The sequence below is a fragment of the Camelus ferus genome, chromosome 34 (genome assembly GCF_009834535.1).
Source record: "Camelus ferus isolate YT-003-E chromosome 34, BCGSAC_Cfer_1.0, whole genome shotgun sequence".
NCBI lineage: Eukaryota > Metazoa > Chordata > Mammalia > Artiodactyla > Camelidae > Camelus > Camelus ferus.
In genome coordinates, this window is record NC_045729.1 from 16769636 (window position 1) to 16994927 (window position 225292).

At 50.2% G+C, this 225292-nt stretch overlaps 7 protein-coding genes, 3 long non-coding RNA genes and 1 other non-coding gene across 33 annotated transcripts; 4 read left to right on the forward strand and 7 right to left on the reverse strand.

The window, feature by feature from the left end:
* Positions 1 to 8071: 8071 nt before the first annotated feature.
* Positions 8072 to 99971, forward strand: SCNN1A (sodium channel epithelial 1 subunit alpha). Of its 15 annotated transcripts, XM_032472870.1 has the most exons (17): positions 8315 to 8470; positions 11116 to 11242; positions 11429 to 11587; positions 12299 to 12350; positions 76918 to 77064; positions 79022 to 79391; positions 88134 to 88401; positions 89277 to 89467; positions 93450 to 93553; positions 93936 to 94099; positions 94521 to 94619; positions 94835 to 94952; positions 97403 to 97481; positions 97606 to 97663; positions 97811 to 97866; positions 98029 to 98104; positions 98543 to 99971. In XM_032472870.1, coding segments are annotated over exons 1-17 (2457 nt in total). In that variant the 5' UTR covers positions 8315 to 8468; the 3' UTR covers positions 98930 to 99971. The 15 variants fall into 15 exon arrangements, 13 of the variants coding, with proteins under 13 accessions (XP_032328769.1, XP_032328771.1, XP_032328770.1 ...); XM_032472871.1 differs by lacking the exons at positions 8315 to 8470; positions 11116 to 11242; positions 11429 to 11587; positions 12299 to 12350 and adding an exon at positions 72704 to 73002; XM_032472873.1 differs by lacking the exons at positions 8315 to 8470; positions 11116 to 11242; positions 11429 to 11587; positions 12299 to 12350 and adding an exon at positions 74143 to 74328.
* TAPBPL (TAP binding protein like) lies at positions 13436 to 22459 on the reverse strand. 4 transcript variants are annotated; one of them, XM_032472886.1, is made up of 8 exons: positions 22381 to 22459; positions 21845 to 22163; positions 20852 to 21070; positions 20435 to 20707; positions 18150 to 18488; positions 17244 to 17546; positions 16055 to 16138; positions 14767 to 15857 (listed from the first exon to the last, which is right to left on the reverse strand). In XM_032472886.1, the coding sequence occupies exons 2-8, from the start codon at positions 21903 to 21905 to the stop codon at positions 15814 to 15816; spliced, it is 1323 nt and encodes a 440-aa protein (XP_032328777.1). In that variant the 5' UTR covers positions 21906 to 22163; positions 22381 to 22459; the 3' UTR covers positions 14767 to 15813. The 4 variants fall into 4 exon arrangements, with proteins under 4 accessions (XP_032328779.1, XP_032328777.1, XP_032328778.1 ...); XM_032472888.1 differs by lacking the exon at positions 14767 to 15857 and adding an exon at positions 13436 to 13562 and having other exon boundaries at positions 21845 to 22404; XM_032472887.1 differs by having other exon boundaries at positions 20852 to 21067; positions 21845 to 22404.
* TRNAT-AGU lies at positions 19480 to 19551 on the reverse strand. The gene has a single exon. It is a non-coding gene; the product is annotated as a tRNA-Thr (tRNA).
* CD27 (CD27 molecule) lies at positions 22535 to 26550 on the reverse strand. 2 transcript variants are annotated; one of them, XM_014551365.2, is made up of 6 exons: positions 25973 to 26546; positions 25677 to 25808; positions 23925 to 24077; positions 23574 to 23729; positions 23281 to 23400; positions 22535 to 23020 (listed from the first exon to the last, which is right to left on the reverse strand). In XM_014551365.2, exons 1-6 carry the CDS (start codon positions 26106 to 26108, stop codon positions 22896 to 22898), a joined length of 822 nt encoding a protein of 273 aa, XP_014406851.1. In that variant the 5' UTR covers positions 26109 to 26546; the 3' UTR covers positions 22535 to 22895. The 2 variants fall into 2 exon arrangements, with proteins under 2 accessions (XP_014406851.1, XP_014406852.1); XM_014551366.2 differs by lacking the exon at positions 23281 to 23400 and having other exon boundaries at positions 25973 to 26550.
* LTBR (lymphotoxin beta receptor) lies at positions 63977 to 70208 on the reverse strand. Its single transcript, XM_032472889.1, is given in 11 exon segments — positions 63977 to 64871; positions 65225 to 65453; positions 66018 to 66043; positions 66314 to 66421; positions 68348 to 68439; positions 68575 to 68671; positions 69039 to 69191; positions 69270 to 69363; positions 69365 to 69396; positions 69632 to 69728; positions 69845 to 70208. Coding segments are annotated over 11 exon segments (1287 nt in total). The 5' UTR covers positions 69962 to 70208; the 3' UTR covers positions 63977 to 64629.
* Positions 88636 to 89298, reverse strand: LOC116661256. The gene is made up of 3 exons (XR_004317076.1): positions 89236 to 89298; positions 88931 to 89020; positions 88636 to 88765 (listed from the first exon to the last, which is right to left on the reverse strand). It is a non-coding gene; the product is annotated as an uncharacterized LOC116661256 (long non-coding RNA).
* A 4629-nt stretch (positions 99972 to 104600) lies between the features above and the next one.
* On the forward strand, positions 104601 to 116587 carry TNFRSF1A (TNF receptor superfamily member 1A). Of its 3 annotated transcripts, none has more exons than XM_032472883.1 (10): positions 104602 to 104931; positions 111656 to 111809; positions 112034 to 112162; positions 112388 to 112537; positions 112693 to 112771; positions 114315 to 114382; positions 114491 to 114619; positions 114919 to 114947; positions 115154 to 115436; positions 115565 to 116587. In XM_032472883.1, the coding sequence occupies exons 1-10, from the start codon at positions 104893 to 104895 to the stop codon at positions 115855 to 115857; spliced, it is 1353 nt and encodes a 450-aa protein (XP_032328774.1). In that variant the 5' UTR covers positions 104602 to 104892; the 3' UTR covers positions 115858 to 116587. The 3 variants fall into 3 exon arrangements, with proteins under 3 accessions (XP_032328776.1, XP_032328774.1, XP_032328775.1); XM_032472884.1 differs by having other exon boundaries at positions 104603 to 104931; positions 114506 to 114619; XM_032472885.1 differs by lacking the exon at positions 111656 to 111809 and having other exon boundaries at positions 104601 to 104931; positions 112034 to 112205.
* Positions 116195 to 132450, reverse strand: PLEKHG6 (pleckstrin homology and RhoGEF domain containing G6). 2 transcript variants are annotated; one of them, XM_032472882.1, is made up of 17 exons: positions 132302 to 132450; positions 131837 to 131983; positions 130931 to 131136; positions 129538 to 129693; positions 128830 to 128994; positions 128411 to 128506; positions 128090 to 128140; positions 127672 to 127821; positions 126775 to 126885; positions 126481 to 126630; positions 126181 to 126318; positions 125832 to 125951; positions 125327 to 125459; positions 125095 to 125210; positions 118541 to 118704; positions 117185 to 117883; positions 116195 to 117001 (listed from the first exon to the last, which is right to left on the reverse strand). In XM_032472882.1, the coding sequence occupies exons 3-17, from the start codon at positions 131066 to 131068 to the stop codon at positions 116992 to 116994; spliced, it is 2397 nt and encodes a 798-aa protein (XP_032328773.1). In that variant the 5' UTR covers positions 131069 to 131136; positions 131837 to 131983; positions 132302 to 132450; the 3' UTR covers positions 116195 to 116991. The 2 variants fall into 2 exon arrangements, with proteins under 2 accessions (XP_032328773.1, XP_006175616.1); XM_006175554.3 differs by lacking the exon at positions 132302 to 132450 and having other exon boundaries at positions 131837 to 132001.
* A 7471-nt stretch (positions 132451 to 139921) lies between these two features.
* Positions 139922 to 143274, forward strand: LOC116661330. Its single transcript, XR_004317208.1, has 2 exons — positions 139922 to 140480; positions 143030 to 143274. It is a non-coding gene; the product is annotated as an uncharacterized LOC116661330 (long non-coding RNA).
* A 9469-nt stretch (positions 143275 to 152743) lies between these two features.
* Positions 152744 to 210209, forward strand: LOC116661367. 2 transcript variants are annotated; one of them, XR_004317255.1, is made up of 4 exons: positions 152744 to 152838; positions 154329 to 154372; positions 209021 to 209157; positions 210063 to 210209. It is a non-coding gene; the product is annotated as an uncharacterized LOC116661367 (long non-coding RNA). The 2 variants fall into 2 exon arrangements; XR_004317254.1 differs by lacking the exon at positions 152744 to 152838 and adding an exon at positions 153463 to 153516.
* Positions 185089 to 215775, reverse strand: CD9 (CD9 molecule). The gene is made up of 8 exons (XM_032473474.1): positions 215573 to 215775; positions 196065 to 196167; positions 189770 to 189867; positions 189054 to 189128; positions 187610 to 187708; positions 187402 to 187488; positions 186720 to 186803; positions 185089 to 185584 (listed from the first exon to the last, which is right to left on the reverse strand). The coding sequence occupies exons 1-8, from the start codon at positions 215636 to 215638 to the stop codon at positions 185519 to 185521; spliced, it is 678 nt and encodes a 225-aa protein (XP_032329365.1). The 5' UTR covers positions 215639 to 215775; the 3' UTR covers positions 185089 to 185518.
* Positions 215776 to 225292: the final 9517 nt, after the last annotated feature.

Here is a 225292-nt window from a genome sequence, read left to right on the forward strand (position 1 = left end):
ACTTAACAGATACATATGTAAACATATGAATTTGGACATGATAACTGAATAGGAAAATTAGTTCTTTTTTTAGCTGGGGGAGGGGTCAGAAAAGTTACTTGTTGAAGAGATGACATTTGAACTAAATTTTGGGAAATTTCAGCTGATGGAAATAGGGAATTGGTGTTAAATATGGACAATAACGTCTATGGGGAGAAACTTTGAAGAACAGGAAATAGTTCAGGTGGGTAAGTGGGGTGGGAGGGGGCAGCCTGGTCCTGGGGGCATAGGCATGTGAGCAAAGGTAGGAATACTGACATAGGACTAAGTTAATGATTGTTAACACACAGTGAGCCTTTCTCTAATAGTGGGAGATAAGTTTGGGTAGGAAATGTAGTGCCAAGTAACTAGGAGTCTTGAATGCCGGCCAGGACGAAGAGCTTAGATTTACTTTTCCCCCTGTAGACCAAGCCATTCAATTCTGGCTGCATGTTAGAATTCTCAGCTTGAAACCCAGCAGGACCTTGTGGGGCCTTCCTGGGGACAGAACCCCTCTCCCCTCCCCAGTGTCTTTCTCCCTCTTGTTTGTAGAAAAACTTTAGCTTCCTAGGCCTTCCCCAAATTCCAAAGAGCAAATTTAAGCAGAGGAGTGAGAAAATGCAGAAACAAAGAGAAACAGTCAAGCAAGGCAAGATAGTAGTTCAGCCACAAAACAAAGTTGGGGACCTTTAGTTCCCCCTCAGGAGCTGTAGGTAATATCCTGAGCCATATCCTTGAGTTGTTCTGCACATACTAAAACCCCCACCAGGTGGAAGACGTTAACTGCATGCTGACGACAAGCATGCAGACCCCAGAAGTTGAAGACTGAGATAACTGAAATACCACCCTGTTACACCTGCAACAACCCTGTTTCCAAGTATAACTGAAATACCACCCTGTTACACCTGCAACAACCCTGTTTCCAAGTAACATCATATTCTGAGGAACTAGAGGTTAGGACTTCAACACAGAAATTTATGGAGGATGCAATTTAACCCACAATAGCCTTCAGTTTCCCCAAGGCATTCTTATACTTTAGGTGTTACTTCTTGAAATTCACGATTCCTTAGAGCTTCCATAGATTATCCAGGTTTGATTTTGAAAGTTAGTCATCTTGTCAGGAAACTGGATTTACAATCCCCAATGCCCTCCTTTCTTACAGTCCCCTCCCTCACTCCTTTTTGTTTAGTTATATCAGCATTTTGGCTTAAATCAGTAGACAGTGTTTACATTATTAGGACTATGTAAATATTGTTTACTACTGAGCCAAGTGGTGTACTGTGGGATAACGTTTTTTTTCTTTTTGAAATTAAAATGCATCTCTTTACTTAAATGCATAAGAATATCCCTTTTTAAAAAGATTTTTAAAAATTGAGGTATAGTCAGTTTACAATGTGTCAGTTTCTGGTGTACAGCATAATGTTTCAGTCATACATATGCATACATAAATTCCTTATCATATTCCTTCTCATTATAGGTTCCTATAAGATATTGAATATGTTCCCTGTTCTATACAGTAGAAACTTGTTTATTTTGTATATAATGGTTAGTATCTGCAACTTATCTTTCTTATTTAAAAAAACTGTGTCTTTATTGAGATACAATCCACATACAATTCACCCAATTCAATGGCTTTTAGTATATTCACTGAATTGTGCTTGTATCACCAAAATCAATTTTAGAATATTTTTATCATTACCCCAGAATGAAACCCCATACCCCTTAGCTGCCACCCTCCATTCCCTCTCTTTCCCAGTTGTAGGCAACCACTAATCCACCTTCTGTCCCTATAGATTCTTGCCTGTCCTGGATATTTCATCTAAATGTAATCGTACACTGTGATCCTTGGTGTCTGGCCTCTTTTTTTTTTAACATTTTTTATTGATTTATAATCATTTTACAATGTTGTGTCAAATTCCAGTGTTCAGCACAATTTTTCAATCATTCATGGACATATACACACTCATTGTCACATTTTTTTCTCTGTGAGTTATCATAACATTTTGTGTATATTTCCCTGTGCTATACAGTGTAATCTTGTTTATCTATTCTACAATTTTGAAATCCCAGTCTATACCTTCCCACCCCTGGCCTCTTTATCTTAGCACAGGTTCAAGATTCCTCCATGTTGTAGTATTAGCACTCTATTTCTTTTTATTGCTATTCCACTATGTGGATATACTATACTATATCCACTTATCAGTTGATGGACATTTGGGTTGTCTATTTTTTTGGCTATTCTAAATAATACTGCTATGAATAATCATGTGCTAGGTTCTGTGTGGGCATTTTCATTTCCCTTGGGTATATACCTAGGAGTGGAATTGCTGGATCACACAGTAACTCTATATTTAACTCTTTGAAGAACTGCTGACTCTTTTCCAAAATGGCTGCATTATTTTGCTTTCTCACGAGCAGTGTATGAGGGTTTAATTTCTTCACATCCGCATCAGCACTTGGTACTATCTGTCTTTTTGGTTATAGCCAGCCTCCTGGTTATATAGTAGTATCTCATTGTGGCTTTGGTTTGTATTTCTTTAATGGTTAATGATGTGGAGTGTCTTTTCTTGTGCTTATTGGCCATCTGTATATCTTCTTTTGAGAAATGTCAATTTAGGCCCTTTGTCCATTCTCAAATTGGTTTTTTGTTGTTGTTGTTGAGTTGGAAGGGTTCTTTGTATTCCAGATACAAGTACTGTATCAGACACAAGTATTTTGATTTGCAAATATTTTCTCCCATTCTGTGGGTTTTCCTTTCATTTTCTTGATCACGTCCTTTAAGTATAAAAGTTTTAAATTTTGTTGATTCCCTGTCGATTTTTCCTCGTGTTGCTTATCCTGTTGTCGTATCTAAGAAACCACTGCCTACCCAAGGTCATGAAGACATACAACTGTGTTTTAAGAGTTTTATAGCTTTAGCTCTTACATTTAGGTCTTTGATACATTTTGAGTCAGTGTTTCTGAATGATGAGAGGTAGGGATCCCACTCCATTTTTTGCTTGTTGCGGTCCAGTTGTCCCAGCACTACTTACTGAAAAGACTGTTACTTCCCTCATTGTATGATCTTGGCACTCTTGTCAAAATTTAGTTGACATGAGTGTGAGGTAACTTCTCGTTCTTATTCAACTTTTTGTTTTCCCTTAAGTTTATAATTGCCTCTTTTAAAAAATACAATTTTCTGTGTATTTAACTCTAATTTTTTCCATATGTCTCAATAGATCTGTAAAATACTTGTTCACATTCTTTTTCTTTTTTTTTTTAATTACAAAATTATTTATTTTTTCTTTCTTTTTTTTTTTGGTGGAGGGAGGTAATTTAGTTTATTTATTTACTTACTCTTTTTTAAATTTTTACATTTTGTATTTAATTTATTTTACTTACTTTATTTTTGGGAGGGAAATAGGCTTACTTATTCATTTATTTTTAGAGGAAGTACTGGGGGTTGAACTCAGGATCTTGTGTATGTTAAGCATGCACTCTACCACTTGAGCTACACCCTCCCCCTATTTACTTATTCTTAAAGGAGGTACTGGGGATTGAACCCAGGACTTCATGCATGCTAAGCATGCGTGCTACCACCTGAGCTATACCCTCCCCACTACGTTCTTTTTCAAATATTTAAGCATGTCAGAACTTTTACAGTTTTTTTCCTCTGGAGACTGTCCGGCAGTTTCTTCCACCCTCCTACTTTAGTCAGGACAGGTTGTTTGTGGGTCTGTTGTGTAACTTTCATTCCAGAGATCTTCTTTCACCAGTTTTGTGTGTGGATCCAGCATTCCATTCCTTAGATCTGCTGCCTTTCTCTTTCCTGTTTACCAGAGTACGTCTTATTGTAGCTTATTTGGAAAAAGAGGTAAAAACTTTGACTCCTTACATATCTGCAAGATATCTATATTCATTTTCTTGGGTAGATATATACTGATCTTTACTGATAGTTTGGCTGTTACAGAATTCTAGGGTAATGATCATTTTTCTTCAGAATTTTAAACGCACTGCCATGTCGTCTTCTATCTTCCAATACTGTACTGAGTTGCCATTTCTATTCCTGTTCCTTTTTTTCCTTCTCTTTTTGAAAGTTTTTAGGATCGTCTCTTTTTCCCTAATATTCTGATATTTCATAAAGATGTGTCTTGATGTGATTCTTTTTCTTTTACTGTGCTGGGCATGTACCATACTGTTTAATCCAGAAAGACTTGTTCAGTTCAGAGAATTTTTCTTGTATTACTTTTGTCATCTCTCTCTCTCATCTTGTTTTCTTTTTTTTAGAACTCCTATTAATCAGACATTGGACTATTTGGCTTGGTTTTCTAACTTTTTGCTTATTTCCTATCTCCATCTTTGTTGGCTCTTGCTCTTGGTTCTTTGTTCTTTACTTGTGTGCATTTCTTGACCACAATTTCTTTTTCTTGGATCTGCATCTGTGCAAAGTCCCCAAGGCCTAGATTGAAGATGAGCTTATCCAGAGAAGATTTGCATTTCTTCGACTGGCTGCTTGGTGGCACTGCCAACCCAGAACCACTTTAAATTCCTGCTATTTTGTTTTTAGGATCAGTAAGGAATTCAGGCAGAAAAGCCACTGCTTGTTATGATAAATTCTCTGCATATACTTAAAAGGAAAAGAAAAGATCTCTAGTAGACACCCAGTTTCCAGATTAGCAATTTTCTATGCAGTACCCTAGAGGCAGTTCAGGTGTTAGCATATTTTAAATCTACTCTTTCAAAATAATACAGTCCTCTGGGGTTCTGGCTTAATGGCAGGGTCCTTCTGTTAGATTTCCAACCCTGTGCAGGCCTTAGGTTCTATCTTCTATGCCACAGTGGCACCCTGTGAGGCCACTATGCCTAAATTGAATTTTTTAGTGAATGCCCTAACCAGGGCAAACCAGGCTTCAGTGCTCAGTTTACCTCTCCAGGTACCAGCTTTCACTTAGTTTTTGGCCCTTATAGTCTACTTTCTTGCCAGCTCACATAAATGCATTTAAAAAATGATCTTTCAGGCAGAGGACCTAGAATAGCTAAACCAATTTTGAAAAAAGAACAAAGTGGGAGAAATAATTCTACCTGATATTAGGGCTTACTATTAAGCCACTGTGTTATTGGCAGTAATTAGATCAGTGTATCATTGGCAGAAGGACAGGCACATAGATCAATGGAACTGAATAGAGAACCCAGAAACAGATCTGCACAAATATGCCCAACTGATTTTTGGAAAAGTGAAAAAAAAATTCAATGGTGGAAGGACTGTTTTTTCAACAAACAATCCTGGAGCAATTGGACATCCACTGACCAAAAAAAAAAAAAAAGGAACCCCAGCCGAAACTTCGCACTTCATACAACAATTAACTCAAAATGGATTATAGACTTACATGTGAAACATTAAACTATATAACTCCTAGAAAATAAAATAAGAGAAAATCATGAGACTCCAGGGCTAGGCAAAGTGTGATTCCAAAAGTGTGGTGCATTAAAGGACAAGTTGATAGATTGGATCTTAATAAAATTAAAAACGTTTACTCTACAAAATACCCAATTAAGAGGTTGAAAAGACGAATGACAGACTGGGAGAAACCATTTATTTAACAAGATACTTTATAGTAAAAAAAAAATGAACAGCCCAACTAGAAAATGGACAAAAGACATGAATAGGCCTTTTACCAAAGACGATATACAGATGGCAAATAAACACATTAAAATACATTCAACATCATTAGCCATCAGGGAAATGAAAATTAAAACAACAGTGATGTATTACTACATGCCTACCAGAATAGCTAAAATAAAAAAAAAAAGACAACACCAAATGCTGGTAAGGATGTGGAGAAACTGGATTCCCCATACATTGCTGGTAGAAATCTAAGATGGTAGTCATTCTGGAAAACAGTTTGGTAGTTTCTTATAAAACTAAACATGCAATTACCTTACTACCCAGCAATTGTACTCTTGGGCATTTATTCCTGAGAAAGGAAAATTTATGTTCATGCAAACCTGTACATGAATGTTTGTAGCAGCTTTATTTGTAATAGGCCCAAACTGGAATCAGCCCCAAAGTCCTTTAAGCTGGTAAATGGTTAAACCAATTGTGGTATATCCATACCATGGAAATACTACTCAGCAACGAAAACTATTGATACACATGGCTTGGGGGGATATCAAGGACATTATGCTGTGAAAAAAAGCCAATCTTAAAAGGTTATATACTGTATGATTCCATTTATATAATGTTCTTGAAATAAAGTTATAGAGATGGAGAACAAGTTAGTGGTTTTCAAGGGTGTAGGATGGGGGTGGGTGTAGTTATAAAGGGATAGCACAAAGGGAGACTTGCAGTGATGTAATAGTTCTGTATCCTGATTGTGGTGGTGGTTACAGGAATCTATTGACACTGCATAAAACTATACACATACACACACAGACACACACACACACACACACACATGAGTGCATGTAGAAGAGGCAAAATCTGAGTAAGCTCTGTGGATTGTACCAATGTCAATTTCTTGATTTTAATACTGTACTGTGGTTATATAAGATGTTACCATTGGGGGAATCTGGGTGAAGGTGTATAGAGGAAACTCTCTGTACATTCTTTTGGCCACCTTATGTGAATCTGGTGGGCATACTTAGCTGTACATGCTGCCAGACACAATTCCTCCCATTCTGTTTGTCTTTGACGGTTTATAATTTGTTCTCAATTGTTACAAATTTTCATTTTGATGTGGTTTCAGAAGGGAGATAGAATAAACATGTATAATCAATACATTATGTTTCTAAGAGCAATTGTTTAAGGGTTTTAAGCAGAATTGTGACATTTGGATAGATGACCCTGGTGGTTTTTTAAAGGATGGATATGAGTGAGGGCAAGATGAAACAGAAAGCTGTTATATTTTGCTAATTCTAAGAGGCACTTTTTTTTCATCTGAACTTCTAAATTGGGGTATCTGGCTATAACTCTTAGCCAGACGACAGTCAGTCATACCGTATTTGTCATACTGGCTCGTAAGAATCAAAATTTGCCGAATGGATGTCTGAGGCTTGGAAGAAAATTCCAGAGGCAGAAAAGGAACATTTAAGAAATGCTGCATCACCAAAGCCCTTGATGGCACACACAGAGGACTACGATGTGTGGAAATCATGCACATCAAAGACTGAGTCAAAAAAATGAATCATAAGGGTCAGCGTCTGAACGTGAAGTTTTACAAATTCTGTGACCCTGTTACTCTTAGTTCTATTTTCCTTTTTATGAATGCATGAAAATGAAATATGATAAAAATCTACATAAAGCAACACTTTCAATAAATATGAAATAAAAGTTCTAAGTGGTAAGAAAGCATTGTGTCAGTTTATTTGCGACCTTTTTACTTAGAAGGACATAAAATAATGGTTTTACAACTGATGGCGTCCAGGCAAGCGATAATAATGAAATGAAGTAGGACAGTGGGACAAGTGAAGAGGATTCTTGAAATACTGAGAAGGAAAAATCAACTTCACTTTGTGAATTTTTAGAGGCCGGGTAAAGATGAACGGGGAGGAAATCTCGGATGGTTTCCAGGTTTCTAGTTTGGGGAACTGAGTCGATGTGGTAAGTTACCTGGGAGGGGTAGGAGTGGGTGGGAGTTCAATTTAGGAAACTGGTGAGGGCCTTGTTGGCTGTGTAGGACGGATGAACAGAGCCCTCTTACTTACTTTCGTCGGACGGAGCCCCGCGCCCAAGGGACCCGGGAGCCTGCGGCTCTGCCTGGATGGATTCAGCCTCCTCAGAGCTGTTAGAGGAAGGGAAGTGGGATAAAGGCCGGCCAGGCTGGGGTGCCAGGGCCGGACTCCCGGTAGATCACAGGGCTGCCGAGTCGGGGCCACAGCCAGCCAGGACCCGCCCGCCGCTGTCGGCGGGAGCCTCATGATTGGCTGGAGGCGCCGGCGCCGGGGGGCCGTGGGCGGGGCCAGGCTTGAGGACTGGCTCAGCGATTGGCTGGGAAGCACCAAAAACGCCCAACTCAAACTGTTGGAGCCGCCCCTCTAGCGGGCTGGCGCATAGTTCCACCCTGCCCCGTCGCTTAGTTAGACAGGTAAGCAAACCAGAGATGTATTGGTCAGTGAATGATCCTCCCGGCACCGCTCCTCTCCCGAGTCAGGACGAGCAGAGAGCTGTGATTGGCCAATTTTCAGGGGCGGGCACTCTAGGCCTTATCCCGCCTTCGCCTCGGGACTGGAGCCTGTCTCGAGCGTGGATTGGGCCGCAGGGTTGTCAGCGTGATCCAGGGGGCGTGGCCAGTACTAATAAAGACTGGAGCTGGCGCGGCAGCTGCGATAAGTTCCACCGCAGCTAGTGCTCTGGGTGGTCAGCTGGAGGCTGAGTTCGGCGGTGCCGTCGGCTTCACGGCAGCGTTTTCCAGCCGGGTGTCTCGCCGCAGCCTCGGGAGAGGAGACGGACCTCTCCTTCCTCTGTCAGAGACATGTGAGTTGACTCTGGTGTGGGGGGCTCGACATCTCCTTGCCAACTCTCACCCTTCGCGCCGGACTCTGCGGGACCGAAAATGGCGCATTGCAGCAGCTGCGGCGACGCGGGGAAGCACCGCCGCGCGCCGCGCCGGGACCGGGCCACCCCTGGGGTGGAGAGGCAGCACCCAACTCCTGCACCAGCCGCAGCCAGTACCCCACAGGCGGGGCAGGGGCGCGGGGGTCCCACATTCATTGCCCCCTCTCCTCTCTCCTGCAGGGCTCCTCAGTCGGGTCTCAGGCGAAGGCGGGACTTGGAGACACCCGGGTGGGGGCTCCTGGCCTTTTCTTGTCGTTGATTGAAGCCCTTCTCAGGGCCTCTAGAAAGACAGTCATGGGTGCACCTGCCAGTTAGTAACTTGGGTTGCCCTGCAGTCTCTGGATTTGTGTACCACCCTCTTGGCAATGAGCAAAGCTCCAGAAACTTATCTGCCAGTTCTCTGGCGCCAGGTGAGCAGCTCAGAAAGACTCTGTCTAGGGCCAGTGGTATGTGATTCCAAGCAGCCATTCATCCCAAGGCCACCCGTATAGGAGGTTTCTTGTCATTGAGTCCTCGCCAAATATTTGGAAGAGAAATAGAGCTGAGGATGCCCCCGCCTTCCCTCAACACATTCAGTTTAGTCTCTGATCATCTCCAACCGCACCCCCATCTCAAGAGCTATGGCTAGACAAATGAAGAACTTCCCATTCTCTCCAGGATCATAGTCTAGATGTATTTGTGTTGCTTCTCTTGGTGACAAAAAAGGGAAAAGATTTACTTCTGTTACCTAAAGGTTATAACTGTCCCTGGATATGTTACTCCTGAGTGTTCCCAACTCCCAGCAAGTAGTAAGTGAAATGGTCCCTTCCATTATAAATGCTTTATAACAGTTTCCCTTTTTCTCTATTTGATGTCTACGATTTTAACAGTATATGATGTTCTGTGCATTTTGGCCAAGCCCTAGGGTTCTATGTGTTTTTATTTTGGGGAGGGGAAGCTTTCTCAGCTGACTGACTCTCAGTAGCATCCATGTGGGACGGAAGCAAGGAGATGAGGAAAGCACGGTAACTAGAAGGGCATCACGAAGTCTCTGACCTTAATCTCGTCATTGGTGCCACCAGCCTGGACTTCTTCCAAGACCAAGCACCGGCTGCTCCCTACTCATTGAATTTTCCCTTTCAATCAGAGAACTAGATTGCTTAGCGCAGTAGTAGCATATGAGTCTGGTGGCTCCCACAGTTTTGTAGCTTTCTCTCCTTTGCTTCCTTGGTGCCTTAGAGAGGGAATGGAAGAGCAATTCTTTTAACGGGGATGAGTCAGGTGTAATCTGCTAGTATAGCCTCTTTGAGGGATGTTTCTCCATCTTTTTAGACCAAAAGAAATTTACTTAGAGAGGAGGAACTTCTGAGTATTAGTTCTGTTGTGAGTAGTCAAAGCTTTTTCTTTTTGGTGACTTTGTGACGGCTTCACCCCTAGTACATCTACTCTTGGACTGCTCCTATGAGGTCTGTTTTGTGAGATTCTCCTTCTACTTAAGGAGTTCTTATTGTGATTTCCATTCTCCATCATATTTAAGAGATCTTCCTCCTGCCTGTGAGTTCTGCCTTGGCAAAGAACATCTCATGCCTTAGGTTAGGTTTCTGGGAATTCTTTAGGAGGTGAATTTAGCTTCCATGTGTTGGGACATGGAGGAGTTTATTTTGAGGACCCCACACTAGATTATTCCCCCCATACCCCTCAACGCCCCTAAGGCTAAGGGAAAGAGAATGACCTCTGTGTATAGTTGTGTAAACCAAAATTTCTCTTTGGCACATAAAGAACGAAGAGTCTCCTGAGACTTGATGCCTATCTAGAAAAGGAAGGGACAGAATGTCTCTGATGCAGGTACACTGAGGACCATTTCCAGTATTTTTCCTTCCTGTCTATGCTCTTGGAACAGTTACCTAATTAACACAATTGCTTTAGGCCCCAGCTCTATGTAAGTGAAACCCCCATCTTCTCTGCCAGAAACAAAGTAAGCAAATGGTCTTGACTCACTCCACCTACAGAGGCCTTGATGATTCTCCAAGTTGTCCTTACAGCGGCCTTGATATACTAATCATTGTGTGAGACAGGACCAATAACTGGCTCCCCTCAAGCAGAGTCTCTCAGCTGGGCCTTTCCTTTTATATTCAGGCTTTGCAAATAAGAGCTGTTCAGTCCATAGGCTTGTCCTGAGGGTTTAGTCTTGTGTAAGTATTTCTCTTAACCTGGATTGGAGTTTTCCAGCTTGACTTCATGTGAAAGGCTTCTGAGAGCCAGAGAAATGCCATTTAGGCCAAGGCTGGCCCTTCTGTCCCTGTGGCCATTGTGCCAGAGGAAGTTTTTGAGTTTGGGTTGGAGGAGAGCCCGAATGAGATCTCTTGATGCCACCCTGGATGTCCCTGAGCCCCATCGAATTGTTCCAGCATCCTTTGCTTCAGGCCTCTGTGGTGTGTCTCTGTACTGGGTATTGCCAAGGGGCTGGAATCCTTTCTCTTTGCGGATAACCTTATCACCATTGCTTTGGTAGTGTGGCGTGAGAGCGCACGTGGTTCCTTTCTCGTCCTGGTCACTTTGTGTATTCTGGGCACTTCTTTACACAGGTCTGCTCCAGCTCAGCCGCCCACCGAAGGGGCAGAAGGGGCTGCCCCAGGTGGGGGTCCCCCAGGCCCTCCTCCTAATCTGACCAGTAACAGACGACTGCAGCAAACCCAGGCACAAGTGGAGGAGGTAGGTGGATAGCTTCTTCTCTGAGAGTTTCCAAATCATGGAATTTTGGAAACTTCTCTTTTCATAGAGGGGCAGCTAAAGGCTCTGGAGGCCAGGCATCCCTTAGAGGTAATGCAGGGCCAGACTTGCTCGTTGCCCAGCTCTCTGGTTGGGAACTTAGCAGCTTTGTTCCTGCGCCCCCCTTAGGTGGTGGACATCATGCGTGTGAATGTGGACAAGGTCCTGGAGAGGGACCAGATACTGTCAGAGCTGGATGACCGAGCCGACGCTTTGCAGGCGGGAGCGTCACAATTTGAGAGCAGCGCTGCCAAGCTAAAGAGGAAGTATTGGTGGAAAAACTGCAAGGTGAATGTTCTTGCCCTCTCCCCCTTCTTCTCCTGGGCCGCAATGCACAGGAGGCAGGAAAACCCTCAGGTTCTACGTTCCTTCCCTCTCGCATCTGCGTCGGGCAGGACTCCTGGGGGCAAATCTGGAAAGCCGCCTTCTTGGGCTGCATTACCCAAGCTGGCCACCAGGGTAGGCTAGAGTACTCAAAACCACTAACTCCGGACTGGGAGACCCCGAGGAGTTTGGAGGAGTTTGGAAACAGTTAGTCAAGCTGCTTTTTCCCACACGACCCCCGGGGAAAAATTCTCACCTGGCCCTTCCTCAGACACAGCCAACATCCACACGATGGCTAGAGTAGAGATATATTTAAATACCTGCAGCCTTTGGGAATGAGCCAAACACTTTATGATGAAAAATGAACGAGCTGGCTAAAAATTTTAAGTCTGCACCTCCACTGGAGTTCCTCTGAAAGCCTCCAGGCAACAGAAACGAGGGAGAAAGGCGCAAGCTGCAGACCCTCTGATGTCCTCGGGAAGCTGCAGCTGTGGTGCAGGGGTTTCTGCCTGGCAGGGAAGCACGAGGGGTGGGAGGCCTTCAGCTGCCCTGGGTGCCCTGCGGTTCCTTCCACTGCCCCCAGGACAGAGGAGGTTCTCATCCCACGTCTCTAGTCCCGGCTCCTTTCCTTCTTCCCCAACTCCAATGGCTCATTTTTTGTCTGTGTTTCTCCAGATGATGATCATGCTGGGAGCTATCTGTGCCATCATCGTGGTAGTTATTGTAAGTAAGTATCGCTGAGGTTGCTGGTGGGGTGAAGAGGTGGGAAGGTCCCGGAGTCTTCTCCCAGCCCTGCCTGCCTGCCTGCCTGGGGAGTGGGGCTGCTCTGACTGAGGTATGGAGATCGCTGCCGGGGGGTCGTCATCTGGTTCTGGGGGAGGAAGGGCAGAGACCAGGGACTTGATGGATGAGCCTTCCCTCTGCAAGGCTCCATGGGAAGATGGTCCCTCGTGTTCCGAGGAAGTGGAGTTGTGCCGTTTGTCACCAGCTCGGGTCAGAGGGAGACTGTGGGGATGGGACACCTACAACAACACCTGAATGTCTAATAACCTGATGTAATTTGCCCTCTTGTTTTCTCCTGTCTCTTTCTCTTTTCCATCTGGGACCTCCTGATTCCTGTGTCCAGTCTACTTTTTTACTTGAGAATGTGCCGCCCCCTCCCTGTCCTCCATTGCCACCCAAACTCACGTCCTTCTCCCTCTGTGTCTCCCCAGAACATTCCCATCCGCCTTCCTCCATCCCAGCCTTGCTTCTCCATCGCCCACTCCTTCTCTTCTGTTGCTTTCATTTGCACTCTGTCCCGCGACACTAGAAATGCTGCTCGTGGCACAGTCTGGAAGTCACCACCTGAAGAAGGGTGGCTGGTGTCTCCTTCCTACCCTCTCATGTTCTTTCAAGTTTCCCCAAAGCCAAAAAGGGTAGGAGCCCAAGGGGCAGGGAAGGGGTGTCGCTGAGGTGTCGTGCCCAAGAAGGTGGCAGGACTGGGGAGGGAGAAGAGTGTCATGCCCGTGGTGTTGCCGCTGGCTGGAGGGGGCTGAGGACAGCTGGGAGAATGCCCCGGCCACTCGGAGCCCTGCTCCTGTGCCAGGCCTGAGGAGGACCCTGGGGCAGCCTAAAGTCCAACTTGGTCCTGGTGCAAGACCCTTTATAAAGTTAAACCTGTTTTTTTGCAGTTAGTTCCAATCTGTTGATCCAAGATTTTCTATGTCTTCAGGGATCTTACAGCCTTCTACTCTGTCCTCCAGAGACCCAGAGAACACGTATTTATAGCAAAAATGCCAGGACTCTCATTCCATCCTAGAAGCGGTGCCACAGGCTCACACCTGGGAAGGGCTGTCCCTTGTCCACGTTTTCTGCAGCATCCTGTATTGTTCACGGGGGCATCAAATGATTTCCTATAGCCAGAGTCTGAGACTCTCGTGTAAATTTATTCATGGGCCTAGATAAAGAGAGACTGCCTGTTAGTTATAGAGCAACATGAGTCTGGGGCCTTACTTGAAAATACCAAGCTCAGGGGAAGCCACTTCTTGTCCTCCTGTTCTGTCCTGTTGATAAAGGAGCATGTGGCGTTGGAAGTGAGGATCCCTGAACTCCGCAGGCATCCTTTCCTCCACACCACCCCCATGTACTGCCAAAGGCAGGGATGAGGCAAGAGGTCCTTCCTGAGGCCTGGCCGCTCCTGAGTGTTTAGAGAAGCCTGGTACCCCTGCTGACCCAGTCTTGGGGAGGAGGCGGGACAGTCCGCAGACAAGGCGTGCTCGTGGACCACTGTGCCGCCACGGGGCCTTCTCATCTAGAGTGGCCTCTGTCCTTCCAGCAGCCCGTTCCCCTCCAGAGCACACCTGCCTGTCTGAATTCCACGTTGCCTCCTCTCCTTCCCCCATCTCTGTGTGGTTTGTGGCACAGTGGGCCCTGAGGACGGGCTTCAGGAAAGGGTACTGAGTGAGATGGACCTGGCTGAGGGGACCACCCATGTCCCTCGTCCACCTGCACTAGGAGGCTGAGGCTGGGCTGGGCCGAGCTCGCTTTCCATGCAGCAGCATTTCGTGACGCAAAACCATCCTTCCTCTCCCTTCGCCCTGTTCCCACATTCCCTTCGTCCTGCCCCAGGGCAGGACGGAAGAGCTGGACGAAGGCAGTCAGTGTACCCTCCTAACGGTCCCCCCGAAGGCCTCCACTCTCCTCTGGGCTCCCCCATGCCTAATGCAGGGGGTCACCGCTGGAGAAGAACCACCACTGTCCTCGATGTGGCCTGAGCCTGGAGCAAATCCGCCCTCTGGGTCCGCCCTGCCCACCCCGTCACAGGAATCACTTCCTGGGCTTCTGTCCCTCTGAGGCTCCCCAGATGTAGCTGGCTTTGTTCTTCTGGAGATGTTAGCCCTTCTACTCTCTTTCTCAGCCCCCCCAACCCCCTTCTGTGTCTGCTGTCCCCCTCCCCTCCCACCAGCCATGTGCATGAACAAATACGCAGCTAAAGCCGGGCCTCGGCAGCCACATGGAGCCGGGCCTCCTGCAGCCCCTGCTCCGGTTTCCACTGTGTGTCTGTCATCACCTCTGCCTTTTTTCCTAACCCCAATCTCATACTTGTATAGAATAATAAGTTGTACTTCCACCAAAGGCATGTGGCATATTTACCAATTTCCTGTATTCTGAACAAAGGCAAAAAAAAAAATTACAACTTCCTACCACTCAACTGATTTGGTTATTGTTTGGGTTGGAGAGTCTGAGGCGGGGCAGAGGGGGCTGCTGTCTCTTTCCAACTTCTCTGTGGTCTTGCTTGGGGCCAGGGTGGCTTCCATGTGCCGTCGGTCTTCTCGAGATGAAAGATCTGGGCGCTGGTGGAGGAAGTGGTCTCCACTGTCAGCCTTCGTACCTGAAGGGGCCCAGGTCTTCTGGGTACAGGAGGTGGCGGGTGGTGACAGGAAGCTGAGTGGGCGTCTCCCTGACAAACACCTGCAGGCTTCTCACACATCTGCTGTCTCCTCCCTCCCCGCTCCTGGGCTCTGTTCCCCGTTGTCCGCACACACAGCTGTCTCACGCTGAGTCCCCCTGCAGTGACCAGGCCCGCTTTAGAAGTGACCAAAAGGAGAAATCTCTCCTCTGCTACTGAGGGCATGAGGGGTTTGTCAGTGTAAGGGCCCAGCAACTCCACAAGTGCAGGCCCTTGACCGCAGTCCAGAGTTACGCAGAGCAACTGAGATGGGGCCCCGGGGCTCCTGCTGGGGGTCTTCGTTTCACACCTTGCACACTTTGCACGTCGGAGCAGTGAGGCCGGGGGCAGGTCTCCGTGGGGCCCAGCGTGGGGAAAAACAGGAAAGTGGAGAAGCTTTGCTTTCGAGGACGTGGGGGGTTTATTGGGACAGAGCTCAGGGACTGTGTGTAGTGGCCCAGCCCCCACCCCTCGCCCCACTACCCCCACGTGTTCTTTCTTTAATTTTTTTCTGTTACCTTTTGCTACCAGCACACTTCAAATCTGGCTCATGTTTTAACGTCCACCCAGACCTCCTGCCTTCCTCTCACCTCTTCACATTCCCTCCCTCGGAAAACCAGCCCAGGGTACACGGTGGCAGAAGGCCGGCGTCCCTGTGCCTTCTTCATACCTTTCCCGGGGCCTTTTTGAGCTCTGGGACCTGGCTTAGAGTCCTTCAGGGAGAATGTGACTATCTTTTAAGTCTAAGGCAGGAGAGTGGCTACCCAGAGTGCCTCGGGGTCTCGGCAGGCCTTGGTGAGGTAGCTAGGAGAAAACAAGAGGGGACAGGCTTGGGTTCAGCTGGGGTCACCCCAAGAGCTGGGGGCTGTGGTGGGGGGCCGGCTGGAGCTTGGGGTGCTTGGGCTTCATCCCTGATCTGGGTGTGGCGATGGTTAGAGCAGGCTGATCTCCAGGTGAGGCGGGTCAGGGCCAGAGTGGAGGACGACCAGGCTCTTTCTTACCTTGGCGTCTCTGCAGCCCCAGGAACAGCAGTGCAAGGAGGAAGAGGCTGCTGGCAAAGAGGACTCCAAAGGCCGTCCCCTGCTCTGTGGGTGACAGGGGCGTAGACAGGGATCAGTAGGGAGGAGTCATACTGAGCCCCACCCTCAGCGTCTGCCCGGCAGGAGGGACAGAGGGTGTGTGTGTCTGTGTGTGTGTGTCTGGTTGAGGAGCCCCTATCAAGGCCTCTCCTGCTCTCGCCCAGGGTCCAGATACACGGTGGGTGGGTGGATGTTCATTTGTTCCTCCACACAGAATCCTCTACCTCTTCCCACCTCAGGACAACATTTTTTCAAACTGCTTTGCAAGAGAGATTTAGTTCAGATTAGCTGTTGACAGTTAAGCTGGAATTTTGTAAATAGCTGGGGAACGATGGGGACAGAGGCACGACCCCATTTCAGGGAAGCTTACAGTCCGCCTGGACGTGTGCATTTTAAGGTGCCGATTCTTTATGGTATGACACCTTTCGGTGACATTCTGTGGCCTCTGGATGAAGTTCCAGCTTGAAGGCCTGTTGTTACCTGCCCCCTGAGAGCAGTGGGGGGCGGTTGAGGCTGTAGGGCAATCAGTCTGCCTATTTCTCACACTTTCTATTTTACCATTTCCTAAGCAGGTGAGCTGGCGCAAGTTACTTAAGATCCATCAGGCCAGTTTACTCATCTCTGAAGTGGGAGTCAGGACCACACGTGCGGGCGGGCACTCGTCTGGGTGCTCAGGACCGATCTCAAGCTTACAGCCACCTTTTCCCCCGCAGCCTTGCCTCTAGCTGTGCAGGTTCCTGCAATTCTTTTTAGGCAGTTTTATAACTGGGCCTCCACATGTACCTTCTTTTCTGTCCTGGTGTCCCCTCTCCCCCCGAGCTGGCTGAGCTAGCTGGCAGCTCTCCCCGGGTCATCCTCCCTGACTGCCTCGTCTGTCCCCCCGCAGGACTAAGCTCCTCCAGGGTGGGATGAGGAGGTGTTCAGCCCTGGTCTCCAGCTCTCAGCTGTGCCTGGTACCCCATAACCTGGTGGGTAATAAGGTCTTGGGGGACATGTGGCGGGAAGGATCCACTGGGACCGTGAGCAAAGCGCTGTGGGAAGCAGAACAGGCCAGAGGGGGTGGGAGCTGTGAGCCCAAACATGAAGTGGGAAAAGGAGGGCACCCCTGTACCTGGTGGGGCAACCCAGGTGTTGGCCCCAAGAGGCTCCTCCAGGGAGACGTGGGTGACTTGGCAGCTGTAAGTGGCGCCCGCAGAGCCAGGTTCTGCCGTCAGCGAGGAGGAGATACTGTAAGTGCCTGCCGTGCTCTGCCGGAGGCTGGAGAAGGAGGCGCCAGAGACCGGGACCCGGGCTCCATCCAGCTCCTCTCGGGTCCACGTCACAGTCACATCCAGAGGATAATAGCCGGTGACACTGCAGATGAGGGTGGTTGGCAGGGCTTCGTTGGCCAGGCTTAGTTGTACTTTGGGGCGAGCTGGAAGAAAGGAGGAGTAATAAAATTCCAGGGGGGCCTTTGGGACAGCTGAGGAGCCTAGAGCCTCTCCTGCTGAGCCCACGAGCGTTGTGGAGGGTGAAGGTTCCTCCTCAGGGGGTGATGGGGGTGTGAGGGGTCCATCTGGGATGCAGGACATAAGGGGGGACAATTTCCACAGGTAACTGAAAAGCAATAGCAAAACCAGCTAAAGACTGGCTTGCTTTTTAGTGACACAGGCCAGTGATTTGAAAGGATATCAGTGGTGAAACAGTCCTCCCGGTCAGGACCACTCCCACAGCCCCTCCTTGGTTTGCCACTGCCCCTCCTCAGGACGTGCTCCAAGTGGATGGGGTGACAGGAGACAGCCATCCAGGGCGGGGCAGCGGGACCCTGGGCTGGGGAGTGTCTCAGTGGAATTACCCCAGAGCCTGGTGGGAAGCTCAATCTGATGCCATGTGGGCTTCTAGGATGGAGAGGTGTTCAGGTCGTGCGAATGCAGTCTGCCTCTCGGGAAACTGCCCCTGTGTTTGATCTCACTCTGGACAACACTCCCAACAGGCGTATCCCTTTCCCTCTCCCCAGATCACTGAGGTCTGGCCTCACCTTGGACGTGGAGCTGGATAATCTGTTGCGCTCGGAAGCGGGAGGTGGAGATCTGGCATACATAGGCCCCTTCATCCTTCACAGTGAGGCTGGGGAGGGTGAGGGAGGCGTCCCCAGCGAGGAGTAGCTGCTCAGGCTCCAGGGTGGCACCCTCCCGCTTGGCCTGCCCCTGCCCCGTGGTCCAGCTGTACACCAGTCGTCCACTCCCCATGTGCTGCAGCCGCCACTCTACGTTGGTGAGGACCAAGCCTGGTGCCATGGAGAAGCCACAGGGCAGGGAGACTGAGGACCCCAGCAGGAGGTCCAGGGACGGGGTCCGTGCTGTCACCTGGAACTCCACTGCGGGAGAGAAAGAGGGATGACTGGGGACTGCTCCCTGTTTGAGGCCACCTGGTCTCTGAGCTGTGGCATGCTGGGGGCGTGGTGAGAGGCAGCATGGCACACGTGGTACTTTTTGGAGTCACTTACCCCTTGGCTGATCTGATGAAAGTTATGGCCTGGGAGAAATACACATGGAAAACTCTGGATTACCGTTGACCCTCCGGTAACAACTAGTGGAGTGACAGACAGAGCTTTTGGAAGCCAGGCACTTCCACTTAACTGGCTCTGTGACCTTGGGTGAGCCGCTCAGTGTCGCCAAGCTCATCTGCTGAGAAGACTAAAGGAGTCAGTTTAAAAAAGCACACAGTGGCGGTATTTGTGCCAAATGGGCTGAACCTCAGTCTAATTAGGAAAACAATCAGATAAATCCAAATGCCAGGATGTCTACAAGACAGTGGCCTGGGCTCCGAAACGCCCAGGCTCTGAAGACTGTTCTGGAGTAAAGGGTGCTGAAGGGACAGGACAACTGTACGCCATGCACAATCCTTGTTTGAACCCTGGCCTCCAAAAACAAAACAAAATGAAAACCCTGAAAGCTGTAAAGACCACTACAGGGGCAAATGAAGATGTTTGAATTTGGACTTAATAGTTGATAGTATTATTGTATCCGTTTTAAAAATGCCTTCAATATGGTTATCAGGAGCAGACCAGCCCGGGGTGTGGGGAGATGGGGACAGTCCGCGCTGGCAGGGAGGAGTGTGTTGTCACTGATACGGTTCACAATTGCCGGTGGAGAGTCATGCTGAGAACATGCATTACTGAGTTACCTGCACTCTGCACCCCGATACTGCCCACACCCCCAGTAGACCACTCCCCACCAGGGTTGGCTGCTGAGGCAATGGTTTTATGATAATGGAGAACATTCTTTTTTTTTAATTTTTAAAAAATTTGTTTATTTTGGTGGGGAGGTAATTGTTTTTTAAATTTTTATTTAGTTTTTTTTTTTTAATGGAGGTACTGGGGATTGAACCTAGGACCTCATGCATACTAGGCATGCACTCTACCACTGAGCTATACCCTCCCCCCCAATAATGGAGAACATTCCTGTCTTTGGTGATAAACTAACACACGCTATCCCTGGAAGCATTTGGGATGAAGTGTGGTGATGTCTGCAGTTTATTCTCAGTTAGTTAAGAAGGGGGAAAATATATGGAGAGAGAGGGTGAGGGAGGGTGAGAGGATGTGGCAACATGTTAACTGGTGAATCCAGGTGCATGGTATACAGGCGTTTATTATTATTTCACCTTTTTCGTAGGTTTGAAATACCCCCCCCAAAAGGGGGGCAATGCCTAGCCTTGCTAGGACTACGGTTGACCCTGGACAGACATGAGGACCCTTTTTCTGATGTAGCAGGATACATTTAGGGTGGACCACAGGATGGTTTGAGTGTTCTGGAGCTTTCTAAGGGTAGGAGGGTAGCCCCCTAATCTCCTCTGGACTTGGCTGTCTCTTCTTACAAAATATTGGATTTGATGCATTTTGGAGAAACCTGTCACCATGTTCTCAATTTCCTGTGTCCCCTGGGACGTGCAAGGTTGTAGAGGGCAAGGACTGGGTTTTACTGGTAAGAGATAATGAACAAATCCCGCGTGCCTGTGCTCTCTGTTCGCGTCATCTTGAAGCACCCAGGCTAGCTGTGCCGGGGAGAAACTGCTGCTTGGCTCAGTGAGACTGCTGTGGACAGCATAGAGGAATAGAACCACCCATGTCTTATGTCCTCAGGCCACCCCGCAAGGTGAGAACTGTCCCCATTTGGGGTCTTTAGGAAGAGAGGACTGAGGCCTAGAGGACACCCTGAGATGACCGATATGCATGGAGGCAGACATGTCCCCTTCTACTATTCTCCCATCTCTGACCACTTAAAAAAAAACACAACTTTCTTGTGCTGTTTTTCATTTTCTCACCTGCAGTTTGCACAGTCCTCTGGGGGCTCAGGGGCAGGTTCAGCGTGGGATGCAAGACAGCCCCATTCTCAGCATCCCCGAGAGTTTTCATCACCATGGAGATACTAGGTCCCCCTCCAGACACCTGCACGTTGGTGATGAACCAGGCTGCCGTCTCCATGGCGGCCTCTTGCCTGGCCTGGAGAGAGTAACGGGAGATCTCACAGGTCACGTCGTTCCCGCTGCAGTCAGCGTGGAGCAAGGCCTCGGCCTGGGGCATCTGTACCAGGTTCACTGGGGGAGAAGGGCAGCACAGGGGTCTAGCTGGATTGAGAACACCTGGGCCGACAGGAAGCAGGTGTGGCTGGTGTCCTTGGGAACTGGGCTCCAGAACTGGAGGGAGCCCAGACGGACTGGGACACAGGGTAGTGTTCTTACCTGAGGCCTCGAAGATAATCTGGGTGTCATCCTTGGCCAGTGTGCCCCCTTGGAAATCTGTGAGGCCTTCTAGGGAGCCATCATCTGGCACTGGCACCTGCTTCAGCACCAACAAGGCCTTTACCGTGTTCCTACTGCTGGCAAAAGCTCCATGGTGAGAACCTTCCTTCACCAGGAAGCAGTCCAGCACCACATCCACTGCCCGCCACTGCCTCTCTGCTGCAGGCAAAAGGCTGGGGTGAGCACCCTCTTGCCCAGAAAGTTACTTCTATACTTGCTCCCCCGCCCCAAACTGTCGAGTCATCAGCGGGTAACCTTCCCTGTTCCTAGCTGTCTCCACGTCCCTCTCTTCTCCTGTTTTACCCAGAACCAGCTTTCTGGATAGCACCTGCTTCTCCAGGTACATACTTCTTGGTGTGATTTAAAGTCCTGGATTTACCTTGCTCCAGACAGGTTTAGGAAACTGTTATGTCCAGCTATCCCATGAAAAACTATCCCTTCAGTCATAGGAATTTGCAGCAAAATTACCACTGGGAGAGGAGGCGGGTTTGCGTGGCAGTGAGGGCGATGGCAGCTGTGTCTACTCCCCAGCCAGCCCCCATGGTCTGATGGCTCTGGGCCATTACAGGTGGCTCTCCCCTCCCCCACCTCTGGTGGCACCTCCCAAGCGATTTCCTAGCTAGGGCCTCTCTTCCTCTCCTGAAGGTGTCTGCTCCCAGGCCAATGCCCTCTCCAATAGGACAGCAGCCCCCAGCACATCCACCGAAGGGGCCCCTCATTTCTTCATTTGACCCTTTCCGCACAGAGCTGTCAGCCTCTCTTCCCAGCACAATTGGTTCCTTACACTATCAGCCGCTGAGCCTTCCACCCGCTGGGCTTAGAAGGCGACTGGAAGCCATCCCCGGCCCTTTTTCCCTTTTGGGGTCTCAGCGAGGGGCTACCTGATGTTGCTTTAGCCCAACAAGCCCCACCAGCCAGCCCTTCGCGACTCACCGGCGTCTGCCGCCCCGGAGAGAGCCAAGCAGATCAGCAGGCACCATTCCTTGGCGCCCATGGGGGCTGCTCTCAGGCCCTCCTCTCCCGCCGCCCTTACAGTCTCCCTGCCCACCCCCGACCGCAGGCAAGGTCCCGGCTGCAAAGGGGGCTCCAAACACCCCTCGCTGGCAGCTCCTGTCCCCTTCTCTTGTGTCCTCTCTGCCTACTTGACTTTCGCTTTCACTTTGAGGAAGTGTCACCGCGGCTGCCTTTGCCTCTGGGTGAAGCCATTCGCGCAGGAGCCAGAGGCCTGTTCACTGTTCTCCTTTCTTTCCACCTGCTCCCCCGCAAAAAAAAAAAAAAAAAAAAAAAAAAAATCCCCTGGTGGTTTCAGGACCTGACTTCACTGCATGCACCCTTTTGCCCCCAACCAGCCCCCAAGAAAGTGGAGATGGAAGTACGGGAAGGGAGGCGGGGCGAAGAAAGGGAGGCTGACGCCAGACGAAGGCTCCCCAGTGGCCGGGACCCACCCCAACTTTCGGTGGGTGCCCTACCTACTCCCTCCACCAACCCACGCCTCCCCGCTTCGCGCGCTGGCCCCGGCACTTCTGCGCCGGAGAAGGCTCCGCCCCCAGGCCCCGGGTGGCCAACGGGGCTGGGCGTGGCCTGCGTTGGGAGACTGCAATTTCTGAGCTGGAGAGCTGCAGGTGCTGCAATCTGTCACTTTATTTCGCCAGGTTTCCAGATCAGCGGTATAGTACGTGGGCCGTTCGTGGGCAGAAGTGTGCTTTCTAACCTGGAGCCCCAGCCCTCTTGCAGCAAAGGGGTGAAGCTGGCTGGGCGAGGACACACCCGGCTCCTGCTTCCCGCCCTCCACCTCATTCCCTTTTGTCCTCGCCACTGCCAGTCTCGAAAAGGCACACAGGATAGTCTCCCGTCTGTACACAGGAAAGGGTCCTGATGAGAGGATGGTGCTGAAGTTGGGGGTGCCAGCTCTCTATCCCCCTGGATGGCCGGTGGGGTGGGATGGAGGCTAGGACTTGATTGCAGGCCTCCGCCGAGCACCGGCTCAGAGGTAGCAAGCCGGCTCAGGTTTTCGGTAATCCTCCTGAATGGGGATGGCGCCGCCCTCTTCCTCCCTGGGGCAGCTGTATGGACAAGGCTCTGCAGGCGCCGCTGGACTTTCTCCCGCGTCTGCGGAGGGAGAATGGGATGAGGCTTGGCCGGCGGTGGGGAAGGGGCGAAGGGAGACGGGAGACAGGGTGACCAAAGGCGGGTAGCTTGGGGGAGGGCTGTCAGGAGGGCCCAGCTGAGAAGAGAGGAAGGGAGGGAATAGGGTGGAAAAGGTGGAGCTGGAGAAGTTCGATGAGCTTCCAGGTCGGGTGGCAGGGCCCAGGTGGTGGGGAGGGGTGGGGTGCAGGAACAGGCCTGGAGACCTATATTTTGTCTCTTACTTAATCCGTATTTTCTTTGTTGATGGAGGAACAGGGCTCCGACTATGGTGAAAGCAATGAACATTCCAGAGAGGATCACAAAGATGCGGATGCATTCCGAGCTGCACAGGGACTTTTGGGCTGTGATGGGCAGGGGCCACAGGGGGTTTTGGGGAGGGCCAAGCCCTTGACTCCCCTCATCCCAGCCCTCCTGTCACCCCTGCCTCTCTTCTATCCCCCACCTGCCTCTCCCACCCCCAGCGTTGGCCCAAGTCCTTTCCTAATCCCTGGACTCTGCTTCTCCCTCTTCTTACCCCTCCTCCCAGGACCCTTCTGACTGGCTTCCCTCCTGGACTCTTCTGTGTGCATTCTCTCCTGGGGTGGCCAGTGGGTCGAGAGGGTGGGGGCAGGCTGCAGCATGGAGCCAGCCAGGGTCCGCGTGTGCCTGGCTGTCCTGGCCTCTGGCATCTCTGGAAAAACAGAGACAAGATGAGCAGCAGCCGGGGCCCCAGAGGACACAAGGCCAGGCTGAAGGCCTGAGAGGCCCTAGATGAGATGGGAAGGCAGAGACCGGCTGAATGGGCTGGGCATGGAAGGGGAGGGTGCGCTAGTTGGGGTGTGACCCTTACCCCAAATGACCAGACAAAGGGTTATCTGGAACTTACCTTCAGCGTCAGGTGACTGGAAGGGTTGTGGGTGTGGGCCTGGGGCCTGGTGTGGACGGTCACACTCTGTACACTCCTTGTCCCTGCACTGCCAGCCCTCAGGGCAGGCACACTCAGTATTGGAGGTGAGGGTGCAGTTTCGAATGAGAAGACCTGGAGACAGAGGGGGCGGGGGGAGCAGACGAGGTTACTCCTCTCCCCAGCCGTGTCCCAGGCCCACCTCCAGGGAGGGGCTGCCCTCCCAATCCCGCCTCCCCACCCCCACATAGACCTGCCCCTCCCTCACTGCCACCAGTGCCTTTGCCATTTGTGTTATTGTCATTCAAGACAAAGTTGGACCTTTTAGAAAATTTGTGGTTCAGAAGTAGAAACAGCTTATCTGATTTTCTCTCTTACTCACCGATGCCTTTATAGCTTCTTATTGAAGTACACGCGTCACAAGTGTAAAAGCTTGAGAACTGGGACAAATGGGACTCACGGGTGTAACCAGCACCAGATCAAGAAACAAGGTGACCGGTAGTGTTCCTTGCTAGTCACTAACGCCCTCCCCGCCAAGAATAGCCATTAGTCTAACACCATGAGTTGGTTTTGCCAATTTTGGAACCACCTACAGGGAATCATGTGTATGAACTCATTTGTGCCCGGCTGCTTTTACTCAACTCTTTGTGAGATTAATCCATGTTGCTGAGTGTGATTGTCAGTCATTCTCACTGCTGTGTAGTATTCCACTGTGTGAATATACCACAGTTCATTCGCCCCTTCTACTGTTACTGTGCATTTGGGTAGTTTCCGGCTGTTAGCAATTAGGAGTAGTGCTGCTGTGGTCCCTGACAGGGTTTTAACTTTACTAGAGAGTAAAGTTGATTACTGACATCCTTTGCCTTTGAAATCTAAATTTTATTCGTGTGTCGAGATCAGGTGCTAGGTGGCTGCCAACCAGGCATCCTGGTGGAGGTGGACGTGCGGGGCACTGCGAGGGCAGGGCTCACCCGTCCTTGTGGTTCAGAAGGGGTGATTCTGGGCAAGGCAGCAGCACCCGGATGTGGGCCAGTATTAAAAGGCCTAGTCAGACCCAGGGCACTTGCAGGCAAGTAGGGTCACAGTTCAGCTAAACAGTCCTCAAAAGTTCTCCGCTGGAGAACACCTGTTCCAGGGGGCCACTTTAAATCTGCCAACCTAGGTACGCTGGTACATACATAGTTTCTGAAATTCTGGCTAAAATGGAGAAATAATGAAAGTATTCATAACACAGCCACAGACAGTTCATGTCCTAATTTTTAAAAAGATGAAATTACAGAATAGATAAAAACACAAGCGACATACACATTCATTTTCCTAAATTGGCTTTTGGGCAAAAAGGGCTGTTACCCTCTGGCTGGTATCGTTAGGTCCCTAGAGAGATGTGTGCCAAGTTCCAGACAAGCATGCAGTCCACGAATACAGCCAGTTCATCAGTGGGCTGTTGCTCGTCTGAAATCTAAGGTCCTGGGGCCACTTCCTCCCTTGCATTGCCTTGAACCCAGCCATAGACCCCCTCTCAGCAGTCCCTCAAACTCTGCTTGGCCCCTTCCCTGAGACACTTCACCCCAGCTCTCCCCATCACATCCACATGCCCTGCCCAGGGTGCCCCATTTCCCACCATGGGCTCCATTTGCCAGAGCCTTGAAGCCACCAAGGCTCCCCCTCCCCCTCCTCTTTGCTTCTCCACACCCCAATCCCCACCTTGCACCCCCAGACGCTTGCCCATCTCACCAGAGTTACAGTGCCGGCAGCTCTCACAGTGGGGCCGGGTGTGATGGTCTGGCGAGAAGGATACCCCCGGTGTACAGCGACCACACTGAGCAGCCTTCCCTTCCTGGTCGCAGTGCTTCACCAGGAACATTCCTGCGAGCAGAGGTCGAGGGTCAAGGCCCAGTGAAGGCCACTCCCCCCCACCTCTGCAAGGGGCTGCCTCCTGGCCTCTGCAGGAGTCCTCTCTGCTCCCCTTCCCGCCTAGCCTGGTCCTCTCCCTGCACACGCAGCTGGCCCCTGGCAAGGCCAGCTCCTACCTGGCTCACACATCCGGCAGCACAGTTCTTTGGGAGCCCGGTAGTGCTTCTCTGGACAGCTGTTGGGGGCTGGGGTAGCTGAGAGCCCTGCCAGGGTCCCGAGAACCCACAGCCAGCAGGCAGGTGGCAGGGCCATGGCTCCTGCCCTGGCAGCTCTTCCTGCGCCCCGGGTGCTGACCGCGGGCCTTGGCAGAGCTGGCACCTCCCCCGCTGGGCGCCGGTGCCGCTTCTCTGCACCTCCCGGGAAGGTCTTCTCCCCTCGGGGTGGCCCCCTGCCCCGTCGGGTGGCAGGCTGACCTTCGATGCAGTTGAAGCTCTACTGTGACTGTTTTGCGCTCAGGCAGCCACCCCTCCCCTCCCCCTTTTCCGTGCGCTGGGTGCTGGGAGAGTGTTAAAGGGCAGACTCTGTCAGAGACAAGCTGCTCTTCAAAGACGCCCCCAACACGCCAGCTGTGGTCTCTGTCTCTCTTCCGCTCGTGAAGACTTTAACCCGTCTATGCATACCGCCTTTACAAAATGTTGGTTGTGCACAGACACCCGCCTCTCCTGTTCACGCATCTGTACACAGCGATGCCCGCGTTACCACCGTTCACAGCCGGCGGGCTGACCTGCGTGTCCCCACTGCTCTCCCCCCATCACTTCTTACACAGAAGTGGGCAGTTTAGAGAAGAAAGGGGAACCAGAACTGAGGACAGGCCTGCCTGTTTTTATCTGAAACACTTGGCATCAGATAAATTCAGAATTGTTCAGATTTGGGGGAAGAAACTAGCACCACAAGGCACCCTCACAGGGCTGGGGCGGCACTCAGCGCCAGGCAGCAAAACTACTGAATATTTTAGTGGGGAGAGTAATAACTAGAACCAGCCTGGCATTCGCTGATGTCTGGTTTTATGGCCAAAATAGTTTGCTATGGGCTTGTTCAGAATTGCAAACAAGAGACTTAAACCTGTGTCCTTCTCTGTCAGACGAAGGCCCGGAGTTCATACACAATCACTTAGCCTTCCTGCCAGCCTGTGATATGGGGTCATCCCCTCCCAACTGGCCTCCTTCGCCCTACTGCCACCTTTGCCCTCCCTTCCCACCCCCAGCAGTGTTGGCCACTGGTGGCCATCTCCTCTCCTGCCTCGGGCACTTGGGATTAAAGGTCGATCCTATGGGTCACTGCTTCCCTATTTCTGCGGTTCTCCTGGGAAGACAGATTCGGGGATGTTGGCAATTGACTTTCCCCTCTTTGAGTCCCAGGAACACATGGGTCATACGGCCCTCTGCTCCTCTTTCCCCAAAGACTGGCTTGTCTCTCCGGACCATTTCTGATTCAGGGGCTTTGCTGCTGTTTCCACACTGCTCATAAAATCTCACACCCCCGTGTGCTCATCTGTTAGATCTGTTCTCTATCTCACTCTTTGGTTTCCTTTCTCTTCACTTTTTCCATCCTCCTGCCTTTCCCCAACCTCCTCTCCTCTCTGCAGGAGGGTCGTCTCAAGTGGGAAGCCGCACAAGGGTGTGATCTGAAGAGTTACTTGTGCAAAACCATCCTTTTTTGCGACATCCGCCAGGTGCCTGAACTCCCTTCTTAGAGTGTTCCTGGTGGGATCTGAGGGTGTTGCTGTCACCAGCAGTCCTGACCCCTTTCCCAGATTATGGTCAATATCTCCACTGTTAGTCTTTAGCTTCAAGGCAGGCGTGGAGAGGTGGGGCCCTGCGGGGATGGATGAGACCCTGGAAGATTGATGAGGAGTTGGGGATCTTTGGGGAGAAACTTGCCAAAGGGGGAATTAAGGATGCTGAGATCTAACAGCCTGGGATCCTCCACATGAGGCCTCTGTTCTCTGGGCCAAGCCCCACCCCCTTCTCTACCCATCACTGTTCTGGCCAGGCCGGGGGGCGGTGGGGAGAGCAGGAGCAGGGTCTGCCTGGCTCTCCTGGAGTACCGTCAGGTCTCTGGCCCTGACTTTTCTCTGGACAAATGGAATGACTTCATCTGCCTTCTGTGCTGTTTGCATCAACTTCTGGTGAAGCTTGGCCTGTCCTGGGCTGGCTCCCCACAAAGCTCTTCCTCTTCTCAACAGGCCCCATGGGTGCAGCCTGCTGACCCCTCCCTCGAAATCCTTCACTTTCTCTTTTGGGGTTCAGATTCTCCTCACGACTGGCTGGCACAGAGATACATGGTCCCTTCTCAACGGCTCCCTCCCTTTCTTGCATCCTCGGAGGCAGGCTCACAGAAGCCCTTAACCTCTGATGACTTTCATTACTTTTGAGAGGGTAATCTGGAGCAGGGACAGCAGCCTGGATGTCAGCTGGGGTCCCCCTGCCCCTTGATACCTACCCAAGACATCCCACACCTTCCAGTCCAGGCATGCCCCGGGCAGTGTGGGAAGAGGCGGCGCTGGGGGCCTGCCCGGATTCCAGTGGCTCGGGTGTTATGGCGGCCTCTGCTTCTGATTCCTCTTTCAGCTGCAGTCTTGCTCCTGCCTCTCTGCTCTTGGGTATTCCCGTACCTCTGCCCTGGACACAGGGCTTTCTTGAATTTTCCTCCAAACCAGAAGGTTGTCAAGTGTGGCAGAACCTTTACTGAAGCTTTAGATCTCATAAGGATATGTTAGAATTGTGTTTTGGATATTCTGATTCTTTGGGGGGGGGGAGCGGAGGTAAATAGGTTTGTATTTATTTATTATTTTTTAACTAATGGAGGTTCTGGGGATTGAACCCAGCACCTTGTGCATGCTAAGTGTGTGCTGTACCACGGAGCTGTACCCTCCCTCTGGGTATTCTGATTCTTAGTGGTCCTTCCCACGAAGCAGTTGGAGCACTGAGCGTCCTGGTCCTCCTCCCTCCTTCTGCCACAAACCACCTTTCAGAAACCTGTCAGACAGATACTTCCTCTCTTCAGCCCCTAATCCCCAAATCAGTCTTGGCCCTTTTAAAATCTATAACCAAGTCCTCAGTAGAACTAAGCTCTCTCCAAGATCTTTCCTTAGAAGGAAGTTCTGTTCTATTACATAGACATCAGAAGCCGCATTCCCCAGCCTTATCAAATTCTTCGTTTTCCTAGCCCTCTGTGTCCTCCACTCCATCCTTCTTCCTCCAGCCGCCCAGCCTCCCAGCACTTTAGACCCTCCTCTCCAGCAAGGCTTTGAGAGGCCAACTGGGCAGGGCAGTGGGGTGAGCCAGGTATTAAGGGTCTGGGCGCTCATATCCCAGTTCTGTGATTTGCCCTCCTGGGACTCCTGTCTGGGGGACATGGAGTCTGAGCATCTCTGGGCATTTCTTTCGACCTTAGACCACTTTTCAGTATCTCCGCCCCAGCTCCCAGTGTCTCCTAGCACATAAGGCATCCACTGCATACTAGATGGCCCAGCCTCAGCTTTGTTCCCTGGCAGTTCTATCCATAATTATAAAATCGACGTTTTGGGGGCCCTAGGCCGTACTGCCCTGGTAAGCTCCACTCCTCATCATTTAACAACTATTTGTTGCGTGTCCAGGTACCAGCTAAGTAATGGGACACAACGATGGAAAAGAGGAATGGCTGGTTTCTGCCCTGTGGGAGTATTTACAACCACACAAATCAGAAAATGCTACAGTTCACGGGTTCCCTACCCCAGAGGGGCACTGTTAAACATTTACCACCACACGGCTTCTACTGGCGGACGAGGGCTGGGCCCAGCATTTGTCTTTTGTCCTTTTTTGAATCCTGGGGAGGCAGAGTTCTTCCCTACCTAGGCTCCAGTCCGTCTCCTTCTGGCTTCTAGATAGAACTACCCTGCCTCCCTACTCTGATTCTGCTCAGAATCCTAAACTAGAAGGGCTAGAAGGAAGTCTTCTGATCCCGTGGGTCCACCCCCTCGTTTTACAGATGTCAGAACCATGGGCCCAGGAGGCGAGATGACTTGTTCTTTGTGGCAGAGTTGGGAGGGCACCCAGGCCTCCTGCATCCCAGCCCACTAGCGCCTGGAGCACTGACAGAGCTGGGTGCCCAGGACAGGTGCTGAACTGAATTCACACTGGATAATCCCTTCAGCGGGCGGACATGCCTCGGCTGTTGTACCTTTCAGAGACTGTGCCCTGCCCATGCGCTCTATGAAAACATCCCAGTTCCTTTCTTTCCTTTTCTTTTTCTAAATGGAAATTTAATTATACAAGTAGTATGTTCATAGCATCTCTTTATAGAAAATTAAACCAGTAAAATCCATCAATTCCACCAGAAATAATATGCATTGAGAATTCTTTCACATGCAGGGAGAGGATAGCTCAACTGGTAGAATGCATGCTTAGCATACATAAGGTCCTGGGTTCAATCCCCAGTATCCCCTCTAAAAATAAATAAGTAAGGAAACCTAATTATCTCCCTCAACAATTTTTTAAAAATAAAATAAATTAAAAAAAAGAGAGAGAATTCTTTCACATGTGCCCCAGGAGATGAAGGCAAGAATGTTTAAGCCAGACTATTTGTAACAGCAAAAGAAAAGAAAGGAAAAAAAAAAAAAAAAGAACCCATAGGTCCATAAATGGTAGATGGACTAATAAATGATAGTAGATTCACCTAACAGAGTATTCACCCAGTGTATTGCTTTAAAGGAATAAAGATGAATGACCTGCGTGCAGCCATGTACGATAATATGGCTGAGTCTTTTTTTTAAATATATTTTTATTGAATGGCTGAGTCTTAAAAACATGGTCTTGCACAACAGTATGAATATATTACTTAATGTCAGTGAATTGTATGCTTAAAAATGGATTAAATGGTCCATTTTATGTTATGTTTATTTTACTGCAAAAAAAACAAGTAAACCAATAAATAAAAATCATAATATTGAGCAATACGGGGTGGGGACGCAAGCCACAGAAAATGCATGAGTGAGAGTTCATGTAGATGAAATAGGAAAACAGGCAGCTTGTTCAGGGATATACACACAAAGGTGGTAGAACTAGAAAGAAAAGTAAGGGAGTGAGAGACACCCCCCACCCCTGGCCCTGAGCTGGTTCCCCTGCTGGGGGAGGAAGGGGATGTATGATCAGGACGCTTCTGAGTTTCTGCTAATGTTCTGATCTTTGCACGGGTTTTCATATTGTTATTTCTCTACACTATTTTGTATGTTTGGTGTAGTTCACAATACAAAATTTTAAAAATATAAAATGTGTATATATTTCTATATTCTCATATATATATATATATGAATAAAACATATATTTTTTATATTTATATTTGTATATATATAAATAAAACATCTGATAAAATCAACTGCAAAACTACTTTGAAGAGACATGCCCTTGACCTGGACGCCTGATTCGAAATTAGAAGACACATCTGAAACAGTTTGACCCAGAGCACCTTTTTTCATCCAGGTCAGGCATGAAAACCAAATATTTGAACTTTGACCCAGAGCCCCTAGTCACTATATATAAAGTATTGGAGCAAGATTTTAAAACTAAAGAAACACATTAAATCACATTGCTCTTACTAAATATATTATTACAAAATATTGGTACATTGTATAATGTTTTGTTATATATTAATGTTTAAGTGAGAGCAAAAATATTTTATGTTGTCATAAGTAAAAGTAATATGATCTTTAAATATAGTTTTCTCCAACATTATGTCATCCTTTTTTATTTAAAAAGTTAGAGGTGAAAATGGAAAATAAATTGAACAGTTATAGGTACGATTCAAATTCCCTTTGATCAGTCTCCTGCCCTCAGGCCTGCTCCTGGTCCTCTCCCTGCCTCACTGTTTCAGATTAGTCAGTATTCTTGCAGAACTTTAAAAAAACAAAAAAATAAATAAATTTTATGCATGTGCCTTATTGTTTTAGGAACGTTCATAGTCAAAAATAAGGGAATTTCCCTTCCTGTTAGGCTGTGTGTTAATCAACAGGTTCTTTTTAAAAAAAAATTGTTTTTAATTTTTTGGGGTTTTTTTTTGAGGGGGAGGTAATTAGTGTTATTTGTTTATTTTAGTGGAAGTGCTGGGGACTGAACCCAGGACTGTGTGCACACTAAGCACGCGCTCTTCCACTGAGCTAGACTTTCTTCCAGTAAACAGGTTCTTTTTTGGGGGGATGACAGGTTACCTCTCTTCACTAAAGGATGTACTACACAAGCCTGCAGTAAGTCTTCTAACACAGAGCAGGAAATAAAGCCCATGGAACAAACCGTGCATTGGTTCTCGGCACTTGTTAAAAATGATCTCTTGGAAAAGAAACAGCCCAAGACTGGCAGTTCCATGTTCTTCTTGTGTTGCTTTTTAAAGTCCATCTTTTTCCAGATAAGGAAAGGATGGTTAATTGGCCTCACACCCCAGCCTGCCAGGCAGAATGCTCCAAGGGCTTAGCATACTTTTGTTATGGGTTTTGCTTTGTTTTTTTCGTTAATGATATATAGTACGTATCCATCTAAAATTTGCTTTTGCTTTTTAAATCCAACAATATGTCTTGGAGATCATTTTACATTATACCCGTAGAACTACTAATTTTGATAGCGAATGGATGTACATCGGCTTTTTGTGAATACTTAGGTTTTTTCCAACATTTCACTATTACAAGTGGTGTCACATAAACATCTTATGCTTGTCTGTGCACGTGGGAGTGTTTCTTTAGAGTAAATTCTGGGCATTGGAATTGCTGAGTCATAGGGTGTGCACATTTTTCACTTTAATAGCTACTGTCAAGTTGCCCTGCACAGTGGCCCTACCAAGCCACACACCCATCAGCCGTGGAATGAGAGCACACATCTCCTCACACCCTGCCAACCTTTCATAGTAGCAAACCATTTCTGACAACTGAATTGGGGGGAAATGCTGTCCCATTGCTGTTTACATTCCTCTGATTACCAGCGAGCCCAGCATCTTTCCATGATCATTGTCCATTTCTATTTCCTCCTTTGTAACTAATGTCTTTTAATCTTTGTGTCAGCACCAGTGTTTTGAAGTCTTGCCTCTTCCCTACAGAAATCCTGTTACGTGACTCAGCCTGCAGGGCCTCTGCCTGTGGGTCCTGTCTGATGTTTGCATTTGCTCTAGGGACTGAGACAAGCCTCCCTGTGGCAGGGGAGGTCACTCCTGTCCCTCCCTCTACAAACCTCCAGAGACATCAGGCCTGCATGGAGGTGGTACCTCCTACCTCATGTGCAAGATGCCAGGGGGACTTGGGAGACCCCCAGGCCCCTCTCCTTCAGCACTAGATGCCTCCCAAGAGGACAATGTCCTCTGGCTCAGAACGAAGGGCAACTTGGCACATGTTGACGCTTTTTAAATTGAGATAAAATTAAACCATTTTATAATGTACAATCCAGTGGATTTTAGGATTTTTCCCAATGTTGTGCAAATAGCACCACTAATTCCAGAACATTCCCATCTTCCCTAAAAGAAACCTCACACCTACCAGCAGTCAGTCCCACTTTCTCCCCTCCCCCATCTCCTGGCACACACTAATCAATTTTTGGTTTCTATGGATTTGCCTATTCTCAACATTTCATATAAATGCAGTCATATATGTCCATTTGTGTCTGACTTCTTTCACTTTAGTGTAATAGCTTCAAGGTTTATCCATGTTGCAGCATGATTTGGTACTTCATTCTTTTTTATGGCTGAATAGTATTCCGTTGTATGGATAGAACACATTTTGTTTATCCATTTATCAGTTGATGGACATTTGGGTTGTTTCCACTTTTTGACTGTTAGGAATAGTGCTGCTGTCAACATTCACATACAAGTTTCATGTAAACATATGTTTTGAATTCTCTTGGGTGTATACCTATGATTGGAATTGCTGGGTCCTATATTAACTCTATTTTTAACTTCTTAAAGAACTGATGAACTGTTTTCCACAGCAACTGAAGCATTTTACATTCCCACCAGTGGTACATAAAGGTTCCGGTTTCTCTATGTGCTTTTCAACACATGTCAATTTCCATTAAAAAAAAATTATAGCTACCCTTGTTGGTATGAAGAGCTATTTCAATCGTGGTTCTGATTTGTTTCCTTAAGACTAATGATGCTAAGGGGAGCACATAGCTCAAGTGGTAGAGCTCATGCTCAGCATGCATGAGGTCCTGGGTTCAATCCCCAGTACCCCCTCTAAAAAATAAATAAATAAACCAAATACCTCCCCCTGTAAAAAAAAAAAAAAAGACTAATGATGCTAGGCCTCTTTGCAGGTGCTTCCTGGATATTTGTATATCTCCTTTGAGAAATGTCTGTTCAAATCCTTTCCCCATGTCTAAACTGGGTTACTTGTCTTTTGTTGAGTTAAAAGAATTCTTTATATATTCTGGACACTAGATTCTTATCAAATATATGATTTTCAAATGTTTTTCTCCATTTTATGGCTTGTTTTTGACTTTCTTGATAGTGTCCTTTTATACATGAATGTTTTAAATTTTGATAAAATCCAGTTTACCTATTTTTGTCTTTTGCTGCTTGTGATTTTGGTACCATATTTAAGAAATCATTGCCTAATCCAAGGTCACACAGATTTACACCCATTTCTGACAGTTTTGTGGTTTTATTTCTTTGATCTGTTTTGAGCTAATTTTTTTATATGATTTGAGGTAAGGGTCCAGCTTCATTCTTTTGCCTGTGGATATGCGTTGCCCCAGCACCACTTGTTGAAGAGAGTATTCTTTTCACATTGAATGGTCTTGGCACCCTTGTCAAAAATCAGTTGACCATGATGTAAGAGTTGATTTCTGGACTCTTGAGTTTATTCCACTGATCTGCATGCCAGTCTTTGTGCCAGCACCACACTGTTTTGATTACAGTAGCTTTGTAGTAAGTTTTGAAATCGGGAAGTGTGAGTCCTCCAACTTTGTTCTTCTTCTTCAAGATAATTGTGGCTATTCTGTATCTCTTGCATTTCCATATGAATTTTGGTATTAGCTTGCCTATTTCTGCAAAACAAAGTAGCTAGAATTTTGATAAGGATTGCATTAGATCTGTAGGTGAACTTGGGGAGTATTGTCATCTTAAAATTACTAAGTTTTCCAATCCATAAGAACACAGGATATCTTTCCATTTATTTAGATCTTCCTTGATGTCTTTCAACATTGTTTTGTGGCTTTCAGTGTACAAGTCTTGCACTTTCCTCATTAGATTTATTCCTAAATATTTTGTTCTTTTTAATGCTACTGTAAATGGAATTGTTTTCTGTTGTATTTTTTAATGGAGGTACTGGGGTTAGAACCCAGGACCTCATGCATGCCAAGCATGTGTTCTACCACTGAGCTATTGCCCCCCATTGTATTTTTTGATGCTGTTGTAAATGGAATTATTTTCTTAGTTTCAGTTTCAAATTGTTCATTGTTCATGTAACACTTTGGCTTTTAAAGGAGGCAGTTGTTTTCTCTGCAGAGTTGAAAGGTGATGCCTTGGGGTGTAGGTGTGTGGCCAGTACATCCTGTGGGCCATTGCTTGGGCTTACCTGTGACTTATCTCAAGTCACAGATGGAGAGTCTGAGTCTGTGATGCAAAGGGAAACATGTCTGACTCATCTTTCCCACACTCCCTTTGCTTCTGACGTCTTTACTGGGAGAGGAAGAGAGTGGTTTGGAGGCAGGGGCCTCCCCATCTCTCACAGCTGCTTCCCTGACCTTGGGGTGACTCTGGTGGCATTCCTGAAGGTCAAAGGCTGGGGCAGCCTTCCCTCTTTCCTGTGACTTGGGCCAGAATCCTTCCTCCTTTGATGGGCATCTTTGACATAGAGGAACTTCGAGGGTGACGGGCAGGGTCCTGGAGGCTGGTGAGCTTAGAGGAGTCTGGGGAGGATCAACCAGATGGTGAAACTCTGAAAAGTAGAGGACTATTCAAGGTCAATCTGTGCTGCCTGGATCACATCCAAGGCTGTCTCTGCGTGGTTGCTTACTAGCAGGCCACCAGTTGCTCAAGCTGTGAGTGTGTTTCCACTATAACATGGGATCTTTGATGCTGATCTCACAGGGTGGATGTGAGCTGTTCAGTGTGTTAACACAGGGGCAACACCCAGCACAGAGCTTGTTGCAGAAGGTGCCAGTAAATGTTCCTTGGCGTATGAGTTGATTATCAAGTTCCTTCCTTCTTGGGGTTGGGGCAGTATGAGAGCTCAGGGTTCCTGAAGTGGTGCAGAGCTCATAATGGAAGGGAAACAGTGAAGAAATGCAGCAGGAGGAGATTTATGGGACAAATCTCACCTTTACTAGAGTCCCGAGTTAGCAGCGGGAGCTTTAGGAAGGGCGATGGGGAGGCTTCTGTGGCTGAGGAGATCCTATCACATTTTCATGCTAAAGCAATGTGACAGGCAGGCTAGGTACAGCTGCGAGAAACAGGATATTGCGAGGTCGTGTGTTTTGATATTTGAGAGCACAGAAAAAAAGTCTGTGCATAGTTACTGGAATTTTAAACAAATACTAGTTTATTAAAGTAGTCAATTTCAAAATCTAGTTTTCCTTATGTTCTTTAAGTTCAAAAATAAATTGTTATTCTGTTATGAATATAATAACATTTTAAATCTTGCTGTTTTTCTTTCATTTCAACCTATAGGTTGTGTATGATTATAATAGAGTAAAACAAAGACAATGATCTTCACTTTTATTGGGCATTTTTTATGGTGATAAAGTATGCATCAAAATTACCATCTTAACAATTAGATATCCAGTTCAATAGTATTAAATAGTCATATTTTTGTGCAACCATCACCACTATTCATCCCTGAAACACTTTTCATTTTGTAAAACTGAAACTATACCCATTAAACAAAAATTCCATTCTCCCCTCCTCCTAGCCCCTGGCAACCACCTTTTCTACTTTCTGTTGTTATGATTTTGACTATTCTAAGTACCTCATCTAAGTGGAATCGTACAGTTTTTGTCTTTTTGTGACAGGCTTGCTTTGCCTAGCATGATGTCCTCAGGTTCATCCATGTTGTAGCATATTGCAGAATTCCCTTTCTCTTTAAGGCTGAATAATATTCTACTTTCTGTGTATACCATGTTTTGCTTATTCATTAATCTGTCAACGGACACGTGGGTTGCTTCCACATTTCAGCTATTGAATAATGCTGCTGTAAACCTGGATATACAAATTGAAAGCCGGATAGAACCTGCTTTCAATTCTTTTGGGTATATACCCACAAATGTAATTGCTGGATCATATGGTAATTCTACTTTTAACTTTTTTAGGAGCCACCATACTATTTTCCACAGTGGCTGTACCATTTTAGATTCCTACCAACAGTACACAAGGTTTCCAGTTTCTCCACATTCTTGCCAACACTTATTTTCTATTTTTTTGATAGTAGCCATCCTAATGTGTGTGAGGTGGTGTCTCATCGTAGTTTTGATCTGCATTTCCCTAATGATTAGTGATGCTGATCATCTTTTCACGTGCTTATTGACCATTTGTTTATTTTCTTTGGAGAAATGTCTATTCAAGTTCTTTGCACATTTTTGGGTTGGCTTTGTTGTTGTTGTTGTTGAGTTATCAGAGCTCTCTGTGTATTCTGTATATTAATCCCTTATCAGATATACAGTTTGCAAAAATTTCCTCCCATTCTATTTTTGATGCTGTTGTAAATGGAATTGTTTTCGTAATTTCCTTTTCAGATTGTTCATTATTTGTAGAAATGCAACTGATTTTTGTGTGTTGACTTTGTATGCTGTTATTTTGCTGAATTCATTTATTAGTTCTAATAGTTTTTTTGTGTGTGTGGAATTTTAAGGTTTTTTTTTCCTACGCATAACATCATATCATCTGCAAACAGTGATAATTTTACTTCTTCCTTTCCAATTTGGATGCCTTTTATTTCTTCCTCTTACCTAATTGCTGTGGCTAGAATTTCCAGTGCTATGTTGAATAGTGGTGAACGTGGGCATCCTTGCCTTGTTCTTAATCTAGAGGAAAAGATTTCAGTCTTTCATCACTGAGTATGGTAGTCAGTGTGGGTTTTTAATATAAGACTTTTCTTATGTTGAGGTAGCTTTCTACTAGTCCTAGTTTGTTGAGTGTTTTTTCTTTTTATCATAAATGGGTGTTGAATTTTATCAAATGCTTTTTTTTGGTGTATGTTGAGATGGTCTTGTGTTTTTTTTCCCTTCATTTTGTTGATATTACTTGACTGATTTTTGCATGTTGAACCATCCTTGCATTTTTAGAATAAATCCCACCTAATCATAGGTACTGCTGAATTCTGTTTGGTAGTACCTTGTTGAGAATGTTTGTATTAATGTTCATAAAGGATATTGATCTATAGTTTTCTTTTCTTGTAATGTCTTTGCCTGGCTTTGGTATCAGGGTAATAATGTTGGCTTCATAGAATGAGTTAGGAAGTGTCTTCCTCTTCAGTTTTTCAGAAAAATTTGAGAAGACTTAGAATTAGTTATTTAAATGTTTGGTAGACTCCATCAGTGAAGTCACTGAATCCAGCACTTTTCTTTGTAGGGAGACTTTTTATTTTTTTGAAGTATAGTTGATTTACAATATTGTGTTAATTTCAAGTGTACAGCAAAGTGACTCATTTATATATATACACACACATAGATATATGTTTTTTCATATTATTTTCCATTATAGGTTATTACAAGATATTGAATATACTTCACTGTGTTATACAGTAAATCCTTGCTAGTTATCTATTTTATGTATATTAGTTTGTATCTGTTGAAACCATACTCCTAATTTATCGCCCCCTCCCTTTCCCCTTTGGCAACCATAAGTCTGTTTTCTGTGTCTGTGAATCTGTTTCTGTTTTGTATATAAATTCATCTGTATTATTTTTTAGATTCCATATATACATGATATCGTATAGTATTTGTCTTTCTCTTTCTGACTTATCTCACTAAGAATAAAATTCTCTAGGTCCATCCATGTTGCTGCAAACGGCAATATTTCATTCTTTTTTATGGCTGCGTAATAGTTTATGTATCTATATAATCTCCCATCTTCTTAAGCCAGTCATCCATTAATGGGCACTTGGGTTGTTTCCACGTCTTGGCTATTGTAAATAGTGCTGCCTACTGGAAGATTTCTGATGACTGATTTTATTTCCTTCCTAGTTATAGGTGCATTCTGATTTTCTATCTCTCTGTGATTTAGTTTTGGTAGGTTTTGTGTTTCTAAGAATTTACTCATTTTGTCTAGGTTACTTAATTTGTTGTTGTACAATTGTTCATAGTACTCTCCTATAATCCTTTTTATTTCTGTAAAATAGGTAGTAATGCCCCCACTTTCATTTCTGATTTTAGTAATTTGATTCTTCTTTTTCTCTTAGTTCATCTAACTAAATGTTTGCCAATTTTGTTGATCTTTTTGAAGAACCAACTTTTGGTTTCATTGATTTTCTATATTGTTTTTCTGTTCTCTATTTTGCTATCTCTACCCTAATCTGTATTATTTACTTCCTTCTGCTAGCTTTGGGTCTAGTTTGTTCTTCTTTTTCTAGTTCCTTAAGTTGTAAAGTTAGGTTGTTGATTTGAAATCTTGTTTTCTTTTTTAATGTAAGTGTTTATTGCTATAAACAATACATTCGCTGCATCCTCACAGTTTTGATATGTTGTGTTTTTATTTGCATTTATCTCTAAGTTATTTTCTAATTTCCCTTATGATTTCCTCTTTGACCCATTGGTTGTTTAAAAATGTGTTATTTAATTTCCACAATATTGTGAATTTTATAGTTTTCCTTTTGTTATTAATTCCTAACTTCATTCCATTGTGATCCAAGAAGATATTTTATATATCTACCTTTTAAAATCTACTGAGACTTAATTTGTTGTCTAACATATGGCCTATCCTGGAAAATGTTACATGTGCAGTTAAGAATGCGTATGCTGTTGTGGTTGGGTAGTGTTCTGTGTATGTCTGTTAGACCTAGCTGATGTATTGTGTTAACTTCGCTATTTCCTTACTTATCTTTTGTCTGGTTGTTCTATCATAATTGTGAGGGGGGTATTGACTTCTCCAGCTATTATTGTAGAACTGTTTATTTCTCCCTTCAGTTCTGTCAGTTTTTGTTTGTATATATTTTGATGGTCTGTCATTGGGTACATATATGTTTATAATGGTTGTATCTTCTTGCTACATTGAACCTTTTATTAATTTATAATGTCCTTTGTCTCTTGTAAACTTTTTTGATTTAAAGTCTTATTTTGTCTGATATTAGTGTAGCCACTCTTGCTTTGTTTTTGTTACTATTTGCATGAAATATCTTTTTCATCTTTTCACTTTCTATCTGTTTATGTCTTTGGATCTCAAGTGAGTCTCTTGTAGACAGCATATAGTTGAGTCATGTGTTTTTATCCATTCTGCAAATCTGTCTTTTTATTGGAGAACTTAATCCATGTACATTTAAGGTAATTACTGATAAGGAGGGACTTACTTCTGTCATTGTGCTATTTATTTTCTATATGCCTCATAGCTATTCCTCCCTTATTTTCTGCATTCCTGTCTTTTTTTGTGTTTAGTTGATTTTTTGTAGTGAAATATTTATATTCCTTTCTCATTTTCTTTTGTGTGTATTCTATAGTTGTTTTCTTTGTGGTTACCATAGGGATTACATTTAACATCCTAAGGTTATAACACTATGGTTTGAATTTATACCAGCTTAATTTAAATAACACCACAAAACTGCGCTCCTTTACAGCGCCATCTCCATATCTTTTCATTTATTGATGTCACAGAATTACATTTTATACATTGTGTACCCCAAAACATAAACTAATAATTCTTTTAAATGCATTAGTCTCTTAAATTATGTAGAAAACAAGACTTGGAGTCACACGTCAAAGTTTCAGTAATACTAGCTTTTACATTAATAATTGTTTTTCTTTCAAGTATTAGTCTTTTAAATCTTGTAGAAAACAAAAGGTGCAGTTACAAACCACTCTTATGATAATACCAGCTTTTCTAATTGCCCACATATTTGCCTTTACTGAGATCTTTATTTCTCCATGTAGCTTTGAGTTATTGTCTAGTGTCCTTTTATTTCACCTTGCAGGACGCCCTTGAGCATTTCTTACAGGGCAGGTCTAACTGGCATGATTTCCCACAGCTTTTGTTTATCTTGGAATGTCTTAATTTCTCCCTCACTTTTGAAGGACAGTTTTGCTAGATATAGTATTCTCTGTTGTTCTTATTTTTTTCTCTTAGCACTTAGAATGCATTGGCCCACCATCTTCTGGCCTCCAAAGTTTCTGATGCGAAATACACTGATAATCTTACTGAGTGTCCCCTGTGCATGATGATCTGCTTTTCTCCTGCTGCTTTCAAGACTCTCTCTTTGTCTTTGCCTTTTGAATATTTGATTATATTGTGTATCAATGTGGGCCTCTTTGAGTCCATCTTATCTGGCATTTATTGAACTTCTTGGATGTTTATATTTATGTCTTGGCATCAAATCTGAGTTTTCAAGCCATTATTTCTTCAGATGTTCTCTCTGCCACTTTCTCTCTCTCTTGGCCTTCAGGGACTCCCATGATGTGTAGGTTGATCCTCTTAATGGTTTCCTACAGGTCCCTTAGGCTTTGTTTGCTTTTCTTCAATCCTTCCCCCCCACCCCACCCCCTTTCCTTAGACTTGATATTTGCATTGTCCTATCTTCAAGTTCACTGACTCCTTCTTTGCTTGCTCAAATTTGCCTCTGAACCCATCCAGTGAATTTTTCATTTCAGTTATTGTACTCTTCAGCTCCAGAATTTCTTTTAAGTTATCTTTACGTTTTCTATTTCTTTATTCTTATTTCCATTTTGTTTATACATGGTTTTCTTGACATTCTCCACATCTTTCCTTTAGTTTTTTGAGCATCTTTAAGACAGTTGTTTTAAAGTCTTTGTCTGATAGATCTTCCAGGAGGTCTTTTTCAGGGGCAGGTTCTGTTGGTCTATTTTTTCCCTTGGCCACACTTCCCTGTGACTTTGTGTGCCTTGTGAGTTTCTGTCGTTGTTGATCACGGGATATTTGACTCCAATAACGTGTTAACTCTGGAAATCAGATTCTCCCTCTTACCCAGGGCTTGTGCTTTTGTTATTCTTATTGTTTATTTATTTATTCATTTGGATTGTTGTAGGCTTTTTCTGTGCTGAGGACCAGTTTTTGGTATAAGCTTAAGGTCTTCTCAGGCCTTTTCTGAGCCTTTCCCTAGCTAGGCATACATTGTCACTTTCTAATTTCCCCCATATCTGTAGTTGTTTTTGAATATCCTAGTCTTTCATGTCTGGCTCCTGAAAAAGGAAAACAGAAAAAAATGGAGGGGAAGGGCACTGGCCCTTTAAGTACCCCCCCCCCACGGCCAAGTTACATCAGCTGCAGGGGGAGGGGCTTGTAACAAGACTGGGAGATGCAACAACAATGGCTGCTGGCCCCTTTGTCTGCTGCTCTGTGACTGGGAGCAGCAATCAACAATCAGGACATAGATCCCCAATATTTAGAAGACAGGGTCCTTTTTGCCCACCCTGGCTTCCCCAAGCTGTGTGCCAGCGGCTCCAGGAACACAAGCACAGCTGCCTGTCACCTGACTGGGGATGAGGGGTGGGTTAATGGCCAAAATTAACCAAAATGAACCATAATCTACCCTCCACGTCTTTCCCTGGGCATTGCAAGTCTTCAACAGACTCCAGGGTTCCAAAGGAGTTACATTAGACAGAGTTGGCCAGTAGGGGAGAGCTTGGAAGGACCAAGCGGAGCCTGCATCTGTCCCTTACCACCTCCAGCCTGGATGACTTGGGCTGTCTGCAGAAGGACCTGGCACCTTCTGCCATGGAGATGCTCCCATGCCTGGCCCTGAAATTGGCGCAGCTGAAGGGGAAGATCCGACAGGAGGAGGAAGCCCTGCAGGACCGGACAAAGCGAACCAGCAGAGCAGCAATGATGCACGGACTGCAGCCACCTAGCACCCACGCTGACCTTCAGAATGAGGGCCGCTTCTTCAGTTCTGCCTTTCCACCTTCCAAACCTCACACGTTTCTCTCGTGGCTGACCCTAACCTGGAAGCATAAGGGAGGGAGTTCGAAGAAATGTGGTTTCTTCTTAGCTAAGCTGACACATTACAATGTCACCACGTTAATTCCAAGTCTTCCTGGAGTTAAAAGAACACCTGTCTTCTAAGCGAACAGTTTTAGTATCTCAAGTGGACAATGTATGACCATGATCCGTGATTACCATCTCAAGAAGACTTAAGCTGTCCATTTGCCAGAGATTTGTGGCTAGGAGGGCCCACATAGGTTTAGGTAAGTCTTCTTGATAGAATACACTAAGTTTCCTGAAATGTTTAAACTCCTCAATTCCATTATAAGTTTAATACTTTTTTAAATGGAGGTACTGGGGATTGAAACCAGGACCTTGCACATGCCACGCATACAATCTACCTCCGAGCTATACTCACCCCCGGTACATGGAGTATTTTTGATTTTGTCTACGTCGGTACCCTTCTGCTGGGTTTAGATTTGCATCCTGCCTTCTGGGTGCAAATTGCACCCTCCTGCAGTCCTTGCTAGTCTGGGATCTCCACTCAAGTGCACCTATTTTTGGTAACTCTTCCCTTAGGCCTCAGTGAATACTGGATCCTTTTATTCTTCTTGTGTGAGCAGGTCACAACTCTAGAGCTGTTTTAATGATGTCCCATGAGCATCTGCAGACCTCTCCAGGGCTCTGCTCACAACCCTGAAATGACACTGAAGACTGAGCCCTGAGCGAGGACCCCGCAGGCCCAGGACTGATCTGGGGAGTGGGGAGCAGAAGCTTGCGCGCTGCGTTCATCCTGGATCAAGATCTTCACAATTCAAATTACACATTCAGGGCAGAACCTGGGGAAGGTGCAGGGTCACCTCCAGGGAAAGGATGAAGCCAGCAAGAACACACAAACGTTGCACTGAAAGGAGCAATGAAGCCTCCTGGGGGACACTGAGCGTAGGTAGAAGGGCTTTATGGGCTGATTGTATACCCAGGAGCTTCAAGCTTCGGCTCAGAGCTGGAGAAGCTTCTCTGCTTTCCTGAGTCACACTCCTGATTTGAGCAGAGGCAAAGATGCTCTTGTCCCATCTGTCTGGGCTTTGGGTGCCCCCTTGCGGCAGGATAGTGTTTCTGGTCTTTAGAGGGTCCCACACCCTCTCAGAATCAAGTCTTTGGCTTTAAGGCCATCACTGTTAAAACATCAGTGCAGGGGTCCCAGGCACCTGACATCCCCCTAGAGCTTTCCTGTGCCTGCAGAGCAGGCTGGGTTTCAGTGAGTCCTAGGGATTTGGGGAAGCCCCTGAAGGAGGGTCACTGGTATGGGCGGAGGGACTCAGTCCCAAAGACTCAAGTCTGTGGCTGTTGAGGAATCTGTCTTCAGTATGGCCCAAAAGGGTATTATCAGATCTTAAAATCCCCTGTACTTGCCAGCCTATTTTAGCCTAGACTCGAGACCACTCTAGTGGTTCTTATCAGCTTTTTGGGGGTCAAAGGGCTCCTCTGAGAACCTGAAGAAAGATGTCTATCTGTCTTTGGAGAATGCACATGCACACGGAGTTGTGAATAGGATTACAGAGAGTTCGTGCACTCTTTGGGGATTCAGGGGATGGTCTGCAAAAGCCGCTGCTCCTGACCTCTGCTTCTGTTCGTCTCTCAGACGCTTGATGCCCTTGAATAGATTTGCTGCCTTTCTGGGGAGACCAACACTGTCCCCTTGAGGACAATATCTCTGGAGAAGGAGGTAGGACCCAGGGTAAAATTTCCTTTCTTGAGAGAAGTAACATTAGCTTCAAAGAGGCCAAAGAGCTCCCTTGTGTAGAGAAACAGTCATTCCTTTTGTGAAATTATCTGAGAAAGATAAATAACAGGCGTAGTTAATTCACATAACAAAGTGAAAAGTAAGCCAGTCTCTGGGTTTCCTAAAGCAATTCCTCTTAAACTGTGTTTCAGATGGTCTGAAATGTCTCTGAAAAGTCTCAGAGGCAAGACAGATTATCTAAGAGATTCAAAAAATTCACACAACCTGCTTCCAGAGTAGAACTTAAACTGATCCATGTCCCTTTAGGTTGCACCTTTTTAAAGGGGTTTTCTTTTAGTTGGATTCTTTTCATTTGCTCACCAACTAGTTACTTAATGCGTATTGGAAAAGAGAGTTCTGGAGTTGGCAGCAATGTCAGGCATCTCTTTTTCTGATTCCTTTATTCTCAGTCAAGCATCATGAGGACCAGAGAGGTAAAATACCACTCATTCATTCATTCAAGTTTGTTGGTCACTTCCTATGTGTCAGGAACTGGACTTTGTATGAGGAATAAAAGAGGAACAAGCACTGAGAATAATCTAATGGGTGTAAGAGGTATATAGGCAAACAACCATAATTCAGTAACGATAATTGCTTTAATGGAGGCTATTCCAAAAGCACTACATCTGCCAGAGTGAGATGACTTCACAGAGGAGGTCGAGGTCGAGCTGAGACTTGGTGTTTGAGTAGGAGGTTGCCAGGTGGGCCAGCTGTGTTTGTTCCAGGCTTTGGGAATGATATGCAGGTTGGTCCATGCAATACGTTGCCAGGCTGCAGTATGAGCAGGGCCGGAAAGCCAGCCTGCATTCCACTGGGAAGAAGGCATATTTTTTCCTAAAGTTCACAAAGGCACAGTATGGACTACCAGTCTGGAGATGTGGGCAAAGTCATAGAAATGCACGAGAGCAAAGTGTGCTCTGAGACCCACTGACCCAGAATTGCTGGTGTAAAAGCAGAGGGAAAGGTGATGAGTCTGGACAGGTGAGTCTGGGCAGGTGAGTGAGGCCAGGTCATGAAGGGCTTTTGCTTTGGCCATAACGTTGGCAGTGATGATGCTGGGAATGGACCCTGGTTGTCTTCTGTCCAGATCATTACTCCTCCTGCAGCACCAGATTCCCTCTAATTAGATGCTGAGCTCAGTTCTGGGTGCTGGTGAGGATACGGTGAGGAACATACACCGGCCTTGCCCTTGGGGTGTATAGTCGAGGAAGGGTGCAAGACCGAATTCGCAAAGTGTAAAATGTGACAAGTAGCAGATAGAGGGAGAAGAAGGAGCCCAGGGCAAAACTCATCACCCAAAGTGATTTGCCTAAGGCTCCATGCTGCAAGCCAGAGTTCAAGGTCAGGGCTGTCTGACGTCAAAGCCTTAAAAATGCCCACCCTCTTTAACGCAACAATTCCACGTCTAGGAATCTATCCTAGGGAAATAATTGAAGATGTGTGCAAAGATTTAGCTGTAAGGATGGTCTGTGAAAAAATTTTATAATAGCAAGCATTTTTTGTAAAAGGAAACAATCCAAATGTCCAACAATAAGAGACTGAGTAAGTAGACTGTATTATAAATGATGGAATACAAAATAGCGACTGTAATGATGTTTTTAAAGTATATATATTAATAGAGATAAAGGTTCACAATACATTATTCAATGAAATAAGCAGTTTAAGCTGCATCCTGCATATTGCTGTTTTTGTAAATGTATGGAAGAATTTGCACCTGGTAGGGCACAGGAGTGATTAACATTTAAAGGGATGTGATGATGGGTGACTTTTATTTTATACTTTTTGCTTACCTTGAATCTTATTATTTTTTTCCCATAATACTAGGTCTTACTTATGTAATAATAACAAATAAAATTATAACAGAGCATCTTAACCCAAGTCAGGTCATCCAACCAGCTCTGGCTGTTTAATAGATAAGTTAATAGGACAATCCCTAAATCTTAACGCCCCAGAGATAGATCATTGTGCACCTTTATCTCTGATAATATCATCTAGGAAGATTTGCAATGTGGTGGGGTGCAGAAGTCCCTGAAAAGAGCTTTTTTTTTTTTTTAAGAAGTCAGACATTTGTTTTCAAGTGTAACTTACATGCAATAAAACACATAGATTTTAAGTATACAGTTTGATTAATTTTGACATTTGTATACACCCATAGAACCACTGTTCCAATCAAGGTATGGAATAGTTCCATCACCCTATTGTGTCCACCATCTTGTTACTTGTTTTCTGTTTGTACCATCTGCAGTACTGCCCACTGACAGAAGCAAGGCTGTCAAGGGCCCCACACCTCAGGGGGCCCGTGCTTTGCAGTGCCTTCCTCAAACATTTCTAAGTCCTCCTCTAATGCCTTGGACCAGGCAGCCTGACAGTGCCATCTGGGCAGGGTGCCTCCAGGCCACCCCTGGTCCTGCTGGGTCTCCACCCTCAGAGCGGTGCTGCTGCACTGATTTTGGGTGACTCAAGTTCACACAGGACAAGTCCGGGGCTCTGGGATGTTGATACAGCCTATTGCCAACCCTCGTGCTTGAGTCATATGTGGGGGTTGTGGGTCAGCTCTCCTCTGTCTGTGTTGCTTCCATGGTGCTGCCTCCTCTCTATAGCATTCAAGGGGGTGGCCGTCCTTCAGCCGTGTCACACCCATGCTCCAAGGGCAGTCAACTCACTCCCCACAGGCTCTGAACTTGCCTCCAACTGATATGGTGATGTCTGTGCTTCTGGGTCAGTTTCTCTCTCTCTCTCTTTTTGGTAACAGCTTTGAGATCTTCAGGTGTACCTTGGAGATATTGTGGGTTTGGTTCCAGACCACCGCAAAAAGTGAATGTCACAGTAGAGCGAGTCACAGGGGTTTTTCAATTTCCCAGTGCATATGAAAGTTGTGTTTACATTATACTGCAGACTATTAAGTGTGTAATGGCATTATGTCTAAAAAAAGCAATGTACATACCTTAATTTAAAAAACTCTGAGCCTTCAGTGAGTTGTAATTTCTTTGCTGTTGGAGGGTTTAAAATATTGTGAGAACTACCAAAATGTGACACAGAGGCCAGTAACTAGCAAATGCTGTTGGGAAAATGGTGCTGACAGTCCTGCTTGATTCAGGGTCGCCACAAACCTTCAATTTTGTAAAAAGTACAATACCTGCAAAGTGCGATAAAGCAAAGTGCAATATAACGAGGTCTGCCTGTAATTCACATATCATATAACTCACCCATTTGAAGTGTACACTTCAGCGGTGTTCAGTATATTCACAGAGTTGTGCAACCACCACCACAATTTTAGAACATTTTTGTCATCCCCCAAAGAAACTTCCTGGCCATTAGCTGTCACTCCCCATTTCTCTCCACCTCGCCAGCCCTGGGCAACCACGAATCTACTTTCTGTCTTTATGGATTTGCCTTTTGTGGACATTTCACATAAATGGAGTCATATGATGTCTGGTTTTTCGTGATTGGCTTCTTTCACTTAGCACAATACTTCCAAGGTTCAACCATGTTGGGTGGTATATCAGTACTTCCTTCCTTTTTATTGCCAAATAATATCCCATTGTAAGACTATTCCACATGAACAGTTTTATTAACATTTTTAAAAACAGCTTTTTGAGATACAATTCCCATAACATACAATTGAGCCATTTAATGCATACAAGTCAATGGTTTTTAGTATATTCACAGAGTTCTGCAGCCATCGCCACAGTCCAATTTTTGAACATTTTCATCATTACTCCAAAAGAGAAGTCCCTCCTCCCTTAGCCATCACCCCCCATTCTCCCTGACACCCTCCCAGCCCTAAGCAATAGGCCATCTACTTTCTGTCCCAGTGGATTTGCTTATTCTCAACATTTCAGATAGATGGCATCTTACACTATGCAGTCCTTTGTGACTGGCTTCCTCCCCTTAGCATCATGCTCTCGAGGTTTATGCATGTTGTACTTCATTCCTTTGTACTGCCAAGTGATATTCCATTGTATGGATATATTAAATCTATTTATCAGTCGATGGCCATTTGGCTTATTTCTACTTTTTGGCTATTATTAATAATGTTGCTAGTAACACTTCTGTACAATTTTTTTGGTGGACGTATGTTTTTATTTCTCTTGTGTCTGTAAGTAGGAGCAGGATTGTTGGGTCATACGGTAACTCATGTTTAACCTTTTCAGGAGCTGCGAGACTGTTTTCCAAAACTGCTGCATTTTCCTTTCTCACCAGCAGCGTAGGAGGTTTCCAGTTTCTCTGCTCCTCACCGACACTTGTTATTAGCCATCCTAATCAAGCTCATTGCATTTCTTTGATGTCTAATGATGTTGAACATCTTTTCATGTGCTTGCTGGCCATTTGTATATCTTCTTTAGAGAAATGTCTGTACCAATCCTTATCCATTTCTTAAAAAATAGGCTTTATTCTTTTAGAGCAGTTTCAGGTTGACACTTAACTGTTTTTAAATTGGGTTGTTTGTCCATTTATTATTATGTTGTAGAAGTTCTTTTTTTTATTGAAATAGTCAATTTACAATGTGTCAGTTTCTGGTGTACAGCATAATAGTTCAGTAATATATACATACATTTATTCGTTTTCATACTCTTTTTCATTATAGATTACTACAAGATACTGAGTATAGTTCCCTGTGCTATACTGTATAAATTTCTTATCTATTTCATATATAGGAGTTAGTATCTGCAAATCTTGAACTCCCAATTTATTTCTTCCCACCCCTCCCCCCTCTGGTAACTATAGTTTGTTTTCTATGTCTGTGAGTCTGTTTCTGCTCTGTAAATAAGTTCATTTGTCTTTTTTTTTTAAGATTCCACATATAAGTGATCTCATATGGTATTTTTCTTTCTCTTTCTGGCTTACTTCACTTAGAATGACAATCTCCAGGTCCATCCATGTTGCTGCAAATGGCAGTATTTTATTCTTTTTATGGCTGAGTAGTATTCCATTGCATAAATATACCACAACTTCTTTATTCAGTCATCTCTCAATGGACATTTAGGTTGTTTCCATGTGAAGTTCTTTATATGTTCCAAATACAAGTTCCTTATCAGATCTATGATTTGCAAATATTTTGTCCCATTCTGTAAGTAGTCATTTTGCTTTCTTGGTGGTGTTCTTTGAAGCACAAAAGGTTTTAATTTTGATGAAGTCCAATTTATGTTATTTTCTGTTTTGCTGTCATTGTCTAAGAAGCCGCTGCCTAACCTAAGGGGTACTATGGATTACTCCTGTGTTTCTTCTAAGAATTTTATGTTTTTGTCTCTTGCATTTAGGTATTTTATCCACTTTGAGTTATTTCTTTTTCTTTTTCTTTTTAACGGAGGTACTGGAGATTGAACCCAGGACCTTGTGCATACTAAGCGTGTGCTCTACCGCTGAGCTACACCCCGCACACCCTCAGAGTTAATTTTTGTATATGGAGTGAGATGGGGTTGAACTTAATTCTTTTGCATGTGGATATCCAATTTTTTCAGCATCATTTGTTGAAAAGACTGTTCTTTCCCATTTGAATTATATTGGCACCCTTGTCACTCCCTGGTCAGTCTTAAACCAGGCCTGATGAAGGATGGACATTCCTTGTGTGACCAGCTCCTTGGAATCTTGCTCCACAGTTCAGGAGTCAGCTACGAATTTGAAGGCATTTGTATGCTGATTTGGGGGCTCTCCTCTTGTTCCTTCTTTTCTGAGAGTGTCCATCAATTTCCAGCTGGTCTGACAGTGCCAAATTCTGACTTCCTTAATGAGACCATAGATTTCTTCTCAAGCTCTAGCCCCAGCTCCCCACTGTTCACCTCAAGAAAATCTGTTTAAAAAGCCAGTTAAATGTGGATCTCACCCTGTGTGTTCCCTTTCTTTTAAGCACTAAATCTTTTCCACTTTTTGCCCTTTTGATTACTCTCCAATGTATTCGAAAAATTGTTTTTTATCTTTTGTTCAGAGTTTATAAATATCTCTATATCTATCAATTATCTATCTGTCTGTCTATCTATCTACCTATCTACCTACCTACCTACCTATCCAATACAAGCCACTCTGCCATTATCAGAACACATTATCAGAACATTATCAGAGGACCAGCTAGCTGTTTTCTGGATGAGAAAGTTCAGAAAATTCTGGCAGAGTCTAAATCCTAAAGGGAAATCAGCTTATTCATCCATCCTTGTAACACCTGAAGATCCACTCAGCATCTGCTCAGCGTCAGACACTTCGCTGGGAGCAGGAATGTCTGAGATATGATCCCTGCCTTCAAGACGCTTACGGTCTGCTGAGAGACAAACCAACAAACCAACACTGGTGTGGTGTCTAACATTTATGAAGCATGTGCTCCGTCATATTTAATTCTCATTACAACTTGACAGATGTGGAAACTCTGACCACCACCTCCAGTTCTTGCTCGCATTGTGCCTGCTCTTCACTCAGGGCTGCCGGCCCGCTGCTCCTCCGCTTGGTTTCCAGCCATCAGCTCCTTCCATTTTCACTTCCTCTTCTGTCCATCTTAGATCCGACACTATTTCCGTCATTTCTGTCGATGCTGTATAATCCCTTGCGTCTCTGAACTTTGATCACACCTTTGTAGAAACAGTTCTCTTCATCCAGGATTGGGGTGTTCTCTGTTTTCTTCTCCGTGTGTGCAGCTGGGTTTCTGAGTACCACTGGGAGGTCTCACATGTCAGCACAGATGGAGACTTCAGTTTATCGGCAGCTGGGCCCTCAACACTGCCTGGAGATCCTGCTGTGCCCTCCTCTTTCCCTCCACACAATGACTGCTCACACTTCTCTAATTAAACTTCCAAGTGCCATCTCGTTCTCTCGCTCTCAACAGATGACTTGGCATCCATCTTTACCAAAAAACTAAACAGCTAAATTGACAAATACACCTGAGTTTGCACCCATCCTCACCCTCTTCCTTCCTTTACAACAAAGTTCCCTCCTCCTGTCTAAGGTCAATTCCTCCACACGCACTCTGAACCCCATTTCTTGCTGCCTGCTTAGGAATTTTATGCTGCTGATTATTCCCCCCACTTCTGAAGTGTCAACCATTTCTCCTCTACTGGCTCCTTCCCCAAAACTTTAAAATATGCTCAAGTTTCTCCCCAGCTTAAAAAAAAAAAAAATCTTCCACTTAATATTTTTAAGGTGTCAGTTCTTAAACTGATCTGTAGATTCAACACACTCACAATGAAAATTTCAGCAAGTGATTTTGTGTATATTGACAAACTGATTCTAAAGTTTATATGAGAGGCAAAAAGACCCAGAACAGCCAACTCAATATCAAAGAACAAAGTCGCAGGACTGACACTAGCTGACTTCAAGATTTACTGTTAAGCTACAGTAATCAAGATACAATGGGATGGGCAGAAGAAAGAACAAATAGATCAATGGAACTGAATAGAGAGGCCAGAAATAGACCCACACAAATATAATCCACTGATCTTTGGCAAAGGAGCAAAGGCAATTCAATAGAAAAGGGCAATCTTTTAAATAAATAGTGCTGGAAAAACTGGACATCCACGTGCAAAAAAATGAGTCTAGAACAGACCTTACACTTTTCACAAAAATTAATTCAAAATGGATCATGGGTCTAAATGTAAAGTGCAAAACTATAAAACTGCTAGAAGATAATACAGGAGAAAATCTAGGTGACCTTGGGTTTGGCAATGACTTTTAAAGGCAACACCAGAAGTACTGTCTTATTTGACTTCTTAGGAGCATTTGACATAGTTGACTACCCCTTGCTTCTTAAAACATTTTTTCCAGACATTGTATTTCCTTGGTTCTCCCTCTTCTTTGGCTGTTCCTTTTCAGTCTCCTATGCCAGCTCTTCCTCCTCTGCCTGACCGTTAAATGTGGGAGTTCCACAGGGTCTTGTCTTAGGCCCTCTTTTCTTGTCACCTTAGACAAGCTCCAGGCTGAGATTATTTCACTGATAAGTTATACCAAACACTTAACTGGACTTAAATTGTAGCACACTCAGTAGGTGTCTGCAGAGAACTGGAGAATTCCTTGGTGTGGAAAACCCACGCATTTGGTTTCTGAACTGTTGTGAGTAGAAACTGATCTGTTAATTGGTATCAGAGAAGTGGGATTTGGTTAAAAAAAAAAAACAAAAAACAAAAAACAGCCCTGGCTCGTAAAAACTTGTGGTTTGGGAAAGAGAAAGTATGAAAGGGCAGGGGATGAGGAACTTTGATCCCTGATGGCGCTCGTCATGCGCGGCCTGAAACTGTAGCTGTGCTGCGGTGGGTTACCAGTGGGATTTAGAAATGGCGGGGGACTGGATTCCTGAGGGGCTGGCTCATCATGCACCTAAGGAAGTGCAAAATTAGAAGCGTGCTAAATGCGCAGTCCCTTGGCTATTGTTCCCTGCAACAGCGAAAGTGAAAGTAAAAGGGTGCTGTGGACCGAGCATGCTCTGAGGTCAGTCTGAGATTTGGCCGTGAGCCTCAAAATCGCTCCCACAGGGAGGACTTGTGCCAAGACAACAGAAAGCACCTTAAGGCCTCTGCCTACCCAGAAGGTAGTCAACGTGGGCGGAGGAGACAACAACGAAGCTTCTGAAACCGGGAGTACAGCATGGAGGGATTATCTCATCTTGTAGGTGGATATCATCCGCTTCCTGAAGAACCTTTACTGAGATGGGTTGTGAGAGTATTTAATATGGGGGCTGTATCTTTGGCTTTGATCCTGCGGAGTAGGAAAGCATCTTTGAATTGACACAGGACCACTATTGAATAATCACAGGTGGCTGGATAAAAGCCACTGTAAAGTGTGTTTATTCTGAGAAGAGGGACCACCTAACTCCCCCATAAATGCCAAGTGGAACACCCCAGATGAAATAGCTTATAATGTTCATGCACAAGTCGCCTGGGACTGGCTTTATGATGACTGGGATATTCACCTGCTGAATATGCCTGTTACCCAGTTACAGGAAACTCTGTGATTAAAGGGGTCCCTTTCACATGGACACCCCATAAAGCCTTACTGCTGCAAAGCTGGACAGCAATCCCGGAAGCCCTACCAGATTTGTGGTCTCAGCTTCCTTCTGTGGACTCCAGGGACTGTTGCTTGGCTTGCATCACTGCCTATGAGGAGTGCCTTGCCAAGGCAGGAACAGATGTCCCCTCTCCTCCTGGGACTGCAGCGGGTTTAACGCCACTGTGCACGCAGAGCAGGCTGGCCACAGCAGTCTCAAGACCTTCACAGAGCTGGATCAGCAAAGGGTAGCTTTTGAACTCTGGATATTCCTTACAGACTCTCAGTATTTACAGTCTAGAGGTCCCCTTGTCAAGGTTGCTTCTCTGTGTGTTTTCTTTGATGAGCCCCCAGCCCTCAGCAACTGAGCTCTGAGTGCTTATCAAGGACAACAGATGAGACGGTGACATCCTGACACATCGTACTTCATTTTTACATCAAAACAACTTTTCTTCTAAAAACAGCTCTTTTGGGGTCTTTGTCATGAACCGACGAATTAAAACAACTTCACTTATGTCATAAACAAGCAGATTTGAAATGGTATCAAACCAGTACACAACAGGATTTCTATCTGAGATGGAACGTGGGGATAGGAAATGGAGGATATCACACACGTGCCCTCAGAAGAACGGGACTTAAGAACAGGGAGACTGATTTTCATCATCTGCCTGATTTACAGAGACTGAGACTCATCCGCTGACCAGTGACTAGCCACCTACCAAGAATCTCTCCCCATCTTTAAGTCAATGGACTTACTGCTGGGACCCTGGCTGGATGTCCCCCTCTTTGCACTCTTTGTCCATAAATCCAGCCCACCCCAAACCCTCAACCTGCAGCTTGCTACAGCACGTGTTTCCCAAACTGCAATTCATCTGCTATTTATGAATAAACTCAATTTCTGGAAATTGGAGCTTCCCTCAGCTTTTGCCTTTATTTAGGTTGACACTGAGAAGATCAAATAGCAGCCTGCAATCCTGGGTGGGCACCGCTCTGGGTTGTAAAATACAAGGCCAATATACAAAGGTCAATCATATTTCCATATATCAGGAATAGACAATTGGAATTTGAAATTTAAAAAATACAATTTATAATAGCCTCCCCCGACCCCAACCATGAAGTGTGTGCAGGAACCTTATGCTGAAAACTACAAAACACTGATAAAAGAAATCATTAAAGATGTAAATAAATGGAGAGATATATTGTGTTCATGGATTGGAAAGTTCAATACTGTAAAGATACCAGTTCTCCCCAGATTGATTCATAGAGTCAATGCGTCCTCACTCAAAATCACAGCAGGTTTTTGTTTTTGTTTTTGTTTTTTGAGAAATCAGCAAGCTGATTCTAAAGTTTATATGGAAAAGAAAAGGAACTGAAAGGAACTTAAAAAAAAAGAACAATAGTTGGAGAAATTGCACTACCCAATTTCAAGACTTAGGAAACTACCGAAATCAAGACAGTGTAGTATTAGCAAAAGGATGGACACGTAGGCCAGTGGAACCAACAGAGAGTCCAGAAATAAACCCACGCAAATATTGTCGACTGACTTTTGACAAAGATGCAAAGGCCATTGAATGGACAAAGAGTAGTCTTTTCCACAAATGGTGCTGAAACAATTGGACATTTACACGCAAAAACAAAAAAACTTCAACACACACTAACACAAAAAATAATGGCTCATAGCTTAAATTTTAAAATTAAAATTGTAAAACATCTAGAAGAAAACCCAGAAAATCTCTGTGTGTGACTTTGGGGTTGGTGATAAGGTTTCAGATCCTACATCAAAAACACAATCCATAAAAGAAAAAAAATGATGAATTGGACCTTATCAAAATTAAAAACTTTTGCAATGTGACAGATATGTTGAGAGAGTGAATAGACAAACCATAGGCTAGGAGAAGATATTTGCAAATCATGAATCTCATAAAGGACCTGTACCCAGAACACTTAAAGCGTTCTTAAAACTGAATAAGAAAACAAATAGCACAGTTTAAAAATGGGCAAAAAGACACTTCAGCGAATAAGATACATGGATGGCAAATAAGCATATGAAAGATGGTCAGCATCATTTGTCATTAGAGAAATGCAAATTAAAATCTCTATGAGGTACCACTGAGTTCACCTATTAGAATTGCTACAACCGCCGCCACCACTGCCACCATCAAATGCTGTGGACCAACAGGACCTCATTGCTGGTGGAAATGCAAAATGGTATAGTCACTTTGGAAGACAATTTGGCAGTTTCTAATCATGAGAAAACATCAGACAAACCCAAACTGAAAGACATCATATACTCATTAGTACTCTTCAGAACTGCCAAGGTCATAAAAAATAAGGAAAGACAAAAACTGTTACAGATGAGAAAATGCTAAACGGTCACGACAATGTCATGACCACAAAATACAATTGGTATCCTGGGCTGGACCCTGGAACAGATAAAGAACATTAGGGGAAAAGCTGGTGAAATTCAAGTAAAGTCTGTGGTTTAGTTCATTAGTATTTCAAGAATGTTTATTTCTTATTTTTGACTAATGGATCTTAGTTCTGTAAGATGTTAAAATAAGGGAAGCTGAGTGAAGGAGATACCAAAACTCTCTGTCCTATCTTTGCAGCTTTTATGTAATTCTAAAATTATTCCAAAGTGAACAATTTATTAAGAAAAGAAATCCTACAGTGAGAAATACATCCATTAAAAGCGGCTAATGTTAAGGTGAAAGACAACACCAAGTTTTTGGCGAATATGTAAAGCAATGGAGCTTTCATACATTGCAGGTGGGGTTGTTAAATTCCTTCCATCATTTTAGAAATGTTTTAGCAGTATTTACTAAAACTATACATATTTCCATCTGATAAGTTAGCAGTTTGACGTCTAGGTATATACTCAAGAGAAATGAGAACATACGTGTATAAAAAGATATGTGCAAGAATGGTAGTAGTAACTTTATTCATAATTGCTGAAAACTTGAAACAACCCTTAAATTGGAAAGAACCAAGGAAATGGATAGATAAATTTAGGTATATTCATACAGTGGAACACTACATAGCAGAGTTAGAAGAGAAACCGGATACTGATACTAGCAACGAGGATATATCTCAAAAATATGACACTGATCAAAAGAAGCTAGACACAAAAGGATTAACATGACATGATTCCATTTATATGTATTTCAAGTACAGGAAAAGCTAATTGATGGGAAAAAACCATAAGTCAAATAGTGGCTATCTCTGGGAGGTGTCATACATCTCAGATACCATATATCTCTCCCAGAATATAAACTGAGACCCAAGCAGTAAGGATTACTGAGTAGGGAGGGGCTTGAAGTCTTCTTCTAGGATACTGAAAACGTTCTGTATCTTCTGGGGTGGCATCATGGGTCTGTAAATAGGTAACAGTTCTTCAGGCGGTCCACTTAAGACTAGCACACCTTCTGCATTTTTCTACATGTATGTTATGCCTTAATTAAATGTGAAATAAAAGAATAAAAACTGCAATGGGAAAAAAAAAAACCTAAGTGGTTTTCTGTTACTCTTAGGGTAAAGCCCTAAATCCTTATTGTAGTTTATAAATCTGAATGATCTGCTTCCTACCTGTGTCTCCAACTTCACCTTTCTATTCCCAAGCACCACCAGACTATTCTAAATGGTTCTTCACAGGGCCTTTGCACATACCATGCCCTCCACTAGGAGGGTGTGTCTTCCCCTCCACTCTTCACTTAACCAACCTTCATTATTTTTCAGGTCACATCTTAAATATTCTCAGGGAAGCATTTCCTGACCTTCAAGCCTAGATCGGGTCTCTGATCATACGTTATGTTTCTCCTTTATCGCACTTATTTCACTGTAATTATTTTTCAAGCTTCAGAAGATTAGGTAGCAGGTCTCTCTTTGTTGTTGTATCTTCAGATGCCTGTTACATAGTAAAAACTCATTTAACATTTACCGAATGCTAATTTTGAAAATGAGGCTTGGATTAGTTTAACAAGTGAGTAGTCCAGATCACAGAATATGAGCTGGACCCACCAATCCTGTTGACTCTCTCCCCTAGATACAGCCCCCAGCTCATCTACCTTTCTCCAGCTCCCTATTGTAGTAGCCTTCTTCCTGGTTTCTCTGCTCCCATTCTTTATTTGTTATCACTGGGTTATTATAGATAATAATCCACCACTTTCTATTCTCCACACAGCAGCCAGATTTTCTTTTTTAACACAAAAAGAGATTGTACCTCTCCCTTGCTTAAAAACCTTCCGGTGGCTTCACTGCACTTAGAATATAAACAAATCTGTACCTCGGCTTATGAAATCCTCTGCAATCTGACTTTCTGTCTCCATCTGGACCCACTTTCCCCCTCACCCACCAGATTTTAGCCTAGACTTGTACATGCCTAATTCCTCTCATGTCCAAAGTCCCTAGGGCTTTTGCACTAGCTGTTTCCTCTATCTGGACCATTCTTCCTCCTGATCTTCCTATAACTGGTCCCTTCTGGTTATTCAGTTCAGATGCCACCTCTCTAAGAAGAACTTCCGTGACCATTCAATCTAAAGTAGCCATGTAGTTACTGTCACTTTCCCTATTTCAGTTTTCAGCATAATACTTATCATTCCTTATTCATTTTCATTATCTGCCTCAACTCATGAGAGAAGAACTTTATCTCTGTATCTTCGATACCTAGAACAGTGCTTAACACACAGTAGGTAAATATTTGAGATGTAATAAATGAATGAATACCTCCACGCCTGAGCTCTTTCTACCATCACAGATGCCTTCCCAGCTGTTGGCAACCACAGGCTCATTGAATCAGTTTTCTCCATAGACCACTTAGAGTTGTGCTGTCCAGGACAGTAGCCACTAGCCACATGTAGCTATTTAAATATGAAATTAAGCTAAATTAAAAATTCGGTTCCTCCACACTAATCACATTTCAAATGTTCATTAGCCACATGTGGCTGGTGGCTGCCATATTGGACAGCACAGATAATACTTTTTATCATTACAGAAAGTTCTATTGGACAATGCTTATAGAGCTTTTATAAATAGGACTAATCTCAAAGGGAAGTTTAGGTCTCAAGTATGATTGCCTTTTGGGGTCTTGTTGCTCTGGAATGGCTTCTGCATAAATCAACCTATCTGAATAAGCCACTTTATCAAACAGGTGTTTTGAGGGTCACTCTGTAATTTGAGGATCTCAAGCTGCTTGGAACAAGTAACTCTTTTCATGATAATTACATAAAAGTGAGCAGATGCCTAGAAGAAAATCTCTTAGCATAGAGCTATATGACTCTGTGCTGAGAAATGTGGATGAGGGGTTGAGTTAACAATGGATTGGGGCAGGGGAGAGGTTGATATTCCTAGATATTAAAGTAAATTAACTCTAAGGTATAATCCCTTTAGGATGGTTTGCTATATCAGGAATGCCTTCAGCTATGAGGAAGATGAGACAGACCAATAGTGTAGACCAAGCTCACTTATGAAAATCTGAAATTAAATGTTAGCAAACAGAATCTCAGAGATACATTAAAACAAGAATACATCAAGACCAGGTGTGGTTTACTCCAGAAAGGTAAAGATAGTTTAGTATTAGGAAACTGATTTATGTAATTCATCAGACTGACGGATTTAAGGCGAAAAGTAGTGTAATTATCTCTGCAGATGCTTAAAAGACATTTGTTTCCATCTCATAAAAATTCAATATCCATTGTTAATTTAAAAACTCAATGAAATGGTAGGAGATGGGTATTTCCTTAGCATAATAAAATAAATATATCTATCGCTACTCCTGCTTAATAAGGGTACTGAAAATATTTCCATTAAATACTGAAAATATTTCCATTAAAGTTAGGATCAAGACAGTGATGTCATTACTACTTAACATTCTTCTGGAGGTCTTAGGCAATGCTTTTAGACAGATTAAGATGTATTAGAATTATAAAAATTAGATAGCAGAGGTTAATTTCATATTTATATCTAAGAGAATTGACTGAATAACTATTATAGATGATAAGAGAATTCAGTAGGTGGATGGGTTAAAAAAAAAAAAAGAAAAATCCCATTCGTAAAGATAAAACACCTAGAAATGAACTTAACAAGAAATACTCAAGGTCTATATTTTAAAAAAAGAAGCATTAAACATTAAAATACTACTGAGGGACACAGAGGGAACCAACAAATAGAAAGGTACACCATGTTCTTGAAAGGAGGACTAATACCAGGAAGGTGTTAATTCTTCCAAACTGATCTATAAATTTGATACAATCTCAAAACATATACAATAGGAGGTTTTGGTTTTGGTTTGGAATACTAGACAAACTGATCTGCAAGTTTATGTGGAAAAAGAAATAAGAAAATATGGTTAGGAAAATGTTTGAAAAAGGAAGGTTAAAAAGAGCCCTAGTAGAGATTAACATATAAAGCTAAAATAATTGAAAGACAGTGGTGCTAGCAAATTAAAAAGACAAATCAAAGAAAGAGAATTGAAAATCCAGAAGTAAATTCAAATTCGTACACAAATTCAGTTTATGATAATGGTAGTGTTTCAAATTAGTGAAGAGAAAAAAAATCATTGTTCAATAGATGATTTCTGGGATAACAAGATAACATTTGATAATTGTCCAATAGAAAAATTATAAAAGAGATGAAATGTTAGTGGAAAACAAATTACAAATGATTCTTTAACGTATGAAAATGTTCAGTCACAATGAAATGAAAAACTTCAATTAAAAATGCAAATAAAAATTACACTGAGATACCATTTTTCACCTTTCAAATTGGCAAAGATTAAAATGTTTGTTAGCAGACCAAGGTTGGTGTTTGTATATGAGAAGGGACACTTAAAAAGTGCTGATTTTCATCTCTATCAAGGGCAATTTGGTAATATTTATCAAAATAAAATATATGTACCTTTTGACCTCCAATTTTATTTCTAGCAAATGTTTGACAGCAATACTCCCACATGTACAAAACAACATAGGTTATTGTTGTAGAATTGTTTTTAATAGTAAAGACCAGTAATTAATTAAAAATCCTCAAAGGGATCTAGCTAAATGATGCAGCCATACAATGGGCTACTTCTTACAGATATGAAAATTAATGAGGACGTTTTGACAACACTATGACATTATGGCCAAGCCATTTTGGTAAATGATGAAGGCAAGGAGGAAATATACAAAGAATATGCTACCACTTGCAGAAAAAAGGAGGAAAGGAATATATGTATGTATATTTGCTTGAATGTGCATAAATCACCTCTGGAAAAGGGTCAGAAACAATAACATTGGTTACTTCCAGGGAAGGGACCTTGATGGTTGATGGATCAGAGTGAAAGAGACATTTCACCATTTACTCTCAGATACTTTTTGAATTTTGAGCCATGTGAATAAATTACCTACTCCAAAAGAGGAAATAAAGTTATAACTTTAAAAAAAAAGAAAAAAGGAAAACTTGACTTACTGTGATTGACACAAATGGCGACTTGTTTTTTCTCTCACAAAAAGAAGCCCAGAAGTAGGTGCTCACTGACTGTTGGTTCAGTTGCTCAATGATGTCTCACAAACTAGGTTTTTACTTTTCTTCTAGGACTTCCATCTCAGAGAACTAGCTTTTTAGCTCCATGTCTTTTCCTCATGATAGCAAGATGGCTGCCACAGCTCAGGAATCGTGTCCTCTCAAACATCCCCTACTCAAGAAAAAAGGGACAAGGAAAGCCAAAAACTTTCTCCTAATGATGCTTTTTGTCCTGGAAAGGAAGACTTCCCTGCAAATGTCGTTGGCCAGAATGGATCCCATGCTTATCCTGAACCAATCCCTAGCAGAGGGGAATGGGTTTACTGGCCCCTGGAATTGGGAGAAAGGCCCCTCTCTCCTGGTATCATGGAATCTCTGCCCTAGTATAGAAATAGGAGTCTGTTCCTAGGAAAGTTGCAGAAGTCTGTTGGGTAGGTAGCAAAAAGAGTCCACTCAGCTGTCCATGTGAATCGCTCCATCTTCTGAAAAGAGAAATTGTTAATTACTTAGAACTGCATACCCACATCTCCCACTGCTACACTCTACACTCAGCTACATCCGTCTCTCTCTGCCTTAGCCTCCCCCTGGCCTCCCTGCCCATGTTGACGTGGGCTGGATTCAGTATTGGCTTTCTCCTCCATGTGGTATAGGAGTGGAGTTCTCAAAAATAATATGGGACTAGCTGGATTCACTAGTACCTACCATTGTATCCAGTTCTGTCTTTTGAAGATAACAATCAAGAGGCTGTCTTCATTGGTTTTCTATCCGCTTTCATTGTAGACAGGAGCTCCTCTCTGTATGAAGTGTGTTCTGTTCATGTGTGTTGGAGCCTGTATTAACTCAGCACTGGTGATGTGAGGAAGATGGGAAATGTTATGGGCTGAACGTGAACTCATTTGTCGAAGTCACAACCCTCAGTACCTCAGACCACGGCTATATTTGGAGATGTGGTCTTCAAAGAGATAACTAAAGTGAGGTCCTTAGAGTTGGCCCTAATCCAGTATGACTGGTGTCCTTGTAAAAAGAGGAGATGAGGACACAGACACACACAGAGGGAAGACTACGTGAGGACACAGGGAGAAGACGGCCACTGGCAGGTCAAGGAGAGAGGCCTCAGAAGAAACCAACCCTGCCAACACCTCGATCTCAGACTTTGAGCCTCCAGAACTGTGAGAAAATAATTATCTGTTGTTTACACCACCCTGTCTGCAGTCCTGGGTCATGGCCACCCTAGCAAATTAATACAGGGATGTAGATTCCTAAATTTGAATGGTGTCACATGGGGCTGTGCCTTAGCACCGTTTCTTCAAAAATTATTTCCTCCCTTTATTTTGTTGGGAAAAAAATTTTACAAGGTTGGGTTTTTTTTTTTTATCAAAACACATTGGTGCAGTGAATAAGGAATCCCGTTGTCTGGTTCTAGCAGACAGCAAGAGCAGGAGGATTTAACTCTGCATCTGAATATACAGCTCGTATTATTTACTTCTCAAAAAAGGAAGTGGGATTCGAATACTTTCAAGGTCGACCTTAAATAACCCAGCCACTCAGCTGGATCAGACGACTCCTGGAGCGTGTGCTGTGTAGCCTCTGCACCTTGAGAAGCCCCAGCAACAGAACCGGAATCATAACACTAGACCCAGACGGTGGCCTTTTATGGAAGGAGCGGTCGGCCGGCGGCAGCTCCCCTCCCAATCCTTCAAGCTAGGATCGTCTCTACTGGACAGCATGGTAGATAAATCCTGGCGGCCCAAACATTCCCAAACAATAAGAGAGTTGAGAAGATTTAAAGTTCTTTTCGGGAAAAAAGAAAATAGAGGCATACTCGGAAATATTGTAGGTTCAGTCCCTGACCACTGCGATAAAGCCAGTCACACGAATTTTTTGGTTTCCCGGGGCATATAAAAGTTATGTGTACACTAGACTGTAGTCTGTTAAGTGTGCAGTAGCATTATGTCTAAAAACTAATGCACATGCCTTAATTTAAAACTACTTTATTGCTAAAAAATGCTAACCATTGTGGGGAGGGTATAGCTCAGTGGTACAGCGTATGCCTAGCATGCATGAGGTCATGGGTTCAATCCCCAGTACCTCCATTAAAAAAAATAATAATACAGTAAAATTTAAATTAAAAAAAATTCAGTGTACTTGCTTTAAAAAAAATGCTAACCATCATCAATAATGCAGGGTTGCTCCAATTTGTAAAAAAGTGCACTAAAGTGAGACACAATAAAGCAAGATATGCCTGCAAGACAAGAAGAAATAAAGTAAAAGTCATGTCGGCCACGATTTCTTCACCGGCAGAATGTGAGCCTCGCCTCTCACTTTGTGTCTAAAGCATATACCTTTCCCTTCATCCAGCTTTTGCCAAACACTTTTGCACTTAGCCTTGAGTCTGGGGGTTTGAGAATTGGCTGAGACTTAATGCCTACAGGATTTGCAGAAAAGTCTGATTATTTGAGGAAAACAGCCCATTTTACTTGTTCCAAGAAGTTCTGTAAGGGTGCGGTTGCAAAGTTTTTACCCAAGAGAGACTCATGGGTGCATGTCCCCACTGTGCCATTTGCAGTTGAACTGGGCAGGTGACTCCCTCTCTGGGCCTGTCTCCCCACTTGTTAGATGGGAATCATCATTGTAGCTGCCTTCTTGGGGTCTTGTGAGGGTTGCATAGGATGAGCTTGTACAGCATTGAGAACTCTGCCTGCCACACTGTATGCGATCGCTGGCCAGACTGTCATCACATGAATTCCATGCTGGCCAAACTGTTATCACTCGAATTCCATGTACCAGCCCCTCATAGAAATGCCTTGTGGAATTAGGGAACAGCCTTTCTCTATAAATCCCACGGAGATAAATGATCAATCTCTTCTTTATTTGCATGTGGTTACAATTTATAAATACACTCGCCACGTCCCTCCTCCTCCAAAACTTTCCCCTATACCTAGAACCCCACCCCAACCCCCGGTTATAAGGAGGTCACAACCTCTTTCCTGTCTAGGAAGGGAGGGGAGTGTGGTCCTCCGAGTCACTCCAGCCTCATGTAGGGTCCACCTTGGTCCGTGCGAAGTGTGGGCCCACGAAGGGCCTCTGAAGCTTGGGCATGAGCACCACGAATCTGCCAGCGGTCCTGGCGATGTCCTTGCAGTGACCACGTGGCTGGCTCCCTTCCGTGCCATGCTCGGGGTGTGGATGCCACTGGGGCAGCTGTTAGCGTCGCGTGCCCTGGCTGGGCCTGAAGCCGAGCTGGTGCAGCCCCAGGGGGCAGGGGTCTGCTGCGGAGTCTCAGGCCTGCTCAGGCGGAGGTGAGTCCTGCGACGGGCACGGTACACAGCCAGTGCCGGCCCTGCTCTCAGGGACATGTCTGAGGCCCAGCCCCTCAGGGTCCATCTCTCGGGGGCCCTACCCAGGCCCTCTGTCAGTCCTGTGTGGGTAGGGCAGCCTCCCTTCTCCTGGCTTCTCCCAGACTCCGTCAGGCGCGGGTGACAAATTGGGTCCTTGGCGCTGTCAGAAGGCGTGGCAGCCCCGTGTCTCCGTCTCGGCCAGGTGCCACGCTTTGCCATCCTCCTGGTAGGGCGTCGAGAGCCCAGGGGGGCCAGGGGCACCCTCTTCAGGGATGGGGTAGGGAGGCTCCGGGGGAGCTGGGGGGTCTCCGGGGCCCCGTGCTCCCCCCAGGACCGGCCCGTTGTAGATGTAGATGTTGCCGGTGACCGTCACAGACCCGCCAGTGACGTGAATGCCATTGGTACCTGTGGGAAGGGAGGCAGAGTGAGGGTGCGAGGGGGCACTGTTGAGGACGGAAGGCCTGTGTGCCCCCAGCACCGGACCCCGCTTCTCCAGTGCCCTCGGCTATCTCCCCTTTCCGCTGTCCCCCTCCGTCTGCTGTGGTTGCTTGATCTCTGCACTCCTTCCTCTGCTTCTGGGTTTTCTGTCTCTTCCCCACTTCTCTCTAGTCAGGACACTCTGGCTAGCTGTCTAAGTCTCCCCTTGACCCCTTTTAGTCTCCTCATCTCCGTCTGGCTCACACACTCTCTCTGCCCACCTTCCCTCCCACCCTGGCCCTGCCCACCCCCTCTTGTCCCTGTGCCGGCCCCAAGCTCACCGTGGGCCACCTGGCCTTGCTCTGGGATCTCAGCCTCCAGCTCCCTGGCCTGGCTCAGAGGACTCTGCTGTTGTAGCACCTCTTCCTCCAAACCTGGGTTTGGTGGGAGCCCAGCTGAGGCCGGGGTCAGTTCTCCAGAGGTGGACAGAAGTGGCTCTACCAGGTCAGGGACATATGGGTTGACCCTCGGGGGCTCCCAGCTTCCACCGGCAGTATTTGATTCCTCTCCCTGCAGGACAGAGGCCGAGAACTAACCAATGACATGGGCCTCAGACCTCATCTTTTTTTAATTCCCACACCCCACCCCATGCTTAGGCCACTCAGCCCGCTCCTCTGCTCCTCATCACGCTCCCTGCCTCAGGGCCTTTGCATGTGTTTCCTCTTCCCGGAGCACTTTCTCCTAGGTATCCCGAAGGCTGGCTCCCTCTTTTTTTTTTTCAATTTTTCTGCTCAAATATCTGCTGATCAGAGAGGCCCTCTCTGTTCACTCTAAGATTATATACCCCCATGCTCTGCCACTGTCACTCACTCTCCCCCTACCATGCTTTGTTTAGCAATTATCATCTCCTAATACGCAGTTGTTTAACTTTGTTTTTGCTCCACTGGTAGGTACTTTGTTTCGCTTACTGCTATTTCCACAGTGCCTCGAACAGGGCCAGGCACATGGCATGCTTGATAAATTCTTAATTGAATGAGTGGCTGGACACTGATGCTGCACCCTTATTCTGCCTGCCCCCACCTTGTTCACCATCCCCCTGTCCCCACTTGCTGCCCCCGCAGCCTTCCCCGTTACCTCGGGGTGTCTCTTGAGCAGGGATCCTGTAACAGAAAATGAAATGGCAGGCCTCAGACCCCCAGGCTCTCCTCCCCCACACCCCCCACCATGTGCTGCTGCCCTCCCTGGGCTCCCAGAAGAAACAGGCTATCATGACCCTTCTGTGCAGCCTCAGAAGAGGGGCTGAGGGAGGTGATGTCTAGTGGAGAGCAGGCGTTGGGCATCTTACGGGTAGGGGGGTGCTGAATACTCCCTCCAGCCCCCCTCCCCCATCCAGGTGGACAGAGATGCCAGGTCTGCATCCGGCTCCTTACCCAGCTTTCTGCAGAGGGAGGGGTGGCTCTTCCAGGTGCAGGCCAGCACGGTGATGAGGAGCAGCAAGGAGATGAGGGGAAGCAGGATGGTCAGCACCAGCATGGCTCCTGCCAGGACAGCAGACAGAGTGAGGCATGACGACCCCAGGAGGGCACAGGGCAAGGGAGGTAAGGAGCAGCTCTCCACTTCCCAGGCCACCCAGAGAAAAGGGGGACCAGCTTTCCCCTCCCAGCCACACTGCAGTTCCTAAAGGTAGAATTGGAGAAACTTCTCTTGGGTTTCAGAGAAGGGGGAGGAACTCATGACAGCCAGGAGAAGGTCCACCAGGTGGAGATGTTTGGGGCTGGTGCAAGTGGCCACCTGCCTGGGGACCAGCATGGGGGCAGTCTTGCAGGTGAGGACAGGCGCTTGGGCAGTTGGAATTGGGGGTGGGAGGCAGTCAGGGAGGGTGGGGCTTGAGGTTGCAAGCAGTCTCAGGCCACAGGGTAAATCCACATTTCTGTGGATGTGACCATCCTATAGAGACTCGTGGCTGTGGGAGCTGGGGTTGCCCCTCTGTAGTTGTGGAGTGTTTACAGAGGTGAGGGAGCTGGAGTTCTGGCTTCTGGACTCTGCCTGTGGCTGCCTGGAGGGAGAGCAGGGCTGCAAGGTCTCCACCTGCTGGCCCTCCTGGCCGGCGCCGGGAGGGGCGGGAGCAGGAGGCTAGGTGTTGGACCATGCAGCAGTGGGTAACTGCCAACGTCCTATGGGCCTCGGCGAGGCCACGGACACCACGGAGACTCCCATGCCTGTCACCTGTGTCCTCTATGCCTGAGGACGGTCAGGAGGACTTGGACACTTACATACCAGGAGTTTGCTCCTTCTGGTCCACTTAATTCTGCAGCCTGACGGAATGCAGAAGGGGAGACACGGGGAAAAACTACACCTAGAGTCTTGGATACCTGGGTTCCTACCCAGTTATGTGAATTTTTAAGTCATTTCACCCCTTTGATCACCAGAATTTTCATAGATAAAAAAGAGGAGATCAGCTTACATACTCTCTAAAATTCCAGCTCTAAGTTGCCCATCATCTTTGATACACAGTTAAAAATTACTAAGAGGATGTGGAAAATCTATGATAGAGTTGGATGAAAAATTAAGTTACAAACATTAAAACGACTCTACTTTTAAAAAAAATATTTTTTTTCCAGTGCACAGAAAAATGTCTGGGAGGATATATTCAAAAATGTTGAGCGGCTTTGCTTGCTAGGTGCCAGTTCTGTGGTGATGTTCAGCTTTGTTTATTGGCATTTTCTAATTTTCTGCAGTGTGCATGTATTACGGCACGTGCTTGGGAGGAAGAAAGACCTAGAACAGGTTTTCATAATACCAATTACCACGTGGGTGATCTTGGGCAAGACACTTAACCAACCCCTCTGGGCCTCAGTTTCCTCATCCAGTCAGGATAATAATATGACTATTTCATAGGATCATTAAGAGGGTTAAATGAGTTAGTGAAAATCAAGTGTTCACAGAGGGCCTGACACACTGGCTCTCAATAAATGGAAGCTACGATTATAAATACATGGTCATTTTAGCAAAGTTAATGAAATAAACTCCCCCTTGATTAATAACAACTATGGTCATTAGAAACATCTTGTGATCCTCTATGAGGTGAGGAAACCAGCAGCTCCACAGAAAAGATCAAGGAAGAGTCAAACGTGGAATCCTGTCTCCAATGATGGAAGTATGTGATCTAATACAGAGATATCAGGCCAGTAAATGGATTGTGCAGCAGATGGAGTGTCCAACACCATTATAGTGATAGCAGTTACAATTATATCTCAGTGTGGCCATAATACTATTTATAACTTACAAGTTTTATATATAATATATAGCTTTAAAAATGTGTGTAAGTAGAAATACTCCAATTTCTCTTTGAGGAACTTTTCTTCTCGCCTCAATTCTGACAGGAAAGGACTTATCTTTTCCCTATCTGTTTAGATGGTTGGAATTAGGGCATCTTCCCCGTCCCCGCGTCCCTGGCCCCTCACCTGGCATCTCGGGGGTCTCTGATGGATTTCTGCAGCTGGTGTCAGACTGGGCGGTGCCTGGTGCCGCCTCCACCAGGCCCTGGTCCTCACACCTGTGGAGGAAAGCACCCAGCTCAAGTGGGCTCTGGGCTGGAAGTGGGAGGCGGTCCTGTGGAGTTGAGTGTGGGGCAGGGTTGTCAGCAGCTGGGGCTGGGAGGGTGGGAGGCATATGGATGGGGCACACTCACCTGGTGTGGGGCTGGCAGCGGGCGCTGGGCGAGGAGGTGTTCTGGAAGTGCCCTGCCTTACAGGGAACACAGTTGCTGTCAGCCTCCCAGGCTTTATCTGGCAAGAGAAAGGCATGGCCAGCCAGGGTGAGCAGGCAAAGGGAGCCCAGCTGTGAGCTTCCTTTATGCCCACCAGGTGGCCCCTTCCCCGCCCACCCACCCCACTCTGTAGCTTGCACCGTTCCTGATCTGTACTTTGTCCTGGCTTCCCCAGGGCTGGAAGGACCCCTGAGCCCTGCACCACCCCAGTTCCAGGTCCCTGCAGGTCCCTTCTGTGGGCCTTTCCCAGGGAGGGAGAAGAGGCGTTTTATACCACAGAGAACTAACTGCCTGGGGGCTCCCCGTGGACCCAGCATTATGCCTGCCCCCTGTTCAAGATCACCCGCCCATCCTCCTCCTCACCCTCTGCCCCAGTGACCTCTGACCTCTGAGCTCAGCTTCGGTGCCAGGTGGGCAGTCAGAGAGTGGCTCGCAGTGTACACACTCAGAGTCCCAAAAGACGCAGAACATTCCTGGCCGGCAGCGGCAGCGGGTTTTGTCTTTGCTAGTGCAAGGCGTGATCTCCACGAAGCCCAGCACTGGCGGGGAGATGGAGGGCTCAGCGGAGGGGTGCGCTCCGGGAGATCCCAGCCCCAGCCCCGGCACACCCCACTCACTCTGGTCACAGGGGCGGCACAGCTGGCAGAAGGAGAGATGGTTCCAGTGCTCGTTGTAGGAATTTTCGGGGCACGTGGCACAAACCGTGTCCTGGCCGATGGCTACATTCAGCTGAGACGTGCGTGCCTAGGATGTGAGCGGGGCAGCAGGAGTGTCAGGGGCCTGGGGTTCCGCTGGCACCTCTGCCGCTTGCTGTGTGACCCTGGGCCTGTTCCTCCGGACTACATAGGAGGGACGGCCAGTGTTTCTCACTCTAAGTCTGCCAGCTGTCTCTCCTGGGAGCCGGTGTCTGCCTCCATTCTGAGGCAGTGAGATGGGCTGGAGTCCCCTGTAACCCACCTCTCTGTCCCCGGCCTCTCACCTGGGGGGCAGCGGGAGCAGCAGACCTGATGCTTGGACTCGTAGTACTGCTTTTCCTGGTCCTGGCAGGTCTTGTTCTCCGTGCGGTATGGGGGCACCTTAAAGGGGAGATGGAGTGGGGGAGAATTAGTCAGGGGTCAGCTGAGAAGGGCAGAGGGACGACAGAGAGGGCTGCCCAGACCCCTCTCCCCTAGCCAAGCCCGCCTCCACCCACCTGCACAGGCCCCTCCCTCACCAGCGGGGGCTGGGATACTGCCAGGAGACCACCGAGGCCCAGGATGAGTGGCCCCCAGGCCAGGCCGCAGTGGGAGGTGGCCCAGGGCAGGCGCATGGCGGCCAGTTGGCCAGCCGATCAGATGGGTGGAGGCCTGGGAGGAGGGTGGAAGGCCTGGATGTCCCGGGCAGTGGTGGCAGCAGCTTCCTGAGCCCAGGGGCCAGGACAGGACTGGGGCTGACGTGCCCCCCGGGGCCGGAGCGGCCGGGCCTGGCCTGGCCTCCAGGGCTCCAGCGCCGGGCTCAGGAAGTGGGAGTGGAGCGGCGGCCGCTGGGCGGGGACAGGGAGCGCTGGGAGCTGAGGCGGCTGTCGCAATAGCAATCGGGAAGAGGAACAGGCTTGGCTGCCCCGACGCAGGGCGGGAGGGGACGGCCGGGAAAGCACGTGAGGGCAGCAGGGCCGGAACCGGGCCTCCTCCCTTCTTCGGAAGCCTGACTGGAGAGGAGGACGCAGGCACAGACCAGGCTCAGCTGGTGGGAAAGGGCAGCAGAGCCAGCGGATGGTCCTCGGATGGGCCCTGGAGAGCCAAGCTGGGGCGGAGCTGACCTGGGAACAGATGGCGTTCCAGACAGGCACCAGATCCAAAAAATGGAGGGGCCTGGGACAGTCAAACTTGGAGGTCTCTCGAGAGACCCTCGGAGAGCCTGGGACAGCCAGCCAGACCAGCATCTGGGAAGCAGCAGTCCAAGTTGGAAGGCTGTCTAGGCTCCCGGGTTCCCACCCTGTTGTGTGACTTTTTAAGACAAACTATAAAAGAGTCACAAGCCAGCCAGCCCTCCCATCCCTGACCCAACCCAGCCCACACATTATTGTACACAGGTCACCTATGAGTCCCTCCAGAGGGTGCAGAGGCCCCTGCTCCCCATCCTCAGAGAACGTGGAGCACGTGTATGCCGTGTTCCCAGGAGCAGGGCAGCTGGGCTGGGGCTGGGCAGCCACTGCCCTCAGTCCCGGCCTCTCACCCAGAAGCCTTTGAACCCCTTTGAACTGGAGGCAGCTGGCAGCCCACCAGTCCAGCCCCCTCGCCTTAAGAATGAGGAGACAAACCAGGTTGCCAGGTAGACAAGACTAGGATCCTAGGAGGGCTTGGTCTGGTCCCTGCTGTCTTGCTTCCCCCCATTTCCCTGCAAGCTATTAACAGCACCCCACTGTGCCCTATGCCAGTCTCTCTGGTTGCCAAGTTTCTGTGCTCCTGGCTAACTACTAACTGTCCTTGAGGGTCACTAGGGCTCTGGAAAGCACCCCACCCCAGGCTGCACAGCCCCCACGCAGGCTGCTCCCCATGACCCCAGCTCGCCATCTGCTGCAACGGCCTGCCCTGAATCTGTAAGTCTGGCTCCAGGAACTTCATACAGAGTCCAGCACAGACCGCGTGTCCAGCACATATTTCTGGACTATATGGGTTTATGGCTCCTCCATGTCTCATAGCCAGTCCATGGCAGAGCCAGCCTAGAGTCCAGGGGTCCTGAGTCTGGGTCCCAGCTCATTCCAGCAACCACACTGCCTCCTTGTGACTCAGGAATGCCTCTCTAGGCATGAGGGGCTGACTTGCTGTCTTGAGGGAGGTCACCTGGGCACCATGCACACCTCCGCCCTGGAGGGCCCTGTTCAGCGTACATCCTTAATCTGTTTGCTCTGACTGGCTGGACCGGCTCCTAGTGGAGGAGCTGGGGTCCTGGTCAGGAGTGTGCCCAGGAGTGGGGCTCACAAAAGGGTGAAGGGGCTTGTCTGAGCTTTAGATACACCTCTCTCCTCTCCTGCTGCAGGCCTAGGACAGGCACTCTGTTGGCCAATATCCGGGCCAGCCTAGGAAAAGAAGAAGTGTCAGAACATCATACACTGCTCAGGTCAAGGGAGTGGAGGGTTGGGACTGGATGCAGCACTGAGCTCTTAAATGCACAAAGGTCTGTGTGCTTGGTAGCCTTAGGTCCCTTATCCTTTTCCTAAAATTAAAAAAAATTCTTTTAATTGAAATTTATTTGATTTACAATATTGTATTAGTTTCCAGTGTATGGCAAAGTTATTCAGTTGTATATATATTTTTTCAGGTTGTTTTCAATTATAGGTTATTATAAGATATTAAATATCATTCCCAGTCCTATACAGTAAATCCTTGTTGCTTATCTATTTTATGTATTATTTTTTAGATTCCATGTGTATTATTTGTCTTTCTCTGTCTGACTTACTTCACTTAGTATGATACTCTCTATGCCCACCCATGTTGCTGCAAATGGCAATGTTTCATTCTTTTTATGGCTGAGTAATATTCATATATATATATAAATATACATACACCATGTCTTCTTAAACCAATCATCTGTTGATGGGCACTTGGGCTGTTTCCATGTCTTGGATATTGTAAATTGTGCTGCTATGAACATTGGGGTGCAGTATGTTTTTGTGTTTTCTGGTCATACACCCAGGAGTGGGATTCTGGATCATATGGTAGCTCTATTTTTAGTTTTTTAAGGAATCTCCATACCTTTTTCTATAATGGCTGCACCAAACTACATTCCCACCAACAGTGTATTATTATTTGTAGACTTTTTGATAATGGCATCCTGACAGGTGTGAGGTGACACCTCACTGTGGTTTTGATTTGCACTTCTCTGATAATTAGCGATGTGGAACATCTTTTCATGTGCCTGTTGACCACCTGTATGTCTTCTTTGGAAAAATGTCTATTTAGGTCTCTTTTTTTCTTTTTATTATGGAAATTCACATATAATACATACACAGAAGAGGAGAAAACAGTACTGTGAACTCCCAGCTTCAACTCAGGTGGGTCTTACTTCTTCCATAAAACCCTCCACCTCTCTTCTAACCTCCTCTCAATTATTTTGAAGGAAATTCCAAACATATGTCATTTTACCAGAGAATATTTCAAGATTTTACTCAAAGACAGGGAAGAAGGGATCTTCTTTTTTTAATTGATGTATAAGACATATAAACAGTGAACTGCTGAAAGCACACTAATCTTATGTATACAGGTCAATGAACTTTCGCTTTTATATATTCCAGTGTCTCTCTCCAGAACACTTCCTGCACCCCAGAATGTTCCTGCATGCCCTTTCCAGGCAAAGCTCCCTGCTTCACAGGTGGGCACCATTTCGATCCTTTTCAATTCCAGCTGGCTGAGCCACAGCCTTTTTTCTGCTGCCAATGTCATGCTGTCCCTTCAGCCTTCAAGGACTCTCTGGGTCCTACAGAAAGAGCCCTAAGATCTGGACTTTAATCCTGACCCCACCACTTCACCTCTGTGGGCCTCTTTTTTTGTGCCAAATCAACTGCTGGTTTGCTTGCTGATCTGATCTGTTTTCCACCTTTCCCCGGCTCTGTTCTGCATCACTACTGGGAACTACATTTCCCAGAGCCCCTTTCCCTCTGGCTTTCCCACAGTTTCAGCCAATAGGAAGACAGGTGGGTAGAGGACAGGTAGGTGGGAAGAGGGAAGAAGCAGGCTTTTTCTCCGCCTCTCTTTGCTCTCAGACCTTGCCTGCAGTTGGCTGTGTCAGCTGTGTTTCCTCCTTTTCTCCTTCCACAGTCCCATCTCCTACCAGGCAGCCCTTACTATTTCGTTCCGGTCAAATAGCTCTGGAGGTTTCCGAGTCAGTGATGATGCATTTGTAAGGTGCTCCTTCCAGCCTGGATTTGTAGCTGCTTCCTGCTGTGCTCTTTTCGGGGCTGCCTTGCTTTCTCCTGTTGGCTTCTCAGCTCTTCCATCAACCATGTACTGATTTCTTGTGTTAAATTTCCTCCACTTGAAAGACTTAAGACTGTTTCTTGTTTCTGGACCATGACAGACAAATCTTATTAATATTAAGATTAATATTTCTATAATTATTATATTAATAATTATTATATTATTATATAATATATTATATTAATATTTCTATACATATTAATTATTATGTCGGCCCAACGTTCTCCAGGAGGATGAGGAGGTGAGGGGTCCGTGAACCCTTCACGGGCAGGCATTGCCTCCGATTCTTCCCTCTGTGTTTGTTACCAGCTCCTTGAGGATTTGCTGATTTCCACCGGGCAACACCAGACGGGGACAGAGTGCCGCGGAGACGCCCAGCGTGTGTGGGAGGGAGGCCCTTCTCCGGGCCCCTCCAGAGGGGCTTGCCGGGAGGTGCTTCCTCCCGGAGGCCCACGGGGAATCCAAAAAGGGGTTGGTGGGAAAGGGTTCTTCTAACTACTCTTCTTTCTCCCCTCTTCCCCACAGGGCTCTTAGCCAACTGCTGCGCTTGGAGCGGGTCTGGCAAATGCTGAGAAATGTATAATTGATGAGGTCATCTTTCTCCAGAGCATTTGCACTGGGGACACTCGCTTAGCCCAGTCGTTCTCATCAGGGGTGACTTTGCCCCTCAAAAGACATTTGGCAATATTTGGAGGAATGTTTTTTTTGGCCAGGGAGGGAGGTAATTAGGTTTATTTATTTAATTAAGAGGAGATATTGGGGATTGAACCCAGGACCTCCTGCATGCTAAGCATGTGTTCTACCACTGAGCTGTACCCTCCCCCTGCAGGAAGTTTTGATTGTCACAATTCAGGGGGTGCTATTGGCATCTAGTAGGTCGAGGCCAGAGATGCTGTTAAACATCCTACAACACACAGGATAACCCTTACAACGAAGAATTATCCAAATGTCAACAGTGCCAAGGTTGAGAAATCTGGACTCAACCCAAAGGAATAAACGTCTAATGGTGAATGTCTAGGCACCCTGCCAGGTGACTGAACTAAGAGTGACAGGGAAGGGTTTTCTGGAGCATCATGTTAGATTAAAGAGAAAATCATGCCATATAAATGCAGGTAAAAGAATCACTGTTTTCCACAGTGGGGAGCCCAACGTGGAGAAGCTAATTAGCTCTAAGCAGCAAGAATACAGAGTTACATTTAATTGAATGACTCAGTTTTACCCTAGAAAGTCTTGAAACTGAAATGAAAAAAGTGAAGGAAATTTAGATAAATTAATAAACCACAAATTAATAGGTTATCAGAGGACATTAGGATGTTGGATGTTTCGAGGATAGCACATCGCTCTCCGTCAAAGAACACCTTGGGTCTTACTCAAGATGCTAATTCTGTTGTCTTCTGCAGAGGGGAGTCAACAAATAGTGGCCACTAGGCACTGGGGCCACCTGGCAAGTAAGCCTAGTGCCTGTCCTCATAATATGATCCGTGTGTGCGGAAACACACACATACACATATGCACACACGCACACACTGGGGTATGAGCATCCGGCAGTGAGTGCCGTGGTGAGTTCTAAACAAGGCTCTCTCCTGGAGCTGGGGGGGGGGGGGAGTGACCATTTCCATCCTCTCCTGTCCCCAGGGGAGGAAAGGGCAGGAAGCCCCTCCTCCGCAGCAGACCCTCCAGTCTCACCTCTCTCCCTGAAGCTTTTGCACATTTTAGGGCCAAACCACAGGGTTAGAGGTTGGCTGGCACTGGGAGGGGATGGAAGGACTGGGGCTCTGCGAGAGGCCAGGGGAGCTTCCAAGACAAAGTCTGCAAGGCCCGGGTCCCCCACAGAACAGGACTCTACTTCTCTGGAAGTCAGGGGAGCCAGCACTGAGCTTGGAAAGGGGAGGCTCAGCTCTCAGTCTGACCCTCCCCACCTAACTCCTGGGTGATGTGGGCAAGTCAATTTCCTTCTTGGAGCCTCAGTTTCTTCATGTGTTAAGCAAGGGGCTAGATGCAGAGCTAGTTGGAAAGGGCCTTTGTGGCCAACTGGGCTGCCTGACATCCCCCACCCCCCACCCCCTGGGACCCAGAGAGGTAAAGTGTCCTTTTCAAAGTCACATAGTTTAAAGGCCAAAATGGAAGTCACAGAATAATGCCTATAACATGGTCCCATTTATTTAAAAAAAAACCTATATATTTTGTTTTTAAAAAATACATGTGGGTCTATAAAGCACACACAAAAAAGACACAGGCGGACACAAATGACCCCTAGGCCGAGGGGTGGGAAAGGATAGGGACCAAAGGAGGCTTTTATTGTTCTGTAAACTGCTGCGTTGTTGGAAAATTGTGTTGGGACACAAATGTGTTCAGGTATTTATTTTTTCTGCACCTTAAAGGTAATATTTCTAATGGAGCTATGACACAAGTGCAGGGCTCAGATTTCTATTTTTCTCACAATAACAAGCTTGCTCTGGCCCATTCCAGATCTGGAATGCTGCTGTCTCTAAGCTGCCGCACCCTGGCAGGTGCTCTGGGGACACGGCTCTCTGGGCTCAGCCCAGCCCAGGCCTCGCCACCCTGCTCACACAGCCCTTGAGAGGAAAACTGCCTGCTGTGCAGCCTTGAGCCAGTGGTTGGATTTCAGGCACCAGCCAGAAAATAGAAAAGGCAGGGAGGTTCCTCTCTGGTCCTCTGAGATGGGACAGGCAGTACCCCATCTATAGATAGGATGTCCCTTGGGAAGGTGGAGACCGTGGAGAGGATTTCTCACAGAGCCTGAGAGATAATCCAGGACCCAGATGGCTGGTGAACCCGTGGACTTTGTGTGCAAGTGTGTCAACCGCCCTGGCTTTCAAAACCAGGTGCAGGGGAGCCCCAGGTCCCTGTGAGTCTGTGGCTGGCCTGTCTCAGGAGGTACGAGGAAAGCCCTAAGCCGACAAAGCCCCCCTCCCCCGCCCCCGGGAAGATTTCTGCTTCTGTTCTTCACTCTGCTGCTGCTTGGCTTTGTGTCCACAGAAAACTGGCTTATCTTTGCAGAGGGCAGTTTCTTTATATGGAAAATGAAGAAAAAGTCAGCCTTCCCCTTCTAAGGGGAGATGTTCCCAGCACATGTCAGGGAGGCAACGGGACAGGTTTGGAATCCTGGGAGACAGCAGCTCTCCCTTTAAGAGGCCACAGGGGACAGCCTGCCCAGAGAGGAAGCCACAGATGGGGCTGTACCCTAAGCTCATGCTGTTTCTCAAGACCCAGCTGAGATGCTGCCTTCTCCGGGAAGTCTTCCAGAGTCTCCTGGGGTGAGTACCTCTTCCTGCTTCCCTCTCCCCAGGCTCCCTGAGCACCTGGTTCCCACCTCTGTCACTAAGATCCTCGCCTTATGACATCATGATATCGCAGGCCTGTCCTCTCCCATCTGGCTACATCGGCGCTCAGGCTGGGCCCGAGTCCGCACATCCCAGGCCTGTTCCTCCAGGAGGTGAGAGAAGCCAGGGAACTTGCGAGGCCACGGTGGCAGACCTCTTGCCTGAGCTGTGTGCTTGGGTCTCTGTGCCTCCTGGACCCTCTTTGGGGGCCTGAATTTCTGACCCTTCCCCCTTCACTGCCTGCTACTTCACCCTTTATTATTTTGCTGGATTGTTTGGGGCAGAGATTTTGGAGGAGAAACACTTTTCCTTCCTCTCAGGGCTGATATAGACTTGGGCCGGGCCCAGCCTCTTCCTCCTGATCCCCCAGCACGGCCCACATCCCTCCCTGCCTCCTCAGTGCCCGCTGTCCCTGATCCTCCCTGGGCTCCGGGGCTCTGCCCAAGTGCCCTGCCTGGCCCCTGCACTGCCTCCCTCGGTGCACACATTCCTGCAACCCCGTGACCACAACAGGGGACGTTACACTTTCCTGGCCTGGCAGCCAGTGGTGTGAAAAAGAACACAATGTCCTGGGGCCCCGCCCAGCCCCCAGCTCCACCTGGGCCCCTCCCTGGCTCCCTGGGCTGGCCAAGGTAAGGGTGGCGGTGAGGAGTCATGAGGGAAGAGGATGGACCAGCTAGGACAGGTGGAGGGGGCTCTGGGACAGGGAGGTGCTCCCACTTCAGCAAGTGGGGAGGAAACTGGCAGATACCGCTTCTCCTTCCTCTCCAAGACCTGGGGATGAGGCTGACCTAGGTCTCCCCTGGAGGGATCCCCCAGGGAGGAACCTGACTCCTGGAAGCCCACTTAGGGAGTCCCAGCTCTCCTGCCTGGAAGAGGGGACTCCCTTTGGGGCTGGCTCTCTCCTCCTCATCCTCCTCTCTCTGCCCCTCCTCCATCCTTCCCTCATACTCCTTCACCCTGTCCTCCTCCATCCATCTCCCTTTTCCTGTCTCCCCTGTTCTTCTGGTCCCCCCACCTTAGTCTTACACATCCTGCTTGTCCTTTTCCCTAGCTTTGCCCTCCTGGCTCTGTCTTTAGGACCCTTCTCCTGGTCCAAGACCTCTGGCCCTCGCCTGCCATTCCATCTCCTGGTCTCCAGGCCTGCCAGGTCCCCATCACTGCCCAGGCCCTGACTCTTCTTCTGCCCCCTCTCTCCTTCCCCAGTGCCCGTGCTCCCGGTCACCTGCCCTCAGGAGCCCTCCTCCCACTGTTGAGCTCTCAGCTCTGACTCCGCCTCTGCCCCTCCCCCTGCCTGCCCCGCTCACCTTTAATTGAGATGCTAATGAGACTTCTGTCACTTCCATCCCCTGCCGGCCGGCGGGCGGGCTCCGCCACTGCACCTGTCAGGTGAGGGGGAGGAGAGGCTGGGCTGCCAGATTCAACTGGAAAGGAACCAGTCTCAGTCCAGCCACAACCTGAGAGCGGGCAGCAGGAGGCAGCCCAGACCTCTCCGAGCTCGGCAGTCCCTGGGACAGAGAGGGAGTCAGGACACAGCCCTAGGTCAGGGCCAGAGACCGGAGGGGAGAGGGGGCAAGGTGGGGAGGCAGATGAAGAGAGGCAGGACCAGAGAGCCTGGCACACGGAGAGGAGACAGGTAAGGAGGAAGACAGCTGAGAGAGACCCACAGAGAAGGATAAGTCAGAGAGAGACGGAGAGAGAGGAGCTAAGACACAGAGATCCCTGAGGAAGAAGAGGGAAGAAAGACTGACTAAGCCGGCTGACTGACTGCAGTGGGGACAGGGAGGTTCTAGGACACAACCCAAAAGGTGGCCTTATCAGGGAAGCAGGGAAGAGGCCACTCCAGGGAAGCCCGGCTCCAGCTCTTCTGCCGGGACTCCAGCAGGTCAGCGGGCTCCTGGGCAGGGAGGAGAGTTGCGGGGAGCGGTGGGAGAAGGTGGGCTCAGGGTGGGATGCGAACGGGCTGAGGGCCGGGCCGGGGGCAGCCTCGCGCTGGGCTCGCGATGATGGAGGCGGAGAGCTCCCAGGGCCCAGAGAGCAAGCCTGACCCTCCCCCTCCTCCTCCCCAAGCAAACCAAGGCCTCATGAAGGGGGACAAGCGTAAGGAGCCGGGGCCAGACCCCGAGCCCGCGGCCCCCCAGCAGCCCACGGAGGAGGAGGAGGCCCTGATCGAGTTCCACCGCTCCTACCGAGAGCTCTTCGAGTTCTTCTGCAACAACACCACCATCCACGGCGCCATCCGCCTGGTGTGCTCCCAGCACAACCGCATGAAGACGGCCTTCTGGGCCGTGCTCTGGCTCTGCACCTTCGGCATGATGTACTGGCAGTTCGGCCTGCTGTTCCAAGAGTACTTCAGCTACCCTGTCAGCCTCAACATCAACCTCAACTCCGACAAGCTCGTCTTCCCCGCCGTCTCCATCTGCACCCTCAACCCCTACAGGTCAGTCTCCTTCCGCCACTCCCCCAGAGCCGCGGCCGGGGCCTCAGAGGGGACGGGGTGCCCACCGGGCGGGCAGATGCTCAGAGCCAGGGGTAGGCGGCGGCACTCCTGTCTGGACCAGACCTTCCTTTGGGCGGGATAGGAAGCCTGGACCTGCTGGACCCTCCCCAGTGCCTGAGGCTTCCCCAGAGCGTGTTTGTTGGACCGACAGTCCTCTCTTCCATCCCTGCAAGTCCTCTTTCCTTCCTGCAAGTGGGAGGGAGCGCTGATGAGGTCAAGATGCTGATAACTCCAGAAGGGCAGGTAGAGATCACCCTCTCCTCCCCGCCAGGAGATGAATCTGATGGAGATTCTGCAATGAGGCCGTGGCAGGGGCTGTGGGGGTGGGTGGCGGGGGCTGGCGAGGGCTGGACCCTGGTATGTTGGTCTTGGTTTAGAAGGGCAGTTCGTTTCTGGGGGAAAGCAGTGGGAGGTGGTGGCAGAGCAGTACAGGAGCCTGGAGGCTGGGGGTGGAGAGTCACAGAGCCAGGAGAACAGGACAGAATAAAAGCAGCCCTGGCCAGACTGTTCCCCCAAAGGCCCCAGGTGACCCTGCTGGGCTGCACAGTTCACCTGCCCAGGTGCCTGACTTATGTGCTTGGGTGTGTCCAGAAGTTTTGGGTTTCGTCACTTTTCTCTGCCAATTTTTGCTCATGGAGCCCAGGGTGGGGGAAGGGTAATTGTGGAGCTAGGTGTTTACACTCACATTTTCTGTGCATTCACGCCGGCATTCCGCACCTTGAGATCAGTCCGCTGCAGGCCAGACTCGGTGTTAGGTACCTGGCAAATGGGTTTATCAATAATTCCTACAATTGTCATTAAAGGCCAGGTACTTGGCTAGGTGTTGGCAGATAAAATAAGATGGAAGAGATAGGCATATAAACAAATAACTTACGCACACCGTGATAAGTATAAAAAAATTGCGAGTTATAGGTTTCTGCCTTCAAGGAGTGTAAGATTTATGACCGTGTGTGTGTGTGTGTGTGTGTGTGTGAGAGAGAGAGAGAGAGAGCGATGGCATGAGTGTGTGGATGAGCAAACAGATAGGGTATGCGGGCCATTGTGGTGCTTGGAATTGGTCACATCTGGGGGGTGGAGGCCCCCCCATGCATACTGTCCAAAGGTGTGTTGTGAACTAGTGAGGGCTGGGACGCCCTGTCCTGCAGAGAAAAGATTGCTGGGCCATTTCACTGATTGCTGGGCCATTTCACTGGTGGTGAAACTGGGATTCAAAAATCACGCCTATCACTAGGAGCTAGTGCGTCCCAGGGCAGGCAAGCAAGCAAGCAAGCAGGCAAGCAAGCAAGCAATCAAGCAAGCAAGCGTGTTTGATTCCCTGGCAAGGTCCCGGGTGCGGGGCCAGTTACTGAAAAGCTGCCTCAGGCACCAGATGCTGTTAAGTACCTCACAGGCATTTCCTCTCATTCTCCCAACAATTCAGGCATTTCCTTAAATTCTCAAGGCAAGTATTATTATTATTCCTACTTTACACTTGAGGAAATTGAGGCAGAGAGAGATTAAGGCACAAGGTCATAGAGGTAGTGACAGCGGTGACTCATCCTCTGCCTGACCACAAACCTTTGCCTCTTTTTTTTTTTTTTTTTTTTGAGGGGAGGGGATTAGGTTTATTTATTTAATTACTTTTAAAATGGTGGTACTGGGATTGAACCCAGGGCCCCGTGCATGCTAGGCCCGCGCTCTCCCCTCCCCCTCCCCTGCCTCTTCTTAACACCCAAGATATGGACGGGGAATAAGTGGAGTTTCCACTCAGATGCTTACATCTCATTCATTCCTGGGCTTGCTTTTATACCCCCTTGCGGGCTTCTTTCTCTCCCCCTGGTGCCCATGGCTTTGCTTCCCTTCTTCCCAACCTCGGGCGCTCCTCAGCCCTAATCTTTCCCCCCTTCCCCCATCCCTCCTCCCCCGGGGCCGTGGTGTAGGGGAGGGGCGGGGGCAGCCCTGAGCCTGCAGAGAGGGGAGGGACAGGTAGTAGGTTCTCAATAAATATTTGTGGTTGAAAGATGTGGGTGAAAGATGGAGGGCAGGGGTGAATCTGCCGAGGTCTGCAGGTTTTCCAAGGCTCTGCTTGGGGCAGGGCCCTGGACAGTGGTGGAAAAAGCTCCAGGGAATGAAAACCAGAGCCCTGACCTCTGGGGCCAGCAGGCTGGGAGGCAGCTGTCCACACAGCAAAAATCCCTCCTGCACAGGGGCTGCTGCAGGACTTAGTGGGGAGAGAACACAGCAACCTGGAAGGGAAGGGAGTCCAGAGGGCTCCTCAGCGCTGCAGAGAGGTGTCAGACACCTACTGTTTGTGTTCCACCCGGCGCTGGGTGCATAAGGAGCACTATCTCATTTAATCCTCTCAAGTCCATTCTGGTAGGCATGATTATTCTTTCCATTTAGCAGATAAGAAAATGGAGGTGGAGTAATTGAGCAGGGTCAGCAAACAATAAAAAGACAAAAACAATGATAATGGCTAACACTTGTATAGTATTTAATGTGTGTCAAACATAAATGAAAGTTGTATATTAAAATTATTTACTCTTCACAACAGACCTCTGATGTCAATACCAGTATTACCCCCATTTTCTAGATGAGGAAACTGAGGCCCAGAGAAGTTAAGTAACTTGCCCAAGTTCACACACGTAGCTGGTGGTGAAACTGGGATCCAAAAATCACCCCCCTCACCTAGGAGCTAGTGCATCCCAGGGGTAGCAGCTGGGTTAGCAGCAACCAAGTGAGTTTGATTCCCAAGCTCTTTCTCCCACTGCACTTTAAGGAGGGGCCCTGCAAAGGCGTCCAGGGTTGGCGGGCTGGTGGGAGTCCATGGGGAAGAGCAGCTGGAGTCAGGGAGGAGGGAGGAGGGGAGGTGTCCAGGCTGTGGGTTCCTGTTCCAGGAGAGAGGCGGCGGCAGGCGGTTTGCAGACAGGTAATGTAGCCCGGTGGGTGGTGACTTGAGGGTGAATCACGCTGCTGGCTGGCAAGGGTGCTGGGGGCAGAGGCGAGGTGAGCTGAGTGACTCGTTGGGGCAGCAGGGAGTAGGTGGAAATCAGTGGATGAAAGAGGAGCTGGCGAGATAACTGGAGTGGGGCCAAGTCAGACCGGAAGCCCACCTGCTGGCAGCTGGGCAGGCGCGATGGTGGGTAGAAAGAGGGGGTTCTGGCTTTCTCTGTAACTGACTGGGATAGGGAACAAGGCTGAAGACCTTCATACTGAGCAAGGAGGTGCTAAGAGTCCAATGTGAACGGTCAGCCACAGCAGTCCCTTTCTTTCTGGTTAACGAAAAGCTTTCTCACCAAAGGGAGAGGTCCAGCCTTATCCACATGCACAGGAAACCAGAGCCCAAGAATGTCGTTTTCGTCCAGTCCTGGAGGGATTTAGGCTGGTCCTAAGGAAGAGCTTGGCATTCTATTTTGGTTTGGGGGAAGGTCTTTAGCATTGTATAACAGCTTATTTGATAATTGCCTTGTCCCTCCCAGAAGAGTTGGCATTCTTTAACAGCAAAGAAGGTCATGGAATCTTCTTCCCAGACATGGCAGAGCAGGGGACATGGCAGCAAGGAGAGGGGCAGTTCCCCAAAGAGAGAAGTTGCCTTGAGGGAGGGGAAGGCTCTGAGCCAGGCCATTCATCCCTGACCCTGCTGGGGACACCCTGCAGAGCGGGCTCTGCATTGGCAGGCCTGGCAGGGACAGAAAGCCCGGACTCAGAGCTAGCAACCCCCGCCCACCCAGTGATGAACTCCTCAGGCCAGGAACCTCACTACCTCTGGAGCAGCTATTGCTGGAAAGTTCTTCCTCAGGTAAAGCTGCACCTTATCTTGTGGTAACTTCTACCCTCCGGTTGTGGTTCTGTGTCTTTGAAGCAACTCTAAAGATACCTCCTTCTTTGCCCGATGGCTATCAGCTCAGGTGCACCCAGGACAGCAGTAACCATGCTGCAGATTGCAGAGTCCACTATCGCAATCTGATCTTCACAGCCAGCTTGCTGGTGTAGGAGGGAACTATTGCCCCAGAGTCAGGTGGGAAGACGGGGGCTCTGAGAACCTGAAGGCTTTGCAAAGGTCACCCAGTTGTTAGGTAGAGAAGTCAGAACTGGAATCTGGTCTTAGGCTCCACTTTTGCTAAGACCACAAAGCCACAGGGAAGATGGGTGGCAGGCAGGGCTCCTGTGTCTCCTTAGCTTTCTCTTCTCCAACAATCGGTTACTATTATTGTTCTTATTAAAGAACAGTAATGCCAGTAAAAACAACAGTAGCAGTTACACAGTATCTACTCTGCCAGATCTTTTTCTTAGTACTTTTCATATGTTAATTCACTTACTCTTATTACCAGGCTGTGTAGCTGGTACTAATAACACTCCCATTTTACAGATGATGAAACAGAGGCACAGAGAGGATAAGGAACTTGTCCAAGGGTAACCATCTAAAAAGTAGTGAGGTTAGGAAATGAGCACAGAAAACTGATTAGAACTTAGTTCCTATGACTTTTCCTTGGGTAAAATGGGTTAGAGCTCTCAGCACCCTGGTTGCCCACCCTCTGAACAATCATTGGTTGGTGAACATCTATTGCTCTCAAAATGTCCCAGCCAGGAATGAATCCACATGTGATCTGAGAGTTCAGAACCGACTCAGGAAGGGTGGACTCTGTCCTAAGGCGGTTACAGGGAGGCGCTGCTTGCAGAGCACCTGCCTTGAACACACTGGTTACAGGCTGAGCTCGGAGCAGCCATGAGGGGAAGTACTCCACTGGGATGGTGTGTGCACAGTCCCCGGGGGACAGGAGGCACTGAGATGTAGAGGAGAATGGGGCTGGGGGAGGGGCAGAGCAAGGGAAGTCCAGGCTTCTAGGTGGTCCCTGGAGGAAGGAAGGAGCAGGCCGGGTCCCCAGATGCACACTGGAAGGGAAGGAAGCTGATGAGTTTCTGGTGCCCATTCTGCCTAGTACTTCCAGGATGCTCTACTGGGGGTCCTTGGGTGGGTGGGATGGGGACCTGGGCATGCATGGGCTCTTCTGTGAGAGGCAGCCTCTCTGGGGACAGAGGGAGGATGTGGAAGAGAGTAGGGGTATCAGCATCCATATCTCCCAGCGTCCCTGACCCTGCCAGTCTGTCCCCAACAGAGAAGAAGGGCTGGAGGGGAGACAGCCAGGGGAGATGGGAGAGGAGATTTTGCTGACTGATCTCAAGTGCTTCAGAGCCTGGAGAGGGAAGAAGTGGAGAAGCAGGGGCCATGAAATCGGACAGGCTTGGGTTCAAATGTTGACTCCAGGACTTCCTGGCTGAGTGGCCTTGGGGCAAGTTGCTGGTTGGTGGGCCTCAGTTTCCTCAACTGTCAAATGGAGACAGTAATGCCTGCCTGATTAAACTGTGCAATGGTTCACCCATCCTCAAATGTAGGGATGTCTGCCAGAGTGCATGGGAGTGAGTGTCGTGATTGTGACCGGGGTAGGGGTTCAAGGTTAGCAGGGCTGGACTGTCTGGCAGCATTCTTCATCCCTCTCCAGCCCTGGTCTTCTCTTGCCAGAGCCCCCCTGCTTGCAGGGCAAGATCTGAGCCATCGGCAGGTCTTCCGCAGTGGTCAGGTCTCTTAGCTCTAGGTGTCGACTGCAAGGGAGGGAGAGATTTCTTTACTGAAGGGGTGATGTGGGACTACGTCTTCCTGCCCTAAGCCAAAAAAGAGGAGAGAGGTCGACTGAGGGAGTGAGGGTGCTCTGTATGGAGCCTGGCTTCTTCTGGAGGACTTGTCACAGGGTGGAGGATGGGGGGCTCGTCAGAGGAAATAACTTCAGCCAAGTTGGGGGACCTGGATTCTTCCTACATGGCATGAGAAAGACGCTTCTGTTTCCTGGGTTTCAGGCTCCCTTCTGTGTCTTCCTGATATTCAGTGACATCTTTGTGTCTCTGAATTAATTTGTGTCATTTAATCTTCTGAGAGCTTCATGAAGGTAGGCAGATCTAGAGCTATGCCCATTTTACAGATGAGGAAACTGAGGCTGATATTCAGAAAGGCTGGATTACTTACCGACATTACACAGCTGGAAAGTGTGCGGCTGGAGCACCAGGACACACATCCAGGTACCTCTGGCTCAGTTCTCTTTCTGGGGTACTACATTGGCCACCTAGAATAGCCAGAGGGAGCAGGAACAGAATGGGGGGCAGTGTGATGGCCAGAGTATTTTCTGACCCATTTGCTGGCCAGGTGACCCTTGAACAAATGCTTCAGATTTTTCGCCTATAAAAGGGAATGACCACAGTATTAACTACCAGTGGCTAGTAGCATGTGGAGTTACACTGAAGATTAAATTAAATAACGGACATTCTAATACCACAGTGCCTGGCTATAGTAAGTGCTCAAGAAATACTAGTTATTACTGCCATTCTTTTAATGACCAATAACAAACAAATCTTTCAGAATGTCAAACACACACCTTCGACCTGAGCTACATTTTCTCCTGTAGCGAGAGGATGCGGGGCAGCTGGCTAGCCTTTAATGAGAGAGAGAAGGGAGGAGGACGGTAAGGATGTGGACTAGGCAGTGGTTAATGCAGCAGCACGTTAGGACCCCCTGGGGCTCTTGTGAAAACAGCTTTGTTTGGGCCCCACCCAGTCTTCTCAAACCCGACTCTCTGGTGAGTGAAGCCCTGCACTGAAATTCAACTTATTCTTTAGTTGAGGCAAATTTATGTACAGTAAAATGCACAAATCTTAGGTGCTCCTTGAGGCTGGGCAATCAAGGTATTGAACATTCCCAGTAGCAGGTGTCCCTTTGTAGTCAGTTCCTCTCCCTCTCCCGTTACCCTTTTCTGACTTCTGTCACCATCAATTAGTGCTTTTCCTGTTCTTAGACTTCATATAAATGGAATCATACAACATGAGTTTTCTTGTATGTGTGTCTGGTTTACTGTGCTTAACTTAATGTTTCTGAAATTTTTTCTTTTTTGTCTGTATGAGCCCCTTTTGATCGCTGAGCAGTATTGATAGACATTTGGGTTGTTTCAAGCTTTTTTGACAAATATGAATAGGCTGCTATGAATATTCTTGTACAAGTGTTTATGTTTTTATGGCTCCTGGGTAAACAGGTAGGAGTGGAATTGCGTCAAATATCCAGAAGGGTCTTAAAGTAGATGTATATTTAACTTTATAAGAAACCACCAGTGGTCCTCCAAATCAGTTGTTCCATTCTAGACTCCCATCAGCAGCAATTCTAGCTGCTCCACACGCTTATCAGTATTTGATGTTGACAGTCTCTTGGTTTTAGCCTAATAGATGTTTAATGGTACATCATTATGGTTTTAATTTGCATTTATCTGAGGACTAATTATGTTGAGTAACTTTTTATGTGTTTAATGACCATTTGTATAGTTTTTGGGCTCATTTTAAAAACAATTTGTCTTTTTCTTGTTGACTTGTAAGAAGTTTTTATATTTCAGGATTTATTCCTTATTTTTTATTCCAAGAGATTTTGCCTAGCCCAAGATCTTGAAGGTATCTTCTATGTTTGCTTCTATAGTCTTTATGTTGTGAGTTTTTGTGTACGGACTAAGGTAGAGGTTGCTGTTCTGTTTTGTTTTGTTTTTCATACAGTATCCAGTTGTTCCAAAACCATCTGTTTTTAAAAAATTATTTGCCCCATTGAATTGAATTGCTTTGGTGAAAAATCAGTTGATCAGACATGTGCAAGTTTATTTCTGGACTCTGTTCTGTTGCTCTGCTGTCTGTCCTTACATAAGTACTACACCGTTTTGATTACTGTGGCTTTCTAGTCTTAACGTCAGGTAGAGTCAGCCCTCCAACTTTGCTCCTCATTTCCAAAATTGATTTGTTTTAGCATGATTTTCATTGTACAGGTCTTGAACATCTTTCATTAGATTTATCCCCAGGATTTGATATTGTTTATGCTATTTAATATGTTGTTTTGTGATTTCATTTTCTAATTTTTGTTGCTAGCATGTAGAAATACAATTAATTTTTGTATATTGGTTTTGCATCCTACAATCCTGTTTATTATCTGGGTGTTTGTTTTGTTTGGGTAGATTCTATCCCTAAGGCCCTGCTACTCCAGACTTTCAGGATGGTAATAGGCCCTGTGTTGAGAAGAAGGAATTGAACGATTTTTACTGGACAGTGTTGAACTTGTGGTGCTTGGGCCCCCACCTGAAACTCACTAAAACTGAGTCTTCGGTGTATGTGTGTGTAGGGGTGGGTGGGAGGTGTGGCATCGGCATTTTTAAAGTTCCTCGGAAGATTTTAGAAGTGCAGATTTAGAAAGCGTCAGGTGGCAAGCGGGCCCAAAGGCCACCCTCGCCTGAGGGGATGGGGCAGGATGGCCGGCACACGGCGGGCCCGTGGGAGTGTCTGGGCCGGTGGGAACGAGCAGACAAGTTCCGGGTTCCCCTCCAGGGCAGGGCGAGTGGGAGGAGCGCGCCTCACACACAGGCGCCTCCCGCCAATCCCTTATGATAAACAGACAGTAATAAATGCGGTCACCGCCGGAGCTCACTGTCGCCTGCAATTACCTGGCGGACACACCTGTCTACACTACCGCTCTCCCCACAGCATAGCCCGAGACCCCAGAGCTATTCCCCGCAGGTTTCTCCGGGATGCACCGACCTCACTGGTTACAGACGAGGAGACTGAGGCCTAGAGGGGCCAGGGACTGGCGTGAGGCCGCCCCCTAATCTGACCCTTTGCCATCGGCCCTCCCAGGTACACGGAAATTAAAGAGGAACTGGAGGAGCTGGACCGCATCACAGAGCAGACGCTCTTCGACCTGTACAAGTTCAACTCCTCCAACACCCTCGTGGCCCCCGCCCGCGGCCGCCGCGACCTGCGCGAGGCCCTGCCCCACCCCCTGCAGCGCCTGCCGGTTTCGGCTCCGCCCCACGCGGCCCGCAGCGCCCGCAGCGCCACCTCCAGTGTGCGGGACAACAACCCCAAGGTGAACAGGAAGGACTGGAAGATCGGCTTCCAACTGGTAAGGCCCCGCCCCCTGCCCCGCCCACCACTGGAAGCCGCGCCCACTCGCCCCGCCCCGCGGGTTCCGCCCGCGCTCGGGACTCCGCTCCCTTTCCGCACCCCGCGTCCTCTGCCAGGGATACGAGGCTGGACCCCAGCCACTTGCTGGGAAAATAAATAAGTTAAATACATAAATCAGGTTTGAAAAATAAAATTAAATAACATCTCTCTGGGAGCCAGCTGGTAGAGACTCCTCCTGTGGGAGCGTTTCCGGGGGCGGGAAGTCAGGTCTGTTGCGGGAAATGCATCTTTCTGGAGTCCAACCCCCTGATGGGACTCAGTTGAGACCCTCCAATGTGATGGGGCACCGGGGCTCTACCAGCCTATGACAGGGAATAGGAAGACAGCAACAAGGAAACAATTTTAAAGTAAAAAGTGAAAAATAAAAGGAAGAGTAAAAGGAAATGGGAGAGAAGTAGAGGGAGGAAGAAAGACAAGCCCCTTTAGTGAGAGCGGACCACGCTTCCCGGAGCCCCGGGTTCCTGTACCTGCTCTGCTGCTGGGATGAATCGCTTGGTTCCTCAGTCTTCCCATCAGTGAAATAGGGAAAAGAATCCTTGCTCCACTCTCCTCGGAGGCTGCATAAATGACCCCTAGGTGTGTGCAGCGCCCGGTCTCCTCCCTGGCCTACCTGCCGCTCCCTTAACCCGGTGCTCTCCGGGGTCCGCTCTCCTCGGGGCTTCTGCACCTCTCTGCCTTCTGTTCCTCCCAACTCCTGGCTCCCACTCCCTCCCCATCGGTCCTGAAGACCCCAGACCACTCATTCCTTTGATCTTGGCCCAACCCTGCTTACCCTCGCTGCTGGCCCTCTGACACTCTGGTCTCTGTGTCCAGTGCAACCAGAACAAATCGGACTGCTTCTACCAGACGTACTCGTCAGGGGTGGATGCAGTGAGGGAGTGGTATCGCTTCCACTACATCAACATTCTGGCCAGAAGGCAGGACACCTCTCCCTCGCTGGAGGAGGACGCTCTGGGCAAATTCATCTTCGCCTGCCGCTTCAACCAGGTCTCCTGCAACGAGGCGTGAGTCCATCCTTCCCTCCGCCTGGCTTCGTGCTCCCGGCCCCACACCCCCCACCCCCGGCTCCTTCCCCGGCCCAGCATGGTCGCCTCCCCTGAAATGCTTGTTGACTAAATAAATGCGGGTGGGGAGGAGAGGGAAGCAGGTGACTTCAGGTCCAAATCTCTACCCCAGGAAGCATCGTGCAGGACTTCTGCTCTCTGCAGGGCTGCATCTGAGTGAGGCAGCCTCTTACAAATTCCCTGGAATGGCTGGGGTTGAGATCTGGTTTTGAGAACCAAGGGCTGGAAGTATGGTTCTCCTTTTTCCTAAGACCTCTTTCTTACTAGCATCAAACTCAGGAGTGCCTGGCAGGTCATCGAATCCCATACTCCACTTTCTCAGATGAGGCTAGCAGTGGTGGTGTAGTGGACACTGCGGGGATTGAATGGGGGACTAGCCCTGAGTTCCTGCTCTGGTTCTGTTATTTCTGGGGCCAGGTGACCCTGGGCATTTCACATCACCCTTCAGAGCCTATGTCTTTTCTTTCGGGGGGGAGTGTAATTAAGTTAATTAATTAATTAATCAATGGAAGTACTGAGTACTAAACCCAGAACCTCGTGTATGCTAAGCATGCGCTCTACCACTGAGCTATACCCTCCCCGCACCCCCAGAGCGTATTTCTTTGTGTGTAAGGGGAGAAGTGAGACCCATTCAGTGTTCACTGATCAAATATTTTTGACTGTCTGGGCTATTGCAATTCACTATTTGGGCATTTGGGGTAGATCAAAGAAGAAAAAATCCTTGCCCTTTTGGCACTTTTACTTAGGTGATGAAGATGATCTCGAAGTGTGAGGACACTTTGTAAACTGCGGTGAATGTTGGGTCTCCTTACTCAGGTAATGAGAGGCTGTGAGTAAGGAGGGACCCCTTCTGTAGCCTCTGGCCCTTCCTACCCCCGCCCTCCCCGCCCTACTTCTGCTCCCCAATGTTCCGGCACCATCTCCCTGCCTCCGCCTGGCCAAGGAAGGGTGTCCAGGCAGCACCTCCTCTCTACAGGGAACCCATCTCTTCCATGTCACCGAAGAACATCAGCGGGGCCAGGTGTCACCTGCTTCTGTCACCTGAAGCACACACTCTGCCCAGCGCACACTTTTGTTCCTGAGTCTAGCTTTTGTGTCTGACAGAAGCTGCCACTTGGGAAGTGAGGCAACAGCAGCACTTGAGCCTGGGTCAGCCCACCCCTGCCACCAAGTCACTCTGTCACCCTCTCACTTTGCCTGCCCCAGGCTTCTACCTCCCCATCAATGGAAAGTCCATGGTTCATCTCAGTCTTGACGCTTAGGTCACTTCCTGAGTTGAGAGCCTCATTATTTCTCACTGGGGTTATTGTAACCCCCGCCCCAGTTCATCTCTCTGGTGCTCAGACCTCCCTTTATTCTGCAACCACAGGAGGGTTTATATGGCAGTATTCTGACTCCACCTAACTATTCCAGTTAGTCATGTTTAAAGTCCTGCAATGTCTCTCATGGCCTTTGGGATCAAGTTGAAGCTCTTTATCCCAGCTTTCTCAGCCCCTCTTCCCGCATAGCCAACACCCTTTGCCCTCTCTCTGTGAGCTTTTCTTTAATAACAGCATTCATCCTTTTAGTGTATACAATTCAGTGGTTTTTAATGTATTCACAGAATTGTGCAACTATTACCACTGTCTAATTTTAATATATCTTCCTCACTCCAAAAAGAACCCCTCTGTATCCATTAGCAGTCACTCCCTATTCCCTCTCCTCCTCCAAGCCTTGGAAACCACCACTTTCTGTCTCTGTGGATTGCCAATTGGGGACATTTCCTATAAATGTAATCACCCACTATGTAGTCTTTTATGACTGGCTTCTTTCACTTAGCATCGTGTTTTCAAAGTTCATCCACGTTGCTGCGTGTATCTGTAATTGTTGCCTTTTTATGACTGAATCATATCCCATTGGGATGGATAAACAACATTTTCTTTATCTGTACTTCAGTTGATGGACATTTGGGTTACTTTCACTTTCTGGTTATTATGAATAACGCTGCCATGAGCATTCCTGTACACAGTTTTGTGTGGATGTACGTTTTCAACTCTTTTGGATAGACACTAGGAGTGGACTTGCTGGATCACACAGTGAGTCTGTATTTAACATTTTGAGGAACCACCAGTCTATTTTCCGAGTGGCTGCACCATTTCACATTCATGCCAGAGTATTTGAGGGCTGCAAATTCTCCACATCCTCCCTTGTTATTATCTGTCTTTTTCACTTTAACCATCTTACTGAATCCTTATACTTTTAAAAGCAAATTTATATAGCTCTTACTAGGTGCTAAGCACTGTTCTAAGTGGAGTTTAATCCTCACAGCATCCCTGTGAGTTAAGTACTATTAGCCCCATTTTACAGGTGAGGAAACTGCGCCACCAAGAGATCAAGTACCTGGGTTGGCCCCTCCGCTAATACTTGTTAGAATCAGGATTCAAGTACAAGTAGTTTTGTTCTGGAGTCTGTGCTCTTCGCCATCAGGTTCTACTGCTTCTCGTGTGTTCTCAAAATGTGCTTTATGTGTGTCTCTTCATATGTGACAAAGTGTGCATGTGACGTGTACAGAAATGGTGTCAGGTTATATATCTCATGCGACCTTTTATTTCCTTAACTAAGCTCTGTGGTTTTAAGATTCATCCGTGTTGCTCCATCCACTCTGTTGATTCCACCTGCTGCATACAGCTGTCAAGCTGTCCCTGTCCCCTCTCCCTCTGAGCAGGGCTCACGGGCTCACAGGCCTTGCAGGACTGGCCTCTGTGCACTTCCGTGGCCGCTTCTTCCGTCCCTCCCTGAATGCAGCCTGTACTCTGGAAATGCTGACCTCCCAGCACTTCCCAGACGGTGCACCCGGATTTCACACCTCCGTGCCTTTGTTCTTCACGGCCAATGGAATATTCCAGACCATGTCACTCGTTCCCATCTCCCTGATTTTACAGATGAGGGGGGTAAGCATGAAAAAACTGGCTTGCTCCAGGCCGTGCAGCCAGTACCCCCACCCTGGCCCCCAGCCCCCGATCTCAGTCCAGCTTTCTTCCCTTTCCTGCTTTGCTTCCTTCCTCCTCAGCCTCTCACAGACCAAAGCCCTGTCTCCCTCTTCTCCCTGCTCCCCTCACCAGCTCCAAGATGCCAGGCTAGTTAGAACACAGACCCTTCTGTTCCCATGTGGGCCTGGCTACAGCCCCACACAGCTCCTGTCGGGGGCCCTGGGACTTGCTGTCAAGTCGTGTTCCTATTGTAGCAACGCTGCTCTGTGATTCCTTCCTCTCTGTTCCCAAACCTATCCCAGCCCAGCTGTGGACCTACCAGTGGGAGGCATGCAGGAAGCCCTGTCCTGCCCTTGGATCTGAGCCTGACCTTCCTCCTGCTGCTCCATGCTCGTTGGCCTCTCTCCCTCCTTTCACCCCACTCCCTTCCATTCTCCACTTCATTCATTCATTTCACAGCTCTGTTAACTGTCTCCTGTATCTCCTGTGTGCCGAGAACCATGCCATTAACCCAGAGACGATTTAGAGATGAGTGAGATGAGTCTCCTGTCCTCAAGGAGATTATGCTACAAATAGGGAAATAAGATTTAGACACATGAGACACTAAGGACGCCGCACGAGTTTGTAATGCAACACAGCGACAAACTGGGGAGGCCACAAGGCCAGTGAGGTCAGGTGGCTGTGGGGAGGAGCCTGGCCTTGAAGGCAGCTGACCTGAGTTCAAGTCCTAGCTCGTCCTCACTACTTGTGTGACCTTGGGCAACTACTTGATCTCTCTGAGCTCATGCAAAGTGGGAGTGATGCCCAGCAGAGTGGCTGACGGGGCCTGAGCAAGGTTCTCAGCATGGCGTCGGCACATAGTAGATGATCAGGAAACCAAGGGTTCTGAAAGTCTTGCTCTCCCAGAGCCCCTGCCCCTTCCTCTCTGATCCTGCTCTCTTATTCCTGAATAGGAATTACTCTCATTTCCACCACCCGATATATGGAAACTGCTACACTTTCAATGACAAAAACAGCTCCAACCTCTGGATGTCCTCCATGCCTGGGGTCAACCATGGTGAGCTGTCCCCGACCTCTGCCCCACCCCTCCCTTGCCCTGCACACCCACATTTTCCCACCTTGAGCTCGTGTCCTAGAGATGCTCTGGCACCTCCGGGTCTCAGCCCAGCGTGCCCACTTCTATCCTGGAAAAATCGTCTCTGTCCTTTCTCCCCCATCGGCACCACGTGGTCCATTCTAGACGTGATAGAAATCCTGTCCCCGTCCTTCCTGCCTCACCCCATCCCCAGTCCAGCTCAGGGGTAGCCAAATCTGTCTGCAGGTCTCCCAGAACTTGCTCCCCTTGGGGCCTTAGAGACTCGGCAGGTGGGAGGGTGGGTTTCCACCCCTCTGATGCTTCTTTCAAACCGCCCCCACTCGGTGCCCTCTCCACCTCCCAGGTCTGTCCCTGACACTGCGCACAGAGCAGAATGACTTCATCCCACTGGTGTCCACAGTGACCGGGGCCAGGGTGATGGTGCACGGGCAGAACGAGCCTGCCTTCATGGATGATGGCGGCTTCAACCTGCGGCCCGGGGTGGAGACCTCCATCAGCATGAGTAAGGTAAGGATGCTGGCTGGGAGGCCTGGGACGAGAGCCCCAGATGGAGAGGGGCCAGAAGAGGGCATGGAGTGACAGCCAGAGGCCTGGAGAAGGTGTGCAGGGCCATGCCCGGTGGGCCTCAGGAGCATGTGGAGCATGGGGTGGGCTTCAGGAGCAGAAGTCAGGAGTGAGAGGCCTGGCTGAGTGGGCGTTAGGAAGTCAGATTCTGAGAAATGGACCTGCTTAGGGCTCATGGGATGTTCTGGGCCCGGTGTCCTTGGAAGTAGCCCTGGGGGCATGTTTTGAGATGATTAGGCAGAGAGGAGAGGTGGCAGGGAAGGACATACAGCCCAGGACTGAGGGAAGATGGAGGTCAAGAAGAGGCCTGGACCACCTGCTCTGACCTCTGACCTCTGACTTCTCTGTGTCTCTACTTTCACAGGAAGCTGTGGACAGACTTGGGGACAACTATGGCGACTGTACCGAGAATGGCAGTGAGATCCCTGTGGAGAACCTTTACCTCACCAAGTACACGCAGCAGGTGAGGCCCGGCCTGTTCCATGGCAACTGTCTCCCATGAGGCAGTGTAAGTCAGCCACAGAGGGTGTGCCTGACAGGGACTGGTGGGAAGAGGGATGAAGATGTCCTGCAGGGACTGGTGTGTCCTCCCCTCCCCTGCCATTGGGGGCCGTGTGTGGGAGGGCAGGCCTGACCCCTCCCCCTTCTCTCTCCCCCTTCCTCCATGCCCTCCTCCAGGTGTGCATCCATTCCTGCTTCCAGGAGAGCATGATCAGGGAGTGTGGCTGTGCCTACATCTTTTACCCTCGGCCCCATAATGTGGATTTCTGTGACTACCGGAAACATGATTCCTGGGGTGAGACTGGGAGGCCTGGGCCCTCCCCATCTGAGCCCAGGGCTTCCTCACAAGCCCTGCACCCTCACTGACCCATCACTGGGGATGGCTTCTGGCTCCCACGTCCCCTGACTGGTTCTCCTGCTGCCTCTTGCTTTCCTCTCATCTCTACCTCTCTCCTCTATCTCTGCTCCTCCCTCACGGTTTCTCTCTCTCTGTTTTGGTTTCTGTGTGTTTAGAATGGGATGGCCACATTTAAAAATAACTCTCAGCAAGAGGAAGGAAGAGCACGTGAGGGAAATCTCCCTGGGTTCTGCACGCAGTGCTCTCTGCCTGTAGCTTCCCGGCTCTCCCCCCCAGGGAACCAGCAGGGCTGGTGCTGCACGCTGGCGAGGCAGCCCGAGGTGCAGGAAGGAAATCCTAGAAGTTATGTGCGCCTGCCTCATTCCCTCACACCTTCTGTTTCATGTGTGTTTTATAATGTACGTAATGTATCAGCTCAATAGGAGCAAGTGTGTCATTTGGAAACCAAATACATAGATTGGAATTGCTTATTGAGGCTTTTTTCACATCCAGGAGGGCAGAATCAAGAGAATCTGGGGGTCACTGGACTCTCCCCCTTCCCTGGTCTGGGAGCAGACCAGTCCCTTTTCCTTCTCTCTACAGATGAGTTATTCAGCCAGAAGGCTGTGTGCCAGGAGGCTGAGACAGAAAGAAAATTCCAAGCGGGAGGCTGGAAAATAGAGGGCGGGCATCCTCAGCGCGCATGCCTTTACCTGGCGCAGCTGGCCTCTCCCCGGGGACGTGGCCAGGGCCCGGCAGACCCCGGCGTTGAGCGCTGCCTCTGCCTTGGCTCTGCTGTGTTCATCCCCTGCCTGCTTTCTTCCCTGGTTCTCAGCTCCACTCCTGTGCTTTGCAGTCTGGCCTCTGGTTCCTGTCTCTCTGGCCTTAAGAGAATCACAGTGCATCAGAGCTGGAGGGGCACTCAGAGGTCATCCGGCCTAACCGTCTCCTTTCTCAGAAGAGCAGGCTGAGGCCCAGAGGAAAGATGTGATGTCCCAGGACACTCTGAGCAGGGACTCTGCCCACTGCTCCTCTGGCCCCCAGACAGTGATTGCTCAGTGGTTGTGAGTTTGAAAAGATCCATGAGAGAGAAAAATAACAATGCTGTTTGCTGAGGAGCTGTGAGGATGAGGGAGAGGAAAGCCACTGAAAATTCAGTCTGTTGAGTTTTCTAAGGAGAGCCTTCTCCTCAGGAAAAAGGGCCTAGCTGCCTTTCATTCCCCCTAATTAAAGATTAATTATGTAATTAATTATATAAGCCCTGGTAGACAGAGAGATTTGGGTCAGAAATGAAGAAGACTCCAGACCAGGTGACTAAAAGTAGCAAGAATGACAAAATAACCTTACTTAGAATTTGGGAAATGGAGAAGGGGGAATCCATGGTCCCATTACTCTTTTTGGGGGGGTAACAGCTTTACTGAGATAATTCATTTCACGTATAACTTACCCTTAAAAGTGTACAATGCAGTTTTAGTATGGTTTTAGTTTTGAGCACAGTCATAATGCAATAGTCATCACAGTCGATTTAGAATCTTCTCCCCATTCCGTTAACGCTCTCCAAGAGCCCCCAGCACGCCCCCCTCTGCCCATAACCACTCATCTACCTGCTGTCTGCTATAGGTTTGCCTAACTTGGGCATTTCCTATAAACAGAATCACAATATGTGATCTTTTGTGATTGACTTCTTTTATGTAGTATAATATGTTCAAGGTTCATCCACTTTGGAGCATGTCAGTACTTCATTCCTTTTTATGGCTGAAGAATATCCACTGTATGGCTAGACCACATTTTGCTTATCCAGCCATCAAGTCGTGGTCATTTGGGCTGTTTTCTGCTTTTTGGCTATTGTGAATAGTGCTGCTGTGTACATGTGTGTACCAGTTTTGATGTGGACGTGTTTTCAGTTCTCTTGGGCACACACCTAGGAGTGGAACTGCTGGGTCATGTTGTAATTCTATGTTTAACCCTCTGAGGAACCGCCAGACTCTTTTCCACAGTGGCTGCTCCGTTTTGCATTCCTGGGCATCGACGGGGTCCACCTTCACATCCCCACCAACACTTGTGATGGTCTTTTTTCACGACAGCCATCGTCCTGGGTGCGAAGCGGTATCTCGCTGTAGTTTAATCTCATTCTTCTTATGCAGGAATTGTTCCCATTTTTCTTTTTGACTTTTAAGTGTTTCTCCGTTTCCTGCACATCTGTGCAGAGGTGTGTCCTGGTTGTTTTTATTTTTTATTGGATTTAGCTTAATTTCTTAAGCATTTTCTGGTGCTGCCACTCAGGAGGCACCAATGTAATGCCAAATAATACTCTTGCGAAATGAGTGCCCAGGGATCTTAGGAGACCTCTTGGGCGTGGGGTGAAGGTTGAAGCATCCTAGGAAGATGGGCACCTCTCTGCTCCACAGGCTACTGCTACTATAAGCTCCAGGATGCCTTCTCCTCAGACCGCCTAGGATGTTTCACCAAGTGCCGGAAGCCATGCAGGTGAGTGCCCCTCCCCGGAGCGCAGGTTGGGCCGCTGGCTGCTTGGCTGAGTGGACTACAGGGTCCTCAGCTAAGCCTCTGAGTGAGCCCACGCCCATCACTGAGCGCCCTTCTCCATCCCCAGTGTGACCATGTACAAGCTCTCTGCTGGTTACTCACGATGGCCCTCAGTGACATCCCAGGTAAGGGGTGGGGGAGGGGGGAGTATGCTCGCGTGCATGGGCACATGTATGCATAACACTGAGGTCTTCTCTATGCATATGGGTAATACCCAGTTAAGCCTGAAGAGCATGGGGGGTGGCCCCACCGACACTCTCATCCTTTCCCAGGACTGGGTCTTCGAGATGCTATCCCGACAGAACAATTACACCATCAAGGACAAAAGGTCAGTCCTACCCTGGTCCCAGCCCCGGGAAAGGAGGAGCCTTTGGGAGGGAAGACAGATCTGGGAAGAGGAATTGATACACTTGCTTGGAGGAGGGTATTTTCGAGCGGCAGAGAGGTTGACCCTCTGCCGTTTCTTCCCACCTTCTCCCCAACTCCAAAGAAATGGGGTTGCCAAACTCAACATCTTCTTCAAGGAACTGAACTACAAAACCAACTCTGAGTCTCCGTCTGTCACGGTGCGTTCTGCCTCACTGAGTCTGGGATTCTCTCGGGGGGTCTCAACGGGTGGCTGTCCACAGAGACAAGGGATTGCCTCTATGGGGCCAGGGAGTTTGGGCCTCGAAAGCTGAGGACCAAGGAAAGGGGAGAGGGAGAGGCTGAGAGGGTGGGAAGAAGGGTGCGCTGGGGGTGACGTCTGGGCCTAGTAGGAAGGAGGGGTGCCGGATGCTGGGGAGAAGACCCCTGACAGAGGCCTGGGTTTCAGCCGTCCCTCCCGTGGCCTGGTTCTCAGTTTTCCCTGGAAGACACCAGCCATCAGCCATGTGCTCCTGGGGGAGAGGAGCAGAGAGAAGGGGCCCAGGGACTGTGAGAGGCCGGGTGGGGTGGCCGAGGGCCTTGGGGAAGGCGGGTGGGGCTGCTCTGCCGCGTGGTCAGCGAGCCTCTCTGCCTCACAGATGGTCACCCTCCTGTCCAACCTGGGCGGCCAGTGGAGCCTGTGGTTTGGCTCCTCCGTGCTGTCTGTGGTGGAGATGGCCGAGCTCGTCTTCGACCTTCTGGCCATCACCTTCCTCATGCTGATCCGGAGGGTCCGCAGTCGATACTGGTCCCCAGGCCGAGGGGGCAGGGCTGGCCAGGAGGTGGCCTCTGCATCAGCCCCCCCTCTCCCCTCCCATTTCTGCCCCCACCCCGCATCCCCCTCCTCGTCCCTGCCAGGCCCTGCCCCTGCCCCAGCCTTGGCAGCCCCTCCACCTGCCTATGCCACCCTGGGCCCCCCTTCGTCCCCGTCCCCATCAGGCTCGGCAGCAGCCAGCAACCCCGCCTACACTCCTGAGGAGGCCTGAGAGGAAGGGGCAGTGTCTGCCCCTCAGGGCAGGCACTTCCCTCAGCAGGACTGAAGAATGTCTGGGGCTTCCTCTCAGAGCTGCCCAGCGCCTTCTGGGAGCCCTGTTGTTGGGGGAGGGGGCAGGATGGAGAAGGAACTCTGGAAAGGTCCAGAGAGCAGGGGCTGAGGAAGCTGCCCAGCAGCGCCCTGGCTCCTGCCGCGTATGCCCAGCCCTGCCTTGAGAAACTCTGGTGTGCCCACCAGGCACAGACGAGGCTTCTTTTCCCTTGAATCAGCCAAGCCGAGCTTGGAGCTTTGACAAAGAACTTTCCTAGGAAACAAATGACCACCAGAACAAAACACAAACAAGGGCACACAGAAGCAGGTTTGGTTTCCTCCCCAAAGATAGCTGGATTCAGCCCCAGAGTGGCCTTCCATGCTGCTTTCCAGTGACAGACGTTTGCTCGTCTTCTTGAACTTGGGTGGGAAGCCCCACCAAAAGCTCCCTTGGTTAGTTCTTAGACAATTCCCCTTCCCTGACTCCCCAGGGTGGAGTCTGGAGCAGCTCTGTGTCGTAAAGACTTGACCATTCCCAGTTGGCTTCAGGATTCTTCCAGCCTCATCTACCAGGTGCCCCCACGGAGCCACACCCCAGCATCTCTGCCCTGCATCCTGTCCTTTGTAACTCTGCTTATTTGCTCAAACTATTTCCTTAGCCTGGAAGCTTCCCCCGCCATCTACTGGAGAACTCTGTGTCCCTTAGAACCCTGCTCAGACATCAAGACTTCTGTCAAGGCTTCTGCCCCATCTTGTCTTCCCCAGGATTGATCACTCCCCTCTCCCCTGGACTCCCGTGGCACACCATAACATCTTTGGAAATGCTGATGTCACGTTTTACTTTCTTGTTCCTTTATGTCTTCCTCCCCAGCTAGACTGTGAGCTCGTTGTGGTCAGAAATGGACCTTTGGTCATCTGTGTATCCTCAGGGCCTAGTCCAGTGTTCCATTTAGAGCAAGTAGGCAGGTACTTAATAAATGTTGTTGCATAAAGAACTCAATAAATGTTGTTGCATAAAGAATGTCTGAGGGGAGGGTATAGCTTAAGTGATAGAGTGCATGCTTAGCCTGCACGAAGTCCTGGGTTCAGTTCCCAGTACCTCCTCTAAAAATAAACCTAATTACCTTCCCTGCTACCAAAATAAAATAAATACAACAATGAATTATTTTTAAAATACTAAAAAAAAAAAAAAAGAATGTCTGGAGAGCTGGATGGGGGTACCATACAGGGGATAGTGAGTGGATGCAAGTCCTGAGTCATGGCCCAAGTGCCTGGGAGATCCTGGGTGGGGGGAGGGGACAGTCGGTGTTGCTGAGCATGCGCTAAGGGCCCAGCACCATGTCCAGGGGGCAAGTGAAGACATGGTGCCCTCCGCTCAGGAGACCTGTTGTGCCCCCGTCCACTGCCTGAGCCACCTTTCCTTCCCAGCTCTTCTCTCACCACCATCTGTGACCCTTCTCTCTGTTTGCCGAGTACCACCCACCACCCAGCTGCAGCGGAATGTCCTCCACTGCCTGGTAGTGGTGGAGGAGGGGAGACTCAGGCCTGCTCCTCCAGGAAACTCAAAGCTCATTCTGGCATCATCACAGAGCAGTGTCAGGAATCCTCTAGCTTTTACCAAAGGAGAAATTGGGGGATGCCCGAGCGGAACCCTGGCTTCCAGACGCCTGGTTCTTTTCCTGATTCCAGCATCTGACCTGGAATCCAGAATTTACCTTTCCTCGTCCTCTTTGGGGCCTTTCCCCTGCTGCCTTGTCTTACTCAATTATAATTATACATATTGATGTAATTGTATATGAAATAATTGATAAAGATATAATTATATTTATTGATATTATATACTTAATTGTAATCTCCCTGTCCTGAGGAGCCAACTGAATTTTGAGACAGAGCGGGAGATGATGGCGGGAGCGGGAAGGTAGAAAAGGTTGTGATGAGGAACTGACGTGATGATGCCTGACTTCCCTTTCCCAGACTCAAGCTGATGCGGGAAAAACGGTGGTGTCACAAGAGTTCCCTCCGTCAGAGCCCTCAGGTTCAGCCTGTCCTGGTGGCTCTTTGCCACAGCGTAGCCTCCACCCTGCTCTGCCCCGCCCCAACTCCCTCTCCCCTGGCTGGGTGGGCAGGACCTGCTGGACAAAACAGGAGCCACTGAGGATGACAGCAATCCTTCCCGCAGCCCTTCCTTGCCCTGCCTCCCCCATCCCACGTTGGAGTGTCTCCTGGCCTGAAGTATTTCCAGCCTGAGATGTTTCCTTCTCTCCTCCATCCCTCATCGACATGTTAAAAATAGTTTATTTCCTCCATCAACACACAAACACACAAGCCTTCTGATCATTATGCAAGGCACCACAAGTTAAATTAAAACTTGTTTATTCTATTATTCATTTTTATATTAATACATTACATGATTCAAGATAAAGTGAATTTTAAAAGCAAACAAGTGCCAGTTCGGGGGAGGAGGGAGTAGATGAGGGCAGGTGCCCGCGTTAGGGGGCAGGCATTTTTCTAGAGTGTTTGTTGAAAGCGGCAGGCGCCAGCACAGGTGCATCACGCGGGCAGTTACCCACAGGGGGCACACCCAGGAGCGGTGCTGCTGAGCGCCCCTAGTCTCTCTGTCGCAGGTTAATCAGAGTTAGAGGAGAGAGGTCATGGTGTCTCATTTTCCTTATCGGGCTTATACGGCCAAGTGCCTTGCACAAGTTCACGACTCCTCCAGGACCAGCCAGGAAGCCAGGCTTCCAGGGACCCAGCCTGTCTCCCTGTGACACATGGAGTTGGAATGGCAGGGCTGGGGATAGAACCCACGTCACCCCGACTGAGAGTCCAGTGCCCTTTCGGTGACTCTGTGCTGCTGTGGGGTGTGTGTGAGAGAGACACGTGATGGAGGGTGCCCTCTGCCATCTGAAGCTCTTTTCTCTGGAGCATCCTTTGCTCCACAAGCCCTAATGTCCAATTCTGTCATCCTCTAGTTTGCCCCACTCCTATTCCTGTGTCTCTCTGTGTCTCCATCACCATCATTTCTTCTTCCCCTGGAGGGATTATGGTCATACTCTCATATCCTCCGAGAAACTGGTTAGCTGCCCATATAACTGGATCCACCCACCTCTCACTATCTTCTTTTAAACAGAATTTTATTGAACAGCCTAATACCACATTTCTGAAGACTTTAAACTTGCTGAATAAGTAGGCGTTTATCCTAAACACTGAAAGCAATTCTTTTGTGGTGAGCTATGTGTCACGGCCTTGACCGTTGGTGCAGACTGTTAAAAATTCCTTGTAACCTTAAAAGTAGGACATTGAAGTTGTTATTGTTTTTTTTTAAAAAAAAAACCTTTATTGTGGTATGATTCCTGTACAGTAAAGTACACATATTTCAAATGTACAATTTGATGAATTTTGATAGATGTCTACATCCATGAAACCACCATCACAATCAAGATAGGTAACAGTTCCTTCACTCCCCAAGAGGTGCAATTTCCGAATTCCAAATTAATCCTTTCCTGCCCCTTTTAATCCCTGGTAACCATAAGTTTGTTCTCTACACCTGTGAGTCTTTTTCTGTTTTGTAGATAAGTTCATTTGTGTCCTTTTTTTTTAAGATTCCACATTTAATCGATATCATAAGGCATTTTTCTTTCTCTTTCTGGCTTATTTCACTTAGAATGACAATCTCCAGGTCCATCCATGTTGCTGCAAATGGTGTTGTTTTATTCTTTTTTATTGCTAAGTAGTATTCATATATATACACACACACGCACACATATATATTCATCTTTTTATCCAGTCATCCGTCGATGGACATTTGGGTTGTTTCCATGTCTTGACTACTGTAAATAGTGCTGCTGTGAACATTGTGGGTGCATGTGTCTTTTAGAATTATATTTTTCTCCGGATATACGCCCAGGAGTGGGATTGTTCGATCATATGGTAATGTTATTCATTGTTAATACAAACTATTAACATTGCTACCACTTACGGAGAATGAATTTAGTATGAGGCAAACACTTGCTAAACACTTTACGTGCAAGTATTCCTCAGTGCATGTGCTGTGAGGGGTACCGGCCTGTTTCCTGGTTTTAGGTGAGGCTGCAGCTCTCCTCTTCACACTAGAAACTGGGCCATCTGACTCCTGCACTTGACTTCAATGACCCTGCTTCTTCAAGAGCTTTGCTTTGGGCCCACTCTTACTGTACTTGGAGCCTACCTGGGTGTTGGTGAAGGTGACCTCCTTCCTCTGTGAGTCCAGCTTTAACCATCTTGTTCCTCAGAAGCTAGAGGATGGGCTGGAGTGAAGTCAGCCAGAGGTGGGGGTATCCAAGCTCCACTCACATCTATAGACGCTCTGCCCCTGGGATCGCAGAGGGGAGACCAGGGAGGACCAGGTAGGGTGGATCCCAGGGTGAGGATTCAGCTGATAGATCAGGAGGAAAAGGGGCCAAGAGCTCTGATGCAAAGTCACAAAGCCCTGGCACCTCCTGTCTGGTCCCCCGCATTTCTAGCGGACCTCAACAGCTGGAGAACCCCAGGCCTGGACTGGCTATAGAGTAGGTCATTGTGTCCAGAGAATGTTCTGGTGAATGTTGTACCCTTGTTGTGGGATTCATTTGGGAAGTGTCCTGCTAGGATGGGAGTGGCATAAAATACTCAAAGAGTCAGGGTGTGGGGCCTGACTGAAAAGGACGAATGGAAAAGAGGCAAATGTCTGTCGTAGCAAAATGGGACTGAAGCCAGGAATCTAGGGTCTTAGCTGGCTCTGCAGGGAACATGACTTGCCTGTCCCTCAGCCTCAGTTTTCTCATCTGTAAAAGCAGGGGTGGGGGATTGGCTGCAGGAAATTGCCTCCGAGGTCAGCTAGGATTGATGTATCTGAATACTTGGGAAAAGGGCACGGGGAATGGACTGGCCATACCTGACGGAGAGATGGGTAACTCCACAGCATCCTCACCGATGTGATCTCACTAATCCTCGTGGTACCACCTTCCCCACCAAGGTAGGCCATCACCGTCACTCTCATTGAATAACCAAGGTCTGTCTTGTGGGAGGTCCTGCGTTGTTTGGAGGCAGAGCCAGGATTAGCAGGTGGGGGCCCCGCAGGGCAGAGACTGGATGGGCTATAGCCCCATTCAGGGTTAGGACTGACTCTGAAGTTTGGGTTAGAGGGGTCAGTTCCCAAGAAAGTGGGAGCTTAGGGTGTCAGGAGAACTCTGGGGAAAAGAGAAGAGGTCCTAAGGAAGACTGAGGCATCAGGTGCTTGTCCATCTGTCCAGGCTCAAAAAATCCTTACAGCAACTGCATGAGATAGGGTCTCTCTGTTTTGCAAACTGGAACCCAGGCTCCGAGAGTCTGTCCCAGACCACCCAGCTAAAAAGTAGAGAATTCTGATCTGGAACCCAGGGAGTCGGACTCCAAAGCCCTGAGTCCTTTACTGCCATTCATTTGGGAAAGGCCGGGTGGTGGTGGGGAGTCGGGCGCCCCTAGGTGTTTGGCGGGGAGTGATCAGACTGGCTGCTGGACCCGGGCTGCCGGTGCCTCGGACTGGCTGCGAAGGGTTAAGGAACGTTGGCCCCCACCTCCTGCCTCCTCCCGCCTCCTCCCGCCTCCACCCCCGGCTCTTCCTGTCCCGAGGTTGCAACACCCCATTTGCCTTCCCCTCCCACCTCCTCCTCCTCTCTGCTTTAATTTTCTCCGAGTTCTCCGAACTCAAGCTTCAGTCCTGGCCTTCCGGGTTTGAGGGCCCTGGGACCGGGCTGTGATCTCTGCCCCAGTCTCAACCCTCAACTCCCTGACCCAACGCCCGGGATCCACTTGGGACCTCGGGTCCGGTAGGTCCCGGCTCATCCTGGGACTGTGTCACTGCCACAGTCGTCTAGCCGCCCAGGCCTGAGCCCTGATGGGGGAGTGAGAGGCCCCAGCTGGCCGGACATGGGCCTCCCCACCGTGCCTGGCCTGCTGCTGCCCCTGGTGAGTCCGGGGACCAAGGGCCGGAGTGGGCAGGTGGGCGAGGGGCGCCTGGGGCAGAGAGGGCTGAGGGCCAAGGGCCGAGGGCCGAGGGCCTGTGTGGCTCGACCTCAAAATGGCCCATTCATCTGCTGCCCTGAGTCCGGGGCACGGGAGTCTGGAAGGCCAGGAGGGGAAGGGAGCTGGGCCCCGAGAGCAGAAAAAGTTTGCTGGGGCTGGGGGTGCCCAGAAATGTGGGGGCAGGTGACCCACTGGGGAAAGGAAAGGAGTGGAAGAAGAAAGGTTGTTCCTCTCTGGGTCCTGATGGTTCAGAATTCTGTCTGGCGGGTCCCCTGGCTGCCTGGGAGCATGTTGGGCTGTGGAGAGGTGAGGCTGCCATGGGCCTGGCCGAGCAGACCCTGCTGGAGGCCAGGAGCTGGATACTGGGAAAGTGGGGAAACTGAGTCTGGGAGATGCAATGGGCTGGGGAGAGCGTGGTCGGGATGCTGTGTGTTGGGGGCATTCGGGAGAGGAGTGGGAAACTGGTTGGGGTCAGGCAACTCCGAGGCCTCCCCAGGCCCAGGCCTCCCACCTGGGGGGCATTCTTCACCCTTGGTCTGTGGCCCCTGTCTGTTAGACTGACCCCCCTCCACAGTCTCAGAACCCCTGTGCCTGCCCCCCATCCCCCTCCCACAGACCCAAACAACAGATTGCTTCTTTCTTTCTCCTACAGCTCAGTTTGGGGAAGTTGGTAGACAGTTGTTTTCGTCACTGGAAAATGTCCCTTTCTCTTGCCTCAGCCTTGTTTCAGTGTATCCCTGATTCCTCCGTGTCCTGGAGTCTTCCTGGGCAGAGACCCCTGGCCCCCTCCCCCACCTAGTCAGGGTAGGGGGGACTGCGCTGGCCACTTTCTTCAGGGGTCTGGCCCTTCCCAGGCCCAAACACCCCCCCACTTGCCTCCCCCCACCTCCTCTCCCCAGGGTCTTCTACCATCTCCCCTAATCACTCCTTCCTTTTCTTCCAAGTCTCCCAGAAGCCTCCTTCAACTTCTCAGAATCTCCTTTGTGAACCTTTCCTCTCCAGTTCCTCACTCTCTCTCTTTGCCCAGGTCCACATTTCTCGACCCTGACTGCCCACGCAGCAGCTCTCTCCCTCATGGCCCCTCTTCTGCTCTCCCTTGGCCCATCCTTCCCTTGTCTCTAGGCTGCCCTTCTGCCAGCCCCCCGCCCCGCTCCAGGTGCCCTGCCTTCCTACTTCTCTTTTCTCCGGGGAGTATTTCACCTGCCTGATTCCTGGCTCCCTCAGGTACCAGCTGCCTAGACTTGAGCAGCTTATGTAACCCCTCCACGCCTTGTTTCTTTATCTTTAAGACGGACACAATATCACAACACCATAATGTAGTTCTGGACATGAAACAGATTGGTACATATTAAGTACTCAGCTTCTGTGTGCCTGCTCTGTGCTAGACACTCTTTCAGGTGCTGGGATTACAGCAGTGAACAAAATCTCTGCCTTCATGGAATCTACATTCTAGAAGAGGAACAGGGTATATAGCAAACAGAAAGCACTCAAAAAACGTTAGTTTTTATCCTGTTAGTAATAGTAGTGGTGGTGGTGATTACTCAGTCGCTACTGTGTTTGGAAAACAGAGGGAACAGGGAGCCTGAAGAGAGAAAGGAATGAGCCTGGGGCTGTGGCTGGTGTGATGCTAAGGGACCAAGATCAGCCCGGAGCTGGAGGGGAAACAGGAGGTCTGAAGTGCTGGGCAAGGCTGTCTGTGAGATCTCCAGCTGCCCGCCACTCAGCAGGCAATGCAGGGGACGCTGTGTGTGTGTGTGTGTGTGTGTGTGTGTGTGTGTGTGTGTGTGTGTGCGCACTTGTGTCAGTGTGTGGGGTGGAGGTGTGGAGAGAGGGGAGAATACAGGAGAGACTAGGACAGGGCACACAAGATCTTGCTGCTCTCAAAGAGCTTCTTGGAGCCTAGACAGCTTACAGCAAAAAATGATTTTCAAGTATCTGGGGGGAAATGTCCACAAAAGCGTTGTGGAGTGATGTCTGGAACACTGATGGGAGGCAGGACCAAGAGGGGCGTGAGCGCCATCCTGTTGCCTTTTCTGCTTGGCAGATCTCAACCCCAGTGCCCGGCTTCTGGAGCTCTCCTTGCAGAGATGCAGAGCCCACAGTCGCCTGCCTCTGACTCAACCAAGAGCACAAGCCAAGCACAAGCAGTGTGTTCATTTTGTGCATTTATCTCAGCATCCTTGGCAGCCCTATGGGACCTGCACCTTGCTGGTGCTCCTTAACTGTTTGTTGAGTGAATAAAGGATGGAATGAGGGAGGGAACGCCTTCAGAGAGAAGTGGTTTTGGAGCTGAGATTTGAAGTCCCGGACTAGCAGGAAACTAGAGAGAAGGGGAACTGGTTTAAGAGAGAGCAGAGGACTGGAGAGATGGGATTTTGTGTTGGGAGCTGGTGGTGGCAGGAAGCTGAGCACCTTGGCTGGAGGGGAAGGACCCTGCTGAGGAACAAGAGAAATGAGAAGGAGAAAATTGGAGAAAGTGGGGGGATGGGAGGAGAGAAGCTTCTTTACTGTGGTCCCCAGTAGAGGAATCCATTCATTCATTCATTCATTCATAAATGGTTCTCTCAGGGCAGCTGCAGCTGGGAATGTGTTCAGAACAGCAGTGAGGTAGTTCTGCAAGTCCTCATTCAGGGAAGGAGGGACCCACAGAAATGATGTTTGAGGAAAACTCCCACAACTGTGGTTGCAAGTTGAAGCCTGCATGCAGATAAGAAAGTGTGTGGGATGGATTGGGGCTGGAAAGAGGCTGGAAGACAGTTGCAGTGATCTGGGCTGAGGCAACCCACGGGCTTGGAGAGGCCTGAGAGATGGCCGCAGAAGGCCTGGGCAGATGAACCACAGACCCGGCTGCAGCAGGGGAGGGATGGGGCCTTGAGGAGAGAAGGGTGGCAAAGGTCTCCGCATTGATGCTGTGAAGTAGGTGGTGTGAGATTTGTCCAGGCCCGGAGGTTGATGGATTTCGTTTGGAGTGTGTTAAGGGTCCAGGGACTAGCCAAGTAAAGAGCGTATCTAACAGGCTAGAGCAAGGTTCTCAGACTCTTATCCACCTCTGTGTCCTCTGTACATGCTACCTTCACTCACCCGGCATTCTCAGGAGAGGAGTCTCGTCAGCATCTCCAGTGAGGGTGTGTGCGTGCGTGCCTGTGTGTGGGAAGGAGAGCGATGCGGCTCTCTCCTGGAGATAAACATGTGCCTACGGAGCAGGGGAGCACTGACTCCCCTCTTCCCACTTTGATCGTCACTGGCTTTAACTGGAGTGGAAGACAGAGTCATAAAATCAACCAGCCAATCAATCCATGTTTATTTTGCTCCCCGAGCTCTGGGTGCCAAGCATGAGATTATCTCTGACCAACACACTCTTTCTGATCTCTTGTGACATGGTTTATGGTCTGTCTGGGGACATCATACCTACTTACCCAAGGTAGTTATATCATGGTGAAAGCCCAAAATAGATACGGTTAATTCATGTCTTTAAAGTTCATGGGGTGGGGTGGGGTTAGCCTCAATGGAAGGCTGCAGGGGAGGGAGACGCGTCTCAGCTGGGCCTTGGAGAAATGCAGGTCGTGAGCTCCTCAAAGCTTTTGACCACACGTGTTTTAACGTAATGAACAAATTAATGTGGGATGGGACAGCGAAGTGGTCCCCAGGCAGCTGGTTTGGAGTCAGACCACAGGGTCGCTTGCTCTCAGCTCCCCCGCCCCCACTCTGCAGCCCCAGCACCGGAAGTCACACTTAAAAGCCTCCCCAGGCGGAAGTTGTGGGGGAGTTGGAAGGGTGCTGGGCCACCCCCTCAACTGTCTCTCCACAGGCACCTCCAGCTTCCTGCCCTTCCCCAGCTCCAGGCGATGGCACTCAGGCTGGCTGGGGTCTGGGGTCTGGGCCCTCAGAACTCACCTCCTACTTCTGCTGTTTTGCTGCAACACGCAGCTGCTAAGCATATGCTCCCTGGAGCCAGCTGGCGCCAAGGAAGTGTGCCCACTGGTGGGGTCTGGCTCTTGGGGTCAGAATGGGCCGGCTAGGGCACTGCTGGGGGTTGGGGGAGACTCGGGAAATAGGGCTGGTTATCTTCTGACCCTTCTTGCTTACGCCCTCCCTCCTAGAACTGGGTGTTCAGGACTCTAGAGTTTTTCCTGTGCTGCCAGTGGGCTTGTGGGAAGGGCTGTGGAGAGTCAGAACTGGCCTTATTTCCTAGGGATTGTCTGGGGACCCCAAGACGGCCCCCCAAGTCCAACCTAACTGGCCAGAACCAGCCAGGCTATGGGAAGGCAGTGAACCCCGGCAGGAGGGCAGCCTTGGTTTGCTCCTTGCTGGAACTGGGGAGTGTCGGGGGCTCACAGGATAACCCAGGGAAAGGGTTTATCTGTAGGGGGACTGGTTGAACCAGGAGGAGGAGCCCAGAGGGGCCGAGTCTAAAGGAAGGATACTGAGGTGGGAAGGAGCTGAGTGGCCCTCAGGGAGGGGCGGGGAGTGGCCTGATGGGAGGAAGCCAGGGGTCGACAGAGACTTCCTTTTGAGATGGGATGGGATAGGGAGCCATTTCCCGAAAAAGTGGGCCAAGAGGGACTGAGGTCCCTCCCTGACTCTTTGGAGGAGGAGGCGGGGAGGAAAGGGGGCACTGCGTGGGGACTGGAGGGAGAGGCTGGCCCCCAGGAGGAAAGGATTAGACAGGATCCCGTTGCGGGCTGGTCCCTTCAGCCTTTCTGCTGACTCATGACCCTTGAGGAGCTGGGGAAGCTGCTGGTTCCCTCTCCCTCCCTAGGTCTCCTCCCGCCCTCTGGCCTGAGTCACTGGGCGGAGCTTCTGGGAAAAGATTTCCCTTTCCCGGATCTGACTTAACCCCCCAAGTGCTGGAGAGTGGTGGTGGGGGGCATGTGGCCTGAGAAAGCCCCCCTCCCTTCCTCCTGGGAAACTTTTTCTTTACAGGCCAGTCGTCCCTGGAAGTCTTCCCGCAGGCTGTCCCGGAACCAGAGCCCCCCAGTTCTTTTTCCTGACTCTGTCTCTGCCCCTTGGCTTTGCTCCCAGGCGCCTGGATGGAATTCCAAGTGCCAGTGACCTTAGGTGCTGCGAGCTCTCTTCGGGGAAAGGAACCACACTTTCAAGATTGGGAAGTTCTTCCCATAAACACCCCAAGCTCTTCCTGTTGCCCTGGAAGGGGAGCTGGCACAGTGCTGGAGTGGCCAACCCTGCAGGAGGGTTTCTGGGCCTTGTGGCTGAGGCTGGGGCTTCTGGGCAGCTGCAGCGACACTCAGTGGGTGACTAGGGTGGGACCTGCCTACCAGCCTACCTGCTTCAGGCTGCCAAGCCCTCCGATCCCTGTCCCTGTCCCTGGTCCTGGTCCCTGGTCCTGGTCCTGGTCCCGATCCTGGTCCTGGTCCCGGTCCGGGCCCGGTCCCGGTCCTGGGCTGGGGAGTCTGTGATCTGATTAGTCTGTAGTTCCTAAGGTTTAACATCCTTGGAGGACGTCCTCTTATGGTTAGGTAAAGCGAATTTTATAGCAGAGAAAAAAAAGTCAAGGTCAGGGAAAACCAGGGAAAGGTGGTAGGAGATGAAAAAGCGAAGTCTAGGTTGGAGTGCAGCCCTGCCTCCTGGCTGTGCCGTCCCAGCTCTGAAGCCAGGGCTGGGACAGTGATTCTGAGGCTGCCTGTGGGCTTGGCCTGAGGCTGGAAAACTGGCCTCCCAGGATGCCCCTGTGTGCAGAGGGACTCCCTGGCACACCCTCAGCTCCCAGCTTGATGGTTGTTTGAGCCGATCCCTATCTGGCCAGCATTAGTTGCGTATAACCTACATGCCTTTGCCCACTCTTCATCACCTGCCTACCTCATCCCTGACCCTGAACCTTTTTTTCCACTCCCCTCCCAATCTGGGGTACTTGTACAGATTTAGTGGTGGGAGGAGATGCAGCAAGGAGTCTGAGGGCAGGATCCTGTGTGAGGTTTTGGTACAAATTTATGAAGAAACTCTTGTGGGGGGTCGATATAGCTCAGTGGTAGGGCACATGCTTAACATGAATGAGGTCCTGGGTTCAATCCCCAGTCCTTCCATTAAAAAAAAATTTAAAAACAAACAAGCAAACAAAAAAACCCTTCCTCTTGCCTCTGCCCACTGCCCAGGAATGGTGTCCACAGGAACATCACTCACCTCCACTCCAATCTGAGTTTACAAACATGCTTTTCCTGGCATAACATAATACAGGCAAGTGCCCAGATCCTAACTGTTCACCTCGGTGAATGTTCAGAGTGAACACGCTGTGAATGCGGTGCCTAGATGGAGAAACACCACCCCAATCTGTTGGAAGGGTGGTGTTTGGAAGGGAGCTTGTTGGAAGGGCCAGAGGTAACTGAAGTAACCTGCTTGTTCCCAGCCCAAAGAAGTGCTTGAACATCTTAAGGATGATATACAGCCCGGCCTGGGTTCTACCAGCCTTGAGCTGGAGGGACAAAAATGAACACACAGGACAAGTAGAGGACTATTAAGATGGTGTGGCGCCAACAGCTAAGCTTGGAGGAAAATGTGGAGTGTGAGCGGGAGTGGCCTGGGGAGAATGTTCCACCGGGAAAGGGCTTGAGCTGGAAGGGTCTTAGACTTGCTACCTCGAAGCCCCCCACCCCTGATGGGGCCTCCTCCATCCAACTCCTGATGGGGCCTCCTCCATCCGACTCTTCCCCAGGTGCTCTGGGCTCTGCTGGTGGATGTGTACCCCACAGGGGTTCATGGACTGGTCCCTCACCCCGCGGACCGGGAGAAGAGAGAGAGTTTGTGTCCCCAGGGAAAATACAGCCACCCTCAAAATAGTTCCATTTGCTGCACAAAGTGCCACAAAGGTAGGAGGGAGGGGTAACCCTGGGACTCTTGCTATTATAGGGCCTTGCTGCTTCTAGGTGTTCTGGAACCTGGGGTCCCTGACTTTGCTCCCACTCCTGGGCTGGGAGTTTCTCCCTCCTTTCCTCTCCTAGAGACTTCAGGAAGTGCCCTGGCGGTCCTCCCTGGCCTGGGGCCCTTTCCCCGAGCTCTTGGCTGCAGCCTGACCCTGACACCCCGATCACAGGCACCTACCTGTACAACGACTGTCCGGACGTGGGGCGGGACACGGACTGCAGGGAGTGTCCCAACGGCACCTACACTGCTTTAGAGAACCATCTCAGACAATGTCTGAGCTGCTCCAAGTGCCGGAAGGGTGAGTCCCAGGAGGGGGCGGCGCTCTAAACAGACCATGTCAGGTGGGTGTTCAGAGGGGTGTGCGCGTCCTGTCTCTGGGGAGGGTGTATGAATCTGTGCGCTGGGGGTGGGCAAGGACGTGTGTGCACCTGTGAGTGAGTGCACGGGTGTGAGCGTGTGTTACACAGAGAGACATATAGCCGGTGGATGGTGAGGACTCATAGCCCTCTCCTCCCCTCACCAGAGATGGCCCAGGTGGAGATTACTCCTTGTGCAGTGGACCGGGACACTGTGTGCGGCTGCAGGAAGAACCAGTACCGACAATATTGGAGTGAGACGCATTTCCGGTGCCTGGACTGCAGCCACTGCCCCAACGGCACGGTGCATCTCTTCTGTGAGTATGGCTCTCCCAACCCCTCTCCTCGCCCCGTCTCTGCAGGAAGGTCTCCTCTTGCTTTACCCCTGCCCCTCTGAGAGCTGTCCCTCCAGTCCTCAGGGCATGGAGAGGGTAGGCACCCTCTTTCAGTCCTGCTGCATCTCTCCCCACAGGCCAGGAGAGACAGGACACTGTCTGCAACTGCCACTTGGGGTTCTTTCTAAGAGATAACAAGTGTGTCTCCTGTGCTAAGTGAGTACTTCTGGGGCACTAGATCGGGAGTGCAGGGTGTGGGATGGGGAGGCTGTGGGAGGACCCACCAGCCAGACAGGAGCCCAGGGTGCTCTGGCTCCTACTGGCTGTTTGGGTGGAAGACACTTCATGTCAAGATAACCAGACAGTCCTGCCTGCTGCCAGCTTATTCCAAAAATCTTAAGAAGTCTTTGTGGATAGAGGCTCATACCCGCCAGGGACTCACAGTTCTTTTTAGACATTCAGATTTTTTTCCAAAGACATTCAGATTCTTGGGTGACAGGCTCTACTGTTGATTCTAGGAACGTATTTTTACATCACTGAAATCAGCCTGCATCTTACAACAATTGATGGTGTATCATGGCTTAATTGACAGCTCTCTCTGTGTAGGATGTAAATAATGGTGCCCCTAATTGATGGCATCTTGGGTTTGATGCAGTATGGTTTTTTCTCCCCAGCTCCTTTGACCAGGCCTCCTCACTCCTGACTCTTTCTGAACAGCAAGAGGCTGTTCTTGCACACTCGCTTGCAAAGAGGAAACTGAGGGCTCTAACATTGAACTACCGTTGGTTTAAATATCAGCCTAGCCGCTTACTGGCTGTGCCACCTTGGACAAGTGACTTAACATCTCTGAACCTTTAAAGTAAGGATAATGACAGCTGGTTGGCAAAGTTGTAAGAACCACAAAAAATATAGCTAGAGAGTGTCTGACAAGAAACTATTTTCTTGTTTCCATCAAGTTTCCTCTCTTCTCCTTGAAAGAGCTTTACATCCATTCCCTGTGGTTCCTGCCACGCGCTTGTTATGTGGGTAAGATGACCTCTCCCTGCTTTCAGATTCCTGCTGAGAACCCACCTTCTCAAGTTCCTTCTTGGACCTCTGATGTAGTTCTCATCAGTCCATGCTGCCCAGTGCCAGCTCCCAACACGGGAAAATGCACTCATTCTAGAGTGTTCTCTGGCCACCCCCAGCAATATATATTTTTAAATTGCTCACCTGTGTGCTAAACCCCTCTCTCAAAGTGAAGTGTTGTCACTAGCAGTGTCGTCTAGAGAAAAAGCTCTTTGAACTCTCTTGGCTACAGATTCTCACCAGGAAAACAGTGATGAAATAACGATTCAATGACAGTCTCGATTTATCAAGCGCTTACTATATGTCACGCGTAATTTCTCACTTTCTCCTCAACCTGACAGGGGGTAGGGTGCCTAGTTTCCTGATGAGGAAACTGAGGTTACAGGTGAAGTGACTTGTCTGGAGTCACACTGCTAGCCAATGAATGGGCTGGAATTTATACCTGACTCTGACTGCTTTGAACTTTTTCTACACAGTCTCTTCAAGATCAACTCCAGCTCTAAAATTAAGTGATTCTGGGATTAACTAATGTTTCTTTCCTCTGCATTAATTCCCAAGATGGGTGTAATTTCCAAGATATCAAGAGATAGCTAAAATATATGTAAAGCGAAGAATTTCCAACTATCTATGCGTTTTTTTCCTTTTTTTCCCCCTGAATTCCTCCTACAGGTGGGCCCCTACTCTCTTTTAGGTGTAAGAGCCTAGAGTGTGAGAAGTTATGTCCAATCGTATCTGAAACTCGGAAATCTCAGGACCCAGGTGAGGAGAAATATCCTAGTGCGCATGCGCACCGGCCCTCTCCGTCTTGCCCCTGCCCCCGTCCATCCAGCCCTGTCGCCTCCCGCTGCCCTTGCCCTCTGACCGCAGTCAGCTTGTCTCCAGGCACCATCGTGCTGTTGTCCCTGGTGATCGTCTTCGGTCTTTGCCTGGCATCCTTCCTCTTCATTGGCTTAGTGTGCCGCTACCAACGGTGGAAGCCCAAGCTCTACTCCATTAGTGAGTGGCGCCTTCCGGAAGGGAAAGGGTGCTGATGGGGATGTGGGAGGCGGCTGGGTGGGTGGGATGCACAGGCGTGGAGGGAAATGAGGTTCCTTTAGTTCGCTGCCAAGGACCCCACTGGCACAAGGTGGCCCTGGATGGCTGGTGAGAGGTAGTCCTGCATCAGCAGTTCTCGCGTCCCAGGGGCCACATCGGCCCTGAAGCATGTCACCACAAGTGCCCACCGCCAGCCCCAGTACGGGCGCCACGGCTGAGAGGAAGTGAAATTTCTGACGCTCTGTTTCTTTTTTTCTCAGTTTGTGGGAAATCGACACCTGTAGAGGAGGTAAGATGAAAGCGAGGGAACTAACCTCGGTCTTCCCTGACTGTCCACCGTCATATTTTAACACCCAAATCACCCGGATCACCTTTCGCCCGGGGGGGTCCCCTAACTCCCTCAAGCCCCAACTCCCATCCGGAATCCAGAATAACGAGGGCTAGGGCAGTTTTTCCTCTTCCCCTCTCACTAAAACTCTGCTCTCTCTCCTTCAGGGGGAGCCGGAGCCCCTGGCCCTGAGCCCAAGCTTCAGTCCCCCCACGGGCTCCAGTCCCGTCCCAGACTTCATTTCCGCCTCTAGTCCCACCTTCACCCACTGTGACTGGTCCAACTTCAGAGTTGCATCACCCCTCAGAGAGGTGGCCCCGCCCCACCAGGGGGCTGGCGCCATTCTCTCCCTCCCTGCGCCTCCAGCCTCCACTCCCGTCCCCACTCCTGTTCAGCAGTGGGAGGCCGGCGCCCACAGCGCCCACAGCGCCCCGGCTCAGCTCGCAGACTGTGAGTTCCTCATTCATCCCGGCGGGGAGCCCGGGCCGGGGATGCGGGTGGGCGGGGCGCCCGAGGCGCGGGGGCGGGGCCGGGAGGGCTGCTGCTCCCGTCTCACCGAGCCGCCCGCCCGCCCGCAGCCGACCCGAGAACGCTGTATGCGGTGGTGGACGGCGTGCCCCCAACGCGCTGGAAGGAGTTCATGCGGCGGCTGGGGCTGAGCGAGCACGAGATCGAGCGGCTGGAGCTGCAGAACGGGCGCTGCCTGCGCGAGGCACAGTACAGCATGCTGGCGGCCTGGAGGCGGCGCACCCCGCGGCGCGAGGCCACGCTGGAGCTGCTGGGACGCGTGCTCCGGGACATGGACCTGCTCGGGTGCCTGGAGGACATCGAGGAGGCGCTGGGCGGCCCCGCCCCCGGCCTTCCCCGGTGAGGCCACGCCCCGCCTCCTGGGGGCCGCCCCGAGGACGGCTGCTTCCTGCCCCCTGGGCAGCTCGGAAGGACCTTCGAGATGCCCTCTGGACCCCCTTTTTTCTGGAGAGGAAGGTCTTGGAGGAGCAAGCATGATCTAGCAGCCACTCACCTGGTGCTACTCCCTTAGTGTACATAGCTTTTCTCAGCTCCCGGTCAGGTGTGTGTGTGTGTGTGTGTGTGTGTAGTATGGGGGGGAGTGTCCTCGCGAGAAAGGCTGAGTGTGTGTGTGTGTGTGTGTGTGTAATATGGGGGAGGGGAGTGTCCTCGTGAGAAAGGCTGAGTTGTGTGTGTAGTATGGGGGGTGAGTGTCCTCGTGAGAAAGGCTGAGTTGTGTGTGTGTGTAATATAGGGTGGGGGGAGAGTGTCCTCGCGAGAAAGGCTGAGTGTGCCAGGAGCCCAAGGCCGTGGTTGCAGGGAAGAGGGGCGCCATGCCTCATTGCCCATTTTGGACTTGGAGAACCCAGCAAGGCTGCTTGGCAGCCCCTTGTTGGTCCCTGAGCCTGTTTCACAGTAGATAAGCAATCTTTTTATCCAGTATGTACACTAATAGAAACCTGGCACCCTTTGTCCCCTGCCTGAACAAGCACAGAGTAAGATGAACTGTCCCAAGGCAGGGGAGGCACAAAACCATGGGGCCTCCTGCCGGGAGCTGTGTTCTTTTGTAAATACACTAAAACTCTCCAGTTAAAGCTCTCCTCTTGGAGGAAGTGGTCTTTCTGAGTGGTGGGTGTGGGGGATGGGTCCAGAGTACAAGATCCTGATGGGTGAGAGATACCCTGCCACCATGAAGGGCACTGACATGATTTGTTGCCTGAGCTCACTCTGTGACCCCCCACCCCCTGCCCCCACTTCTTTTTCCTCTACCTTCACGTAGCATGGGCTGGGAGGCCATTTTTATGCACAACTTTATGTGGGCCTCTGGTGTGTCTATGATATACAAATGTACAGCTCTTGATCCCCAAAGTCCTCAGAATAGGAAGGGCAGAGTGCCCAGGGAAGTGTCCTTGAGGTAGAGTCCGGAGGTGAAGATGGTGACCAACACTCTTAGGGAGAGATTCCCTCTGGGAGAAATGCCGAGGGTCTTTAGTGGTCCTCACACCTCTCTGAAAAGGAAAGAGGCAGGTGTCAGGCAGTCAGAAATGGAGTGGAGTGAGGCTAGAGGCCCCTCTAGTCCTGCCCTCCTATACTGACCCGCCTCTCCACCGGCCTCCTGCTCTGGCACCCCTACTGCTCCATCCTGGCCTCCCCGCTGCTACCTCCCATGCCAGCATCCCCTTTGCACTTACGATGTGGACAGGGGTGTGTCCAGGTGTATGATGTGAGGCCCACGCATCCTCTGCAGTTGGACCCGAGTCAGCTTCCGTGGCCTGCTGTCCCCAGGCTCGGGGACACCCTCAATCCGTTGGCTGGCCAGTTCCTCTCGGATCTCTCTGAGCATGTCCTCAGCCCGGAGAGGGTGGCGAGAGGGGGTGTAGCTGGGTCCCAGGAAGAGAGGTCCCTCTTCTTCCTCATCCCCGGAGGATTCCCAGGGGCTTTCCCCAGCAGAGTCTGTGTGGGTCGGGGAGAGGGGGAGCTGCCCGCGAAGTCGGGCCCTGTGCAAGGTTTCCACTACCACATTCCCTCCCGCCGAGGTCCTGTCTTCTTCCTCAGACCAGCTCGGTGGGTCTCTTCTGGGAAGGCTGTCTCCTTTCTGGATAACTTGCCCTGGCAGTTCAGGGGCGCTTCGGCGTTGGGGAGCTTGGGGGTCAGGAGGCTGGGGTCGCAAAGGAACATCTCGGAGGTCCAGAGTGGAGAAGGTGAGGCGAGGGTCTCGCCGAAGGGCCCTTGAGCGGAGACGGCTCAGCGGGGAGTGGGACGCCTTGGGAGAGCCTGGGACCAGAGTGCCATAGCCAGAGTCCGATGTGTCATCTGGTACTGAGGGAGCATCTTCATCTGTGTCTTCTGTCACCACTAGGTGGGGGATGGCAGTCGAGCCCTCGGGAATCCTACAATTAATAGCGGATGGTCAGAGTCAGATGCTGAACAGTCAAGTTCAAGACCAGGGAGTCTTCCTTGATCACTCCATCCAGAAATGGACTCTCCTCCAAGCTTATTTTGTTATCACCTTTTTGCTGCACTAACAGCTTTTCTCATCTCACTGGCTAGACTGTAGCCCCTGCACTTGGTCCAGAACCTTGTATCAGCTATTTGCTGAGTACTTCCTGAGCTCCCCTGAGGTTACCCCCCAGTGATGGACTCTTTTTTCCTCCTTAACCATGCAGTTCAACAGCTATGTTAATCTGGATGAACCTCTCACACTCTCTGGGGATTTGAACTAGTCCGGTCCCTGCAGCTCTGACATTCTGCAAAACAGCACTTCACTCTCCGCGCCTGGCCTGGGGGGCCTGCTCTTCTCAGGAATGTGTGCCTTTTGTGTGTTTCCCTTACCCTGTGCCAACCTTAGGCTGGCTAATCCCATGTGGCCCTTCACACGGCTCATGCCAACCTGTTCTGCTCCAACCTGTAGCCTGGGTCCCTCAAACTAGTCCTAACCCCCACCAAAAGCTGTATTGCCATTTCCCAGCCTTGTGGGTTCCTCTTCCCTCCCTCCCTGCCTGCAGCCCCCTTACTTTGGGAGACCTTGTGCTCCCTGGTGGTCTTACCTCCCCTCCACGCTGCTTTGAGAGCCCTCCGGGGAAGGTGGGGAAGGAGGGGACGGTGTGGAGGGCCTGGTTCCTGGGGACTTCCTGTCCCCGTCCCGATAGAGGGCCAGGAGCTCCCTCTTCTGTTGGATGTACTCCTCTGCCTTCAGCTTCTGCAGGGTGACCTAGGGTGGAGATACTTTCATTAAAAGCTCTCATTTATTGAGCACCTGCTGTATGCCAGGCACCATGCTAAATGCTTTGCATATATAATCTTGTTTCATCTTCACAGCCACTCTATGAGGCAGACTTTTTTGCTCCCACTTTATTCCTGAGAAATAGAGACTCCGGTAAAGTAAATGCCAAGCTGATGCCATAGGAAAGGGGCAGAGCCAGGATTTGAACTCCTGAGCTGGTCCTGGGGTGAACAGAAAGCCTCGTTTTCTACCTGTACAGTTTCTCCTGACTTCACGCCTCCTTGGCAAGCCCTCTGTCTGGCCTGTTCCCTCCTTCAGGAAGCCCTCCTTGAACGGCATACGAGCTCTGACAGTGGCATAAGAGCTCTGAATGGGGCTGGGTCCTCGGGTTACTCTTTCTCCTACCACCAGGGTGGGCTGGGGCAGGCTTTATCCTGGGCTGAGGACTCTGCTGTCCTTCAAAGGTGAGAGCAAGACCGTCCCAAGAGGAGTGGAGAAGGGATACGTTATTGTCTGTCTTAGCATTTTCATAGAGGCACCAGCAGAATAAAAGAGTGACATCTGAGAAGAGGTTTATAAAGCACCTCTGTATGCGGTCATTTGATACACACCAGCACCTGCAGGGTGGAAAGCCTGGGTATTAGCCCATTTTACAGGTGAGAAAACAAGACTTCGAGAGCTGAGTGGACTTGGTCCAGGTTGCACAGGTAGAGAGAAGCAGAGCCAGGACTGGGCGTTTCCCTGTGAGTCCTAGTTCAGTGGCTGCACTGCTTTTCAAGGGCAGCTTTATTTAATTTATTTATTTATTTTTTCAAGGGCAGCTTTAAAGGAACGAGAATTACCAAGAGACAGCTTTCTCTTGGGGGTGGGGAGGGACGGCAGCAGAACCCGTGGAGAGGCTGCAGGCAGAGGCTTGGCAAAAAGAGTTAGTGTTGGCTGCTGTGGGCAGCGCCGATAGCAGAACTTGCCGGAATGGCCATATCGCTGTGGAAATACTGAACTACTTCCATGCTGGGAAGCAAAGGGCTACTGCCTGAGCCTCCCACCTTCCGTCCCTGGGACCACTCAGCCCTCCCCCAGGATGCAGCAGCAGAGGGATGATACCTGGCGCAGCAGGGGACCTCTAGCTCTGCTCGGATTGGTGATGCCCATGCCACTCTGCTCATTAAGTAATTTGAATATTCCTCCCCTCCCCTTTGAGGTATATGGACCAGCAACTCTTAGGCACCTAGACCTTCCCAAAGCCTCTCCAGAAACACAACAAGGTGGGGAGGTAGCTGGGTCTGGACAAGAGACATGTTGGCAAAATGGATGTACAGGGACAGCAGAATGACATCAGGCTTGGATTTCCAGTTCTCCTTGCCCTGGCTTCCCGGTCACTCCGTCTCATGCAAGGATTCTTAGCAGTCTCATAAGACTTGGCCTGTTGGCCAGAGCCAGGGATGATGGTGCCCAGGGACAGGAGACCAGCACGCCAGACCAGGTCCTGTGACCTCTTCCACATCCCCCAGCTGTGTGGAGTGCGGGGAGGAACCACCGAAGAGGAGGGTGGGAGGAGCTGTTCTTCGGTCCAGGGCAGGGCTAGGGCAGCCTGCTTGTCCTAATGAGATGCCCTTTGGCCCCACACGACCTAAGTTCAATTTTATGTTTGGGATGTCCAGGATACAGAGGGTATGTGGAGGAAAAGAACTGGGGGGGGGGGGGTCTGGAAGGAACGTCTGACACCAGCATCTCCACTAAACTTGCCCGTGACCCCACCTGGGGAAGAAGCAGGGAGGCAAGGGGGCAGGGTGGAGCTGAGGAACAGGACACCTCAGGTACCTGGACAAGGCTGTCTGAAGTGCCCTTGGCCACCCCTAAGGCTCTCCTGCAACCCTGGGAAAACTTCTCAGCTTGGGTAAGCGGAGAGACATGTTGGGGGCAGGGTGGGAAAGGAAGAGGAAATTGGTGCCTGGGCTGGAATGTGACACCTCCACAAAGCCAGGAAGAGGGAGGGCTCCCCCACGTGGGGTTCTACCTCCTTTGCCCCAGGTGGGGAACTGAAACCTTGAGAGGGAATGCCTCCCTTCCCCACTGCCTCTGGAGTGGCTCCCAGATTCACCTGCTCTCCTCCCCAAGCCCTCCATCCTGGACAAAAACCATCTCTTGAAGCTGCCCTTGGACTCCCTGAGTGACAAGTCGGCACCAAGCAGGCATCACCACCTAGGCACCATGGGCTACCCCCTTCTAAAGATCACAGTAACAAGCATTTCTGGAGCCCCCATTAAGTGCTGGGCTGCATGCCAAGCGGCTTACAAACGTACTTCTCCCGTCTGTCCTGTTTGGTGGTTCCCATTATCCCTGCATCCCCAGATGGGACTGGGCTGAGAGAGGTGAGGTTTCTCCTGCAGGAACACAGACAGCGAGACAGAGCTGGGCTGGGCGCCCCAGAGCCCACCTCTTTCCTCTGTTCATCCCTTGGCCTTGCCTCTGATAGCTTTCTGTTCCTGGCACAAGTTCCGTTTCCTCTTCCCAGCCCTTAAATATGGGCATTTCCCAAGATTCAGTCTCTCTCCTCTTGAGAAACCCATTTTTTCTAAAAGCTTAAGCCGCCGCAGCCAGACCTGCTAGCGATAAATCTACGTGTACGTCTCTATAAAGGCGGAGGAAAAACAGTCTGGCCCCTGGGACCAATAGATATTCTGCTGCCCTCTTCAGTTTACAAAGACTTGTGCTGATAGAGAGAGGGATCCCCTAAGACTCTGGGGTGAGGTGGTAGCAGGACAAACTCATTTCAAAGTTTCAGGGTTCTCTGTTTTTCCAGGGAGGCAGGGAAGCTTGTGCACTGCTTAGTTGCACATCAGAAATGACTTCCTCACCCTCTCTTAGCCTGGAGTAAGACTCTTGGGGGCCAAGTTCGTTTGCATAATAAAATACCAGCAACTTTTAGTGGTTCCCTTGGGGGTTCTAAACGAAAGTGGGAGGTGGGGTGTCTTCACAGGGAGAGAACCAAAAGAAGAGGAGAAAGTTCAGCGATGGGGATGATAAAGAAAAAAAGACTTCTGGCCAGTAAGCTGCCCTGGGCAGTGGGGCTCCAGGCACCCAGAGGTTTGTTTCCAGATTTATCCTCTGCTTCACTCTTATCCAGGCTTCAGTACAACTCGAAATCACTAGTGTGGTGTCAGCTGCCTTGTGAACACCGGGCTGGGGGTAGTGGAGCAGGAGAGAGGGGACTCTGAGTCGGCCTGGAGCAGTGCTCAGGGCAGATGACCCCTGACCCACCCCCTACCTCGAACTTCCTTGGGACTGTCACCATCTTGTTTAGGAATCTAAGGAAGTGGCAGCCTCAGAGGCCTGGAGGACACAAGATCTTGAGTTTCTGCCTTTCATTCTTCTTCCTTTTGTTTTTTAATGAAAGTACTGAGAACTGAACCCAGGACCTTTGCACATGCTAAGCATGTGCTCTACCACTGAGCTATACCCTTCCCCCCTTTTCATTTTTTTAATGGCAAAACTCTCTTATTTATTATTTACTCTCCTATTCTGAATTTTAAATACAGTATTTAAACAGAGCCTAAGCGCTGGTTTTCCTTTTCTTGAATAAGGTCTCCACACTATGATATGATATCGTAGGTAAGATTGTGGGAAAAATGCTTACAATTATTTAAAGAACAAGACTATTTCCTTACATCTTCAGAAGTTGCAGAAGCGCTAACTACCTCATGTGCGAACAACAAATCATTATAATCCAGTCATTAAGGCCCTGTGAGAACCACTCCTGTGATTTACATTCTAACAATAGTGAAGTTGCATTCTTTAGAAATCTTCTACACTATGATTTCTTGTTCAAAATGCCTTTTCTCTCTTTTTCTAAATTGAGGTATAACATTGTATTTGTTTCAGGTGCATACCATAGTGACTTAATACTTGTATATATGATGAAACGGTCCACAGTAAGTCTGGTTAACCTTGGTCACCATACGTTGTTACAAACATCTTTTTTTCTCAGGAAAAGAACTTTTAGGATCTATTCTCTTAGCACCTTTCATAGTTCACCCTTATTTCTCACCTGAACCCCAGTCTGTGTCTCCGTGTTTCCAAAAGCCCCTGAGAGATGTCCACTTGGTGTCTCCCACGCCCTCATTTCCAAAGCGCCTCTGTTTAAAACGAACCCTACTGCCCGAGCCCCGCCCCACCTAGGAAGCCACAACTAAGCAAACAGCTTTCCCTTTCTAATCATTTCTATCTTTACCAAAGCAGTCTTTCACACAGCAACGTCGGGCGCAAGCCATCCTTTGTCCTTGCGGGCCTGAGTTGCCTAGAGCGGGCACCATGCTAGCTGCTTAATCTGAATGGTTTCTTCCTCCCTATGAAGCAAACACTGTTATCATTTGTATCCATTTTGCAGGTGAAGAAATGGAAGATCAGAGAGGCCACATCATTCACCCAAGGTCACCCAGCTAGTAAGAGGGAGAGCTGGTGTCTGAACCTTCTGCACAGGCTTCTTTTTCTCCCTCTTTTTTAAGTGGAGGTACTGGGGACCAGACCAAGTACCTCACACATGCTCAGCACGCGCTCTACCAGCTGAGCCGAACCCCCACCCCGTACACGTTTCTAACAGTCTCTCTAGGGCTCACCCGTCTCTTCTTTTTCCTTCAGCTCCTTTCTGCTCCTTTTTTTCCTTCTTTTTTTGCACCATGTCCCTAAGGCCAGGGCACCGAACCTCAGTGTTTCACACCCAGACTAGTAGGGTAAATCTCCTGCTAACAATCCCGCCCTCCCCCAGCCCACTTGTCACACGGCCACCTGACAGTGCAAGACAAAACACACGGATGTCACATGGCCTTCATCTGCTCGGTGGCTCTCTTGTCAACTTGACAGCCCAGTTCAATTCGGTCTCATCCAGCGCACACTCTCCTGCAGGCCCCAGGGTCCCACAGAACTCGGCCTCTGCTCCCTGGCTGTGGTCCCTCCAGACTCAGTCACTGTCCCCCAGATAAATCCAGCCCAGCTGCTCCCTTGATTCTTCTGTTCAGGGTCCTCCCCATCCTTACAAGTCCAGCTCAAATCTCCCCTCTTCCTTGGCTATTCTGCTCCTCTAGCGGGTTAAATAGTGGCCCCAGAAAGATAGCTCTAAGTCCTGACCTGCAGAACCTGTGAATGGGAGGGACCTGTTTGGAAGAAGGGCCTTTGCAGATGAGCACACAGCCTGAGTGTTGGAGCTTAGGATGTAAGATGAGACCCTGGATTTAGGGTTAATGACTAGTGGCTTTCTAAAAGACAGAAGAGGGAGACTGGGACACAGAGGCAGGCAGCGGAAGATCATGTAAAGACAGAGGCAGGGAGTGGCGTGATGTGGTCACAAGCCAAGGAACACCTGGAGCCTCTAGGCGTTGGAAAAGGCAGAAGGACTCTCCCTGAGTCCTTGGAGGGGAAGCGTGGCTCTGCAGACACCTTGATTTCCAACTTCTGGTCCCCAGAACAATGAGAGAATACGTTTTTGTCGCTTTAAGACACCAAGTTAGCAGTAACCAATACAGCCCCATTTGGGTCTCCCTTCTTCTGAACTCCTCCAGCTTTTATCGTAGAAATCTACCCACATCACTCCCTTGTTTAACATCTTCACTGGCTCTGCGTCATTTACAGGACAGAGTTCAAGTTCCCAGGCAAGGCATCCAGAGATGGGCCTGATCTGGGGGTACCTCCCTCCCAGCTTCTCCAAGGCTGCGCTGCCCTCGTGCAGAAAGTCGTGGTGACGCCAACTACTAGGCTGGCGGTTCCCTCAACACACACAGCTGCTTCCGACTTCCCGCCTTCACACATTCTGCTCTCCACCTGGGACACCTATCTTGCCCACCTCGTCCCCTGACGTCCTCCTAGGTACCCCCTCCAGTGGTGCTCAGACAGGAGCTCCTCTGTGAAGTCTTCTCAGCATAGGCCCCACCTGCTCTGCCAGGGCCCTTTCCCACCCAGCCCACCAGACACAGAGCATCACTCCCTTCTCCGTCCCAGTGCCCTTCTGTACACACGCTTCTGCTGTCTGCGCACTGATTCCTCTGGCCAGGCTGCAGGGCGCGTTCCCTGAGGGCAGAGCGGTGTTTTACTCTTCTGATTCCTCTGCACTCAGCCTGTGCCTGCGCACAGAGGTGCCCCGTTAAAGTCTGCTGAACGGAAGGTGAAGTTCAGCAGCTGTTTCTCGGCCTGGAAACCTTTAGGGGCGGCTGCCCTGGCTCCCCCGGGACTGGCAGCCTGCACCCCGGCTGGCCAGACTTTATTCTGTGCTCTTACGATGGTTAAGGTACACCAGAGCCTCTCTCCCCCTCTTTGTCCTCCCCTCCTGTGCTCCCATTTCTGAGCTCTGGGGCTGCCGCCATCCCCCCACCACCTGGTTTCACACACCTGCGCCTGCTGGGTCTTCTCCAGCCACCGGGCCCGGTCTGCAGGGCTGGGACAGTGCACGGTGAGGGCGCTGGAGACGCACTGGAATTCCGTGAGGTGGATCAGCAGGAAGCTGCCTGGGTGGTGGAGAAGGTCAGCTTCCAGGGCTGGACCTTATGTGATCCCCATCCCAACCTCCCCATCCCCTGCTGATCAGACAGGAGAAAGAATAGCTCCCCCAGGAGAGACATACTAGGGTCTCGGAGCGGTTGGCACACGAGCTTCTCCAGCATGAGGGGCGGGCGGATCACCTTGGCTTTGTCTGCCCTGCGCTGGCGCTTGGTCACCAAGAGCACATCAGAGAAGAGGAACAAGTACACGTCCAGCTATGGGGTGCACGTGGGAGAGAGAGGAGGTCAGCTGGGGAGGGGGGAGGGCGGGACGGGGGTCAGGGCCCGCGTCACACAGGGACAGGGCAGAGCTGCGGAGTCCTGTCAGCCTGGTCCCACCTCTCGCTTAGCAGGCAGGGTAAGTGGCTGACTCAGGGTCTTACAGACAACCAGAGGTTAATCAGAAACACATCCTCTTCTCAACACACAGACACACACAGACATACATACAGATGCACACAGAGACACAGACACACACACACCTCTTCTCCCACTTCCAGCCTTCTGACTCGTCCTGTCTCCCTCCATCTCCCCCTCCTTTCTCTCCAGCTCATCTCCCCCTCCTCTGCTCCTCCACAGCCCCCTCACCTTCCCTTCTCGTCCCTCCTTCACACGCACAGGTCCCTCCAGCAGCAGCTGCCTGGTGTGCTCGGGAGCAACCCCCAGCACAGGGGATGTCAGGTCCAGGGTGGAGAACGGACGCAGGTTCTGAGGGACGCAGAGAGCGGAGGATCAGGGCGCTGGGGGAGAGGGAGCATCCCAGTGCCTCCATTTACTCCTTTGAACCCCGAGGCTTGGACCCGGCCCGCCGGGAAGGAAGGATGGGAACACAGCTCCGCCACGCCCTGGGGCGCCCTGCCCCTCCCCCTGCAGGTCTGGGCTTCATCCACTTTCTGGGGGCTTTGCTCTTTCTGAGTCCCTTCCCTTGGCCTCTCACCTTCTCCACCTCCTCGCTGGACGGCTCCAGCACCTCGTAGGGCCCGATGCGCTCAGCTGCAGCCACCAAGCTCTCCTGCTCCTCGCCCTGGCGCACCTGCTTGTTGATGTGTCGGAGGAAGGACTCCACCGCTGCAATCTAGGTGAGGTGGGGGGTGGAGGGAGGACAGCTCAGTTCCTCGCCCGCACATCCTGCCCAGTCAGGGACATCCGGGCCACACTGTCACATACACATGAGGAAAGAAACCTCAAGAGTCCTGGGAGATCTGTTCCGGGTACCAGCACCCAGCCCCCAGCCTACCATGGCGTTCAGGGCCTCCTGGGCGCGGGCCTCGGGGCTCCTCTTGAGCACAGCCTGGAGCAGCAGTGGGTACTTGGTGATGCGCTGGTGGGGCTTGATGAGCAGGTCCCCCAGCATCTGCCTCCCCGAGCGCTTGTGCTTCTCACACCACTGCTGGGCAGGTGGGCAAGGGTCAGGGGCCTGCGAGCTTCCTCCTGCCCCAGCCCAGGGATGCGCTCAGCCTTGGACCCAGCTGGAGCTCCGGGATGACCAAGGTCGGCCGCATCCCCTTTCCCCAGGCAGCCCCTCTCCCACCTGCACAAAGGTGTGGAAGAGAGGGTTGTTGTCTTGCTGCTCCCGGGCGTAAGCCATGGTCTGCTTCACCCGCAGGCAGTACAGGACGTAGGGCTGGAAGCGCTGGCTGAACTGGAGGGACAGATGTCAAGGCGGGGAGCAGATGGGGCATGGAGCCTCACACAGACCCTCAGTCCAGCTCCTACCAACCCTGACTCTCCATGACTTCCAGGCCCCCTCTTGGGATCCCAAGAGATCCAGACCCACCACCGCTCTCTGAGCTCCATCCTCAGCCCCTGCCACGCCCTGCTCCTCTGGACTTGACCCACCATCAATAATTCAGCTGGACCGTTTTCAGGACACTACAGATCCCATTTCACCCCCACCATGGGGCGGTGACTCAGGCTTGCTCAGAAGCCCTGCTCCAGGGGAAGGGGCCACCGAAGGCCCCCGGGAAACTGTTCCCTGCCTCTCTACCACAACACAGCTCTGCAAGGCCCAGCGCCCAGGTGTGCTGGGAGGAAGTCTGACCCCAAGTCTCTTGCTTTCTCCTGTTGCACTTTGTGCTCCGGGTGCCCCTGTGGCCTTTCCTTCCCCCAGTTTCCTCGGGGACACCCCGCCGCTTGTCAGTGGGGCTCTGTCCCAGGCAAGATTTCATGGCTGATGGGAGCTTAGGCGTAGCCTTTCCCAGAGACAGCTCCACCCCAGGGTCTCCAGAAGGCCAAAGAGCCTTCGGGACAGAGCTCATGCTGGTGGAATGAACAGTAGGATGTAGGGTGGTATTCTGGGGTAGGAGCTGTGCCCCTGGGCCCCTCGAGTCACGGCAGGATTCCAGGCACATGGGCCTGCCCTGCAAACAGGAACCCTCTGGGCTCTCCCAGTCCCGCCATCCAGACGTGACCCTTCTCCAAGCCTCACCATCAGGAAGCCGTTTTGCAGGCTGACGGGGTCCAGAGGCTGGCCGGAGGCTCGCATTTCCTCCAGGGAAGGCCCCAGCACCTCTTCCCAAAAGCTCCGGTGGGCTCGAATCAGACTGGGGACATTTCCAAACAAGGTCTCAGCTGACACCTGGAGGAGGGAGCAGAACTTAGCAACATGCAGGCAGGTGACCTCTGGGCAGCCCTGGCCATGGGTGGTCAGGTGAGGACAGCTAAGCCTGGATGGCGGGGCTGGGGAGGGACCTGCAGCTTGTTTGGGGTCTGGAGCAAGAAGGGCTGGGGAAAGGGCTAGGGGGTGGTCCTCGTAAATGGGGCAATGGCAAGTCATTCTGGGCAGCCTGGAGGGCTCTCTGTGACCCTACCCGTAGCTCAGCCTTCCCTCCCGAGCACCCACTCACCTCGGTCAGCAGCCCCACTCGCTGCAAGTTCAGCAAACCCGAGGCTAGGAGCTGGGTGCAGGGAGAGAGGAGGGTATCAGCACCTGACCTCCTCCTCTCTGCCCCCAGCCTGGCCCTTCACAGCATCTCCACCCCCCTCCCCAGCTTCAGTCCTGCTAACCTCTCCCGCAAGACCCTGGGCAGCTCTCAAGTCAGGGGGATCTCGGTATCCTGCCCCTCCCTCCCCAACAACCCCACCCCTCTGGTCGGAAGAATGGGGGATGATTCAAGGGAGACGGTTAGAGGCCAGGGCTGGGGCTGGGGGGCCCTGGAGAGGCTCACATCCGTCATGATCTTAAGCTTCCGCACGTAGATGAGCTCCGTGGTCAGTAGCTCCCACAGCGCTTCCTGCTGGTGGCAAAGCTCCCGGCTCATGTCCTGGCACGGATAGGGCTGGGTCAGCGGGGGAAGGAGAAGAGGACGGGCTGCCACCATTCGGTCTGCTGGATCTACTCCATAAACGGCCTTTGATCCTCAATCAGTCCTCCAGTGTGTGGGGTTGTTGCCCTCACGTCACAGATGAGGCGACCGAGGTCTCACTAGTACGAGGCAGGGCTGGGATCTGAACCCAGGGCAAGATGCCTCCAAGTGCTTTCCCCACAGGGCCCCACTTGTCAAGACCTTTCCCTCTTCCAGGCAGAGGTGAGATACACGTGTGTGCCTGTCCCACCACGAGGACAGACACTGTGTTCCAGGCCCACCTTGTGCCCAGGCACCAGCTCCTTCCAGGACTTCTCAATGGCCTCGCCACTGTCACTGGCCTCTCCTATCTCCCAGTGCCGCCGGTCCTCGGGGGGCAGGCGGGGCATCCCAAACATGCTGAACGTGTGCAGCCTCACCTCCAGCTCGTGGGCCTTCGTGACTTCCTGGGGAATCGAGAGGGGATACGTCCTGGCTACATACGTCCTGGGCGCCCAGACTACCTGGCCAGGGAGGGGCTGCGAGGGTGCATTTGTCTGTGTGTGTGTGTCTGGGAATGGGAATGGGAGCCCTGAGTGTGAGTGGGGATGTGCAGGTCTGAGGGTCGAGGGACAACCCTGACTGGGATTACAGGGTACAGGGTGTTGCTGGGACATGGATGGAAAGGCACTTGCCTGCAGAAAAGTCCCTGGACAGAGACAGAGGGGTCTGACCTGGGCTCCCTGATCAGAAAGATACCTTCCAGGGCTCTCTTAAGACAGAACCCTTCAGAGGGAACTTCAGGTGGAGATGAGCCTTAGGGAACCAGTGGTCTTGGGCAATATTTTGACATTTGCCCCTAAAGCTCACATTTCTATGAGGCAGGCTCTCTAGACAGAGCCGAATGCAGCCTCTTGGAGGGAATGCACATCCTCTCAGCTCTGACCATCCGTGGGGGACATCGCAGGTCAGGCAGGGAACATGCAGATGGGCGGAGAGGGACCCCTTACCTTGAGTTTAGGGGAGTAAGGTGGGCCGGCCCCAAAATGGCCTCCATGCCTTTTCTCAGGCTCCAGTTCCCGCCACCGCAGAGGAGACAGGCCTCTGGCAGGGCCACAACCCTTGGCAAAGGGGGCATAGCCCTGGAGGCGTCGGCGACTGGGATCCTGGAGGAGGAGCAGGGGGCAGTTCTGGAGGGGTGCTTCCCTTCCCCCAGAAGTCCCAGAGAGGCAGTGGGGCCAGGCTTGGCTCCAGACAGCATCCCCTACCCCTGCAAGTTGAGCCAGCTGGCCTCTCCCCTCAAACCAGTTTGGTGTGAGCTGCTCTGGCCCTGAGTCACAGCAGCTGCTGCCAGGGAGGCTGCTGTGGGTCCGGCAGGGGCACGCCAGCCTGGTTTCCCGAGGGAGCTGGGGGTAGAAGCAGGGCCTCGGCCAGAGCAGGAGCCCAGGCATGCACACACCTGGGCTCTGCGTGTGGCCCCCGTGCCCGCCCGCTCACGTGTGCAGTCCCTGTACCACGGCCACGCGGGCACGGTGCCTGGTGCACACGCACGCTGAGTCTCTCACAGCTTCCCGTGTCTGTGACGGCCTCCCTCGCACATGGGGATGAGGGCATTCTGTGGGACATGCAGCCGTGTCCCGAGTTGGGAGTGGCTGCCCTTTCGTGTGAGAGGCTGAGGCCGGGCCAGAAGTCTCCTCCAGGGCAGGCCTGGTCACATTCCTTGATCTGCCTGTGGCCTGATTTACCCCATATACCTCCTAGGCTCCCTTCCTGCCCTCAGCTCTCCTCCCTGTCTCTCAGGGCCAAATCCTCCTCCTGTCAGGAAGGGATACCCCCGGCCAGAAGCAGAACTGTCCTCCAAGTGGAGGGGAGGTCTGGAGGCTGAGGGAGAGACGGCTGGGCCGCCACACCACTTTCCCTGGTCAGCGCTGGAGGCCGGCCAGGAGGGTGGGGCCAGGGTGGAGCCAAGGCAGGCCCCCCACCTGTCCCCACCCGTGCAGGAGGGACACTTTGAACCTTTGCTCTTCTTCCAGGCCTGACTCAGAGGGAGGCAGGTCTCAGGGAGCTCACAGGCTCTTCCCAAGCAGAGGCGGGAGGCTGGGAGGTGCCAGCCCGGGGTTTGGTGACCTTCTCCTCCCACCCTGGCTCCGCGCCTCTGACCAGTCTAACAGTGCCTCCTCTGAGGGCCTGGATTTCTCTGGCTCTCTGCCTCACCTGCCCTGTCTGTCTGGGATGGGTGTGGAGTCCTGGGAGCCTGGCTCAGCATGGCCCCCTCTCCCTCACAACCCAGGAAAGAAGGCAGGGGTGTGGGGTGGGAAGAGAGTGGGGCACAGAGATTTGAAGGCCTTGGTGTCCTCCCACCTCCCCCATCATGGACACCTTTGGGGCACAGCCTAGACTCACCAGCACGGGGCCTCCTCGGGCAAAGAGATTGCCGGCAGTACCCTGGGCGGAGGCCCGATAGCCACCCCCATAAGTCTCAATGCGGGAGGCCACTAGTCCTTGGAAGGGACGCTGAGTGGGAGGATCGAAGCCCTGCATCCCTTTTCTTCTGGGTCACCTCCAAAGGGTCATAGCTCCAGTGTCCCGCAGAATGGGGCCCCCTGAGGCTTCAGAGAGAAAATAAAGAAATGGGCCAGCCTTGATCAGTGAGTGGCACCAGGCTGGAGAATGATGTGGGAGGGGGAGGGAGAAAAGGGGAAGGGAGAGGAGAGGGCCAAGATTCCTTGTTGGGAGAGCAGCTGCCTCATCTATGACTTGGTGGGGTGGGGTACACCCCACATGCTGGGTAGAAAGCCCCTTGGAACTATACCTCCTCCATCACCTGTCTGCATTGGAGCACCAGCTTCTACACTGGCCTCAAAGGGTGCTCGAGTCCTAAGGATAGCTGGGAGCAAGGGTCATAGGTCCCCTGCCTCCTGGATACCCCCAGGTGTGGGGGTGCCCCTTGCACCTGGCTACCCCTCCCCTTCCCCATAAGTGGCCTGGGGAAAGGCTGCAGGGGGGCCATGGGGGGCAGCTGGAACTTGCCCCGCCTGCCACCTGTTTTTGCACAGACCACAAGCTACGAATGTTTTTCACATGTTTAAATAGTTGGAAAAAATCAAAAGAAGAATAATATTTCATAACGCATGAAGATTATATGAAATTCAAGTTTCCATGTTCATAAAATTGGAACACAGCCACATCTCCTCCTTGACCAACTGTTTGTAACTGCTTTCTTGCTAATTGTGACAGAGAGACCACATCGCTTCAAAGTCTGAAATATTTACTTTCTGGCCTCTTACTGAAAAGCTTGCCGACCCTTACCTGGTTTCCAGGGCACAGACAGCTGTCAGGCTGCTGGCTTTAGAGACAGCCAGGTGGGAGCAGGCTCCGTTTGGTCTTCCCCAGCCTCTGGGAACTCCTCTGAGGGGCTGGGAGCCGTGAGTGGGGCTGCATCCCTTCCCCCTGAACCTGGATAGAGGACCCGCCCTCTGAGTGGGTAGAGCCTGGAGGAGAGGCCTCCTAAGAAGGTGCTGGTCCCCTCCAGGTGGGCTCCAGGACCCCACTCAGCCGTCCCCTTATTCTTCCTCTGATTTCTGAGCAGGGGAGGGCAATGCTCCTTGTCTCCCAGGTGCCCTCCCAACAATTCTCCCTCCTGGGGCTCTGCGTCCCTCTCCCTCTTCTTCCCCAGGGTCCTTTCTGAGCTTCGACCGGCTTCCCTTCCTCTCTGCCTCCCGAGCCCCAGGCCGGGCGCCCCGCCCCCGTCGGCCCAGCTCTCCCGCCACTCACCTGTGCCCGCAGGTGTCCCGGCGCCCGCTGCCCACGCGGACGGCCCCTAGTCGTCGACAGCTCCCCGGGCGATGCCCGCCCCGCGGCCCGGCCGGGTCTGGGACCGAGCGGCCCGCGGGACCCGGGCGGCGCGAGGCCGGGCCGGGAGGGAGGGGGCGGAGGGGGCGGGGCGGCGGGCTGGCTCCTCCCCCTCCCGCGGGCACCGGACCCAGCGGCGCAGCGGGCGCCAGTGGGGCCCCCGGGGACTTAGCGGCTCTAGTCGGGCCTCGGCCACTACCAACCGGGGGCAAGGAGGGCTCACCCTGCAGGCCCACCCCTCCCCCTGGCCCTTGAACTCGCCACTCATCCGGCCAGTCGCGCCACCCTCGTGCACCCCACTCCTGGCCAGACCCTGCCAGGCGCCGCAGCTGCGAGGATGGGCGCCGCGGGATGACCGAGTGACCCGCCGCAGGTGCCCACCTCGCTTTCCGCGTGCAGTGAGTGGCCAGCTAGCCCCCCTGCCCCGGCCTCGGCCTCATCTTCCTCCGTTAACCAGGCAGAGAGCCGTACCTGCTGCAGAAGGGGCGTCGGGGCCCGGGGACCTGGGGGCACTTCCCCGGCTCTCCGGCTGTGGAGTCCAAAGTGTGATCCTTATCTCTGCTTGCTGGCTCTAGGCATCTGGTGGAAGGCTGGACTTCACCTTTGCTCCAGGGATGGCTCTGGATGCCACACTGAAGCTGACCGGACACTTCTCCCATTGCCTAAGACGGAGGAGGAGGGAGAAGTACAGGGCTATCAGGCAGGGCACTGTCATCCTTCACTGGGGAACAGGCACACTCCAAGCTTCAGTAGGGCATCCCAACACCTACAGCCGCTGGTAAAACACACACCATTCAAGAAAGGGCACATTTTCACATTGCCAGAACAGGACACATCATATGACGGAAAGGCTGGACATTAGGAATCAGAAGTGTCCATGGACATGTGGTCATTGTCATCTCACAAGCATGAAGCCAAAGACCCAGAAAAGGAGGTAAGGGGCAGGTCTGAGTGCATCCAGCCCTCCACCCTGTCCTGTGGTATTCCTCCTGCGAACCGGCTATGCAGTGATTGATACAGCTCTGAAGTGTACCAACACTTTCAAAAGCATCATCTTACTCGATCACCTGGGGCAAGGGTCTCCAGTCTCCTCTCCTGCTTGGCTTATTAAACACACACATAATCTGAAGTGTTCTGGTCCTCACTCTGACTCTGATGATTGTTGTGTTTGGAAGAGGAATGTTTATCCTTTGATACTTGCTAATTTTGTCTGCCCTCCTCCCGTTTGCCCTCCAATATTCTCTTCTGAGCTCGCTGTTACGCGATTGCTCCGTAAGTTCAGGGAGCTACTTGTACCTTCAATTCAGCGCTTCCTACGACGTCCTGCTTCCTGCCTCCCAGTTGACAGGTTTTAGACAGAGAAGTCAGGTGAGGCAGGAACTGTGGTGGAGAGAAGTCCTTTTCCCATTAGTGTGTGTGGATGGGGGGTGGTGGGGGGAGAGAGTCATCATGAGGGAAAGGGGGCCCGTCAGCAGAAGGTGTGATTACTCGCGGTATTAAACGACACCCAGAGACGGCTGGTGCCAAGAGCCCCCGCCTCCCCTCCCAGTGCCTCCCGGAAGGAAGTGGAAGGAGTCAGGGGAATTGAAGTTGAGAGAACCCCAGAGGCAAGCCTGGGAGTACAGGCTCTGGGGAGGGCTGGCTAGACTGGCCCAGTGGACATGGGAGAGTTAACCCTTTCACTTCCCTCAAGGCTGAGATCCTATCTCCACCTGCCACTGCCCCAGGGCTTGTCTCCAGCCTCTCTGGGAGAGGTTCCCAGGGAAGCTGGAGCCTAAAAGCTGGAGGAGTGGCTGGCAGAGCGCGTGGGCTGGGAGGCAGGGCTCTTGTGCTCTGTTCTCTTCTGACCTTGTCACAACCTCCCTTGTCCCTTCTGTGCTGTGGAGAGAAGACCCCTGCCTGCGACAGGGCGCTGAGTGAAGCCTACAGAATTGGGAGGTTGGCATTTTGGCCTCGGCTGTTGACCCACAAGGGGCACCTGGATTGGTGCCTTTCTTCCTAGCTGGCCCCAGCCACCCCCCACATCTCTAGCCTGAGTCCTGGCCCTCCTCCATGCCTCAGCTTCTGCCCCAGTGGAGACGGCCCTCCTCAGGCCCCCAGCTGGATCCCACCGCTGTTGAGATGTCTGTCAGTCCCAGACTGGAGTCTGAGGGTCAAAGACCTCTGTCTCATAGAGCATGAGGCTGGTACAGGGGCCCCAAGTCCCTTCTCCCCTTCCTCACAGGCAGGGAGATCAGGGAGACTCCCTTGATCCCTGAACTCTGCCCAGCCCACACTTCTCGGGGCAGGGCGGGGGCCATCTGGGTTAATGAGGTGCTGGCAGGCACTGGCCATGAGACAGCTGATAGGAGGTGTGTCCTGCTCGCCCCAGAGCTGGGAGGGACGGGCAGGGGGAGCTTAGTGCTCCAGCTGGGAGGCACAAGGTCACGTGAGGCAGATAAAAGCAGGAGGCCAGGCCACGGGGCACAGCTGACAGTGCCTTAGACCAGGACAGATGCCGTCCCTCCTTTTCCCACTTCCTGGCAGTGTTCATCTGTGCAAGGTGCTAGGAGTATATAGAATAAGGGTTCCTCGTGCGAGGAACAGTATAAGAATCATACAATTCCTGGTGTAGCGATAGCCCCCTGAACTTCCAGGAGATTACAGATTAATGGGGAGACAGACAGACTAATGGGGAACAGAACACTGATGTATAACTTACATATATAAGGGATGAGCCAAGAGCTGTGGGAGCACATGGGAGGGGCTAGTAGCCACATAAGGGAGCCAGGGAAGGCTTCATAGAGGAAGCGAGCTTTGTGCTGGGACTTTAAGGATGAATAGGAGGCTGCTGAGCAGAGAAGGAGGGAAGGGCATTTCTGGAGGAGGGAACAGCATGAGCAAAGACACAGAGATGTGTTTAAAAAGAAAGAAGGGGGAAGAGCAGGCTCCCCAGAGCCCTCCTGAGAGCCTGCCTGATGGCTTCTGGGGGACATCCCACCCTCCCAGCAGCCAGTTTCTGGAGGGTGGCTTTGGAGGACAAACCTCTTCCTGACATTCGAGAACCTCAACGGTGTGGCCAAATGGCCCCAATTACACCTCTCACCTTTCACCTGTTGCTCCCCTGCTCCATCCCTGGACAGTGTCCCCATTCTCTGAATCTGCCATGATTCTATGCCTTTGCTCAAGCACTCCCCCCACCAGCCCCCCTCCCTTTACTGGCCCCCACCACTGGCATAACGCTCCTGACCCCTTGTCCTCCCATCTCCACTTCTGCCTCCTTTCAGGTTCTGCTTCCTTCAGGAAACCTTCCCTGACAACCCTCTAGCCAGAGTGATCTCTTTTCTGCCTGCTTTCAGTGCCCTGGCCACTGTGTTTCTGGGAAAGGCACCACTCTCATTCTGCCTAATACCGTAGCTGTTTGCCCACGTGCCCACATCCCTCAGCCCTCAGGGGACTCCCAGCTCCTTGAGGGCGGGTCCCCTAGCACAGGGGCTGGCGAAGGTCTGGTACCTGAGTCTGTGGAGCTGAATGGCATTGACTTGCTAGAGGGCCCACCTACTCTGTCATCTCCCTACCCCTGCCCAGAGGAACCGCCTTTGTTTTTTAAATGCCTGGAATTCTTCCCTAACTTCAGTGGGCATTCCTGGTTCATTACTGTAGCTTCAGCATTTCCTCGGTGATGCCCCTCCTGAAGGTGCCTGGCCCCGTAGGACAATCAGGCCACATCAGGTTCACCTGCATGTCAGTTCTGAAGGATGAGTCCTGGCTCCCCCAGAATATTATGTCCAGAAGGATTCCGGGGTGATGAGGCTCCAGAAAAGGAGCATGAAGATGGCTTAGCGATGCCTACCTTGGTGGGGACAAAGGGCTCCCTCTGCCTTAAGTTAGTCTATCAGATGCTTTTCTTGCATTAGGCCAGGACTGGGGCACTGGCAGAGTGTGGGGCCTTTGCCTCTGGTGGAAGCTGATGGGGGAATTGAGGAGAAGAGGGTCTGGGGGCTCCAAAGGGGGATGTACCTTCTTGGGATCTCCCAAGCAGACCTGGGAGTCAGGGGTGTGAGTCTCCAGGTCTGTGCTCTGTCTGGGGCCCTCCTGCTCGTGACACGGATCGGTCCCCAGAGGGGCCGTGGCATCCCAGTCAGACCAGTATGGTCTCGTGGCTCAGGCAGGTTCCTTAGCAGGTGAGGCCGAGGCAGTGACACTGAATCCCCCACCTGAGGGAACGCTCCCACTGCCTTCTCCTCCCAGGCAGCTCAGGCCTCAGGAATGAGAATGTAGTAAAAGTGAACCATCTCTGGAGGGAGTTCAGTTCCTGGCTTTACTTTTGCCGGTTTGCTCCTGTGTGCTGCGGTTTCCCCTAGTGGCCGTCTCTGGAAGTGCAGTTAGACTTGGTTTTGGAGGCCAGGGGTGGACCGGCCCCCAAGATCTGGCCTTTCCCAGTTGAACGGGAGCCAAGTGTTTTCTCACTGAGACACTCCTGCCCTTGCAGAGACTCTGCCTCGTGTCCTTAGCAGATGCCTGGTTTCTGCCAGACACCCTCCAGCAAGGCTGCTCCCCGGTCGGTGCCTTTGTTCCAGTGGCTCTGGTCAGTGAAAGCTGGCCACTGCCTTCAAGCCCCTTCCTCCAAGCAGGCCATCTGAGTTGCTCCCCCAGATCTGTGCTGACACTGGGTCTCCACCTCTTCAGCCCAGGGGGACTCAAAAGCGCACGCAATTAAGTTTAATGCTTTGGGTCAATCCTCGTTCGAAGCCAGAACGGCCCTGTCCACCCCCTACCCATGTCAGCTTCTGCGAGCTCTGTGACCCTTGTCACTGGGTCCAGGCTAATGGCCAGCCCTTGCTCACTTGTGACACATATATTTCCAGGCTCATTTACCCAGAATGACTGTCTCAGCCCATCTCGCTGTGACACGTCCTGCCCAGCCCAGGAGGAGGGGGCAAACATTTCACTCCTAAAGTAGATGATAGCTCAACTGTCCTAAATCAGTATTTCTAATTTAATTTGACAACCCTGACTTTCAGGAAGTTCTTTCTCATCCTTGACCCAAATACCTCCAACTCAAGCTTAATTTCCTCATGCTCTGGGGACTATCCTTCTCTGTATCACGGATAATTGGATAATTGAACCACAATTCTGGTCATTTTGGCAGCGTCCAGAAGCTCCGGGACCTCTCCCCATTCTTCAGAGACCGTGGTTCTCAGATTGGGTTCCCATGAGCAGCACCGAGTTTTCTGTACCATCCCGGGTGCCCTGCACCATGCTGGAAGCTCAGTGTAGACCAATTAACTTTCTCCTCACCTCAGCCCAGTGCAGCAGGACTGCTGGTGTTATCCTGTTTGACAGATGAGTCTCAGGGGTAAAGTAACTGGGATCCAGTCCCCACATCCCACAAGGCTTTAGCGCGGACATCTGGTCCAACCACTAGCCTCCAACAAGAGGCCTCTGTGAGCGCTGTGGACAGACGTCTCCTCTGACCTTGCTTCCATTTAACTCCCATTTTACGCTTGTCTCTGGTGTGATTCTGCACTGATCTTTGCCATCTGCCTAGATGGCCTTCAGTCATGGCTTTGTGTGTTCCTGACTGTCCTCGTTTCTTGTCAGTGTCTTTGTTCAAAGGCAGGCCCTTTACAAAGGCTTTTGGGGCTGGCAGACCCAACTTCTCCAAGTCTCCATCCTTGTATGTAAAATGACTACTACATTTTAGGATCATTCTAATAATAACAGCTACCTTTTTAATCAAGCAATTACTCTGCGTGGGCGTAGTTTAGCACCTGACACGTGTAATTTCATTAAATTCTCACAAAAACCCTCCTGAGTGAGATATTATCCTCCTGCAACAGATGAGGAAACAGCCTCAGAGAGGTTACCTGATGTGATCATTAGGATGCAGTTAGCAAGAGGAAAACCTAGGATTTGAACTCAGATTTGTCTCACCCCAAAGCCCGCCCCTTTCACTGTTATCCTGTAGAAAATAAGTGGGTTACAGTGGGCAAGGCTGCCACGGGGCAAGGAAACCAGAGGAAACCGACTGCCTCGGTTCCACCCTAAAGGTCATCTCAGCATTCAGAGAAACAGAAATCTGACTCCTAAAGCCTTGAGAAGTGACGCTGGCCTTTGCTCAGGGACATGTCTTGGAGCACACCAAGACAACGCAGCAACGTTTCCTTAAAAAAGCATCTTTGCGCATCACCCCATCCCCAGAATATCACTCCTCATCGCATCTGCTCAGCCTCTCCCCTCCTTCTGTCTCCTCCCAAGCCCTCTTCCTGATCGTCTGTCCCGAAGTCCCAACCCCTTTCCTTTATAAAGCCACCTGCTTGTGTCCTCTTCTCGGCAGCTCTGTCCACCCTTCTGCTCAGTAAAACCAAAGATTTGTTGGGGAAGCCACCATGCTCAAAAGGAGGAGTAAACTCACATGAGAATTGAATACAGTTGTCCTTTGCATGCTGGGCACTCAGTGCATGTCCAACGCTGGGAGAAGGAACCCCTAAGGGGTGAGGGGACAACTGAGAGGGGATTTAGAGAACTACCTTCCTCATCGGTCTCCTGTCCCGTCTCCCTTTTCCCTCCCTTCCCTCAGTACCTGGGCGAGGGAGGAAGAAGTGGGGTTATTCGTCCCTCCTTTCTCACCATCGGACTCATTCAGCAAGACCCAGATCAATCCCAGCCCGACCCTCGGGCGTCTCCGGTCCCTGTACCCTTTCCCACCTTTGACTCCTGTTGTTTTCTCCACCCCTGCCACACGTCCTGCCTTTTTGGTCACCAGGCTTTCCATGATGGGTGTTGTGGCTCCTTAACTAAGCTGTACGCTCCTTAAAAGTAGGACCTTATCCCTCTGCAGTGCCCGTCAAGTACTGGATGCACCAAACTGATGGAACTCTGTCACCGAGCAGCACCCTCTTGTCACCAGTGACCTTCTGATACCTGCGATGATGTTTGTAACTGCCTGACTGTAACGGTTTAAAGGGTTTTTCTCATGCTCCTGCTGACCAGGGTTAGGCTGGAGAGGAGGGAGGCTTGGGTGGTCCACCCAACGCCCTCGTGGTGCTGTGTGCGGGGACCATGCTCGGTGCCCTGCTCTTGCCCCCAGTGCCCTCCTCTTGATCCCAACATCTCAGAAATGGCAGTTGGGTGTTTTGTGTATTTTGTTGCTCATAACCGCCTCCCCCCAACTGCGCATGTCTGCAGTTGTTTTTGCCCCCTTGTGGTTTCCTTGTATCAGCTTATTGTTCAAGCTGCAGGCTGCTTAAAAGGCTAAAAGCATTTATCAACCTGACTTTAAGCTGCACAGGTTTTTCTCTAGAGCTCTTTTCCACGGAGCCCCTTCCAATGCATCCTTTGTTCTAGGTACAAGAATATTAGAAGAGTCCCAAAGCCAGAGGTAAACTTCATACTCAGCAGAGGGAAGGGGACACTGTATTTGCAAAAACAAGAACAACTTTGCAACATTTGTTGCCCTGCATGAGATCTCTATGGAAACTAGCTCCTCGCCTTGAACTCTTGAAATTTTACTGTAAAACCCCCTGCCTTCTCTCCCCAGAAGGCTCACAGTCATAGAGGCATTAGTCCACTGTGACCTCCTTTGCCTGGCAAAGAAATAAAGCTGTCTTTTTACTTCATCCAAAATTCTATCCTTGAGTCTCAATTCAGTAACCGGGTATGGAGGCCGTGTTTCAGTAACAACTTGAAATGGATACTAACTAAAGATTGGACAGGGTGGAGGCTGTGGAATAATGGTTAAGAGTGAGGTTTGCATCCATCACTGTGCTTGATCCCCGGGTTCCGTGCCTTGATGGATCTGCGCCATGTGGGAGCATCTTCCCTTTCGGACACTGGGCGTGACCTGGTGATTTGCTTTGGCCAACAGTGTGGAAGCAGTGACCATCTTAGGTCTCAAAGGCTTTGTGCACTTTCATTCTCTCCTGGAACCTTCCTACCATTCTGAGGACAGACTCAGGATAGACTGTGGAGGACGAGAGGCCATCGTAGGCCAGGCAAGGAAAGCTGCCCCGTGGCCACAAACGCATGACTGAGCCCAGCCGAGATGAGCCTAGCCCGGCCCAAGTCAGCAGAACCACAAAGCCGACCTGCAGACTCACCCAGAAATTATTGTAAGCCGGTGAGTAGACATTTTGTGGATGATTTTTCTGGGAAGATGCAACACTAACATGGTAATAGATAAGTGATACGACCAGTGACCAGCTCTGTGACCTCGGGCAAGCTGTTTTATCTCCCTGTGCCTCCACTTCCTTGTCTGTAAAATGGGGTTGTAGTGGACATTGTTGAGAGTTTGCAACAGAGTCTCCCCTCCAGCGAGATGCTGCCTCACCCGAGGTTCCGCCCCTTCCCTGGGGCGGCCTGCAGGCAGTGGCTGGCTGGTGTGTGCAAAGAGGTCTGGCCTCCTTGTCCCAGTGTGGGACAGCCCTGCAGGGCCATCCTGGCTCCGAGGCTGCCTGCGGGATTGGCTGAGGCCTTTGGTGGGACTCTACCATATCCCCTCTCCTCTCTGCCCAGTTCTGCTCCGTTTCTCTTCCGGGGGGGTTGAATCCAAGAGTGCTTCCCAAAACCCTCTTCCATTCATACCGCCATCTTAACGTCTGATTTCCTGGAACTCACTTGTGAGAGGGGCTGCAAGGGACCATGTGGCAGGTTCTGGCCAGTGGGGTGAAAGGGTCACAAGACAGCTTCCTAAAATGTTCCCTCGGACTGTTGTCCTCATACTTTGTGCCTGTACGGCTGCCAAAAGAATTTTGGAAAACGGTATTCATTCTTGCGTACTTTTTAGATCTATTTTTTTTTCTTTAGAGTTTTAAATGTAATTTTTAGTATATTGTCAATATTAATATTTAAAACTGAAGCTATTCACTTTTCAGTCTTTATTTTTCAAAAATCCAAGTTTATTAAAAAAAAAAAAAGCTCGCAAAAATGATACGATGACTTCTTGTAGGCCCTTTTCTGGATTCATTAATTCTTAACCTTTTGCCCTACTTGCTGTCTCCTACACTCTAAATATGATTAGAATTCTTACTAGTATATAATGGATCAAAACAGAAATATATTTTGAATTCATATTAAACCTAAAAAGAAATATTTTACTGGGATTGTACTTCCTCAGTGAGGCGGACAGAGCTTCCCCCAACTTCCCTAAATTGTTTTCAGAGCGGCAGCAACAGCACAGCTGTTTAGCTCCAGAGTAGCATCACGCAGCCTTGATTTGAATCCTGGTTCTGACACATTAGCTGTGTGGCCTTGGGCAAGTTATTTAATCTTTCTGTGTCTCAAAATCTTCCTAGTAATAGTACCTGTCTCATATAGTTGTATGAGGACCAAATGAGTTAATGTTGTAAAGCACGGAGAATGCCTGACACGTTGTAAGCACAGTTTTGTTTATGACATAAATGAAATGCACCAGTGGACATATAATTATTTATTGTTAGAATAATTAGACTTCTGAGCAAATTAACCACAAGAAGAAAAGAGATTATAATACTAGGAAGTTGCAGGCTTACAGAAGCCGCACTAATGATGGTGGTTAAATCCATCGTTTACCGGAGATTCACATCACAACGTTGTTAAAATTAATCTGTTAAGAACATGGTAGGAATAAATAAATGAGCTGAGAAATGATTGATGAGTGGTGGAAGGCAGGAGACCTGTACCCAAATTGAAAAAAAAACCCAAAACTTTCTATTATCCAATCATTTGAGAACAAAAGTTAATGAAAACATTTTTTTCTACAAGTCATTAAATGTTTACAAAAATATAAAACACTGAAGTATCTCTGATATAAGTTTCTTTTATTCAAAGATGCCATGTTTATCGGTTGAAAGTAAATGTGAAACTTTTCACTTCTTCCTCCAGGAAGTCACGAAATAATGCAAAGAAGGGCAGACCCAGACAGGACGGCTGAGGGTTTCCCAAGCTCTACAGAGAACTGAGCCAGGGCATGGGCGCGCCTTGGAGCAGAGCTGCCTTGATTGCTGGGATGCTTTTTAAGAATCATGAATATTTTTAAGATAGATGGATAAGGCATGACGCTCCGCCCTGAGTTTGTCACCTGCGTGGTACAAAGTCCCGTCACCTTCAGTCTTTCATTGCTTTATGCTCAAGGGGTTTGCCCTCAGGAACCAGGCATTCTTGGACAGTTTGGGGCCTATGGAAATTAACACCATCATCACTCGGCTGCCCCCCTGTGCTACGTCTGAATCCCAAACAGCCCAACACAGGCCAAAGCGTCTTCTTTTTAATTTCACATTGTGCCCATAACAAAAATATGTACATGACAAAGAAGACACGAAAATCGACCACAGGCTTGTGGTGATTTGATTAAAAGAGGATTCACCCAAGCTGAGATTTTGGTGTCTCTTTGTTCGGGGCCACAAAGTTTTTACACACCAAGCAGTGTATCTTAATAAAATCCAGGAGGGGTGAGGCGCACCAGGAAGTGTGTGACGCAGTGTGGATTGTTTTTTAACCCCTCCCCTCTCCATGAGACAAAATTATTTTCAGCAATAATCAGGAAAAGAAATGACGACATTTCATGCTTGTCCTAAACAAAATGAGTCAAACCCTTAATTTGTCCTCCTTTCCACAGTTTGAACTTTCAAAACACAAATGAAAAGTCCAAGCTGACAGAGGGAAATAACTCTATTTCATTTGTCTTTACAGGTAAGGTGCGGTCACGGTTTCCTTTGCATCTACTGTTTGAACGCGGACATCTGTTCCACAGGGATGCAGGTGCCCACCCACAGTGAGGGGAGCTCGGATGATTCCAAAGGAGGAAGCCCTTACAATCTCACTCTGGAGTCAGCAGGTGCCAGGGACCCACTGAATAACTGGAGTTACCCCGGTTAAAGTCTTTGTGGAATATAATGTTTTTTAAAGAATAAGTTATAAAAATATGCTAATTTGAAGTTTGCGTATCTATTATTGAAAGCCAGGAGAAACCACGATGTTTGTTTAAAACTTAGACCAACGAAGTGTTTTTTTTTCCAGGAGGAATATGTTATCACTGACATTTATTTATTTTTTTATTGAAGTATAGTTGATTTACAATATTGGGTAGTTTCTGGTGTGCAGCAAAGGTCACTGATACTTAGATCGCCGGCCGAGGTGATAATTTAGAGCAGCTGGCGTTGGGGGTGGACAGCACAGCCTGCCCTTAGCGGGGGGTGGGGGCGGCCCCAGCATCCCTGCACACGGTTGCTGTGAGGCCCCCCTTTCCTTTAGAGGTGGCAGCACGGTCCACGGGCAGGTGAGACGAGAGAAGCAGCGGATGCCTTGAGGGCAGGCAGGAATATCTGAGGAAGGAGGTGGTAGAGAATGTGAGTTGGTGGCGACTGATCACCTCCCACCTGCGTGCCGAGTACTCCTTGCAGATTTAATGACCTCCGTTCCACAGCAGCCAGCACCAGTCCCTGGCCCCTCTTCTTCTTGCTCCTGTCTCCTTCCTGCTGTCTGCAGTGCGGGTGCTGCCCTCCGGGACCCTCGGGCTGGCAGAGCTGGAAGAAACCTGGGCTCTGAGGACCCCGTGGAGAGCGCCCTGACTTTACTGATGGGAGAGAGAAATAAGGTTCCACCCTTTATGGGGTTTCTGACACTTCCAGGGGTCAGAGAAGGCCCTGGCATTTAAAGGGCCTATGATCTAAAGGCTGAATTGGTGTTCTCTGAGGAAAAAGCAGAGGGAAGAGAATGATGGAGGAGGAAGCTCAGGTAGGGAAGTCAGAAGTGAGGGACAGCATGGTGAGTCTGAGGAATGGGAAGCTCAGGTTCAAGGCGGTCTTGCGGGTCGGGAGAAGGCCTCCAGAAGAATGGCCGGTGACGCATCTGTGCTCGTTGGCTTTGCCCGGTGTCATTGTCTGCTGTTCTCGGAGGTTCTCAGAAGCCAAACCAAGAAATCCAGGGCCCTGCCCTCCCAGGGTTGTCCCAGGCAACCTCTGTTAGTAATGATTCTTGTTTACTACCTTCTGACTCACACGCACCTGTGGTTTCTATGGTTGCCACCAACAATGAAGCATAAATCCATTCCTGCAGGGTGGGGTCCGCAGGGTGGGGCCGGCCTCTTCCTTTTCTGGTTCAGAACTCAGCAGAGTTTCCCAGGCTACAGCAGAGGCCTTTGCCAGAGCAGTCTCGGGTGGGTTTCCTTGGGAGGGGATGCAGAGAGTCCAGGGCAGGGAGCTGAGTGGGGCTGAGGGACCCATCTCTGCAGTCGGCCTGAGTGGGGGAGATACACAGTGTGTGAGAGAGAACAGGGCCACCCCGAGCTGTTCAGAAGCCCCTTCTCTCCAAATAATTATGGGGAAAGCCCAGGAGACGGAGCGAGAGAGAGAGAGTCTTGGGGCACAGAGGATTCAGAGCAAGATCCAGGAGACCCGGCCACTTTCTTCACCAGGACAAACAGGGTTTGGTCCCCAAGTAGTGGTGGGGATGATGAGCCAGATTATAAATCTGAAGTCAGGGAGTGAGGGGCACAGGCTGATGACAACTGGTACACAAAGGAATCAAAAGAAAGGAAGCCAAAGGGGCAGATGGCTTTTTAAAAGATTGTCCCTCATCTCACACATTTGCACAAAGTCTTGCAGGATGCAAAGCACCTGTGCATCCATTTTCTCATTTGCTTTTCAGAGAAGTCCTGTGAGGAAGCTGGAATGGGAAATGCCAGTCTCTTCTAGAATGGGGAGACCAAGGCTTTTATAATTTGACTAACACAGCCAAGGTCAAAACCAAGACTACACTCTAGACTTCCTGGCTCACAGTCCACTGCTTTTTCCATTAAACCAGAGTTTTTCAAACTTTGGCATCTCCAGACCATTTTAGTGCGTGTCCCGAACACACAAAGTACCAAAACGCTCGATAAATTTTTTAAATGATCACAAATTTTAAAATAGTGTAATAAAACATTTTAAAAGGAACAAATTGATGAGAAAGATATGTGTGTAATCTTTAGTAAAATATTTATATTCAGCTTGATTTTAGATTGTTTGAGTCATAGCTCAGGTTCCATATCCAGTTAGGTTTTTGTTTTTACAGTTTTTTGCTTTTTGTATATATTTTTATTAAAGTAGAGTCAGTTTACAATGTGTCAATGTCTGGTGCACAGCATAATGCTTCAGTCATGCATAACACATATATATTCATTTTCATATTCTTTTTCATCATAAGTTACTACAAGATTCTGAGTATAGTTCCCTGTGCTGTACAGCATGAACTTGTTTATCGGATTTTGTGAGAATCCTGCGGTGTTTTGAAGCAAGGATACTCTGCCAGAGTTCAGTAGGTGTTCTGTGTGGTTCAGTGGTTTGTAGATGTAATTCTTGGTGTATATGGGGGAGCGGGCGAGCTGTGTCTTCTTTGCCATCTTGGCACGTCCCACCAGGTTTTTCTTTCCCTAACGAGTCCACTAAATTAGGACAGCTTAAGGGATGACATCAAGTGCTTCATGAGACAATCCTGGATGAGCTGATGAAACTTAACACTCAGACGTGCACGGAGCACGCTCGGGTGAAGACGGTTTGCTGAAAGAACAGGATTGAAGTCTGCAGGTTGGAACGAGGGCTGTTTTCACCTGGGAGGTGGGGACAATCGGATTTCTCATCCAATCCTTGGCCTGGTTCAGCTTTGGAAAGTACTTCTTGTTCTGATGTACAATTACAAGATGTGTGTGTGCAAGGGCGTGTGAAATACCCATACAAAGTTTGCTGTTTTATCAAACTGCTTTGAAAATACGCCCAATTATATGTTCTTTAAAATTTCTTTTTCCAAGAAATAGTGTCTGGAAATAATAAAACTTTGATGATGCAACTGTGCCAGAGTTCCAGCTTTAAGAAATCCTGGTGTTTTATACCCAACATTACAATTGCGACATTTTGGTCCTGGGTGACAGGTCCTGACATGTCACTAAGGTGTGTTACCTGAGCAAACCGTTTGCCATTGGAGAAACGCTCTTTCTTGGCATTCTCAGTCACAAGTGTCGTCCCACGTTTCAAAAAACTCGCGTAATGAAGAGGAAGCAGTAGAACTCTCTTATTTGCTGAAGGCAGTCTGGCAGGTTCTCAAGGTTTAAATGTACAGAATTTCCACATGACTCAGCAGCTTCACTCCTAGGTATACGCCTGAGAGAACTGAAAACGTGTTCACACAGAAGCTCGTGCATGAAGGTTCCGAACAGCATCATCGAAACAGCCAAAAAGTACAAACAACCCAATGTCTATCCACTGACGAACAGATAAACAAAATGTGGTCTCTCTGTACGGTGGAATGTGATTCCACCATAACGAGGCATAAAGCGCTGTTTTGAGCTACAAAACGGTGAACCTTGGAAAATGGCGGTGAATGAAAGAAGCCAGACGCAGAAGACCACACACTATACGATGTCATTTATATGAAACGTCCAGGATAGGCAAATCCAGACAGACAGAAAGTGGATACCAGTTGCCAGGGGCTCGGGGAGGAAGGGGATTTGTACTAACGGCTACTAGGTGTGGCGTTTCTTCTGGAGGTGATAGGAATGTTCTGGAATTACATAGTGATTGACGGTTGCACAACATGATGAATATACAAAATACCACTAAAGTGTACACTTTAAAATGGTGCATTTGTGAGGAGGGTGTAGCTCAGTGGTAGAGCGTGTGCTTAGCATGCATGAGGTCCTGGGTTCAATCCTAAAAAAAAATTAAAAATAAATAAATAAACTTAATTACCTCTGCTCCCCCCAAATTAAAATGGTACGTTTGATGTTACAGTAAATTATATCTCAATTCAAAAATGGTAAAACAAAACCCAATTCATGGGAACACCCTTGCCCTCCAGCATGAGCGTGCTTCCCAGGGTTTGAGAGGAGGAAGCAGTTTCTTGTATTGTCACCTATTTCTGCATGATCGGGTTGAAAAGAATGTATCCTTGGTGACTGCACTTTGACTCATGGTGCAAATGTTTTCTGTTTCCTTTAACACTGAACTGGGTTCAGGAGACATAATGAGGACTGACTGTCAGTGGATCCCTGTGAATTAAAGTGTTTGAACTGGCATTCGTGTGATGGTAACAGTAATAACAAACCTTTATTTTCTTTTATTTTTTTCTTTCTATCCTTTTTCTTTTTTTTTTTTTCTTCATTCTTTTTTTTATTGAAGTATAATCAGTTTACAATGTTGTGTCAATTTCTGGTGTACAGCACGATGTTTTGGTCATACAAACACACACATGTATTCCTTTTCAGATTCTTTTTCATTATAGGTTACTACAAGATTTTGAATACAGTTCCCTGTATAGTGCTACACAGTAGAAACTTGTTTATCTATTTTATATATAGTAGTATCTGCAAATTTCGAACTCTCAATTTATCCCTCCCCACCCTCTTCCCTCCCTGGTAACCGTAAGTTTGTTCTCTCTGTCTGTGAGTCTGTTTTGTCAGTAAGTTCATTTGGGATAACTAACCTTCATCAAGTACTGTCTCTGTGCCAGGCATTGCCCTAGAGTTTTCTATGCAGGTGTTCACTAATCTTGACCACAACTGTATGAAACAGGCATTACTATTAACGCTGTCATCATCGTTCCCGATTTTCAGAGGGAAAACCTGCAGCACAGAGACACAGAGACAACCTCCTTTATTAGAATTCCACCCCCTGCCTTCTTGCTCCCAAAGCCAGTGCCTTGGCTGTCCTGATTCCAGTGTGGCTTTTTCATTTACCAAATAATCTCTAGTAAGACAAAGTATCTTCCTCCTGCAGTAGAGGATTTTAGAGATAAACAGAACAAAACGTCATTGATTACTTTGCCGTCATGTGTGTTTTTCCCCTCCTAAAAGCTGTTTCACAATCTGCGTATCAGGGTTTCCGACAGCCAGGAAGCGGACTGCACGCTCACAGGCCTGCCTGACGGTGATGGGCGTGCGCCTGGCTTGCCGCTGTTCTCCAGCATCCAGCAGCATTCAGCAAGGCTGCTTTCTCTCTAAGTATTTACGGTGTTAATTTCGCAACTGGTTTGCCTGCCTTTTCTGTTGTGTGTCTTGTACCCGTGTTTGCTCTGAGGACTGAGGGCAACTTGGGGTGATGTGCTGTATTCTCTGTCTCTATCACAAAATTATTTTTTTTCTAGGGAGTGCTATAGTGTGCTTATTCTGAGAAAAAAAAAAACCCATCAGCAAGCTCTGACTGTGATGGATACACAAGTGTTGATGACTTTGAGCCTTGATTTGACGTTTTAGAGCCAACCATGCACTGGGGACCAGTTTCTAGGAAACGTTTGTGGTAGTTCCTTTTTGTGGTTTCTTTTTTTCTTAATATGCAAAATAATCACTCTTACATTTTCCTTCATCCCGGCACCTTTAGACATATTAGATCCCCACTGGAACCTTGTTCACTGTTTATAATGACGCTATTCTGAGTTGTCCTGTCCCTGTTACGACCTTGGCTGCTTTTACAAGCCAAGGCAGCACTTTGAGCCATTAATGAATTTTTCTAACGTGGGGTTTAACACAGCACAACAGTATGCACATATAAAGCCCATTTTAAAAGATCTTTAAGAATCTGAAATCTCTAGGACTGTGGTGATTATTAACATAACGAGGCGCCGTGACAGCCTTAATCAATGCCACATTTCAGATTTGTGAAAAGCGGGAGACGAAATTGCTCATCATTTCCTCCCCTGGAACTACCAGTCAGCCTGAGGGCCCCGTGATCAGCTTTCCTTGGAAACATTTCAGTGCTCCAAGAGACCTTAAACTCCTAAGCTTGGACTGCGGGGAAGATGACTGAAAGGCAGGAGACTGGTGAACAGAAGCCACCGGAAGTGCTGAGGGGAGACTTCGGGGGACGGCATCCCTGCATTTCTCCCCAGGGTCTGGGAATCCCAGGAGACAGTGATATCCCACTACCAGAGGGCGCTGTGGAGCCAGGGACGCCGGACTTGGACCCTGTGTGTTCCTTTAGGTATTCCCCAGGCATGCTTTTTTTTTTTTGGCAGGGGAGGTACTTAGGTTTATTCAATTTTGTTTTTTAATGGAGGTACTGGGGATTGAACCCAAGACCTCGTGCATGCTAAGCATGTGCTCTACCATTTTAGCTATACCCTCCTCCCTATTTTTAATTCTAAAAAACCCACTCAACACCAAACTTACCATCTTAACCATTTTTTAAGGTTTACACTTCAACAGTGTTAAGTACATTCACATCGATGTGCAATCAGTTCCCAGAACTCTTTTCAGTTTGTAAAACTAAAGCTGTACACCTATCAATAAACAACCTCTCCCCCCACTGCAGCCCCCTGCAACCACCGTCCCACCTCGTGTGTCTCCATGGATTTGACAACTCTAGGGACCTCACAGAAGTGGAGTCATAACTGTGTGACTTTATATGTGTGTGACTGGCTGATTTAACTCAATGTAACATCCTCAGGGTTCACGTGTGGTGTGGCATGAATCAGACTTTCCTTCCGTTTTTAAGGCTGAATAACACCCCACTGCGTACGGAGACCACTTCAGTTTCTCCCATAGTCGTCTGTCTGTGGACACGGGTTGCTTCCATCTCTTGGCTGTTGTGAATAACGCTGCTGTGAACGTGGGTGTACAAATATCTCTTCAAGACCTTGCTTTCAACTGTTTTTCTTTGCTTTTCAGTTCATGTTTTGGAAATAGTAATACATGAGTTTGAGACAGGTTTCAAAAGACACAAAATCATTCTGGCTGGGTTGGAGAAGAGATTAAGGGGCAGTCTGAAGTGCAAGGACATTACGCAGTCCAGGCCAGAGATGGGGGCCTGTCCGGTGGTGGACTGGCTGAGGGAGAGCAGTGGGCAGTGTGGTGTTGCTTTTTAAAGTCCTCGGAGGCACACAAATGGCGATGTCAAGTGGGTGTCAGGCGTGAGTCCAGTGGGCAGGAGGTACTTTAGGGGTCGCCGTGATGTAGACAGAGTGGAAGGTCATGAGGCAAGGCAGAGAGTAACAGGGAAGATGGGGGCTTGAAACCAGACCTTGATGTTTAGTGGAGGAGGTGGAAATGAAGAGGAGACAGAGGCATGGGTGGAGAAGCAGGAAGCATGGCGCCAGGGCCCAAGAGAGAGGGAGCCACGGACCACGCCATGAAGTGTCCACGGCACCCACCGGGCTGAGCAGCGTGGAGCTGATGGTGAATGACAGAGCAGTGCCAGCTGAGAGGTGGGGCAGAGGCGGGCAAAAGAGAGATGGAGGTGAGGGAGTGCAGACAGCGTGAGCAGACAGCTCTGAACTGGGCTCTGCAGGATGGCAGGAATGATGGGAAAGTCCTGAGTGAGAGGGATGTGGGGAAAGAGCGGTTTTGGCGGATGTTTTGGCTTTTTAAAATGCATTTGGTACAAGACCGTGCTTTGATGCTGACAGGAAGGATGTGGCCAGGAGAGAGTGAGAATGCAGATGGCACAGTGAGGATGAATGAGGAGAAAGAGAGGGGGGACTTGGGGCACCTGCAGACCGCTGGTTCTGGGGAGGAGGGACTCTTCCTCCGGGGTATCGGGAGAAAAAACGAGATGGGGTCTGGTATAGGTGCATGACTTTGGTCACAGGAAGGTGAGAAAGCTCTTGCCTGATGGTTCCGCATTCTGGTGAAGTGAGAAGACAGCTGTCAGGTGGATTTCCGGGGGTGGGGCAGGGGTCCAGGAGCAGCTTCCAGGAGCAAGAATGGGAGAGGGTGTTTTCTTCAAAACATCTCAGGACTGTGGGATGCTCTTGGGGCCCTGGAGGGTGGTGAGCAGGAGCCACAGTGCCCATAGACGCCTGAATGTTGTGTTCTCTCCAACCACGCTTGGCTCCGTGGGTGCAGCTGCAGCAGTCCACCCAGGGCTGAGGTTTTGTTAGGACAGTGTGATGGGAGAGGGAAGAGAGGGAAAGGGACGGGGGACTTTTCAAGGGAGTGAGTTTAATGAGGATCCAGTGACTCTCTGCCTGGGGGAGAGAGAAGAGAAGCCCAAGGAGAGGTGATGGGTGGAGGTCTCTGCGACACTGAAGCCTTGGTTCAGAAGTGGTCCTTGTGCACAGGTGCCAGATGCAGGATGATGGAACTGGTGACTGGGGATGTGGGTCAATGATAAGAGCCAGGGTGTGGCCCGGGAGTGGGAGGTGGAGGAAGTGGTCGTCGGGGAGGAAGAGGACCAGGATCAGAGGCCACGATGATGATGGTCTCCCACATGGAGGCTGAGGCTGCCTGGCAGAGTGAACAGAGTCGAGGGGAGGGCAAGATGTAAGCCAGAGGCCGAGCCCCCAGGGAAGGCGGGGGAGTGGCCAGGAGGCCAGACCACCAAGGTAAGAGGGGGCGGGGGATAAAGCTGATCGCCTGGATTCTTCAAGGATGTTTGTGCAGGGGTGGCAGAGGCGTGGGGGCATGAAACTTCTGCAAGCAGCCAGGAGGAGCCAGGAGGGTGCGAACCTCACTTCTTGCCCCTGCAGGATGTAGGGAAGGTGAGAGTAAGATCAAACTAGATTTGAGGAAGAGCTTTCCGACCCGGACAGGGTGTGAGGCATGAAGACGGGCAGCTAACGGACCCCTACGAGGTGTCTTTTCTTCCTGGACAGGCTTAGGGGCAGAAGCAACCCCACTCCCACCCTTCAATTCCCCCTCCCCCTCTCCCCATCATCTTGAGGCTTGCCTGTTGGGGACGGTCTGACCTCTTCGATGGAGAGATTTCATTTATTTAACACGAGTATATTGAGCTCCAAGAAACGTAGACTTACTCTCCTAGGCACTGGAGAGCGCGCAGTGAGTAAATCAGAGAAAGAGAAAACCCGGCCCCCTGGAGCTGCCTTCCAGCAGAGCAGCGGAATTTGTTTAGGTAGGTTCTCATAGCAAAAGCTACCAGCAGGGTGAGTTACTCACGGGGCTGGAATCTGGATGTGGACTGAGTTAAGACTGTGAGTCACATTTGTTGCCTGGGGGGAGGGAGAGGTGACACCGAGAAAATGGAAAAAACTCCAGCGCTTGGGGGCTGAGACCCAGGCTGAGACCAGCCACCTTGAACAAGTCATTTTTTTTTTTCCTTTTAGCTGATCTGTAAAGGGGGAGGAGGGAATCCTTCATTCCCCAGTTATTGGAATTAAACAAACTGTTGCCTAAATAATTAAGAGCTCAATAAATTGTCATTACAGCATTACTTAAGCTTTCATTTCCTTCTCTGAGTACCCGTACATAATAGCACCTGCCCCCTCCCCAGGGGGGCTGTGAGCATTAATTAAAATAAATGAAATAAAATAGACATCGAAGACTTAGCAGAGTGGGGGGCACACTGTGCTGGACAATGCTGGCCACTGTCCCCTGCTCATTCCCAGAGAATTCTTTGCTTCTCGGGACCAAAGTCCATCGGAAGGGAAAACAGGTAAAGTGCCAGACCGAGGGTCAAGCTGCTGGGGGCCGGGTATGGAACCCGCCTGGGCCTGACGTGGTGAGCCTTAGCTCCTCCCGGGTGAAGGAGGAAGAGGAGGAAGACCACGGCGTGGGAAGTCTGCTGAGATTTTGGTGGGTAAGTGGCGGGACCCCAGCATTCTTTGGGACTACTTCCTTCCCCCCTGCACCCCGAAGTCCCTCATCCATTCAACCATTTAGTTTTTAATTCAAGGCCTACTAAGTGAAAATATTGTGCCTAGTGGTGGGGATAGGGTGGAGAATCGGACAGACAGGGTCACTGTTTCAGGGCCCACATCCCGGTGGGGACACAGGTGGGGGAGTGGTAGCTGACCACCTCCCTGGAAGCAAAGAGATATTTCTGGTCTTTCCTTTTGGGGGCTGGGGTGGGTGGGTCGGCCGTCTAGTTTCCAGCTCCAATTTGGCCTTAGTTTGGGGTCCCCAGGAGAAGGCTCAGAAACTCATCTTTTAAAAGCACAGTGTGTTGTGCCGTGGGAGGATGAGAGAGCTATCTCCTCCTTCAGCTTTTTATTTTGATCATGTTCAGATCTGTAAGAAAACGGAGAAATACTACAGTGAAGGCTACTAAGTTCTTCACTTAGCTTTCGGAGCTGGGGGTGGAGACCGGGAACGGTGAAAAGTGAGCGGGGTTGGGAGCCCGAGGGGCGGGGCCCGGGGATGGGGCCCGGGAGGGGCGGGGCGCAGAGCGCGGGGCGGGGCAGCCGTGCGTCCAGGCGGCCGCCAGGGGGCGCCGCGGGGCAGCAGGAGCGGACTGAGCCGGCCTCCGGGGCCGCGGGTGAGTCACGGCGGCGGGAGGGAGCATGAGTCAGCCGTCCTCGGGCTTCCCGCGCCCGCCGCGCCCCGGCCGCCGCCCACAGCTGACCCCTGGGAGGGGCCCTGGGGGCGCCGCCCTGCCGCCGGCCGGGCCTGGGCTTCCCCAAAGCCGGGGCGCGGGGACCCGGCGCTCGGCGCTTTCTCCTTTCCGGTCAGAGTTTCGGAAGGAGACTTCGTGCGCGTTTGGGCCTGGGCCCTCCTGGGCTGATTCAAGGAAAGCGGGGGCTCCTGGGGTTCGGGAGCCGCGATGACACATCCTGCGGGGTGGGGCGGGGCGGGGCAGCCAGGATAGATCACCGAGTCTGCGGGGGCTGCTCCGGGTGCCTGGGTGCCGGGAAGCATGCCCCCCCTCCCCCCTCCCCACCCCCAAAGCCACACGCAGAGAGCCTGCTCTGTTCCTTGGCGTCCCAGGCGGCTTTCGCCTCCTCTCAGACTAAGTCAGAAGGAAGGGGAACCCTTCCTGGCTGCAGGTTGACGGTGCCCAGAGAGGGTCTGGCTCAGCACCTCGGGGGTCACAGCTGCCCCTGGCCTTGCAGATCCTGGGTCTGGCCTTGCGTGGGAGATGTGGCCCAGGCAGGGAGGTGGCTTGTCCAAAGGCCTCAAAGAGGAGGCGGAGCTCCTGGGTCTGGACTCCCACTCACAAGGCCATGGACAGTGCCTAAAACAGCGCCTTGTACGCAGCCATAATGCAGAGCAAGCAGTACAAATATATAATTTGCCTAATAGCTGATCTGTATGAGGCCCCTGCTGAGTGCCCCGTATTGTTTGTTCCAGGTGCTTGAAGGATTAATTATTTGATTTTCAGACTACTCTAAGACGTAAGTACTATTCATATCCGCATATGGCAGCTGAGGAAACAGAAGCTCAGAGAAGTTAGGTAACTTGCGAAAGATCACACAGCTAGGAAGTCTAGTGTAGGAGTTAAAATCCAGACCCCCTGATATCAGAGGCTGTATGCATGAGACTGACTTTAAATATTGGTGGGGTCCAGGGTCCATGAAAAAGATAATCAGTCGATCTAAAAGAAATGTAAAATTTTATTCGAGCCAAACTGAGGCCTATAACCTGGGAACAGCCACTCAGAAAGCTCTGAACTGTTTGGCCCATTAGAGGTGAGAGAGCAGTTATATAAGTTTTAATAGAGAGGGCTGTATGTGAAATGACACATTATTGACAGTTTACACAATCCATATCAACTCCTACCAAGTGTGGTCATGAGTCATCGTGGCCCCTTACGAGATTAAGAAGGAAGGTTCTGTCTTAAGAAATCGTGACCCTTTATGAGATGAAGAATGTTATCTCCAAGGGAGGTCAGGTTAATGCAGATGCACAACACACACACTGAAGGGGAGGGAGGAGGCCTGAGTGGGCAGAGAAAAGTTTTATGTTTAAATTTTGCTTGTCTTGCCATAAAATATGAATTTTGTGTCATCAGAGGAATATGCTGCAGGTGATTTTCTTCTCAAGGTATCGGAAGAGCATAGTGTTAAATGGCAGAGTTGGCTCAGCACTGGGGCAGGAGGCTCGGTGAGCCCTGTGGTTTTCCCAGATGCCACAGAGCAGACGAAAAGCACTGGGCGTCACTCTTGTTCAGTCTTTGGCTGTCCCTATGGCCCCAGGACCTGGTCTCCCGCCGCCACTACTCCCCCTGCTTGTTTGTGACCCACACTTGCTGCTTTGGGGCAAGTTGCCTTTAGCAGCTTTCCCCAAATACCTGCCAACAGACTGAGGCAGACTTGAGGTTCACTAGAGTTGGCTGGGGAGCGTGTTAAACACACAGATCCCAGCCCATGGCACGCAGAGCTGTGATTCTCAGCCACGATCATACACCGATACTCCGTTGACTTGAAGGAAGTGCTGATGCAGAATCCCCCGGAGATTCTGGTTGAATAGATCAGGGGTCCACCTGGGCATTGGGATGTCCTCGTATGTGGCTGAAATTGAGCACCACTGCTCAGATGGTTGAGTTCAAAGGGCTGAGGTGGTCGGGAAGTCTGTACTTTTAAGAAACTGTTCGTGTGATTTTCTGGTGCAGCCGTGTTCAAAACGTCTGGTGTAGATCTCACTTTCTGCTAATTGGCTTTGAAGAGCGTCCCAGATTCTTCCAGTGGGACCATCTGCGTCTCCTGTGAGAGCTGTTTCAGGAGAAGGAGGGGCCCTTCTCAGTCTCTCCTGGCCTCTGTCTCAGTTTATAGGATCACCAGTGTTCCCACCCATCCAATGAAATTCATTTCCAGAACGTTCTGGGCAGGGTGGTCACTCCTCTGGGCTAGTGGCCACCTGCAGCTGAAACCCCTGAACTCTGAGGGCTCAGACCAACCATGTCGGCAGCCCAAGGGCCTGAGTGAACCTTGGCATCCATCGTCTTTCCCCCAGGCTCAAGTAGACCGTGTTATCTGACAAGCCAGCTAGGTGGAGTGTCCCTCCCTCCTCTGGGACATGTTGCTTATCCCTCTCTCTCAGTTTTGTCTTCTGCCCTGGAGTTAAGTTGTATCTATCACTCCCAACTTGATAGTCTGTTCTGGTCTTTAGATGCCAGGTGTTCTTCTGGGTACTAGGTGCCCATGCGAGGTGTCAGGCTAGGAGTCTAGGGACCTGCGTTCTGGACACTAACTGTGCACCCCCAGGCATGTCACTCAACCTCTCTGACTCAGTTTCTTCATTCTGTGAAGTGAGCTAATGTGTCCTGCTACTTCACAAGGTTGCTGTGTGATTCAAATAAGATCGTCTGCAAAGCGGTGCCTTGGTGACTGCAAGTTGTGACACCAGTGTTATCTGTGTTCACTGAGTTGGATAAAATGAGCTTTCTGTTTCCCAGTTGGCAGAGTGAGGGGTCGTTTGCCCTAGGAGGGAACACCCAAGGTGTCAGCAGCTGATATTAAAGTCCCTGACAGTGGTGGATCCTGGAGTCTAACCCCCCTTCCTCGGTGATTCAGAATGGACTCATTGAGAGCTGACTGTAGGGTCCGTGTTCAGCCCAGTTAGGCATGAGGCGGTTCCCAGCTGTTTGTGGGGAAGTAAGACAGTCCACATAGAAGCGAGGTGGGCGATGCTGGGGAAGACCCGTGCTGGAAGCAGCGAATGCTTGGGAATTTCAGAGGCAGAGTGTCGCATTAGTGGCCCGGGAGTAAATACTGTGTGCAAGGAGGAAGCTGAATAGACCAGCCCAGAAGGACAGGTTGGAACTGCGTGGAAGGAGCAGAGGATGTGGGCAGAGCTGCCCTAAGCAGCAGGCCGCCCCTCACCCTGATTTCTAGCAACCCCAGCCAGCTGGACTGACCCAGGCATGTAGGCCTCTTAGGGAGCTGCGTCAAAAATGGTGCCATAAAGCGGTCACCAAACAAGGCTACGGCTGCTTCCTTCCTGGCCTTTGCTTTTTTAAGCCAAGGGGCATATCTTTCTTCCGGTAGTTTCCTCTGAAGGGGATGCGGTGCCCTGCCTTGCTGGCATCTGTCACTGTTGGTGCTTTGACAAGGAAGGACCAAGAACAGCCCCCTTCCTCTCGTCCCACTGGCAGGGGGCAGAGGCGGAGCAGCCACCGGTCTGTTCGTATGTCACCAAGGCAGTAAAGTGTAAACCTGTTAGGTTGCCGGGTCACCCCTCACAGCTGCTCAGTAATCGTCTCCCCTTCACTCTGGGCTCTCTGGCACCCCTGTGCTACCTTGCTCTGAACCGCCCCCCATGACATCTCTGCCCCCGCAGCGGGAGTCTCCACCCTCCGCCCAGGGCTGCCATCCATTTTTCCCCTTGGGAGTGGATGCGGCAAGGGAAGTCACTCTGTTTGGGGCCAAGGAGGAAGGAAAGAGGGACAGGACTGGAATGGGTGGGCAGTGGAAAAAGTGACCGCCAGCCATCCCCTGGACTTGGGCCTGGAAGGCAGTGTGGCGTGGTTGCCACGGTGACAGCCAGAAAAGAACACAGCCGGTTTTCTCTTCTCAGAACTGAAGAATATCTGTGGTGCCTTTTCCTCCCTGCTCTGATACCCTCAGGCCCACGCCTGATATGGGGTACCAATCCCCCAGGTCCGGCTGCTCATGCCTCAGTTTCCCAGCCTGACCGAAGGAAGATAAAGAGATGGTGCTGGGTATTCCATGTGCCCCTGCAGACCTTCCGACCTCCCCTGTCTGCTCTGCGTCCCAGCAGGCTGACCTCTGTGGTTTCCCCTGACCTCTGGCTTTTGGTCATCACCCCAGGGGGCTTCACCATCCCTTGGTTGATTTCCCTCAACCTCACCTGCCTCTCTGTGATTGGCCCCTCCACCAAGCTCCCCTCAGTCACCCTGTTTGCAGATGGGACCCTGATCGCTGTAAACAGTGTCTTAACAAGGAAGAAGAAAGGAGGGCAGTCGTCTCAGGACGCCTTCCTCCACGGTCAGGCTCTGGCAGGCCGGCTGTGTGGGTGGGGTATTCTTGTCGGTGTAATCTGAGATGCATTCAGAAAGCTGCTCTGCACAGAAATAGCCAGGCTGATATCCTGAAGTTCAAGGGGCACTCTCTGGGTGAAAAAGTTTCTTTGTAAAGATCCCACATTCCCCAGGAAAGTGAGCACATTACATTCACTCATTTCTCACACATCTTCGTTTTAGCAGATAAGAAGCCTGACCTTAAGTTTCAAAAATGCAAGGACTGTGTCTGACTTCCTTGTGTCGACGTGGGTGGCACGGGGTCTGGTGAAGAGTAGGCTTTAAAAAAATCTGCTGAATAAATTCATTCCCCATTTACTAAATGTTTCTTGCACACCTACTGTGTGCCAGGTATTCTGGGTTCTTGCGATACATTAGTGAACAAAACAGATAAAGATTGGAAGCCCAACCCTCAGGCAGAGAGACAGACAGGATGTTTTATATACACACATATACATATATGTGTGTGTCCAAAGCCTGCCACCCCCTCTGAAGAACCCCACTGCGCCCACAACCCCATCCAGATTTTCTGTCCCCATCACTCTAAGCAGCCAAGTCTCCTCCTGTTTCCTTGGTGTAGCTGAGCTCAGAGACAGTTGACAAGGAAAGTAGAGGCTCCTAACAAATTACTGTGGCTGCTAGGAGTTTTTAAAGTGGATATTTTATAGTCAGCCCCACACTGGTGACATTTAATGCAGCATGACAGACTGTATTAAAGACAATCAGGTACTCTCTGATCCAAGATGGTGGCATAGGAGCCTCCTGAACTCACCTCCTCCCACGGACCCTGCACATCTGCAGCTACAAGTGGAGAAATTCCCTCTGAAAGAAATCTGGAAATTCTCTACACGTTGGATGAATGAGAAAATGCCCGCATCAAAATGAGCAGCTAAGGCAGCGACACACTGGCCGTAAAACCCCACCGTGTGGAGTGCCGTGCAATTGAGGAACCCAATTGTTGGACCCAGTATCTTGCATCCCACGTTTTAAGACTTCCACTTGAGAGGTGGGCCCCCCAAACACCGAGCTCTGAAAGCCAATGGAACTTGCATCCATGGGATTCAAAGGACTACAGTAAACAAAGAAAGAGTTCTTAATGGGGTGTACCCCCATGGCTCAGCGCGGAGGGGAGCAGACAGAAATGCCTGTCTCCCAGTCTTTCCCTGAGTAAGTCCTATTTGCATACCTTAAAAGCTGCTGCCTGAGGGTTAGGCTTCCAACCAGCCTGCATCTAGGTGCTGACTGAGATCCTTCCTTCAGGGACACTGACAGGTCTTGGCACACCCTCAACTACTGGGAGCCTTGGAGAACGAAGAAGGCAGCTTGGACAACCACAAAGGCTTGAAAGACAACCGAGAGCTCCGGCTGGGCTGAATGACAAAGTCCACCCGATACACGAGACCAGTCTGTCAAGACTGGGAGAGGTGACCCTTTTGCCTATTGCACAGAAACCAACATAGATGTCAAGGAAAATGAAGAAACAGAGTATTAACAGTAACTGTTACTACATTAATTTGTTAATGGGTACACAAGGTAAAAAGGTGTAAATTGTGACATCAAAAACATAAAATGTATGTGTGGGGAGAGTGGAAATGTAGAGCTTTAGCAAGTGCCCAAGTTAGGTTGTTATCAGCTTAAAACAGAGTGTTATAAATATAGGCTGTTTTGTGTAAGCCTCATGGTAATCGCAAAACAAAAACCTATAGTAAAGACACAAAAGAAAAAAAGAAAAGACTCTAAACATACTACTACAGAAAATCATCTAATCACCCAGGAAAAGAGCAAGAGTAGAAGGGAAAAGGGAGTCACCAAACAGCCAGTTAACAATTACCAAGATGACAATAGGAAGTCAGTCCATATCTATCAATGATTACTTTAAATGTAAATGGACTAAATTCTCTAGTCAAAAAACACTGAGTGGCCGAATGGAATGAAAAACAAAGCCAAGTATATACTGCCTACAAGAGACTCACTTCAGATTTAAGGACAAACAGACAAAGTGGAGATATGTGAAAATATATTCCATGCAAATAGAAACCAAAAGAAAGCAGAGGTAGCTATACTTATATCAGACAATGTAGATTTTAAGCCAAAGATTCCTACAAGGGACAAAGAAGGTCATTATATTATGATAAAGAGGATGTAACATTTGTAAATATTTATGCACCCAACGTGGAGCACCTACTATGTAAGACAAATGTTAACAGACCAGAAGGGAGAAACAGGCAGCAATATAATAATAGTAGACGACTTCACTACACCACTTTTAACAACGGACAAGTCATCCAGAAGGAAAATCAGTGAAACATCATACTTAAGTTACACGTTAGGCCAGGTGGACTTAACAGACATTTATAGAACATTCCATTCAACAGCATCAGAATGCACATTCTTCTCAAATGCACACGGACCAGTCTCCAGGAGAGATTATATGTTAGGCCACAAAACACATCAATAAATGCAAGAAGACTGAGATCATATCACGTACCATTTCCAACCACGATGGTATGAAACTAGAAATCAATTACAAGATGAAAGCTGAAAATTCACAAATAGTTAGATATCAAACAACATGCTGCAGAACAACCAGTGAGTTGAAGAAGAAATCAAAAGAGAGAAAAACATCTTAGGACAAATGAAAATGGAAATACAACATACAAAACTCATGAGATGCAGCAAAAGCAGTTCTGAGAGGGAAGTTCATGGTGATAAATGGCTACATTAAGAAAAAAGAAGGGTCTCAAATAAACAACTAACTTTATACCTCAAGGAACTAAGAGCAACCCAAGCCCAAAGTTAGCAGAAGGAAGGAAATAACAATGATCAGAGCAGAAACATATGGAAAAAAAAAAAGACTAAATAGACAATTAAAAAGAGCAATGCAACTTAGAGCTGGTTTTTTTGAAAAGATAAGCAAAAATAAACAAACTTATAGCTTGACTCACCAAGAAAAAAAGAGAGGACTCAAATTACAAATGAAAGAGGAGACAGTACAACTGACAAATGACCACACAAATAAAAGGATCATAAGAGACTGCTATGAACAATTCCATGCCAACAAATTGGACAGCCTAGAAAAACATGGATAAATTCCTAAAAACATATGACCTATCAAGACTGAATCATGAAAAAATAGACAATCTGAACAGATCAATTTACTACTAGTAAGGAGATTGAATCAGTAATCAGAAACGTCCCAGGAAGGAAAGGTCCAGCACCAGATGGTGTCACTGGTGAATTTCACCAAACACTTAAAGGAGAATTAATAAAAATCCTTCCTTCTCAAACTCTTCTAAAAAATAGAAGAGGAGAAACACTCCTAAACTCATTTTCCAAGGCCAGCATGACCCTGATATCAAAGCCACTATACCGCTAAGGAAAACAGCATGGAGATTCCTCAAAAAATTAAAAATAGAACTACCGTATGATCCAGAAATCCCACTTCTGAGTATACATTCTAAGGAAAAGAAAATAGGATATCAAAGAGGTATCAGCGCTCCCTTGTTCATTGAGGCTTTATTTACAACAGCCAAGATATGGAAACAACCTAAGTGTCCATCCGTGGATGAACGGATAAAGAAGATATATATACACAATGGAATATTATTCATGAGAAAGAAGGAGATCCTACTGCCCGTGACAACCCGAATGGAACTGGAGGGCATTAGGCTAAGTGAAATAAGCCAGACAGAGACAAATACTCCATGTTACTGTGTATATGTGGGATTTTAAAAAGAAAAATAAGTCAAACACATACAAAAAGAATGTAGAAAAGTGGTTGCCAGGGGCTGGAGAGTGGGGAAATAGGGAGAGACTAGGAGGCAAAAAAAAAGTGAAACTCAAAAAACAGAAAGTTCCCAACACCTAGAAAGCAAGAAAACATGACAAAGGTCCACCCCTTGTCGAGCTGGGGGGCGGGGGGGACCAGTGAGGTGCGGGTGGAGAGAGGGTCACAGGTTCTGTTAGTCTGTGTTCTTGGCTGCAGCCACAGAAGTGACTCTGGTTGACTTAGGCGGAGGGAGCTCCCTGCGGGAAAGACGGGAGAGGAAGGCGTGGGTACGGGGCACCTTCTGTAGAGCGTCTACCATGTGCTTTCACACACGTGATCTCTTTTCATTCCCATGTCAACCTTGTGAATTAGGCATCGTTACTCCCACTTCACAGATGAAGGAACTGAGGCTCAGTGAGGTCAAGTGACTTGCCTAAGATTGTATAGCTAGTAAGGGGCAGATGTAGACGTGAAATCTAGAACTTTCTGTTTTAAAATCCCATGCTGTTTCTGGGGTTTATTTTTCTCTATTTTTGTGTACATGGATTGCCCAAAATCTGCAAATATTTTCACCACTGCTGGAGTCTTGGCAAAATCAGCCAGCGGGTGGCGGCCAGAGGATGTGTGGGAGGAGGAGGGGGTGGGGTGTGCCTGTGTGGGCCCTTTGTAGTCAGGTTATTTAGAGACCTGGACCTTCTCCCTTGTAACAAATATCAGAGGTATTTCTTCTGGCTCCTGGACTCAAGGAAGGTAGCGTCCCTTCTGTTCACAGGAAGACATCCAGGAGAGGCGGTGCCCGGGGGTCAGGTGAGGCCAGGCCAGCCTGGGGGGTGAACTAAGGCTCCCGGACTGAAGGTATCCTGGGGATGTAGGGCACACCATAGGACTGCCGGCCCGCAGCGACTCCTGAGAGATACTGGCCTGATCCCTGTGGCCCTACCTCCTTTGGCCCAGCATTGGTACCGACTCAAGGGCAGCCCCACCACAGGCTGATCAGGGGTGGGTGATGGGGCTCTGGGGTCAGGGCTGTGCTCACATCAGAGCGGTGGGGGTAGGCTGTGCTTTCTGGTAGAGGCGCAGATGCAAGAAGAGGCCCAGAAAGAGCAGGACGAGAGGCAGCTGCAGGAGAGGGGCTCTGGGCTCTGGAGGGCCCTGCGTCCCAGCCCTGTCTGCTTTCTGAATTACAAGGCCCCTGGTATGGCTGGCCCTGGGGTCCCTGGAGTCCTTCAGACCCTTCTTGCTGTAAACTCCTTACCGAAATCCATTTTTAGACCTAATTAAGAGTGACGAATGAGGACAGTCCCAGGTTGATGTGGTCTCCCTGCCAGGTTCTCCAGGGCCTGGCTTGGGGGCCTGTGGCCGCCCACACTTGGGTCACTGGTTCCTGTGATTCAAGTTCATAGGGACACTTCAGGGCCAGAGCCTGAAGAAGGGGTAAGATGTGGGCTAGGAGCCAAGGCAGAGGGGAGAGAAGGGCCAGTGGGACCAGGGATGGAGCTGATACAGGAAAAACGGGGCGCGAGAGGGTGGCCACGTCCCAGGGCTCAGGTGAGTCCCTGGGACGCACCCCACCAAGTGAGGGTCCTTGGCTTTGCACAGGAAAGAATTCAAGAGCGAGCCATAGTAAAGCGAAAGTAGATTTATTCAGAGATGCATGCTCCATGGAGAGCGCAGGCAGTCTCAGCAGGCAAGAGAAAGGCCTAGGAGATACACATTCCATTACTCAGAAGGGAGAGTGGGGGCCTCAAAGGATGGGGCTAGAAGAATGAGATCTCTGGCCTTGCGGTGAGGGGCGGGTGGTTTTTATGGACTTGGTAACTTCGCAGGCTAACAACTGCTCGAGGAAGGGGCTGGGGTTCCCAGGAACTGGGCCACTACCCACTTTTTGACCTTTCACAAGTCCGCCTGGGAACTGTCCTTGGCATCTGTGGGAGGGCCACTTAGCATGCTATTGTATTTTAATGGGAAATTATCGAAGCTCAAGGTCTACTGGCAGTTGAATCTTGTACCATGTCGGCGCTAACTGCTGTGTCATTCCTTGACTGGTGCCCCGCCCGCTCCCCCCACACCAGCTGCTGGGCTCTCAGTCCGGACGTGACCGCGGAGCGCAGTCGCGGGGTGTGTTCTAAGTGTCCTCTTACTCGGGAGACTCAAAGCACTAGTTTGCATTTCAAAGCATGTATTTAACTATTTCAAAATCTAGAAGGCGCAGAAAGGGAGACACTGAAATCCTCCCACCTTCCTGACCGTACTAGTACTAGAGTTTTCTGCATCCTTCCAGAAATGTTTTATACAGTATTGGCAAACTCCCATCCATCTGTGCCCCAACCGTGACACAAATGTCAGCATGTTAGTCCCATTGTCCCACGCCTTGTTTTCTTCATTGTGAACCATTAATTACCCCCCCACTGCGCCCCCCCAGGTGAGCGTAGATCTGAGACCACCCCTATAACAAGGTCACATTCTGAAGTGCCTCTCTGCCAGAGGAGAGGGGCTTGGTGGGCGGCAGGGCTGGCTGAGACCTGAGGCAGGGTGTGCGTGTGTGCGCGTGTGTGCGTGTGTTTGTGTGTGCGCGTGTGTGTGCGTGTGTTTGTGTGTGTGCGTGCGCGCGCGCGCACACACACACGTGCCTCCAGGGAGATCCAGGAGCGCCCTAGTGCTCTGAAAACCTGGTTTTGCTTCTGGAGTCTTAACCCTCCTCAGGCTTGGTTTCCCTCCAACAAAGGGGTGTGACAGGACATTCCCTGGAGGTGCGGGGAGGATGGAATGAGGGTGTGTTCAGGAATTGTCTTGTGAATCCTTCCGTCCTATGAGGTGAGAGGTTATTCTCAGCTGGGCAGATGAAAAGGTTCTCCACCTCCCCATAAGGGTGGGTCTGACCTCTGCCTGCCTCCCACCCGCCCCCTCCTTCCCCGGGGATGGCGCCAACAACTCTACTCCGGGGAGTAAACAGAAGGTGGGGCGCCCTGCCTCCCACCCACACCCACCCACCCGCTGACCGGCCTCTGCCCCACCTCACCTGCCTCCTGCCCTTTCTGGGGCACCTGAAACCTTCTACCTCCTCCCCCAACTGCCCAAGTCTTCAACCTTCCTCTTTCCTGGCTCCTTCTAATCAGCATTTCCACATGCTCAAGTTTTTCCTGTCTTAAAAAGGAAACCCTCCCTGGACCCCACTTCTCCTTCAGCTACTGGTTTTCCCCTCTGCTTTAGGATCAAACTCCGTAAGATGAACTGAGGCTCAGACCATCACCCGCTCCAGTTCCCTCACACCTCAGCCCGTCGTATTTTTTTAATCAAACGTCTGTCAAGTTCAACATGTCAGGTGCTGCCCTACACACTTGCATGTAGAGACCCATTGAATCTTCACAACTTCAACCCAAAGAGGTAGATACCATTACTAGCCCATTTTACAGATGAGGAACCTGGGGGGAGGTTAAGTGTGATCACATTGAGGACAATCCACACCCCGGGAGTGGGTGGTTTCAAAGCCAGGCTGTCCCCCTCCCGTGTGTGTTGGTCCAGTAAATTGATCTATGCGATGTCAGTGACCAGTTCCAGTTTGGACTCCCGCATTCTGCCTTGGCTTGGACACTTCGGTTCCTTAAATCTCTGTGTTCCTCTTTCCCTTCCCATCCTGCCCACTTTCCTCGGGTGAGCTCCCCCACTTCTGGGAGCGCTGTGTGCTCACTGACTTCCCTTATCTCCCTCCTTGATCTGCCGCGTGCCCCCAGTCTCCTGGCTGCGGTCACTCTTCCACTTGCCATCCTCACTTGGGTGTTGCAGGGGTATTCTAAACGGCCCCAGCTGGATGCAGGTGTGCTCAGAGGCTTGGATTTTCTCGCAGGGTGGAAGGCCATGGAGGGCCGCTGGTCAGGGGTGGGGAGGGGCCGGGAGTGGATCAGCTCTGGGCCTTAGAAAGCCCCCGCCCTGCGCTGCTGTTCACCGTGTCACAAGCCCTCGACTCCTTTGCAACTCCCTGGGTCCCTGCTCATGGGTCGCTTCCTCAGGAGGTATTGCCTAAGACCCTGTCCTGCAGCTCGAGTGCCCTCCCAGTGTGTTCTCTGCGTCCCCCTCTGCCCCTGGTCACATCAGTTCTTAATCTGGACCACAGCTGTCCATTTCCTGGTTTGTGAGCCTGCCCACACCACTCCTCCCCACCATGTGTGGTGACTTTGTTTCCCTTTGGATGTGATGACCCCCTGCTTCACGTGCAGCGAGCGCTCCAGAAATGTGTGCTGAGTGATGTTTTAAAGTTGCAGATCTGTCTGGGGTTGCTGGGGGATAAAACTACACGGTGATTGTTTGGCTCAAGGAAGTCAAAGGGAGAAGCCCCGAAACAGGAACACGGGACTGTAAGTGTCTGTGTGTCTGTGCCCGGCTCTCTCACTTTCCCCTCGGGGGCTGGTGAGAACAGCACGGGCTCGAAGCGTGGAGGGCCTGGGTTCACATCCCACTCCCCCACCTGCTGTGGCGGGACCTAGAGAAAGTTTCTTAACCGGTTTGTGTTTCTCACGGACATACGTCACCTGAAAGCTCGCACAGGGCCAGGGCTCTGCTTCTGTCCCTAACTGCCCTTGTGTGAAGGGCCTCCCCGCTGTGTGTCTCTGTGCCCCATCCGCAAGGTGAGATGTCCCGGCCGGACTCTTTCCAAGGCAACTTCCGTGTTTAAGCCCCTTTAGCCCAGTGTATACGTCTCAGATTTTCTAGTTCAGCACAGCAGAGAACATCTCCCCAGGAGGGAGGAATGGGAATCCTACACCCACAAGACGGCACCCCCCTGCTCACCGAGAGGAGCAACTAAAGAAGTTGTTTATGCAAACAGAACAGCCCCCACCACAGTGTGCCATTGCCCCTGGGAGCTGTTTGGGAGTCATGCTGACTCCGGTCACATAGGCTGGAGGAGCTGATTAAGACACACAGCCGATGAAACCCCATGGTTTTTGTGCAAAGCTTATCTCTCATCCCTGGAGGCAGTGAACTTGACTGCTGGGTGGCTGTCAGACTAGAGCCCCAGGAAGAGCTGATGGTGTGGTTCAAGTTTGAAGGCTGCCTGCTGCAAAATGTCTTCTTGCCCAGAGGAGGTTAGACTTGGTTCTGTCCAGGACTTCAACTGGTTGGATGAGGCCCACCCATATTATGGAGGGCCACCTGCTGTACTCAAGTCCGCAGATCTCAGTATAAATCTCATCCAAAAACATCCTCATAGAAACACGTAGAATAATGTTTGACTACATGTCTGGGCACCGTGGTCGAGCCACGTCGACACATCACAGTAACCATCACGGAGATTTCTGTTTCATCCCTGCAACCTGTGAGGTAGGGTTTGGGGTCCCCGTTTATGATGAGGAAACCCAGGCTTAGAGAAGTAAACAGGGTAACTCAGGGCTGCGGTGCATGCCGTCATCAAGGGGGCATCCCTCACAGACTGCACATGAAAATGCTCTCCGGGTGTTACTCAAAAACCAGCACCCAGGCGCCCAAAGCAGGGGCACGTGAGGTCATGGTTAGAACCTGACGGAAGGTCCTAGCACATGTTAACCGGGGCGGAGGCGACGGGCAGGTGGGTCACCTTGCCTCTCAGTATCTAGACAAGATTGGCTCGTCCCCGCATCCCCCCTTGTGGAAAGTCCGGCGTCTTCCCTGTGCTTTCTAAGATGGCCTGGGTGGAGGTGGAGGTGTCTTGGCCAATTGGCTCTGACTTCCTGCTTCTGTCTGGGCGGCGACCTTATTGCCACAGCCGGTGCTGTCTGTGTTTGTCAACCTAGCAACCTTTTTCCTTTATTTCAAAATCCACCTCCTCCTGTCCCACCGCGAGTCATCTGTTTGGCACTGGCTTTACAGTCAGCCCGGGGAGATGGAGGGAGAGCTGAGGGCAGCAGTGACGACTGCAAACTGGATGCCAGCCCATGTTAGCCCACATGTTCTTACGAAACCGGCTTCTCGGGGCATTTGCACAGCCCGGCTCCCTGTTCCTTAGTATTCCTCCGTCTTTCCTCACCTTCCTTCCTCTGCCCTCCCATCACTACCCTCTTCCTCTCAGAAACAAAAATTAAATTCCTCCCCTCTGTTTTTGCAGGGAAAGTCCACCTTCTCCCACCCAGAGCGCTCATCTTGGTTCCAGGTCTCCGCGGTTGTCCGGGGAGCAGGCAGAGGCTTCCTGGGAATTCTTGTAGATAGAGGCAGGCCTCCTCCCTCCCATCCAGTTCCTTCCCTCACAGGAGCTGGCACTGCCCTTCTGGCCAGGTGAGAAGGCTGCCTGTCCAGCCCGGGCAGGTGAATTTCCATTGTGAGGACAGGTCCCGATCTACCTCAGCTGGAAGCCCCAGGCTCTGATCCCACAGGACTTTGTGTTTCGTCCTCCTCTGTGAATTGTCCACAGTGAGTGGGCCCCATGGCCCAAGGGCCAGAGGGTCTGGTCTGGAAAGTGCACTTGACATTCCGGTGTCTGGCAGGGTCTGTGCTCAGGTGGACACTCCCATGATGTCCACTGTGTCTCCCGCCACTGGAAATGCTTTGGGTGCTTGTGTTCGGGGCCCCTCCTTGGCCTCTCAGGAGTCTGCCTGCTGTGTTCCCTGTTATGGGCATTGAAGGCTGGATGCCAAGTACCTTGGAGCTCAGATTCCCAGGCTCCGGGGGTCTTTGTGTTCCCGAGAGGTGTGTGGTACTGGAGGCTGGCACTGTGGGCTTTGGTGGCAAACAGACATGCCTTAAATCCTGACTCCATCACTTTGTGAATTTGGACAAATTACTTAACCTCTCTAAGTCTTAGTTTCTTCATTCATAAAAATGGGCATTATAGCACCTCCGTCATGAGGGCAGCTGAGAGGGCCCGAAATGGTAAGATGTTGCAGGCACCCAGCACAGCACCGCCTGTTCAGGTCAAGGTCCAGGGTGCAGAGAGCCTGGGCCCTGCCCTCTGGAGCCTCCAGCCTCTAAAAGGATTGGAGCCCCACCTGCCGCCTCCCTCCCATTGCTAATCCCCAGCCCGGCTTCCTGGGGGCAGGTGGGGGAGCAGAAAAGCCCCCCAAGGTACCATTGGGAGGTCTGAGCCGTGGCTCCAACCAAGCTCACTGAGGCAGGCAGCTCCATGTTAACGCCCTTAACCCTGGGGGTCCAGGAAGCTCATTCATGCGAATCGTGCTCCACGTGCCTGAATGATTCCCCCAAAATGACCCAGTCTGGGGCATGACCCCCTCTGCTGCTCTTTGAGCCTTCCGCTCTGTGTGAGCCCGGCAAACTGCACTCCCTGGAGGGCAGCCTTTGTTCAGGTGAAGCCTGTGGTCTCTCAGCCAGAGTTTGGACAGAGGAGGAGGGAAGAAGGGAAAAAAATCAAGCTCAGTGTATCCTTGCAATAATTGTTAGTGACACCTTGTGTGTGCGAGGCAGTACCACCTCTAGCCCGGGGCCGGGTCCACTAAGTGTGCTCTCCGACCCTCCACGCCCACGTGGGCTTGACCCCAGGAGCTCTGGGCCCTGCGGCCAGGCCTCAGTTCCAGGAGGCAGCTCGCTCTGCTGGCTGCTGTGGGATCATGGGAGGCTGAGTTGCTGGAATGGTGCTGACTTGTGCTGATTTGGTGTGACTCCAATTGTTTACCTAGACAGAGGTCCAGAAAAGGAATACTTGCCCAGGCCTTGGCCATCCTGGAGGTGGCCTTGTGCCAGGACAAAACAATGTCCTGACCTCCAGCAGCCTATATTCTCCGTGGGGGAGACAAACTGGGCTGATCAGGCTGTGACAAGAAAGCAGGTTAAAGGGGACACACTACAATGAGGAGGCCAGCTGGGAACTCCTCGCTGATAGGACGGCATTTGAAGAGCGGTGAGAAACGCACTTGTGTGTCTCTCTGGGGAAGAGCCTTCCAGGCGGAAGAACAGGAAGGTGGCTTTCCGCTTGGCCTGAACCAGAGGGAAACGATGATGACAGAGAGGTGGCCGGGGCCAGATCGGGCACAGAGCTTGCAGGCCCCTGTGAAGACTGGCTTTCACTCCAAGAGAGATGGAGGCTCATTGTGGGGTCTGAGGACTGCAAGATCTGACTTATGTTTTAAAAGCGTGACTCAGACCCATTCGTATTCACTGCTATAGAGTATTTCATCATGTAAAGAAAACAATTTATTTGTCCACTCTCCTGCCACGAGCTCTTGTGCTGTTCCTTGAAATAATTTTTTAAAAAATTGAAGTATAGTTGATACACAATATTTCAGGTGTATAGCAAAGTGATTTTCATATATGTGTATATATATATATATATACACATATATGAATATATATATATATATATATATATATATATTCTTTTCCAAATTCTTTTCCATTATAGGTTATTACAAGATATAGTAATATAATATAGTTCCCTGTGCTCTGTGGTAAGTCCTTGTTCTTTCTCTTTTATATACAGTAGTGTGTATCTGTTAATCCGAAATTCTCCGTTTATCCCTCCCTCCCTCCTTTCCCCTTTGGTAGCCATAGTTTGTTTCCTATCACTGTGAGTCAGTTTCTGTTTGTAAATAAGTTCATTTGTATTTATTTTTTAGATTCCACATGTAAGTGATATCATATAATATTTGTGTTTCTCTGTCTGACTTCCCTTAGTATGACAACGTCTAGGTCCATCCATGTTGCTGTAAACGACATTATTTCATTCCTTTTGCTCTTTGCAATACTAAACAGCACAGTGAAGAACATTATTTGCACACCTCCTGGTGTGCCCATGCAAGCATCTCTGCTGGGTAGATTCCTAGGGGAAGAATCGCTGGGATGTACAACATCGTCTTGTATTGTCATCAGAAAAGATGCCACGCTGTTTCCCAAAGTGGTTGTAGTTACACTTCTACTGGCCACACACAGGAGAGCCTGCTGCTGTGTTTAAGCAAAGCCTCTTCCCACAGGTGGTCTTGTCAGGCTCCCTGGGTATTACCAGCGGGGTAAAGTGGTATCTCCTCGTGGTCTGGATTTGCATTTCCCTGATTACTGATCAAGATGAGCCTCTCCATCCTCATTTAATTCGACCCACGGGCAGCCGGCGGCATGGAGCGTCATGCCCTTTCCTTCTAGCATTCCTGGACCTGCTCTCTCTCTTCTCCCTCTCCGCGCTGGCTGCTCCTCCTTTGCCATCTTCTCCCCATCAACCTGACCGCTGGGCTATGTCCTTGGACCTCTTCTCTGTCCTATTTCACTCATTCCCAAGGTCCTCCCATCTAGTCTTTGGCTGTAATGTCAAGCAGATGTGAATCTCTCCCAGTTTAGAGCTCCTTCCCAGACCCCCCTGCTGAACTTCATATATTGAATTTCTGCCCCAATATTCCTTTGCTTCGGTTTCTGATCGACGTATATAAAATTCAGCACCTAATTCCCTCCCACCAAACCTCTTCTTAAAGTCTCCCCTTATCAGTAAAAGGCAACTCCATACTTTCTGTTGCTCAGGCCAGCACCTTGGAGTCCCCTCAACTCTGTCCTATCAGCAAATCCTTCTCGACTGACCTTCACAATTAGATCCACTTCTCCCTACCTCCTCCCCGTCTACCCTGGTCTAAACCTCATCATCTCTCACCTGGATTAATCTAATAGCATCTTTTTTTTAATTACAAATTTTTTATTGAAGTATAGTTGATGTACAATATTATACATTACTGGTGCACAATATAGTGATTCACAACATTTAAAGGCTGTACTCTATTTATAGTTATTATAAAATATTGGCTTTACTCATCGTGTTGTGCAATATATCCTTGTAGCTTGTTTTGTACATAATAGGTTGTGCCTCTTAATCCCTTACCCCTATACTGCCCCTCTCCCCCTCCCCACTGGTAACCATTAGTTTGTTCTCTATATGTGTGAGTCTGCTTCTGTTTGGTTATATTCACCAGGTTTTGTATTTTTTAGAGTCCACATAGAGGTAATATCACACAGTATTTGTCTTTCTCTGTCTGACTTACTTCACTTAGCATAATGCCCTCCAAGTCCATCCACGTTGTTGCAAATAGCAGAATTTTATACTTTTTATGGCTGAGTAATATTCCATGATACATTTATGCTACACCCTTTGTGGGGGGGGGATTAGGTTTATTTATTTATATAATGAAAGGAACTGGGAATTGAACCCAGGACCTTGTGCGTGCTAAGCACGTGCTCTTCCTCTGAGCTCTACCCTCCCCTCCAATGCCACGTCTTCTTTATCTAGTTTCAATAGTGTCTTAACCTGTATCTTCCTCTTTGGTTTCCCTATGGTATATTCTCCAAACAGAGGGAGGCTTTAAAGACCTAAGTCAGGTCGGGATACTTCCCTCTCTGCAAACCCTGCAATGACAGCCCACCTCATTCAGACGAAAACCCACAGCCCTTGGAACGGCCTGTGTGACCACGTGGCTCTCGTTGCCTCTCTGGCCTCCTTTTCTGTGACTCTCTCTTGCTCTGCTCCAGCCTCACTGGCCTCTGTGCTGTCCCTGGGACCTGCCGGCACCCTGCTGCCTTGGGCCTTGGCACTGGCTGTTATGCTGAGACAGCCTAAATGTTCTGATTTATTTGTTTATTGTCTGTTTCCCCCAATAAAAAGCTCTTCACAGGCAGGGCCTTTGTCTCTTCACGGCTGTGTCTCCAGCACCTAGTGCTTGGCACAGTGTGGGCCCTGAGTAGCTCTTCATTGAATGAATCAGTTAATGGATGATTATTCTGGGCTGTGCAGACTGAACCGGATAAAGAGGAAGTGACGCCATGAGGGGTGACAGGCAGGGGGAGGGAGGTAAGGTCAGTGGATTGGAGGCTTTGGGCAGCGTGGGGGAATGGGCGGATTTGGGATTCTAGAGGAAGGAGTTCTTAGACAGGAGAGACACAGGAGGAGATCAGAGAGCGCACCGCAGGACCGAGCTGATGAGAGGGGTCTTTGTTCTCCTACTTCGTTGGCTACTTTGTCTCCGTCTCCTTTGCTGGTCCCTCCTCAGCTTTTTGCTCTTTAAGACTGGAATGATGTCATGAAAAAAATCTAGGGCAGTGTTTTTCAAAATGAGAGACCTAGCCCATTAGTGGATCATCACATTAAGTTAGTGCATCAGTGAAAATGAAATAGGGCAGAGTAGGAAATAGCAGAGCTCGCCGGGCGTAGGGAGGGTGAGTACAGGATGATAAAGCTTTGGGTCGTTGAGGTCTGTGTGCGTGGTGTGTGTGTGTCCTGAGTCACAGGTGTGGTTGGGTCATAAACAGGTTTGAGAGCCATTGGCCCTGAGAGTGGGTGAGGAGGTCAGAGAACTCAGAGGCCAGGCGATTGGAAGGATGTTACTGAGAATCTTGAAGTCATGAATACGTTACAGGGTTAGTGCTGGAGAGAAGTATTTTAACAAGTTCAAAATCCTCCAAGAAATGTCCAGGAGTCGGAAGGCGGTCTTTCCTCCTTGCCCCAAGACTTCTGGTCCTAACTCTTCTCAGCGTCCCCCAGCCCGGAGCAGCTGCCCTCCCTTCGCCCACCAGTGAGAGCCGGCCTGTCTCGCAGCCCTGGCAGCCTGCCTCCGACCCAGCCCCCGGGCAGGGTGTCCTCACTCAGACCTCTTGCTCTCTCCACGGACGCTCATCAGGCAACGCAATTTCAAGGTCCGCCACCATCTACAGAGCCTCTCTGTGTGCCCACAGCAACCCCACAAGGCACAGGTTACCCCTCGTTTTATAGAGGAGAGTCAGGAGTTCAGAGGCTGAGCGCCTGGCCCTGGGTCACTCTGCGTCGGAGCCAGGATTTGAACTCGGGCCCGTCTCACAGCTCAGTGCAGCCTTTGCAGATCGCCTCCCAGCCCCCTCACCAGCTGACTGAGTCACACTTACGGACCAACCTCACAGCGTGAGATTCAGATTTCACGCTTCACTACAACTGCCAATCACCACATTTTATGGACGCTGGGCTCTACGTTTCTGATACCAGCTGTGTGTCCTGTTCAACTCAGTTCTGACACCCTCTACCCCGAGACAGCATCAGATTCCAGAGGCCGAGGGCTCAGTCGCACCAGACTGCCCCCGCATCAGACTCCTAACAAGTCCGGGTTGTCTGTGCTTCTGACCGATTGGCTGTAAATCAGAGGTTCCCGCAACCCTGTCCGGGGGTTCCATTCATTGGCTAGAGCAGCTCATAGAACTCAGGGAACCCGCTTCCTCACTAGATTACCAGTTTATTACAGAGGATATTAAAGAATGTGAATGAACAGATGACGAGATACCTAGGGTGGGTTCTCCAAGGCAGGGCCTTCTGCCCCTGGGGAGTCTGAGGCCCAACACAGTGCACATGGAGGTGTTCTGGTTCACCAGCCTGGATGCTCTCCAGACCCCATCCTAGTGGGTGTTTGTGGAGGCTTCATTGTACAGGCATGGTTGATTAAATCATTAGCCGTGGGTGATAGATCCAGCCTCAAGCCTGTCTCCCCTTCCCAGAGGTCACCAATCACATGGTGGTTTCCCCTGGCAACCAGCCCCAACCTCAAGTGCTTTCCAAGAGCCACCTCGTTAACATAAGCTCAGGTGTGGCTGAAAGGAGTTTGTTAAGATAGTGACAACTTTATTTTTTTTTTATCACTAAGGAAAATTCCCGGGGTTTTAGAAACTCTGTGCCAGAAACGGGATGAAGACCGAAGGCAATTTCTTAGTATAAATCACAACATCACTGGTTCTCTCACAGAGTCTCACATTAAAATTCTTGAATGGCTACTGTCCGCACTGAATGCCAGCTCTGCACCCAGAGCTGTGATGAGGATCTAGAGAAAGTGCCTTGCTTGTGGCCGCAGGAGGTTACCATCAGGGGACTTGAGACCTTAGAGAGTCCACATTCCACAAGTGGCAAAGCTGAGGCCTGTGTCCCAAGGCAGGAAAGAGATCCTTGGAGAAGGAAGTAGGGCTCACCTGGCCGTAATCATTCACAGGCTCCTGGTCACTCCTTGTCGCTTCTTGGGGTTTTTAGTGCCTAGTAACCTCTCTCTCTCTCTCCAACTCTATCCCTATAAAAGCTTGGTGGCTTCAGAATCCAGGCCTCCTGCCCAGTAGCTTATATCTTTCCCAGGTTGAGACGGTAAAGGACAACTTGGACACATGTCTAGTTACAGTGTTGGGGTCTGCCCAGTACCGTATCCCCCCCGACTCCAGGTGTCCAGAGACCATGTGCCTCAGGAGAGGCTGGGACTCTCCCCAGCCCTGGGCCTGGGCTGGCGGAGTGAGTCTTGCTTAGTCTGACCCATCATGGTAATTCATCTCTACATGCCTCGATTTAAGAATTCCTTGCGATCAGTTCTGTCCAGCAAGATGCGAGGGGAAGTCTTCTGCAGAAATTCTTGGAACAGTTTTCATATTCTTGAAAAAGAGACACAACGAGGAAGCATTATTTCTTCCATTTTTTTAAGACATAGACATTGCAGGAGAAGATGAAGCCTTGAGTTGCTTCTGCCACCTGTGACCTTGAAGGGACAAACTCAAGGGCAAAAGCCACGGTACAGCTCTACCTCTGAACTTCCTGTAAGTAAGTTCCTCATTGCCAAAAACTTTTTGATTTGGGCTCCTGATATCTGTAGCCCAAAGCATCCTAACCACACAAGGCGAAGTGTGCTATCAGTTGGCCCTGCCTGCGAGGACCGCAGGAAGGTCAGTGGCAGCTGCTTTGGTCACACTAGTGTTACCCAAAGCACTGGGCTCACCTCTTGCTGGGTGTTGAGCCAAAAGACAAAACCAAGGCTAAGGGTGGGAGAAGAAAGGATGTATTATTACTTGCAGCAAGTTAAGCAGAACACCAGGGATCTTTCCCCAAGCAGCGTCTCCCCAAACAGCAAAATGGGGAAGTTTTAAGCTAGGGGTACATGCTTATTCACGAAGGGACCTGGGTGGCCGACCGAGTCCAGGCTTTCGTTGATTGGAGTCCCATGGGTCAGAGAAGGCCAACATCGTCCTCCCTCAGGTCCCAGCTGCCCTGATGGTTGAGAGCCTCAGGCTAATCCTTCCCATTGAAGCAGAACTGGAGTCTCTACAACTGATATGTATCTTTGCTATTACTTCTCTTGCCTAATACCTGTCGTTTGTTTCTGCATTCTTTTGTTCCCTTGAGATCTTTCATTACTGAGACCTCTTCAAGGGCAAGCACGGTGGCCAGGCTTAGATTACAAAATGAGTTAAGCCTGAAATGGCTTCAGTTCTGTCAAGAAGGCCATGCCACATTCTCCTTCTCTCTTATAAGCAGTTAAAGGAAAGCGTGGCATTGCGGCCCCACCTTAAGGACTGTGGAAGGTCAGAGCAGCAGTCAGTGGCAGCTGCGTCTGTAATGCTGGTTACTGTAACAGACAAGCCTGGAAATCTCAGTGTTTAGTACAATATAAAATATTTCTCACTGTGTCACTGTCAGTTCAGTCAGTCCTGACAAGATGGCCTTTCATGTGCTCATTCTGGGACCCAAGATCCTTCCTTCCTCTGGGTCCTCAGGGTTTTACCCATTTAGCCGGTGGTTGCGGCGGGACCGTGAAGAAGGCACACCTGCTTCTTAAACATGCGGCTGCAGGGGGCCAGCTGGGCGGTCATTCCAGCCAAAACTGCACCCGTCAGGGAGGGACCAGGACCTTTGACAGTCAGCGGGCGGCCTCCGCCACAGCTGTTGTGGGAGGTGATGAGGATCGAAGTCAGGCCTTGGAGGAAGGAGGGACCTAGTGAGGAAGAGAGGGAGGATGGTTCAGTGGGTGGTGCTGAGCCCAGTAAAGAGCTGCTTGGAAGGAGACCCAATTACATTTGAGTAGAAGGTATGAGACCCGAATATAGAACGTCTGTCCATTTGCTGTTTCGTGTTCCCCAGAGTTGATCTGGAACTCTCCTGCAGGTGGGTTCCACCTGGGTCCCCACCTGCTAAGCACTGGGATTCAGGATGAATCTCCCAGTATCCCAGGGCATGGGAAAAGGGATGGGCTTTATTTATTTATCTGGGGGGTGGGCAGGAAAAATTTACAAGCGCAGGGTCGGCAGGGTCACTTTGGCATGTGCCAGGGGCGGGCGCTCAGCCTTTCTCGTAAGGCGAGTTCTAAAGCAGCCTCCTCGGTGCCGAGGCCCACAGGCAGCTTGGGGCCGGCTGGCCTGGACTTCCCAGCCTGGTGGTTGCGGGAGCGGCCCAGCACCTGGGCACCGCCACTCCCGGGTAAGGTTGGGAAGCCCAGTCTGAGGCCACCCCTCCCACTCTGAGAGGGGGCTCCCAGAGCCACCCTCTCCCTCCATCAGCCTGCTCCTGGCGCAGCTGGGCCTGTGGAGTTTGCAGTGTTGGACCAGGTAGAGTTCCAACATCCTTGAGTTACCATCAGTGTAGCCTCACAGGAGGAGTGAGAGCCCTGGGATTCAAAGTAAGTTTCATCTGCTGTGTGTCAGCTAGGTGCCAGGCTGTGACATTTGCACCTGGTCTGTTAGCAGGGCCGGTGGGTTGCAATGTCACAGAGACTCTCTTTTGTCTGCTCTGTTCCCCAGTTGTGCTCAATGCGGGTAGATCTCCCTGTCCCAGCAGTGATGTGTGGCAGTCCCAAGACTTTCCTGGTGGCTTTTAGGGCAAAGTCTGTAGTGACTTTTAGATGCAAAACACAGTCTTCATTCCAGAATTACAAGGTTGAGCCACAGATAACAGCCATAGCTGCCAATTACAGTCAAAGTTATGACCGTTTTTCCCTTTTGCCTCTTGAGGGGCCTGCCTTAGGGAGGGGGGTGGCCAGCTCTTCCTTTCTGCCTGCTCCCCTCTGCTCCCCTAACTGCTTTTCTGAGCTCCCAGTCGGGTGAAGGTTTTAGGAATCCCACGCCAATGATCAGAGGCGTAGGCTGTGGTACCCCCAGAACCAGCCTCTCCGCGGCCCTCAGAGGTGCCAGCAGCGGGGACATGGCCCCTCCTCAGAGTCTGTCCCAGCTCAGCAGGGCCCCTCCTCCCAGCTTCTAGGGTCCAGTAACCCCACCTCTGCCCTCTGTTCTCCCAGCGCCGGGGCTGGGAGCTGTTCCCCTTGGTTATTATTTCTGTTCTCTTTTTGATTTTTCTGTCCTCCAAAACCTGTTTAACCAATTCCCTACGTTAAATTCTCTGATAAATTACCCATTTTGGACTCTGTCTTCTTGACTAGATCATGATTATATATGGGTTATTTAACAATTCCCAACCCACCACAATTGAAAGGAGATGTAAGTGATACTAAATGTAATAGCCAGTTATTTATGGAGGAAATGATGAAATTTGCTTATGTCAGCCAGGGTTTGAGAAAACAGTGCTCTCCCTGGGAGAGATTTGTGCTTAACTGAAGTGCTTGATGTGACCTTCCTTCTCTGCCTTTGCTGTAAACCAAGAGGTGCCCCATATGTCATTCATGGGCTAAACTACGAACTGGATGAGAGTTGATTCCAAGTTTCAAAACAGCTCAAGCACCCCCGACCCCCATCCCTGTTACTAGCATGACCCGTCGGTCAGAGGTGTTCTCTTATAGGGATGGTTAAGGCAGGTTACAAGCAGAGGGGTTTTAAACAAGCTGTTCCCTTACCTGCTCTTCTGTAGGACAATCTCAAGAATTTCTGTTATCCACCGGTCTCTGTTAACCCTGTGGGTGCGGTTTCATTTTCCAGAATGTCATGCAGTTGGAATCATACAGCAGGGAGCCTTTTCAGATTGGCTCCTTTCACTTGCTAAGATGCCTTTGTTTCCTCCAGCTCTTTTTCCAGCTTGATAGCTCGCTTCTTTTTAATACTTTTAATTTTCAAAAGTACCCTCTGAGGCATGTTTTATCAGCTCCAACTTACACACAAAGAAACCAAGGCCAAGGCCATCTTTTGTTTTGTTTTTTAAATTTTTTTTAGTTTTTTTTGAGGCGGGGGTAGTTAGATTTACCTATTTATTATTATTATCTTTAATGGAGGGACTGGGGATTGAACACAGGACCTCATGCATGCTAAGTACACACCCTACCACTGAGCTATACCCTCTCCCCAGTCGGGGACATCTTTTGAATGTAGATCTATTTTAATGTCTCTTTCCTGTAGGGGACCCGAGTTTGCCACCGCAAAATGAGTCTCTTTGGCATGTTAATTTTGTTAAGCTGGTAATTTCCTAAGAAACAGGAGACCTGAAATAAACTCTGCAAAAGGAGGCGTTAGCCTTTTGTCAGAAACATCTCCATTGAGAAGGGAAACTTCCATTTGTAAGGGTGTCTTTCTCGTGGTACCAGGAAGAAAAGGACTGGATTCCTAGAAACTCTTTATCAATGGAGAAAGGGTTGACTTGAGTCTGCATCACAACCTTACCCTTGTTTGCTGTGCTCTTCCCCATCACCTCCTGTAATTGGCTTTCCCCACCCTCAACACCCGCGTTTGTCTTCAGCTGAGGATGGTGTTTAAGGTGAGGATTACTCAGATTTCCTGGTCTCTTTCATGTAGAAACTTTATTTGCCTTTCTCCCTGTGAATCTGTCTCATGTCAATTTCATTCTTAGCCCAGCCAGAAGAGCCTGGAGCGGGGAGGACAATGACTTCCTCCCGGACAGTCCCTTTCCCACGGCCGTGGGGCTTCTTTAGGCCTGCTTGAGCTCTGAGGTCCTGGGCAAGCCCACGCATTTCCTTTGACCCTCAAATTACCTGTATGATGAGCCTATAGAATAATCCATGTGTCTTCCTATCGGCTGAACAAAAAAATGCACACATGAGAGTTGTGAGTTACATTTTATTTGGGGTCAGATGAGGACTGTAGCCGAGGAGACAGCCTCTCAGACGGCCCTGAGGAACTGCTCCCAAAGATAGCGGGGAGGTCAGCACATAGATGATTTTAGAGATTTAGAGAATGTGTGCAGTCAAGCATGTGTCCAGGCAGAAGATGCTGCTAGTCACGAGGAGCAGATGTCTCTGTCTGTGGTTTCAGTGCTCTTCTAGATAAGAGAAGATTCAAGAAACTGGGCTCAAAAAATCTGAAAATATCTAATGATTTGAAGGCGTGTTCCGCCAGTTTTTCCCAGAGCAAAGAGTGCCTCATTCCTGATCTCTGCTCTGAACTCCTTTCAGGGTGTGTTGAATGTCAGGGACTGCAGTGCCTCTGACTTCATCCTTGTAGAGGCAGGTGGGGAGTAACGATTTTCAGCTGGTATCCTCAACTCCCAGGGCAGTACTGAGGGCAGCTGGGCAGCCCAAACTCTGCTGAGATCTGTGGGTCCTTGCAGGGTGTGTTAGAATGGCCCCGCTGGGTCCCTCACCGCCTGGCTTGGGGCGGGAGGCATTGCAGAGCAGTGGGGAGTCTACCCTGGAATAAGATCTGATTCTGCCTGCAGCGCCACAGGGGAAGCAGATGGTTTGGGGAAATCCAATTTAAAAGGCAAGAAATCGAATTAGCTCTCCAGGGATCTGCCAGCCAGTGCTTGAGTGGAAACTATTACATTAGCTGCTTAGGGCTCTCCAAGGCAGCACTGGAACTGAGGCTGGGCTGGGCCGGGGGAGAGCAGAGAGCTTAGCTTGGTGGAATCAAGTCCTAAGACTCTGATGATCCCTGGCTTGGACCCATGACCCTGTAGTTGACTCTGCCATTGACTTCCCAGGGTTCTTAGACCCTCTCTGTAACTTCCTTTTCCCAAAGACCTGCATGCAGAATCCCACCCTTCTCAGAGGGCAGTCACACTTATTTGAGAACACCCCTCTCCACAGACCCATTTACTCCTCGAATTCCATTGCAGGGCCCCTTGGGGTGTAAAGACTATGGATGGGGTCATCTAGGGTAGCTGTCCCAGGTGGTCCTTGAGCCAGTTAGCTCTAGCCAGGAAGGGTGTCTCAGGAAGTTCTCTTTGCCTAATTTCCTGTGCTTGGAAGGCCGTGGGGCGTCCTGAACATGGACACCACTCCCTTTGCTATGAGCAGTGGGACCAGGGATCCGGGATCTGTGTCCCCACAAGAGGTACCAGTGGGGAGGCTTCCTGTTGGATAGTGCCGACTACCTGTTTAGATCCTTTCGGCTCAGGGCGCTTGACTGTGAGATGCAGAGAGAAGCAGAGATGCCGTGTGCAGAGCTGGGATGAGCCACTGTCTCAGGCCTCTACTAGGTCTGCTGTCCAGTCCAGGCTGGAAAATGCAGAGATGCAGACGTCACAGTGTGGCTGCTGAGATGCTAAATATCCTTCCAATTAGTTAAGGGTAGGGTGAGCTTTTCTTTGCATCTTTGTTGCCTGAAAACTGGCTTCACCTTCTGGCAAGTGTCGAACCAAAAGACACAACCAAGGCAAAGACTGGGAGAAGGAAGTGTTTATTACTTGCAGCCCGTAAGAACACCGGGTTTTTTTTTTCTCCCAAAACAGTGTCTCCCTGAACAGCAAAGCTGGGGAAGTTTCAAGCTAAAGGTACATGCGTATTTATAAAGGGGCTTGAGCAGAGGAGAATTCAGCATAGAATTGGGGCCAAGGTGGACAGAGTCCAGGCTTTAGTCGATTGATGTCCCAGGGTCAGAAAAGGTCAAGAGCATCGTTCCATCTTCCACTTGGGTGGGGGCCGTGGTCCCTGCAGAACTCCAAGATGTGTGTCAGACTGTTATGTTCCTTGAGGAGGGACGAGGACTCTGTTTTATGGCTGAACTAATGTTTCTTGACAGCTTTTCCTGTGTTCCTGTATTCCTTTATTCCCTTAAGATCACTAATTACTGGACCTGTTCAAGGGCAGGCATGGTGGCCAGGCTTAGGTCACAAAATGGCTTAAGCCAAAAATGGCTTCTCTTACATCAAGGAAGCTGTACCTGGTTCTCTCTCCCCAGCGATCCCCTACCCTGTCTGCTTGCATCTTGAACAGCCCAAGAATGGCACTGGATATGGAAAAAATGCAACAATTTCAGAGATAAGGCATTATTTTGAAATACTTTGGGATTGTCCATGGAAACGTTCACCACTCCTATCACCTTAATCTCTACTAGAGGTCCTCTCTTCACCCTTGTTCCTACTCACTCACCCCTAAGTGAAAAAAAAATAGAGCGAGAGCTCTGGTTTCCTGAGCGTCTGCTTGGAGACCGACAGATGAGATCTCTAAAGTGGAGGAGATGTCAGAGTTCCTAAAACCTCCATGGTGTAGGAATTGGCACAACCCCATCTCCAGCCTCTCCTGGAGCCCCCTTCACATCCGGGGGCTCCCTGCTTTATTGGACAGCCCTGGTTTTAAGGAGTTTTCTTGGTGTTAAGCCAAAATCTGCTTCCTGTGAGTTCCACCCCCGAGTCCTCACTGTGGCCTCTGGGACGACATATACCCCGGTCCACCTTACAACCTCTAGACGTTTGAGAATAGTTTGTTGTGTTGTTGGTTTCCCATCCCACCCAGGTTTGAATCCCCTGGTCCTGCGTCTCCTCTTGGACGACAGGGTTTTAGGTCTGCCCCTTCCCTAGGTCTCTGTGGTTGCCCACCCTCCTTTCTGATCTGACTGGATCATCCTACTGCCCTGGGGCCTGACCGATGTACCTGTGGCTTTAGTATCTCCTTCCATCTGGACACCCACCTCCTTGGACGGAGCTCAAGACATCCTGACCTCACAGTTTTGGCTTCTGTTAGGTTTGTGGTAAGCTACAGTTCCATGTCTTTTTTCAAATGAAATTGTTTTCCAACTTGCATTGATGGAATTGAGTTCTTTCAATCAAAAGGCATTCCAGGATGTCTCTGTTAAATTTCTTTCTATGATATTAATCCTGGGAGGCACCACTGTGCGAAATATGCAGTAAGACCGAAGAAAGACAGACATGGATTCAAATCTGTATCCAGTATGTGAACTGGAAGATCTCGGGGCAAATATTTAACTTCTCTGAACCTCAAGTTCTCCTACTGTAAAATCGGATAAAGCTCTCATAACTCATTTGTTCCTTTCCCACTTTCACTATAGATGGAAAAACTAGATACTCATGTTCTCAGCCTCCTTTATAGCTATGGTACCCAGGTGACAGATTTCGGCCAATGGTGCGCAAGTAGAAGTTGGCTTCCAGTTTGTTGGGAGAAGCTTTTGCATTTTAGATCGATTGATTGATTGATTTTAACATTTTTTATTGATTTATAATCATTTTACAATGTTGTGGCATTTTAGATTTTTAAAAAAAGATTGTAGCAAGCATTTGCTCTTCTCCCCTACTTCCTGCTGTGAACGTAGAGATGGTTGGAACTGTGGCAGCTACCTTGTGACCATGCAGGGCAGGCCAAGAGAATCAGAGAGATGCCATCTTTGACAGTGCCTTGCTGCTACATCAACACCTGTGGTTGCCTCCAGACTTAACATATGATGGATAAACCCTATTATCCAACCAGCCAAATATGTGCTAAACTTACTCAGCTCCTTAAAGTGCAAGGGTGAGGAATTATGTTAAACATATTATATGGATTGCTTGATTTCATTTCCTGATTATTTATTCCTGTTAAGATATATCCTTTGGGTGTCATAATCCTTTATTCCAGACCCTGAGATCTCTTTGAACTATAATTCTGTTACCCAGATGACTAGATATTCCTTGGAGCTTTGTTGAACCTACCATATTTAATAATCTTCCAAGTTATTATTTAGAACACTGAGCAGGGTAAGGCCAAGCTGGACGCCCTAGCTCAACAGTGGAGACCCTGCCCCTTGTATGGGGGTCTTCACCCAGCTATGGATCTGCCAATGCGCTGTTAAGTCCACTCATCTTTCTGTCTTGTGCCCATGAAGCTCATGAGATACAGCAGACTAACTGTCAGTGAAACAAAACTTCATTGTTGCCCTGGGGGTTCTTAATGTGCTAGCTAAAACCTCCTTCCTGGGGGAGGAGACGGACAGCAGCACAGGATGAGGGCTGGGGCACAGGCAGGGTCTTGGCTCCGCCCTCGCAGCACTCAGCTTCACTCTGTAGGACGAGGGACCTGGGGAGGTGGGCCCTTAAGGAACGTGCCGGGGGTTTGGGGACCTGAAAGCGCCCCGCTTTCAGTCCTTGAAGGGCACCGGGTGTAGTAGTAACCTTTCCTGTCCAGCTGCTTCTAGTTGAATTTGTTGCCCTGTTCTCCCCTCCCTTGGCCCCTGGTTGTCTCCAATCTACTTTCTGTCTCTATGAATTTCCCTAGTCTGGGTCCCTCATCTATTTAGGGTCATACAGTACTTGTTCTTGTTTGTCTGGCTCATTTGCTTAGCATCACGCCTTCCAGGCTCGTCCATGTTGTAGCATGTGTTGGGATTTCATTTCTTTTTAAGGCAAAATAGTATTCCATGGTACAGATCTACCGCATTTTGTTCATCTAGTCTTCTGTTGAGGGATCTCTGAATTGTTTGTACCCTTTGGCTCTTGAGGGTAATGCTCCTGTGAACATTGGTGTTCTGTTTGTTTTTAATAGAATGGCATTCAGGCCATTTTTATTCATTTATTTTAGTATTAAGGAAAAGCCTCAACTGAATCAAGGAATGGAAAATAAAAACAGGTTTCCTCCACTTCTGTATTTCCTCTCCTGCAGCGTTTATCTTGCTGTGTTCCAATTTCCGGCCGAGGGCTCTGAACCGCTCTCTAGATTGGAGACTTTCAGAGTGGGGACGATGTCTCCTGCCTGGTGGCTTGTAGGTGGCCACCCTGGTGAGGCTGACCCTCGCCAGCCTTCCCCTGCCTGCTGGCTTGTGGCTAGAGTGGAGCACCACTGGAGCGGGGAAGGGGGCGGTGGTCCCTCTGTAGCTCCCACGAATGGCTGCTTCCCTGCTGGCTCACTCAGCCCCCCCACATCCCAGCCAGTGTGTGCTTGGTTCCACTGCACCGGGTCCCCGCCTCTGCAGGACCCACACCACCACCATCAAGAACAAGAACGGACTCGGCTTCGGGCTCCTTGTTCTCACTCTCCTCCGCTTCACATCCACCTGCCCTTCCCGACTGCTCTGTGGGCGTCAGGTTCCAGCGTCAGAAGCAAAGGCAAGTCTTATAAAGCTGCTTAACCAGCTCCAGCGACTGTGTAAGGTCACATCCCTGTAAAGAAGTATTTAATGCTCTGCTCCTCCGATGACACCCTGATGGGCATACCCTCACTCTCATTTACTCAACCAACAAATACTGAGTACTTACTATGCCCTAGACAGTAGGTTCTAGGTGCCGAGGGTACAGCAGCAAATAAAACAAAGTCCCTGCCATCAGGGCGCTCGTGTTTACTGCTGTGTCCCCAAGACACGTCACACTGCTGCGAGAGAGAGTCCCGGGCTAGGGTCCAGTGTTGATGCTGTGAACCACGGTGTGGTCTGGGATCAAAATCCTCTCATCTCTCTGTGCCTTGATTTCTTCACCAGTAAAGCATGGAGACCAACCTGCCCACCTACTTCTATATGAACACTGTTGGGGCAAATCGGCAGGTGAAAGACATCTGAATAAATAAATAGCTCTTAAAAAAAATAAGAGAAGCAAAAAATCCCCAAACCAGCTCTGCATATTGTCATAATCTTTTATTCTGTATCAAATTGTCTTTAACATAAGTTACAATCTGATTAAATTTGATAGACATTTTTTTATCTATTTAAAGACAAAAAAAAAAAACCTCTTTATATACAATATCTTTTGTCTAGAGTCTGGCAAATATAGTACCTTTCATTGCAGGAATTCTGCTTAACATAATAAGCAAAAATAAACAATGAAAAAAATACAAACCAGAGCAAATCCAAATCCCCAAACCCCTTAACTACAAATATCAATATTGAATAAAGCATTAAAAACACAAACATAGAATAACTTTTTTTGTTTAGAAATGCAGAATGAATACTAAAATTAGTGGCAAAGAAAAATAAAAACAGAACCCCGAGAAAATAACCAGCAATCTTCAGGGGTAAATTCTCCTGCTCAGGGGTGCAAAGCTGACTCTAGACCATCTCTCGGCTCCTGCGAATGGCGCAGCACAGGATCATACTGAAGATCATGCCGAAGATCTGGAAGACAGGAAGGAGGGTGAGGAACAGGGTGGCTTCGCTGCAGGAAGGCCGAGGGAGAGGGGAAGACGTGAGGCATTCAGGCCACGACAGATGACAAGGAGAATCTGTTTGTGAGGCCAAACGAGGTTAAGCGTGTGAAGCAAGAGGGACGCAGGCGGGGCAGTGGAAGGCTGGCTGGCTGGCTGGCGGGAGTCTGAGTCTGCAGCCACAGGCTACGGCTAACTGCACGTGCAAGATTCCTGGGGAACTTTCAGGACGAGACTAGCAAGCTCAGAGCTCAAGTTAAGGCTCAAATTCCAGATATTCCAACAGTCCCTGCAGGCCAGTACTCTTCCTTCCCTCTTCACGTTTGTCTGTGTTTCAACTCTAGTTTTAAAGGCATTGTTATGCCTTTTACTGAAAGCTGCTCCAAGCCTTTCTTAGATGCAGGTGAAGGAGGCAGAGAATCTCTAGAAGATGAAGCCATTCTTTTTTTGGGATAGTCTTTGGAGGAGGAGGAGGGCTGGTCCCCAGAGAAGCCGGTTGGCCCTTGATGGTTTCTGGGGGCTGATTGGCAAGAGAGTAGATTACTGGAAGCTTTTCCTTCCTTCCGTTTGTCTACCTTTGAATGTCCTTCACATCACAGAGGGAGGTGAAACAGTTCACATCCATGCAGCTTTCACTGAACTACTTTCTTGGGGCAAAGAAAAGCAGGTGCGTGGTGAAGACATTTTCTGAAGATTATCCCGGGGTCACTAACAGGTCTGGGTGATCTACATCCTTGCTGCTCCAAGTGTGGCTGGTGGACCGGCAGCCATGGAATCACCGGACATTTATCCCTGAACCTTAATGGTTAAGGGAATGGATTCCAGAGACACACTCGGTTCAAATCCCAGATACCTCACTTGTGAGCTCAGAGACAGAGACTTTGATCAACGTACTCAACCTCTGTCTCACCGTGCCCGAATCTGTAAAATGGGAATACTAATAGTTCCCACCTCATAGGTAGGGTGAGGATTAAATTAGTTGATTAGTTAGTTGATTAATTAAAACAGTGCCTGGCCAGAGCAAGTGCTTAATAAATCCTAACTGCTAAGGGGACCGTTCCATCCCCATGCCCTCTTATCACCAGGGCAACCGTCATCACACTCACCATCACCACGGCGATCCCGATGCCCACGGCGCCGATGATGTGGAATTTGTTTTGGAAGACCTCTTCGATGGCTTGAGGGCAGGGCTTAGGGGGGCAAACCAAGATCTAGGTCACACACAGACTCTGCTCCAAGCCCATCCTCCTTCCCATAGTACCCATTTCACACCCAGAGTGCTGGTGTTCCCAGAGAAAGGGCTGGGGACTGGCTGGTGGACAGCAAGAAGCCAAGAGAGAGATCTGGGAGGTGGGGCCCCTGAATTTGGGCGAGAATTCAGGGAAGGAAGAGAGGGTAATGTGGGTCTATCTCTTATCTGGCCACCGGGTTACTTCCTGCCCCCTGAAGTCTGGACATTAGTGTGAGCTTACAATCACGAGCCGTTTACAAGTCTAAAAAGCAGGAGTCCAGGCGCGAGAGCACCTCAGCTCGCAATGGCTGGAGGGCTGGGGCGGTGGCGGGCAGTTCCAGGTGCCCATTCGCTGCAGGCAGCTAGAATGCCTCGTTATTTCCCTGGTCTGGACTTTGTTTTGCTGACCCTGGGGAAACAGAGGCCCAGGGCTGGGGAGAAAGGAGATGCCGCCCGGGGCTGCTGTCCTCCCGGAACAAGAGGGCTGAGCACACGTCTGCTCTTGCGGGGTTTGCCCAGAGCAGCCGGGCAGGGGCACAGTCCGGTGTGGAAGTTACCTTAATTGTGAGGCTGGCGATGTTCTTTTTGGGGCAGATGTCCGAGATAAACTGTTCCACTCCCCCAAGCACACCGCAGCAGTTCAACTGCAGAGAGAGGAGCAGGGATGGGGGTGAGCGAGGCAGATAAGAAAGAGGATTGAAAGAGAGACGGACAGGCGTTCTGAGGGCGAGAGGAAGGGCCGGTGTCTCTGCGGAGACGGCGTACCGCGTAGTGGATGGCTTTCAGCGTCTCCCGCTGGGGCTCGTCCTTGTTTTTGAGCTTGTTGTAGGTGTCCTTGTAAAATTCCTGGAGTTCCTTAATCACCTGTGATGCACAGATGAGAGAGGAGCAGATGTCATCTGTTCCATCTTGTTCACGCTTAGCCACAAATTCCCATGCTCGGGAATGTGACAGGGCAGACCGGCCGCTGGACCAGGCTCGCCCCTCTTGGCCTCCAGGGTCCCTCCCGTCTCCTCCCACATCCTCCAGGGACCGCTCCAGCCATTTTCCCTTCTTCTCTTGCGCCTCTGATTGGTCCCTTCAGCCCAGCTCGGCTCTTTTCGTTCTATCTAGAAACAAAGTCGAATCTCCTGAATCTAAGGGAAAAAAAAAAATCTTACTCCTGACCTGGCTAGTTCTTTTTGTCTTCACTTACAGACTGTGATTTTGGGCAAATTACCAAGCCTCTCTACATGAGTGTCTGCATGGGGACGTTGGAGGTTGTAACAGTCCCTACCTCAGAGGTTATGGTGAGGATTTAAAGGAGATACTGCATGTGAAGCCATTAGTGTCTGGGAACAGTAAATGTAAGTGCCAGCTATTATATTGTAACATAAAGCAAATATTCTTATCCTCCTGGACCTGGTGCAGCCCAGTTTAACGAATGCCTGGCAACATCAGCGAACTGACCCAGCATTTCTTCTTTAGCATCTTTCGTAGTTAGCCCTTCTTAGTTCCACGGCTGCAGGTTTTATCATCTGGATAATGAAATCGCCCACCCCGCCCTGCATCCAGCATCTCTCTTCTTTTGTTCCTTCCCTGCTAAGGCTGGGAAGCCCCTGCCTCCATCAACTTTCCTCCGGAAATCCTCTCTTTCTTTCAAGGTTTAGGTCAACACCTCCGTCTCCATGAAGCCCCACCCCAGCCTTTCAGATCCCACAGGGCTTTTGGATATAAATGACCCCTGTGACACTCATCAGATCTTTCTCCCGCACTCGGTGGCAAAGCTCCTTGGAGCAGGGAACACATGCATCTCTGGACTTGCAGGGAGCGCGGCCCGGCTCCTGGCGGCACATGTTTACAGATCAGGTGATGGAGCAGGGGGGTCCCGCCCACACAAAGCCATGTTTTCCTCAGTCATGTGCCAGGGAAGTTGGGGGAGGGCTGCTGAGGTGTGAGGGACGCCGATGCAGAGACCCAAGGATGCTGCCTGGACGCCTACTCTGTCCTGGGCTCAGTAAGCGGGGGCTGGCACTGCACCCGCCCAGGGTGGCGGACATGCTCACACCCCCGCCTGGGGGAGCTCCTGTTCTGACGTGCACGTGGGAAACATGGTGACATGAGGCACGCCTGATGGTTGAAGGTCGACCCAAGTGACCAGCCAGGACACCCTTCTGCCACGATCACCCCGCACCCCCAGCTCCCAAGGGGCCTGAGTGGAAAAACCTACCTCGTCCTTGTGGGAGTACCCCCAGACGGCTGCAGCTATTTCCACAGCGAATATCACCAGGAGGAAGCCAAAGAACTGGAAGGGAAGGGGCGGGGTGAGGTGCGGTCCCGGCCGGACGCCCGGGGCCAGCAGAGGGCATTTTGGAGACTGGGTGTCTGGGGCCCGGGTGTCTGATGGGGAGGGGATGGATGCCTGTTCGGGGCCAGAGGAGGTCTACAGAACTGTGAGCGCCCGGCCAAGGCCAGGAGGGAAAAAGCTGCAGGAGGAGAGCAGGCACAGACCCCAGAACTGGTATTTCTAAGGCGTTAAGAGTCAGCGGTAACATCCCGTCACTCCCACAAGAGCCAGAGGTTTGCAGAAAGAAAGGAGTGAATGCACTCTGGAGATGAAGGAAAACTGTGGCAAATTTTGAAACAAGAAGAGAAGGCGAAGGTACCTGTGGGTTCAGGGAAAGAAAGCAAACGTGGTCCTCGAAAAAGGGGAAAACAAAGTCCTGGCATTTAGTCGCCTAAGGGAAGTGATGAAACAGAGGCTACAGGGAGGAAGAGGAGAGCCGTCAGCACAGGGGAGGAGGGACGGGATGACGGCCTGGCTGGGAGCGGGTGGGGCTGGGCCCCCGGGTACCCGTTCCTCCCCACCCCTCCCCCATTCTCTGAGATCCTAGGGTAGGGGCCTCGGAGACCCAGGGGCCGTGGGCACACAGCAGGGACACTCACCAATCCCAGCATGCACTGGGACTCCTGCACGGCCCCACAGCAGCCCAGGAAGCCCACCAGCATCATGAGAGCGCCGGCTCCAATCAGAATATACACTCCTGAGGGACGGGGCAGAGGACAGGACAGGGAGACATTAGTGTGGAGGCCCAGATACTCCTGGTTCCTTTCCCTCTGCACGTGACTCTGTGCTGCCCCCCCGCCCTACTGCCCTCATCTCAGGGGGGAAGAGCCCCGCCCTCCAAAACAGCCTCCTTCACCTCCGCTTTTAAGCCTCCCCCTACCCATCCCTCCTCTAGGACCACCCCCTTCAAGCCCTCACTGCTCCCTTACCCTCAGCCTTCCTGGAAGGTGCCCATTAGCCCCAACCTGGGGTATCCACAGACCCCCACCCCCCAGATTCTACTCAGGAAAAACTGGTCCAGTCTGTCAGCTGTTTCCAGCTGGATGGACCCACTCCCGCTAAATAAATTCAACCCTCCAAACTCAGGGTAACTTCCCAGGACTCTGACAAGCCTCCTCCTGCTGGCCTCCACCTGACAGAAGAGGCTATCAGAGCAAGCTTGCAGCAGGACGAGGCTGTGTACAACCAGACAACTGTGCTCTGGGTGGGCCAGCTTGGCCATATTCCCCGAGGAGATGCCTCCTGGCTCTGCTGCCAGGTGGCATTCAGGCAGGTACAGTCAGCAACATCCGAGGGCCTGAGAACCTTGCTCTAGTGCAAAGAACACAGCCTGGCTGTCAGGAGACCCTTGTTCTGGGCCCAACTCTGCTACTAACTGCTGTGCAATCTTGGGTAAGACACTTTCCCTCTCTGAGCCTCAATTTCCTTATTGGTAAAATGAGAAGTTGGTTGCTACAAAATTTCAAAAGATCCCTTATAGCACATCAGTAAGGTCTCACAGCTGTGATTCAGCTGCTCCAGGTTTAAGGGTGGAAAGGATCTTCTGTGCTAGAGGGAGGGTGAGTGACCCTGTTTCTATCTAAACAGTCAGTTGGGGCGTCTGATGGAGAGGGGCCACGAAGGGCCATGACTTCTGCAACCCCGGCCTGGGACAGGGGCACACAGCGAGGCACAGCCCTGGCCCTAGTCATCTAGACCCTGCCCGGGGAAGGCCCAGAGGGGCCCCCCGTGCGTGCACTCACATCCTTAAGCAGCACAGCAGTCCTGCAGCGACCACCCCTCACCCAGCTGCCCCACCCCGGGCGCCACGGGAAAACTGGCAAAGAGGTCCCAGGCCTCTGCTGCCTGCAGGCATGTTCTGTCCCCCTTTGGAAGAGGCACATGTCATCACAGGTTGAGGGCACCAGCTTTGAAGTCCCAAATGCCTGGGTTTGAAAGCCGGCTCTGTGGCCCTTAGAAAGACCCTTAACCTCCCTTGGCAACAGTTTCCATCTGCAAACGGGATGGGAAAAGCGCCTGCCTCAAGGACTGCTGTGAGGATTAGCCGATGTGATCCAAATGTACATGCGTGCTAGCCACTGTTAGTCTTTAAAAAAATTTTTCTTAATTTTTATTTTTCAATTGAGGTTTAGTTGATATGCAATTAGCTACTATTAATTGAAAGATGGACGACAATTGTTAATAATCACAGCGATGATGAATTTCACCAGGACCAGGGAGACCTCCCTGAGGTAGGGACGTTGCCCCACAGTACACAACAGGATACTGAAACGAGAACCCTGGCAGGTGTCACAGTGACTTCACTGTCCCACATCTGCACCCTCCGTGCGGGGCTGAGCTGTGCAGGCAGCGAGCTGCGCAGACGGCCTGCAGCTGGGGCTCACGGGTAGCCCAGGGTGCAGCGCACACAAGGGAGTGTTTGTCCTCTCCCCGTTCCCCCCACATCTGTCGTGATGTCAAGTCACGTGGGCTTGCTGGCAAACCCTGATGAATATGGGTATTGTTCCCGTGCATGCCCGGCCCAGACTGGGCAAGGGGACAAATGCAGCTTGTCCTCGAGTTGAGTCCCATCCTCCTAGGTCGTCCAATACAGGGGGCCACAGGCTGGACTTGCAGAGGTGGGATAGCCCTGCCCACGCACAGGAGAAGGGCAGACTCTTATGGGTCTGGGCTCTGACCTGGTGGGGAGCTGGGACAGGGATCCAGCCCAGGCTTCTCCCCATTTCATGATTCTCCTCATCTCTCCTCATTGGGGCAAGACCACGAAGGATGAGGTCACTCCTTTGAGTTCCAGAGCAGGAGCTGAATAAATAGGGGGTATTATGAGATCAAAAGGATTCCCAAGCACATAAAATAGAGCTGAGTGGGGATGCTCAGACAGACACATTTTCTCTAAGTCCAGATCCCAGTCCAGAAGCCCGGGCAACCCTGGCAGAAGTCAGAGGAGGTGGGGCAATGGCAACAGAGAGCCACTAAAGGAAAAAGCCTTTCCCACGGAGAGAACATTGTCCTAATGGACCTATCCATTAATATTAAATATTCATATTTAATGAATATGGGCTTGGGCTCCGCGGAGGAAGATTTTAGGACTAAGGGTCTTGTTGGTTTTCGGGCTTGCTCCAACAGCTGCAGATCTGCGGTGTCTCGGCGTCCCCCTCTCCCGGCAGGGATGAGGATGAACAATTCCCTGGAGGCTGTTCATGGGGATTTTAGCAGCACTCAGCAAGCCGAAGGGTGGCTCACTGCCTGGGAGCCTTAGAGCCCCGGCAGGGCGTGGCCTGCTGCTTCAAAGGGCCATAGAGGGCTTCCCCTCGGAGAGGCTCCTCCCCGTCTACACCCCTCGAGCTCGTTAGCAGAGGCTGATGGTGATAAATGACAAAGCACGTTCCCCTTATAAAACCAGTGTATCTTAGCCTTGGTCTGACACACGGAAAAAGTGATTCGTCACAGAGTCTTCCCTAGGATTACTGTACTCACTTGCTTAAGGGCTGTTTATTCTGCTTTTTTTCAGGCTATTACAGGCCTAGTCCAAAAAAAAAGAAAAAGGCCTCTAGTTAAGCAGGAGCATCTGCCAAGAGCCTTCCTTCTTTATCGGGGCTCTCGGCTTCAGGAAGGGAGGGGACGCGTTGGCCTCCTGTCCTCACCCCGACCCCATCCTGCCAACAGCACTCACCACACCTGTGTGTGTGGAGAACAAAATCTGGCAGTGCCTGGGCCTCCACTTGCTGAGGACAGTTTATTATCTCCAAATAAGTCAGGCAGGGGTTCAGAGGAACTGGGGTCTGCTCCGCAGTGGCTCTCTCTTGGTCCCTCTCTGTTCCATCCATGGCTGTGCTGGTTAATGAGGCCACAGTGAGCTCCGTTTGTTAAGCACCGAGGTCTCAGCCTGGAGAGGTGGGTGTAAACTCTGCTGGCACCAGGTTGGGGAAAACCAGGCACAGAGCAGCAAAACAAACGCCCAAGGCCGTGCGCTGGCTGGGGGAAGCCAGCACAGCGCGGCCCAGACCTCACCGAGGGAGGAGTCCTGCGGGGCGGAGACGCCCGGCCCCTGGCTGGAGCCCCACCGAGATGCCCTCCTTCAGGAGCTGAGGTTCTGGAAGGACACTACGGAGAAGGGCTGCTGGCCTGGGACCAAGAAAAAGAAGTTCCCCAACATCTGCAGCTTGGGAATACGGACACTGCTGACAGGCTGGATCTCAGGCCCTGAATTGGAGAGAAGGCCCATATAAGGCTGTCGGCTGTTTGGATCCACCAGAGACCGTTCTGAATGTTGTAAAGTTTCTTCCTTTACCTTGCGTCTTTGCCTGGTTATACACCCTTTCTCTGCTGTGAGAGCTGTGGCCCCGCTGGAGAAGAGCCACCCCTGGGCCCTCCAGGTTTCCTGAAGGGCTGGCTGCATGGCCGGGCTGGCTGGTGGGTCACCCTACAGATGGTTGGCGCCCCAGCGCAAGGGACAGTCACCCCAGGACGTCAGGAATAGCAGCTGGGTGGAGCTGTACTCTGCTGGAACGGGCCATGGGTAACACAAAGGCTGATGTCACAGCCCGAGGGGGAAGGGGACACAGAAGCCTTCTTGGCCCTTTGCCTGCAGATGACACTTACTCAGGTTCCCAAAGCACTCAGTGAGGCACAAGGGCCTGGCCAGGCCCAAGTGGTCACTCAGTTGACCACGTTCTAGTGTCAGTTGCATCACCCCCTAGTCCCTGGGCTTCTGCAAATAAAATGAAGTCTTCGAAGCTGAGCCCTTTCGCAGGAAGGGGGTCTGGCACAGAGGGCCGGGTTCCCCGTCAGAGCTCAGGGGGCAGCGGCCACTGGCCCCCGAGTAGGGGTGGGTGTTTCTTTTTCTTTTTTCTTTTGTGTTTTTGGGGGGCACATGCTGTGTTTCTTTGGGATATGTCTTCAGACCACCTCCTGGTCACTTCAGGTAGGACCACTGACCATCAGAAGGGCCCCCCAATGACCTGGGGGACTGAGTCCCAGGAGGTTCCCGCAGGCAGCCTGGCTCCTTCAACGGTGTCACTTCCCTGCCCGCCTCTCCCACTGAGCTGCTGGTGCTGAGGGCCTGTGTCCCCCAACCACAGCTGGGGTGAAGTCAAAAGGCCAGGAGAGCTGGCCCTGCCCACCAAGGGGGACGTGCAGTCGGTGGAGACATTTTCTATTCCCACATGGGGCAGCCCCCCATGGCCCTGCCCGATCGTCCCAGAGGCAGCGTTCCTGGGCCTGGCTTCAAATCCGAGCCCTGCCTCGGGAGGGGTGTGAGCTCGGGCACGTTACTCCGCACCTCCCACAGCTAAGAACACTCAGAGTGAGCCAGAGTCCTAGGTAACAGGAGACAGAAGCCATCACTGAGAGTGACCCGAGGTGTGGAGCCAGGCACCCTGCAGAGCCTGGAGTCTCTCTTTAGGACAATGGCACCTGCCTGCCCGCAGGTCTGCTCTCCCCGCAGAGGGCCCCCAGCTCCCTGTCGTGATATGCTGTGACATGGTGTGGAGAGCACAAGGCTGGCCTCGAGTCCCCGCCCTGCCCTGCAGCCCCACTGCCCCGGCCCAGGGGGTGGCATTCCACTGTGGTCACCAAAACACACCGTTGCTAAAACAAGTCAGGGCACCACAGAAACCTGCTCCCTAAAACTTGCTGCGTGTGTGGCTTTTTCTTTCTTTCTTTCTTTCTTTTTAAAACATATGTTGCGCTTTTCTTTCCCTCACTCTTTCTGACAATAGGGAGACACACCCTAAAAAATCTTCAACTACCACCACCACCAAAAAGCAATAGAAGCAGGGAGACCACCCTCTGCCGTGGCGACGGAGGCAGGGGGATGGTGGCCCACACGCCACCGGCCACCGGGCTCTTCCTAGAAGCCTGGGCAATAACCCTCTTCAGACTGTTTTCTCATCTTTTTCTAAAAAATAACTTCTTTGGTGGGTGGAAAGGAAGTGACCAAACTCACAGTTTGAGCCTGATGACATGTCAGCATCCTCCTAAAAATAGGTGGCTGCTTTTGTTTCTCGCAAATGAAGTGTTTCCTATCCCCCAGCCTTGTGGAGAGGAGGGCCGGGTGCTGTGGGCTGACTCGGAGGCTGCAGGGGATAGGCCCCGGGCTCCCACTCCCCTGAGAGGTGCTTACCGGGCAATCCGGTAAGAGGCCCAAGGCTGCCTGTGTGTGGAAAGAAACCTGCTGGATCAATTCATGTTCCAACTGGAAGCCTCTGGCCTAAAGCAAAAGCACTTGAGAAAAAACAGGCATGGCCTGTGCCCCAGCGCAGGGGTCTGAAGGGCTGGGGCCTCTTCCAGTCTCTCGTATGCATCTGCCTGACCTCTGGGTCTGAGCCCAGCTTGACCAGTTCCCTCTCCTTCTCCGGGCACTGTGGATCCCCAGAACAATTTCTTTTTTTTATTCTTCAAAAAATTTTTTTGGAGGGGAGAGGTAATTAGTTATGTATGTATTAATATATGTATGTATGTATATGTTTATTTATTTAAACGGAGGTACTGGGGATTGAACTCAGGACCTTGTGCATGCTAAGCACGTGCTCTACCCTTGAGCTCTATCCTCCCCTCTTAAGTTTTTTAAATTAAGGAAATGAACAAGCTCAAGAAGACATGAAATTAAGAGAGTGGATCAGGGACAGAAGCCAAGGCTCTGAAACCCTCCAGGGTGACAGCAGCTTTGGCAAAGTCGACTTCACACCAGAGAATGGTCAAAAGGCCAGGCTCAGTCAGCTGAGAAAAAGAAACCACCTCGACAAATGCAAATTCACGGGCACAGCGACACAACAGCACGGCTGGAAAGGGACCCGACCGGCAACGCGGCCGGCGCAAAAGTCCTCAAGCCAAGTCCCTGGATCAACACGGACTCTCTGCAGCTGGAGGGAGCACCAGGTGTCCCCTACTCACCCGTGTAGAAGCTGGAATTATTATTTTCTTGCTCGAAGATGCTCTTGGTCTGCGAGTCGAATCGGAGCCATAGTCCGACAGCAAGGACCGCAATCCCGGCAAGCTGCAAGACACACAGGACGATGGCATTAGCCTGGCCGCCAGAGACAGGGGGACCCCAAGCACCAGTGGGTGAGACACCCTTGGCCTCTGCCCCTCACCAGGCACCTGGCAGTAGCAGCAGACAAGGTGGGGATAGAGATGGGAGATCAAGCCATTTGAGAAAAATACTAGACAGCTGGGAATAACCAGTTCTCCACCAGCAGCACAGGGGTAGAATGGATATGTCACAGACAACGGAATATTATACAGCAGTGAAAAGGAATCAGCTGCAGTCCATGCAAAACTGTGAGTGCATCTCAGGACGTTAAAGAGGCAAGAAGCCCAAGTCACACATGATACGATTCCATTCATTTAAAAATGACTGTTTAGGGGTGCATGTAGGTGATAAAGTTGAGTGAGTGGTGGCCTGTAGTGAGAGAGAACGATTTCTAACGAGGGACTAGCGCTTGGGTGGTGGAGGCCTACAGCACCAGCAACATGCTAGCTTTAACTGGTGGGGGCACAGATACTCACTTCACAGTTATCTTTACATTGTGTTTTCTGCGCTACCCTGTATACATACCACACAATAAAAGAAGAGAAAATCACCCAAAGGGCTGCGAGGGCATCTGGGAGTCCTTACCAACCCTCACTGCTCAGAGAAGGACGACCGGAGCCTCCTCCACGTTGGGTCCCTCCCTCCTCACACAGGGAAGCCTTACAAGCTGACCACACGATGCCAGGTTTAGGATGATCCTTACAAACATCAGCCAAGAAACCTCCAAGGAAACGTCCACTCTTACAATTTACTGAAAATCCCACTTCACAGGTGGGCCGGGTGAGATACTGGACCCTACAGGGCAGACTCTCCCCGTAAGCAAAGACCCAGGCACCAATCCTGGCCCCGAACTGCTGAGCTTGGTGCCGAGGAGGAGGCCCTGCTCACCCCCCAACCCCCAGCTCCGGCCCCAGGCCAGCTGAGCTCCCCTCCCCGTCGCTGGCCCGTACCAGGGCTGGCTGGGATGACTCACAGGCTGTGGGTGGTGGCCGGCTGGACGAGGGCATGTGGGCTCGTGGCCAACGGCCAGCCCCAGGTTTCACCAGCCCACCCTCTTCAACAGAGGCACCCTGTGTCAGAGCCCTGCTCCTCTGGGAGCAGGGTTCTCTGCCCCAGAGGCTGGGACAGCCTACAGTATAGACAGGCCTCTGCTCTACTTCTCTGTTTCTCTCCTTTTCCCTATGAACTGGCAGTGGGTTTGGACATGTTGGGTGGAGAGCAGAGGCAGCAACAGTAGGCAATGTGACCCAAGACCTCAGCCTGCCGTAGAGTCAAAACCTTGTCTACACCCACGGCGGTGTCCACAGGTGAGGGTCTGGAATTCTGGCCTAGCGGTTCATCGCTTTAGTTTTCCTGTCTGTCAAACAGGAACGGTGAGATGTGGCCCTTCCTTGCCTTTTAAAGCATAGCTGCAGAGCAGAGAGAGGGTGCTCAGACAACTCCATGCTCACAGGGCCAAGAAAGAGGGCAGTGATCGGCCCACGTCACTAGTCCGTCTGGTGGGGACGGAATTAGAATGCCCAGCCCCTCCACTTCCAGCCCAGGCTCTGCTCAGTTACCTGGTTACAAAAGCCAAAGGGAAACATTCCACCTTCAGGCCAGATGCAGTCCCACCCATTCGACAGGGGCAGGGAGAAAGGACAGTTTTCCCCACTATTTTACTGGAAATTTCTTTACTTCACACACGCTCATGTTCTTAGATGAAAAATCATGGGACAAACCTCACCTGAGGACATGCTACAAAGTACTTGACTGGAAGTCCCCAAAACTGTCTGAGTCATGAAAAATGAAGACAGACAGAAACTGTCGCAGACCAGAGGAGAGACGGAGGAGACAGGACCCCTGCCACGTGGTACCGTGGGTGGGATCCTTGAACAGAAAGGGGGAGGGCTGGAAAAACAGGTGAGATCCGAGTAAGTCTAGTTTGGTTAAGAGGAATGTACTGATGAGGGTCTCTGAGCTGAGACAAGCGCGCCCTGGGAATAGAAGCCGTGAGCAACAGGGGAGACGCAGGGGGGTGAGAGGGACCTCCCCGTGCTGTCTTTACAGCTTTCCTGCAGATGTACAACTGTCCTAGACCTAAGTGTGTGTATGTGTGTGTGGACGATGGGGCCTCTCTTTCAAAGCTCCCTGTCTCCATCAAGAACCCACTCCAGTGGGGACAGCAGAGCTCAGTGGTAGAGCGTGCGCTTAGCATGCATGAGGTCCTGGGTTCAATCCCCAGTACCTCCATTAAAAAAAAAAAAAAAAAAACTAAAAATAAATAAATAGACCTAATTACCTCTCCTTCCAAAAAACGGTAATTCTATATATAGAAAAAAGAACGCACTCCCATTAATCCAGCTCTTCCCTGCCTCTGTTGTCGGCCTCCACCACTGTTTGACTTTTTGCCAGTACACATAGGCTGGTCTGTCTCTCCTGAAAAAACGAAACAGAAAACAAACCCTCTCTCCCCTCAAACGCACAGCTCCTCCAGGCTGCTCTGCGCGCGCAGCTCAGCTTGCAGCTCAGCCACCTCTGGGTCCTCACCCCGCAAGCAGTCCCTGCATAACCTCCCTCCCTTCCCTGCCTCCCGCCCTTCCTGCAGGACGGTGTCCTTTCTCTGAAAGGCCCAGACAGCTCATGTTGTCACCAAGCGTTAAGGCTTGTAGTCTGTCATCACACTTTTGATCTCTCAGCAGTGACACTGCTGAACCCTGCCTCCTCCTCCTCTGTGCCTTAGATGGAATCGCTCAAAGTTTCCCAAATAAGTCTCATGCATTCCCGCCTCTGCTAGAGCAAGTCTCTCCTCCTGCAAGGCTGTCCCGGCCACCTAGGCCAGCTGCTTCCCCACCAAGATGTCCGCAGCCTCCTCCCCAGGAAATGGGACCCCGGCTGCGCTGGTCCTTGCCAGCATTCTCCCTCCCACCCTCTGTTCCTCTCCTAGAGGGCAGGGCAACCTCTTAGTCATTCTAGGAGCTCCCTTGCCCCCTCCATCCTTGGGATCAGTCATTAGTAAATAATTATGCAGTAAGTGAAAGATCACTTCAAAGAAAAGAATTTCTGAAGCCCACCAGCATGTCTCTCCCAGGTCCTCTCCCCTTGGACGAGCTTCTGGATCCATCTTCCAATATCGTACAGCAAAAGTCAGAAACTATGACGAACAACCACCTGCCCAGAATAAAAACTGACATGGAGCCACGAGGGCATGGGGTGAATGTCACAATGAGACTGAGGGACCATTCCATGTGAAGTCTTTCGACAGTGAGGGTTTACAGAAAGCCCAGGCACCGCTGTCCTCGGCCTTCACCCCCGCGAAAGTCCAGTTAGACAGCCGGCCTTTGACGCGCGCACAGGTGGTGAGTAACCCAGTCACCTGGGGCCGGGGCCGGGGCCGGGGCCGGCTCCCGGAGACGTGAAACCCAGCCGGCCCCGGGCTCAGGCCCGCAGCGGACAGTCTCCCGTCCTCTCCCCCTCCCCACCCAGAGCACAGGCACCCCCGCGGAGGTCCGGCTCTCAGTGAGTCACACCGCGGGTCCCCAGGGACCGGCCCAGAAATCTTACACTGAGGCACACAGCCGGGGTTAAAGGAAAACATCTCCAGTTCCAAAGGAGGGCTGAAAACACGTCAAAATGCAGTGTTGCTTGGGGGGCACCTGGCTGACCTGTGGCTTCTGCCAAGTTTGCAAAGCTGGTTCCAGTTCGAAGCCTAAGAGGTATTTACCACAGTGCTCCTGACAGAGACACCTGAAGTAAGCTTGCAGAAAGATGGGGAAGTGGCAAGGAGGTGACCAGGAGGAAAAGGGCAACTGGCTGACTGAACAGGAGGGGTGTGTGTGTGTGTGTGTGTGTGTGTGTGTGTGTGTGTGACACTGTGTCCCATCCCTCAGGTGGAAGGCACCAGGTCTGCCTGTGGGACAAACCCCCACTTCAAACTTCAAAGAAAAATCCTCTCATAGCAAACAAACTGTGTGGTCGTGGCCAGGCCCTCCTCCCCCTGGGTCCCCTCTTTCCTCTGGAATGTGACCTGACTGGCCACACATCCTTTAAAGGGACAGACTGCTCCCTCACTGCGCTCTCTGTCCAGCTGTCTAGAAGCCCAGGAAGTAGAGAGCAGCTCATTCTCCACCAGCGGTTTTCTCTGAGGCGGACCCGAGACTGAAGGTGGTCGCACCTGCCACTTCAGGGGCGGCTGGAGGTGGGCAGAGGTGACAACGTGGGGTCGAGGGGTGGGGAGGGAGTGCTTACTGTCCTTCTCTAAAGCAACAGCTATTTGGTGACTTTGGTGAGCCTGTGGTTAAGAGATGCTACAAAGGTTTCAGTGAGGGACAGGTGGCAAAATGGAAAGAATGGTGGGCAAGGAGCAGGAGGTCCTGGCTCTGCCACTTGTCACCTGCACGCCTGTGACACCCAGGGCTTGGTCTACATGGGAAATGGCAGAATCACCCGCAGGGGGGTTTCCTGGACATGCATCATCCCAGCTCCATCCCAGGGCATCCTGACTGCCCCCAGGTGGCTGCACACGCCTGCTGGGCTCGTGGATGGGCGTGGACTCTGGGGCTAATGCTGGCGCTGCTAGATAGGAGCTGCTCGCACTAAGCACTTCCCCCGGCGTCTCTGAACATTCAAGTTCTCATAAAGAGTAAAGATGAGGGGGTGATGCCTTCCCATCTTTGACCCAGGTTGAAGGTGAAGATTTAAGGGTTACCAGGAAAAGGAGGTGGGAAGGGATACATTTGGGAGTTTGATATTTACAAACGTTGGCCACTATATACAGATTAAAAAAAAATTTTCTGCTGTATAGTACAGGGAGCTATGTTCGATATCTTGTAATAACCTTTAATGAAAAAAGAATATGAAAACGAATATATATGTATACGCATGACTGGGACATTGTGCTGGACACCAGAGACTGACCCATTGTAACTGACGGTACTTCAATTAAAGAATTAAATGAAGTGATACACGTTAGACATCCTGAAAACCGCGAGTGCCAGAGCTAGCCAGATTCTGTTGGCAATAATAATAATAAACACTGAGAATGACAAGAAGACGGCAGCGGGGTGACCCACGGCACTCGGCAGCGTCAGTTCTGTGTCCCTCTCTGACCTGAGAAGGGGGCTGGGTGGGAACAGGGCAACTGAGGCCAGTGTGGCCTGTCTTCTGTGAGGGCCGGTGTGAGCACGGGGGCGGGGGACATGGATAAGCTGATGCCTCCTTGAGCTCCACCAGGAGCTCCCAGGATGGCCGAAGAGAGTGGGGATGGGAGGGGACGGGACAGAATCAGTAAGAGTGGAGGCCTCTGTCCTTCCTGGGCCAGGCTGCTTCCGTGAGCAAATGAGCTCTGCAGAAAGCAGTTATTAAGGGAGCAGATCACAGACAGGGAGGAGACATGATCGCTTTAATTCTCTCCTTCGGTAACATACGGATCAGCCCTGGATTTTTTTTTTTAAATATCCAGGTTCTAATCCGTGGAAACTGTGTCATCTCTTTTTTTAAAAATATTTCTTTTTGGGGGAGGGAGGTAGTTAAGTTTATCTATTTATTTACTTATTTAACTGAGGTACTGGGGATTGTACCTCCCGCATGCTAAGCATGTGCTCTACCACTGAGCTATACTCTCTCCCCTTGGATATTTTTTTTCAATGTACTGGATTTAGGAGGCCTTGGCAGAGCTGCCCCTGGCACCCAGGAAGTCAGCGAGAGGCTGAACACAGAGGATGCAAGTTTCCCCACCGGTCACGCTTGACGGAAGCCTCCGGAGTGGTAATAAAGGCCTCTGTGTTCACACAGGCTTCAGTGTTTAAAAACAAGTCAGGCCACCTAGACCTGTGGGCTCCCGGCCTCACCCATCTCCATGGCAACCCCGGCTCACGGGTGCGTGCCAAGCCTCCGCGGGCTGATTCATGGTCAGGAGCCTGGGCCGGGCACTGCCAGTGAGAGCAAACAGGAGCCGGTCCCCACCGCCTCTTCTCACCCTCTCCCGGGACCCTCCTCCCCCAGCCGCTGTCTCTGGAAGGACCTAGCGCTTCGGCAGGAACAGAGGTCTCAGAATCCTGCCTTCTCCAGTCCCCCCAACCCGCCCCCGCCATGAAAACAACACAAACACATTCCACGCCGATCAGAAAACGCAGCCGTGACTTGCTTTCATTAAGGATCCCATGTAAACTGTTAATTCTCAGCAGAATTTAAAGATATCAACCAGGGCATAGTGCTAAGTTTAGTTTTACTCGAGACCCGTGAAAAAGCTCCAGAGATCACAGTCCTGGAGAACAGCCACCCGCTCCCTTCCCTCTGTGCGTACCATCAACCTGGGGGCCACCTCATCCCCTTGGGGCTTCTGCCGGGCTGCAAATCTACAGAAGCCTGGATCCTCAAAGGCCACTGGGAGGCTTTTTTCCAGGACAGCAGTTCTCAACGTGCGGTCCCTAGGCCAGGTGTAGCGGCAGCATCACCTGGGAACTTGTCAGACGTGCAAACTCACTGTCCCCATCCTAGACTTACTCAATTAGAAACCTGAGTGAGGTGCGGTCTGTGTTTTAACAAGCACCCCCAGATGATTCTGATGCCCACTCAGGTTTGAGAACCGCTGCTCTAAGGCTTTCGTTTAAACACTGAACCATGCGGGGAGGGGAGGAGATAGCTCAGTGGTAAAGCGCATGCTTAGCGTGAACAAGGTACTGGGTTCAATCCCCGGTACCTCCACTAGGGAAAAAAAAAAAACAAACAATCGAGATGACGTGGAAAAGCTCTCTCTGGGGCTTCTGAACTCAGAGACCAGATTTCTAAATGCCAGTGCCAAAATGCCCGAAGCCAGGGGGCAGGGGTGTGAGCCTCCTCTGGGCGCAGGGTACCTGTGTGTGTCAAGGAGTGCTCACACGCTCGACTACCCTGCTGGCACTGTAAAGCCAGAAGGACTGGGCTTGAGGACCACCTTAGCTGCTGCATGGTGACAGTTAAGGGGGAAGGAAGCAAGAGGTAAGAAAGACAGATCCTTGCCGGAGCACTCCCTCTAGAACACAGAGCTGGGAAGTCAAAGTAAATGCTCAAGTCAGAACCTGCATTTGGCTCCCACAAGCGCCTCCACCCACAGCCTCACCCCGTGAACCCTCCTCCCCAAGTCGCCAAAACGACTCCAGCAGCCTCTGCAGCCGGGCACTCTTGGCAAAAACACACCCGGATTTCTGCAGTCCACACTCTCCCTAGGACAGGCTGCCACTGTGTCTGAAAATGGACTCTTCGTTAAATCACCCCAAATTCTAGGAAAACAAAAAGTTCTTTAAAAGAACACAGGCAGAGGCTGATGGTCAATGACGTCGTAGCTTTCTGTTGATTTGACTTGTGCCAGGCTTTTCTGTCCATTAGTGATCCCTCCAGAGGCTAGAGAAAGGAAAATTAATAATAGTAGTAGTCACTGTGAGTACCCACAGTGCTCTGCTTCGTAGGAGGTGATTTATGTACATTATCTCATTTAATCTGCTTGTCACACTTATGTTATAGATGAAACAGACTCATAGAGGTTAAGCAACTTGCCTAGAATAACACAGTCAGCAAGAGGCAGAGCTCACCCCAAACCAGATCCACGTAACAGCTCACAGCCACACTCTTCCCAACACTGTGCTCCCCCGACTTGCCAACTGGTTAATGGGAAGAACAGGAACCCCCAAGAAAAGACAAGTAGATGGTCTGGACATGTTGAATTTGGCAAGATGCTCTGACCTAAACCGTACGTTGCCCGCTAGCTGGATAATTCTGATTCAGGGCATCGATGCCGGCCAGTCAAGGTGAAGGCCAAGGGGGAGGGAAGGCACAACCACTGACTCCTCCTTTGGGCCTGTTCTCTCCCCATCCCCTTCCCTCTGCTGAGGATGGGAGAGGCGGTGGTCTTAAGCCCACCGTCCGCAGGTCCCAAGGGAGCTTCGAGGTGTCAGAAAGTTCTCCGTAAGAGGCATCCACCTCTTTTGGGATGCAGTGAAGGAGACGTGCAGAGGCCACCCTTCTCGGGTGGGCTCCACAAGGGGAGCCTCTCTGCCAGTCGAGCATCCTTGTGGGCCGTTTCCAGCAAAGTGCAACACCGTCACCGCCCCCCCACCTCTCCCAAGCCCGGGAAGTCTCAGGAACAGTCGTTTCGTGAACAGGCGGAAAGACAAGTCCTCTCATTCAGCTTCTGAAAGGGACGCAGCCTGGTGGTGGGTTTCAGCTTTGCGCAGTGCCCCGTGATGCGGCTTTGAGGAACTGAAGCAATAGTTGCGGGGGCGTGTGGACGCTGAGGACCACCTCAGCCTCTGAACAATTCCAAGGAGAGGGAGCAGTAACAGTAACCACACAACAGCTGCAGAGGCTGACATCTGAGCTCTTGCTACGAGCCAGGCGCTGCGATAATGGCTTTGCATTAACCATCCCGCTTCTGCTGCCACTGACTTTGTATAACTGTAGGAGCTTGTATTATTGCCTTCATTTATGCACATAAAGAAAGTGGGGCCTAAGGAGAGTCACCGATTGGCTGCCTCCCTCCAGGAAACTGCATTTCCTACAAGTCCACCCCTCCCTCCTCCACAATCCTCCTGTGTCTTAGAGGGTCCCTGCTGCTCTATGTTGCTCTTTTACACCACGTGGCACCTTGGGGTGGGGGTGGGGCAACAATACCCATAACAACAAAATCCAACCACCCTCAAGAGGCCAGGACCTGGGGAAGGCTGACCTCTGCCTCTCAGGGCCATTGAGGGCTCTAAACACGGAGATCATTGTGGCACCCACCCCATTACCTAGAAAATCCAACATTAAAAAAAAAAAATCAAAATTGTAAGTGAGTATAAAGCAGTTCCTTTCCCCAAGGTTCCCAGGCCGCCAGCACAGCTGGTGTCCTGAGCACAGGCTCCGCCTGCCTGCTGACCTCTCGGCCTCCCTTTCTGGTAATGCTCGCCCACCTGGGGGCCTCCCGGGTGGAGGCAGGAAGGTGGCAGCCTGTGGGTGCAGGTATCTTGCATTGCCTGGGTCTTTGGGGCACTCTGAATGTTCAGCCTGCTAACAGCGGGGCATTCCCTGCAGGTGCACAGTGAGAGACCTCCTGGGGAGAAGAGGAAATCTGGGAGACCAGTGTCGTACTGTAAGGCCTGTTGCCCCTCTCAGCCTGAGGCTGCTGCGGGGATGGCCTTATACCCTTCATGGTAGTTACAATCATCCTAGCCTGAAATGAGGAAACAGGCTCAGAGATGTAAAGCAACTTGTCCATGATCACAGAGCAGAGCTGGAGTGACTCAGCCGTCAGCTCTTTCCCTCTGTCACATGCAGAGCACGTGCCACGCAGAGGTCAGTTTTTCCACTGCCTGTCTCCTGCATCCCTGGTGGAAGGCGGGGAGCTTGGTCCCCTGTCTAGGGTGTGGCCGAGGATGAGGGCCTTGGAAGCTTTTTCTCCTCACACCTTTATGGAAACCAGGCAGCGACCCTGTCTGAACAAGTTCAAGATTTGAGAAGTTCTCCCATCTGAGGACGAAGCTGGTGTCACTTGAAATCCAGAGCCCTTATTCTGTCTAGGAAAGGAGAAAAGCTTCGGCTGATACGAGGCGCTGGTGTTAAGTAGTTTGGGGCTGAGGGATTGGGAGGGAGGCCTCTGCCCACGGTAACCTCCTCCTAAGTGAGAAGTCTCATTCAAGTTTCCACTGCCTGCTCGCCAGACGGGTAGTGGACGTCAGCCGGCCCATAAATCCATTTTCTGCTGAAAGCGGGCATTCTGATCTTAACCAAAATCATCTGATGTGGGGGATTGTTTTGGGGCTGTTTTGCTTTAAATTCCAGAATACGACACATTCGTTTTCCATTGTGTACACCTCACGAAGACGCCTGGTGATCACACATACACACACACATCCTTCACCCACGAGGACCAGCCAGCCCTCATTCTGTCTGTGGAACCAGCAACCACTTGACTGCACGGCCCCGAGGGGTGGGAGACGCCGGCTGCCCTGTTCCTGTGCTGTGACCTCCACTTCCTTTCAGTCGCATTAGTAGACGGCAAGCCCTCTGCGGTCTGCTGGGTCCCACACCCCACCGGGAGCACTGCGCCCAAGTCATTTAATTTTCTCAATTAGACCCACTAGGCAGGTAATATTAACTTGTTTTTCAGATGAGAAATTTCAGGCACAGAAGTTCTGTAGCTTGTCTTGAGATCACCAGGCAAATAGGTGCCTGAACCCAGAACAGTCTGACTGTGAAGAAGCCCAAATTCTCATTTTGCTAAACTCTTTGCCTTTCTGATCCGTTTTGTTAATTTCAGAGCCAGAATTTTTTACTTTCGTCTTCTCCCTCCTAGTCATATCTGATCCCATTTCAAAAGTGGCATCTTCTATCCACCCCACGAGCTCCCATCTGTAGGAGCAGGGGGCCTACCTTCTCACAACAGGAAGGCACCTGCCAGGACCACCTGGCCTGCAGGTGCCATCAGAGCCTGGCCTCTCTGTGGGCGCGTTGCCTGATGGACAGAGTCTAGAGAGACAGCCTGAGCTTCCACTTGCTGGCCTCTGGCCAGAGAGCTCTGTCCATGCTCTCACTGCCCTGGCCAGGGTGGGGGGTGGAAACTGAGTGTGGATGCAGCAGCGCTCTGGGAAACAGACTCCCCAGAGTGACTTGGTACGCTTTCTTCTCATCCCAGCTTTGCCACTGCTGTAAGCCTGGCCAAGCACAGATATTGTCACAACTGCCCCCTGGCCACTGTCCTTTTATCCCTTATAGGAATGGCCCCATGGTGGGGCCCAGAGCCTTTGCCCTTCCCTCACAGCACCATCCTGGCAGCAGAGGGTGAAGGGAAGGAGAAGGCATCACTGCAGGCCTGTTACTGCCCTGGGCAGCAGGCCCTGGGAGGCACCTGCAATATGAGGGTCGTGCCAGCTTCCCACACGAAGGGTCCCTCCCCAGTACTGGAAGAGAATCTAATTTCTAGTTGAAATGAGTTTTCTGGTCTCTTAAGGGTTATCTGTCTTGGGCAGTCAGGGCTATAATCTGATTGCAGTGGGGGAAAGGAGAACCCAGGAAGATTTCCCAGGCTTGTAGAAAGGACACTTTAAAGAGCTTGGGCATAATGCTAACAGGTTGAAATCCATGGTCCCACATCACAAGAAGGAAGGTGTTCACAGTGCATCAGAGTGAGCAGGAGGAAGAGTCTCAGGGGGACAGTTTTCCTGTCTCTGGAGTGCACAACCTGTTAAGGGCTTCCCACCCATTGTTGGGGGGCAAGGAGGTGAGGGGTAACTGCAAACGGGCACACTGCAATTGCTAATCTAGAAGGGAGAGGTGCTTTTGATTCAAACCTGTGAATAACTATGCCTTAGTCCATTCAGGCTGCTATAACAAAGTCCCATGGACTGGGGGGAACTCCGAGATCAAGGAACCTGCAGATTTGGTGTCTGGTGAGGACTCCTTCCTGGTTCCTGGAGGACTGTCTTCTCATTACTATCTCACATGGTTGAAGGGAGGAGAGAACTCTCCGAGGCCACTTCTTATAAGGGCACTAATTCCATTCATGAGGGCCCCATCCTCATGACCTAATTGCCCCCAAAGGCCCTACCTCCAAATACCACTGCATTGGACTTTAGGATTTAACATACAGATTTTGGAGAGACACAAACACTCTATAACAAAGTATCTTTTACAAACACCAAACGTCCCAAAGAAGACATACAGATGGCCCATAGGCACATGAAAAGATGCTCAGTATCACTAATTATCAGGGAAATGCAAATCAAAACCACAATGAGCTATCACCTCACACCTCTCAGAATGACTATCATCAAAAAGACAACAAACAAGTGTTGGTGAGAATATGGAGAAAAGGGAACCGTTGCACAATCTTAGTGGGAATGTAAATTGGAGCAGCCACTGTGGCAAACAGTATGGAGGTTCCTCAAAAGATTAAAAATACAACTATCATGTGATCCAGCAATTCTATTTCTGGCTATTCATCCAAAGAACACGAAAACACTAATTCAAAAAGACATATGCACCTCTAGGTTCATTGCAGCATTATTCACAATAACCAAGAAATGGAAAGAACTTAAATGTCCACTGATAGATAAACGGATAGAGAAGATGTGGTATATACACAATGGCATATTATTCAGCAAAAGAAAAGAAAGAAACCATGCCATTTGTGACAACGTGGATGGACCAGGAGGGTATTACACTAAGTGAAACCGGAAAAGCAAAACATGTGAACAAACAAAACAAAACCCAGCTCACAGATACAGAGAACAGACTGGTGGCTGTTAGATGGAAGGAAGGCTGGAGGGTGGGCAAAATGGGTGAAGGGGATCCAGGGGCACAAACCTCTAGTTATAAAATAAGCCATGGGGATGGGATGTACAGCATGGTGACTATAGTCAATAATATTGTTTTGCAAACTTGAAAGCTGCTCTCATTATAAGAAAAAAAAATTCTGTAACTTTGTGTGATGACAGATGGCAACAAGACTTACTGTGATCTTTTGCAATGTATACAAATGTCCAAGTATGCCTTGTTGTATACCTGAAACTAACTGAATGCTGCCTGTCAACTATACTTCAACTAGAAAACACACATACACACTAAACTTCTACTGAGCCGAAATGCAATGAGTTCGCAGCTATGATTTTCCTGATCTTTTCATTAAAAGTTTTAATAAATCAATCTTATCATTTTTCATGCTATTGATTCAGTCAATGAAAGTTCATAGCGAAATTAAAACGAAAATGCTATAGAAATCTGTTTTGAATTCAATAAAATGGTCTGATCTACTTTACTGTATTTTTTTAACCACTAGTCAAGGATTTTTACCTATGATCCATGTGTTGTGTTGTTTCTGCACTAGGACACTGACATGCAGCTCAGACGGGGAGTAAAAGGGGCTTCGTCCTAGCAGCTGGCAGGCAGAAGCTTGGTGGGAGTCATGGTCATGCTGCCAGCCGGCCTGAGAGGTATTCACTTGGGACCTTGAACATGTGCTGGGTAAGCTTTGGAGAGTGACTTTCCTAACAGAGCCTTGCTTGATGCTTGGCAAGAAGATTAAACAAAAGGGCTTACTGACTGACTCCACATCGATAGTCCCCAAAGCTCTCCACCCTGGGATCTTCTCTGGAATCAAACAGATTTGGCCCCTCTCCTCCAAGTCAGCCAGCTTCATCCTCCTCGCTACTTAACCAGCCTGTGTGTCAGCAACCCAGGAGCCCCAGTCCTCAGTGCCCCCTGAGGGACGTCTCTCCCTTTCCACAGTCCTCAGAGGCAAGGCCAGGGAAGGTGGGCTGAGCCTTCTAGTTTCCATTTGGTGGGAAAGACAGAACCCTGCTCTTCCCGAAAGAGACAAATCACCCAAGCTCTGGGGCTAGAAAGACAAAACACTCCTTAAATTAATTTTGAGTCTAAGCCACAACTTGGGCAAGGATTAAGCTGAGTCAAACAAGGACGGGTGGGGAGGCCAGTGCTCCAGTCAGGGCTGCCCCTGATCATCAAGGAACTTAGGGCCCTCTAATGTCCTTCTCAAAGTACTCCCAACCCTCCCCACGCTGCCCCAGGGAGCAGTGGGGCAACCCGCATCACATGGCAGGAACACAGGATTCAGGGCAGAGCAGGAGTTGCCTGGAAACCAAGGGAGAAAAACCAATATGGGATGTTCAATATGGGGGGGGGGGGTCTACAGGCCTCCAGGGGAAAAAAAAAGCAAAGAAATGGGCAGTGCACATTTCTGGAGGTAGGTCCTGCTGATTTCATGGGATTCCCCAAAAGGTTCAGACCTGCTAGTCTAGGACGACAGCACATAATACTTAAAAACTATCCAGAACTAAGTATTTTTTTGGTGGCGGGGAGGAATTACTGGATGGATGTAATTATAATAAAATTATCTCATCTGGAGACAGGATGCTGCTTTCCACAGCTGCCTGCCATCACTTGATGGAAAATGAAAATGTCCCTGGACCAGCATGACTTTTTCCATGGGATGAAACAGGCAAGTGATCTGCAGTCAGACTAAAAACATAAATTAAAAAAATGTATTGTTGAGATTAGCCCTTTGGTCTCCTGGATTCCCTCCACTGCAAACGCTGTCTCTGGGTGACATGCATCTGACAGGCTCTTCCCCAGATTTTTAAAGCCCCGAACAATGAAATCACCGCTGTTCTGTAGGTCAGAGGGAAAGATCATTTCTGCAAATCTTTCGTTGAAAGGACCTACGGTGGGTCCAAACAGCGCCCTGGCCCCTCCCTGGGGGAGGCGGGAACACAGAACATAAACACGCAGCTTCCTGAAACTTCTTCACTCCCTTCTCCCCACCAGCGGTCTCTCCAGAACAGGCAGCCGTGGAGGCAAAAGACCAGAGAAGCGACGGTCACCTGTGACCTTGGGTCCTTCACCCTCACAGCCAGACGCACCCAAGAAAGACCATCATGGCTTGTGCTCTTAGAAGAGGTGCTTTTGTTAAGTCCCAAGCTGTGTGACCAATTCCAAAAGCCACACCTTCTTAGAAAGTGGAACAGAACAGGGAAACAGACAAATCAAATCTGGACACACAGCCTTGTGTGTGAAAGGCAAGATTTGCATCCCACACGACAGGAAGATATGAAGTCACTGACCTGTGAGGTCTGAAGTCACCAGACTCACTTCACAGAGGATGAGGATGGCCCTCAAAAGGGCTGCCTGTCAAAGCAGTTCCAGATTCAGTCTTAACCAGTAGCCACTTCCTTTGAGCACCAAAGAGTAAAGTCTGCAACAGTGCCATGGGCCACTTTGAAAAAAAGGGGGTAGGGTGTGTGCGCGCACGCACATGTGTGTGTGTACGTGTGTGTGCATGTGTGCAGAGGAATCCTCCCCATCCCTAAATCAGGAGTCAGATCTGCTGGAGACAACACTGCAGGGCAAAGTCGGGGGAAAAGCCATCAAGATTCCGGGCAGGGAGAAGTCCTGTTTTCCTTAGCAGATGCGGACCCCTGGCCTCCCCTCCACTCTCCCCAAGCCTGCCAGCCTCTGTCCGATCACAGGCAGCTCCCCCACAGCTCCGGCTGTCTGGGTGGCAGAGGTGGGAGCCATTTTATGCAAGAGCCCCAACTGCTTGCTCAGCCCAGCGCTGAAGGCAAACAGCTTCTAGGTGAAGCAGCAGGTTGGGTGGGAGGGGCTTTTGCCACCGCCACTCCACTCATCCAGACCCTGCCCAGACCCAGGATCCCAGTGTCCTAGGGTTTCTCTCCAGTTTTACTCTCAGGAGTGGGGCCACCCTGCTGTCAAACATGTGGCTGCACATGAAATGGTGTCAATGTCCAGATGTGGAAATCACAGAGGTGGGTAGAGGCAGGAGGCTGGCACCAGGGCAGGAGGAGAAAGAGAAGGGAGGGAAGTGTGGGGCCTCGGGGTGTGCGCCTGGCTACCTGTCTGGTTTAAACTTCCTCGCTTCTAGGGAATAGCTGCCACCTCCCCCCTCACCTGCTCTATCTGCTCTACACGACAAAAGACAACAGCTCCCGCTGGACTAGGCCACTGTGCTAAGTGCATCACACCCGTGCTCTCTGCTAACCCACAGCCGCCCAGCGACAGGGAAATTGAACCCAGAGCTGATGCTCTGACCTCTAAGCAGCATTACTACAGAAGGCTGAGGGCCAAGGGAACAAAGAACCGCCCCTCCACAGAGAGACCCCATTCACGGGGCGTGGTTAACAGTAAAGAGTCATAAGAATCTGGCCCCAGAGATAAAGGTCAAATGAAGCCAACTTGAGCCCAGCCTGCGTACCCACTGCACACTTCCATTTCCTGACTTCTATTTTGGGGTATGTGGGAATGCTGTCTGCTGTAGGCCACAGAGGGTGGGGCTGGTTGGTTTCATACACTGAGCTGAAGGGACTTTTGGGGACCATTTGCTCCAACTCACTGGTTTTACAGATGATGAAACTGAGGTCTGGTGCTCAAAGGAGCCCCGTTCAAGATCGCAAAGGGAGCTGGGGCAGAGCTGGACTAATACCAGGCCCCTGAACTCTGGTCCAGGCCTCCGTCCATGTTTCCATGAAGCTGCCTTAGGCCCGGGAGACAGCATTCCCTGGGAGAGAGAAATCCCCGGCTATTTCCATCAGTGAGGAAGGGGCAGGGCGGCGCCGTGCAGTCGAACGGGGAGGCCTTGCTCCCCACCTGGCCCAGCCCGGGTTCTGCACCCCTCAGTCTGCCACTCGGGCATGGTACCATGTTTCCCCTCTCAGCCTTTTTCTGGAGGGTAGGTAGGCAAACAGGTCTGAGGGAAGTGCAGAAACAACTGAAATAGAGCTGGGAAAGGTAGGGTTGTGGGTGCACTGAGAGAACAGACTGGGTGCTAGTTTGGCTGTGGGCATCAGAGGCCCTACTTGGGGAGGGCAGTCACTGAGGGTCCCACGGAGACGAGAGTGAGGGCCAGGGAGAAGTACAGCTCCCCACCCCCACCCCGCATCGTTCCCCTGCCACTGAGGTGGTGTCTCCTCTCGGGGTCCCTGCTGGACCACCTCTCAGCATCACCTGTCTATGATGTGCTGGTGGCCCCAGCCTCCCAACTCCTGCTTTTCAAGGCCCACATCATGTTCCAAAGGCCAAGTTTATACATTCCTGATCTCAAGAGAGAAAGGGAAGTAGTGAAAAAAAGGGAAGCATAATAATCCACACAAGCAATATTTCAATTAAAAAAAAAATCCGAGTAAGCAGTTCTCTAAGGTCATAGCTTCCCTTAAAAGCTCTTTTCTTTTCTTTTTTTTTGGGTAGGGGAGGTAATTAGGTGTATTTATTTTTCTTAGAGGAGGTACTGGGGATTGAACCCAGGACCTCGTGCATGCTAAGCATGCATTCAGCCACTTGAGCTATACCCTCCCACTAAAAGCTATTTTTTAAAAAATTTTGTTACTGTATTAGTTAATTATTTTATTTTGGCAGGAGAGGAGAGATGATTAGGTTTGTTTATGTTTAGAGGAGGTGCTGGGGATTGAACCCAGGACCTCATGCATGCTAAGCACACACTCTACCACTGAGCTACACCCTGCCCCTAAAAGCTGTTTTTTGAGAGCTTGTTGCCACCCTTCTTCCAGTCCCACCTAGCTGGGTACAGCAGCAGGTTGCGTCAGAAAGTGCACTGGTCTTGAAGCCAACCAGACCTGCCTTCAAACTTACCTTTGATGCTGCCCTGCCACATGACTCTAGACAAGTCACTTGTCCCCTCTGGGGACTAGTTTCCTGGTCATCAGTAAAATGATGCTCTGGCTGTATCATGGGACTTGGAAAGGGACTTGGCCGGCAGTAAGACACTGCACAAGGGGCCCACGGTACTCCTTTTTTCCATCACTGCCCAGGAGATGAGGGCTTCGTCTCTACAGGGACCTTAATACAAGACCACTGAACTGATGCAGGGTCACATAGTTACTGCTTACTCCCCTACGCCACCCATGACCAGGTCCCCCTTGTTGGTTTTGTCATGGAGATGGAAGAGCACAGGGCACAGGACTCAAGGTTCCTAGCGGTTGTACTACTGGCTTGGTTCCTGTTGATGCTGGCCTGGTTCCTGCTTCCTCACTGTGGATAAGAGGGCCGGACTGGATGATCTCTATGGTGATTCCTAATTCTAAACCCAGCCTTTCCCAGAATGAGTCATTTCTGTTTCAGACGTCACAGCCCATCAGCAGCACCTAGCCCAGGCAGGGGCACCGCTGGGTACGCGTGGGGTGGCAGGCTGAGCAGATACTGGAGTGGCCCTGGGGGCCTCCTGTCAGGCCCCTGCACTGATTACAGGGCAGATGGGGTATGGAAACATGCTGGTGGTCTGCGGTTCCCCCAGCCCCAAACCCTCATTCAGCATAGGCACACAGCTGAGGGGTAACCAGGAGACTGGCAGGGGAGAGGCCGTGCTAGGACGGGAGAGGAAATCTCCTTAAAGGACAAGGGTGGGGTGGGGCAGGGCTCCCTCGCCTCCTGACATTCTTTTCTGGTGCCAGGGGTTGGTGAGCTAGCTGGCTGGCTGCTGAGGCTGTGGGAACTCCAGGAGGACGGGGTGCTCACTGCAGGAGGGTCGCCCTAAAGTAGCCATAGGCTGGGCAGGGAGACACCTACGGGCCACCCTCCCTAGAGTAGGTGTTGGGTGTGGTGACTCCTGCAAGGGCAGGTCAGTCATTTCCAGAGAGAGGATTAAATCTCAGGAGATGTCCCCTAAGGTTACCAGCTCCAGGGGAATAAGCATATTTTTGTTACAAATCTCTGGTGGCATGCCCCTGTTTCTACAGCCATCTCTCTTGGGAGTGTCACGGGGGCTGTCTTTCCAGACTCCTCCCTGACTGCAGAGGGGCAAATACTGATCATCTGTGAGCAGGGGACATGGCCCTCAAACCAGGTGAAGGTCCCCTACTCCCTGCTTTTATCTCTGGGTGGTTCCTTAATTCCCCAAGGGAAGGAGTGGAGGGGACACTCCCCTTTTCTGCTGGGGGCCTCAGGCTTCTCATTTACAGTAGGGCTGAGTGTGGCCAGCAGTGGGAGTCCTGGAGCTCCCTGGCCTGTGTCCTCTCCAGGTGAACAATCCACTCCCTGTGGCCCCGCCTGGCTGCTGGGTAGGCTGGCCCGGGAGAGGGTGAGGCCCACACCTGATCTATCCCGGAAACGGAGAAACACGGGACCCGTCCCACTAAGGGTGGCAATAGGCATCTGCCCCACCTCTCCCCAACTCTCCGGGAGTTCTCTCCAGTCCAGATACTTATCGCCCTCAAAAAAAAAAAAAAAAAAAAAAATCTAGACAAGCTAGTCTTTCAGGTAGTTTCGAGGGAGCTCGGTCTCTCACGGCGCTTGGAATCAGTCTGAAAGAGTGGGGGCCTGAAGGTTCTGTCTTGAGGGTGGTGGGGGGCCCCGATTCTCATTTAGGGACGGAATTCCGGGGAGCCCACACTCGCGGCCGGCGAGCCCCTTCTTCTCCAGCGTAAGATGCCAACAGCTCTTGGCTGAACTCCCCTGGCGCCACCGAAGCGTCCGCCCCTGGAGCGTCCGCATCGGCCCCTGCCACTCGGGGGACCCCGCCCGGGTCACGAGCTGCACTGCCCGCCACAGTCTCCCTCGGCCAGGGCCTTCAGTCCCCCGCAGAGGGGTGCTCCGTTTTCCCCTCCTGCACTCGGAGGGGCTCGGGGTAAAAACAAACACGAACCACACCCCCTAGTTCACTAGGCCCCCGAGCAACCTGCCTGCTCGGCTCCGGACGCGTCCCGGACCAACGAGCCCGCCCCGCCCGGCCCGGCCCGGGCCGAGGAGCCAACTGGCGGCCGCAGTGCCCTCTCCTCCCGCCTGGAGTCTTCCCCGCGCGGGCGGTGTCGGTTAACAGCAACCCCGACCGCGCACCGGGTGCCCGGGGCGGACAAGTGGTCCCGGAGAGGGGCGCGCCACAGTCGCGCTCACTCACCCAGAAGACGAAGTTAAATCCGAAGAGCAGGTATTTGATACACTTGGTGCCTCCTTTGACCGGCATGGTGCAGGCTAGACTGGCCGGGGACGGACTGGTGTGGGACGGGGGCGAGTGCGGCCGGGACAGGTAGGACCGGGCTGCAGACCGAGGTGCAGGCGGCTGTGGGTTGGCCTCCGGGCTGCACTTTTAAAAAGTGCCACTCCTCGGGCGCGCGCCGCCGCGGTGCGCATGTGCCGGGCCCCGCCCCCGCCGGCCCCGCCCCCGCCCCGGCCCACCTGCCCCGCCCAGGTCCCGGGACCGCGGCCCCTCCCGCCTCGGGCTTGGCACTCCCCACGGAGTTGGCGGCGGGACCCGACTTCCCGCCATCCTGCCCCTTTACTCCCAACCGTCCTGGGATCCTTCCAGACCGTCACCCTTCGCCGCTTTCATCCAGGAGTTACTTGGGGCCTCGCCCTTCCGGTTCTTGGCCTGATTCCGCGCTCCCGAGCGCTCCACTTTGGGAGACCTTCCCCGGGTGGTCCGGGCAGAGCCCCGGTGCCCAAGGACGGCTGCCCGCAGCAGAAAGAAGGCTCTTCTTGCTTTGGCCTTGATTTGAAGGGAAGCTGCCTACTTTTATTTCTCCCTGGGGCTGCCCCTTGCAAGGAGCGCGCTCTTACTCGGCACGCCATGCGGAGTAGGAGGAATTAGGAGCTTGCAGGCCAGGTGAGAAGATGGGTTGGAGGTTATAGGAGCATTCTCAAATAGCATCTCTGCATAGTAATATATCTGAGGGCTAGGCAGTCCGGGAATGCTTTCTGGACTCGCGGTTTAGATGCCCAGGGGAGAAGAGAAAGGCTGCGGCCTGGCTTCAAATTTTCCTCTATTCCACACCACCCTCCCTTTGGCCCTCTGACCCTGCCCACTGCTACTTCTGATGCTCCAATGCCCAGTTCTGAGTGTGTTTCTTCACCACTCAAAACCTTTCTGCAAATTACAAATATTGGTGAGGATGTGGAGAAAAGGGAACACTCCTGCACTGTTTTGTTGGTGGGAATGTAAACTGGTGCAGTCACCATGGAAAACAGTATGGAGATTCCTTAAAAAATTAAATATGTAAAAAAAATAAATATAGAACTACCCAGCAATTGCACTCCTGGGTATTTATCCAAAGAAAATGAAAACACTTTTTGAAAAGATATTTGTTTCCCTATGTTCATTGTAGCATTATCTACAATAGCCAAGGTGGAAGCAACCTAACTGCCCATCAATAGATGATAAAGAAGATGTGGTGTGTATATACAATGGAATATTACTCAGCCATAAAAAAGAATGAAATCTTGCCACTTGCAACAACATGGATGGACCTAGAGATTCTGCTAAGTGAAATAAATCACAGTGAGACAAATACTGCATGATTTCACTTATATGTGGAATCTAATAAACAAAGCAAACAAACATAGCCATACAGAGAATAAACAGGTGGTTGCCAGACTGGAGGGGGTTGGGGGAGGAAAGAGATAGGTGACAGACGTTAAAAGGTACAAACTTTCAATTACAAAATAAATGAGTCATGGGTATGAAATGTACAGTGTGGGGAATATACTCAATAATTAGGTAATATCTTTGTATGGTGACAGATGGTACCTAGACTTATTATGGTGGTTATTTTGAAGTGCATAGAAATATCAAATCACTGTGTGGTGAAACAGAAACTAACATGGTGTTGTAGGTCAATTACACTTCAAAAACAAGCAAACAAACTCATAGAAAATGAAGTCAGATTTGTGGTTACCCGAGTTGGGGGTGGGTGGTAGGGGAGGGGGATTAGATGAAGGTACTAAAAAGGTACAAACTTCAAGTCAGAAGATAAAAAAGTACTAGGAGTGTAATGTACAACATGATAAATATAATTAACACTGCTATAAGTTATACATAAAGTTGTTAAGAGAATAAGTCCTTAGAGTTCTCATCACAAGGAAAAAATACATATATTTCTCTATTTCTTTAATGTGTGTGTATGAGATGTGGTTGTTCACTAAACCCTTTGTGGACATCATTTCATGATGTATCTATGTCAAATTGTTACGTTGTACATCTTAAACCGGTATAAGTGCAGTATGTCAATTATATCTCAATAAAACTGGAAGGAAAAACTACTTTCTGTAGCTCCCCATATTCAATGACGTAAGTCACAATTCCTCATCGTGCATCTGTAGGGAACACTGCCCTGCCCAGCACCCCAGCTCTGCATGTGGCATGTGGCATGTGCCCCGTCTGGCTGATCTCCCCCTCTTCACTTGTAGAAACTCTGTTGCTCCTTAAAACATTCTTTTCCTGTTTCTCACCAACCAATGAGGAAAGTCCCTCTCTTTTTATAATCCCCAAAAACCTTTGTATTTTTTTCAAAATGAAGTTTCCTTTGGTGTTTTTATTTTTAACTATAAGAGCAAAATATACTCATTACAGAAACTTTTGAAAATCCAATAAGCAAGAAGAACATAATTCAAAATGACACCAGCCAGAGCCAGCCGGTGTTACCACATGACAGTTCTGACTTTGCTCTGTTTATGATCATCGTTAGACTTGTCTCGTTGATTAGTTAATCGGAAAACAGAGTTCAGTGCCCACTTAGAAGGCTGCCTCCTTAGGGCAGGAGTGGGATGAGAGTGCTGCGGGAGGGCATGGAGATAGGCCTGAGGGCCAAGGGAACTCAGACCCTTTGACCCAAACTGGTAAGCATGGAGCAGAACCACAGGAAAAATGGTTATAGTCACGGGAGAATCCTGAGCACAGCTGGGGCTGGGGCTGTCTGGGGTCTGGGCTGGAGCTGACAGTCGGGGGAGGAAGGTGGGGAGTTGATGGTGGGGACCCAGCTAGACGTGGTTTGTGGTCCGGGACTTTGTGCTATGAGGTGAGGGGTCACTGAAGGGTTGAACCAGTTCAATAATCTGTGTGATTGAGGTTGATCCCTACCTGTGCTTTAGGTAGTTGGGTGGTGGGCAAGGTGCAGGCAGGAGTCCCCCTTGAGGATAAGGACCATTGTCTGTATCTCCAGGCCTCAGCTCAGAGCTTTGGGGGCTTCGGCTGACAGCTGAGGTGTATCAGGGGACCTGTGAGGGAGGCACGTCAGGTGAGAGACCAGGGAGTGAACTAAGGTGGGGCAATGAGGTGGAGGCTGTGGAGAGGGCGGCCAGCTGGGAGAGTGGCCAAGTGTGCCAGAGGGCGGTGAGAGCGAGATCAGAGTCGGGCGGCAGGAACCGTGGACCTTGTTCATTTCTGGAGGGCCTGCTGCATGTCCTGTACATCCTGGACGCTGAGACAACATGCCCTGTATCTCACGTGGAGAAATCTCAACGTGGGCCAGACTGGTCAAAGACCCCGGAGTCTTTGCTCGGGGAACATGAGGCTTAGGAGCAAGCACGGGGTGTGTCCCCAGGTCTGCCTGCGTCGGGAGAGCCTTCCAGGGCAGGGGACTCACAGCTGCTGACTTTGTGGGGTGGGGTCTGCAGATAAGGCCTGGGGAGGGGGGGAATTCCAGGCAGAGGGAAGCTTGTGTGCAAAGGTTCAGAGCACAAAGCTGTAGGCAATGCTGGGGAACCACCTAGTGGGTTCCATAAGGAAGGAGAAAGAGGAAGGAACAGTGGAGGAAACGGAGTTCCTTAAATGTTGCCAACCAATGCCAAGAGCAGCGGGCAGCACAGGGGAGTCACTCCCCCTAACCCGGTGGACTGAGGACCCTGCAGTGTGTGAGGCCCTTGGGGGCAGGCAGACAACCAGACAAGGTCTCACTGTGCCGCTTCCAGCCAGAGTCCACCTGCCTCGGGAGAACAGGTCCAAGGAGAAAAGATTTCATCTTTTTTTATGTTCTTTTCCTGCCCCACCTCACTCTTTCACCAGCCCAGGTGGGAGGGGTTCAGTAAACACTTAAGCTTATAACAGAAACTCCTTCTTAGGGTAATGGTGAGTATTGGCAGAGACCCCCCCGGAGGGCTTGGTACCGTGCCTGTCGCAGGAGTGCCCTGGGCCTGTTGGCCGCTGTCACCATTACTGCTATTATTTACCCTCAAGAAACAATGAAGTGGGAGGAGGCTATAGAAAGCATCAAATTCTGTACGATCAAGGGGGTCCTTAGAATGTGAGTGAGGAGATCTGAGTTCTGTTCTTGGCTGACCCTTATTTGTTTATTTGGACAAGCTGCCTCCCCTGTCTGAGACTCAGTCTCCTCACCTGTACAAAGACATTGTGGACTAAGAGACATCAGGCTCCCCCCCATCTCAACGTCCTGTGGTGCCCTGAGCCTCCAGGCCAAAGTGTTACAGGAGTTTAGTCCTACAGGCAACCGGTAAAGGGAGTGATGGAGAAAATATGGTTTGCTTTAACTGGAAGGGGAAAATCTGGGTAAGCCCTGAGTCAGAGATCACATGGAGCCAGTGAGGCCTTCCAGGCTTTGTGGTGCTGGAGAGGGAAAACTTTCCCTCCCTTCTCTCAGGGCATCCTGTTTCTGGAAAAACCCCTGGCTCCAGGCTGAGGGGCCACACTGGCTCTTGTGCCCCCCCTGGTGGTAAGATGTGAGCACCAGGTGGGGGAGATCTGAGGACCCGCCACGCCTGGCTGGCTGGGTGGGTTCTTGCCTCCAGCTGTGGGAGGCACAGGAGGACCCATACTCTCACTGGCCACTAAGGCCCCCCAGCAGCCACACCAGGGGCCATTTTTCCTCGATGCTGTGGCAGCACGACCTTGCTGACCATCCTTTCCTTCTAGAAACCCTGGTGCTATACCATCTTGATTCACTTCCTTCCCTTCTAGAAGCGTCTTTGCTGCTCCTCCTAGTGAGCTCCATGACGACTTGAACGCTCCAGTCTTTTCCTCCATGGGTCACCTTGTTTGACTCTCTCATGCATGACTCACGGACCTTCATCAGGATCTCTTGTGTGTACACGTTTTGGTGGTAAGCACCTCTAAAGTACACTTGCATTTGATTAAGTTCCATGTTCTCCAAGCACCCAGTGCCTTGCTGGCCTGGAGAAACTGCGAGGTGGAGGGTCTTCCTCAGGCTTTGCTCCTCTGCCCTCTGCTCCCCTCTCTCCCTAGACCCTGACTCCTCGCTTCCCCACCCTGCCGTGTTCCTACTACCATTTCTCTTTCGAGCTGACCTCTCCCTAAATTCATCATAATATCCGAGGACCTACTGAGATTTCCATTTGAATGTCCCCCCAAATAGACCCACATCTGAATCTCCCAAATCTGTGAAGGTAATTACATTACATGGCAAGAGGGATTTGCACATGGGATTAGAGTCTTGAGATGGGGAGGTTATCCTGGTTTATCCTAGTGATCCCAATGTAATCCCAAGAGTCCTTATAAGGAGAGGCAGGAGGGTCAGAGCCAGAGAAGGAGACCTGAAGGTGGAGGCAGAGATGCAAAGGATGTGGGGCCGTGAGCCAAGGACTGCCAGCAGCCCCCAGCTGGAAACTGGAAACAGCAAGGAAACGGACTCTCCCCTACAGCTGCCAGAAGGGACGTGTGTAGCCCTGTTGCCTGGTTTTAGGCTTCTGACCTTCAGAATTGTAAAGTAAAATGTGTTCTTTCAAGCCCCCAGATCTGTGGTAATTGGTCACAAAAGCAATAGGAACCTAATAGACTTAACTCACAGTAAACACCAAGGTCAGAGTCCACAATCTCCGAGGGCCTCCCCCCAACAGCAGCCCACTTCCTTCCCCCTGGCCTGCCCCATTCTCCCCTCAGTCAGCCCTGAACCTTCCCCTCCCTGTGACTCCATCTTGTCCTGCACCTGCTGACTGAATGTGGTTCTGGCTTCCTCGCATCTCTCCCGTCCCTGGTAGGAGGTCCCACAGAGGCTGTCCAATTTAAAAATGAGGAAGCCAGCCGAAGGCGGGAGATAGTAAAGATCAGACTCAGGGCTCCTGATTTCAGCCTCATATGGGTTTCCCACCTTTCCTTCCTTCTGCCTCCACCCAAGTTGGGAGCCATGTCCTTGAAACTCTGAAACTCTGCCTTGGCCCAAACCATGGTCCAGCCCTCCTTGCCTGCCTCCCTGTCACTCATCCATCCCATCTGCACACCTCCCTGGACTGACCGCCTTGTGATGTCACTGCGTTTGGGTCATCTGGGGCCGCTCTACTCTCCCCATAACTTTTCAGTGCGTGACGCACGCATAGTCCAAGTGGAGCCCACCCACGTAGAGTGTGAGGTTTATGAAGATTTCACGGAGAGGCAGGTGAGGGAGTGACAGCTCACCTGCCAGAGGACCCTGTTCCAAAACTCCTTTGTGGAGCTCTCTTTCTTCAAACTCCCATTCTCTGCGGCCATTCCTGCCTTATCTCCTGCACCCCAGCCCAGCCCCCACCATTCTCTGGCCCTCGCCTTCCTGTTCATGGGGAGCAATGTAGCTGTTTCCTGGCATTTCCAGTTTGTATCCTCCACTTCCCACTATCCTAGCTCAGAAAAAAAAATCATTATTTCTCAGGGTCTGTCCTCTTTAGGAGATTGGAGGGCAAGGAAGAGTTGTAAGTAACTAATATTTAATATCAGCCTTTTGTCATACTTCCAAAGCTTTGCTCATTTTCCTATTCGAAAGCCTCCCAGCTCCGCTACCTTCTAAATTGTTTGCCAAAACACCTATCACTCTCTAACAGAGTAAAGAATTTTCTTAGTATGTGTATTGTTTATTTTCTGCCTCCTCCCGCTGGAATGTAAACTCCTCTAGAGCAGGGATTTTGACTGTTTTGTTCTCCGACGTATCCCAAGGACCTCGAACAGTACCCGACACACGGCAGGTGCATGGTAAGTATTACTGAATGTATGAAAGGCTAATGTCCTAATTCCAAGCTCATTGGAAAGGCCCTCTGCTCTCTTGCCTTCACCTATATTTACAGTTCGGATTCCTCTCTGGGGATACCGCACCCATGCCCACATCTGTGGCTGGGTTCCCACCTCCTTCCTCAGCTCCAGTCCCTGGCCCATCTTCTTCCCCTTAAGCAGCCCACTCACCTTTGAGGCCAGCTCGGCCCCCACCTTCCCCAGCATCCTCTGTCATCCCAGTCTACTCTGCCCACCCAGCCCCTTCAGCACTTCTGTAGCAGTTTCTTCCGGAATCACCCACTAGACTCTGATCGACCTTGTCCTGGATGGTAATTTCATGATTCATGTATCTTTTTCCAAAAATCTCCCCAAATAGATGATCAGCTCCTGTAGTAACCACTGTAGGTACTCTGCAGGCACTGAAGGAAAAAAAATAAGCCTGAAGAACGAACACTTGGATGGGCGAACTGCTATATGTAAACTCATTTAATCCTCCAAAGGCTCTCTGAGGTTGCTAGTCTTACTGTCTCCGTTTTACAAACGAGGAAACCGAGGCCCCCCGAATTAACTTGCTAGGAAGCAACAGAGCCGGATCTGAGCCCAGGTGAACTGGCTCCAGAGGCCAGGCGCTAAGCTGCCTCTTCACGGGGTAAGCAGCTGTGTGAATGCTGACACTCTCTCTGTTCTCTGGTCCTTTGATTGTGGAGAGCAGGGAAGGGGCTGCAGGTGATGCCCAGGGGTTGTGCCATCCTGAAGGTGCCTCCCAGCAAGCTGACGGGCTGAGTCTCAGGTGCCGACGACAGGTGGAGAGTTTGCGCCTTGGTTCTGCCCCTGCAGGTGCCGGTCTTCCTGAGCCTCCCTTTCCACCGCTGTGGGGCCTGGAGGACTGCTGCTTCTCCTCCGCCACGTGGAGTGGAGGCGCTTGCTGACTTCTGCTCTGGTGGTGGCCCTGGATGCCTGAGGATGTCAGAGGCCGGAGACAGGTCCCTCCCGGGTGGGCTGTGTGCGCACGCGCACGTGTATGCGCACGCGTGAGCACATGCGCACAAAGGACCTGGGCCCTTTCCGCGTGGGTTCAGGCAGATGTGGACGCGCAGGTGAAACGTATTTGAGATGAAGGTAAGAAACAGTGGCTAATGTCCACCTGGGGCCTGTGGGAAGGGTTCCGAGACGGGGCAGCACTGCCGTGGAGTCACTGCCTGCGGAGAGGTGGAGTCCGGACCCCACGGTGCGGCGCAGGAGGTCCCAGAAACCTGGCTTCTGCTGAGGCCCGCCACCCGTTCCCGCTTCTGACACCTTATACACTAGCCATTTTGTACTACTTTTCTTTTTTCCTTCTCTCTCTTTCTTAATAACTTTTTTATTTTGGAATAATTTTAGGTTTACAGAAAAGTTTCAGAGATAGTACAGAGTCCTTTTAATGTTAACATCTTGAAAAACCAAGGTTTAATTTGTCAAAACTAAAAAGTTAACATTGGTTCAAAACCATTCACTAAACGGCAGATTTTATTCATGCTTCAGCTGTTTTTTTATTTTGTCGCTGTTTTTGGTGGGGAAGGTAATTAGCTTTATTTTTATTTATTTAATAGAGGTACTGGGGATTGAACCCAGGACTTTGTGCATGCTAGGCATGCGCTCTGCACTGAGCTACATCCCCCCTTCAGCTATTTTTGACAAATGTCCTGTCCCTGTCCCAGAGTCCAATCCAAGATCCCCCATTGATTTAGGGCTTTGCATTTAATTCTCTGAATGCACTAGGCCCATTACCGCCTCTGCTTTTGACCTTGTCATTCTCTTTGTCTAGATTTCCTGTTCCCAGCAAACTCCTATTTATCCTGCAGCAACCCCTCTTTCAGGTTAGGGATAATGTGCGGAACTTGGTAGGAGTGGGGCTTTCGGATCCAGCTGTTGGTGATACTAAGTGGGGAGAATTTCCACTGCCCCTTCCATACTCAGGATCTCATTTGCCTCTCATTTGGTTTTTAGGTAACCTTCTTTATGCAAATCCAAGAAAATGCTAGTTTATATTATTACTCACTCCCCCCTCCTCCAGCTACAGTTACTCAAGGGACTGCGTCTACAGGTGACCTTACAGGACCGGGCAGGTGACTGGAGGCAGAGCTGGAACAGAGCTCAGGTCCCTGACCTCCAGGTGTTTCAGCAGCAACCCTGTCCCTCATGATTCTCCGCCTCCACATTCCTCCGCTGTCTGGTCTGGGGATGCTTCAGTGTAACACTTGGCTCTGTTTGGTGGGTGGTGGGTTTCCTGTGGTTTCTCAGTAGGCTGCACATTTAGAATGATTGCAGCATCCTCGGTTTGGGTGACTTTCCTCAGGCTGCTTCAGGCTAGACTGTTGCTTGTGTCCTTGCAACCCTTCCACCCATCTCAGCCAAACAGGCTAGGAGAGCCCCCCAGGGTGCCACACCCCTGGGCTCCCTGATTCCACGCATCCCCACCTGGGGCTTTGGTGGGGTCTCCTGTCACCCCTACCATCCTCTGTCCCCCAGTCCCCTGCTTGGCGGGGGCTCTTCCTCACCCACCATCCTTGGAGAGAGACTTAACTCTCCATGAAGCATTAGATTTGTATTTTCTCCTGAATTTAACTTCTATGTAGATCACTCACTGACATGATTGAAAAATAAAGATATAAAAGAGTAGCGAGGGAAGAGTGTCTGTCCTGGAAATCATTATAGATTGAGAGCAGTTGAAGACTCATATCAACCCAGTGCAACATGAGGGCCTTGTTTGGATCCTGATTCAAACAGAAGTTTAAATACAGGCTACGTATTAGATGATAATAAGAAAATATTGTTAGTTTTATTAGGTGTGATGATGGCATTGTGGTACATTTCTGAAAAAAAAAACAAAAAACAAAACCCTACCTCTTAGAAGTACATCCTGAGTGTTTAAGGCTA

Bases quoted from the DNA above. Each gene is read 5' to 3' on its own strand.
- CD27 (XM_014551365.2), bottom strand. From the start codon at position 26,108: ATGGCCCTGCCACCTGCCTGCTGGCTGTGGGTTCTCGGGACCCTGGCA. The intron at 24,078-25,676 runs GTGAGATGGGCA...CTCTGTCTCCAG, and splicing joins CTGCCGGCACTGTAACTCTG to GTCTTCTCATTCGAAACTGC. The intron at 23,401-23,573 runs GTAAGAAGAGGG...TGCCCATCACAG, and splicing joins GAAGGGTCCTGGGAGGAGGG to CCCAAAAGTCCCTGTGCAGC.
- TNFRSF1A (XM_032472883.1), top strand. From the start codon at position 104,893: ATGGGCCTCCCCACCGTGCCTGGCCTGCTGCTGCCCCTG. The intron at 114,620-114,918 runs GTGAGTGGCGCC...TTTTTTTCTCAG, and splicing joins GCCCAAGCTCTACTCCATTA to TTTGTGGGAAATCGACACCT. The intron at 115,437-115,564 runs GTGAGTTCCTCA...GCCCGCCCGCAG, and splicing joins CCCGGCTCAGCTCGCAGACT to CCGACCCGAGAACGCTGTAT.
- CD9 (XM_032473474.1), bottom strand. From the start codon at position 215,638: ATGCCGGTCAAAGGAGGCACCAAGTGTATCAAATACCTGCTCTTCGGA. The intron at 189,129-189,769 runs GTGAGTGTCCCT...CTTCCCTTCCAG, and splicing joins CCCAGTGCATGCTGGGATTG to TTCTTTGGCTTCCTCCTGGT. The intron at 186,804-187,401 runs GTAACTTCCACA...TGCCCCCCTAAG, and splicing joins TCGCCAGCCTCACAATTAAG to CCCTGCCCTCAAGCCATCGA.
- PLEKHG6 (XM_032472882.1), bottom strand. From the start codon at position 131,068: ATGCAGGGCTTCGATCCTCCCACTCAGCGTCCCTTCCAAGGACTAGTG. The intron at 128,141-128,410 runs GTGAGCCTCTCC...CCCTGCACCCAG, and splicing joins AGCTTAAGATCATGACGGAT to CTCCTAGCCTCGGGTTTGCT. The intron at 126,886-127,671 runs GTGAGGCTTGGA...CTGTCCCTCCAG, and splicing joins TGCAAAACGGCTTCCTGATG to TTCAGCCAGCGCTTCCAGCC.
- TAPBPL (XM_032472886.1), bottom strand. From the start codon at position 21,905: ATGGGCGCCAAGGAATGGTGCCTGCTGATCTGCTTGGCTCTCTCCGGG. The intron at 20,708-20,851 runs GTAAGAACACTA...CTTCTCCCCCAG, and splicing joins GATTATCTTCGAGGCCTCAG to TGAACCTGGTACAGATGCCC. The intron at 15,858-16,054 runs GTAAGAAAGAGC...GTTTTCTCCTAG, and splicing joins GGGGCTGCAGAGACGCCAAG to CTACCTCACCAAGGCCTGCC.
- SCNN1A (XM_032472870.1), top strand. The intron at 12,351-76,917 runs GTAAGTATCGCT...CCCTCTCCCCAG, and splicing joins CATCGTGGTAGTTATTGTAA to GCTCCCTGAGCACCTGGTTC. The intron at 98,105-98,542 runs GTGCGTTCTGCC...TCTGCCTCACAG, and splicing joins CTGAGTCTCCGTCTGTCACG to ATGGTCACCCTCCTGTCCAA.